This window comes from Pogona vitticeps, chromosome 2, assembly GCF_051106095.1.
Source record: "Pogona vitticeps strain Pit_001003342236 chromosome 2, PviZW2.1, whole genome shotgun sequence".
NCBI classification, from domain to species: Eukaryota; Metazoa; Chordata; class Lepidosauria; order Squamata; family Agamidae; genus Pogona; species Pogona vitticeps.
Genome location: NC_135784.1, coordinates 97,310,329 through 97,598,686, shown reverse-complemented (window position 1 = coordinate 97,598,686; position 288,358 = coordinate 97,310,329). Strand labels below are relative to the sequence as shown.

Here is a 288,358-nt window from a genome sequence, read left to right as displayed (position 1 = left end):
AGGTTCAGGATGTCCCTCATAGGGTCCAGGTGGAGCAACTCTGGTGCCTCTGCCTCCTCCTTGCTCTCCTTCTTGTCCTCACCTGTGACCAAGAACTCTTTCATGTTTCCTTCCTCCTCTTTGCTCATCATCCTTCATCTCTTTATATTATCTCCCTCTGCCCCTATTCCCCCTTGTCAGGCTGGCTGTGGGGTGGGGTTCATGTCTCTTTGGCCTCATGATGCATGTGATTTCCCCTTACCCATTGTGGGTGGTCCCTCTTTCAGAGCCCCTGTTGAGCTGTGGAGGTGCTGTCACCAAGGTGATGTGGATGGAGCAACTCTTGCCTCCTGAGGAAACAGCCCTGTTTCCTCATCCATTAAAGGATGATCAAAGTACAGTGCTGAGGCCCAGTGGGAGGCACAAGAGACAACCCACAGAACACCCCACTGAGCTCCCTGCCACGGTGACCAGAAGAAAATAAACAAGCTACAACATACAAATAGTTATAAACATCAGCTCAAAAAAACATCTGTTCCTGGTTTGATCTGAAAAACGCAAAACATAAACTGTTATCAACCGTCTGACTCTAGCATGCCACTGTAACAGTGTAAATGGTCAATGGTTTACATCTAAGATGCAGTCTTTCAGAAATGTAAAATCTTCTAAAACTTCAATACAGCTACCTTTAGGTTTTCACATAACTGAGAGGAACACTATAAAATTATTTGGATCATGCTTCGGAAGTCCATTTCTTCTGCCCTAATATTCAGTGCGTTTGTTTTACAAGTTCCTGTGGGGCCCCAAGCAATACAGTGGGGTTTTGACTTGAGAACTTAATCCGTATTGGAAGGCGATTCTCAAGCCAAAAAGTCTGTAGGTCAAGTCTCCATTGACCTGCAGTGCATTGAAAACCGATTAATCCCGTAACAGGCCGTTTTTGTTCCATTTTGTTTTTTTTTCTGGTCTGTAAGTCAATTCTCCGGCTGCAAGTCAAACCTAAATTTTGTGGCCAGAGAAGTCTGTAACTCAAAAAGTCTGTAAGTCAAGCCATCTGTAAGTCAAGGGTCCACTGTACCTTGGAAACACGGGCACTAGCTTGTAACAGGATTGTTGCGAAAGAGATACAGTACACATATATTTTGGTACAAGGGTGTCACGGAAAGTGAATGCATTCTTCCATTAAAGGGATAGGCCGCCTGTAGCTGTGGGGCTGCAAGCCACTGGCTGAATCTCAGACTCTGTGGATATAAACAGTGCAAGGGTTTGCAAGAGCACTCAGTTCCCAGTGGTGCAGCTAAGGCTGGTCCTCAAGGCCAAAGCACAGAGATTACAGGGGTTGCAGCAAAGAGGTCTGATAGCAGCACCTAGACTGGTCTGGACAGGCGGGAGATTACCAGGAGTCATGCTGGCTAGCGTAAAATCCTTTATTATTATTTTTAAATTAATCATAGATGGGGAAGCTGACCAAGCACATATATGGTTAGTGATGTGTATGCTGTAATTTTTTTACTTTTAAAATATTTTAAATATTTAGTATTTTTTTAAAAAACACAAAAAACTAAAACAAAATAAATGCTTATTCCCATAATCAGCCTGAGAATGGACATACTTAATTTGTTCTTGCACGAGGAGGGAAGAAACAAATGTTGAATTGCAGCTTGCAGAAGAACTTAAGGGGAAAGAAAATATACACCAGAGAGAGAGAGAGAAAGAGAGAGAGAGAGAGAGAGAGAGAGAGAGAGAGAGAGAGAGAGAGAGAGAGAGAGAGAGAGGTAATTTTGGTACTCCTATCCCTTCTACAGTATGTTCTTAAGTTTCAGCAGTTAAGACTGTACATGCATTCCTTTTCACATGAAGCAACAGCCATATACACAGTTCCAGCTGTCAATCAGAGGTTAACAGATTTAAGAATTGATTAGATTTGATTAAGATCAAGTTTAGGATGCTTCCTGAGTCACCTCCTGTTGCTCCCATCAGCACTTGATTTGTCTTATGGAAAAGCACAAATGCTTTTGAGCAGGGATTGACCTTTTAACAATGTAGAAGGCAACTGGAGGCCCAAGGCATAATTGCATACCAAGAAAATAAACACTACTTAAAAGTGGTGCACACTGCATGTGTGACATGGAAAAATTCTAAATCAACATTTGTAGCTTTGGCTGTTTACATTTACTCCTCCACCGTTCTGTTACAAGAAAAGTTGAAATTAGCCGTGAATTTTCTTTTGTCAACAAATGTGCTTGTAAAAGTGTCTTGCTCTGGAAAAATGTATCTTGAATTATAGGAAATACCCAACACTGCTAATTTAGTCCTAAAGGCAACAATATTTCTTTTTAAAAAAGAAGTAGTAATATGGAAGGCAATTCAGAACAGAAACATTTATAGTAAATACAGGCATCAGCGGTAAACTCTCAAGCATAATTAATTTACAGTTAGCTGCTTAATAAACATTTAGATATTGTTTTTTCCCAAACTTTAGATATGTTAAAACCGCACGCATTTCTGTTAGAAGAAAGTCCAGGGATAGCCATAAACACAGAGGACAACATAAACAAATCTAAATTAGCTTGGTAAATAAACAGGTCATTGATACACACTTACAGGCAATGTTTAGCCTTGCAAATTAGCAGGTCTGAGTCATGCCTCCAAAGCTGAACCAATACCTTTTGCATGCAAAGCTACATATTTTTACTCTATTTTTTTTGTTATTATTTAGAATTTCTAGACAGACTATTCCATATAACATATAGAAGACAATACAGAAAGCAACAATCAGTCTTCCAAACACAGAATAACAGCTTTTGGTTTAAACATAGGAGGGGGGGGGGAGTAGCCTACCAGAAACCTATGCCCTGCCTCTCCCTCACATGTGACTTGAAACAGTGGATGTCACTAAGGAGATTGATTCCAATCCTATTCAGTCTTTAAAGCAGGAAAGGTAAGAGCAGCAGTGCTAACTATTGCATGTGATTTCTACAGCACACATGAATCAGCTGTAAATAACAAACCCATTACTTGCCTTATCCATTATCATATCATCATGTGATAAAGAACCATAACACTGGTGACTAAGCCCTCACATCATTTTTTAAAAATACTGAATTAGCCGAAACAATTACAGGAAAATGCAAAACTGCCACAGGAATGTCACTCTCATAATATTTTACAGCAGCAGGGAAATATCTCTTCCCAGTGTCTGATGACAGAGTGGTTCAATCCATGAAGCCTCAAAATGAGTTTCCAACCCTTGGTCATGGACACTAAGTGTCTAACTGGAGGCAAGGATGCATTCTTGGTCCAAGCAATTTTATACAAAAGAGTCACAATATTCTGCTCTTGCTCATGATTTCGGAGTAGCCCATGAAAACATCTCATTCTCCACGGTCAAACTCTTGAGCCACAAAAAGCATCTGACAAGCTCCTAACAGGGCATTCATGAAACCAAATCACACTGAGGGAGACCAAAGTAAACATTCTTACAAAGTCACAAGCCAGTGCCAATTATACAATTGCCTTGTTTCAGTTAAGTTCCAGGAGGGAAGTCTCTTTGGTACAAACTGCCAGTCTAAAAGATAATCAGGTTTTGGAAAACAGAACTACAGTTCCTTTTCTTAGCAAGTGGAGTACTCAGTATTTTCTTTGGCATTTAGATTTGTTGCTAATACATCCATCAAAAAAACCACAACAGTGTGAAGGTGAAAAATATGATTGAGTGTAGATATGACTTAACATACCCAGAATGTTGCTGCAGCCCTGGAGAAATCCCTCAGCATTATGCTGTGCGTTTAGAAATTAAAAGTGATGCTAAGCAACTTATATTTCCACTTTCCACAAGGTCATATGATCTTTTCTGCTCTAAAAGATTGTTCCTTAATACTGAACTACATATAAACACAACTAGAAACTTCAGCAGTTTCTCAGTTCAGTGTAACTGTTTTCCCCTATTATAGGGTTTTAACACAGAAGCAAACTTTATTTTCCTGAAGTAAATTGATATTTGTTATTTGTGAAAAATACAGTAACAAGTGGCACAAGCCCAAAATACATGTTTTCCAAAATTTTCCTCTGCATTTTCAATACATATCTAGCATTACTATGCCAGAATGAGCATTACAGCGGGAAGATATGTGGTTTTCCTTTCCACTTTGTTTTTCTATTATTTATCCTAATGACTAAAATAATTACATAACCCACTTTGCAGAAAAAAAGAAAGAAAAGAGTTGACTTGACACTAAAGATAGTATCTTGTCAAACTGAATCCATCACTATGATGGCATCTGAACTCCAAGAAAAATGCTTAGTATCAGAGCATGAACTACTTAAATCAAACTCTCAAGGAATTTTCTTAATTAGAGATTATTCTAATTACTGTTTTCCTTTAGCCAGCACAGTAGCCATCAGTTGTACTGCCAGTAACAGTGTAGAGTATTTCTTTGTTAACTCAAAGCACTGCTTTATACTGGGAGCTCTCAAAGCTTTGAAATAACAGGAGAACACCAAACTGAGCAGAAAAAGAAACTTTGCAAAGGTGAGTTTATTCTCTGATCATACACAGTAACATAGTCTGGGTTTACAGAACAATAAGTCCTTGATTGATGCACACCATTTTTCACAGAAAAGGCACGAGGAAGAAGATTCTCACAGATAAAATAAGAAACTTGGATAAGCTAAACACCTACTCACATCTTGACCTGCAGAGCGGTCAGTAAGAGCATCTTCACAAAACTTGAGCACAGTATAGCAAAATGTATTCAATTTTATAATGACAATTTACACAATGTTTTTGTGGTGATTTTCTCATACTATATCCTGCTTCCTTGTGACAGAAAGCAACTACAAAACTTTCTTCAGTACACACAAGCATCCTAGGTTCAACACAGTTAATAAGCCGTTTTTAAAAAGCCTAAGCCACTGCAAAGGTTACACCTTGCTCCAGTACAAAACATTGCTAAGATGCAATTGTGTTAGTGTTGAATTGCAATATAGGAAGGATCTAATGAGATGTAGGAAAGAACATCCTTAGACAGATCACAAATGCATCTTATTATTTGTGCAGTCAAAAGTCTATGTCGTGCTTGAAGGTGTCTGCATAATTAAGGACAAAAACTGATGGCTGGAGACCTAATCATAAGGGCAGCTTCTGCACATACAGACTGGATGTATTTACTCTCCCATTTAACTGCAGCGTGGTTTGTTTGATTTCCCAGTCTTTTCAGTGAGTTACAAAAGTTCAGTAGGAACACAGATCTGCACTGTGCTGAATGCTACACACAATACTTTGGCTATCAATCTATGTCATTAACTGGATTTATAAAACACCCATGTGCAATATAACCATTCAAACATATTTCTAAGGCACTTAAATTTCCACCTCAGTAAATCTTTCGGTGGTATGTGCTATTTTCTTCCACAGAGATATTTACTACTGTACATTCAAAAGCACTTCTAGTGATGAGAGAAGAAAATGGTCAATATCTTACAGTTAGTTCAACAAGAGAAGCTCCATCGACCCAATAAGATTTATTTAAGATTGACTACAGTAATTGTTTCAATAGGTCTGTTCTCCAGTTGAGACTAGCAATAGGAAGTTGGCCAATAGGATTAAGAGCTACCTTCTGTTTTCCAAACACGCCAAATCCCAATACTTTTCATTTTTCACAGAATATGGAAAAGGTGGGATGTTGAGTATAAAAATATTGTAGACTGGCAGATTCTGGGAAATGCTGAATAATATAGAATGTGATTTAAAAAACAACAACACGAACTGCCCTTTGATTTAACAAGGTCTGTCCAGATCACTGTGGGAAAATGATGTTCTTTTCTACAAATCATTACATAAACATCCTGTGTGGCAATAGCCTGATTCTTAAGAACTGCTACGCCAGCACTTAAACACTTAGAATGGAACTATTATCATAGGATCTGTTACAAGGGATACAGTCTATGTGAACAAGGTGCTTGTAGAATTTCATCCAACCCTTTCTATACTCATTACTCATTTTGGCTAATTATATCTAGCCAAAGGGGAAAAATGATTGGGTGGGTACAGGAGGCACTTAATTATTCTTTCAGAGAAGAAGTGGTTTCAGATGTCTTGAAATAACAGCCATGAGACCATACATGAAATCCTCAGTGTTTATTTTATTAACATACCACCTTTCTTTCCATAGGAGTTCACAGTCAACCAAAACAATTTAATAAACACAATTTTTTGAAAAAAGTAAGACACACTGCTAAAAACAATTAACTAGTTTTTAACTAGTACAATATTTAAAAACATTTGAAAAATAAGCCTATCTCAATTCAAAACAGCATTCCATAATAGCTCGCACTTTTCCAAGTAAAAAGCCTACTGGCAGAAGGCCAACCGGCTTATCATGGAAAAAAGCAATACTGCGGAATTCCTGACTCATCTCACATCAGTTGAGCAAAGGTTCCATCTTATCCTGCTTAATTTTTAGCATCTCTATGTGGCTGACATAGGCATCTGACATTTTAGATGGAAGTGTCAACTTTATTTTCCAACACAATTTAAATCTGGTAAGGCTGGGAAGACGCTGAATCACTCTCTGGATTGTGTGAAGGGCACTGTGATAGTTTCCGGTGTACAATATCTTTTGTACACAACTTTATGTGAGACTCAAATAACACTTTACCAGCTCTATCTATTCACCGGCTTTGGCACCTCCTAAATAGGAAGTAGAGACCAAATTGTTAAGATGCACTGGATTATGGAGAAAGCCAGAGAGTTTCAGAAAAACATTTACTTCTGCTTTACTAACTGGTCCCATCACCTCCTGGCAAATCGAAGGAGAAGATATGGAGGCAGTGACAGGTTTTACTTTCTTGGGTTCCATAATTACTGCAGATGATGACAGCAGCCACGAAATTAAAACAAGCCTGTTTCTTGGGAGGAAAGCGATGACAAAACTAGACAGCATCTTAAAAAGCAGAGACATCACCTTGCCGGTATAGTCAAAGCTATGGTTTTTCGAGTAGTGATGTATGGAAGTGAGAGCTGGCCCATAAAGAAGGCTGATCCCTGAAGAATTGATGCTTTTGAATTATGGTACTGGAGAAGGCCCTCGAGTGTCCCCTGGATTGCTTGGAGATCAAACCCATCCATTTTGAAGGAAATCAACCCTGAGTGTTCACTAGAAGGGCAGATCCTGAAGCTGAGGCTCCAATACTTTGGCCATATCATGAGAAGAGAAGACTCCCTGGAAAAGACTCTGATGTTGGGAAAATGTGAAGGCAAGAGGAGAAGGGGACGACAGAGGATGAGATGGTTGGACAGTGTCACCGAAGCTACCAACATGAATTTGACCCAACTCTGGGAGGCAGTGGAAGACAGGACGGCCTGGCATGCTCCGGTCCATGGGGTCACGAAGAGTCGGACACGACTTAACGACTAAACAAGAACAACAAAAAATAGGGACAATTTTCTGGTTGGATTACTGCAATACATTGAATGGCAAAAATAATGGTGTATAAGGTTGAGCTAATATTTGTCAGCTAGAATTTTGACTGATATGAATAGGTATAGTGTGGAGCCATATAACACCAATTCTTAAAATATCATATTAGCTATCAATTCAAGACAGCTGTACTTGCTTTTAAAGCCGTAAGGGGCATTAGTGTCCACACATTAAAATAATTGGTTAAGGCACTTATCTGTCTTCAGCAAGTCAAATGTCTTTGGCGTCGTTTAGTCGTTTCATGACCCCAAGGATCAGAGCACGCCAGGCCCTCCTATCTTCCAGTACCTCCCGGAGTTGTGTCAAATTCATGTTGGTTGCTTCATGTCTTATGAAAGCACAAAGAGGGCCTTCTTTGTTTTGGCTGAATCCAAGGCTGACCTGAGAAAGGTTTAACTGGTATTCTTGTAACTGCAAGAATACAATGTTTTTATCTCCCAAGGATATTGATCCATTCCCAGCTTTCTGCTGTTTGCATGGTTGTGTGTTGAATTGTACTACTCTATATTGAACAGATAATGTGTGCAGTGATTTCTTAATTTGATGCCATTTCATACAATTCATACAGTTCCCAAAAATTGTAAAAAGCATCTGTTGGATTCTTGAAGCTAAACTCAATCCTCAGCATTGTAGCAGGATTAAATAAAAGGCAAGTGTCCATCAGTGGTATTACTAAGATTTTTAATCACAGAAATTGATTCCATGGGTATTATTCAATTCAGTCTTCTGCCCCCAAGATATTTGAAACATATATTTCAGAAAATATCAGGAAACATTTAACTGCAATCACAGAATTTTTTTAAAGTGAATGTTTAAAGAATCACACCAATCACATACAGTATATCCACAACATTATTTTAGATAACATTCACTTGAAACTGAACTGCCCAACAACTCTCTGAAATTTATACTACTTGAACTAAAGTGGAATATGTGCTGTTTAAAATGAACCTGCTGTAAATGTGAATTCTCTGTTATATGAAACAGTACATTTCAATTTCTTTTTTAAACAACCAATGGCCACTGAAAATAGCTGTTACCAAGAAACTGTATGTAAACTTTGGCTGAAAGGATCTCTGGAACAAAATACATCTGTCCATATATATTCACGTTCAATTTCTTTGCAGATTCTTACATAACGACATTCTTAGCAAGTGTGAATGATCATATATTTGCTTAATTAGCCAAAATATGACTATGTTTTCCACCCATGCATGCAGTCGTTTTCCTTTCCACAAACTGACAATGAAAACAGGAAGTCTTTATATTAACTATAATTTCACATTTCATTTGGACTGGGAAACTATGTTTATCGGTTTCAGAACAAACTGGGATATTAAACCATAGTTTGTAATTGGTACCATCACTATCTCCTTGAATATGCATTTTCAAAACCAAAATGTGTGCACATATAAAAAAGAAAAGGAGGGACACAATAGTGGGGACCTCTCTTCCTCTCAGTAATCACTGGGCTCACTGTATGGGATATAACATCTGAATGGGCTAAGTCACCCACACAGCAAGGCAAAGAGAGTCAAGAAAATACAGGCTGTGATGGTCTTCTTTCTTCTGCTAAGGAAGATGGGGATTAAGTAACAGATGGGAACACATATTTATTTGCAGAATGCACACTCCAGGAACATCAGTACTGTACATGTCTTAAGTTACTACATTTTATAAATATGAACAATTGAAAATTACATTTTTGAAGCTTTCAACTGACTTTGGTTCACCCTCATGCTAATCAGGTTCACAGGGAAAGCAAAATGAAAGCCAGGAGAACCGACTGATAATAAGGGGACTTAAAATGTTCATGTTTCCTTTGAACTCTCCTATCTCTCTTTCCCCCCCATGTCTTGTAATGGTAGATCCATTTGTCCTTCTACACCCCTACAGTTTTCCGAGATTACTTTTGAGCCATTTTTATATATACAAGAAATATCTACACAGCGTGGGTCTAAGAACAAAAAATGTTAAATATTAGTACATAGTATTTTAAAAAACACAGATCTTTAAACAGAGAGTTGACATGTTCAACATCCAAGTGTTTTTAAGCTTCATCTTCCCTGATAAAGTGGTTTGGATATCTGCCAAATATGAGTGGAAAATTTTCACATCTGTGTAAAGCCATAAAAATGTCAAAGTTGAACTCACATATTGTATTAGGAATAAACCTACAAAAGAAACAAAGACTTTTGGTTTGAAGGAAAAGATGTGCAAAGAATACTTCCCAGTTCAAAGCAGATCTATTGCTTTCTACTGTTGACTTTTCAAGACTGTTACATGATCTACAGAGTGCAAGGGAGATCACAGAAAAATAAGATTTTTTCTTACCCCACATATATCTACCTGCCTGTTTGTCTAGTATGCATTTTACTTTTTTTCTTGTTGTTGTTTTCTTTTTGGCAACTTCTTTTGTAAATCCATTCAATTATTTGTATGTAAGTCATCCACAATTTACACGAAGCATTGAAATCTGTTTTTGAAGACTCGTGCTATATTAACAAGATGCTTGTGCTCAGTGAATCTGAGTCAGAGATAGATCCAGAGTTTGCTGCTCCCATCATCAGCAGTCCCTGATGAAAGTGGGATTCAAGATGTTTTGCTGGCAAGAAGAGGAGGTGGTGACTATTTTCATCTATTTTTGGACCACTGGATAGCTCAGTGGTTGCAGTATTTGGTGGCAGAGCCAGAGGTTGGCAGTATGATTCCCCACTGTGCCTCCTTGACAGAGGCTGGACTTGATCCCTTCTAGTTCTGCAATTCTAAAATTATTATTATCTATTCCATCTCCCTCCATAGGCACTTCTCATGTTGTCTGAACTTCTATTGCTTCACAGAAGTAGGTGCAAAGTAGGTCTGCTAAAGTAGGTTTGCTGATTTGGTGAGTCAACTCTTCCGTAAATTCCGTTAATTCAAATGGCCCTACTCTTGCTGTGACTTATTTTAGGATAGTAAGTCACAACTAGAGTTGGCCCACTTGAATCGATGGAACTTACAGAGGAGTTGACTCACTAAATCACCATTGATTCAATAGGCCTACTCTAGTGAAATTTGCTACAGTAAGCAACAGGATTTCTAAGTAACAGAATTTCTACACTAAACAACCCTTCTATTCATTGAGGACCAGGTCAGAATTTGAGCCATGGTTATCTCAAATTTTCAATAATCAATACAAATGAGATAAGCACTGGATCATTTCAAATGGAAGGTTCCATTAAATCTTATGACAACAAGAATCCATGCTCAAACTACATTTAAGTTACACCAAATCTATTATGTTTCAAATACAGAATAAGATATGCCTGTTGTTGTTGTTGTTGTTGTTTAGTAATTTAGTTGTGTCCAACTCTTCGTGACCCCATGGACCAGAGCACGCCAGGCCCTCTTGTATTCCACTGCCTCCCAGAGTTGAGTCTAATTCATGTTTGTAGCTACGATCAGCAACCACACTATCTGGGTTGTCCGGGACGTCCAGATCTTTCTGGTATAATTCCTCTGTGTATTCTTGCCACCACTTCTTCATGTCTTCCACTTTGTCTTTTATCTTGTCCATCTTTGCACACAATGTTCCTTTAACATCTCCAATTTTCTTGAACAGATCTCTGGTTTTTCCCTTTCTATTCTTTTCTTCTATTTCTTTGAACTGTTCATTTAAGAAGGCCCTCTTGTCTCTCCTTGCTATTATTTGGAAGTCTGCATTCACTTTTCTGTAACTTTCCCTATCTCCCTTGCATTTTGTTGCCCTTCTCTTCTTTGCTATTTACAGTGGTGCCTTGCTTAACGAGCGCCCTGGTTAACGACGAAATTGCATACTGATTTGGTTTTTGTGATCGCAAAAGCGATTGCATTGCAATGATTTAGATGGGAAAATATCGCTTTGCGATGATCAGTAAGCTGTTTCGCCTACCGATTTTCGCATAGCGATATTTTCCCAACAGCTGATCGGTGGTTCCAAAATGGCCGCCGGGTAAAAAACATGGCCGCCTGCTGTGTTTTGGGACGGACTCCTCGCATACCGGGCAGCGAAAATGGCTGCCGTATGGAGGATTTTCGCTTAAAGGTAAGTTTTTCGCCCATAGGAACGCATTGAAGGGGTTTCAATGCATTCCTATGGGCTTTTAAAAATCGCTTAGCGATGTTTTCGGTTAGCGGTGATTTTTGCTGCACCGATTAACATCGCTAAATGAGGCACCACTGTATTTGTAAGGCCTCGTTGGACAGCCACTTTGCTTTCTTGCATTTCCTTTTCTTTGGGATGGTTTCTGTTGCTGCCTCCTGTACAAAGTTACAAGCCTCCATCCATAGTTCTTCAGGCACTCTGTCCACCAAATTGAGTTCCTTAAATCTGTTCTTCACTTCCACTGTGTATTCATAAGGGATTTGGTTTAGATTATACCAGACTAGCCCAGTGGTTTTTCCCACTTTCTTCAGTTTGAGCTTGAGTTTTGCTCTAAGAAGCTGATGATCAGAGCCACAATCAGCTCCAGGTCTTGTTTTTGCTGACTGTATAGAGCTTCTCCATCTTTGGATGCAGAGAACATAATCAATCTGATTTCGATATTGCCCATCTGGTGATGTCCATGTGTAGAATTGCCTCTTATGTTGTTGGAAAAGAGTGTTTGTGATGACCAGCTTGTTCTCTCGACAAAACTCTGTTAGCCTTTGCCCTGCTTCGTTTTGAACTCCAAGGCCAAACTTACTTGTTGTTCCTTTTATCTCTTGACTCCCTGCTTTAGCATTCCAGTCACTTATAATGACAAGAACATCTTTCTTTGGTGTCAGTTCTAGAAGCTGTTGTAAGTCTCCAGAGACCTGGTCAGTTTCAGCCTCTTCAGCATTGGTGGTTGGTGCATAAACGTGGATTACTGTGATGTTGAAAGGTCTACCTTGGATTCGTATTGAAATCATTCTATCATTTTTGAGATTGTATCCCAGTACAGCTTTTCTCACTCTTTTGTTGACTATGAGGGCTATTCCATTCCTTCTACGGGATTCTTGCCCACAGTAGTAGATATGATAATCGTCTGAATTGAATTTGCCCATTCCCATCCATTTTAGTTTACTGACACCCAGGATGTCAATGTTTATTCTTGCCATCTCCTTTTTGACTACATCCATCTTACCAAGGGTCATAGATCTTACATTCCAGGTTCCTATGCAGTATTTTTCTTTGCAGCATCGGACTTTCTTTGCACTTTCAGGCATGTCCGCCATTGACTGTCTTTTCGGCTTTGGCCCAACCACTTCATTAGCTCTGGAGCTACTTGTACTTGTTCTCCACTCTTCCTCAGTAGCATGTTGTGACAGAGGTGCTGCGTTACCAGACTACGCCAGGGGCGTAATGGTGAAGTGAACTGCCCAGAGATTAAACCAAACAGACACTGTTGTGGTGTTGAAAAATATTATTTACATTAAAGTCCATATATACAGGGGTAAATACAGCTTCTCTTGGTCTTTATACAGTCCTGGTCATTCACAGTAGTTCTTCAGTATGCAATGGTAAATTACAGTTTTCAGTAACCAAATATTGTTACCAATATAAAGAGTCCAGCATCCACGAAGTCTTCTCCTCTCACCACAGAGATAGTCTTCCTCCAGGATCTTCTCCTTGCAATATGGCAAGTCTTCATCCAGCGATGCAGAAAATACAGTTCTCAATAACACGATCACCAGCAACACAACAACCAACCACCCAAACTATCCAACTACCCAACTACCCAACAGTTTGTGCCTGTAAGCTTGGCTAGTTTTATTCTTAGATGAACCAATCAAATTGGTTGTCCCACAGCTGCCTCAATTAACTCAGCTGTGCTCCTTTGTTACATGTTGCTTACTAAATCCTGATCCTGTAACAACTTATATACTGAATTGCAATGAACAATTCCCTAGGTTGACTTTGAGACCTGTCAATCTCCTCCAATTGTTTATAGCAATTCTGTTACATATGTGATTACATTGTACATTGCCTTGAACATATACAGAGTTCCTTTTTACATTCACATACATTATATCATTCCCAACATTTCACATGCTTTGTTATGTTTAGTTGGCCCCAATACTTTTGTTAAACAATCAGCTTTATTATTTTCTGTTCCACAGTATACCAGTTCAATTAAACCATTTTCTATACTTTGCTTTACATTTTGGTACCTGATATCTGTGTGTTTAGATCTGCTTTTTACATTTGGTGAGTTTGCCATTTGTATGGCAGCTTGATTATCTTCAAAAACCTTTATTTGTGATTTTATATTCACACCCAGATCTTGTGCCAATTGTTTATAGAATACTAGATCTGTACACAATTCAGATAATGCTGCATACTCAGATTCGGCAGAAGACAACGATATAAATTTCTGTCTAGCTGTCTTCCAGCTTATCAAACTTTCTCCCAAATGTACAGTCATGCCTGATGTTGATCGTCTGGTCGTTAAATCACTACCATAATTTGCATCGGCATAAGCAGTGATAGACAGTTCTCCCACTGGTTCTAAATTTAGCCTTTTATTTTGTGCTTCCTTTAAATACCTAAGTACTCTTTTTGCTGATTGCATGTGCCTTTCATTCGGCTTGCTCACGTTCCTAGATAGCAGGTTTACAGCTATAGAGATGTCTGGCCTTGACCATCTGCTCAAATATAGTAAGCTGCCTACCAGTGATCTATATACATCAATATCACAATCTGGGCCACTAATATCTTCTTTCTCGAACTCTATGTTCATTGGAGTTGCTGCACCTTTACAATCCTCCATCTTATACTGTTTTAGGAGTTTTAATATTTTGCTCTTTTGGGCTATTTTAAATCCTTTCTTACTTCTTTCTATTTCTACTCCTAAGTAGTTACTTATTTCTCCTAAATCTCTCAATTTGTAGTGTCTCTTTAACATTTGGATTATTTCTTCAGCCTCTTTCTTACCTTTGGTAAATATGGCTAGATCATCCACAAATACTAATATTATAGCTTGTGTTCTCTCATTTATGAATAAACAAGGGTCAGCCTTTCCTTGCACAAAACCATTATCTTTTAAAGTTTTAGTTAAATGTTGGTTCCATTCATGGCCACTTTGTCTGAGACCATATAGACTTTTTTTCAATATCCAGCATTTACCTTCACTTTCAATACCTGGTGGAATTTCCATATAAATTATGTGTTTCAGGTCAGCATATAAATAGGCTGTTTCTATATCAACATGCCTGGTCATGAGATTATGCTTGGCTGCATAGGTTAAAGCAAATCTCAATGTCTCTGGTCTTAGAGCCGGTGCAAAAACTTGATCATAGTCGTTTGAAGTTTGTGCATATCCTTTTGCCACTAACCTTGCTCTATACCTCACATTACCATCGGCATCCACCTTCCTTTTAAATACCCATCTGGAACCAATTACTTTTGATTTTTCAGGCAGTTTCACCTCCTCATAAACTTTCAGTTGTTTTAATGAATTTAACTCCTTCTCCATTGCCTCTTTCCATTTTATTTGTTCTTTCTCAGGCATATTACATATGTCATCATATGTCTCTGGTTCAGCCACATTGAGACAGTAATAGGTCTCAGGCTTGTACCTGTCTGGAGTTTTTCTCTCTCTGCTAGACCTCCTAGGTAATTCTCTGTCCTCCTCTAGAGTTTCCCTCCTTTCTGAGTTGGATGGAATTTCTTTATCTGATTGCATTTCCTCAGGTTCTACCTCTCCTTTAATTTCTTGCTCTGTTTGTGAGTCACTTTCATCTGCACTATCTTCACTACTTTCATTCCTTTCATGCAATTTAATTATTGTTTCTGGGGGTTTACATATTTTGTCCCAGTTACTGTGCTCATTAAATGAAGCACTGCTACTTATTACAAGTTTGTTGGTATTTGGCAACCCAAACCTAAATGCTCTCCTATTTTGTTGATATCCAAGGAAATACATCAACCTGGCTTTCTTCTCTCCCTTTCTCCTTATTTCTTTTGGGATGTGAACCCATGCAGGAGATCCAAATACGTGTAAAAAATTTAAATTTGGTTTTCTCCCAGTCCAAACTGTGTAGGGTATATTGTTTATTCCACTGTGCCAAAGAATATTAATATAAAAATTCGCACAAAGTGTAGCTTCACCCCAATATTTCTCTGATAGATTACTCCCCCTAATCATTGCCTCAGCCATATTCTGCAGAGTTTGGCCCCTTCTTTCAATAAAGGCATTCTGAGTAGGTGTATAGGGAGCGGCTCTCCTGTGAGTAATGCCATTTTTCTTTAATATTGCTTGAAATTTGGCATTTGTAAACTCTGTTCCATTGTCAGTTTGTACCACCTTAACCTTTTTCCCTGTTTTACGCTCTACAAATTTGAGCCATTTTTCAAACTCTACATGTACTGCACTTTTATCTTTCATAAGATAACAGTATCCAAACCTGGACTTTTGGTCTTGGATAGAGAGAATGTATCTAGCTCCTCCTAATGATGCACTTTTGGGTCCAATTACATCAATTGACACCAAATCTAATATATTTTTCACTTGTACATCACTATGTTTCATTATAGGAGCCTTCTTACTCTTGGCTAATTGGCATGCTTGACAATTCACATATTCATTACATTGTTTTATATTAACTCCTACTGAGTTTTCAATTGTTTTTCTAAGTGTTTTGTAGTTTGCATGTCCAAGTCTTTGATGCCATAAATGAATACAATCTTTGTGTATACATTTGTTCTCATAGACATTGTTAGCCTTAGTACAGTTTAGTCTATATAAATTATTTCTAGCATAGCAATTCAATTTTTCATTGTTCTTGCTAGTTATTATACATTTACTCTCATAGAAAGTGCTAACAAACCCATTCTTTGCTAATGAACTCACAGAAAGTAAATTATGCTTCAAATTTGGAACATGTAAAACATCTATTGGTCTAGCAATATAAGGTAATTTCACTTTACCTTTTCCCAGTACCTTAGCACTAACACCATTTGCTAAGCATACTTGTTGGTTGGATACAGGTTGGTAGTTAAATATTAGCTGTTTACTCTTACACATGCTGGCAGTTGCTCCAGAGTCGACAATCCACTCTTCACCCTGTTCAGGGTTATAAATTTCCTCAGTCAGGCTTAGTGTTTCTCTCTTGCGTCTGGTTTGTTTTTCTTTTACTTTCTTAAATTTACAGTCTTTCATCAGATGTTTTCTTGAGCCACAGGAAAAACAGCGTTTTCCAGAATGAATGCTTGCAGCTGTGTCCCCCTCCTCCTCACTTTCTTTCAGCTTATCACGGTGATTAGTGAGTTTGGAGTCTCGGAGCTGTTTGTTATCTTTTCTCTTTTGTTCTTCTTCCAACAGTTTGCTCGTTATATTACTTACTGTTAGCTCTGCTTGAGGAAGAATTTCTAAATTGGTCACCAGCTGATCATATGACTCATCTAATGAAGACAGGATAATAAATGCTTCTTGTATTTCTGTAAATGTGATGTTCTTTTCCCGTAAGTCCATCAACATTGACTTCATTGCCTCTAAATGTTGAAGCATACACCCTCCAGCTTTCAGTCTAGTTCGAAAAAGTTTTCTGGCAATTTGAATCTGGCTTCCAACGTTATCTCTTACGAAGAGTCTCCTCAAATCCTCCCATGCCTTCTTTGCTGAGTTTTGGCCTCTCAGGTGGATAAGAAGACGGTCTTCTAGAGTTAACCCAATAATAGCCAGAGCTTTAAAATTTAGTGCTCTTTTTTCTTCATCTAGAACTGCTGGGGGATTTTCTACAATGTCCCATAATGCTTCCTTTTGTAGTAGCAACTGAACCTTCTGCTGCCAAGTTGCATAATTTTCCCCATTCAACTTTTTTATGCACAGTCCAGCCATAGACATTTCGTTGGCCATTTTCACCACAGACTGTAGCCCACACTACTTGGCTCTCTCTGTTCAGCAGTTTCTTCAATAACTTCTTAAATTTATACCTGGATGCAGTCTGGTGCGCTGTCTGGGCCCATAACCAATTGACAGAGGTGCTGCGTTACCAGACTACGCCAGGGGCGTAATGGTGAAGTGAACTGCCCAGAGATTAAACCAAACAGACACTGTTGTGGTGTTGAAAAATATTATTTACATTAAAGTCCATATATACAGGGGTAAATACAGCTTCTCTTGGTCTTTATACAGTCCTGGTCATTCACAGTAGTTCTTCAGTATGCAATGGTAAATTACAGTTTTCAGTAACCAAATATTGTTACCAATATAAAGAGTCCAGCATCCACGAAGTCTTCTCCTCTCACCACAGAGATAGTCTTCCTCCAGGATCTTCTCCTTGCAATATGGCAAGTCTTCATCCAGCAATGCAGAAAATACAGTTCTCAATAACACGATCACCAGCAACACAACAACCAACCACCCAAACTACCCAACTACCCAACAGTTTGTGCCTGTAAGCTTGGCTAGTTTTATTCTTAGATGAACCAATCAAATTGGTTGTCCCACAGCTGCCTCAATTAACTCAGCTGTGCTCCTTTGTTACATGTTGCTTACTAAATCCTGATCCTGTAACAACTTATATACTGAATTGCAATGAACAATTCCCTAGGTTGACTTTGAGACCTGTCATGTTGGATGCCTTCTGACCTGAGGAGTTCATCTTCCAGCGTTTTATCTTTTAGCCTTTTGTTTCTGTTCATGGGGTTTTCTTGGCAGTTCCTGCTCTGGGCGGATCACATTTATTCAAATCTCTCCACTATAATCTGTCCATCTTGGGTGCCCCTGCATGGCATAGCCCATAGCTTCTCTGAATTACTTAAGTCCCTTCACCACGACAAAGCAGCAATCAGGGAAGGGGGCGGTTTGTATTACTCCTGCATAAATAACCAACAGGATTCTGGCCAAAGAATTTCTATATAATTTTTCTCCAAATCTCTTCAACACTATTCTGCCAACTTATCTTCAGCAATTTCATTCATCACTCTACAATGCAGTTTGCTGTAGATTAATTTTTAAATATATTTGTTAGTTATTTTATAGAAAAATATATTGTTGGTGACAACCTCCAGTAGCTATTTTGTGTAGTCTTCAGGCGTTCCTCCCAAATTCAAGTCATAACAGGCAATTCAGAATCACATAAATGGTCCCCATCTACCCAACCAAACTCATTTGAACTGGAATATCTCATTAAGGACTCATAAATGGTTCTTTTATACCCCTTTGAAGCACCGTGTCTCCAGATAAAACACAGTCGTGATGTCTCCAGTCATTTTGGGATTGTTCTGGGTCATTTTGGCATTTTAAAATTATTTTTGTTGAAAATCCGAAAAGATTGCATCCACACATAGAGAGGATGTTTGTTAATTGATGTATGTACTGGATCATTCCACTACTGCCTGTTGCCAATCTTCTTCTACAGTGGACCCTCGACCTACGGACTTTTCGACCTGCGGCCACAGTTCCAATACGGATTAATTCCGTAAGTTGAGGGTCCACTGTACTTCACTCTTTCTTCCCTTCTCTCTTGGTGGTATTAATCATCCACAGAGTGTGCATGGAGTACAGACATCTATAAACAACCAAAATCAAATGACATCCACTCACAAAGTGCACAGCTGACCATGAAAAAACACAGTACTAAAGTCCACACAAGCAGATTCTGTATTTTAAGCAAAGCAGAGCAAAATGGAAGAAAAATGCACCATGTGTAAAGCAAGCAAGGTATTTTTGCCCTGCTTTGACTCTGTTGACACTAATATCAGCCCTGACTTGTGTGGACACTAGGATGCAGCACTGGTATCATGGGTGCAAGAAAAGTTGAACAGATGCCCAGTGTACAAAGGTACAAAGTTTTTGGAAACAAATTTTTAAAGAATTAAGTTGTATCTGTGGAAAAGATATAGAATGTAAGGCTGAGATTGCTTTGTTATCAATATATGAGAACGTGGAATATGACAAAATGATTAAAGAATTGATAACTAATCTAATAACAGCAGCTAGATTGATTATTGCTAGACAGTGGAAATTAAAGACTGAATTACAAATTGAAGAATGGTATAAAGAAATATGGAATATAGCATTAAATGATAAATTAACTTGTAATTTAAAGATGAAGAAAGGAGAGTTGAAAAAGAATAATTTTTATGTAATATGGGGCAAATTTTTGGAATATGTGTTAATAAGGGGAAAAGGGAGAGCTCCAAATCAAGAATCTATGCAGTTCTGGAGAGGGGGACAATAGAAGAAGAAGAATGAGAAGAAGAAGAAAAAGAAGAATATGGCAAGAGGTCCCGTATATGGTGGTGGGGAACACTGTTATTGTGTTGTAAGTGTATATGTTTTATGTATATGATTTGTTTTTGTTATAGTTATAAATAAATACAAAAAATATTAAAAAAAAAACAGATGCCCAGTGTAGATGGGCTCTGAAGCTTATCTTGCAAATTATGAAATTGTTTCAATGAATAGCAATTTTTTCAGGAAAATTCAGTTTCAAATATGGAAATGGAGAATAACCTTAGCATCTTGAAATTAAGAAGAAATATTGAGTCCCAGCAAACAGTTCATCCAACTACCCGTTCCTTAATTACAATCATCTTAATTATTAATAAACTATCCTAATTAATAACTACTTGTTGAAATAAATAACCCAGTGCAATTTTCACTACTTTGATCATGTAAGGGAAACCAAAGATGATAGATAGCTACAGCTTATTGTTCAAAATTAAATAAAATGAGGAAGTAAGTGAAGGAAAAAGAAATAACTTCTTGTCCCCACAACCTAGGGGACTGGTTTGGATGCAGATGATTGTTTAGAGAAAATGCATCTGTAGTCAGGATAGTCATCACCGTGATGCCCAAACACTGATAAGAGAGCAAGAGCAAGAAGAACAATGTTCATGCACTGGAAATACATGGTAGCTCTCTTATTTTACTACAGTTTGTCTATACACTATGAGGGGGTTGGTGGAGAAGCCAAGGAAAGAGACTGTGCCTGCCTCTTAGGTTCTATTATAGTTTGGGGATACAAAGCTGTTAGATAGAATGACTTTGTAGCCACAGGATTCCAGGATTCCCTTCAAGAGATAAGAAAATTAAGGCTTCCCTTATACAACTATTTTGGGCTGAGCCGATCCCTTGGAAAATCTGCTTTCCTATGGCTTTTAAACATATACAAATCATCACAGCACTACAAATTTCTTTGGTTTAAAATCGCCAAACTACACTCAGTCCCCCCAAAAAGAGAAAAAAGTGTTTTCCAGCATCACATCTTGAGCAAAAGCCGGAAAATCTCCTCACCCCTCTACTGTATGTTTGATACAAGTTTCTGGACACCCAGACATGGCAAGTGCTTGGAAACAGAGCTATTCTGCATGCAAGCTCTAGTCCTGGTGGCGTGCCTTATATATTAGAACAACCTATGGTTGCAATGTTGAGCATAGAGAAAGCAAGGTTCATGTGGTATAGATCGAACTCCAGTTTCTCTGTCTGTGGAGTCATTCAATTAGCCACAAAGTTCACTGGATGACTTTGGATCAACCCACGTAGTTCCAAGGAGGAAGGATAGAATGTATGGAAACCATCACCATCACCATTGCCTTCATCACCAGTTCTGTCCAGTTAATTCATATATGTGCCTATTCCGTCTTTCCCAAGAGATTACCTGGAAGGTCTGACCTAAGGAAACTGAAGGTCAAAACTAAAACTTGAGCTGGGAAGGCTATCATGGGAGAAAGGCAACCTAATCTTAGCTTTTTTTAAAAAAAAAAAGCCTGTGTTTTGGAACTGTTCAACTTTTTAAAGCAGTAAGCATGAGATAGTGTAAACAGGAAGAAACAATAGATGCTGTTATCTTATACAGTACTCCCATTCAAAGTTGAATGACTCCACAGACAGCGAAACTGGAGTTCGATCTGTACCACATATTAATCCCAGTACCGTTCTGCTAGTAGTAAAAAGAGAACCACGGAATTAAATATGTAAAGACAACTATGATGATTTTGATTTCCATTGAGAACAATATACATAATGAAGATGAAGAAGCAATAAGCTAAAACATGAATCTCTCAGAAGGACTCATTTGTATCTCTTAACTGCAAAGACCTATTGTCTTCTTTTATTAAACACAGTCACTAATGACTAATCATATTTCAGAATGATAATGAGAATCAATAAAAATATGTGATCTAAACTATAGAATATCTAATTATTCTACTCAGAATTTGCTTGTCTTATCCTAATTTGGCTGTATATATGAAAGCAGTGGCTGCATCTGTAAAGCAGTGGCCCTTAAAGGGTTACTGCACATGAGTTGAAAAGATAAAACAAAACTTATTTCTAGACACCCTTGAGAATAATTCAGAAAGTTCAATATGTGGATATGTAACCCCTATAAAATATTGGTTCAGCCCAAAGGGCTCAGATTAAGAAAAAGCATGTAAGAGATTTGAATCAGAAAGAGCAGGAAAGCTGAACTGGCTGGAGCTGCTGTTGCAACTTAGACTGCTAAGGTCCTTGCCGAACTTGGTCTAGGTATAATTCCTGTATGTTTGTGTTGGAGGGGTGAATCCACATAGTGATTATATGCAATTGAACTGATATTTTATTCTAGAGTTTAGAAGATTCTGCATGAGAAGTTGCTCCTTCTATGTTATGGATACCCAACCCAGTTGAGGAAGATACTGTAACATACAGCACTGATGTTACCTGTCTGTCATGGGTTGGAGGGAAAGTTCCATCCTATGGGGAGTGGAAGGCGGGACATCAGGAGGAGGGGCTGTACTGTATATATATGTGGAGCTTGTGTGAAGAGAAGGAGAAGCTGAAGGAGAGCTGAGAGAAGAAGCTGGTGTGGGAGTCTGTGTGTCAGACAGGGTACTACTGTGTGTCAGTCAGTACCTACCTGATAGGTTCAGGTGTCTGTATGGGTAGCCAGAACTGATAGGTTCAGGGTCTGTGCTTTATTTAAAGGTGTTCTGTGTGAACCAAACTGGTGTATGTATGATTGAGACTAAGGCACGTTACTGTACCTTATTCACTTGATCATTTTATTTTCCCTGTGTGTTATTTAAATAAACCTTATTCCTTTGTTTGTTTAAAAATCCATTCCTGGTCTGTGTGACTTCTTATAGGGAATGGTTGGTGGCAGCTTAGTGAAAGTGTGGCATATCCCAGTAGGTCTGGGTTTGTCACAGATACCTTGGACTTTTGTCTGAATTTGAATTCAAAAGGACACTTGAACTTTGCAATTCTACAAGCTACCTCTGTATTGGTGCTGTTGTCGAGGTCTTGGGTGCACAAATTGTAGCATTTTGTGAAACTGTTTGCAAGATTCATCAGTAGATATCTAAATAAACAAATAGCTCCACAGAACTTTAAAGTGTTATAGATATATCTTTTAGTGAGAGGAACATAAGGACAAAGCTCTACCTTTCAAATCTGTTCCAACAGATGCCCCATTAAGTGAAGACTGCTTGAGAAGGAGAGGCACAGAAAATAGGACTCCCCTGCACTGGCAATTGGACACCACTGAATGAAAGCCCTGTTAACAGTGACCTACTAGCAGCTTCAAAAAAGCCTACAAAAGGGTGGTAAGAAAACAGTTCTTCACTTGTCTCTGCCCTCTGCCCTTGCCTTCAAAGCAACTGGCACTGTCTGCAAATACACAGTGTTCTCAAAATAAAGAAATTGAGCCAAAGGCAAAGCCATCATCCATGGATAATCTCCCTGTAAGATAGCAGCCAATACAGTATCTTGTGGCACCAACTTCCATAAGTCAATGGTGTAATGTATAAAGCAGGACGCCTTCCTATCTGGCTTCCTAACCCTACCATTAAGCAACTGGAGCAGTGTTTTCCACTCTAACTAGAAGCTGCTCTCCAGAATTTCAGAACGAATTCTCTTTCACCTAGAAATGCCAGAGTTAGATCTTGAACCTTCTCCATGGAAGCATATGCACTACTGCTGATCTATAACCCTCTAGATAAATGGTTCCCACTCCTGAGCCCCTAGATGTTCTTGGACTAAAAGTCCCTGAAATCTTCACCACCAGCTGTGCTGGCCAGGATTTCTGCGAGTCCAAAATATCTGGGGACCCAAGGTTTGGATGATGAACATGATAAAAGACAAAAATGGGAGGGACCTAACAGAAGCAGAAGACGTCAAGAAGAGGTGGCAAGAATACACAGAGGAATTATATCAGAAAGAATTGGATATCCCGGACAACCCAGACAATGTAGTTGCTGACCTTGAGCCAGACATCCTGGAGAGCGAAGTCAAGTGGGCCTTAGAAAGCCTGGCTAACAACAAGGCCAGTGGAGGTGATGGCATTCCAGTTGAACTATTTAAAATCTTGAAAGATGATGCTGTTAAGGTGCTACATTCAATATGCCAGCAAGTTTGGAATACTCAACAGTGGCCAGAGGATTGGAAAAGATCAGTCTACATCCCAATCCCAAAGAAAGGCAGTGCCAAAGAATGCTCCAACTACCGTACAATTGCACTCATTTCCCACACTAGCAAGGTTATGCTCAAAATCCTGCAAGGTAGGCTTCAGCAGTATGTGGACCGAGAACTCCCAGAAGTACAAGCTGGATTCCGAAGAGGCAGAGGAACTCGAGACCAAATTGCTAACTTGCGCTGGATTATGGAGAAAGCCAGAGAGTTCCAGAAAAATATCTACTTCTGCTTCATTGACTATGCGAAAGCCTTTGACTGTGTGGACCACAGCAAACTATGGCAAGTTCTTAAAGAAATGGGAGTGCCTGACCACTTTATCTGTCTCCTGAGAAACCTATATGTGGGACAGGAAGCAACAGTTAGAACTGGTCATGGAACAACTGAGTGGTTCAAAATTGGGAAAGGAGTACGGCAAGGCTGTATATTGTCCCCCAGCTTATTTAACTTATATGCAGAATACATCATGCGGAAGGCTGGACTGGAAGAAACCCAAGCCGGAATTAAGATTGTCGGAAGAAATATCAACAACCTCCGATATGCAGATGATACCACTCTGATGGCAGAAAGTGAGGAGGAATTAAAGAACCTTGTAATGAGAGTGAAAGAGGAGAGTGCAAAAAACGGTCTGAAACTCAACATCAAAAAAACTAAGATCATGGCCACTGGTCCCATCACCTCCTGGGAAATAGAAGGGGAAGATATGGAGGCAGTGTCAAATTTTATCTTCCTGGGCTCCATGATCACTGCAGATGGAGACAGCAGCCCTGAAATTAAAAGGCGCCTTCTTCTTGGGAGGAAAGCGATGACAAATCTTGACAGCATCTTGAAAAGCAGAGACATCACCTTGCCAACAAAAGTCCGAATAGTCAAAGCTATGGTTTTTCCTGTCGTGATGTATGGAAGTGAGAGCTGGACCATAAAGAAAGCAGACCGCCGAAGAATTGATGCCTTTGAATTGTGGTGCTGGAGGAGGCTCTTGAGAATCCCCTGGACTGCAAGGAGAACAAACCTATCAGTTCTAAAGGAAATCAACCCTGAATGCTCACTTGAAGGACAGATCCTGAAGCTGAGGCTCCAGTACTTTGGCCATCTCATGAGAAGAAAAGAGTCCTTGGAAAAAACCTTGATGTTAGGAAGGTGTGATGGCAAGAGGAGAAGGGGACGACCGAGGATGAGATGGCTGGACAGTGTCTGCGAAGCAACCAACATGAACCTGACACAACTCCGGGAGGCAGTAGAAGACAGGAGGGCCTGGCGTGCTCTGGTCCATGGGGTCACGAAGAGTCGGACACGACTAAACGACTAAACACACACACACACAATGAAATAAGTTAACATGCAGTCCACCACAGTCTATCTATATGAGTACTTCAGCTGCTGACAGAGGGAGAAAGATATTCAGCTTGAACTAGAGATCATTAAACTCTGCTTTGGGTTGATTTGTCAACATGAGAGCAGTCAGGAGACACCCACAGGTAGAAGTGTAGCGAAGTATATGCTATCTATCAGGCAGCACAACCTTTATGACACAGATCTCAGTTTAGCAACACATCAGACACATTGGATGAGTCCACAACTTTTGATGTATATTTAATTTTTAAGGTATTTTCATAATCATAATTTGCTGTGAGCTGTAGTGAGGACTGGTTTTGTGGAAGAAGGGGGAGATATTTAAAACAGAAAGTAGGACACACCCTGTTTTCCTATGCACATTTATTGCTATCATTGAGGAATAAGAAGTACTTGTTTGCGGTCTCAGCACTTTCCCCCTTCCAGTTCTGAATATCTGACATTAGCCAGAACCCAACTCTGAGATCCCACAAGCAAACACACTGTTATTATGAGAAAGATAAGAACAAACAAGAGAATCAGATTTGACATTGCTGTAAAGACAACCAAGCTATTTTTTTTTACTTTACAAAGCACCAAGGAAGAGTGGGAGAAGATAACATGGAGGGCCAAATGTCAGCAGCACAGAAGTATCAGAGGCCCAATGTGTTGATTTTACAGTAATTTATTTTATGGCAAAACTTAAAAGTAAACTTTTCATTTAAGGAAATGTTAAGATGTTTTGTTTTGTGTTTTCCTTTTTTAAAAAACAGCAAACGATTTACACTGTTCACATAAAAAAGTTATGTGAAAGCCACAACTCAAAGAATCAAATAAAAACAGCTGCCTAAATAGGATATTGGCATACACAATTGATTTATCTTTCTGAGACCCTTATCAATAGCAGAATTTATTTGTTTCATGATTATTTATGAACTCAATTACAGAACCCAAAGGCACTAGTGAGAGAGAGAGAATATCATGTATTAGAAAAGTTCATCAAAATATTCTGGAACTGAACAGATTAACAAGAGCCGAAATTCTTCCAGCACACTTTTTTTCTAAAGAGGAAAGTTCCACTCACAAGTAGCATTGTTTGAAGGCACTGCCTAAATTGCAGATTTCATAAATTCTCTTCCAGATCAAAAAGCTCCTCAATATGAAACATTTATACCACCCATGTTTGGTGGACCAATAGTGAATTTAAAAACACAGCAGTTTTTTTCCTCTGGTGAAGCTGAAAGACATCAGCCCTCTCCACCCTTTAGACTGAACACACGAAGCAGAGGAGCTGAGAGGAAGAGGCTTCCTGCTGAGATGGAGACCTTCCAAATAAGTGAGAACCCCACCTTCTTGGGGTTCTTACTCATGTGGGGGAATCTTGATGTGAGGAGCAACATGTCAGTGAATACATGAAAAGCATCAAACTGAAGGTGCTACAGTAAATATGTTGACAAGTCCTTTATATGGGACGAGGGACCTTTTAACTTGGTACAGACTATGGATCGATGAGTGATCCTCATAGATTCTGTCCTTACTGGTGTCTGAGGATAAGCTACTGTCTATCTTGTGGGGGGGGATCACCTTCAGTGCTTTTAAAATGTAGACTTTATAGATGTGAGGGGCGCAGAATAGCTCAAAAGCAGAGTTTCTTTGCATTAATAAATTAACTTTTAAAACATATTCTCCTAACTTGAAAATGTGAAAGATCTTTCGTTCTAAGCATGCACCCACTTGAATGACTGCAAGGCCTGAAGAAAACCTGTAGCCCCCAAAGTGCTAAGAATGTCATTACTGTAATGAAATCATGTTTATACTGGTGCTTAATGGCAGCACAATAGTAGAAAGCCATAGATCCTGTTGTCTGGATGTCCAAGTTCCAAAGTGGCAACCTCAGAAACACACACAATTCCAGTAAACATCTAATGAAAAGATGATAAAAGCAAGCTGTCATCATTAATTGGACCAAATCAAAAGCCAGAATAAAACTCAATGAAAGGAAATAAAAGTTTATTCACTGGGGCAAAAAGGAATGTGGTTGCTGGTCTCTCCAGTCCTTTGTTTTTAGTTCATTTTCTTCTGTTCATTTTACGCTAATCAGGCCTAATGAGCTCCCTTTTCCAAAGTTCCTGCATTACCAAAGGGAGCTTTGAACTTCTCTCAGAAGTACACAGAAACAGTGCTGAAAATGCTTGGTTCAGTATTATTCGGTTCTAAATGATGCTATTTCCAAAGCAGTGAATAGACAACTGACCACTCCAGTTCCTCTAGAGACCGAGACACACTAACAGCAAACACTCTGAGGAAACTAATGAAATTCTCATTAAAAACAACCTCTTAAAAACTGATGTAGCAAGAGCTGTTAAGGCAAAACAACAACAACAACAACACAGAACAAATATGATGTAACAAGATAGAAAGCTAAATACACCACACACAAGGATTGGAACTAGAGACAACTATGTGTTTTTTGAGATGATAGAGAGACCAATATAGAAACAGATCAAATCAATACACAGGAAGTTCTATCATGAGTCTACTAATTTTGACTAGTTCTTAAACAGAATAAAGTTGGTGCCAGCAGGATCATTTCCTAGATGGAGCACCTACACGAGGGGATACAGGACTGTCCCAATCTAAAGAGAATGGTATTCTTGAGTTAAGGATTACAGTATGTGTCATTCGAACTGAATCTCTAGATCCTCAGGCTCAGCCTATTGACAAAATCATGTGCTACATTTCCATTTAGTAACTTTTATAACTTACTCATACTGAATTAGGTGGAGCTCTACCAATCCAACTCACCTACTAGCAGAATAGGGCAACACATACCCCGCAACAAGGATTTGAAGATCTTGCAAATACTGTACATCATGCTGGAGACTGAAGAGGACACTCAGAGAAAATCAGAAACCATGGTAGCCATCTGTCCCTTACAGAAATGGATGAAGCCCTTAGTTTCTATGAGGGCCCCCTCTGGACCCAATCCTAACTACTAGGGGCTGTTTGGGAAAGGGAAGCAACAATACTACAACCTGCATGGAAATTTCGTTATTTGTTGGTGGGGTTTTTTTATGACATATGTTTTAGGTAAAAAAAAGTACTAAGGCTCAAGTATGTCTGAATGTCACCTCAACAAACACTCTCTTCCCAGAAACCTGGGTGATGTCCACTGTCTTCTCAAACATAAGGAGGTGAGTTTCTGTGACGCACTGGTGAGAGATGTTTAGTCAAAGCCTCTTTCGTCTTATTTCTAGAATGGAAGTCATTTGCTGAAAAGAGGTTCCAGTGTTTAGATCTTCTTTTTGTCTACATATCCACAAGCATTTTTCTTGTAGTTGCAACAAGAGAAGTTAGCATTTCTTTGAAGTAGGTCCTCTCTCTCTCTCTCTCTCTCGCTCTCTCTTCTCTCTCTCTCTCTCTCTCTCTCTCTCTCTCTCACACACACACACACACACACACACACACACACACACACACACACACACACACACACACACACACACACACACACACACACACACACACACACACACACAAACAGTCCTGCTATGCACTTCTTTCATTTCTGGCAATGGATTACAGGTACTATTCTGTTTCTTCCTTTAAAAAAAAGCAGCATGCATTCAATAACATCTCCCGTGGAATGGCTTAATTTCTAAAGAGAAAATGCTGAGCCCCAATGTAGTCTAGAAGTCCTCCTCAGGCCCTCTCAACAGAGACACTGCCCTATATCCACAAAGAACAAATGGGTGGGTTTTCTTAGTGGGGAGAGACTATGGCATCCCATCCATTATTTAAAGTCCTCTATTTTACATTGAGCAAATCACCCACTAAGTATCAGTCAGGCCATTTGGCAGGCACTTTCCAGATGTTTTAGACTACAACTCCCATGATTCCCGAACAGTTACCAGATATGACCTTGGGTTCTTATTAAACAAAGCATACTCATCCATTCCCAGAATCACCAGCCACCAACCAGCAGCACTTTCAAATATTTTACCATAAGAATTTTTCCCCCCTCAAAGAGTTCCAACTCCTGTATGTTGCAAAGGATCCCACAGCACATCCTAGGTTGCACACTTAGTTCATGCAGGGCACTCACTAGGCCAGTATGACATGTATACACTCACATTGGATCCTTGAACACACGTAACAGGATACAGTATTTGTAGCAACACAAGTGATGGGATAACAGTTTGGGAGAAGAGCAGGACTATCCCTCATGACTGCTCTGAGGAATGTGCAACAGCCTGTTATGGAACCCCAGGGTTCCACATGGTATCTTGAAAATCCTCTGATTTTCTCTAGCACAGGAAAAACAAGTGGTAGAGGGAAGCTACCTACTCCTACAGTAAAGATGCACACAGCACATTTCTGTTGCATCAAACCTCTTTTGTCGCATTGTACATCTATGTTCTGGGCCTCTCGCTTTACGAGTGATAGATGTCAGCAAGCAGTACAACAACCAGACTAGAACTCTGGCAGGATTTACCAGGGTTTGTGATCTTGGAAACATGTGCCCTCTGCCAGGATTGTCGTTTGGTGATAATAATGAATGTACTTTCTTGGGAGCCAGTATGTAAGTGGGACATAAATCCAAATAAAATGCACAAATGTATTTCTGAATTCTTCTGGTTTTTGAAGGTTATGAAATCCTTCTGCCATGAAGATACCCACACAAGCAGAAAACAGCTCCCATCAATTGTTTACTGAAAATCAAAGATGTGGCACTTCATCTAGAAGGATTCTGCCTAGATAGAGTTCAGGAAGAGCATTCTAAACCTAAGGACTGTGAATCAATGCCAGGGCAACCTGGGGGTGTTCCAAGTTCACCCTGTCCTTTGTGTTCTGCAGTGATGATGACACCATATTTGTTTATTCTATAATTAAATGGGTTTTGCCCATGAGGGATGAGGAACAGCTGATTACTTCCAGCTCCTCGCCTAAAACTAGCTCTCCCTGTAGGCAAATTAAAAAAGGACAGGCTTCAAAGAAAGCTGAGTCATGCTACTATCAGCAAGTGAGTGCAATGTTCCATTTGTTACTTCCCAGACCTTTTGTGTAATTCTAAAGTGCTACAGATAAATTACAGATAAATAACACATTCTCCACATCATCCTTATAGGCAAGGGTAAAGAATTACGTTAAAGTACAGCACTCAGCCTCATAAAGCTGAATGCAGAAAGTATAAGCATCGTTTTTACTATTAATTATAGTCACAGTTTGAAAGAACCTATTTAGTGTAATCTTCAGCTACAGCAAACTCAGCTTTTCAATCACTCTTACCCACAGACCCTTCTAGTAAGATTTCCTTATTACAACTTGGCATATTGACAATCTATTGCAAATACTACAAGGGAAAAGCACGCAGTCAAGTTTCAAATGAGAAAAATAATAAAAATGTTTACACCAAAGAAAAAGCATCTTCCAAACAAGGTATTCTTTTTATGACATTACAATGTGATAAAAACTAAAACTAACAGACACTGGAAACTTAAACTTAAGGACAGCTGGAAACTGCTGCAGTATTCTGAACTGACCTTCCAGTTTTGGGTTTTGTTTTGTTTTTTTGTAAAAATAAAATTGTAAAAACCCTCATACATCTCATAAATGATCCAAGACTATGCAGAGTCATTGCTTAATGGTCTCATTGCAAGTACATCAAATTGATTCCAATGTCTTTTTCATGCAAACTCCAGGGCCGTTGCAATCTGAAGGCCATATGAATTTTGCTACATCTACCTACGTTCAAGACAGTAGGTTGGGTTAGTTGCTCTTTTTTTCAAGAGGACTGATTTTTTTGCACTGATCTCAGCTGGATGAGACCAAAGTGCAAATAACTTACCTGGATCCAAGTAGCCTCTTCTGCTCTGTAACGTATTTGACTCTACAACACCACTACTCACATAGTAACAGCACTAGGTTTACATCAGGGGTTGACAGGCAGCCTGGTACTTTTCATATGTTTTGGACTACAACTTCCGAAAGCTGCAGATAGCATGACCAATATTAAGGGTTGTGCAAGTGGTTGTCCAAAAACATGGAGAGAGCACTACGTCTTTTGCTGGTCAGGAACCATAATAATAATAAAGAACAAGGGGATGTTTTCAGTCAAGGAGAAATCTGTAACCCCCGTTTTGCAAGGTAAGACCTTGCCCTGTTTCTTAAATGTTAGTTATCACTCAGATATGGTCAGTCCTTTAAAATCAGCATTTCCCAGCTCCTGAATTTCTAAGACTTAAATTGTTCCAAGCTGGCTTTAGGATATAGTCTGTCCACAACCCAGGTTCAATCCCAGGTAGCCAGCTTGAGGTTCACTCAGCCTTCCATCTTTCCAAGGTCTGCAAATTGAGTACCCAGCTTGCTTAGTGTGTGTGTGTGTGCGGGCAGGCAGGCAAAGTGCATCCTGCATAATTAAATTGTAAACCACCCAGAGAGTGCTTTAAGCACTACAGGGCAGTATATAAGCAGCACACTTTGCTTTTGTTTTATGTGCTTTTAATTAATTTTGTAACCTTTAATTAATTTTGTAACTAACTCTAACACTGTTGCTCACAGCAAGTCACACTGTACACAGATACACTATTTCACTTGATTTATTGATATGAAGAGATATCTTGCCTATACAGGCAAGATGTGGATGTCTCATGTTCAGAACCACTTCAGTTGGAAGAGAGTTTTTTAAAGGGAAACAAATATATAAAATTAAATAAAATTTATATTCTATACCTATAGAGCACACTTTTGACAGAAGATATATTTAAAGTCTTAGCACTAATTATTACAGGGAAGACTGTATCATCCTCTAGCATTGACTAAAATGACATCAGGAGGCACAAAGTATAATTGCAAGTGTCTATGTCCCCTAAAAAATGTATTTCCAACACCGATACAACAAACTTCAAACTGGCTTCTGCAGCAGCCTGCATCACTGACTGCTTGAGAGTGATTCCAGCCAGGCTTCTCTATTGAATCAGTGCCTGGCCTGTTCAAACTGAACTCTAAGTTCAACTTAGACATAAAAAAGCTTCACTTTGTCCACCAAATGAATAATTTGGCTTCTGTTTTTAAAATAATTACACACAGCATTCATACTCTGTTGGAAAATCTTTTAACAGTAGGTCATCCAATATCTGGATAGACAACATTATCATTTCCAAGGCAGCCCACATGGACGCTTTGTCCTTGCTGTACCATGGAAGCAAGTACTACTGTATGGCAGTTAAGGGGGCTTCCCAAAGGCAAGCAGGGAATGGTAAACTTCTATCAGTTCAACATGAAAGAAATTTAATAAGGATTTGACTCATTTCGCTACTCACTGCAAAGAGTTCCAACTTGGGTTGGAAGCTTCACAAAAGATTTAATCATGTGGCTTAAATGGCCTTAAAGCACAAGCAACTAATATACTTTTGTCTTAACATTTCAAGCATCAGCTAGCTCATAAAGTTGCAATAAAGTATGTGTACTTAATGACAGGTTCTCTCTTATACCTTTTTAGTACTCAGTCCTAGAGAACACTATGCAGCATGTGAGAAGCTTCCCAAAGAGTGCGCCATAAGAATAGGCCATGAATGGTTGCAGAAATAGGTTTATTCAACACTCAAGCAAAGATCCAGGACTAACATTTCAGGCCACACATGGCCCCTTCATAAAAAGCATTTTGTAGGTGAATTAGAAATGATGTTTCAGTTGGTACAAGAGCTGCTGACAACCAAAGGATGAATTACGGAGCTAAATCACGAATGAGCAAAATTCAGCCCACAGGACAAAGGTGCCCGCAAGCCTTTTTTTTTATTATTTTTTTTTTGCAGTCCCTCCCAGGTTGTTACTCACTGACCCTGAGCCTCCAAGATGTAATTTATTTCTATTGATGCAGCCTAGTATGATGGTGTCAAATGTGAATAGGTTTGATCACATTTCCTCAGTCCTGGCCTGCCTGCACTGGCTACTCATGTGTAGGATTCAAGGTGTTGGTTCTTAAAGCCATCCATGGTTTGGGACCTCACTACTGGTTGGAACAGCCTTCCCTAAAAACACCCACCCATTCCACCCGATCGTCTCATGTCATGCTCCTCCAGGTTGCTACACCAAGGGAGGCCAGAAAATTATCTGCTAGAAACAGGGCCATCTCAGAAGTGCTCCCATCCCTTTGGAATGCACCCTGGTGGAGCTGTGCTTGGCCGTGAAGAGGACGCTCAAAACAAAGTTGTTTACCAAAGCCTTTGCGAACATCCTGCCTAGACATTTTATAGATTTCTCGAAGGCTTTCACGGCCGGGATCCAATGGTTGTTGTACATTTTTCAGGCTGTTTGGCCGTGTTCTCAAGGTTTTTCTTCGTAACGTTTCACCAGTCTCTGTGGCTGGCATCTTCAGAGAATAGGAGTTAGTACTCTGTCTGTGTTCTGGTGTAGTGCAGTTGAGTATTTGTAGCTGTGGAATCAGCTTTTTGTCCTTTTCAGCAGATTGGGTGACTGTGGTGATAAGGGTGTTTTTTGTAATGGGTGTATTGTTGTGATAAGGGGGGGAGAAGATCTGTCACTGTGATTGATAGGTGTCGTTAGTTACTCTTTTCTGTCCAGTGATCACCAGTCCTTGTGGCTGGGTAGAGTTCGTTGACCTTTTGCAGCTGTATTTTTCAGTGCTGGGAGCCAGGCTTTGTTGAGTTTTAGACTTTCTCCTTTTCCGTTGAAGCTCTGCTGGTGTTGTGGATTTCAATGGCTTCCCTGTGTAGTCTTAACATAATGATTACTGGTGTTGTCCAGCACTTCTGTGTTTTGAAATGGAATTTCATGTCCAGCTTGTTTCATGTCATTTTCTAACACCTTCTCTACCTGATGTTCCCATGGGTTTTTGGAAACGGGCAAGTTACAGGTGTATTATATTTTTTGCATAATGACCCCAGTGCAGTAATTTTACCACTATATCATGCATAATTTTGTAATCTCTTTGTGCAATCTTTGGACATTCACAGATGAGGTGTGACAGTTTCACCTATTTTATAAAAAAAGGTAATTTGTTAGTTTTTTTCTTTGTTTGGTTAAAATATTTCTATCCTACCTTTATCCCCAAAAAGACCAAAGGTAGTTTTCTTGGCAGAGTCAACATTGGCTGCTGGCGCTAATTCCTTGAATCTTAGCTTTCATCACATTGGTTTGGAGTGCTTGTTCTTCTGCAGCAAAAATCAAGTCTTCGGTTTCTTTCTTAAGGGTCCCCAGTTTTAGCCATCCCCATGTTGAATTATGATCATGCTTTCCATCAATACTGCTCAGATGTTGTCCATGTAGTGATTTTTCTCCCAACTGTTTAGTTTATTTTCAAATTGTTTTTTTAATTGAGCCTTTGGTTTCTGTTATTTTCAAAATATTCTTCATTTTTGCCACCTTAAGTAATTTTTCTCTACCTGTAATAATTTAGGTTTCTTTTTTCCTGCTCTACTATTTGCAGTAATTCACGGTCTCCAATTTTTGATGGTACTGTACATATAATCTCTCCACATCACATTTTGGATCCAGTGTGTGATGTGTATAATAGATGACTGATTTTTCCGGCTTGTTCTGAAATATGGTTGCCCAATCCAGTTTTATTTAAAATTATTGACATGATCATTAGTGAGATGTTAAACAGCAATATATAACAAATACAGCTTTTAAAAATTAATGTGCAGGATGCAGTAGACACAGGATTTAAATGTTAATAAATATCCATCATGAACTCATGAATCTCTGCCAGTTGATAGGTTCATCTGCAGAGAGTTAAGCAATTTCAGTGGGGTGGGGCCAAATTTTTATCCAATGGCACTTGTCAGATGCTACACTAGGCCTGGAAATGCTAAAAAATATTCAAAGCAGAAACAAGATGTATGAAAAGCATGTATAAAAATCAAATTGACTTAAATCATGATTTAAATCAAGATTTAATTTTAGAGGATTTGCAAACTCCCATGCATAAACCACTAGTCCTAGAATAGCTGTCTTGTAACAAAATACAGCATAACTGGATGTCAGAAGAAAAATCAAGAAGATAATGATAACATGACTGCCACATTATATTCTGGAGCAGCTTTTTAACAGACTGGTGGGAGCGGGGAATAAAACCTAACAATTATCTGCATAGTCAAAACTGAAGCCTAAAGTTTATTTTACACTATAGAATAGGGTCAAGAAAACTCTCCATGTGGATGAAATTAAAATGGCACACTATATTTTTGCACACTGAGAGATTTTTAAGCATAAGCATAGAATCCTGGCCTCACATCACACAGAGAAATGTACAATTGTGATAGACACAGATCTTGGAACAACAGGTGTTAGCTTAATTAGACTTTCAAAATAGCTCACTGCTCACCAGCAAGGATATGTCCAGCAAAGCAAGCTGGCCATACAGGAAGGTATTGTCCACTGCTATCTCCTCTAAACAGTTCTTCCAGTTAAACATAAACTGTATTTAAACAAAGAATGCACACATCCACACACATTCTATTTCTGCCCTGAAGGAGCCCATTATTTAGCAAACTTGGGGTGCTAAGTAAGAAAAATGATTGAAATTAAGAATAGAACTAACAGAGCAAGATGTTTTAAAAAGAATGAAATATCACCATCTATTTTGGCATGCTATCTTAGTTCCTGTAATATGAAGTTTTATTAAATCAAGAAAAACAATAACCAACCTTTCTAAGAAGTTTCTCCAAACATAACCAGAGAAACTGATAGTATTTGCATAATTAAGTCCAAAACTGTCAGCTGTGCGGGTTCATATTTCTAAAGACAAAAATGGAAAGAAATACCCAAAGCCACATAGGATTATTATTTGGGCCCCCAAGCACCTTCCAGAAGGATGGAGAGCTTATTATAGCAGGCTTTCAGGATGAAACCCAATATACATAGAAAGCATGGTGCCCATCTCTGGTGAGCTTGACTAACTTTTCTCCAGGGATGTTAGCAAGTCTTTGCGTCTGAGTCCCAAGTCCAAGTCCCTATTGAAAACAAACTTTTTCCCCCATAAAAAAGAGAGTGGTGGGTGGGTTCTGAATCACGAGTTGAATCCAAGTCAATGAAAACTAAAAACCCAAGTCTAGTCCAAGTTAAGTCACCAGTGGGACTTAGGTCCAACTTGACAGTGGGTCCCACAACTCAAGTCCCCATCCCTGTCTTTCTCTCAACCCTGAAGTCAAAGGGATGTGTGGGTTTTACCCCAAAAAAGACTTCCAACCTGTTCAAGATTGGAAAGAAAGCTCTGACTACTGACAACCAGCAACTGACCACAGCCCAGGCTTTCCTTGGCTCTTCTTCCCACTCCAAAGAGGGGTGGGGAGTAAAAGGCCTTCAAGTGCTACCCAGTGTTGGGTCTCAGAGCCCCAATGCCATGTATCTGGTAAAGCCTACAGTATTCTGACCTCTATAGGAAAGAAAAACAGAGGAAGAAGCTTGTTCAACCACTGCTTTACCCTGAGTATCAAAGCACCTCCACGGGGCAATGGCTGAACCACCTGTATTTTATTAATAGAATAAAGGACCAGTTAGGTGGTTGAAATAAGAATCTCCCTGGCCGCATGCCTCATGCCCCAACTCTCTGCCTTAAAACGATCCATGGTAGCTGCTTTTTTCTTCAGTTTCAGTCATCTAGGAAAGTCAGAAAGAATTAACTAAAAGTAGAAGCAATCAGACAGAATTCAGATATAAAGTTTATGAATACAAATACTTTATTGCTTCATAGCCAATCAGTGAAGATTTACATAACTTGCTGCAGTTAACTGACAAGCTGCTATGACCCATTGTGTGCCTGCTCACACATCTGATTGTGAAACCAAGACATGCCCAGAACCAAGTTACACAAATCTTATGTAGATTCCAATGAGCGCATATGACAAGGATCTTCTCTATTGGTTTCTTTGCTCACCTAATTGAAATACTTTAAATATGAGATTTATTTAAAATTTAAAGATTTATTTAAAATCTAAAGATAAATAATTTAAAGAAGAGATTTATTTTAAATTTTGCTCCTCAGCTGTTTTACAAAGCCATTGCCTGGCCTTCAACTCTCCCTACTGGGGAGAGTTACAAATGATGAAAAGGAGAATTTGCCACTTCTTTGTTCTTCGGAAGGCTAAAAAGTGATGTTTATTCAGAGATTGTTGTTGTTGTTGTTTAGTTCATGACCCCATGGACCAGAGCACGCCAGGCCCTCCTGTCTTCCACTGCCTCCCGGAGTTGGGTCAAATTCATGTTGGTTGCTTCGATGACACTGTCCAACCATCTCATCCTCTGTCGTCCCCTTCTCCTCTTGCCCTCACACTTTCCCAACATCAGGTTCTTTTCCAGGGAGTCTTCTTGTTACATGCAGCACTGATGTTACCTGTCTGTCATGGGTTTGGAGGGAAAGTTCCATCCTATGGGGAGTGGAAGGCGGGACATCAGGAGGAGGGGCTGTACTGTATAAATATGTGATGCCTGTGTGAGGAGAAGCTGTGAGACACTGGGTTGTGACGAAGCAGCAGCTGGGAAGAAGAAGCTGTTGTGGGAGTCTGTGTGTCAGACAGGGTACTACTGTGTGTCAGAGTACCAACCTGATAGGTTCAGGTGTCTGTTGGTTAGCCAGAACTGATAGGTTCAGGGTCTGTGCTTTAAGTTAAGGGTTCTGTGTGAACCAAACTGTATGCTTGTATGAGTGAGAATAAGCCACGTTACTTTATTTTATTCACCTGATTGTTTTATTTTCCCTGTGTGTATTTAAATAAACCTTATTCTTTTTATTGTTTAAAAATCCATCCCTAGTCTGTGTGACTTCTTACAGGGAATGGTTGGTGGCAGCTTAGTGTAACTGTGTGACATATCCCAGTAGGTCTGGGTTTGTCACATTGATTGGTGTCCAGCGTGTGGGATACGACTGGTCCAGTTGTCCAGTGGTCCAGCAAAGCCTTGGCAAGTGTGCCCAGAGCAAGGGGGGTCTAGTCAGGGACAGTCTGAGGCGCGTAGGTAATCTTCTAGGTGTACCTCACGGGGAGGTGCGCTAGTAGAAGAACGTGCCAACTGGGGAGACTTAGATTAAGGTGCTCTGAGGCAGCCTAGTTTTGGCGGGAAAAAGCTGAGGCAAAACTGCGTAGTAACAGTGATCTAGCTTGCCAGCTGAGAGGCCCAGCAGAGGGGGGTAGGCTCTGACTCGATACTGTTGCAAATTTAGTGCTGAAGAACAGCAGCAGTCTCTAGGGAAAGCTGGTTCTGAGGCAAGAAGGAAAAAAGTGGTCGTTTTATTTTGAGGCTTGACTTTTAAAGCAGCCTGTTCTGAGGGGGGATTATGCCCTTGACTCGAAGCCAAGTAGCAGACATGAGTGAAGTGAAAGACCCCCAGATTGACCAAGGTTCTGAGGATGAATTTGGCTCAGTGCAGGGTGACAGCACAGGAGAACAGAACCCAGAGCTCAGAAAATTGCTCATAGCCCAACAGCATGAACTGAGGATGAGGCAATTGGAAAAAGAAGAAAGATTAGAGAGGGAGAGAATGGAAATGGAGAGGGAATTGCAGAGAGAGAAAATGGCGTTTGAATTAAAAAAATTGGAACTGATGAACCAGAACAATAATAATAATAGGGATTCTGAGGGAGGCCAATTGTCTAAGGCTGACCTGAAGAAATTCCCTGTGTACCACAAGGGAGATTGTCCTGAGGTGTTCTTTTCCTTAGTGGAAAGAGCGTTTGTGGACTTCTCAGTGAGGGAAACTGAGAAGATGACCATCATGCGGTCTTTAATCAGTGGTAGCCTGGCTGAGGTTTATGCCGAGATGCCTGAGGAACTGATGAAAGATTTTGCAGAGTTTAAAAAACTGGTGTTTGCCAGACATGGGATAAATGCAGAGCAGCTGAGACAGAGATTCAGGTCCCTTACCAAGAAACCAGAACAAACTTTTACCCAAGTGGGGGCCCAATTGGTGAGGCTGCTTGAGAAATGGCTATCGCAGGAAGGGACAGAGACCTATGAGCAGCTTAAAGACTTGATAGCACTGGAACAGTTCTATTCAGTCCTGCATGGGGAATTGAAATTCCAGGTGAGGGAAAGGAAACCGAAATCTGTGGCAGCAGCCGCAGAGATCGCGGATTTTATTTCCCAAATAAGAAAGCCCTTGGGTGAGGGGAAATCTGTAGGTAAACCCAAAGAAACCTACAGCAAGTACTCTCAGGGACCAGGGAAAAGCCAGCAAGGGGGAGGGGCCCATGGTGAAGGGAAGCCCTCAGACATGAAACTAAGACCTCAGATTTTGGAGGGAAAACCAAAACAAGATGAGAGAGAATCAAAATACACCAGAAAATGTTATTTCTGTCAGGGAAAAGGTCATCTCATCTCAGAGTGTGAGAAATTAAAGCAGCTAAAAGGAATGGTGCCTCAGAATTCTAGTGGGACCAAGCCAAAAGCTGTGTTCTGTGTCCAGAAAGAGCAAGGCTCAGTGTCACAGAGGGAGCCTGTTGCCATGGCTACTCAGTCTGGAACAGCTACCTATGCTGAGCAGGCTGAGGAAAATGGTCCTCTTGTGGAGGTAAAGCGCTGCTTGCTGGTGAAAACAGATTCTCAGTTGTTTGAGACAGCCGGGGTGGACGTAGGAATATTTGACCGTCAGTATAGGGGGCTGCGGGACACTTGTTCCCAGGTAACCCTGTGCCATCCGGATATTATTCCCAGGGAGTTTATAATCCCAAATGAGAGCATAAAAGTGGCAGGGATTGAGGGGCAGGTAATCTCTCTGCCAGTAGCAGAGGTACCTGTCAGCTTTCAAGGCTGGAGGGGAGATTGGCGGCTAGCGATTTTATCGACTCTGCCAGCAGCCGTGCTCGTGGGAAATGACCTGGCTGAACATGTGAAACGGGTGCTAGTGATTACACGCTCACAAGCCACCACGGGGACAGTTCAGGGGGGTAATGATGAGCCAGAGACGGTAGCAGAGGGGAGTTCAGAAGCTGTGGTGGAAACCTTAACCACAGACAGCAGATTTGGACAGGAGCAAAAGGCAGACGCCACTCTCCAAAAGTGTTTTGAACAGGTGACTGACGCCCAGCTAACATCTGAAACCCCAGTGAGATTTCTGGAGAAAAAGGGGATTTTATATAGAGAAACCCTGAGGAATATCTCAAAAGGGGGAGATGGGATCAGAAGTCAGCTGGTGGTACCTGAAAAGTATCGCCCCATGATCTTACAAAGGGGTCACTCTGACATGTTTGCTGCACACTTAGGGGTGAACAAGACACAGCAGAGAATCACACAGAATTTCTACTGGCCTGACATAGGGAAGCAGATCAGGGAGTTCTGTAAACAATGTGATGTGTGTCAAAGGCAGGGGAATAACCGCGACAGGACCAAAGCAAAGTTGTGCCCTTTGCCTGTGATTGACACTCCGTTCAAATGCATAGGGGTGGATATTGTGGGACCTTTGCCCAAGGCCACAAAGAGGGGGAACAGGTTCATTCTAACAATTGTGGACCATGCCACAAGGTATCCTGAAGCCATACCCTTGACTAACATTGAAACTAACACAGTGGCCGATGCTTTGGTGGGGTATATGTCCAGGATGGGATTTGCCTCAGAGATAATCACAGATTTGGGCGCATCGTTCACATCAAAGCTCATGAAACGCTTATGGCAAATCTGTGGAATTAAGCACAAGGAAACCACTGCCTATCATCCGGAAAGTAATGGGTTAACTGAGAAGTTCAATGGGACTCTAATGCGCATGATTAGGGCTTACTTGGCAGAGAATCCAAACAATTGGGACCAGAAGCTGCAATCCCTTTTGTTTGCTTATCGATCAGTGCCACAAGCCAGTACTGGGTTCAGTCCATTTGAACTTTTATTTGGGAGAAGGGTGAAAGGGCCCCTTGATTTGATCAAACAAAATTGGGAGCAGATCACCCAGGATGACCCACAAGACGTTGTGACTTACATAGACACCTTGATGAATGACCTAAGGAGAAATCTAGAGCTGGCAGCAGAAAACCTGCAAGCTCAGAAGGTCAGACAGAAAACATGGTATGACCACAAAGCTAGAGAGAGGCACTTTGACCCAGGGGAGGAAGTGCTTTGGCTTAGGCCCTGCAGAGAGAATAAACTGCAGCTCAAATGGGCAGGACCATATAGGGTCATTTCCAAGATGTCAGACCTGAACTACCTAATAGAGCAGGAGGAGAACCAAGCAAGGAGGGTGGTTCATGTGAATGCCCTAAAACCCTACTACAGAGGGGAACAGAGGGTTTTATTCGCGATAAAAGCAGCTGAGAGTGAGGAAGCTGAATTACCCTTCTGGGAGGGTAGAGGGGAAGTAAAATACAACCCAGAGGAGGTAAAGATCAGTCCTGCACTCACCCAAGACCAGCAGCAAGAACTAAAAATGCTGCTTAGTAAATATCAACAGGTGTTTTCCAACAAGCCGGGGATAGTGAAGGGAGTGATGCATCGGATCCACACAGGGGATGCACCCCCGCAGGCAGTATCCCCATACCGAGTAACGGGACCCTATAGGGACAAGGTGCGGAAGGAGCTGGACGAGATGCTGAGGGAGAACATAATCGTCCCCTCTTCTAGTCCTTGGTCCTCTCCGATAGTCCTTGTGGACAAGCCTGATGGGAGCATTAGGTTTTGTGTCGATTACAGGAAATTAAACCGTGTAACCACTCCTGATGCCTACCCAATGCCCAGGCTAGACAACCTGATTGAAACCATAGGGGGTTGTCGGTTCATCTCATCATTGGACCTGGTAAAGGGATATTGGCAATTAAGAATTGATCCCAGGGATCAAGAAAAGACTGCCTTTTGCAGCCCTTTTGGTCTCTATGAGTTTCGAGTCCTGAGCTTTGGTCTCAGAAATGCGCCAGCCACATTCCAAAGGCTGATGGACCAGACCTTGGCAGGGCTCAGTGACTTTACAGTGGCCTACATTGACGACATAGGGATCTTCAGTAATACCTGGGAAGATCACCTGATACACCTGGAGTTAGTGCTGCAGAGGTTAAGTGCAGCAGGGCTAACAGTAAAGGCCAGCAAGTGTCAGCTGGGTAGCCCAGAAATAAAATACTTGGGTCACATGGTAGGGGGAGGAATGATAAAACCCCTGGAGGCCAAAATAGAAGCTGTTCGTGATTGGCCTAGACCCAACACCAAGAAAAAGGTCAAATCATTTCTTGGGTTGGTGGGCTACTACAGAAAGTTCATCCCGAGGTTTAGCGAGATTGCGGCTCCGCTGACCGATCTGACGAGGAAGAAGGCTGATGACCGCATCCCGTGGACCAGCGACTGTGAGGCGGCGTTCCAGAGGTTGAAAGAGGCGTTAATCAACTATCCAGTCCTGCGTGCTCCAGACTTCGACCGGGAGTTCATCATCTACACCGATGCGTCTAACAGCGGGGTAGGAGCAGTTCTGTGCCAGGAGGATGAGAATGGTGACCAGCATCCAGTGTCCTACCTGAGTAGGAAACTTCAAAAAGGTGAGAGACATTTGGCAACCGTGGAGAAGGAGTGTTTGGCCATAGTCTACGCGATCCAGAAGGCCAAGCCTTACATCTGGGGAAGACATTTTATTCTGTGTACTGACCATTCACCATTGCAATGGTTAAAGACAATGAAAACCCACAATAGCAAACTTATGAGGTGGGCTTTAAACCTACAGGACTATGACTTTGAAGTGAAGGTGGTCAGAGGGTCAGTGAACTGTGTTGCTGACGCCTTATCAAGAAGACCTGAAGAATGAAGACGGCGAAAGAACATGGACTATGTGTATATAATGATGACAAAAGTTAAAATGTACCTGTTTTTGAATTGGTTTGTATGAATAAAGGTAAATTGATGTAATGTATATGGTAAATGTTTAAATGCCTATTTGCTATGGTTTAACTTAGAATGTAAGTATAAGTAAGTATAATATGGTATGTATAACTGTTTTTGTGTATTTTATTCAGGTTGTTTTTTTGGTGAAAAGCACGTTAGCTTTCCCCCTACAAAACAACTTATAAAGAGGGGAGGTGTTACATGCAGCACTGATGTTACCTGTCTGTCATGGGTTTGGAGGGAAAGTTCCATCCTATGGGGAGTGGAAGGCGGGACATCAGGAGGAGGGGCTGTACTGTATAAATATGTGATGCCTGTGTGAGGAGAAGCTGTGAGACACTGGGTTGTGACGAAGCAGCAGCTGGGAAGAAGAAGCTGTTGTGGGAGTCTGTGTGTCAGACAGGGTACTACTGTGTGTCAGAGTACCAACCTGATAGGTTCAGGTGTCTGTTGGTTAGCCAGAACTGATAGGTTCAGGGTCTGTGCTTTAAGTTAAGGGTTCTGTGTGAACCAAACTGTATGCTTGTATGAGTGAGAATAAGCCACATTACTTTATTTTATTCACCTGATTGTTTTATTTTCCCTGTGTGTATTTAAATAAACCTTATTCTTTTTATTGTTTAAAAATCCATCCCTAGTCTGTGTGACTTCTTACAGGGAATGGTTGGTGGCAGCTTAGTGTAACTGTGTGACATATCCCAGTAGGTCTGGGTTTGTCACACTTCTCTCCCTGGAAAAGACCCTGATGTTGGGAAAGTGTGAAGAGATTCAGAGATTGGGATCTATAAAGTTGTATCTGTACCAGCTGAAAATCCAGACACTTGGAGGTTAAAAGAATGTTAAAAACATCTACTACAAGTGATCAGAGGAGGGAAAGACTGAAGAAATCTGCTGGATATTAAAGTTTTGGTAGTATAAACAAGCATAAGCATAAGCATAACCACATATTAGGTTTATTTGAGCTATTTCTAATTCTTAAGCCAAAAGCTACAGTTTTTGACAAACGGCTCCCCCATCGCTCCTTGCCTACCACACTTTTTGTTTAAAAGCTCTCTTTTGGAAGGCTTCCAATAACACAGCTTCCAATTTGAAAAAGATAAATACATGAGCAAATTCTGATTTTCCTCACAATTGGATTTTCCATTTTGTTTCAGCTGTCTTAATCCGAGTGTGTACATAACAGAGATGGCACTGAACTGCTTCCCTCCAGTAACCACAGGACAGCTGAAGCCTGGTCTAAACTCCAGCACAGCCTCAGGGGGATTCCACAAGAATTCTACTGCATGCTTAGCCCACATGTTGACAGCTGGAGCTGCTCATAACTGTTTTCTAAACTGCCAAACTAGAGTGGCTTAATTGGGGGGGGGGTGGAGGGGAGGGGAGAGAGAAAGAGATATGGGAACAGAGGTAGCACTTGAATCCCAGGAGATTTCTGACTGAAATTTCCCTTTGCCTTGAAGAGGGGCGTTTCTTATTTTCCAGCTATTTGGAACTGCCACCATAATCTCTTACCATCATTTCTTCAAAGGTAAATCAAATGAACTGTTTTCAGACCTACACAGTAATCAAAGAGTACTGCATATTCTATTTAACATCCACAAATGCAATTACTTTAGTTCCCATTTTATGAAGAATGGTGCAATCGCTGATAAGTCTGGTCAAGAGCAACTTCCACCACATTCACAGTAAGCCTACATAAGGATGGTTGTACACTCCTTCACACTGGGCTTGTGCTCAAGAGCACATTTTCTATGGGCTGCACAGCCTTATATAGAAAGACATCTGCCACGGTTAGAAAAGGATGCCTGGCCTCTAGTTCATGAACGTCCTGATATTAAACTTCACGAACTTCACTTAGGTTCATGTTGCTGTAACCAAGCTATTTGTCACAACTGCTTTGGTGAAATGACATAGAAATATCACAGCTATGAAGAGAAAGAATTTGCTCTCCAAAACTGGGGCTGTGAAGTCAATACTTATTAAGAAACACAGGCTAAAATCCTTTAGTGTGGTAATCTCTGTGTAATTTCAAGTTGCACAAGCAGTTGCTAAATCTTTGCCAAAGTAAAAGTCAAGTCCAGCAAGCAGTTCCACAGGCACAGTTGCACACCTAGTTGCACAATCAATTGCACAACCAGGCACACAATGCAGACTGTCTGGGTATCACTCCATGAGATCCTATGCAGGGATAACTTTATGCAATAGTGCAACAAGATTTTAGCCACAGAGTAACAGCATCAATAAAGAAAATAATATAATAACCTAAGCTAAATTCAATGGTTATTCCCAGCTAAGACACATGAATTGAATAAGTAAAAAGAGTACATAAATACTTAATGTAAATCCCACTCATTCAATGTGTCAACTCTATTAGGAACTAACCACTGGATTTTGCTCTGTTTGTTTTATTTACTCAGCAGTTTCATTCCACCTCAGAGTATTAGTGAAACTATTTGATACGGATTACGATGTGTTCTCAGAAAGTATTAAGTCCAATGTTCATCTGGTTTCATGGAACAAAATATGGAAGAAATATTTCTTCTTCCATACTTCCTACTGTTGTCAGTAGGCCTGACAACAGCCAGTGGGGATCATCATATGCTACTCTAATTTTAAAAGCCTGAAGCCACATCCAAAGGTATGTGGCTTCAGGCATTTAAAATTAACGTATATTCAACCTATAGCTCACTGTTTGGCAACAGTCATTCTGAGTGCTTAAGATTTGTGGGGGGGGGCAGAATCGGGGCTAATTTGTAGTAGAGAGTGCACTCTTGATTTCTTAAAATCTCACAATTAAATCCAATCAGAATGGATGTTATGGGAAAGGTGACACAGAAAAATTAATTATAGACTATCTAGATAATTCAACAGTATTTTGGCTATCTAATATTTCTCATCATTTCACTGCCTGAGGAATCACTAAATGATTTCCTTCACAAAGCAAAATACTAGGGGAGAAAGAAACACAATTCTTCTGAAGGCTCAAGTCATCTCAGGAGTCACTTGGAACACAAGAATACATTTCGTTCACTTAATAATTGTTTCACAATGCACATGGCTTTCATTGTGTAGACATGGAGCAACATGTGTTATAACAAGAATCATTTCACTTTTTTGTAGCCATTATTGAGAAATATTTGGTTTGAATTAAAGTTAATGTTCCACTAACAACCTTGAATATTCTACACAATTATACACACAAACATCATTAATTTGAGATGCTTTTTTAAAATTGTTCAAAGAAAGAAAAATTATGAATGGAGATTTCTTTGGTTTTGGAGGTTTTCTGAGGCTATTGTGAAACAGTCATGGATGCATTAGACACAAAGATATTTCACAGAACAGAATAAAATTCTTCAACAAATACCAGCCTTCACAGGTAGCACAAACTGCTTTCACAATTTTTTACTCTCCATAAAGGTAGTAGGTCTCCTTTATGGCATGGGTTGCTTGCCCATAAAATAGGCAGAAAAAAGTGTTGGAGAGAAATTAATTACAGGACAAATTCCCTAAACTCTACTACTATTTTTACTAACACAGTAAAGACAAATATGTCAGAATTTCTGGTACTTTCAACAACTCATCTCAAATTATTATTTATTATTATTATTTATTATTTATTGAATTTATATCCCGCCTATCTGGACTATAAGTCATCTTTAACAAACCTGCATACCAACAAGTCTAAAGTGCAAAAGTATTTGACCTCAGCTAGTAAAGAGATTGCATTATAGTAACTAGGTTAGGTCCTTCCCCCGCTCCCCCGAACCCACAGTGGACATTTCTGAAAGTATCTGTAGTGCTGAAAGACACTGGCAAAGGTTACCTCTGTTTCAAGGCATATTCACCAAAAGGATATTTTTGGGGTGAGTGAAATCACCATTCTATTTTCCATTCACCTCTAATGCTGTTTCTCTCTCTCTCTCTCTCTCTCTTTCCATGTGCAAAGTTGCTTCTTGTCATCCCTAGCATTATCCGTCTCCTGGATCTCAGAAGCAGCAGATTGATTTATAGTCTCTGCTTCCAATCCAAAACTTGAGAATATATTCCCTCTAAATGCAATGTATCTCCTCTTACTCCACTGAAATTGTTGGATTTTTTAAAAAAAAAACTTAGTAAAGTGACTGAGGAGATAGAATAAGGGAGCTATTCTTACTCTTTCAGAAAATACTATAGACCTTTTTACAAACTAGCCTTGAATTATGAATGAGCTACTACAGAGAATAATGAAAAAATTGGGGTGTATTTCTTTGGGAGAGATATATAAATTGGGCTACTATCTTTTCAATCCTGATTTTGAAAAGTTGACTACTATGTTTGCTTATCTTCAGGTATGTCAGGAAAGTAGGGTGACGGAAGCGACTAGCAATCAATTTCAGTTTATGATGAACAATAATACTTGCCTTATTTTCCTTGGTCCTTACTAGCATGGAAAAGATAGGATGCCAGTCCTTGGGTAGAAAGACAACAGAACTTTTACTGTATTTTTGATGACTAATAGAAATAAGTCAAAAACTGGCCCTTATTACTTGGTGAGGCAGACACTTTCTATCATCGGTACTGAAGAAAAAGAGGTGGTAATTTTCACAATATTGTGGCCTGAACCACCAAAAAACAGTGCAGGAGAAGCTGGTCAGTGGAACCAAGAGTGGTCAATTCATCAGATGGGTGGGATATAAATAAATAAATAAATAAATAAATAAATAAATAAACAAACAAACAAACAAACAAACAAACAAACAAACAAACATGAAGACCAATACACACACACACACACACCTTCTAAAATGCAAGGACTATGATAGAACTGTTGATAGGGGAAAACCTTTTATGGAGCTACCATAAAATAAGGAAGAGCCACTTTCCATGAGTTTTCATTCACAAAATATAGTGTAACCCTATGAAATATTGGTTCAACCCAAAGGGGTGCGAATAAGAAAGATCAGGGTGTGAGTAAGAGATTTTAATCAAAAAGAGCAAAAGAGCTGAAGAGGCTGGAGCTGCTGTTGCCACTTAGACTGCTAAGTGCCTTGCCAACCTGGTCTAGGTATAATTCCTATTTGTTTGTATTGGGGGAGGGGTGAATCCACATGGTGAATTCATGTATGTGCAATAATTGATATTTTATTTTAGGATTCTGAAGATTGTGTATATGGAGCTGATTCTTTTATGCTGTAGATACGCATCCTAGTTGAGGAAGATACCTTGGATTTTTGTCTGAATTTGAATTCAAAAGGACACTTGTACTTTGTAACTCTACAAGCAACATTTGTATTGGTGCTGCCGCCGAAGACTTGAGTGCACAAATTGTAGCATTTTGTTGTTGCTATAACTGCTCATGGTGTCTGTGAACAAGAAGAGATTCCGTTAGTGAAATTATGTTTGCTGTGTTCATCAATAGATACCTAAGTAAACAAACAGCCTCTAGAACTAAAAAATAGTCTACCCATTGGGATAATCGCCCCATCCAACAGCACCCATAGGAGGAGGCCAGCAGGAAGAGAACATCATTTTATACCAACTACCTTCTACTTGCAGTTCTTCAGATCCAAACCCACGACAGATGTATTTCACTTTTGTTTTGATTGTATAAAGGTAAAGGTTCCCCTTGACATTTTCAGTCCAGTTGTGTCCGACTCTAGGGGGCGGCGCACAACCCACTTTTCAAGCCACAGAGCCAGCACCTGTCTGAAGACAGTTTTCCGTTGTCACGTGGCCAGCGTGACTAGGGAATGCCGTTTTACCTTCCCACCGAGATTGTACCTATTTATCTACTCGCATTTACATGCTTTCGAACTGCTAGGTTGGCGAGGAGCTGGGACAAAGCAATGGGAGCTCACTCTGTCGCGTGGATTCGATCTTACGATTGCTGGTCTTCTAACCCTGCAGCACAGGCTTCTGCGGTTTAGCCCACAGCGCCACCACATCCCTGCTTTGATTGTATACATGTAAGTAAACACAAAGATGCATACATCCTTTCAAAACTTAAAATCAAAGCAACAATAGTCGCTGCTTTCCCTAAAAGCACCTGCCAAAGGCAAAGGTTTGTTTTTAACAAGTTTGAATACCTCATAGATAAAAATGCTTCACCTGTTTGGGTTGTCACCCAACAATAATGGACTATGTCCATGGAATTTTGAGGAAACTTTGCACTAGTGGGATCCATGAAAGCATCATTGCAGCAAAAGCCACAAATAATTTTGGCACCTTAGAGACAGCCAGTGTAGTATTATGCTATGCATAAAGAATCAGACAAGGAGACTTGGATTTAATTCCCCACCCTGCCATGAAAACTCACTTGGTGTGCAAATGATAAAACACTCCTTGAATACCTCATGCCCCCCCCCAAAAGCTATTAAGGTTGTTAGCAAAGGCTAACAAGTTTCAGTTTTCATAAATGTTTCATCAGATACATCACATAGTTTCTGTTCCCAAAAGCTAATGTCAAACTGTTTAGTCTTTAAGGGGCTACAAGATTCTGCACTGTTTGTTCCACAGCTGGAAAGATGTATTTGTACCCAACTAAATGTTCATTTCAGATAAACATTCCAGAGAGAAATAGAACGGGCTAACAGATTTTTGTGTTCTTCTGTATTAATATGCCACTCATTCATAAGTACTGCACCTCCTGCACTGACAACAACAGCAGCAACAAAACTTCAAGCAAACCATTAAGCTCAGTTAGAGGGAACAATGCACTTATTGTTTCTACAGTCGATCATACATCAGACAACAACAATATCCTTGTCAGATCTAAGGCAATAATCTTGGAAATTGTGACTCACAACAAAGATAAAAACATGTGTATTTTAACACTTGTGTGACTGTATAAAATATATTGTATAAAAAATATATAATCCCCTTCATGAATTGCTGCCTTGTCGTGGCGAAGGGGCTTGAGTAATTCAGAGAAACTATGGGCTATGCCGTGCAGGGACACTCAAGACGGACAGGTCATAGTGGAGAGTTCCGACTAAACGCAATCCACCTGGAGCAGGAACTGGCAAGCCACTCCAGTATCTTTGCCAAGAAAACCCCATGATCAGAAACAAGAGGCTGAAAGATATGACGCTGGAAGATGGGACCCTCAGGTCAGAAGGCGTCCAACATGCTACTGAGGAAGAGCAGAGGACAAGTACAAGTACCTCCAGAGCTAATGAAGTGGTTGGGCCAAAGCCGAAAGGACGCTCAGCTGTGGATGTGCCTGGAAGTGAAAGGAAAGTCCGATGCTGCAAAGAAAAATACTGCATAGGAACCTGGAATGTAAGATCTATGAACCTTGGTAAGCTGGATGTGATCAAACAGGAGATGGCAAGAATAAACATTGACATCCTGGGCGTCGGTGAACTCAAATGGACTGGCATGGGTGAATTCAATTCAGATGATTATCATATCTACTACAGTGGGGTCTCTACTTAAGAACGTCCCTACTTAAGAACAATCCAACTTAAGAACAGCTCCATTTGCTAAATTTTGCTTCTACTTGAGAACAGAAATCCAAGATAAGAACAGGAAAAAAAACCTTTCCTGCTCTTTTTTTAACCTTAGGTCATCTTAGGTTAAAAAAAATTCTCCCCCTAGTGGTAGAGTACGTATTAACCAGCTTTGCATTAGTTCCTATGGGAACTAATGCTTCAATGTACGAACGCACCTCTACATAACAAAAAAACAGCCAGAACGGATTAATTGGTTTTCAGTCCATTCCTATGGGAAATTTTGCTTCAACTTAAGAACGTTTCAACTTAAGAACACCATTCCAAAACAGATTAAGTTCTTAAGTAGAGGTTCCACTGTAGTTTCTATGGACGGAAAAGAGCAGATACGGATTAAATGGTTTTCAATGCATTCCTACGGGAAATGCAGATTCAACATAAGAACTTTTCAACTTGAGAACCACCTTCCATTACGGATTAAGTTCTTAAGTAGAGACCCCACTGTATTGTGGGCAAGAATCCCGTAGAAGGAATGGAGTAGCCCTCATAGTCAACAAAAGAGTGGGAAAAGCTGTAATGGGATATAATCTCAAAAATGATAGATTGATGTCAATACGAATACAAGGCAGACCTTTCAACATCACAATAATCCAAGTTTATGCATCAACCACCAATGCTGAGGAGACTGAAATTGACCAATTCTATGAAGACTTACAACACCTTCTAGAACTGACACCAAAGAAAGATGTTCTCCTTCTAGGGGATTGGAATGCTAAAGTAGGGAGTCAAGAGATAAAAGGAACAACAGGCAAGAATACACAGAAGAATTATACCAGAAAGATTTGGATATCCTGGACAACCCAGATAGTGTGGCTGCTGACCTTGAGCCAGACATCCTGGAGAGTGAAGTCAAGTGGGCCTTAGAAAGCTTGTCTAACAACGCCAGTGGAGGTGATGGCATTCCAGTGGAAATATTTAAAATCTTAAAAGATGAAGCTGTTAAGGTGCTACATTCAATATGCCAGCAAGTTTGGAAAACTCAACAGTGGCCAGAGGACTGGAAAAGATCAGTCTACATACCAATCCCAAAGAAGGGCAGTGCCAAAGAATGCTCCAACTACCGTACAATTGCACTCATTTCCCACGCTAGCAAGGTTATGCTCAAAAATCTCCAAGGCAGGCTTCAACAGTATGTGGACCAAGAACTCCCAGAAGTGGAAGCTGGATTTCGAAGGGGCAGAGGAAGTCGAGACCAAATTGCTAACATGCGCTGGATTATGGAGAAAGCCAGAGAGTTCCAGAAAAATATCTACTTCTGCTTCATTAACTATGCAAAAGCCTTTGACTGTGTGGACCACAGCAAACTATGGCAAGTCCTTAAAGAAATGGGAGTGCCTGACCATCTTATCTATCTCCTGAGAAATCTATATGTGGGACAGGAAGCAACAGAACTGGATACAGAAACAGTGATTGGTTCAAAATTGGGAAAGGAGTACGACAAGGCTGTATATTGTCCCCCAGCTTATTCAACTTATATGCAGAATACATCATGCGAAAGGCTGGACTGGAGGAATACCAAGCCAGAATTAAGATTGCCAGAAGAAATATCAACAACCTCAGATATGAAGATGATACCACTCTGCTGGCAGAAAGTGAGGAGGAATTAAGGAACCTTGTAATGAGGGTGAAAGAGGAGAGTGCAAAAAATGGTCTGAAGCTCAACATCAAAAAAAACTAAGATCAGGGCCACTGGTCCCATCACCTCCTGGCAAACAGAAGGGGAAGATATGGAGGTAGTGACAGTTTTTACTTTCTTGGGCTCCATGATCACTGCAGATGGTAACAGCAGCCCCAAAATTAAAAGACGCCTTCCTCTTGGGAGGAAAGTGATGACAAACCTCGACAGCATCTTAAAAAGCAGAGACATCACCTTGCCAACAAAAGTCCGAATAGTCAAAGCTATGGTTTTTCCTGTAGTGATGTACGGAAGTGAGAGCTGGACCATAAAAAAAGCTGACCGACGAAGAATTGATGCTTTTGAATTGTGGTGCTGGAGGAGACTCTTGAGAGTCCCCTGGACTGCAAGGGGAACAAACCGATCCATTCTATATTAAATCAAGCCTGAGTGCTCCCTGGAAGGGCAGATCCTGAAACTGAGGCTCCAATACTTTGGCCATCTCATGAGAAGAGAAGACTCCCTGGAAAAGACCCTGATGTTAGGAAAGTGTGAGGGCAAGAGGAGAAGGGGACGACATGGTTGGACAGTGTTATCGATGAGATGGTTGGACAGTGTCATCGAAGCGACCAACATGAATTTGGCCCAGCTCCGGGAGGCAGTGGAAGACAGGAGGGCCTGGCATGCTCTGGTCCATGGGGTCACGAAGAGTCGGACACGACTAAACGACTAAACAACAACATAAAATATAATGCAATCTAAATTTTACCCAAGCTATATAATGAAGGGCGGGCTGGCTGGCTCAGTGGTTTAGGCATCTGACTGCAGACCCAGAGGTTGGGAGTTTACTTTCCCACTGTGCCTCATGTGAGTAGAGCCAGCCTCTGTGGTCTTGGGCAATCTGCACAGTCCTAGGCTTCCCCAGAAGAAAGGAAAGGAAAACCACTGAGTGTTCCCTGCCTGGAAAACCCTGAAAAGGGCTGCCAAAAATCAGAACTGAACTGATGGAACATCATGATGATGATGATGATGATGATGATGATGATGATGATGATGATGATATAATGGAACCCAAGCAAAGAATTATTCATACTACAACAAGGTTTAAAGTTACTTCAGTACATCAATAGCAAAACAGAGATGATGTCTTACATTTTCAAATAATTTTCAAGAATATAAGAATGGCAAAGTTCTGGAGCAATTCTCCACACTTAAAACCATTTGAGATGATTTACTGCAAACTTTGTATTCAGTAATTTAGTTTCCATAGTATCCATGAAATAATATTAGCTCCCTCTGGTGGTCAATAAAGTCAAAGGCTGTAGAAACTGCAAGTTGCGTGTAAATTTGGAAAGTCTAAACATTTTACTTGTAATCATTTCAAATGGACCCTGTCAAAATGAAAGGTATGTTTACTAGTACTGAAATAGAATTACACTGTAAGCTACACAAAACTGGTGGGACTTTAAATTAATGCTACAACCTTACCCCACCAGGAACAGGCTGCTTCGTACCCTCCAAATATTTTTAACTGCAGTTCCAATAAACTCCAGCTTGCCCAGCTAATGGGCTGAGATTATGGAAGCTGTGATCCAAAATATCTGGAGAATACCAGGTTTCTCCCTCCGCTATACACACTGGCATGGGGCTAAGTGCCACTAAGTACAATGGGACTTCTGAAAAGCCTATATAGGATTGTACTGTGCATCTTCTGAAACGCCTTTCAGCAGGGGCTGGGGCCAACCTTTGATCAATTTTGCTCTTTATCAGTTATTACTGATCAAGAGCAGACAAAGCTCCTAGACGTTAATAAAAGGCTTTGAACCTCCAAAGTAAGTGGCAAGGGGCATCTTTTTTAAAAGGTTACCAAAATCAAAGCCAAAATTAAAAATGGCCAGTTACTTTGCAGACAAAGCAATATTTACGCAGTATTATGATGCAATTTTCTCTGCAATACACTTTGGTTTTTTTATATACATTTATTATATTTAGGCAACAAAAATGAGTCATGGCACAACCCTTTTAGATCAAGATATCAAGAACATTGTCCAAAGGAGCTTTAAGCTTGTGCTTCTCAAATCGCAACCTGGATTCCATACAGCAAATGCTTCTGAAACTGAGGAGACTTGCAAAGGCAGGTCATCATATTACATATGGGCTTGCTGCTCAAAGACAAATAGTAAAATCCCAGTGGACATGCCCAGGCCTTTGAGTTGCCCTTAAACAGCAGCTCTCTGGATCCTGGTCATGGATACCACTTTATATACTGAACCAATTACCACAGTGGATTGCCATAGCAATGACTGCATTTCCTATGGTTCAAAACTGCCTGATACAGACTGCCACTAGAGCCACAGGCTTCCATGGAGTTTTATTCCTCAATTACCAGCTCAATCCTATCTGTATACCAACATACTTCTCCTCACATGAAGTATTCATGTGCTTTGGTGGAGGGGAAAACTTATATCTCCCTTGATCCAAACTTCCCACTGTGGTTCCCTTAAGCATAGAAAGTCCTGATGACAGATCTCCCTATTTATTGTTCAGTCTGGCCATGATGAGAATAGGAACTGAAGCACAAAGGGATGCAGGAACATTTCAAAATTGTCCTTGGGAGCAAAGGCAATCAAGAAGAGGTACAAGAACAAAGAACACAATTTTTTTCCGCAGTCTCTTTCCCCCTCCATCTTTCTCCCCCTCTCTTTTTATCACATAAACCAGTAGACTAGATGTGGAAAGGATCCATAAGAAAGACAGCTTACAACTGTTCCCTCTGGTACAAGAATTAAGCTGTTTCAATCTCTCAGTGTTAGCATAAATCAGTATAGGCAAATATATTTTAAATAAGCAAATAATAAATAAATACCAGTATATTATAATCACACCCTGGAATGTCTTCACAGGTATAATTTTGTCCTGGTGGGGCTCTAATGTCTTCATAATCAGGGACCAGAATAGAATTTCAGTTTTAAAAGTAAGAATTATGACCAGGTCAAGCCTATGTCATCTGCGCAAGCACTTATGTGTTGACAGGGTCTGTTGTCTCAATGTAGCAAGTGTCAATTCTCTTGTGAGGAATCTCAATAGACTTTTTACTAGAATTGTACATGCCAGGGCAAGATGGGCACAAGATTGTAAACTGAAACTCTGAGAATCAAATCACAGATTCAAAAATTCGATAAACTTGCCAGATATTTAGATAGGCAAAGAAGAATGTTAGGTTAATGTCTCCACCAATCTACTCTGTTTTCAAGAAAATAAATCTAGACTTTAAATATAAGGATAGCTATCAATGTATTTGCTGGTTAGAAAAAGTAGCGGCCTATAGTTATTTCTTTTTAAACAAAAGCAACTCCATATCTAATATTTAAAATTATTAAATGTAATTTAAATATCAAAAGAGGATAGCATATTTTCCTCTCTTCAAGATTTAAGAAACATCTTACATTTAAAGTCGACTTCTGTTAGGAAAACTCCAACACACAATCTTTTGTCTGCTACAGTTCCAGGGGATGTTTTCATAAGAAAATAGTATATGAATCAATGAGTAAAGGGAATTTAGTTTCTGCACGAAGTAAAGGTACCCATATGGAAACATTTGACCCCAACATTTAAAAATGTCCCTGCTCATGTGATGTGGCATTATCTCCAATATAAGCAGCCAGATTCCATGTTTCTTCAGATATTATGAACAATATTTACAGAAAGAAACAATTGAACATTTGTAGACTTGTTCATACTGAAGCCATTTGACATTTATCTATTAATTTGACCTCACAAAGCAGAGCATAACAACAAAAACAAAAACAAAAAACAGCAACACCCAAAGTTTCCAATGATTTACTGGAGTTATTTGCTCTGATGAACAGGACTTTGTGGGTTGAGGTAATTCCATACAAACTCATTGAGGATACTTACAGATCCAATAAAGGGTGCTTTTGAGAAAAAAAGAGGATAAAACACATTTAAGCACATAGTGGATATATAAGATATAGAGAGTAATGAAAGCATTCAGAGAGAACAGCAATAGTAGAAATCCTAAAGAACGATTTATTCAGTATATCAACAACATGCTGGTTACTTATCTATAGCAGAAAAATTTACTAATACTGATAGTATCCTTTCCATACCCCGAAGCTCTTTCCAAAAGGACACAGAAAAATAAAGACTAACACAGAAGTAAATTAAAATGATATGTATTTTCCCATTAATGTAATGTGTGTGTGTGTGTGTGTGTGTGTGTGTGTGTGTGTGTGTGTGTGTGTGTGTGTGTGTGTGTGTGTGTGTGTGTGTGTGTGTGTGTGTGTGTGTGTGTGTGTGTGTGTGTGTGTGTGTGTGTGTGTACACTACCCCAGAGAGAGCCATGGTTTCTACAGCAGCCATTCTTAATGGAGTGGTGGTGATCATATGAAATCCCCGGGGGGGGGGGGCAGGGCTGGCATGTTTGAAGAGGGCCACAGACTGGAAACAATTCTTCTCATAGCACCTTATAAGGTTTGTTATACAACTTATACAATCTTGATTCATCCTATATTTATTTCATATTTTGTTTATGGCCGTGGCCAAAAAAGGGTTGAGAATGGCTGCTCTAAAGCAAAGCCCTGGAAGAGCTGCTCTGGAAAGAGGAGATTGCCCTTCTTCTAATTTCCACTGCCTTGTGCTGCACTGCCAAGAAAAATCAAGAACTGGATCCTGTCCTCAAGGGACCAAAAAGATATACCTACCTGGTGGGCATCTGCATTCAGATGGAACCTCTCTTGCTGTGCGTAGTTTGGCTAATCCTTCACTCAATTTCTGTTAAAAGAAGGACAAAAATAACATTACTTGGGAAGCAATGCATGTGTATGAAGTATTCTTGAAGGCTTTCACAGCCAGGATCCAATGGTTGTTTTAGGTTTTTTGGGTTAATTGGCCGTGTTCTGGAGGTTTTTCTTCCTAATGTTTCATTCTAGCTCCTGCCCTCTGAAGATACCAGCCACAGAGGCTGGCAAAACGTTGGGAAGAAAAACCTTCAGAACATGGCCAAACAGCCCGAAAAACCTACAACGACCATGTGTATGACCTCTGTAAGTGTGTTTCTATTTGTAAACATATACACTAGTTGGACAGTTCCCATTAAGTGCATTTATAGAATACTATAATCATTATATTTTATACACCAGTAGTGAGTGTGTGAGAGAGAAATGCTGAATGCACCGAACAGAACAGCTGAAAAATATTTTGTCACCATCATGAATCCATTGGAGAGGCTAACCCATAGTAAAGATTTCCTGGAGACACTTGCTCTGAAACTGAATACATCTGCCGTTTTCATTCTTCTTTCAGTTGTTCACACAGTGTTAGCACAGTGATACAAACAGTCACTATAACTCATAGTAGTAGTACCTTGGACAGATATACTGAAATTCATCACAAGGATGCAGAAAATTTGCAAGAGAAAACACGTAAGACATTTCTTAAATGTAATCAAAGTACACTTCCTTCTGTTGTTTTCTTTCCCTTTATTATGTTTTAAAAATGGAGAAGGGAATACTGTATAATGGTGTGTCTACACTACACTAGTACAAATTTATAAGGGTGCTTAAGTGTACAGGGTAGTGTGTTGGACTGGGTCTCAGGAAATCTGGGTTTGAATCACTGCTTGGCCATGGAAGGTCAATGGTGGCACTGGGGACATTGATCAAACTACTCTTTATATATCAAAGCAAAGTGTGCTGATTATAATCCACCCCATAGATCCTAAAACACTCAGTGTAATTTAAATTATGCATGTTACACATTGCACTCCCTGTGAGCTGGGTATTCAATTTACCAAAGTTGGAAGGAGGGATGGCTGAGTTAATCTTGAGCTGGCTACCTGAACCTGAGATAAAACCTGTGTCGTGGGCAAAGTCTTCACTGCAGTACTGCAGTTTAACCACTGTGCCACAAGACACACATACCTTGAAACTCCCATTTGGTGCATGATCAGTTGAACGTGACTTCTCAGCACACAACATGTAATATGAAACAAAATAGTTATATGGAAAAGTCTTGCTCAGTCCTCTAGTATCCAGAAGCAGTTTCTTTTTTCTTTTCTTTTTTTGGTGAATCTCTTTGTCTAATATTTGTGTATCAAAGTATTTCAGAACCAGCCAATCTGATGACTATTGGCTTGTAGGATACTGCTGATGAATCTTCTTTTCCTAGTGTTTCCTCAAATACAGTTCCAGAAATTTTAGCTACAAATCGCTGATTTAATTATTTATTTTATTTTATTTTATTTATACCCCGCCCATCTGCCCTAAAAGACCACTCTAGGCGGCTTCCAATATAATATGAACAATAAAATAATACAAAAATTACAAAAACCATACTATAACATACACAATACAAAAATAAAGTAGAAAATAGATGGAGATGTATTTGAAATGCTTAAGAGACATTATTTACACAAAAAGCTAAGTTCTATCACTGGTGAAAAGGCAGTGGAAGACAGGAGGGCCTGGCATGCTCTGGTCCATGGGATCATGGGAAGTCGGACACGACTAAACGACTAAACAACAATATTGCCTGATGAAAAATAAAACAAGTACCTTCAACTTTCCTGGCTAAGTTACACTGGACTACTAAAATTTAAAGAGAAACATAATGCCTATGTCTATCCTGACCACAAAATACAGCTGGGGACCCAGCAGACCATGAGACGTTTCCATCTGGTCCCCAGCCTCCTTCAGAGACTTGCCTCCTCTTCCTCAAGCTTCCAGTAGAGGAACAATCATTCTGCTCCAACATGCCTGTTTTGTGGTGTTGACAAAGTGAGCACAGAATGGAAGAAAAAGCGAGCTATTTCTTGCAAGAAGAGGCCATTCACTCCTCCCATGAGCAAAAGATAACACTCAATAGAGGACAAACAAAATGATATCCCAGTAGTTGTGTGTGTGTGTGTGTGTGTGTGTGTGTGTGTGTGTGTGTGTGTGTGTGTGTGTGTGTGTGTGTGTGTGTGTGTGTGTGTGTGTGTGTGTGTGTGTGTGTGTGTGTGTGTGTGTGTGTGTGTGTGTGTGTGCGTAAGGGAGAGAGGGAAAGAAAGTAGAAGAAGCAGGGATGTCCCACATGAAGAGAACCAAGATGTAGGGGGCAAGGCTAGCACGTTCCTTCCCTCATGTTTGATTTAACCCCTTTGTAGAACACTTATACTGTTAGAACACTGTGAAATGCAGGCTGTGAATGCAATAAATAAACAAACAGAAATAATGGATTTTTCTGAGTTACAATCCTTTTTTTTAAGAAAAAGGTTTAGTAACAGAACAAACTGGTCTTCTAACCCTGAACTACTTGTGCAACAGATCTTCCTGAAATGTCAGCATCATCATTTTATCAGGGCTTGTTCCATTATAGTGGCAATGCTGTTGCTGCATATGTATTATAGACATACCATTTGGGTCTTTTGGATGGCGAATCACAGAATTCTCCAAGAATTCCTCAGGCAAAATTCTGAGAGTTTCAGCCCACAGACCCACACCTATTTTTAACTCACTTGGAGAAGGGTCTAGCTCTGGCATAGTTTCTTATTAAAAAGGAAGCTGATCTCATGCTACTTGGGAGGGCCAGGACTTCTCGGGGAACATAGTTCTTTAGAAGGTGCCCTCTATCTAGCATAATGGGCAGCAATACTACATCTCCCAAGGAAGTTTCTTTTGTAATGGGAAGCTAGGCTGGAGTTACTCCATGATCTTTTGTTTGATTACGAGCTATCTCTAGATGGTGGTAACAGATCTTTTGTTCTGCTTTGCTATTAAACACCAGAAGGAAGAGAGGGAAAGCTAGGCCATGGAATCCATAAAGGGTTCAGACTGTCCAGCTGGATGTCTATAATGACACTGAAATGGATGGATATTGTCTGAGCACTTGAACGGGTCAGAGATATGTGTCCTCTTATCTTGTCAGACTCCCTTCTAGGTCTTTTAGCTATGTGAGTTGTAAGGATGGCTTGTACTAGTGGAGCAATCAACGAAATTTGGATGTTGAACACAGAACTCCATTTAATGGTAATATAGGTTTGTTCCTGCTAGATCCCACCTCATATTATGAATAAAAGGAAGTGAACTGGCTGATTTAAGTGCAAAAAACACCTGGCAACTCTCTACATCGATATTTCCCCATCCTTGTCTCAAAGTGGAATCAAATGCTATTTTTGGAAGAAAGGAAAATGTGAGTGGCAAAAGCAGTGAGAGGCGGACAATGCTGGCTGCAGAGGTGTGTGGGTCTTTTCAGTAATATGCTGCAGGATTCCCAAATCTTTGATCAAGAATGCTGTGCACATCAGTTCTGCTTTTTCACAATTTGTTGTAATCTTCTTAGCATTGGGCAAATTGATTCTGGTTTATGGGATACATATGGAGTGCAGGAGACAAAAGATAATATTTTACGAGATTGTCAAAAAGTATAAGCACTTCTATTCATTTTTCTTGCAGCTGATAACCTGAGTATACTATGGACTTGTAATGTGTAGAATTCAGTTTTAAATGGCTTATGATTTTTTGTAGTTCTGCAATTTAGTAGATCATTTAAAATTAGCACACACACCCCTCTTTTTCCTTTTTCTCTCTTTCCTCTACCTTTCTTTTCTTTCTGTTTCTCTCCAGAACTCTGGGCTCATTAGAGGTCAACTGAAGATGGCCATAATACAGCTTTCAGCCCTGTTTCACCATTGCAGCAGGTGGAAAAGCAGGAGAGCTATGCCATTGGGACTTCAAGCTAGGCCCTTCTCCAGATGAGTGAAATATGTTTTGTTGGTGTCCACAGGTGTGGATATGGGGATGAAATGCCTAGAATTCTGTTGAGGAATTCCGCGAGAATTCTGGGAGTTGATGTTCAAATAATCCAAATGGACACACTGGTAGTGCTATGATACATTTCCCAAATACGAGTAGGGAAGGATTGGTGGATGGAAGGAGGAGACAGTCATTTATTCCTACACTAACCAAGTCTTTAGCTCCCAAATACCCACCCACTCAGGCTACCTGAGCAATTTCTACTGATTTGAGAGAGGGGAAAAATTGTATCCATCACAAATGGCCAGAGAGAAATCAGTTGGATTTCATTCCCTCTTCCCATTCACTGATTTTTATTTTTTTTAATCTCTTTTATTTCCTCTACAGCCTTTGGCTTTTTATTTATAACTACATAACATCCAACTAGCAACAGCCCCATGGTCGTTTTGAAATACAAAACAAGGGCAATCAATAAAACCACAAATATTAGAGTAAAGACAAGTAAAGCAGGAAAAACAGAACCAAGACATTACAATGCCAGAATGTTAACCATCTTAAATGTCTGGATAGCTAAATTATTTAGGTATCTGGCTGTGAGCCAGAGTATGGGAGTTCAATTCCTTACTATGCCTCCTGAGAGAAGAATGAGCCTATGTAGTGTTGAGCAAACTCATAATCCAAAATGCTTGTATAAAAAGAAATGGAAAACCACTTTGAGGATTGTATACCTAAGAAACCCTAGGAATAGTCACCAGATGTTGGAATTGATTGGATAGCACATCATCATCATCAAGATGTTAAATATTACAATATTAAGCTATTAAACTGTAAAGAACTAGCTATAAAATCAAAACCGCAAAACGAACAACAAAAAAGCAGTAATAATGCCTGCCAGAACAGAAAGCCCTCACTTGGTTGGTTTCTGAATGCTGTCAACAAAGATGCCGGGTAGAACTCTCTTGGGAGGGCATTTCACAGGTGGGGGGGGCACTAATGAGGCAGCTGTTTCTCTATTAGCCACCTATCACACCATTATATGCACTCAAAGACAAACTTCTGAAGATAACTTTAATAATCAGGCAGGAACACACGGAAGGAGGTGCTCCTTCAGATAGACTCCTAATTCATCTAGGGATTTAAAGTCTGGCACCGGAGCGTTGATCTGGTTGAGAAACTGTGCTGTTGATGCAGCATTGGGGAGATGTTTTAAATGACCGATCTCATACAGCTAGCTTGGAGTTTTGCACAAACTGAAGTTTCCACACTGTCTTCAGAGGTAGCCCAACAATACAGGAGGGACGTTATCACTACAGTGGTGCCTCACTTTACGATTGCCCCGCATTACGATGAATCCGTTTTACGATGATCTTTTTGCAATCGCAATTGCGATCGCAAAACGATGGTCTAAATGGGGGAAATTCGCTTTGCAATGATCGGTTCCCTGCTTTGGGAACCGATTCTTCGCAAAATGACGTTTTTCTAACAGCTGATCGGTGGTTTCAAAATGGCCACCAGGTAATTAAAATGGCTCCCCGCTGTGTTTAGGGACAGATTCCTCGCTATGCAGGCAGCGAAAATGGCTGCCGTATGGAGGATCTTCGCTGGACGGTGAGTTTTTACCCCATTGGAACACATTGAACGGGTTTCAATGCATTTCGATTGGGTTTTTTATTTCGCTTTATAATGTTTTCGCTTAACAGCGATTTTCCTGGAACGGATTATCGTCGTTAAGCAAGGCACCACTGTATATGGATATCTGGAACCAGGTTATTTCTAGGATGGTAGGAACTGTAATTTGTACATCAGTGAGGCTGATATAAAAGACACTTCATGCCACTGAGGCCTCAAATGACAAAGCTGGATTTATGAGAATTCTTAAACTACAAACCTGATCCTTCTAGGTCAAATCATTACTAAGTCCAAATACTGTACAGTTAAGGATAGACACAGTCTCACCTAAGTTTTATAAAAGAGGAGTCATCTGCATACTGGTGGCACAATACCCCCACTCCATCTCTTCAAGCAACCTTACCTAGCCATTTCATTTAGATGTGAAACAGTGGGATAAAATAATTCCTTTTTAAAATATGTTTTTATTTTTATAACAACATAAACATAAACATAAAATACACAAACCAAAATACAATTTAACCATGCTCCCCACCACTATACTCTTGCTGTAATCTTCTTCTTCTCCATCTATATTCTTATTATTATTTTATTGTCCTCTTCTCCAAAACTGCATTGATTCTTGATTTGGAGCTTTCCCTTTTCCTCTTGTTAACACATATTCCAAAAATCTGTCCCATATTTCATAAAAATTATTCTTTTTCAACTCTCCTTTCTTAACCTTTAAATTACAAGTTAGTTTATCATTTATAGCAATATTCCATATTTCATTATACCATTCATCGATTTGAAATTCAGATTTTGATTTCCAATCTCATTTTATACAACCAATCTTTCAATCGAATCACTTTTTTTCTTTAAATAATTCCACATACACTTTCAAATTAACAGGAAAATTCTCTATTTCCATTACTGATCCAAGTGGAGAGTTAAATTGACATAAATTCTTTCTATATTTATACCATATGTTTAACATTGTCTTTAAAAATGGGTTATTAATTTCACTTATTTTATATTTCTTAACCATACCAAATAAATATTTTTCAATATCTACCTGTAATTCTGATGATTCCATTTTCCACCAAATTAACCTTTCTGGGTTGTATATAATTTCTCCAATAAACCTCAACTGATTGGCCAAATAAAAATTTTTTATATTTGGTAAATCTATACCCCCTTTTTTGTTGTTTTCTGCCAATACTTTTTATTTAGTCTAGGTCTCTTCCCTTCATTACAATACTTGTTAATTATTCCTTGCCAAAATTTTAAATCCTCCTCTGTTAACTGTATTTGGTAAAAATTTCATTTTTATCAATGCAATACTTCCTAACCAAGAAAGTTTAATATTACTATAGTCCTGTAATTTCTTTTTAATTACTTCCTTTAATTTATTATAATTATATTCCTCCATTTTGTGAATATTTTTACTAAATCTATACCTATTTAACTGATTTACATATCTTAAAGTCATGTTTCTCAACAAACCTTTCTTGTACTGATTTATTATGATTAAACAACATTATTTCAGATTTTTGCCAATTTACACATAGTCCAGTTATTTTTCCAAATTTTTCCAAATGAATTTTAATTCTATCTATATATACTTTCTAATGGGTTTTTCCACTGTCAATAAGGAATCATCAGCAAATAAATTAATCTTTATTTTATTATTTCCCCAATACCTTCAATTCATCATTCCTTATTACATTTGCTAACATTTCAATAATCAAACAAAACAGAACTGCAGAGAAAGTCATTCAGTACTACCTAATGAAATTGGTCATCGAAATATAAACAAAGCCAATATAAAAGAGTGCTTCCAGTTCCCAATTCAAATAATGTTCACAGAAGGCTACCATGATTGTTAAAATCAAAAGCTACTGGGAACTAGGACGGTTGCCTTTGCTACTCTTTTTTCTGGTTAAAGCCATGCCCTGGAGTGATTAATAAAGTTTCTACAACAAAACAAAGTCTGAAACTCAAATGAAATGGACCCACTTTACGGGAATCATCTGGAAATGCCTGACATTAGCAACCACCTACACAATGAAGTTTCCCCAGAAACAGGAGGTTAACCACTGGTTTAAAATGGTGCAGGTCCCTAGTATCAACTTTAGCTTCTTCAGCTAGCTGGTCACCTCTCAGAGGAGAATGTATCAGGTTAGATCTGCTAGTATCAGGAGCATGTATCAGGCTAGATCAGGCTAGATCTGCTGGATATAATCAGCCAAGATGGCAAAGACTAAAAACATATGTTGTTGAACAGAAAGAACCAAGGACTGTGTCCAAATAATTCATCCTCAACATTCAAAATTCATCCAATAAAATTTGACAAAGCTCAGAGCACTAAGTATCTCCACCATACCTCACCAATAAAATCCAGATTGTGGTAAATCCGAGTAACAGTCCTCAAAATGGACTGCAAAGTGATCACATCCAGTAATCAAGAGATTAGTAGGATCTTCCATTTGATCTACCTGTAAAAAGCAGCGGACCACAAAGAATGGTTCTGCAGGGTGACACCACAAGGCTTCAGTGATCAATGAATGCTTCTTTGCTATCATCGCCACCACAGAATAAACTCAACAAATCTTTTCTCTGAGTTGGGTCAGATTCCTCCATCTGCATTCCAGCTAAATTTCATTTTCTTTCACTGCCCTCAGAGCCACTTTCTGGTGCCAGATGAGCTCAGCAAAAGTGAAGAGACTTAGACTGTTCATGTGAAGTTCCCTGGTTACCTCTGTATTCCACGGGGAGGCCAAGGCTTTAACAGAAGCACCAGCCATATCGAACAGCAAATCCTCCAAGGCCCTCAGGAATCCACCAAGTTCCACTGTTCTTCATGGAGGGCACTCTAATATTTTAGCTGTATGTTTTATAATATTTCGTAAACCCACCCAAAGTAGTGGCATGCTCACTAAATGAGTGGGGTATAAATGAATGAATGAATGAATAATAGGTTCCCCTTCTGGGATGTACCACCAAACCTTTGAACCTAAACAGAACATGATCTGACCATGACAAATCTGGTGCTACAAGGTTTACCTAGGTCCCACATTACTGTTACAAGGGAAGCCAAGTACTGGAAACTCCACACTTTTTCATGTCTGCTCCCACCCTGACTGACACCTCAAATATTTGGATAGGCCTTAATAGTTTTAAGGCTATTAGAAAACAATAGGTCTATTGTGAGTCAAACTATTCTGCTTTGTTTACAACTAAACATTTCTTTACATTGAACTCATTAACATTTTTACTATAGTATGAGAATTACGCACTTTGAACTGAAGCTTTTGTTACAGAATATATGTAAGCACTGCTATACTCTAGTCATGTGATCATTCTAAAACGTTTGCAGTTCCTAAGTGTATGGGAAAATCTATACATTTTAGACGAGTTGGGAAAGAAACCTAATTTCAGATTTATAAATTTATCAATTTTTAATTATTATTTTTCTATAGGTTCCCTGTGGCGCAAGAAGTATTGTAGCACTTTTAAGACTAAGTTGTTTTTATTTTTCACTTCTGAGGAAGTGTATCTGGATACACAAAATGAAAAATAAATACGAGTTAAATGTGCTACAAAACTTCTGGTTTCTCTTGTGCTACAACAAACTAACACAGCTACCAACTATACTTCTTTGGCAAAAGTTCAGCAGACAATTTAATAAATGTGTAATAATGTATGAAAATGTTTATAGGAAGTATAACACTGGCATTTAAAAAAAACTTTAAATGAAAAACAAGCTGTTGTAAATGTTAAAGTTACAACAAATTTTCAGACTGTAAAATCCATATTAGTGGAATACATTAAAAGAGAAGGAAAGCCCTGAGACGTGGTTTCACAACTTTCAGGTTGACTACACATCTCTTTGATTGCCTCTGAAGACTGTCCAAGATCATTTCTAGCTTGTTTCCAGGTACAATTCAAAGTGCTGGTTTTGGAGTCTCACAACAGTCTCACCCAACACTCATTTTCTTCTGTGTAAAATTCATTTAAGACCCCTCCCAAACCCTTAGAAACAAGCGAGGAAACATTGCAAACTACATTTAAAAAAAAAGAACTGGCAATTTGGCTACGACTTCCACGTGTTTATCTTGGACACGTCTGTGTAGCTCTGTGAGTTGAGTACCTCGCTGTGGAGCCTTGGGCAAGCTTACAATCCCAGAGTAGACACAGAAGAAGAAAAAATGGTAAATGATGACCTAGTTTGTACACTTAGAAAAGCTAGTAAAGGGTTGCCTATATATGAGATCAGTAAATTGTATCATAGCCTTACACAGTGGGCTAGTTTAAATTCCTTATCTATTGCAGAAATAGAATGACTCAGTGACCAGATCAGCAACTGTGCTATTCCATACATCTATAAGTAAGTCCAGCTGAGTCCCACAGGGCTTATTCCCAGAAATGTGGGTCTACAATTAGGAGCCTGGAAGAATCTGTTATTAAACTGAGACTTGAAGTGAATCCCAATTTATGTTTATTATCATTTATATATAATGTTTAGCAAAGCCAGAGTAATACATACATTCTAAGAAAGGGGAAATACATGCCTGGCAGCTTGCAATCTACCTGATATAAGGGAATGTCCATTAGATAAATTCAAAGGAACAGTAGATTATTACAAGTTAATCACAGTAATGATTAACGCTTGTGATCTCTTTTTGTGACTGCACACTTTTGGATGTCATCATAAAGCTAAAGCTGCATTCAAGAGCTGGCTGCCTTATAACACAGAAGTCAACCTTCAGAAGGAGCCCTTCCATTCACTTGCAGCCTCTTTTAGCTCCTTGTCAATGACTGTATGCTCCAGATTCAGCCAGGAGAAAGGGACAGAAGGAACTGCAGGTCAACTCAGGGCATGATTTTGTCAAAAGGTCAGTCCATATAACCAGCCCTTGCACAGGCATGACATTAACCCTCTCTTGATGGTCTGCGGTGCTGGTTCCTCTGGCTATCCTAATCCTTAAACAGGCCAGTCCAATTCAGCAAGCCACCAGAGCTACTCCTACGTAAGGTAGAAATGGGTTTTCCTCCTGTCTTTGATGGCAGCTTCACAGTTTGAAGGCCAACATGAGAAAGCTAAAATGTTCATTTTCTTTGATGTCTACTTTGAAAACACACTACCAAACTTTGTGTGTGCTATGGACAGAGACAGGCAAAGGTTGGCATGGAAATAAACCATTTCCCCCAAATTTGCTGCTCCTTATACCAATGACTCGCTGAAGTATACTCGACTGAAGCAGACCCTGAGAAATATTCTTTTCCCAAGGGCCCACTGATCCTGTGGAAGTCCGGTGCAAATGTGACATTTCCCAGGGCCCATTTCAGCCTGGAGTTCTGTCATACAGCACTCCAGCCACTGGAGTGAGATTATTCCCTTCCTTCCCTGCAACCCAATCACTGCTCTTTTCAACAGCAGCAACACTCTAGCCAATAAAGGAATGAGATGGAGAGGAAGAGAGGGTTCTGCTCCAGGCTAGATTAAAAATGAATTTAAAAAAAGAATTTGACATTAATAACGATTAAGCCTGCTCTTCTATGAGCATCACATACATATTTAATTTCCAGGCTGGAAAACATGAGGTTTGGGGAGCATTTCTACTAACAGGCAGAGTTTCTTAAAGAGGAGATCCTGGCCATACTGTATGACTGTATGTTGCCTGAAGACTTAGCTGACTAGCATTACTTTGAACTTAGTTACCTCAGCCTATAGAAGTGGCAGCCCAAGACACATGTTTGGAAACAGAGGGGTTGACGTTGAAACATTAAGCAAAATTTGGAAGAAAGGTATTCTTTCTTGACTTTCCAAAATAATTGGAGAAGAACTTCTGTCTTAGTGAATTATAAAATAGAAAGACTTTATCTAAAGATACACAGTACATTAAAAAAGTTTGGATCTTTCTATAACCAACCTATTTATTCTACATACCCTACTTAAATTTTCTAACCTCTCATCAGAGGTGCTGCTCAGGTTTCCTTTAGGACAAGGACTGACAAAGTCAGTAAGTAATATGCTCAATCCTTGATGACAAGCTGTTCTTGCCTGCAAGAATTCTTCTGCACAAGTTCATCTGAGTTCTCCACGACACTGTGGTTTCACCTACCGGGATACTTTGGGACATTCTATGTAGTGGGTGGATGAGGGAGACTGCATACAGCAACACCCTCCTTTGGAGTTCTCCTCTTTCAGCTAGCATTCCATCACTGATCTCTTCTCAGTGACATCTACTCCCTTGTTTGGCACCGTCCAGTGACAACTAAATATAACAAGCTGACAATACAGAAAATAGGCAACATTACACCCTTTGCTTCCCTTTAGAAAATGTTTTATCAACAAGGACCTTCACTGTTTACAGGCGCTTTCTCAACTGATTTCCACCACCCACCAGCCATCCTGTGAATTGTTCAACCCCAGTGTCCACCGAGTCCGGACCTAACCTGCAGGTTACATTGCAAGGAGGAAGTTTAGCAAAGAGCTGGTTCAGTGCACTGTAGATTATAGTGCAAAGAAGTATATTCCCTGTGTGTGTATACTCATCACACAAAGCAGCAGATGCTGCGTAGCCAATTCTCTAACTGCCAGACCACTCATATGACACAAACTAGTGTTGTCAATTATTCAATGCCGGTACCATCACAACACAAATTTGAAGTCTTCTCTAATGAATGAATATTCCTCCTTGTGCATAAATGGAAGAATAATACTGTATTATTGAAAACTCTTTTCTTAAAAAGAAAAAGAAGATGGCATCAAAATTCAATATTGACCATTCCAAGCTTTTACTCACTTAGAAAAACAAAACAAAACTTGACATAGTAGAAATTCAACAGGGCACCTAACAAATTTAAGGTCTAGTAGTTGATATCCAGTAGTGAGTCTCAACTAGAGTAGGCCAACGGAAATTACAGAAGAATTGATTCATCAAATCCAGACTGATTCAATGGGCTACTCTAACTGTGACTTACTACTGGTTTTCAGCCATAATGATAGTCTATAAGAGCTTGGAAACAATACACTACCTATCCAAGTGTCAACCACACTTCCTGGAGCATCTTGAGAGTGTCATGTCACTCTGAAGCATGAGTGGCTATGGAAACAAAATGACCAGTCCTGTGTTGTGAACAGTGCAGCACCTTCGCTGTGAAATTGAAATCAGAGAAACCCCCCCCAGATCACTCATATAGTTATGATAAATAGCAATCTTCTTCCCAAAGCAACAAGCAACATGACAATTAAAAAATTAATTTAAAAAAAAACCACCCACTAACAATAATGCCTTACTTCCTTGGGCTTTGCAATGAGTAGTGCAATAAATTGCTTCCACTTGTTTGTGTTAAATTTCCAAATGCAGTTGTTTACTAATCAAATGTTGCTGTGCTATATTACAGCCAAGATAGTTTTGTTTACATACGTCAATAATTAAAGAGACTGAAGAGCTCAGTGTCTTAGGAATCTGGCTGTAGAGCCAGAGGCTGGGAGTTCAGTTCCCCAAAGAACCAGCCTAAGTGGTCTAGGGCAAGCTGCACAGCCCCAGGCTGTCGCCAGAAGAATGGAATGGTTAAAAAAACTACTTCTGAGTATTCTCTACCTAGTGAACTCTGAAAAAGGTTGCTGTAAGTCAGAATTTACTTGAAAAGGCACAATTATTATTATTACAATTAAAGAAGCTTCAATAGCTGGGTTCCATTTAATAGAGCAAGAAACAATTTTGAGTAGTATACAAGCATTAATGGCCATTAATGTCATTCTGCTTACAAGAACAGTTCCATCAGCAGACCTGGGAGCAGAGCAATTCACACACATACACCCAATGACCTACTATGCACTCTCAGGAACTGTGTTGGAGGGTTTGCAGAGACTGAGGGGGGAGCAGTGCAGAAGGTTGCAGAAGAGAGAAGATCAAATCCTTGATGTACTAAGTGCAACGGTAGATTCAGGCAAATAATTTGTAAACGGTATTCGGAAAAATTCAGTTTAAGAGCAACGTTTTTATCTGCAGTTCAACTATGCTACTTGAATGGTGTGAAGCGTCAACCAAGGGAAGCATGCTGCCACTGTAGACCTATCCCTAATCACAATTATAGTTTTGTGAAGGAAACTGCTAATGTCCATTTCAGTTCCTTTACCAACTGATCTACCACTGATATTCCTCTCTTCTTCTTCATCTAGCTGTAACCCACAAGCAAGTATCCTGTCACTCAACTGATCATACACTAGAAAATACGAACCCCATGTCCCTAATCCAAAAACACTGAAAAAGATGGTTTATTTACAGCACAGGGGTAGTTATCCTGCAGCAGCAAAGAGAGTGGGAAAGAATATGCCTGAGGGCTCTTGGACAACTGCCTTACCCAAATGAACTGTTAGTAACAAAGCAGATTTCAGAATCTAAGCTCACACCAGAACTGTCTATGTTTAATGGACAGCAGTTTGTAATTCTCCAAAATGTGTACCTTCGAGGTGTAGTCTTGGCCACTCGCAATCAACAGTGAGTTGAGCGAAAGGGAGCATAGAGCATATTGAAGCAGCTGCCAACTTCTGCCCCTGGTATTGTTTAAACTTTAAGCAGTTCCATGCCAATTTTCCAGTAGTAGAGATATATCTACATAATGGGAAACATCATGACTTGCCTACCTCTTTTTATACAAATTTTTGCATAAAGCACAATCGAAACACTTCTGAATAGTCTTTTATAAGCTATACTGTCAAGAGATAAACAGTAGATTCTTGGTGTAACTCTGGGTCTATAAACACACCATTAAAATACACATCCATGGCCTCTACAGGTCTTGTCAACTAGTCAGTCAGAAGCTTCTAAGTCTTATGGACAGAAATAACCATGTTGGCTGGGAATAATGAGAGTTGTAGTCCACAATACACTGAGGACATCACATTGCAAAGACTACCTTAACATCAGTGTTCCCATACACTTTATCTTATTTCTTAGCAAGAACCTTTGTGCGTTTCCAGATGAGGAGCCATCTTAGTTTGTCAAACCAAAATAAAAGAAATAATTTTGTGCTCCTTAAACACTTCTACATTTATTTCACATAAGCCAGTGCCACACTGTATATCTAAGCCTTCAGAAGTGGTACAAAATCCAGTCTTTATATCACCCAGTTGAGATTTGGTCACAACATTTTGGCCACAGAATGGAAACATAACTCTTTTGGGCTGTAACTCCCAGATTCACCTTGGCTATAGTAGTTAGGGTAACTGTAATCCATCAAGTAATTTCCCAAGTTCTTCTTTTGTCAGAAAACAGAACAAATAACTGGATCAATTAGGATGGTCCTCTGACAGAAATGGAATTCAGTTTGATAGGCAATGGAATGTCTGACATTTTGTTTCCAAATACGTCTTAATATCAAATCAACATTGCTTTTCTATGTGCAACTGACCCACAATCTCCCAAGACACAGAGCACAATTTGTAAACTTTCCCAAGTGGATTCAAAAACATGGAAGGAAGAATTATCTCCATGATCTTTATTTTGTGGAATCCACTATTCCAGGTGAATTTCTTAAACTTATATGTTATACTGAGGACCCCTGTTAATTCTGGGGGAATTCGGGATTTCGTCAACCCTAGTGATGACCTTGGGCCAAGCACTGTGCCTCACCCTAACCTACCTCTCAAAGCTGTTGTTAGAACAAGGGAAGGAAGTGATTAATAATCTTCTCTGTCCTGAGCTCCTGGGAGGAAGGGTGGGATAAAAACAGTACAAGAAGTTCGAGCACACAACATAGAGCAGCCCACCAAAAAACAGCTTATCATTTTGCAGACCTGGTGACCCTGCCCTCTCTTCTCCAGAAGCTGAGGCAGCTCCAACAACCAAGTCTTGGGGCACCTTTAAGGAGGAGCCACTTCTCTCTGTCATAAACTGGGGTGGGCTGCAGATGCAAAAGATAGCTCCGTTAAGCTGCCGCAGCAGCAGCAGCAGCAGGCGCGCCCGTGTCCCGGGAGGCACATAAAAGGCGAACAGACGAGCCAAGGCTGGCATCTGCTTGAGTAAGCGACACAGCCTCCTGCTCCTTCCTCCGGCTGAAAGTTCACGCGGGCACCTATTTCGCTGACAGCTCATGCTCACCCTTGGCAATAAAGGTTACGGTGCCAGCTCGGGATCTTTACCATATTCCGCCCTTGAGTCCTGCCCTGCCAATCAATGGAGGGCTGTGGGTTGAGCTCTGGGTCAAAACCCTGCCCCGCCTTCCTCCGACCCCGCGGATCTTCTCGCAGCCGGGCCGGCGCGGGGGGGGGGGAAGAGGAGAAGCGGCGGCGACGCCAGGCGCTTCCTCAAACGCTTGCCATTAAAAGAAACGCGCGCGCGGCCCCCCACCCACGCACCCACCCGCGCGCCCCCGGCTTCTGCCTCCCTCTCGTCCTCCTCCTCCTCACTCACCTCCTGCAAAAGCTCGTCCACCTGAGGCTGCAGCACGGCCAGCAAAGGCTCGGCGCCCAGCTGCTCCCCGGGGCTCCACGCGCGGCCGGCCAACTCTTCCTCGAGGGCCACCAGCCGGCCCTGCAGCTTGGAGGTCTTGGCGCTGAGCAGGAAGCAGGCGCCCACCGAGAGGAGCGAGAAAAGCAGCGAGAAGATGACGGGGCCCCTGCCCACCCCGCCGGCGCACCGGCAGCCGCCTGGAGGCGAAGCCCCGGGCGCCCTCTCGCGCGGCTCGCTCATGGCCGGCGCGACCCCCCCGCTCCTCCTCCTCCTCCTCGCTGGCGGGCAAGACCGGCGCTCAGGTTCCCCTCAGGCGGCCAGGGGAGCGGCGGCGGGCGGCGTCTTCTTCTAATAAGGCTCGTCTCCTGAGGCTCCCGTTCGCCTTCTCTCGCCGTCCCTTGCGCTCTCTGGGCGCGCTCGGCAGCCGCCTCAGCTCCTGGCAGCCGGCTGTGGAGAAAGTGGAGCAGGAAGTTTCGGCAGCGTGGCCTCTTTCCCTCGCATGGCCCTCCAGCTGCGCGGGGCGGGGGGAGAGAGGTAAGTGGGTGGGTGGGTGGGTAGGTGGGTGACCGCCCGCCCGCCCGGCTGCCTGCGTCCCTTCCTCACCGCGCTGGCACTGGGGCGGGGGAGACGCTCGCAGACCAATTCGCTCCCTCCCTCCTTCCCTCCCTCCCTCCTTCCCTCCCGGGGGGATTCCGCAACGGAGGACCTCCCCCCTCCCCGATCGGGGCTCTGTCTCCTCCCAGAGCACGCGGGAACTATGCAAATCGCCACAGCTTAAAAAGGAGACGGGGGGGCGCGCGTCTAGGCGTCTCGTCGGGGGGACGCGCCCGGGGAGACCGAGGTGGGGAAGGGCTCCCCTCCTCTCCCTCAGCGGGCGTGGAGTGGGGGGTCTCGGCCGCGGGCTCGCCCTGCGTTTGACACGCGAACAGGCTCCTCGAAGGAAGGTCGCCGGGACTCGCTCCAAGCGCGGCGAGGCGCTCCGCGGTTGCAGCCTCTTCGGAGTTGGCTCTGCGACTTTGAAGCCTCGGCTCGCGGATTTTGCCGCCCGCGGCGGGTCTCCTTTGCTCGTCCTCACCCCGCGTGACGGAGACTGCGATCCCCAGGTCGCGTTTTCAGGGAACAGACCCCACAGGAAGGGTAGGATTGTGTCGCGAGTTGCGAAGGGGCAGAGGGTCCCAAGAGAGCCACCGCCTTAGTGCTGGCCCCAGGAACTGAGCTGTCAGCACCACAACGTTGGTTTTTTTTTAGTTTTTATTTTTATAATGTAGATCTCAACCGCTAAATTCCCCCGGTGAGTTGTGGAAAGAAAATACAATCAGAAAAACAATAAAAACCCAGAGAAGCCAATATATTAAAGCAGCAGAACAGAAACCCAGCCGCTGTCCAATATCAATTTTTTCAACCCTGACTACACAACCCAATAAGTATCTTGGCATAAGGCCCGTTGAGTTTAATGAACACACTTCTGTGTCACTTACCAGGGAAAAATTCAATTGGATTAAATTGAATTTACCGACATGCCTAGGATTGCCTCATTAGCTGGACTGCAAGGAAATAAAAGGTCAGACAGGAGTGCTGTTTCAGCCCAAGCAAACCCGTGCATCGTCCAGTTAAGACCCCAGTTTTCCTTTATTTTCCACTCTGCCCTGGCAAGTGGTCGTTCTGTATGCATTTACCTGGGAGCCAAACCTATTTCACACAATGATCCTTCGGAGTAAGCATGCTTGCAGAGTTGGCTTTGGTACCCAATGTCTGCCATCTGTATTTCCCTTGTTAGGCAACACTGAAGCATTTCATGGGTCAACTCCAATTCCGGTTGCTGCAAAGGAAATCTATTCATGATAGACAATTTGCTGTACAAAAGGGAGGGGAGTGGCATCAGAAATAACAGTGGTCTTAAGTATTTCTACTCAAAGGTTAGTCCTGCTGTACTCAGCATGGCTTACTTTCAGTTGAAATGTATCTAGCCATTGTAGAGAATGCATCTTGAAGTATCCTCTGAGTGGATACTTTACAGTGATTCATACTTCAGTCACCATTTCTCCAGATTAAGCAGTGAAGATGTAACTGATTTATTTCAGTTAATATCTCAAAAAGTAAGAGATACTGCTTTATTTTCTTAGATACAAAATGAAAATGAATGACATTAAAAATAATAAGCATGCAATAGGACTTGAGGGCCATGTCTGGCCACGCTACCTGGAGGCAGCAAAGACCACTGATAATAACAGCAGCTGAGCAAGAGTGCCACATCTGTTACTTGGCAAAGACACAATTGCATCAGTCACTATTGCAACAGATACCACCTGGCTTTCTGGTAGGAATTGTTCCAGACAGAGCAGCATCTGAAGTTTAGCGTGGCCTTGGGAGGAGCAAGCCATCCCTATATCCTAGAACAATTGATTTAATGTTAGGCTAGGGTCAGGGAGAAACCCTCACTCAGCCATGCTTACTATGTGACCTTTGGACAGCACAGAATTTGTTTAGGAGCAAATCAATGTTTTTTAGGAAAAAAAGGGCAAGGAATCTTTGGTTACCCAGATGTTTTGGATTACAACCTGAGAACACTTTACCTGTTGGCTGGGGCTTTTGGGAATTGAGGCTCAATATATCTGGAGCACCAACGTCTTAACATTCTGGATTTGTTCAGTCATAGTTATTCCAATCTAGGGTCCTTTTCCAGGATTTTGACACAAGTGAATGCATATACTGTACTGACGCCCACTTCTACTACAAACATACCAGCATAATCAAGACAGGAAATAACCACTGTCATACAAAAGCAACAAAGGTTACATCGGTTCACAAGCTAACAGGAATCACTTTTATTAGTTACTTCCGGACTTTTTCTAGATCTTGCAATACAATCACAAGAGAAAGCAAACAGTTGAAGTTTCCTAAAGTGAAATGGACTAGATGACATTTTTGGGTGGGCCTGAGTGTTTGAATTCACAGCCTCTGTAACTCTTCCTTTTTAATAGGGCTATTTCCTGTTAGGAGTTCAAGAATTCAAGGATTCTTATTCTAAAAACCTCTTTATCTTTCAATTAGAGAAACAGGGAAAAGAAACTGCTTTTGAATTGGTTCGTACTGCCCCCGCAAAATAGATATAAGCCATTCTTTATTAATCTTTTTTCTGGCATAGCATAAATAGCCAATTTGTTTTGTGTTTGTTCGTATAAACGGCACAATGCTACACAAGTAAGTTCCACTGATTGGTGCAGAAAGTAGCCTGCAGGAATGAAAGGAAATCCATAGTGAGTTGTCAGAGAAATCAACATCCTGTCCAGGGAATCTCATGTAACACCTGTTCTCATGTTTTTGCTGACAAAGATACCAAACACAGCCTTCTTTGAAACACTCAAACCTCACAGTTAATAGCCAAAAAATGTCCTTCCCTGCCTTTTAAAACTGTATTCTACTGTTATCAATTTATACTGCTTTATTGTTTTACATAACTTATAAGCTGCCCTGGTGTAATATTTAATGAAAAATACTGACATCCAAGGCTTAAGAATTTAAAAAATATTATTTCACATACATTAAATATGCTGTTTGTGTACATAAATGTATATATTTAGTGGAATTTTTAAAAACTGATTTGCCAGATGTCAACAGAATGTTGAGAGTGAAGGGAGATGGTAGAGTAATTCATCTCACTTCGCTGTGAAGAAAGACCAATTTTTGGTGGGAATCACACCTGTCCTTCATTCCGTTCTGTGTGCAGCTCTAACTTGCACTCCAGGGTAAGAAAAAAAAGGTGAGCACATTATGAGTTTATGGTTGACAGTATTTGTTGCAGATCTCGGATTTACACACGAAAGCGAAGTACAGTACAGTAAACTGAAAATGGTTGAACCTTCTACAGCATAGTTTCCTTTGTTAGGTACCACATTAATGTTGGCGTGATTGATGTGTTGCTCTCCTGTATAGCAATAAAGAACTCTGGTTCTGGGTATTAACTTTCAGTCAAAATAAAGTTCCCAATGATGCTATGAGGTCCATGCTCCAGGAAGAAAGGAAGGTTGAATAAGCAGCAGATCTATTATGCATTATACGAGTTATAATGCAATGGGACTGTAATTTAAATACCAAACTTGGGTAAGCCATTATCACCTTCAAAGAAAGACAGGGCTGTTGATAATGATGGTGAGGGATAGCATTCTGCTTTAAAGGGTATTTATTTTCTACTCTAAAGGGTATTCATTTCTAAATTTAAAAAAAGAGAGGATTGTTGAAGGGAGACGAATCTCCGAAAACTTCCAAAGAATCTCCAAGATATACAAATAATGGTACAGTATTCTCAGTGGCAGTGCAATGATTAATAGCATGGAAGATGGGGAGGGGACTGTCGCTCTTAAGTCACTAATAGCTTATTATACTATTTTGAAAGGAGAGGTTAGTTGTATGTCCTGATGGTGTATCAGAAAGCTTCTGGTATATGGCAAGGGATGGCAAAATAATGGTTACTCTTTTCCTAGTCTCAAAAACCATTCCCCACTCCTTACTATTTATTTATTTATTTAAAATACAAGCACCTCACCTTTCCTCATACTTCAAGATTGCTTTCCAAAACACAATACAATAAAATACAGAAATATTTGAAATAAATAATAAATAAATGCCAGTTTGGAAACAGACAGTAAAAAGTGTAGCAGAACATTAAAAGTAAAAAAAAAATCCTAGTGGAAAAACTGGAAGGACTGTATGTACTTTTGGTAGGCAAACAGTAATATGGTAAGCTAAATTTTCCCAAATCCTAAAATATTAACACTTGTCGGAAAGCCAAGGGAGAACTTCCCTAGTAGGGACTTCCAAACTTTGGATGCAGTTACAGGGGAGATGTTTGTGCCTTATCTCTGCGAAACATGGCCACGATACTGCTGATCTCAGTAAGGAGGTAATTAAGATGCACATGGTAAGGAACCATCTGACAACAACCCTAATCTATGCACTACTGTATAAGGTTGCATCCAGCATGGAAATGAGTCAGTGCAGTTCTTTCAGAAATGACATACTACTATTACCAGCTCCAGCTGAAAATCTGGACGCTACCTTTTGAACACATTTTTGCTTCAAGCTGCTCTTTTGGCTGTCTACAGAGAAAGCAGGACTGAAGTAGAATCGTTATTCATCTAAGATATGTATTGCTATGACTAGATATGCCTTTGGTGAGGATTTGACCATGAGAAGCCATCCAGGTTCAGACTTTTTCTTCAGTTTGAGGTGTCCTCAAATTTGCCAGAATTCATTTTGGAGGTTTCGTTTAAAGTCTTTGCCTCAATCAATCCAAAGTATATGCTATAACTTTACATTTGTAGTGCTTATACATTATTATACTGTATTCAAATATTAAATATGTAATATTTCTATGTTTCAGTAAACTTCATAACTATACTTCCACATAGGCAAGCACAAGATGTCTGCTACAGTTGAAGGAATGGCTCCTTTGATTATTTTTGGACTTGGAGCTTTTCACACTTGTCACATTTCGCTAGTAGTTTTGTTACTATGAAAAATCTCAGCAGCAGATGGCTTTTGCAGTTCTTCTAAGCTGTCTCCATAAGCATACACATGGGACAGGTTATATCACATATTTAGGTTTGACATATTCCCTAATAAAGCAGCTGGCATACTGAAATATGCAAGAATCAAGATACATATTCTCTTAGGCATCTGAACGAATTCCAAGCCTTGAATGTGGCATGAATGTTCACAATCCATTTGCAAACTTTGCTTTATATTGAAAAACAAGTTACTTTAATAGGATTAAACCAATTGAAACAAGTTGTAGACTAGTAGCTGCACAAGAGCAGAGACAGCAAAGCTGTTCTTCATGTACAGAAATGTTACTGAAGGGAAACAGGGTGTAAAATGACTCTTTCCCTATGCTCAAACTATAAATAATTTAAATGAAAATTCATCTTGGTTTCTGATCTATTATCTCGGTTCATCAAATGTAAGCTGATGTATTATACATATAGTGCCCTCTAGTGAAACAATGCTCAACACTTAATATGATGTGCAAACAATTTTTTTTCTTATTCCCCATTTCCAAATTTTCTCTAAATTCTACTCTATATCCTTTGGACATTATATTGTAATCATAAATATATTTTATTATAATCACAGGACACTAACTAATCTGCTTAACAGTTAAAATTAATTTTTATATGTTTAATTGTTACTCTAATCACTTCTAAAACATCACACATTATTCTGGTCTCTTAAAATAATTAGAATGCAATTAAAAATAAGCACAAGGCCACAACCACCAGCATAAGTCCACCGTGTAATTTCAGCAACAAGTTGCCACTAGTTATGAAATCAGGTGCCAGTCATGTATCTTGACATACAATAAGAAATGCAGATACCAACTTCTTACCTAGTGGCAAATCACTGCTGACATGTACACTGATTGACTTACAACAGTGTAATTATTCCATCAGATTCCAAGCAATGTGTTCTATTTCCCTGAAGCCAAAATGTTCTAAATGCATGAAACAGGAACAATATTTCTAATTATTATTGAGTAGTTACTCTAATCACTTGAATAATCTCAGGATTTCTGCAGGTGTATTTAGGATAATTCAACTTTTTGCTTGTCATGTACTTCATTTGTTTTTTGTGGAAATTATTATAGAGCAAATAAATTGTAACTTTTCAATGAAAATAATTCAAAATGATTATTGAATTCTTAAAGTAACATTGTCTTTGCCCCAGTAATCTTGGGTGAAACTTGTATCAGAGTCCAACCAAGGATAGGTGTGGGAACAGGCTGCCGAAGACATGGAAGGGAGGGCTTCCTGTGAATAAGTTTGCCTAAGATTGTCATGTACCTCTTTAGTTCCATCTTAAGACCGTGACTAAATAACTTAAATGTTTTTTTTTCTCCCTATGCTTATCATCTAGCTTGATAAATTGTTTGGAAGAGATTGAAAATTTGCTCACTACAGTATTTTGTAGTACAGTGGTTAATCCGTTCCGGATTAACCTTCGCTATGTGAATACTTCGTTAAACGGAACAAAAAAAGCCAAATCGGCTGAAAACTCACCGTTTAACGAAGCCTTCCCATAGCTGGCAGCCATTTTCGCGCCCTCCCCTTGCTTAACGAGGGCGCGAAAACGCTGCGCGTGGCCATTTTGGCTGTTCCAGCGGCCATTTTGGACCCGCCGAACAGCTGATCCGCGGGTCGCAAAGCGAAGGTCGGTAAGCGAAACGCTTACCGATCTTCGCTATGTGAATTTCGGCCATAGATGCCATCGCTATGTGATTTCGTCGTTATACGGTGCACTCGTTAAGCGAGGCACCACTGTACTTTGCTTAGCCTCCTTGTGAATTTTGGAAATTTTGTTAACAAGTCTCAAATCGTATTCAAATTTGCATTTAAAAGGACATTGCACGTCAATGGTGGGCACTCTAGGGTCTTTTAGAGAGTGCAGGGCATTTTTGGCATGCTTTGAGGGGGCCTTCAAAAATCTAGGCTCCCCAAAAACCCAAGTTTTAATTTGTTTTGGCCTCTAGAGGGCTTTTTCAGTTTTTAAAAAGGCATTTCTATAAAGAAGATTTGAAGCAGTGGGTTGTGGAACTGGATGTGTCCATCTCAACATTAAGGGATGGACATATATAGCCTCTAGTTCTCTGCAGATTTTCCAACACACTATACACCACTATACAGTGCAAGAGATTCCCTCTCTCCTCTACGTACAATTCAAAGATTTTTTGGAGGGCTCAGAAAGTCTTTATAGCCACATAGGAAATGGAAAGCTCTACCACATAAACAGAGTCTGCTCAGGTTACACCGTATATCACATATTTTGGTCATCTACAATTAAAGCTTAAAGGGAAAGCTAACCATGGACAGAATTAGCCCCAAATTAAAATGTGGACTGATAATCAAGGAAGACCAATTATCTGTCCTACTCTTTGATTTTATCTTCCAGATTAGAAATACCTCTAGGTATTTGCTGTGGTGCTTTTGCATACTTTTCAGCTCACTGGTGTAACAGCCAGTAGGATGGAGTGGATAGTGATATGCTATGATCCAAGAGACCTGGGTTCAAATTCCTTCTCAGTCATGAAAACTCACTGATGTGCACGCATGCTAAACCCACTCCTTAAATATTTCACAAACCATGAAAACCATGGCAGTTAAAGTGGTTCTCACACCTAAATCTGTTACATTTTAATATGTTAGTAAAGCCTAAGATCTTTTAATTTGGAAAGACACGTGGAGCTGGAACAAAAATACTTTTAACTCTGAAAAGTACCTGCCCTAAATAAATAATTGTTGCCTTGCTTTAAAGCATGTCATAATTTTCCTAAAAACAGCAGTGGCTTTAGCTAAAAAAAAGTACAATCAATTGTGAAAAATGAAAAAAGTTTATATTTAGTGTATCCATGATCAAGACCGTAACAGTTTAACAAGATACACAGCATCAATACAAAATGCATGGATGTACTTACAGAAATAACTGTACAAAATAATTTATTATTTACAACTCATATGATGACCTAAATCCAATGGGACATCGGCTCTGGGACCTGTTCCATCTGCAGAACAGGAGATGCCTCTCCAATGCAGCCCCAATGTATCCCCCAATACACTCCAAAAACACGGTACTGAACACTGCAGTCAGGAGGGGAAGGGAAGAAAAATCCCCAAAGTTACTTGAATCTAGGCTTAGATGTTAACCAACAGTCTGGATCACCTCCTTTAAGGACGATAAGATTAACTGAGTTCTTTTTCTGTCAGAGGATCAAAGAAAGGATGTTTTAATGCTTCATCTAGAGTAATTCTCTTGGCTGGATCATACTCCAACATCCTACGAATAAGGTCAAAAAGATTCTCATGGTCTTTATCATGGCAGTGCATAAATTCCTAAGAAAGAAAGAAAGAAAAGAAAGAGATTGTACATATCATTTCATTGCAGGAATCAAGCAGATGAGCAAATTAATAATGGTCTTACCTTTAATGGTTTACATCGTCTCCTAACATAGCGACCTGCAGAACTGTGTTCATCCCAGTCCAGTTGATTTTTGTGGAAATAACGTTTCCTATACATAAAAGAAAATGCTATAAAGGTTACACTCTATTTACCATTATCTTCATGGTCCATTAATTTGTTTGCTCTTGATAATACTATTTCCCTATTTTCTGACAGATTTTAATATTCCTTTTAATTCTACATCTAATTCAACCACTTCTTATATTCCTGTCCCTTGCCATCTGTGGCAGTTTTCAGCTTTGATTCATCGTCTTTATTAATTTTAAAAAGCTTTCCTCTCATGTAGTCTTTTTCAAACAATAATTTCATCACTACATTTGTAGTGGTGTCACCCTATGTTATACTTGCATCCAAATCCTAAAAATGTTTACTCAGAAAGAAGCCTCTCTGAATTCACTGCAATTCATTCAATAGAAAAATATACATAACATTTCTGTCCAAATTCTATCTTGTAGCTCAGGCTCTCTTGCCTAAGCAACTCTGTTTTTCTTCCCATCTTAAGCAAACTTCTTCTCTTCCCCATTCCAGCTGTTTTTCTTTCTTTCAGGTGCACAGCAACCTGAAAAGCTTACTGGTGGTGTCGTTCATTTCACCCAGGACACAGTTATAGCAAGCAAACACGGCTACCATTAGCACTGCAGACAAATATGCCAGTTATTATGGCACCAGTCTCAAAAAACATTGCTGTGCAATTTACCTTGCAATTAACTACCACCAAGTTTAATGGGAGTTACTGTTCAGTAAGTATGCAAAGAACTGAAGTCTTAAGACTGGAAGTGACAGAAGGGCAGCTTTGTTGTCTGCTTTCTCCCCCAAAGTCCTTCTGACAACAGAATTCACTGCATAGCAGCAGTGACAGGAAATGAAAATGCTGCTCTAGACTTGGCAGAGTCTACAGCTGCTCAACCTAGAGGAGCTTGGAAGAAAAACCTTGTTGTTGTTGTTAAGTTGTGTCCGACTCTGTGACCCCATGGACCAGAGCACGCCAAGCCCTCCTGTCTTCCACTGCCTCCTGGCAGTGGAAAACCTTGTTACTGACTTTCTATCCTGAACTATCTGGAGCAACAATCAATCAATCCATCTGATTCACTGTACCTGCTCAAGAAATGTATGAACTAGTAAGTTTTAGCAAACCAAGGTCCTGGCTTATATTCCTCTACAAATATAGCCAATATGACATATTTTAATTCCCCCCCAATAAAAGAAATCTGTTCTAAATCAGATATACAAGACATGCGAACAATCTAAAATAAATTTACCTTGATTTTTTAATCATATGCACTGGTAAAGGTCCTAGTATCCTTTCCATCATTGCCAGATGTTCCTTACTATCATGTGTCTGGAAAAAGGAACCAAAAGAAAAAGGGGGGGGGGGGAGAGGAAAAAACACAATCATGCTCTATTTGTCTCTACATAACAACTATCAAAATCGAAATCAGATTCCGCCTGTCCCCTGTAAACAGACTACAGAGTAATAGGAAAGGATGTTTCAAACATAACAAAAAAAAAGGGGGGGGAGGAACACTTCCTGACTATTGGGTATGGGTTTCAGATTGCAGCATTTGACTACCAAAAAGGCTTGGGTATTCATCAACTTAATTCATTCAATACAAATATCAACAACTTCCAGATAAAAGAATTGGGGGGGGGAATGCTACTAACTGGATCCTTGTAAAAATGCCACAGATAAAATCAAATGACTGTATTTAAGCTTATTCAACATTATATTTCAATGGTAGATCTTAGATAAAATAATAAACACTCACCTGAAAGACTGTAAAGCCAAGATAATATTCTATCAAAATGCATCCTATGCTCCAGACATCACAAGGCTGGGACCACCCAAGTGCTGTAACACAATTCACAACCCCTTGTCACTTGAGGATGCTTAAGATGCAAATCCAAAAATGTATTCTGAACAATGTTCATCTAAACTCACAAACCACACCCATATGTTCTATTGTTTCCCAAATGTTTATAAAAACACAGATAATTCAGTATCTTATACTTGGTCATATTGGAAATATGATAATTTGAAGAGCTTGTACTGACTTGTTAAACTTCTAATACAATTAATTTCAAACTGTAGTAATTTTGAAAGTCTTTACTAACCTAATATAACTTCAGGTGCTCTGTAATGCCTTGTAGACACTAAGGTACTATGGTGCTCATTATCATACGTTGCACTTCCAAAATCTACAACTTTAATATCTGTGTTTTTTAGTGTGCGTTCATCCCGCCTCTGTAAGGAAAACAACATGAACATCATTTTTAAAAGCTACTATTTCTTATTTGCATATGCAGAATATAGCTATTCATTGATGGAACATATTTTCTTAATGTTAACCTGCCCTGAATACCCAAAAAATAAACAGGTGACTTTTTTAACTGTCCAAATATGACGAATGTACACAATTTAATATTCTTAACTCTAGTCCCATTCACTTATCTCTTCTCTACCACAACTATGCTCTGCTGTTGAGCTCCCTCTGGTGACAAGTATGGTCTCCAAAGAAGCTGCAACCATGGTTACAGAGCTTTATAACGTCAGAAGCTCATATAGCGGAGGTCCCCAACCTCTGGTCTGTGGCCCCAGGCCGGTGAGACAGACCACCCGCACAGCCCATCTACAGCTGCCTGGGCACTCGAGCACGTCCGTGCGAGCACACACCGCCATTTGCGTATGTGCATGAGCGCATGCGCCCAGGCAAGCGCAGTGCCGCTGTTTGTGCATGCGCATGCCTGCACTTGTTTGCGCACGCATGGGGATGCCCACCTTCCCCAGCTGGTCTGCGGACCAAAAAGGTTTTGGGACTGCTGCCTTATAGGACAGGTTTCCTGGATGTATAGACCTTTAGGGGCACAGTGCACTGTTTAGAGCCATTTTACAGCCCTTAAGGCTACCACAGAATCTTTTGTTTTAAAAAGGGAAGGTTTATGTCATTTCCTGGAGACCTCCAGGCTCAACAGTTTTGAAGTTAAGGACCTGCTTTTGGGGGTGTCCCTCAAGCTTCCCCTTCCCCAAGCCAAAAAAAAAAAAAAAAAAAAAAAAAAAAAAAAAAAAATCAAAAATGAGAATGTCTGTACAAGCATTTCACACCTGTTTTCTCTCTCCAAGCAATCTGATCACTTCTAGGCCTAATGCAGTACATGGCAGCTCTACGGGATCAAATTTGGTTACCAATCCCATTGAATTGGCTATTACTGCTCTAGATCCTTTAAAAAGTAGTAATTCAATAAGGCTCTTGTCTACTCCTATTTGTGGTCTCATGCAAACGCAACTTGAAAAAACACACCTTGCTTGTACTAAATATTGTATAATACCTAACATAATCCAGTTATTTCTTAATTAGAATACAGTAATTAAAAATGTATATATCACAATCTCCTAGTCCCATTACTGTGTCACAGTAATACAACAACAAAAACAAACAAAAACAAAAACCCACATCAAACAAACAGCCCTCCCCAAGATCTAAGTCATTTCAGACTAATGACAGATGAGGCATAAATATGTATTTTCTTTTATTTCAACACTTCTGTAGCATCCTTGAGTAAATTTTCTTTGCCAATGTCTACTATATATCGATCTTACTACTGCCTATATCATAGACTTCACCAGCATCAGAATTCAAATTTTAGAACACATGAGCCTAAATCTAACACTAGCCAATGTTTGCTAGCATTAAAGATCTTTTCTTCTACTCCACTCTGGAGCCTGCTACGCCACCAAAAAATATGCCCAACAGAGTTTCCTAGTCCTCCAAAACAAGTTATGAGGGCATATAGTTAGCTGCAGAAGAGAGGAAGAATTACCCAGATTTTGTTCGGCTGACAAAAGTTCCATCAGCAGACTGACTCCAAGCAACTCCAGTTATCAACTCTTAACTCCTGAGGTATGCTACATGTCAGTTGTTCCCAATCTTGAGTAATTCAGTTGTTCTTGGGCTGTCATTCCCAGAAAACCTGGGCAGCACAGCTGAACATCATTTTTAAAACTATTATTGCTTGAATTATGTATATATTTAGAACATAGATAGTCAATGATGGAACATATTTTCTTAGTGTTAACCTACCCTGAACACAAAAACTGAACAGGGCACATAATATGTGGGATGTACAGAATTTAATATTCTTAACTCCAGTGGTGAAGGTTTCTGGGAATTGCAGTCCAAGAACACTGGAGTTACCCAAGGTTGGGAATCACTGCTATATGTGATGGCAAAACAAAGGTTATTTGGTGCAAGTAAAACTAATACTTGTGTGTAGCATGTTAAACCATTGTGAAAAAAATGGTGGAAAGACAGCCACAGGAAAGTAACCTTAAGCAAATAAACTTACCATTTTAGAATTGTACTTTACTACATAATCAGACTCTACAAATAAAATATTTTCAGGTTTCAGATCTGTATGAGTCAACTTATTGTGATGCAAGACTGCAAAAAGAAAAAGAGGTGGGAACTCAGTACTTAAGTCAATACCTAACATTTTACGTTATGGACACATTCTTAAAAATCAAGTTTACTTACAGTTTATGGACTGAGAAATCTGATAAGCCATCTTCCTAATGAGCTCAATAGGAAAAGGCAAAAAACTATTTTCTTTAATAAAATCATAGGTACTGAGTCCCAGTAGTTCAAACACAATGCAAACATGACCATGATGTTCAAACCATTCCAACATCTGTACGCAACGGCTAAAGAAAAAAAAAGTGAGGAGAACAACAGTTTAATGATACAGTTAGTTGTTTAATATCTTACACTGTATTGCTATTCTCATTTATACTTACAAGGTACTGCCAGGATCCAAGGTATTTAAATGCTCCAATACCTGAATTTCTGAACGAGCGGCTTCTCTGTATCGACCAACACTTTTAACTATTTTAATAGCTACATGTATGTCTCTCCTATGGAAAAAAAAGTTAAATATTGTGAATTGCCTATGGCTAAATAAATATCAATCACTAGTTTGGACTTGCAAGTTATTAAAATCAATTTAAAGACTAAGATCCAGTGCTATTAACTGCAGCTTTTGAATCCACTCAAAAGCACAGAAATACACAATTTATGCTGCTGAAAATATATATGGCACATCAGTTAACAATCTGTTATACGCCACACTATCTGTGTGAAGCACCTATACAGATAAAGGCTTTTTGGTGGGATCCTTGTTGTTGCTCTTACATTTAAACCATGCATTATGTTAATATCTGAGAAGTTCATCATTTGCGTTAACTGTAGATTTCCATGTAAAAGCAAATACAGTGAACACTTAATATGAAAACTGAAGAATGACTGCTATTATTCTGAATATGGTTAAGCTCCATCCAGCATAAAAAAACATGATCCAGAGGTTCTTCATATGCCTATGAGAAAAGCCAATGAATATGGCCAGTCAAGAATTTCTTCTTATTGTACATAGTGCCCACAAAGATCTAAGAAACCAAACACTGATTTATATAAACCATCACTATCACTCACTGTTACCAGTTTCTTTCTGAAGGTAACACTAGGTGAGATAACTTCTGAGCTACATATTTTACTTTAAAAATATTAAGAAGATACACAACAATTTGGCTAAAATTAGATAATATTCATGTCTACTTTTGGAGATGTTCCTGATATCACAAATTTTGTCCACAACTATCAGTAACAGTTTCCATCAAAAAGGTTTTGTGGAAGTTAAGTTAACTACAGGATCAATCCAAAGATACCCTTCACCTTGTAGAAGGGTTTGAAATCCAGAAGAAGATACACACACACGTACACCAAGCACTAGTACCATGTTCCATACTGCTTCAAGAGGGCCTCCAACCCTCTGGAGCAGCTTTTCAAGAAGATGTAGGAGGAAAGAAGAACCAATAAAAATTCCTTCCAAACTCTTCCTCAAAAAGAACTTAATCAAGAAGGAAATCTAGATAGTTCGAGCCCATATTTTTCTTGTAAGTCATACATGGGTAAGTCAGCAATTTGGCATGCCTATGTTTCAATCACAGGTAACAGCCCCTCTGAAAGCAAAGAAAAATGTGCTGAAATAGCAACACTTTTTCTTTGATGATTTACAAGTAACCAATGATACTTTCTACAAATGATCATTTGTGTCAACATCAACTTCTTCAAAACTGACTCTGTTCAGAAAAAATCTGAATAAGATTAAAGAGAATTCTGATAAATATGGTTCCGCTTGCTCCAATCCCTGTCCATCCTCTTAGCTTCAGAAATAAAGGGGAGAAATAAAGACCAGAAATAACTTTGATTTCTCAAAATGGGTATTTTAAGAAGCTGCTTAAATCAAAAGTCCCCTTTTTACTACAAAAAAACCCTATGAAACGAGATGTATATATTTTCCTATTCTACAGTTCTATGGCACAAAAAAGCAGGCTCAAAACTATGTTCAAATCTATAATGATGTCATGTATATACACAGTAACATATAAAGAGAATAAGAAATAAGAAATTCTTTTGTTTGTTAATAATTAAAAAAGAGGGGTTACTTACCTGTAACCATGGTTCTTCAAGTGGACCTGTGTGAATTCACACATTTGGGTTAGATCAGTGCCTGCGCTAGAACTTCGGAATCTTCTAGAGCTTTTCTGAAAATATACATAGTTTAGATTGCCCCTTGCACGCATGCTCCATTCCCCCCAGCCTTCAGTTCCATTTATCCGCCATTGCTAGAACAAGAGCTCATTAAAAGACAAGCAGTGATGGATAGTGGGGAGGCCAGGTGTGGATGCGTGAATTCACAGAGGTCCACTTGAAGAACCGTGGTTACAGGTAAGTAACCCTTCTTTCTTCAGCGTGGCCTCTGTGAGGTGACTGGCAAGCTAACTTACCGGAAGGAGGGCCGTCACTGCAGGACAGATGTCAAGACAGCCCTTCCAAAACTCGTCTTCTTCTTTGCCCGAAGGTCCAACCTGTAGTGGGTGACAAATGTGGACACTCTGGACCATGTTGCTGCCTTGCAGATGTCTGGAATGTCCACACCAGTAGTAAGGCAGTAGATGTTGCCATGGACCTTGCAGAATGTCCCTTAAGACCTTCAGGCACCTCTTTACTTGCAAGTTGATAGGCAAGAGTAATAGTGGAGACGAGCCATCGTGACAAGGTAGAAGATAACGCTGGACAACCCTTGTGTGGTCCAAAGAAGCACAGGAAGAGTCTTTCAGATTTCCGAAAGTCCTTTGTCCTAGAAACATAATATGCTAACACCCTTCTAAAATCCAGGGAATGGAGCATCTTTTCAACGTCAGACGAGGGATCAGGAAACAAGGTAGGTAACGAAATAGGTTGATTGAGGTGAAAATCTGTAACAACTTTAGGCAGGACCGAAACATCTGGAAACAACGTAACCTTGTCCTTATAGAATTGCAAATAAGGAGAATCAGACCTTAGAGCTGCCAACTCACTCGCTCTTCTAGCAGACGTAACTACAACTAGAAACAGAGTCTTTAGAGAAAGAAACTTAGCATTACACGAAGCCATAGGCTCAAAGGGATGCTTCATGAGTGATTGCAGAACCAATGTAAGGGACCACTGAGGTACTGGAGGCCTTGTAGGAGGGCGAATATTGATCAAGCCTTTCAAGAATGCTTTCAATGTAGGATGAGAAAAGAGACGTGAAGATTCTGAATCTCTGGGCTGGAAAGAAACTATTGCAGAGATGTACACCTTGAGAGTCGACAAGGTAAGGCCGAGATCAAAAAGATGTTTGAGATAAAGGAGTAAAGCCTGTAGGGAAACTGGAGAAGTCTGGAGATTTCTGGCAGTGGCAAAACAAAGAAAATTATTCCACTTGTATTTATATAAAAGAATAGTAGATGTTTTTTTGGATTTGTCTAATACCTCTTTGATTTCAGGCAGATCTTCCACGCAGCTAGGTGGAGGGAGCTCACGTCTGGATGTAGAACGCTCCCTGAGTCCTGTGTCAGCAGATGTGGCACAGGTGGAAGTCTGAATACCTCGGTGGCTAACTCCTCCAGAGTAGAAAACCATGGTTGACATGGCCTGTATGGTGCTATGAGGATTACTGATGACCTCTGCTGTCTGATCCTGACTAGAGACCTCTGGACCAGAGGCATCGGTGGAAACAGGTATAGAAGGTGGTCCTGGCATGATATCATGAAGGCATCTCCCAGGAAGCCGGGGCCCTTGCCTGCTCGAGATGCATACCTCTCACACTTCTTGTTCCCGTGAGAAGCGAACAAGTCGATGGTTGGCTGGCCCCATCTTGTCTAATGTCCTCAGGAGCAGCTTGAAGTGCTGGTAGTACCTTATTCCAGAGATGCTTCTGGTATGCTCCCATTGCTGCCTGGTAATTGCATATTTTTAGGAGGAAGGATTGGAAGTTGCAATTTTTTCTACCCAACACATCCATCTTCCTGCCTTCTTTATTGGTGGGAGTAACATGTGGTCTTCCTGAAGCCTTAGATGCATTCTAAGGAGTTGGGAGCAGGATGCTTGGATAAGAAATTGACTTCTCCACGAATCCTATACAGTACATATTCTCAGTCCTCCTAGAGACAGATAGAGGGTGGCTGGTTGAGAGCAAGCGTCCATGATAAGATTGAACAGTTGAGAAATATAATTGAGGCTAAGTGGTTGAGAAGACTCTCGGTCGATGTCTCCAAAGATGGGATCGTCTGATGGAGGAGGTGGAAGCTGTGTTTGCATTTTTAAAACATTTGCCATTCTGGTCACCATTTGCGTACAAGAAGAGAAATCCTCAGAGGGTGAGGATGGATGGGGGTTTCCTGTATCTGACTCAAAAGAGTCCTCCTCCACTGGTGATTGAACTTGTAATGGAGAGAACACCTCCTCATCCTGATTGGAAGACACTTCACAAAGCTCCTCAGATGGAACCCTGTGCACATTAGTCTCTGCTAAGGAGAACTGAGTAGTTTACTGGACACTCTTAGCCCTCGACGTCGAGGTGGAAGAAGTCTTTTTGGAAGCCTTCCTAGTGTCTTTATCAGGTAGAGTATCCTGAACCTGTCGACGTTGATGCGGGGAAGGTGAAGAACTCCAGGTCGAAGAGGTGGAATAGTGCCTCTTCCTGTGCCTACGGTAACTTGAAGAGGAGGATGACGATGATATTGAGTCGGTATCATAACGTCGACGCTTTGTCCTCCTCTTTCCTGAACGACTGTGCCCAGATGGTTCATGCCTGTGTCTCTTCCGACGTCGGGAAGTCTCCAAGTCAGAATCACAACGTCGATCGGAAGAAGAATGCCGCCTTTGCAACCCCTTTTTGCGAGGAGGAAGGTCTCTCCTCAGAGAGCAAGAGGGGGAATGTTGAGTCTCAGTTGCCCGGCCGGCAGTTGCAGGGCCAAGATGGGCAGAATGAGGGCTGGACAGCACAGCCTCCTCAACTTTGTCAGGGCTGGGTGAGTGCCCAGGTTCAAGCAGTGCCTCAGGCTGCTGGGAAAGCAGCAAAGACAGAGCTGCTTCAGACATGGATTCCTGATCCTTCGAGGAATCTTCCAAAACTGGTGAAGGCAGCGATGGTGTCACTGGTGGAAGAGAGGTCATCTCTTTAGCCTTAGTTTTTTTAGGCTGTCTCGCCTGCTTCTTAGGCTTCGCAGCGTCTTTGGAAACAGCCACTTTAGGAGTAGAAGGAGCCTTTTTCGAAGAACTTGGGGCAGCTTTTTTAGGAGCTTTAGATGACTTAAAAGTGGATGTAGACGGGAGAGACACAGTAGTCTCAGAGCGAGGAGTCACTGAAGGATCGGAGGAAGTCTCCATTTCTGACGGATGGGTTGCAAACAAAGTCTTTTCCCAAAGGTAGAGCTTAAGTCTCTGTTGGCGTGCCTTCAAAGCTGGCAAGAAGTAGTATTATGAGCGTCCCCCAGGCAAAATAAACAAAGACTGTGTTTATCATAAAAGGGCATTTTCCTGGAGCACGGCCTACATTTACTAAAAGGACCTGAGGGGACATAAAACAGTAAAACAGTAGGCTATAGGAGCCTGAGTTCTCATGGTAATCAGGAGATAAGTAGATAATGGAGTCTCCCGCTGAGCTGATAATGGCACCTCCCGCCGCGCCAATCAGCCTGGCAATCAGGCAATCCACAAAGCGTGGGAGACCGGGTCAAACAAGAGCCAAAGTCCGTCAGGCAAAAGAGTAATCGAAGCAGTCCAAAATCAAGGGGCAACAGAAGTAAGAATAGTCAGAAATACAGTCCAAAAGTCAAGCCACATTAGGCGAAAAAGAGAGCTCTGTCTGAAAACGTTCCTCGCACAATGGCGGAAAATTAGGAACTGAAGGCTGGGGGGAATGCAGCATGCATGCAAGGGGCAATCTAAACTATGTATCTTTTTAGAAAAGGTCTAAAAGATTCCGAAGTTCTAGCGCAGGCGCTGATCTAACCCAAATGTGTGATTCACAGAGGCCACGCTGAAGAAGTTGAAATATACGTTCCTAGAAGGTCTCAGGAGGAGTTGGGGGGGGGGGAGCATCTTCAGAGTTGCAACTCTCAATTTACCCTGGCTCTCCAGGGTTTCAAGCAGGATCCCCTTCCTAATTTTACTTAAAGATACTAAGGATTCAGCCCGCAACTCTCTGCAAGCAAAGATTTATGATTGAGCTACAGCTCTGATTAATTCTCTCCATATCATAGTTTGTCTTACTCATCCAGCTACTGTATTCTGCCATTTTCAGACATGGTTAAATATGTCATTTTAGAGCAAACAACACATAAACAATGTAAAAACAAAATTAAGAATGCTACTACTAAAGATTAATTTAGCAGAGTACATTCAATAACCACAGATACTTCTGTCTGAATTCTTAATTTGTGCAAAATAATATGAGCACTTTAAAGAAATTTGCTTTAATATCGCTTTGGAGAAATTATATACTTACATGTGGTGGTCAATGCATTCTACTACTTTTCCAAAAGCACCTTCCCCTAAAGTAGCAATAATTTCATCTAAAAAAAGAATAAATTATATAGATATTATTCTAAAAATCAAACAAAGATGAAGGCTATTAAACATGTCATTATAAGAAACATTAACTTAGTGTCTGCCTTTGGATGTGTTATTTTATTTGACAGCTGTCATGAAATAGCTATCTAGCTAACAACCTAACTTTAAACTTTGTTTACTACTGCAGCATTTGAGTAACAATTATTTAATACAGAAAAGAAAAATATTAAAAAAATTCAAGACAAAATAAAAGAAAAAAGAGAGCAATGAAGGTTCCTTAGCCCCCACCCCCACTCCTCTATCATACTATTCTAAACAGATGTTTTGCTGAAAAGTTTTTTTAAAAGTGTTGAAAAATATTCTATACATCTTGCTCTTAGAACGTCTCCACTTTGACAGATCAGGTGACCCTCCTCATCATCCTCTACACTCCTGGATCTTTTCCTTCGGTGGCTCTTCTGGAAACGGCACCAAGATCGTCCAGCCAATCAATATATCAGAGTGAATTCAGGGTAGAATACGCAATTCATTCAGCGGGGATATTCAGGCATTCAGTTACGCACCAGGCCACGAACAGTTGGCAGGAGCAATTTCAAATTCAGTCCCCAGAATTTCACAGGGCACAGTTTATGTTACAGAAGAAAAACATGGCAAGGAACAGATTTTCAGATAAATACTTAAAAGTTGTCAGACAACAGAAACACAAAACAATTTTGTCTTCTAGATATTAGATTAACTGAAGACTGGAAATAAATTTGCAATGTAAATATTTACTTTTGCTATTCAAAAACAAGATTGTGTCACTGTATACTTTAGGAAGTTATAATAAGGACTGATTTCTTTGAAAAACTAATTAAAATTCTAAAATATTTATTGTCAATATTAAAATGAACAGCAGATCTTTCATACAACTTACATTTTTGCTCTATGTCTCAAAAAACAAAAAAGAAATATATTATTCAGATTTCCTGAATGTGGTCTACAATCTTACATTCTGAATGTATCAACATCCAGAAGTACAAACATTGAATCTTAACAATCTTATATCTGAATATACGTATTAGTAGTGTGGTACTATTTACAAAACATCTAGGCTCCCTTTCTTGTCAATCAACAGAATGAAAGGTTCTCCAACAGTAATAAAATAACTCAAACAAGGACCAACATTTACCTCAAGCTAAAATACCACACAGACACAAGTTGAATTCATTAGACCCTATATTTTTCATTCCCTATTTCCATCTAAATAAACACTTTCCATATCTTAACAGATAGGATAGAAGAAACTTTTTCACAATGAATGCTGTGCAATACTATTTCACATGAACATTGATTGTACTTGGCTACTTTATTTTGCATGATGTTATTTGAAATACTATTTGCCTGAGTTTTCCAAGTACTGGACAAATGATTTCTAAATTTAGCCAAATGAAAATTCATAGCTGACCTGAAGATATAACTAATACCTATTCACTATACTGTACAGTATATTTCTAATTACATCCTCTCAATCTCTTTCTTGCACACTACTACACAGTTTCAAGGGAATCAAGGTTAATTCTTTATGATAAATTCTCCAAACCTTTATACTTACAGAATCTAATTTTCCACCAAAAAAAGTTAAAATCAGTAGTTTATTTGCTATCATTTTTGAAATATACATACCAAACTGTGGTCATGTTTCTTATGCTTTCTTTTATGGGTACTTTTCCTGCTTCGATTAGAAGATTTGCTATAGTGATGCTGATGACTCTTTTCATACTCTCTGTTATATTTTTGGTCATCTATATCCTTGAAGTCATTCTTATATTCCTCAACATATCTCCGATCATGATGGTCTCGCCCATGTATGGATCTATCATCCAAGTAGCTACTAAAAACAGAAATAATTTTTGAAGCTTTTCAAAACAAAGGAATTTTGTATCACTTAACCAACTTTTAAACAGAAGTATGGAAAATTTACACTGGGTGACTCTTTCAGAAACTATAGCAATAATTAACCAATATATATTAGTTGAATTGGTTGGACAGATCAACAGAGTTTAGATTTCCCACTGTATCTCCCGTTCAGCCTTGGGCAAGCTGCATGACCCCAAGGAGGGACTGGTAGCCCACTTATGAGCACTTTATCTCTAGAAACCCAGGGAAATGTCATTACTTGGGATCAAGTTGATGTCATATTTTTGTTGCCACGATAATATGTATACACAGCAAATAGAATAATATAATCACAGAATCATAAAGTTGGAAGAGGCCGATAAAGCCATTGAGTCCAACCCCCTATTCAATACAGGAATACAAATCAAAGGATATCTGCCAGGTGGCTGTCTAGATTTCTCTTGAATGCCTCCAGTGTTAGAGCACTCACCACCTCTTGCGGTAATTGGTTCCACTGCTGTACTAGTCTAACAGATATGAAGTTTTTTCCTGATATTCAAAAGAAATTCGACTTCCTGTAACTTGAGCTCATTGTTGCACATCTTGCCCTCTGGGATAATCGAAAACAGATCTTGCCCGTCCTCTGTATGACTGCCTTTCAAGTAAAGTATTTGAAAAGTGGCATCATGTCTCTTAGTTTTCTTTTCTCAAGGCTAAACATGCCCAGATATTTCAGTCTTTCATCATAGGCCTTGGTTTTCGGCACCCGATCATCCATGTTGCCTGAATGTGGTCCAGGCTTTGAATTTGCTTTGAATTTGTTCCAATTTGACAGTAGTTTTTACTCAAAGTTTTTACCTTCAAACTCTTTCTCCATTCCCTAGCCTTAGCTGCAAATTGTTTCCTTAGAATCATAGAAAAGTGAAGCTGGAAAAGCCTACAAGGCCATCAAGTCCAACACCCTGCTCAATGCAGGAATACAATCAAAGCATATCTGCCAGGTGGTTATCTAAGTTTTTCTTGAATGCCTCCAGTGTTAGAGCTCTCACCAACACTCACCACTCCAGTGTTGGAGCACTCACTCATTCCTTCTCTCACTTTGTCCTTCTACATAAATAATGAAAAAAAATTAAAGGGAACAATTCCCTTAATTTTGTTATGTTCGCTAATTAAGGCAATGAAAGCTACAAAAACCTATAGTAAATGGAAAACAGTTGAAGGAACATTATAAAAATATTGAATTGCTTATTTTGGTACGGAAAGAAGCTGAACTGAAGATTCAAGCCTTTTCAACACTAAATCTGTAAACATATATTTCCTATACTGTGGGAAGTATGCAGGGAAGTGGGGCCAATGCTTAATATTCAGATCTGCAAGGGCTATTAGTTATTCCCTCCAATCCTTTTTCATCTGGGAAGGGCAGGCTGCTACTCCCTAGATGATCAAGGAAGAGCACTGGAAGCATTCAGACATATATTTACTATAGTCTTGTAGCTAGCAAATATACTTGTCAGTTATTAAGCCTCAACATCATTTGTCAACCTCACAGAGCAGGTGCACCCAACATCAATTAGTCAAACCATGGCTCAGTATTGAGGACCATGACACAGATAAAGTGGGGTCTCGACTTAAGAACTTAATCCGTATTGGAAGGCAGTTCTCAGGTCGAAAAGTTCTTAAGTCGAATCTGCATTTCCCATAGGAATGCATTGAAAACCATTTAATCCGTATCTGCTCTTTTCGTCCATAGAAACTAATGGGAAGCTGCTATTCCGCCTTCTGCCACTAGAGGGGGATATCTTTCTTTTCTCCTTTTAACCTAAGATGACTTAGCTTTAAAAAAAAGGAAAAAAAGAGTTCGTAACTGGAATCTAAGTTCGTAAGTCGAGTCCATATATTCCTATGAGAGCGGTTTGTAAGTCAAAACGTTCATATGTCGAGCCGTTCGTAAGTCGAGACCCCACTGTAACATGGACTGTAATAAAGGAACCTGTCCAAATAGAGGCATTCCCATAAAATTTTGTTTAACTATTTTAGCTATATTTAAAATAGCAAATAATCTGCCAAAAACAATTAACTTCGGGATAACATATTAACCTCCCAAATAACAGCAGACTACAATAAAACAGATTCTATATTCTACTCTAGGGCCATCAGAATACCCTAAGACAGTGGTCCTCAATCTTTTTCATACGCTGGACCAGCTGAGCCTCTGAGGGAGGTGGGGCAGCCCCTCGTGCTCGCGCTCTCTGATGCATGTGTGAAGTGGTTGCCCCACCACTTCACGCAGGAGTGCCTGCCCACCCGCACCCGCACCCCCAGCATGCAGAGTCATACAGTACTTGAAGGGAGTGCATGCCAGCGGAGCCGGCGGAAGCCTTGGAGTCTGAGCATGGCCAGGGTGCTCCCTCCAGCCACTCGCCTCCTGATGGGCTCCAACAAGGCTGGGAGGTGGTGCTCCTCCCTGCCCTCTGCGGCGGGAAATTCAAATGGTGAGGAGCGACGACAACCTATGCGGCCGCTCTGGCGAGCAGTCACTGGTGCTGGTTCAGCGGTGCTTTCGTCCAAGCCAAAGCGAACAGCAAACTGCTCTGGCGAGCAGCCACTGAAGAAATAAGCAAACAAAAGTGGGGGAAGAAGCTATTTAGGGCAGATATGTGAGAGCATGCCCTTAGGGAAAGAAAAGACTATACAGTGGTGCCTCGTTTAACGATTTTAATTGGTGCAAAAAAATTCATCGCTATGGGAAAACATCGCTAAGCAAAACGCATTTTCCCATAGAGATGCATTGAAAACCAGATAATCCGTACCAATGGGAACGGATTGCTGTCCTTAAGCGAAAATTGCCATAGGAAACATCGCTAAGCGAAATGCGGTTCCCCCATTGGAATGCACTGAAACCTTTTCAATGCATTTCAATGGGGGAGAAAATAATCACCAAAAATTCAAATGAGTCAAAAAGAAGCCAAATTTGGTTAACAAAGGGTTTATTAAGTGCACTAACGATTTCAAGCACTCTAAACCCTTTTTAAACAATTTAACACCTTTTAAAAATAGCGAAAATGGAGCTGTCAAAAGCATCGCTAAGCGAAACAGGGGGACCTAAACTGTCATCGCTAAGCGAAGCAAGGTCCTGAACAGCGCTATGCGAAATTGCCCCATTGGAAACATCGCTAAACGGAGCGCAAGATTGCTCCAAAAACCTCATCGCTAAGCGAATACAGCGTTAAACGAGGCAATTGCTAAGCGAGGCACCACTGTATAGGGTGACAAGAGAGAGCAGAAGGAGCAGCATATGGGGTGGTTTGCTGTAATTCTGTAGGAAAAACTGCAAATTCGTGGCACCTTCAGAAGGCAAGCCGAACGAGCATGGTTGTTTAGGTCAGAGGTCGTCAACCCCCGGTCCGCAGCCCATTGCCGGTCCCCGGCTTGAGCCTGACTGGGCCAGGAAGGCAGACCTCCCGCCCCCCACGCACTCCCTCCCCTCCCTCACCCCTTCATGCAAGCCCCTGCGTCCACAAAGCAGCTGTGGGGAGGGAAGTGCCTGGGGGGGGCAGGAGGTCTGCCTTTGTGGCCCGGCGGCGGCGGGGCTGGGGGAGAGCCGGGAGGGAGAGCAAGGCCCGGGTGTTTTTGCGGCTCTCCTCCCGGCAGTAGCGGCGGCAGTGGGGGTGGGGGGTGGCTGGAGACCTGCCGGGAGGGAGAGCAAGGCCCGGGTGTTTTTACGGCTCTCCTCCTGGCAGTAGCGGCAGCGGCGGGGGGTGGCTGGAGACCTCCCGGGAGGGAGAGCAAGGCCCGGGTGTTTTTACGGCTCTCCTCCTGGCAGTAGTGGTGGCAACGGGCGTGGGGGGGTGGCTGGAGAACTGCCGGGAGGGAGAGCAAGGCCTGTGTGTTCTGACAGCTCTCGTCCTGGCATCAAGAGAGGCGACGGGTGTGGGGGTGTGGAGAAGAGCTGGGAGGAAGAGCAAGCCCCTGGGAGGAAAAGCAAGCCCCAACAAAGCCAGGGTCGGCGCTCCTTGCCGCCCTCAGCAGGCTGATGCGGCCGCTGGTGCCTCCAGCTCCGGAACCGGCACCAGCGGCTGCTTGCCGGGGCTCCTGCATCAGTCTTCGACGCTCCTCCCCGCCCTCCACCATTTGAATTTCCCGCTGCGGAGGGCAGCAAGGAGCACCGACCCTGGCTTTGTTGGAGATTGGGAGGCGAGCGGCCGGAGGGAGCACCCCAGCCATGCTCAGACTCCCAGGCTGCTGGCGCTTGCAGGCGTTCCCTCACCCCTTCAAGCATGCACCCGCGCGTAGGGGTGGGGTTGCCTGCGAACATGCCAAGTAGTGGGGGAGCGCACGCGTACACGCGCCAGAGGCATGGCAAGAACTTTGCAAATGGGGTATGATGGTTCGCAACCTGAGGCTGTGAATACCCCAAGCCAACATACCTGGTCTTTCTGCCTCCTTACAGGGGGAAGTCCTACCTCTGTTCCCTTCCTGCTGTAAATGTAAAAGCTTGCCTCTCTCTCTCCCCCGGCTCTGCACCCCCCCCCCCGTCGCCACCGTTGCTGCCGGGAGGAGAGCACCCGGGGCTTACTCTTTCTCCCAGCTCTTCTCCACACCCCCACCCCAGTCACAGCTGATGATGCCAGGAGGAGAGCACCTGGGGCTTGCTTGCCCCCTCCCTCTCACACCCACCCACACACATTCACTCTGTCTCACTGTATCTGCCGGCTGTGCACCACCCACTCGCCGCCGCCGCCCAGCTGTGAAAACAGACCTTTCCCCCCTCACCCCTTCAAACATGCGCCCACGCGCAGGAGTGGGCGCACGGGTGGGCAGGCACTCCTGCATATGCGCGAAGTGGTGGGGGAGCGTGCAGAGAGAGAGAGAGAGAGAGAGACTGACTCTCCATTCGTGCCCAGCGCTGCCGTTGCGAGGGTGGTGGGGAGCAGATTTTAGAGCCCCTTCATCTCCACTCACCTTATTTTGCCCGCCACTGGTTCTGATGACAATGACTCTTCCCTCCTTCCTGTCAAATGGTGCCCATCCCCCACCCTCCCAACTTGTGCTGACAGAGCCTGCCTGTCACACAGCCTCGCACTGCTTCACCTCACACCTGGGTCCTGGTGCCTCCTTCAGGAAGGGGGCCCAGGGAAGGCTGGCGGATTGAGGAGAAAAGGAGGGGGGCTGCTGAGGAGCACCCACCCTGGCCTCGTTGGAGGCTGCCGGGAGGTGAGCAGCCGGAGCACCCGGCTATGCTCAGCCTCCTGCCTCTGGGCCACTGCCGTTGCCATTGCCGCCGCACTGCAAAGACAGACCTCCTCCCCCCCCCCGCACTCACTCCCTTCCCCACAGCTGCTTTGCGCGTGTGGGTGCATGCATGAAGGGGTGAAGGAGTGCTCATGCTGGCGTGCGCATGTGTACAAAAAGCAGCTGTGAGGAGGAAAGTACATGTGGGAGGTCTGTCTTTGTGACACAGATTTACTCTGCAATCTCAGTTCATAGATTCAAAAACATATTTACTGGGCACAGGTGCCAAGAATGGCCATATACAATCTGAGAATCTCATTTCTTCAGAGCAGAATAAGAAATATTGGCTCCAACAGGGTATTTTTGAGCCTAGAAAACCTTTGGCATATTTCAAAACTCCTTATTCTCAAACAATCCTATGCAAAGTACTTCATATGAACTCCATGTGAAGTTCACAAAGGTGTAACTGCAAGCAACAATCACATTTCAAGTCTGAAAGATAGCATTCCTTCTGAACAAGATTCAAAAGAGCAAAATTATGGGGAATACAGTTCTCCTTCATCTTCTACCAAAAAAAAACAAAACAAAAAAAAAAACAGGCAAACCAAATGTCTGATCTGACATTCATTACTGCATTTTTAAAAGGCAGAAACCTTTAAGAATTTTATTTGTACGAAGTCCAAAAGATAGATCTTTAAAGAAAGAAAACGTGACAAATCTCCTGGGATTTTGTTCTTCACTAGTTCTTTTGAAAAGCTTTGTCTATAATATTGGGAAAAATTGTAAATGTAACAAGTTAAATATTATTCATTTAATGTAAATTGCTAATTAACACTAATATGTAAATTCTAAGTTGAAAGTGACAAATAGGAAACAACAGAAGAGTTAAATTGCGTATAATTATAACAAGATCACTGTTAAGTGTGAAGGATTTTACCTGTCTGCAGTTTTATGTGATTTATGTTTGCGATCTTTTTCACTGCTATGAGATCTTCTACGCTTTTGGCTATATGTACTCTTCTCTTCATCCCAGCTCCTATCTTCTCGATCTGAGCCATGGGTTCGTTTTGAGTGCTTCATCTATCATAAGAAAATATACTGAGGTGAAATTGTTACAACAGAACACTGATAAATACAAAATGACGCAATTAGCACAACTTTATACACATTTTCAAAGAAGTCACTGCACACTGGCAACATTAAAAAGGAAAACATATTGTGGCATTTTGAACAGATTTGTTTCAGTGTGAGATTTTGTTCATGACTCCCTCCACGGGGATATATATAAGAGAGCACAGGATGAATATTCCTTGATGTTTGCAGTAGTGGCCTTTAATCAATGAGACCTCACACTAAAACAAATATCCTAAGTCCTTAATGTGCCATAATACTTTGTGTTATTTTTGGTCCACTGCCTCCTTTGATTTTGTTTTACGCATTAAACTTAAAGAGACTGTGCTGAGGGAAGCTTACTCCTAAAAAAGCTCTTCATAGGAGTACTTCTGAGGGCTACACTCCTGTTCATTTAGGAGAAAACTTTATGAAACATAAAGACTGATTTTTAAATTATTGGCACGTAGAGACTGGACTTACAATATTTCTAACGTATAATTACAAACACAAAGGCAAACATTTAGGAAAAATGTATCACCAGTTTTACATACAGAATACAGGAACGATTTTTATGCTGCTGCTCTTTCATCATTACTTCATTTGAAGTCAGGGCACTACATTAACCCACAAGAATAAGGAGGAACACTACCTTACACCAAACAGACTACCACATTTCAAAAATTTTGTAATCACAACAATTAAACACTTACATAGAAAAGTATGGATTTTAGAAACAAATTTGCATACTGTAGTCTACACTTTAAATATACAACTCATTAAAAGAATACATAAAACTTAGTTTTGTTCTGTGTTTATTTAACAAACATACATAGCTAATACTAAAAATATACATATCAGTTCAAACAGAGTGCAGCAGGCAGTAATATAACAAGCTTAACAGTGCCTTCTCAGAGGCCATTAAGTCAACTAATGACTTTCAAATCACTTTGTATTATCCTTTTCACTTGATAATCACCAAATTTCTAGAATGAAAGGAAGGCCTTCTGAAAACTATCTAACCATCAAATTGTCATCAAATCTCACTCCCTTGCCCCTGTAAAACCCACCAATTCCATGAAAACTACCCACAGTTAACTGGTGTAAAATACACTCTTCGCATAACATTAATACTGTGCAGTCAACTCGATTCTGTTATGTGGTAACTTCACCCTGTGCTTTCTACCTACAAAATGCCCAGAAGGGGTTTACCATCCTGCTCTTCTTAGGCTGCCCCGTTTGCACAAGACTACACAGCCTGGCTCTCTTCCAGGGAAATTAAACTCCCGATCCCCTGCAACCCAAGTGCTCCAACCAACTGAACTATCTACCAGCCAAGCTAGCTAGCCAAAACTTTAAATAGTTAAAATTACTATACATTTCCAAGCACCATGACATTGAAAACAGACTTCAAAACTTTGCTTTTCCATTTGACTTTAATACCAAGCTTGACTCTCCCCACGCGCATAAAATTAACCATAGCATTTATCACAGTGCCTAAAATAATTCATACTCCACATGTTAAACAAGACAAGGTCCTTGGGTAAAAAAAAAAATGCACCGAGACACCCGCCCTTGATCTGCAGGAGGTTTTTGCCTCGGGGAGATAACTTGGTGCGTCGCCCTAGAACACCACAAGAATTCAGTCCGATGCAGTTTTAAAGGCGCTGAAACTCAACACAACCTGGAAACCATTTTCATGCCCGACCTGTCAGAACACGGTCTCCACCTCCGCAAACGGGCTGGCCTCGGCCTCCTTCCCATTTGGGGGTCAGTCCAGCAAGGCGGCAGGAGGCGAGGTTGGAGCTGTAAAGGCTGCCCTTCACACCGAGGGCAAGGCTTTCCTGCACGAAAATGTGACCTGCGTCGCGGTGTGTAAGGAACAGAGCGCGCCGCGCAATCTCTCGAAAGACGCGCTCTCCTCCAAGCGCTCCAGGAGGCTGGCCGGAGAGAAGGCGTCTTAAGAGGCGCCCTATTTCTGCCCCCCCTCCTACCAGCATCACCACCACCCCGGCGACCGTTGACTCAAATCGCCCCGCCGCCTCCAACCCCTTCCCTCCCCACCAGAGAGAGACGCAACCGCGGGCCCTCCTCCCAAGACGAAGCCCGAGAGAGAACGACAAGAACTTTCCCGTTTCGGACCTACTTTCCTGTCCCGACCAAGTCGTACGAGGAGAAAATGGAATGCTTGCTTTCCACACCTCTGCCACTTATACTCAACGATGAACCGAAGGGTGAAGGAAACGCACACCAACACCGTCCTCACACAAACAAAATGGCGCCTCTCCCTCACTTCCAGAATTGCGCGGTGGTGTCGCGCCGCTCACGTGAGGGCGTGTGTATGTAGACCTATACCAACCTACGAGGTAGAGGGAGATTCAGAGCTAAACTTCTTGGTTAATTTGGACGGCTCTTTTCGGCCTGTCAGCTTAGATTTTTGGCGGCGCGGGGGGGGGGGAGAAAACCGAGAGGGTGTTGTCGTATTTTGAAAGCTAACTGATTTATTTTAGTGTAAAATTCGGGTGGTTTTTTTTTTGTTAAAATCCACTTTTGCCGGTTAATTTTGTACCAATGTGTTTTTCTCTCTCTCCAACATTTAGCTATATTTGCGTAGCACTGTGTTTCGTAGACAGGAGGAGGGCCTGGCGTCCATGGGGTGACGAAGAGTCGGACTAAACAACAACAACAAAGTGTTTACCTTTTATAGAAAGGGGGAGAATAATCACAGTACTGTAATTCTAAAAGGATGTAGTGATTTTTCTCACACAGGTCTTGTTTCTTGTGAACATCTGGTTGTCGGCTCCTTTTAAAAAGGGCAGCAGTTGAATGGACGATAAAGAAGTGGATGGATAGATAGATAGATAGATAGATAGATAGATAGATAGATAGATAGATAGATAGATAGATAGATAGATAGATAGATAGATAGATAGATAGATGCGAACCGAGCGCTAAATTTTGGCTTGTGAGAAACTGGAGGCAGCTGTTGATGGTGGAAGTCCGTTTCTAAGCTGCAGTGTGAACAATCCACTACAATGAAGGGCTATCATAAAGCCTTTAAGAAAACGACCGTTACAATATGGCAGCCACATGCTCGTGGATGTCCATCGCGTTGCCCACACAAAAGCGAGATTATGGGTTAAAAAGGCTGTCACGCTGGGCAGTATTTTTAAGTTGGTCCTACTATTTTAGTTTTGTAACTGGATGGTTTTCTCCGTATTTAAAATGTCTAGCTGTATTCCTTAAAATATATATATTTGTAATCTCTTTCTCTCTCTTTGAAGTCAAACCTGCATGCGACGGGATACTCGGCTCGCGCTTCCCCTCTCTCTCTCTCTCTCTCTCTCTCTCTCTCTCTCTCTCTCTCTCTCATCTCTCTCTCTCCTCTCTCTCTCTCTCTCTCTCTCTCTCTGTGACGGGGCGGGAAAACGCCTCTCCGCTCCCTCCCTGGGAGCCCTTCTCGGCCGAGAGCGCCTAGGCTCCGCCCACAGCCCGGCTGAATCCCGGGGGTGGGGTCTGGAGGGCCGAGCGAGCCCTCGGTTCCCCCCCCCCCCCACGAGAGGGCTTGGGCTGCCAGGAGTAATAGGTTTCCGTCTTCCTGACCATCCCAGCGACTGAAGTTTTGGGGTTGTGCTTTTTAAGGCTAGCAACTTGATTTTCAGGAAGAAGGGCCTATGAGCTCCGTGGGCGGTGGCCACATCAAGGGCCCCGTCCCTACTTTCAACGCTATCTTTTCTTGGGTAGAGAGCCTGATCAGACCTGATATCTAGAAGAAACTAATCATTTGCCTACTTGTGCCTTTTTGAGCCCTTTAGGAGGGCTTGTTTTTAGTGTCTGTGGGATTGTTGGTTTTTTGTGCATAGGTGCACTTGGCTGGTCTGTTTCTAGGGCATCACTGATCGCTGGGAGCAGACAAAACACAGCCTTGCTCCTTCCTTTGTCAATTTCTGGTATTGTGAAGTGGCTTAATAAGTGAGCCACTTCAGGATATTGGCTAATTGAAAACTTCCCCTGCTCTTCTCTAAAGGGCAGGAGAAATGACATTATCATCATTTTTTTTTTAATTAATACAAAATAACCCTACTACCACAAAAAGAAATTATAAAAACAATACAAAACAATAAAATACAATTACCCAAGTGCTCCCATCACCTTCAGGACTAGCATTACTCTTCATTCAATCCATTTTCACTCCGAAATTTCATTGTTTCTTCCCTCTCCGAAATACATGTTCCAAAAATACATCCATATTTTCTTAAAATCATTATTTTTCAAACTGGCATCATCATCATTAAAAAAAAAAAACCCAGCCACAGCCATCATAATTATTCCGTCTTGTAGATGGTTGCTGATGTGCTGTGTCACTTAAACTTTTTTCCTTTGCCTTTGTGTGAAGTGCCAACTGAAACCCATAGTTTCAGTCAGCAATATAACTGAATAAATTTTGCTGTTTATGTAACATTTTTAGGTTCTATTGGGCTATTTGTTTACTTAAATATCTCTTGATTAAACTTTGTAAGTGCAATTTCACAAAATGAATCTCTTCTTATTCGCAGTTATATACAGGAATGAGCAATTATAACAACAACCAATGCTATAGTTTGTGCACCCAAGTCCTAGGCAACAGCACCCATATAGAAGTTGCTTGTAGAATTGCAAAGTTCAAGTGTTCTTTTGAATTCAAATTCAGATTTTAAAATATCTTTGTCAACTAGTTTGGGTATCCATAACACAGAAGAACCAGCCCCATATGCAGAGTCTTCAAAAACCCTAAAATAAAATATCAATTCAGTTGTAATACATAAATTCACTATGTGGATCCACCCTTACAACACAAATGTACAGGAAGTGTATCTAGACCAAGTTGACAAGGGCCTTAGAAGTCTAAGTGACAATAGCAGCTCGAGCCTTTTCAGATCTCCTGCTCATTGATTCAGATGTCTTACTTGCACCCCGCTCTTTCTTAATCTCATCCCTATGGGCTGAACCTGTACTGTATTTCATAGGAGTTACATTTAACCACAAGTAAAACTGAAGGTTGCATATCAGATGTAACTGACTGGGAAAATATGATATCCACCTGACAAGGTACAGTACTTTATATCATGTTCAACTGAAGCAGTGCATCTCCCCAGTAGATATGCAGCCTTAATGGGCATTGAGCCTCAGTGCCTGCGACTAGGTTCATTGTGATTCATAGGCAATTCCCTTAGTCAGGCAGGAAAAATTGATGGAGACTCCTTTATAGCATCAACAGATTTATTAATCATAACAAAAGGAGAATCAACAACTATCTCCACCGGGTCTAATAAACTAATGTCCTTTAACTGGTCATAACTTGTCTTCAACAGTTCAATCTCGTTTCTGAAATGATTTATGAAGGGGCTGATCCAAACCTCTCCCGATCCAGGGGCTTGTGCAGTGGAGTGCTCCTCATGGCGCAAATAGTCCCACAACATGGGTGTCTGGCCCAGTCACTCTCCGGAGGTGGTTGGTTGAAAGAAGACCATCTTCCTCCAACGACCTTGTCCCCTGGTGTACACCACCACTGTCCATTCCAAGGGATCCAGTGTGGGGTCCTTCTGCTTGGCCGGATCTGGAATTGGAAGTAACCCTCCGGTCTTCAAGTTCGGGAAATTGTGTAGCAGACTTTTCATCCTCTTTACTACTTTCTCCTTCTCCCCCCTCACATTCCTTCTTCCTCTCCTCCTCTCTCAATTTTGAATTTCCCGCTTTTTCTCTTGCCCTTCTATATCCTCCTCTCAGATGGGTAACACTAAGCCCTCCCCCTTTTCACACCCCTTTTCCTCCACTAAGCAGATCTCCACCTTCTCTTTAACTATCTCCTCTCTGGTTTCTACTCTCTTTCCATCTCTCTCTCTCTCTCAGTGCCATTAATGCATTTTGGAATTCTCAATGTTTAAAAACAATTGTGTCTTGTGGCACCTAAAGATCAAAGATACAATCCTAGCAAACCAAGATGCCTGATGACCACCTGAGCTAAGACAAGGCCTGTTCCTTCAACTGTGCTGTCTCTAAGCCCCTCCAGCCTCAATTTGGTTGTAGCTACATAGCCAAATCCAATGGTATTTTAATCATTTTATTGTATTGAATTTTAATTATTGTAAACCGCCCAGAGACCTCTGGGTAGAGTGGGCGGCATATAAATGAAATTAATTAATTAATTAATTAATTAATTAATTAATTAATTAATTAATTAATTAATTAATTAAATAAATAAATAAATAAATAAATAAATAAATAAATAAATAAATAAATAAAATGGGATTTGCTCCACTAATAAAGCAGGTGATTTCTTTTTTAAATTGACCACCTCATGCAAAAGCTGATTTGAATCAGTCCAACCCTTTTGCTCCCACATAGGCTTTTTTCTGTTTGCCATTTGAGGGGTGGGGTTTTTTCCCTACTTTTTCAAGCTTGGAACATTTGGAATGGGTTTTTTTTTTCCTGTTTGATTAGTTGCGATACATTTTTGTAAAGATGAGGCATGAATCTCTAGAGGTGATGTAGTGATTTCAGTGATGTAGACAGCTGGAGCATAGTGGTCAAGACAGGCGGACCATGTTCCCCACACTTGTTTCCTCTCCATTGACTGCTGTCCCAATTGTTAAGTTTCTTACATATATGACTAGATTACCCTATCACTAGGTTCTCATTGTCATTATTTCCCACATTTATACGCATAAAGGGATTGGCAGAGGGGGGACTAGACGAAGGAAGGGAAGACGGGAAGTTGTGGGCTCAAATTTGAATCGCATTGCATCCAGTATGAACACTGATCTCCTGAATCAACCCACAGCCTCTGGATCAGCACTGACCACAATTTCAAACACGAGGGAGGCTGTGAATCAAATTGTAGCAAAGCCAATTTGGTTTCGCTTTCCAGTGTAGTCACATCCTTTGTGAAGACACAGCAGATAAATCACTGGGCTGGAAGAGGCTTTGTTCCTCCTCTGCCTCTTTTTTCTGGCTCTTCCATTGGCTATTGTTGGTTCAATAAATACAAGGGTGGTTGTACAAGCACAAAAGGCTTACCTCCATTCCCATACCCATTATAGCCGGCACATCTTTAAGTGAATGTAGGCCCTGCTTGGCCTAAGTTAAAAAGTTAGGCAGGCTTATGCTGTCAAAGTGACAAGTTCATTCACTGTGCTGTATTTCTATCACAATACTCTGATTTTCATTTTCACTTTCTATTTTACTTGCTGAAACAGACTACTGCAGCTACTGTAGTTGGTTACTTCAAATGAATGTTTCCTGTCAGCAGGTGGCAGTAGCAGTACAGTCATAAATTGCTGGGATTTTGCATGCCTTTGAACAGGAGGATTAACTCCAAGTATATTATTTTTGTTGTGGTTTTTTTGGGCTCTTTGGCCATGTTCTGAAGGTTGTTCTTCCTGACGTTTTGCCAGTCTCTGTGGCCGGCATCTTCAGAGGACTGGAGTAGGAACTCTGTCCATCCTCTGTTCCTGGCAAAACGTCAGGAAGCACAACCTTCAGAACACGGCCAAAAAGCCTGAAAAACCCACGACAACCAACTGATCCCGGCCATGAAAGCCTTTGAGAATACATATATTATTTTTCTCTGTCATGAAAGTTATGCAGATCTGTGACCAAAACATCTTGTACTGACAATAATTCTTGAAAGAACAATCTCTTGGGGAAATACAAGTAATTTAAGGGAAGTAATCATATATTTCTTGCCAGGTTTAAAGGGGATCACAATAGTCTGAAAGAGTTTGTGTGCTGCTTTGGACAGAGTGTCGGACCCAGGAGACCTGAGTTCAAGTGTGTGTGTGTGTGTGTGTGTGTGTGTGTGTGTGTGTGTGTGTGTGTGTGTGTGTGTGTGTGTGTGTGTGTGTGTGTGTGTGTGTGTGTGTGTGTGTGTGTGTGTGTGTGTGTGTGTGTGTGTGTGAGAGAGAGAGAGAGAGAGAGAGAGAGAGAGAGAGAGAGAGAGAGAGAGAGAGAGAGAGAGAGAGAGAGAATAGTAAAACCACTCCATAAATATTTCATGTACCGAAATAAACCTTGGAGAAAAATTAGGGTAGAAATCAAATTGAAGCCACATAACATACATAGGATGTATGATTAATTTTAGGAAACACAGTAGTAAAAAGGCCAGAGGAATCACCCTGGCAATGCAAACACAATATGGGCAACAGTATAAAACAACAAGAAAGGTAGATCAAACAGGTAGATATCACCCTTTGCTGTTGAAATGGGGACTTATAGCTGAAAAGACTAATGGTCAGACAAGCAAAAGTGTGGTCCTGACCCTATGATGTTACTTGCAAAAGAGCATTAGGATTTGGTGCAGGTGTCCCTCCACTGGCCTTTGCCAGAGAGAAAAAGCTTCCCCCTGGGGGCTTCTGCTATCATGGAGGTAAGCTCCATTCTGCCTCTGAAGAATGCCATGGCCAGAAAACTACTGACTCTGAAAGTGGCCTGAAACAAGGGGGTCAGGGGATTGTCAGGAGATAGGCTGAAACAAGCTTTGGGGCTGCTGCACCCCCACCCTCTCCACCTGTCCTGAAGGGACCTGCTCTGGCTATGCCCAGCATCACCTCTGTGGTCTTCAATGGAAGGGGTTTAAACTGTAGCTACCTGCTGGTAGGTGCCTTGTAGATGGTTTTTGATCTGCCACGTCTTCTACACAGCCTCACTTAACATAGCTCTGGAGCTTCTTTTAAATCGAAGAAATGAAGGAAAATGTAGTCATGTATTGGGAAAGTGGAAAACAAAAAAGAACTCAGGTGCTGAAGTGACTTCACTGTAAGATGCAGCCTCATTCCCCACCACGCTGTTTCTGCAACACTGATATCAACGGCAGTTTCTTCTGTTATCACACAGTAAGGTTGGAAAAACTATACCTATTGGTTTAATTTCCTCTTTTCAGCAGCCAGGAAACAGTAGGAAGAACTCTTTTCAGTGGTTGTCCTGGGTTTTTCGGGCTCTTGGGTCATGTTCTGAAGGTTGTTCTTCCTAACGTTTCGCCAGTCTCCGTATCTGGCATCTTCAGAGGCCAGCAACCTGAGCCCTGGGAGGACAGCCTAACCTTGTATCCCCTTCTCTGTAAGGCAAGTTGCTGGTGTGGATCAGAAGGTGGTGTAGGTATAGAAGGAAATACCCTTCCCAGAAGTAAATAATGGTATTGGAAACCTTCCAAGTCTCGACTAACCACAGGTCAGTATTTTTAATTTTACACCTACATTACAAAATTTAGAAACCATAGACAGTTCAGGCAAACTGTTAGAACACAGTATAAATTAGGTTTGTCATACAAATTCCGTACATAGGTAAATTAGCTTGTTTAAGACTGACAAAAGGAGTTAATAGCAATCCAACCACATTGTATAAAAAGTATGGGAACGAGATGAATGCTAAAACCATGAATGCAGTATGGGACGTCTCCATCCCCAAATGGCTATCTTCTACTTATGACCATGCGTTTTTACAGTATTAATGAAAAGGCAGGGCAAGCATATCACCGTTAACATTTTGTAGAGCTATGTACAATCACAAAACCGTAACATTTTTCAAGTACAGTACCTTACTGTTTTGTCTTCCAAAGTGGTCTAAGTATCAGTAATAATTCGAGAACTTTAAACAGCAAATTTACACTATCAGTGTTAATATGGATTCCAAATTGACCTGGAAATTCAAGTCACACCATGAAGAGAGCTGTCTTCAAAAACACAAATTACAAGGAAGGAGAGGAACTGCTACACATTATTTGTATGTACACATTCAGGAAACAGCTAAGATGTTTGTACAGATATCACTTTAATTTTTTGTGCCTTTTGCTCTTGGTATTTAATGGGGTTACTCAGAACAATCACCCCATTTTGTAAACAAGCTTTTAGAGATTATCTAGTAGAATTTTAATTAAAACAAGGGATAGGATCTGCATTTAAGACTCATTAGCTATGACTTACATCTTAATTGATACCCAAACTGTTACGAGCCTTTGAACAGTAACTTCCTGTACTGGGTAAAAAGCGCCTTTTAAAACATTTATGTGGCATTTGTGTTGTGCATGGAAGTCTGTTGAAGCTGATCACCTTGACTTTAGCTATATATCTAGGGAGCTCTTTGTATAGAGCCATTATAAGGTTTAGATAGATATACTGTAGCTCTAGTACGAAGGACAGTTTATATGATTCGCAAATTAAGTAGCAGAATTTTTTCCAGGACTATATGGTCTGCATTCTATGCATTATGTAATCTATATGTCATGTTTCCATGTTTGTTAAACCTACCTCACCCCCAACCCCGTGCAAAAAAAAAGGTATATAAAGGCTGTAATAATTACCTGGGGGGGGGGGAGTTATGTTGACCAAAGTGGGGCCAATTTCTGAGTAATACAGACCCAAATCTAATTAATGCGAATGGAGGGAGAAAATGGGTTAGTGGAGTCTGTTACTCGTACTGCAAGGTGCAAGTAGCCCACCTATTCTTACAGTCCTATTCTCGTTCTTCAGCATTCCTGCTCTTATGCATTCCTGTTCTTATTTGTATCACCTGGAACTAGTGATCCATAAGTGCAATGTTATTTGCACTAGCAAACTGATGTGAAAAAGGATGTAATTGGATACTCTCTCTCTCTCTCTCTGTGCCTGCTGTCAAGTCTGAACCAACTTATAGCAACCCTAATAGGGTTTTCAAGGTGAAATATTTAAGGAGTGGTTTTACCAGTTCCATTCTCCCAGAGAGTTTATGTGGCAAAATGTGGATTCAAACCCTGTTCTCCAGAGTCCTAGTCTGTCACTCTATGCCCTACACCACACTGGGAATCATACACTATAACCCCCTTTCCCTTCACATGCTTGTTAGGAGTACTCTGGAATTTGTCTTTGATGGAGAGCCGACGTCCGCATAGTCAAAGCTATGGTTTTTCCAATAGCAATGTATGGAAGTGAGAGCTGGACCATAAAGAAGGCTGACCGCCGAAGAATTGATGCTTTTGAATTGCGGTGCTGGAGGAGGCTCTTGAGAGTCCCCTGGACTGCAAGGAGAACAAACCTATCCATTCTGAAGGAAATCAACCCTGAGTGCTCACTGGAAGGACAGATCCTGAAGATGAAACTCCAATACTTTGGCCATCTGATGAGAAGAGAAGACTCCCTGGAAAAGACCCTGATGCTGGGAAAGTGTGAAGGCAAGAGGGGAAGGGGATGACAGAGGATGAGATGGTTGGACAGTGTCATCGAAAATACCAACATGAATTTGACCAAACTCCAGGAGGCAGTGGAAGACAAGAGGGCCTGGTGTGCTCTGGTCCATGGGGGTCACAAAGAGTCAGACACAACTTAACGACTAAACAACAACAAACACAAACACGGAAACTAGCTCCCAACTGCAGTGTTTCAATCCAATAAAAGCTTTAGCATATTATTCTGCTGCATTCATTGACTACACCTAAGACAGCAATACCAGATGTTATAGCTTTTGCAGCAGATGTTTTGTTGGCAGTTCTATAGAAACACAGTGGACACATACACTTTAAATGCTAAAGCATAAAGTCCTGCATCCTAACGTGCAAATATCTGAAAACGTATTTCAGTTGTTATACAGGAATTTTACTTCTGTTTCCTAAGTCTTTTTTTCAGAGGCAAGTTACTAATAGCATAACTGACAGAATAATGGCTAAGATACAGAGACCACATGTGCAATTTAAAAAGGTTTCTGCACTTATTTGTACAGGATTTTCCTTTACATATGCAACCACTTTGTATTGTATTGAAGGTTATTAACCAGAGAGGTTCCTGGCTTCCAGAAGTAGTTTTTTGGGTAGATCCAAGGGACAGCAGTGAAAAGAGGACCTTTTGAAAAGCCCGTGTGTCAAGGAGATGATGGCACATAGGCCTTTGGCTCACCATACTGGGGGTCTTTTGGGATATATTTTGCTCTGAGACAAGTTGAGATCTTAATGTTTTTCACATGCATGATCACTGCAAGTGACTTGTCTCGTTCAGCATTCATCAAAATATAATGGACTTTGTGTATGCTACATGATTTCCCTGTGTGTATTTGCAATGTAACTTGCTTTGTAGTAGAACTAAAGGTGTCCAAATGCGCTCAGAACTAAGATTTCAAAAATCTCAGTAACTCATGGGCACGATTCCATATATAGAAAATACAACATATGCATTAGCTCTCCCTAAATGTACCTTGGGTTGCAAACTAAATGACAGAGACTGACCAAACCAGGCTTTCACCCTCAGCATTTGCCACCAACCACACCAGGTCGGACAATTAAAAGAAGTGGGATGGGGTTTGGGGGAGGAATCAGAACTGGAATCAACCAGACATCTACTTTTTATTTTGTTTGTGAGGGTTGTGCTCGGGCTTATTTATGCATTTCTGGGGGATGTCAGGAATAATAAAAACCCCTCTTGTCTATTTTTCTTTCAAAGTGGGGAAGCATGAGGCCTATACCTGGAGAGTCTCTCCCCCCCCCACATGCCCTTGTGGCCTACAGGCCCACCCTCACCTCAGCAATAAAGCCTGGCACCGCATGGGTATGATCCAATCAGATGAAGTGAGCTTCCATGGATAATTTATTTTAATAAATAACATAATCTCTTATCTATTTTATATACATAGGTTGTTTGTTATTCAGCTCAGCTGGGATACTAATAAAAGCAACCACTGCTCCTCTACAGAAGTCCATGAAAACTTTGTTCAAACGTTGCTCTTCCTCCTTACCTAAAAGCTCATTGCACCGCTTATTCCACATCACAGTGCCAGATGGTGCAAATCACTTGCCACATTGATTTTTATGACAATGACATTTGTGACAGCATCACTGATCTAAAGCTAATTTTAAAAAAATATTTCCTGATCATCCTTTTTCAGAATAATATCAGAGTATTCTAAGCAAGGCAATCATATTAATCTGATATTCCTCTTTTTATCGTGATAGGAGTTGAAACAATACCAGAATTAATGCTGATAAAAATGTTCTATGTTTGTTAAATAAACTGGCAATATATTCACAATTCAGAATAAAATACGAATCATACAGTTAGGGAAGGGTCAGACCAGTGTGTTTCGCCACACTATAACTGAACTACCCAAATCCAACCTGCCACATCACTTAAATATTTTTATGAAACTGATACCACTACTTGCTACGCCAATTACCCTTTATTTCAAATTGTGTATACATTTTGTAGTCTTTAAACAGATCTGATTATTACAAGCAGAACTGTCAACTTCAAGGACTGAAGTAATTAGTCTGGAACTAATTACTTATTTTGACACATTTTGTTTAACAACTGAACAACATTTCTAACCATTTAGTGAAAAGGAGGTGACATTTCTCCATTTAATGCCACTTGCAGGAGTTGTAGCATTTGGACAGAATTTTCTGTCTGTTTCATGAAAGAGAGATATTTTTAACTCCTTCAACGCAACTCTGGGAAATAGCAGCAGGTGGATTGGGTGTTTGTCAGACCCATTAATGCTCCCACTCTTCCCTTTCATGAAACTGAGAACTTGTACTGCTCTGATTTTGAAACTAATAAACACCAGAGTCAATGTGGGCATTTTTTAAAGAGAATCACACATTCTACCTGAAGGCTACTAGACATATAAATGGAATCCTTCTGACCTCAGTTTAAGCTAGACACGCCTACCTCCTGGAGTCTAGCAAGGGAAAACCATTATGATAGCAGGCTGTTTTATTCAGGTTAGAATGCATATGCATATCAGAGCTAAACCTGCATTTAAGGTACATCTGGAGTGGATGACATTCTGATCTGCATTACTATCTACAGTCAACATGGATATTCAATTATGTGCATTTTTATGAAATTGCTAAATGTATGGGAATGTGTGCTCTCTTTGGAGCAACATTTTTCCCTTTAACATAGCATGTTTTAGATATTTTTTATCTTTTATTGTATTTATGTTTTATGTTTTATTGTATTTTAATTACTTTTTAATTATGAGCCGCCCAGAGACCTTTGGGTTGAGTGGGCAGCATATAAGTTGAATTAATAATAATAATAATAATAATAATAATAATAATAATAATAATAATAATAATAATAATAATAATAATAATAATAATAATAATAATAATAATAATAATAATAATAATAATAATAATAATATTGCATGGAATGGAACACACCTTTCGGCAAAGATCATGTTGTAGGACATTGCCTCCTAGTTACAAAAGTGTGTGTTTGTGTGTGTGTTTCTGTTTGAGAGAGAGAGAGAGAGAGAGAGAGAGAGAGAGAGAGAGAGAGAGAGAGAGAGAGAGAGATTTCTATATTTGGAAGACTTCAAGTATAGAAGTCCTGAAGATGTAAGAAAAATATTTGAGGAATTAATGATACACAATTACATCATCTAGAGAGAGGATGATTAAACTTATTAGCTGAGTAAAAGTGGGGAGGATGAATCCATTCTTGTCTACTACTGACACATAAAACGTCTTGCAGCACAACTCTGGATGAATGAGGGTCTTTGGGTCCCATAATAAATTGAGATAAGGAACCATTTCGAATTCAGTACGATCCACGTCTGCAGGATTGGTGTCTGTAGTTGGCCACAGCCCTAAAAACAACATACAAAGGTGCCCCCCTTGTATATTATTATACAAGGATTCCCTCCTACACATGGTTTCAGGCATCCATGGTAGGTATGGAGCCAGTCCCCTGTGGATACATGGGTCCTATGGTATACAGAATTGGGACTTTAAAATAGATCCTGGGAGTATTATTCCCATTATACTTTTTTTCTGATAAGACTAGTTTTGGAATTATTTTGAATAATTCCCCATTCTTTCCTCTAAATCTTCACAGAAGAATTATGTTAATGCTTCCTGAAAGGATTTATATAATATATTCATATTATATTTTGGGAGAATATATTTGCTTTGTTCCTCACATACAGAATCTGCAGAAACAGTTCTTACAAATGCAAATAACGGCATTAGACGTTTGCAGCAGTTATCGGATAGCGACTGTGAGGTTAGGTGAGCCTCAGCATACTTTAAAATTCTTTAACTACTCGTATATTTTCTATAGGAATACATTTCTGTTTGCTACAATTATGTATCATCAACCTGTTTCCAACTTGTACAACCCTATGAATTAGAGACTTTCAGAATGTCCTATCCTTAACAAGCTCTTGCAAACTCAAAGTTGTGGCTTATTTTATTAGGTAAATCCATCTCTTACTTGGTCTTCCTCTTTTCCTGCTGCCTTCAACTTTTCCCAGCATTAAAATCTTGCTACTATACTTGCCCTACTATATGAGAACAGGATATTTTAGAAGATTTATGTGCACATATTATCTTAAATAGTATGAAAGGATAACAAATATTTTTGAAGGGTACATTTTATTTCCTCATTCATTTTAGGTACTCTACTGGATTATCATCTGCACATGGTAACCCAGGCTAGAATTTCAGCTGCTCCAGTGCTGGTGCAGGTGGTTGGTCCGGCTGTCGTATCTTTGCTACCATCTACAGTACTTTTAACCCTGACAAGTGTCACCTTCCTGCTCCCGTTAGTTGAAGTTACTTTATGTAGGCACAGTTCTTAGAGGATCTTTTGTGACTGCCAGATAGTTGGCAAAACTGAGAACGCTGCAGGAGGACATTTCTCATCCCATAGCCAAAAAACATTTAGAAGCTTTACCCAAAAGAAGTTATAGAAAACAATACAATTTTTTGCAAATGTTGGTAGTTAAACATAAACATGGAAAATTTATGTTGTTTCTCCCAATTAGATTTCAGATGTTCTGCCATGAAACAGCGCAGTGAGTGACTGAAAAAAGCACATTGTGAATTAATGGATATTGGGGGTACCTTTCAAAATATAAAAATATGTATTTGTTTTCTGAGAGAGCAGTTGAAAGTGGTTCCTACTACCTGGACAGTTAGTCCACACTAACTGTAAAGTAGCAGTCTCTCCTAAGCCTAGATGTTGTCAAACTACAGCTCCTATTATCCCTAGCTAGTATCAGCAGTGGTCAGGGATAATAAGAGTTGCAGTTTAGCTTCTGTTTGGTGGCCCAAGGTTGGCAAATGCTGCTGTGAAACCTCTTGTTGACTGTGTGTGTTTCAGAGATCTCTCCACAAGGGGCAAGTATGAAGCTAAACCTCATTAAAAACAAAAACTCTGAAAATTTGGATTTTCAAGAATCTATGATCTTTATCAACTGTATATGAGTGTGATAAAGGCAAAGAGACTTTCATTGCTACTTTTGATAAAGGCAGGGTATTCTTACCGAGTGATATGAAATATCACTGTAGAAAGTTAATTCAGTTACTGAGGACATCTAAATAGAGGCATGTAGTTTTAAGTAGTTTCTTCTTTCTCTGAAATCCCTGCAATCTGAGCTATTCCTAGTTCTCCACCTATGAAATTTGGAGGCCAATTCAAGTCTTTGGAATTCAGCCCAAGCCGATTTATACCCATTTCACTCTACACACCCTGGATCTGAATAGGCTTATAAGCTTCCATTGACTTGCACTGGAAAAAGCAAACTGCTATAACTTTTTGTTTTTGCACTGATACACATGACATTTCGAACATATGGACTCTGAAGAGGGGAAGAAACCTGCATAATTTCAGACAGCAGGCTTCAAGGATTTGTGTGTAAAGCATCTTTAAATTGTTCATTTAAAAAGAAAGGCTAATGTGAGCCATCCAATTTGAAATCTGCTCCACACACAATAGGATTTGTGATCTGAACCAGGGAAATTCATTTAGTAATTCAAGATTTGTCAAAACCTTGGCACAGCCCTAGTTGGAATTATAATTCTGCAGCGTGAAAGGCTAGTGATCCCTAACAGAATTTTCAACACCCTTGCTAACTCTCGGGATTCTTGGGAGAAACTCACAACAGCCACTGGACTGATACACATTTGCAGTATCCTCAAAAATAAAATACCGATCAACTATTTTAGTATGGTAAGCTCTGTACAGATTTTCAGCTGCTGTCAGTGTTGAATGAAAGATGCTCAGCATACTTGAGGAATAAGGCCCCTTATTGGCACATATGACATTTTTCTACTTTTGCATTTTTAGGACTTTGTTCTTGATCAACTTTTTAAATGTAACTTCCAGGAAGATACGTGGGTGTTAAATTCAGCTGGAATTACAGACATGCTTTGCAGACAAGCTTATATAACAAATTCTAATGTGTATTATGTAACAGGGAACTCATGTAATCCTTGGATGCACTACAGTAGCACACAAATACTTAGGATCAGACATACAGAGAACTATGCCTGTCAAATACAGGGAAATATGACAGTAAGTTAAAGACTTGGGTATATATGTATACATATTAGGATCAGAGCATGAGACATCTTTTCAGAGTGGTGCCATTCAGACAATTAAAACCTAACATGCCACTAGTGGGACTTGAAAATTTTATTTCCCTCCTCTCTCTTCACCTAAGCTCTGGCTGATTGTGTTGATGCCTGCTGTTGTGCTTGTGGAAGTGTGTGGATGGATCCTACCCATTTGTAGGGTTGGTTTTTGCTTCATGCAGACACGGTATCTGCTTTGAACCACTGAAAATCAATCAACATTCTTTCACTTTAGCAAAAGTTAGCTCATCATTTAGCTACTTCCATACTGCATAATGTCTACCATTATAGTCATCAGCAGGCAGTTTAAAAGATGTGCACATTTAAGGGCACAGCTATTCAAATACACTGCTCGAGAATACATTTATACTTGTTCCCGATCTGTCAGAATGTATGAACGCTACAAAGAAATCACTTCAGTAATGGTTTTTTACACAGAGGACTTTTAAGTTTAAAAGGACCTCTTGTCATCAGTACATATTCAAATGTTAATAGCAAACTGCTTTATGAATAGTGTCAAATCAACCCTGTCTTCAGTTGTGAAATAATTTGAGACAGAAGCCTGGTTATCAGATGGGCTCCATGAAACTTACTGAGACAATTCTTAGTGACTTTTCTCAACAGAAAGCATTTCATATTCTATTTCTTATTTCCCTACAATGCCAGTGCACCCAAGCTGGGTGACCACTTTGTAACCAGTGTACATTATAATGCCTTTCAAGCAGCCATGCATTTTACTTCACAGAATAATATCAGGAAGGAGCGGGTGTCATGTAGGGAGTTTTATCAAATTCCCTGTTAAATGAAGGGAACCCAAAGTTAGTGCATCCTTGATTGATGGCTATCCAGCTTCTCTTTGAAGAACTCATCTCCCAGGCAACTGGTACTGCTGTCAAACTATTTTTATGAAGACGTTTCTCTTAATATTCAACCAAATTCTTCTCCAAGTCCACCAGATCCTACCCCTGCCCACTGGAGCATCAAGGAACAAGTCTTCTGCGTGACAGCCCTTCAGATATTTAAAGGGTACTATTGTGTCTCTGTTTAGTCTTCCCTATGCTAAACATAACCAAATATGTCTACTTTTCCTCAAAGGATTAGTTTCCCACATCCCCCACCATCCTCATTATCCACCTATGAACCTACAAGATTTGTCTTCATCCTTCATAAAATGTGGTACCCAGAACTGGCGCCAATTATTTCATATGAGTTCTGACCAAAGAAGAATAAAAGGGAACTACTTCTTTTAAGTTCTTGGAAAGAACTATTAATACAACCTAAAATTGCATTAGCCTTTCTACAGCCATATTATGTTTCCAGCTCATGTTCAATTTATGATTAACTGCAGTCCAAAGATCTTTTCCCGATATAGTACTGCCACAGCATGTATCTCCCACTCTATAGCCAGGGGCACCTGTGGACCTTTTTAAAAACAGCAACAACCTAAACATAAAACTTTAGCCTAAACCCAACTGCCAATTTCAACCTCAGTAGACCCACTGAATCATTGGGTATACTGTGAACCAACACCCACACAAACTCCACTGTTTCAATAGTCTGCTTTCACTGAGATTAACAATCAGATTTAGGTCTTTGTACCCTGCTTTCTTATTCTGTTTGAGCCCACATTTCTAATCTGTCAAGATTATTTTGGACTACTCTTGTCATATTACTATTTTTGAATTACTGTCTTTTGATGTATTCATTATTCTTCCCAATGTATTAATTATTCTTCCCTGCAAACTTGTTAAGGATTTCCATTTTTATGGTCACTGATTAAAAAAAATGATGAAGATTACCAGCTCTGGACAGCCATTTGGTACTCCACTTGAAACTTCTTCCGAATTTGATAAGGATTTAGTACATTTTCCCAGCTGGTTCTGAGTATCAGTGATGTTACCAACTAGACTACCCAAATATGTTAAATAATAGCATAGAGAACTGTCAAATGCTTTGCTGAAACCAACTAGTAACTAATAAAAAAGGGGTAAGATTAATCTGGAAGTGTCTGTTCTGAATAAATTCATGTTGGCTTCTAATTGTTATTCATCTCTCTCTTTATCAAGCTGCATATAAACTGGCAGCTCTATTATTTATTCTAGCATTCTCCCTTGTATCAAAGTCAGATAGACATTCCTGTAGTTTCAGAGATTCTTTTTCTCTGTTCTTATACAGTAGTTTAGAAAACCTTTTCTTTTTCCATAAATTTTGTTGCCTCCTACCCATTCTCTAGGATTTTTTAAAGATGGGATACTCACAAAGAAGGCCGTAAAGAAATCATCTCTCATTTCTCGTTCAGATACCAGAACCTGTTCTCTTTTTCAGTACATAACTGTGCATAGTTGAACTTAAACACTGCAGCCCCGATATAACAGCCATTAAGAATATTTTCTGCATGAAGGCATCCAATGCTGACACTAATAAGCTTATCATGTAGGGAGAGGATTTCTATGACATGTCATATTTTTCTGTAGCCTATGTTTGCACTTATAAGTGGGTTTGGATATGTTTATGAGTAATACGGTGAGAAAGGCCAGATTACTCATAAACAAGTTTGAACTTGCTTGTGAGTTCAAGTATAGGCTGCAGAGAAAGCATGAAATGTCACAGAGATGAGCAATTTACCATATTGCTAGAATTAATCATATGAAGCAAATTCATATATTATTAAATGACTGATTGCCTGTGGTCAAAAAAGAATCTACCCAGAAGTGAACAGTCAAGGACTCTTTTAAAAGTTGCATTTCCTCTTCCTCTTTTTCCTCTTTGCCTCTGAGGTTACAAATAATTAGCATATATCTATGTGGATGGGCAAATAATGATTGTGACTTTATAAGTCTAAATGAGGTTTCCTAATGTAAATTATGTTTTCTATGGCATACTATGTCATCATTACAAGGAAAGAGCATAAGTATACGTATAAGTATAAGGCCTTTGAGCACTGATAATACAGGTTGCTGTAGACAGAATCTGACAGAATTGCATACCACAGATTAAGATGGCCTCATTTGAAGAAAACACCACCTGTGTCACCTAATGAGCAGCCTCAGGGGAAAGTCTTATGAGAGGCCACTGCATATACTCTCTGAGCAGAACTATAAATCACCATTCCAGCTGAATTACAAATCGAAAAGTTCTCAAGATTTAATAGCTGCATTACTATTCAGCAGACTTTGATTACAGTGTTAAATTCATGTATGTAGTGCAAAATGGAATGTATCTCTAGACTGCCTCTACAGGACAGTGTATGTAAGAAGTGATATGTGATGTATAGAGATGGGGATGACTCACCATTTTGGCGAGTCGTCCCGCTTCATGAGTTGTCAAAAGTTAACGACTCATGAAGCATGAAGTTGCCTCCATGAAGCAACGAATAATGAATATTATTATAATATTATTACCCCACCCCTGCTGCCCCACCACCACCACTGCACCACTGCCCCCCTCCACTCCTGCCAACACCCCCATACTGTAATTGCTGCCGAGATCTCCATCAGGCCTCTGCAGCCACGGCGTGTAAAAAAGGAAACTGGCTGCCCTTTGCAAAGACGATGGCTGCGGCTCCATTTAGGGTAGGGAAGCTGCAGCTGCCATCTTTGCAAAGGGCAGCCTGGATTCCCTTAGCCTGCCTCTGTGATGTAATCCTGCTGTTGATTATAAAACAAAGACCCAGTTTCCAAAATGAAGATTTGCAGCTCTCCCCAAAGTTTTTCTATACAGTGAGCAACAGAAGCTAAGATTTTGGCTTCCACACTATATTTAAATTATTAAAAACAGTAATTTTATACCTGTTCCACATAAAAGCATAGTAAATACAACTATAACAAAGTATTCTGCAGCTCCCTGATCTCCATCAAATAGCATGGCAGATGTGACAGGTGACTTACTGTTCCTACAGACAGAAGGCAGTGACCTTGGGTCACACATAAATAGAATTACAAAAAATAAGAAATGCATCTTATAAACAATGTATTGACAGTTATTTTGCCATAGTGCAACATGTCACAGAGTGAAATAAGAGCCCTAATGTCAAAGAAATGCCCCTTCTGAAATGCTCTTTGCTTCACCAGTAAAATGAGTGGGGAAAAAATAAAAGAACAACAACAATGGGTAGAGCCCTTAACAAGTTCTTGTCATATTATGGTGAGGTAAGGCCCCTTGAATACAGTTCTTTCCACCATCAGCAAACAAAACTGGAGAATATGCTACATGGTTTGAATAGAGGTAAGTCAGACTAAAAACCATTTACTTCATCAGAACAGCTCAAGTTGATGACACGGCGGACCTATTAGAAAAAATATATATTATGATTTGCCCCTCAAAAAACAAGAAGAAACTGTGTACGTACACAGCTTGAATGCTTTTTTTGTTCGTTTGTTTGTTTCAAATGTTTACAGCTTGCCTGGGTTTTCCATACCAACCTGGTTTTGTGTCAGCGTTTTATCTCCTGATGTCATAATACTGTTCACTGAGGCTGAACACTGTGGAGGGAAAACAAGGTTCTTGCGTAGCAAGGAACAGGCTTCTCCTGTGTTTGGCAGAATTTACTTCTGATAGTTCTTGCAGAGTTACCCTTGGATACACACTGCTTCTGAGATAACACACCCTGTACCTTTCCAGTGGAGATTGTTTTGTATTTGTAGCAGCATGACTCTCCTTGCCATTTGCTCTTCCTTCAGAGAGACAAGGTAATACAGTGATAAGGACGTGGTTCCAGTACAGCCATGAACAAGCCGGCCATTGGGTTTCTGCTGTAGAGCACAGACGGAAAATATTACTGTGCATGCAGTAAAAAGACACGTCTGTTGAGTCTTGTGGATGAATCCAGTTAACCACAGTAAAGAGTCCAAAAATGCACACAAAAATAAAGAATAAAATTTCCTAAATCCCAAATAGGCATCTTTGGAATGAATAGTGCAAAGTAGTTTTGCCGATACATTTTTGTCCTACTGTAGTTATAGATCTTTATCTTCAAGTCTTTCCTAAGATAGTTGACCTGCAAAGAAGAAACATGAGAATGGTAAAAAAGCAAGAAAACAAGTATGACATAGAGGTAATCAAATTTACTTTGACCGTATTCTATGTTTCTGCACTGAGCTGATGTCTGGCTATGCCCAGTGCCCTGAAAGTTGAGAACAAAAGAGAAACTCAAGCCGAAAGGGGAAAAAATGGTGTAACCTCAGCTTTAAGAGAAGACAGGATACTGGGAAATTACACTGGAAAGGTGCAAGTTGAAATATGAAGCTGAGCTGAGCAAACTTCAGATTAAATTTGTCAGTTTTTATACTATCTTTTTCTTCATATCTGACACATTATCAAGTATATGTACAAACAAATGAATAAACAAACAAAAAGGTTATCTCCAGCAATTTCCTTTTCTAATTCTTAACACACCATATGGAAAGAATAATGTGGGGCATACCTCTGCAACACACTTCTACCTTCAAATCTGTCTCAATGGAGCAGCAAAAATAAATGATACATAACTTGATCTGTACTGTCACCCCATCAGGTATCTATGATGCATTCAAAATAGCTACTGCTTTTTATAAGGTACAGTGTAACACTTGGCACCTCCCTATAGAGGTCAATACATAATGTGTCAATAATAATGTAAAGGATATAATTAATCATGTGCTGTCAAGTCAATTCGGACTTATGGTGAGCCTTTTTAGGGTTTCCTATAAATGTAAATTTACCCCTTCATGGATTGCCACCTTGTCGTGGCAAAGGGACCTGAGTAATTCAGAGAAGCTATGGGCTATGCTGTGCAGGGACACCGAAGATGGACAGGTCACAGTGGAGAGTTCCAACTAACCGTGATCATACTTTTATTTACCTGTTTAAATTTAATCACTCTTGAAGATGCCAAGGCAATATACATAAGACAACAAAAGAAGTCATATGAAAGTAGAGTGCACCATAAAGAAGCACAGTAAGAAAATATTAGAGAAGAGATGAAAAGAGAGAACATAGGACCTCTTAAGATGCCTGGGTAAATTAAAAAACAGTTTGCACCTGGCACTGAAAAGAGTGCTGATTGCTAAAGTCAGCATCAGTTACAGCTCTGGAGGAAGGGAATTTTATAACTTCCACCACACAGAAGGCTCTCTCACACAATAGTTTCCCTTAACAAATGCTGAAGAACTCAATGCATGGAAAGAAGGGTGTTCTTTCAGGTACTGGGGTTTCAAGCAGTTTAGAGGTTTAAAGCAGCTGTAGGATGCCTTGAAGGGCAGCCTTCTGGATGTCATGCCATTACCACTAGTGATCAATGCCAGGAGTTCAAATTAACACCAGTAGGAATGCAGCTTGCCTACCCATATTTTTAAATGAAGCACCAACACCTTCATTTATTTATTTATTTATTTAATTTATATCCCGCCTATCTAGTCGTGGTGGACTACTCTAGGCGGCCTTGCCACCGCACCTGCTTCAAAATCAGTATAATACCAGTCCATCTGGCTGCAGTAGTTAAAACGCTGGCATGCCTATTCTGCACTAGCTAAAACTGAGCAGGGGGTTGGACTTGATGGCCTTATAGGCCCCATCCAATTCAACTGTTCTATGATTCTATGAAATTATTCAGGTCATCTTCCAGAACTGCTCCACAAATACATAATCCATTATAATAATTCAGTCTGGAGGTTACCAGAACATGGATCATTATGGACCAACTGGCTCTTTTCAGGAATGATCATAAATGGCAAACAAGTCAAAGTTGATAAATGGTTCTCTCATGCAACCTTGGAATCAAGTGGAAAAAAAGATGTACCAGCTAGGTATCTGAATTTTTTGGGTGGGAGTGCAATCCCATTTGGCCCAACTGCTACCCAAATACAGGAATCAGTCACAGGGTTCTCCTCTTGCCAAAATTCATTGGCTCTCATCCAGTCCTTTATCAAATTTACACACCAGTAAAGCCTCACCTGATGTAGATGATAGAAAGAAACAGAGCTGGGTGTCATCAGTAGCTTCCTGCCCTCTTGATGTTTTCACCCAGCAGCTTTATATAGAGGTTTAAAAGGATGAGGGATAAACCAAAAGCTTCTGGTACCAATGCCATTACACTAGGTAGAAATCCTCCAGTGTGTTACCTCCTGAAACCCCAAAAGGAACAGCAGACCCACAGAGCCTATCCAGCAATATAACAACAGTCAACAGTATCACAAGTCAGGATGGTGTCAAGGGAAACAAAAAAGGCTGCACTAGTTGATTATTCTATTTTTCACTAAAACTCAGTTTTCTGGAAAACCCATAATTTGAACTCTGTTGGTCTCTACATTACATTATGTGGGCATCCTGATATTTAACAAAGAGGCACAGTAGATAAGATGCTAATTCCAAACCTAGAAGCAGTCTGCCCTCAGGTGGGGGGAAATTCTGACTGTGAAAGCACATTAAAAACAGAAACAGCTCACCAACAGAATGTAAACACCTTCTTTCTTTGAAAATCTGATTGCTGTGAGATGCATAACAAAGGAGATCAGATGGCTGGAGGGAAAACACAGTAAGAACATGAAATATGCATCTCCTTAAAGGTTCACACCTTAAGTAATGCCAAATTATGTGTGGCTGGCTCCTTTTGGATTTAGTTAGTTTCTGGGCCAGCTCTGTCCTATAGAAAGACAGTAGCAACAAGCTTGCAGTAGGAAAAGTTCCTTAAAAAATCTGAGTTGAATTTCCACATCAATCATGTTCTAAAAGGATTTATTCATCAAGCACAAAAAAAAAGTAATTTGCAGATATGTTTGGAGATGCATATCCATGGGTATAGTTTGGATAAGTTTGCAAACATGGTAGCAGAAAGATTTTCACATCACTGTTATACATGTTTCTGTATAAAGTACAGTTTTGTCTTCACACTGTGGTGACCATGGAAGAGACAGGAAACCCTCCACATCCACATGCAAACATTCCCCAATCTCCACTCAATATTAATTAACTAATTCATTAATACCTCAAAGTTTTCCACCTTTCTTTTTCAGTTTGGTTTTCTGGACTTTCACTTTCATAGGAAGCCAGATACAAACCTAAAAAGGGGAGGCGGAGAAAACAAATTGATTACTGCAACTATACCCACAACATTGTTCAACATTGTATCAAGGAAATAGATAAAATTGTATTTATTTATGTAAGCTAAAGGAGCAACAAGAACACTAAAAAAACAAGGAGCCCAAAGGAGTGTTGTTAAAGATCCAGCATGAAAGTGTGGAGTGACAAATATACAGTGGGGTCTCTACTTAAGAACTTAATCCGTATTGGAAGGTGGTTCTCAAGTTGAAAAGTTCTTATGTTGAATCTGCATTTCCCATAGGAATGCATTGAAAACCATTTAATCCGTATCTGCTCTTTTCCGTCCATAGAAACTACAGTGGAACTTCTACTTAAGAACTTAATCCGTTTTGGAATGGTGTTCTTAAGTTGAAACGTTCTTAAGTTGAAGCAAAATTTCCCATAGGAATGGACTGAAAACCAATTAATCCGTTCTGGCTGTTTTTTTTGTTATGTAGAGGTGCGTTCATACATTGAAAGCTGGTTAATACGTACTCTACCACTAGGGGGAGAATTTTTTTTTAACCTAAGATGACCTAAGGTTAAAAAAAGAGCAGGAAAGGTTTTTTTTCCTGTTCTTATCTTGGATTTCTGTTCTCAAGTAGAAGCAAAATTTAGCAAATGGAGCTGTTCTTAAGTTGGATTGTTCTTAAGTGGAGACGTTCTTAAGTAGAGACCCCACTGTAAGTGCCTTGGAATATGGTTGAATGAGTAGTGGAACCAGATGATAGACACACTATAAAAAGCAGAATATTTTCAAAAGCAAAAATCCAGGTGGTATGGAGCAGATTCTTCAAAGTGAAGAATGCAATATACAATAACAACTTGAAAACTGGCTTTGAGAATGTCATTTGGACATTGGTAGATATTCTCAGTTTTAACAGCATGGCTATCATGGACTTTAACGGAAACTTCTATAAAAATGATAAAAGCATTTGGAATTTATCAAAGGATGTTTAATAACTTTTTGGATCTAAAAGATAGCTAATGAAGGCTGGTGGTTAACTACCGACCAGTGGCGAACTTCCCTTATTTGGGCAAAGTGTTGGAGCAGGTTGTGGCCGGGCAACTCCAGGCGCTGCTGGATGAAACAGATTTTCTGGATCCCTTTCAATCGGGTTTCAGGCCAGGTTTTGGTATGGAGACTGCCTTGGTCGCCCAGTGGGAGTGTGACCCTGTTGATACTTCTGGACCTCTCAGCAGCTTTTCAATATCAACCATGGTGTCCTTCTGGATAGGCTGGCTGGGTTGGGAGTTGAGAGCACTGCTTTATGGTTCTGCTCCTTCCTGGCTGACCATGTCCAGAGGTTGTTGCTGGGGGACAGTTGCTCTGTCCCATGGTGTTTATGTCATGGGGTTCCTCATGGCTCGATACTGTCCCCCATGCTGTTTAACATCTACATGGAACTGCTGGGAGAGGTCATCAGGAGGTTTGGGCCGAGGAGTCAGCAATATGCTGAGGACATTCAGCTCTACCTCTCGTTTTCCACCAATCCAGGTGAGGCAGTTTCTGTGCTGAACTCATGTCTGGACGTGATAATGGACTGTATGAGGGTTAATAAACTTAAACTCGGTTCAAACAAGACGGAAGTGCTGTTAGTGGGTGCTTCGCCAGACAGGCTGAAGGGCCATTTCTCTGCCCTGAATAGGGTTACACTCCCCCTAAGGGTCCGCAGCTTGGGGGTGCTCCTGGACCCCAGTCTAACTCTGGAAGCCCAAGTGGACTCAGTGGCCAGGGCATCTTCTTTCAGCTGCGGAAATTATACTAGCTACGCCCCTACCTGGATGAGCGGAGTCTCATGACAGTTACACACGGACTGGTAACATCTCGTATAGATTATTGCAATGCGCTCTACGTGGGGCTGCCTTTGAAGATGGTCCGGCAACTGCAACTGGTCCAGAATCAAGCTGCATGGCTGGTGAGTGGTGGGGCCACTAGGGGGCACATCAAGCCGATCCTGTTTAAATTACATTGGCTACCAGTTGCTGCCTGGGCCCAATTCAAAGTGCTTGTTTTGACATATAAAGCCCTAAACAGCTTGGGCCCTGGATATCTGAAGGACCGCCTCCTTCCATATGAGCCTACCCAGCAGTTAAGATCTAGCCAGGGGCGCCTTTTGAAAGAGCCCTCTCTCAAGGAGGTAAGAGGGATGGCTTGTAGACAAAGGGCCTTTTCGGCAGCTGCCCCCAGACCAAGGAATGCCATCGCCACTGAGATTCTCTGGAGCTGATGCTGATGACATTTGGGCACCAGGTCAAAACCTTCCTGTTCCAGAAGGCTTTTAACTGAAATAATAACAACTGTGGGTCCCGATGGCAATTTTTAAGAGTGTATATTTTAATTGTATTTTAATTTTTTTACTGTATTTTAGTTGTAAGCCACCCAGAGACCTCTGGGTAATGTGGGCGGCATATAAGATAGATGGATGGATGGAGGGAGGGAGGGAGCGAGGGAGGGAGGGAGGAAGAAAGAAAGAAAGAAAGAAAGAAAGAAAGAAAGAAAGAAAGAAAGAAAGAAAGAAAGAAAGAAAGAAAGAAGAAAGGAAGGAAGGAAGGAAGGAAGGAAGGAAGGAAGGAAGGAAGGAAGGAAGAAAAGTATTAAGGCAAATGAATACAGACCAATAAAATATAGAACACAGGCAAGAGTAATTTGCTTAGGGAAAGAGATACGGAAGTATAGATTGTTACAGCTATCAATTTAATATAAAATTAATTGGAAATGAAAGATTGGAAGGAGAAAATATCTTGGGTGGAAAAAAAAGTTAGACAACAAGTTGAGTGTAATATATGGTGAAAATTGCTGCATCCAAAGTCAGAATGGCTGTCCAACCTGGACGAGGAAGACGACACAACAGTCTTTTACAGACTCAATGAAATCTGCACCTGAATAAATACACACAGGAGCACACTGCCTGTGCAAGAGATACACAATTGTTCACAATTCAAGGGTAAGCTTAATGTTCAGAGCACTATTCATATTTTAATGCTCTTTTAACCAGCTGAATTGAAGTAGAGCTTGTGGATTTAACGCTTTCTGCCAGATCCGATCCTGCTCCCTCAGTCAGCGGCAGAATGCTTACCAGACCTGCTTCCTAGCTTCTAGTGTGGGGGCACCACTACCCTAGGCTTCAAATGGGGGAAGCAGGGGCAAAAGTACCTAATTTTAAAGTGGGAATTAATAGATCTTCTCCAGTTCCCTTTCTCTACTAGGAGACCCTGATCACTACCAAAGCTCATTCGTTAGTCTCAACCTTTTCTTCCAGGGCTTATTATAATTTATTATTATTATTATTATTTAAAAACACCAGGCACACTCAAAATTATAAAAATATTGACTGGTATTATATAACAGATAAAACTTTCAACGAAAAACCAAAGTATCTGTTAAATATCAGTGCAGTATGTATGCTGTTCCTAATATTGCCGTTTTTGTAACTCTGATTGTGGTGTGATTTCAGAGATCTGCAACTGCTTTTAGTACTTTGTGAAATTTCTTGATATTGTTCCCAAAGCCCCAATGACTACGGGGACCACTGAAGTGTGTTTCTTCCAGAGGCAAGATGTTTCAATTGTCAGGTCTCTGTACTTTGTTAATTTTTCCAATTCATTATTTTCAACTCTGGCATCCCTTGGAATTGCAATGTCTATGATCCAGACATTTCTTCTTTTTATTACTACTATGTCTGGTGTGTTATGTTCAAGGTGTCTGTCTGTTTGGATCCAGAAATCCCACAAGATCTTGACTTCCTCATTTTCTGACACCTTCTCTACCTGATGTAGAGGTTTTTTTTTTTTTGAGGCCAGCAAGTTATATTTTTTACATAATAACCAGTGCACTAACTTTGCCACTCTATCATGTTTAACTTTGTAATCTGTGCAATCGTTAGACATTCACAGATGAGGTGCGACACAGCTTCATCTTTTTCTTGGCAAAGTCGACACTTGCTGTTAGCACTAACTCTTTTGATTTTACCTTCAACACCTTGGTTTGGAGTGCTTGTTTATTATTATATTATCATCATTATTATCATTATAATCATCATCATCTTGACAGTTGTTGTTCATGGGCCTTGAGCATATTTTTCCTTTCTGTGCTCTAAATTTATGTATGGCCAATGGAGTCCCAACTGTCAGATGTAATTAGCATGGATAGGTTTTGAAGGCTGCTCTTTAAAAAAAAACCCAGAAGTTGAAAAACAAATCCAAAGTCACCCAGGCCGATGGGCACGTATAGGCAATGCTAACAAATCTAGCTCCTATTTCTGATGTGATGATCATGAGATATGACTGAATTAACTTGTTAGCAAATGATAGAACACAAAGTGGCACATTAGACAGGGAGGACAGAACTCACACAGAAAACCATTTATGAATGCGAAGGATTATCCCCCTGCTACATACACGCACATGTCACTGCAAGCACAGCCTAAATGGTAAATCTTTCTCTGCTGAGACTGGGGCCCTCCTGTCTGTGCCTTGAGCCGCTACAAGCTTTACTTGCAGAGAGAGAGGGACTGGTTGACTTGCTCTTTCTCTGAATGCTTTCAGCTACAGCCTGACTGACATTCATGACAGCCTCTCACAGAATGGCCACCAGGCCTATTCCTCTGTGAATACTACAGGGATGATCTGCTACAAAGACAACGCCCGGTTGAGAAGCTGTGGGAGAAGAGCTCAGAGGATCACTTCTTTAGCTGCCTATTCTAGACAGTGAGAATTTGTAGAAGGACAGACCTTGAATACCACATTTTCAATTCAAAGCTATCATCAGTTCACACAGTGCTTTAAAAGGGAGGAATTTTGGGGTGGGGGTGGAGGAGAGGACTATGAGTGCCCAAAGTCCTGACTCAGTATGGCCAGGCCAAAAAGCAAAAGTATGCTGCTTATACAGTGGTGCCTCGCTTAACGATTGCCTCACTTAATGAGGAAATCGCTTGATGATTAGGTCTTTGTGATCGCAAAAGCGATCGCAAAACGATGGTTTAAATGGGAAAAATCCCCTTCACGATGATTGGTTCCCTGCCTCGGGAACCGATTTTTGCATTACGACGATCTAAAAACAGCTGATCGTCGGGTTTCAAAATGGTCGCCGGGTGTACAAAATGGCTGTTTTTAGGAGCCATTTTTTGCTATACAGGCGCCTGAAAATGGCCACCTCTATGGAGGATCTTCACTGGACGGTGAGTTTTCAGCCCACTGGAACGCATTGAACGGGTTTCAATGCATTTCAATGGGCTTTTTAATTTCGCTTTATGATGTTTTTGCTCTACAGCGATTTCGCTGGAATGAATTAACATTGTCAAGCAAGGCACCACTGTATATTGCTCCGTGGTGATTAAAACACTCTCTGGACAGTTTACAATTTAATTATCCAGCCTACAAACTGTCCCACCCCCTGTGAGCTGGAGAATTAGTTTAGTGACCTTGGAAGGCTGCGTCAACTTTGAGCCGGCTACTTGAGCCCATCAGGACTGAACACAGGTCTTGAGCAGAGGGTTTGAATGCAGTACTGCACCTTAATCATTACAGTTACTTTTCTAAGCCCTGCTACCATTCTAACAGTGGTATGAAAGATTTGTCCTTCCAAATATTTTTGACATGAGCTCCCAGAAGCCCTGACCAGGATGGCCAACGGCCAAGGGTTCGGGCAGATGAAGTCCAGACCATCTGAAAGGATGAAGGACGAGAACCATTGCACTGCAGCATTCATAAAAACAGGACTTTCTCACCGTCTTCCGTAAAAATGGGTGCAGTATGTAAGTAATGGATGATGTTATCGTCTCGCTCAAATGGACATTCTACTTGTTTCCATGTTATAAATTCTCCTACTTGTTTAGCCAGTTCCAGGAATTTCTGCAAACAGAAAGAAGGGGAAATCTCATGAAAAGGAAACAGTGTATCACTGGAACATTAAAGCTACAATATTTGACAAAGATCTTCCATTGTAAATGTGTGTGATTTACCGTAATTTAAAAAGCATGATTTAAATTATTCCACCTCACCTACCCTGAATACCTTTCCCTCTGTTTCTCTAATTTGCTGAAGAACATGAAGCTGTTATATTTTAATATGCAGTTAAAGTAATATTCTGGGATGTCAGTCATACAATGTGCATTTCTCATGTAAAACGCAAGCAACTCTTTGGCTTTGGTGCTCTTTACTGAAGACTTCCTTCATATACATAGCTTCGACTAATATTAAATGCACTGTCCATTGTGTGTCACAGTTTTATTCCCCATTCTTCCCTCCTACAGTGCTCTCTTTGTTGTTGTTTAGTTGCTAAGTCGTGTCCGACTCTTCGTGACCCCATGGACCAGAGCATGCCAGGCCCTCCTGTCTTCCTGCTGCCTCCTGGAGTTTGGTCAAATTCATGTTGATAGCTTCGATGACACTGCCCAACCATCTCATCCTCTGTTGTCCCCTTCCCCTCTTGCCTTCTCACTTTCCCAACATCAGGGTCTTTTCCAGGGAGTCTTCTCTTCTCATCAGATGGCCAAAGTATTGGAGTTTCATCTTCAGGATCTGTCCTTCCAGTTAGCACTTAGGGCTGATTTCCTTCAGAATAGATAGGTTTGTTCTCCTTGTAGTCCAGGGGACTCTCAAGAGTCTCCTCCAGGACCACAGTTCAAAAGCATCAATTCTTCGCTGGTCAGCCTTCTTTGTGATCCAGCTCTCACTTCCATACATCGCTACTGGAATAACCATAGCTTTGGCTATGCGGACCTTTGTCAGCAAGGTGATGTCTCTGCTTTTTAAGATGCTGTCTACCAGCTCCTTAATTCTTTAATCCTGAAGAGCCCGTTTTGGCGAATGAGAGGGAAATGTTGCAGGAATCCAGTTCTACTGCATTCCACTGTTCCACTAGTTAGAAGTCTGCCAATGGAGCTTTCCCATTATGTTGAATATATTCAAGTGTTTAAGGAGCTATACAGCTACTCAATACAAACTTAGTATCTTATTCAGATAATAATCAGTACTTATGTATTATCAACCTACACTACATCTTTCTTACTCTTACTATTATTTTCTTCACACAGTAACAATAACTGGATAACTCAGTGGTTTAGGTACCTGGCTGCGGAGTCAGAGGTTGGAAGTTCAATTCCCTGCAATGCCTCCTTGACAGGGGCTGGACTCAGTAACGCATAGGGTCCCTTCCAGCTCTCTGGTTCTAAGATTCTAAGATAATAATTGCCTACTACAGAAATACCTACAGTCCTGCTAAATATCATAAGGAATTGCATGAATTAATTTTTGGCCATATACATAAATACTGTCATAAAAATTCATACACTGAGATGAAAAATACAAAGTCATAGATACAAACCATAGTAATCCTATTTAAATAATTGATAATCCAAAACAGAATAATTAAAGAATCAAAAACAAAGGCTTCCTTAAATAGCTATAAACAGTCTTAAACAATCACAGATGTTAATAGATAGCAAAGAATCAACAAATACCAACACATCTCTAGGTTAATATTAAATTGATTAGGTGCTTGTTCTTTAGCTACAACACTTGGAATGAAAAAAATTAGGACAGCTTCGCAGAGACCATCGGTCAGATATTTTATCCTACAGAATAGTTAGTTATATTGCTTAAACTTGTAAAATAAAAGAGTCACCACTATACATGAACACTCTCATTTCTTGTTCTTAAGTAGATTATACAGATGTATTCTTCTTCTTCAAGGGAGAACATACAGGCATATTCTCCCTCTTCTCAAAGGAGCTTGTGAATCAGTCAGGTGTGGATACAAACTGAGACTAGATATAGCAGCTACCAGCAATTTGTTACAGCCCAACTTTATCAATAGGATGATGGCCTGTCCCATCCTAGCATCTTGGCAGGGATGTTACTGCCGTTATTCACATTTATATCATTACCAAGCATCAGTTTTGGATGGTTTCTTTAAGTGGGAAGGAGAAAAAACACAAAAGTTGCCATGACTTTTGTTTGCCACAATCTTATTAAAGACAGGTGAATCCTATCCAATTTTTTCGTGAAGGCTTTCATTGCCGGGATCTAATGGTAGTTGTGGGTTTTTGGGGTTCTTTGGCAGTGTTCTGAAGGTTGTTCTTTCTAATGTTTCGCCAGTCTCTGTGGCCAGCATCTTCAGAGGACAGCCAGAGCACAGAGTGCTGTCCTCTGAAGATGCCGGCCACAGAGACTGGCGAAACGTTAGGAAGAACAACCTTCGGAACATGGCCAAAGAGCCCAATAAACCCACAACAACCACTCTATCCAATTTTGCTTAGATTTTCATTTTTAAAACATTTCTTTGTTCCATCTCATTTCTCCATTGGACTTTGGACACATCACCAGTATCACAATGTGTATGTATAACTATTGGGAAATGTTTAATATACTTTGCTAAATCTTCACATTTTCCAAGGATATTTCAATCATTTTTGTGCACTTTCCCCTAAATATGAGCTTATGCTTAATGCACATTGGATGTTGATGGTAAATTATGTTTTGGTTAACCCTTAGGTTCCAAAAAGGCAAATTCAGCAAATGTTCAGTAAAAAGCAAACCAAACAAATCTGCAAACTAAACAAACTGCCCTGGCTCAGTACTACCTGAAATTATCAGGTGCTACCAAAGACAGCTGCAGAGAAGATTGGAATTCAAAGAAAGAGCTCTATAGGTGGTCAGAGTGCAATTTTCCATGTGGGGAGGAGTAAAGATTTTCTGTTTTTGACAATGCCCCCTTGTGGTATTTTAAATTGTTCTTCAGAGACTCTTTTGGCTCTCAAACAAAGCTTTTCAAATGACCTGAAATTTAGGAAATTCACAGGTAAGTTCTGATGTACATGTGGTATTCTTTTGGGCCCAATCTCTCTCTCTTTCCCCCCCCCCCATCCCTGCCCTTTGAAATATAATTCATTCATTCATTCATTCAATTCTTTCTTTCTTTCTTTCTTTCTTTCTTTCTTTCTTTCTTTCTTTCTTTCTTTCTTTCTTTCTTTCTTTCTTTCTATTTTATATGAAATTGATCTTTTTCTTTTTCTTCTTTGATTCAGTCTTGGTCTATGTTAAAGCCAAGCAATCCAAAATAACCCCCTGGCCATGTTTGTACATGAGAAAGACCTGTGTTTTACTTACTTCAAAGTTCACATGCCCATTTGGAAGGCGGTTGGCACATCCTTCATTCAGAAAGTAAATGTCTTTGATCAGTAGGCTGAAGAATGGGATCACAATCTGTGAAGAGATGACATAACTATTATTTCTGCAGTTCTGTTCTTTGTGCATGAAAGAACAGCTCATTCACAAGAAGAAAAGAGAGATTAACTTTTCAATGTACAATATTGCAATGAAGAAACACTAATACTAGCTAGGCCTAGGGGAGACATGATATGAAAGATAAGTTACAATAACTGCAATGTTGAACATTTTTTCCTTGTTCATTATATACAAGCTAGGTAATTCTATGGAGATTAAATGTATTCAAAAGTTTCATTTTATGCCTATTAATATTTCAGTAGCATGCATTTTAAAGCAAATATAAGATCATTATGTCAACAAGAATATTATCATAAACAAACAGATTAATTCAACTATAAATGGATAGGAAAGTCATGGAATACGAGATAGTGGAATGCAACAAAAATTAACAATTCAACGTAAACAAGCAAACATTTTGCTATGACATTTTGCTTATTGTAATTCATCATGACATGCCACCTAAAGCAGAGGGCAGAAACTTCAATGAAGTGAACGACAGACAACAATTTATGACCTAAATCTAATTGCTATTCCCAGTAAGAGTAAACTCACAGAATCAATGTGATTAATGTAAATGTTGCTTTACAATTCAGCACTTGATCCAATGGATCTACTCTAGTTGGGGCTAACAGTTAGATTTAGACCTGTGTTGCAAGTTTGTTTCCCCAGATAGATGTATGCATCTGAACCTGATCCTTATCTGGTGTAAAGGCCGGAGGCATCAAATAAAGTGACAAATACTTACACTAATTAATTTCTCTTATAAGCGTTACATTAGCAAACTAACCACATGGTTCTTGCCAGAAGCTAAAATGGCTAAACTGAGGCTATTGTAAGTTTGTACATACTCCCTTCAAAAGTCAAGAATGCTAGGAAAAGCGGAAGGCAGCAGAAAAAGAGGAAGACCAAATATGACAGGAGTTGATCTAACTTGAGATGGACTGACTCATAAAGGAAGTCATGGCCTTTATTCTGCAAGACCTAAGTAGGACTGTTAATGACAGGACCTTTTGGAAGTCAGTAATTCATAGAGCTGCCATAATATAAGCTTTATAAATAAATATTCTTAGTTTTATTAATTTATTAAGGACATTGAGAGTATTTATCATTTGTTTTGTATTCTCTGTTACGTAATTAGTGTCCTCACTATATCAGGGAGTATATAAGCTAAATAAATAAAGTCTGAAATGACTTGATGGCACATAACAGAACAATAGTGTTCAATATTATTTGTTTACAAATAAGCCACTTGACTATCTATTGAGAGGCCAATGTATGCTCTGACAAAGGGCCAATTTTGCGCTGCACTTCAATAACCTGACCAGCCTTGACTTTGGGGTCAAAGTGTCTCTTTGTTTATTAAGATGCTGCTCCAAGAATAGGCACACAGATAGAATATGCTCATAATCTGAATAGCCTATGTCATACAGATTTATATACCACTTCCCATCTCCTATTCTATTTGTATACTTTCCACAGACAATATTTTCTCAGAGGCATTTTTAGCCCAGGAGAGTTGTACAACTGTTGGGTAGTTAAGCCACTTTGGCTCCCCATCTAGTTGCCTTGAGTTGTAATTCTGCAAGAAAGGTGAAATTGATCTCAAATAAACAAATAAAATAAACATAAGTTAGTAGATGACTAGGTTAACATACAATAAGTTATGCTTGGAGGAAGTAAGTCTGTTCGCTATAGTTTCACTTCCACTGTAGCACAGAGGCACTTCTCTTCAACCAGAAAGCCCTGGATCATTGAGCTCCCTTATAAAGATTTAGACTCACCTAGAGTCTTGTCTCTCCTATAGGAGATATATTTTCTATTAAAGTAAGAATAAGTATGTCAGATGGGCATATCTTTCAAGTATATCCTCAGGCCTTTTTGTGAATGAACAGAACTGTAGCTTCTAAAGCACAGTCCTTCATGCTATAGCTTTAGCAAAGGAAAAACTCCGGGAAAGAGTATCAAAAAGAGAAGCCACCGGTGTCGGCAAGAAATGTCCTCAAGTTATTTATGGTAGCTCTGTGCTGAGCATCCAATAAAAAAGAAGAAGAGAAAGGGAGGGAGCAAGAGTCCCAGCAGGGAGCATGTCCTCTTTGAAGCTACTGCACGCAGGACATAGTGGTGAACAATTAGGATACATAAGATGATTTAACTCCTATCTGATGGTTGTTGTGGGTTTTTCGGGCTCTTTGACCGTGTTCTGAAGGTTGTTCTCCCTGGCGTTTTGACAGTCTCTGTGGCCGGCACCTTCAGAGGACTGGAGTAGGAACAACCTTCAGAACACGAAGGAACAACCCTCAGAACATGGCCAAAGAGCCCGAAAAACCAACAACAACCATCAGATCACGGCCGTGAAAGCCTCAAGAATACATTTAACTCCTATCTCTTTGCTATTACTCCCTATCAGAATTCCACCCTTAACCTTAAAGAAATCAAGGCAAACATGATGCAAGAAGTTACAGAGCTATCACAAGATACGATGACCTGTGATTCCACGCTTACAAACTACAGCACGGGGGATAATAACCCAAATGGAAATCCTGACACAAAGGCCATTCTCTCTAGAATGGAACCCTGATTGCACACAGCCACAAGAGACACATGTCAAGCTGTACCAGTGGTCCTTTGGTGGCCTTCTGCAGGACGCACACGGTGCCTAGGGACTGTGACTGTGCTACTGTCACTGTGAAGTAGAGCACATGAAGCAAGGTGCCCTGAAGGCCTTAGTTTCCTATGGCTAGTTGCCCCATCAGAAAAGTATTGACTTAATTTCTTCCAGTGAATTCAAAGTAGCACACATACTTTTCTCCATCCCATTTTCTCATCGTAGCAATCATGAGGAGTAGGTCAAGCTGAGAAAGTATGATTGGCTTAAGGTGAATTCACCTAGGGAACTTCACAGCCAGGTGAAATTTTAACTCAGGTCTTCCTAGTCCATTTTTAATCACTTTAACACATTGCTATTTGGACTTGAATACCAACTAGGCTTAACACACTATTGAAGGATATGTATTTTGCTACATTTAACTCAGGTTCAGAAGCTGCTGCTTGACACACAAGACTTTAGTTGACATGATACTCTGCCTTTTTAAACTGAGACTGTCCATAGTGGATATTAATAACCCAGAAAATGTTATAATCTTAGAACTGCAGAGCTGGAAAGGACCCTATGGATCACTGAGTCTAGACCCTGTCAAGGAGGCACAGACGGGAACTGAACTCCCAACCTCTGGTTCCACAGCCAGATGCCTAAGCCACCGAGCTATCCAGAAGTTCATCTAGGTTTCCTTTAGTTCTAGCCTCCTATCTCCAAATGCTTTGACTAACAGGTTTACTTATCTCAGAGACAAGTGAATAGAAGGGATTGTGGGGAAGGCTGGGTTAGACAAGATGGTTTTGTATACTTTATTCACATGACCCTTTTCTTCCTTCCATCTGACTCTCTCCCTCCCTTTACTCTCTTTGTAACTGTTACAGGTTTGCTTCAAGTAAGCAGATCTGCTACAGCAAAGCAAATGACTACCAAATTTTTATGGGCATCCACTGATGGGGGGGATTTAGGATAAAATTGTATTCTTCCTCACCGAGCAATCTCTGCTGTCCACAAAGAGTGAAGATGCCTGTTTGATCAGAGGAATGATTTTCGCTGCCACCACTCATTAATATATGCAAGACACCACTGGGAGAGATCATCCAGAGATTTGGGGTATGAGGCCATCACTATGTTGATGATACCAAGCTCTGTTTTTAAATTTACATGAGAATGTTATTTTCAAGATAAGGGGCCTTAAACATATTAAACTTATTTGTTTTACATAATAAAATATATACTGTATAAATTCTGGCTGCACATGCATACTGAAGTACGTATGCAGTAGCCATTGATGAAACTTTTTGCTAGTATTTTAGAAGACTAATGAGCCATACAGAAGTGAATGGGACTAGATAGGGAAGACAGCATGATGGAATGAGAGAGAGAGAGAGAATGGAGCCTGGGGGTGTTATGTGATTCTTGTGACCAGCCCCAGTTAGCAATTTGGCTGCTGTGTTTTGGACCCAATGAAATTCCCTGACATTTTCCATAGGCAGCCTCACATAGCTGGTGTTACAGTAATTCAGCCAGAATGCAACTAAGGCAAGTGTCACCATGGCCAGATCAGACCTCTTCAGGAATGGATGCAGCTCGCGCACCAGTTTTATTTGTGCAAAGGCACTCCTGGACACCACTGGAACCTGGCAATCCAGGCTCAGAGACAAATCCAGGAGCAACCCCAAGCTGCACACTTGTGTTTTTAGAGGGGGTGCAACCCCATCCAACACTGGATACAACCCTATTCCTTGATCTGCTGACTATAACTTTTGCAACACAATTTTATACGTTGTGTTTACTTACATGATTTATTGGCTGAAACTCTGTTGTGCAGCTCCACATGCACAATGATGACGACACCACAGATAAAAGGCTTTGTTTGGAGATTATGGGGTGCATGCAACTTTGTCATTTTGTGTGTTAGTGTGCACCTCAAGATTGCCTTTATTCAGTAGGAAGTTGCCACTGATAATAAGATCATCATGGTTGTGTACATGAAGCTGCACAACAGGATTTCAGCCTTTCTGTGATTCTGTGTTCTTTTACCTTTCATTTTTCTCCTTTCTTACTACTTTGTTAGCTGCTCTGGGAATATAAATAAAGAAGCAGGATATCACTATGTAAATAAATAAACTAGTAAACAATGACAAGAACCACGCAGAATTGTAGAGGAGTGTTTCTTCACCTCTAGAGAATACATATTTTGTCAGGAGGTACAGAACTGACCGAACAACATTATGTGTTTCCTGTTCAGCTTCTGTTGTCTATTGCCCTAAATTAAAATTTCCATATAATAATAATAATATAATATAATAATAATATAATTTATTGTCATTGTAAGTATATACACAGTATACCCATACAACGAAATTCATATAGTTACAGTACTTTCTGATAAACGTCCACTGAAATGCAGGACATATTGAATGTGCAGTCTTCTGTGAGCAGCAGTCTCTGGCTGCTTAAATGCCCTAAAATTTGTAAGCTAAATCAGATAGTCAGTAACATTCATCTCTTTCACTTGTCTGAAAAAAAATCTTCTCAATGATGCAATACATACTTGCATTCAAGTAGAATGTATTCTGTATACATAGTCTCTGTGTATCTGTATCTGGAACTTCCCAAAGCAATTCATAAACTAAAATATCAATGCTGACTTTTAATTTTTGTGGTTTTGTGTGTGTGTGGTGTGGGGGGAAGGCATGTTCAGGAACTGCTTAGTTTAATAAACTGATGTGTGTTATGTGCCATCAAGTAACATATGATTTATCACATCCCTAACAAGGTTTTCAGGCTCTGCCAGATATTCAGTGAGTTTTACTGGTGCCATTCCCAGTGAGTTTCCAGAGCTGAGCAGCGATTCGGTCCCAGGTTGAGTCTGACATTCTGTCCGCTATACCATACATGTAAAGTTTAATTCCTTTTTTAAAAAGTGTAAGGCATAAAAAAAAAATAAACACCAACAAACACCTATGTTATAAATATACTTCAAAAAGGCAATGAGATACTTTGGTATGAGACCAGCAATGAATGATAACTACACTTTCAACAAATGCACTTCTAACATCTCATTGAATTTAATTCAAAGTGAGCTTAAAATATGACTGAAATGAAGACTTGATGACTGCAAATTGGTTATGAAATGTGAGTACACCTTATTAGAATCTGGATTGATCACACAAACATTTTCACAGCACTATTGTGTTATACATTCAGATAAAAAAGAAAGTAGTTTTCAGCCTCTGAAAAATAAAATCTTATCACACTATTAACATTATACTGGCCTCACTCTCAAAAAGATACTCCATACAATCCACATAGTCACTACAGGATATAAAATCAAGTGAGCAGAATGAAACTCAGTTGGTTTGCCCATCTGTACCTAAGAAACTATAAACAACTTTCATGTAATTATAGATTTGAAACAGGACTCGAAAGAAGCCCCAGGGGTAATCAAACCCCACTCCCTGCAGAAGCAGGATATCCACCTCTAACTCAACTCTGACAGGCGGTCATCCAATTTTTACTTAAATATTTCCACTGAAAGAGAATCCACCACCTCCAAGGCAATCTGTTTTATTGTCAACTATTACTGGCAGGAAGTTCCTTCTCACTGTTTAGTCAAAATTGCCACTCATCATGTAATATTAATAAAAGTTAAATTAACAAAATACCTTTTCCCTGTTGCTGTGTGCTGTTAAGGACCGATGGGCAGCTCCTCTTAGTGCAGTTCTGTAGTTATAAAAATTACCAGTAGGGTCCATTTGATGCTAAATGTAAGGGGAGAAAGTCCATACATAAGTGATCAATTCAGAACAGATCTGGATAACCTTTGCATCACAAAGTTTCTATGTTTCAAAGATAATAGGTAAATGCTATGGATGAAATGGTACAGAAACTATTCAGCATGTCCTTTACAGGTCCATTGCTTATCTTCATCTTTTCTGGAAATAACATTTTATATTTCAAATTTGATCAATCCATTTATGTGGATTTCTGCAAGCTTTCTTCTAAGAATGCCTCCAGATGATTTGTTTTGTTTTACTTTATTTTTGTAGATGATTATTATTTCATTTGTTGTTGCTAGGGTAGTACTCAACAAATGGCAGCTTCTACTCAGTTTGTGTACATGTAAAGTCATGTGTATCACACTAACTGCTCAGTTCTGGTTGCTGCATGTTGTGCCTACAGCCTTTCTGTTATCACTTAGCCCTTAAGGTCATTTTTGCAGCCTTCTAAACATGATGGAAAAATATGCTGCCATATTTGGATAGCACTTAAGTGAAAAATATTTATACCAGGAATTTTACTTGCTCCAAATGGTTCCAGAGCTTTGCCACTGAGATTTGGCAACAAATAGGGAAATTGTCCCCTCCTACCCTTTGCCACCAATATTTAAGGGTGCCATTTCTGTGGCCAAAGTGGGCCCAGTGACCATTGCAGCTCATCCTAATAGCCTTGGCTGTGACTCTCTCTACAGGGAGTAGAACTGTCTGAACAGGAACTATTCTACTGCATATACTTGGAGGTCTCGAAAAACCACCTTGCATGGAAAGGCAGCAGACTAAAGTCTCCTCTTGAGACTTTCCTTCTTCAGGTGAAGACAGCAACAGGCAAGATGGGGCTAAAACTCTCCCTAATTGTGCTTTCAAATATACACCTTAAAAAAAAACACCACTTGAATAGGGTTCTAAAATAGTTAAACTAACAGGGAGATAGTTGTGTCCAGGTCATGATATACTAAAAGGGAGGGCCAACCTATAACCAAAACTCTATACAGAGGAGGAGCACCTTAGCGCCCATCTCACCAAACAGGAAAGGAGGCATGGAGGTGGTATTGCAGCCACCATCTGCTTCCCGTTTAACTCTGAGAGCAAGGCAGAGGAAGGAAGGGAAAGTGACCTACAGAGGCCCCATGATTTGGCCTGAGGAACCCCTTCAAAGCCAAGCATTTGGGACCCGGAGAGTGAGAGTCTTCACAACAGTGGCTGTCATAGGTGGGAGGCCACTTTGCCATCCTTTATGCTCTGCTGCCTAAGGTAACTTGTCCTGTCCAATAATTTTCTTTATTGCCACAGTCAATTCCAGTGACTTTCCCTTAATATGTAAGTCTAATCTGCTATCAATTCAAACAAATGGTTCCATCAGGGCAGATGAAGATTAAGGGCTCCTTTTAACACAGTAAGATAAGCTTGGATGGTCCCTGTCAAAAAATAATGGTATCATTGGGCACGATATAGGTGGCTTCAACCTCTTCCCTGGGATTTACCGTATTTGCCGGCACATAAGATGACTTTTTTGCCCTGAAAAACATGCCTCCAACTGGTGTGTGTGTGTTGTCTTATACACCGGGTGCACTTCAGAAGGAGCCGCCACCACCGTTGAGTGAGTGATGCGGGGCCGTGCCAGCTGGGGAGGAAAGCAGGCGGGCGGGCGGGTGGACGGGCAGGCAGGCAGGCAGGCGGTTGGTCCAGACGGAGGGACGGAAGCAGAGCTGGCCATGCCTGAGCAGCCAGAGCCCACCACCGGGCTGCCCGCCGCCCTGTGCCACTGAGCCCGCTGCCCGCTCGCCGCCGGAGAGCCGCTTCCCCTCTTCCTCCTCCTCCTCCACTGCCCGCCCGGCCACTTCCCCTCCTCCTCCTCTGCTGCCGCCACCCACCCAGCCACTTCCCCTTCTCCTCGCCCTCCTCGCCGGCCATGAACTTCCAGGGTGGGCCCGGGCAGAGCCCCAGGCAGCCACTGCCGGCGCCGCAGCAGAACCTGGCCGCCCTGTCACTTGTAAGACTATGGAACAGGCCTTCAAAAAGTTGGTTACCTTTGTGCCCCGCCTCTCCTTTAATACGCTCAAGGTGGCATAGATGGCTGCCTTCGTTAAATCCTGTATGGCTGATGAAAGCAAATCACATTGGTGTCACTCTTTTATCTTTCTAAACTCCCACAATTTCCCTTCAGAAATATGCAAACTCTATATTTCGAGTGGAAATGTTGGGGGGGGTATCTTATACGCCCAGTCATCTTATATGCCGGCAAATATGGTATTTAATTTATTTTTAATATGTTAAAAGTAAAATTTATAATTTTTAACATAAAATTTATATTTAAAAGAAGTGGGGAGACTTAAAAAGAAATGGGAATACTTTTTAGTGGGGAGACTAAAAAGTGGGGAGACATGACCAATTGCCATGTGAAAATTCATGCACACTCCAGGGCTCCTGATCTGTATGTAACAGCTTAAATCCAATGCCAGTAGATCCACTGAAATCAATGGGATTTAAATTAGAATCAAATTAAGTCTCATTCATATCAATGTATGTGATCAACACAGAATTAAGGTTGGATTTAGCCTTATGACATATGATATAGCTCAACCCTAGGTTTTCATCCATGAGGGCATTTTCAGCTATTTAAGTGTGTTTGCCTCCCTAAATCAGACAGAAAGATTGTATTCACTTACTGTACTGTTAATAGTCAGCCTAAATAAATGCACAAAAATATTAGTAGCAAATAGACAATTCTCAACATTTTACCTCAAGAATAAAAAACTTGGCTGTTTTCACTTTTGACCAGGTCTTCTTTAACCGGGAAACTGGACTCATGTTCATGCCCGCTGAAGGTGAAGAACAAGAAGAATTGGGGCAGGGAGGAATTTAGGAAACAGAACCTCATGTATATATTGATGACAATTTATGGAAATAAGTCTAGTATACTTACATATGATTGCCATCAGAGAGTTAAAATTCCCAATGTTAAAGCACTCGCGAGCAACATCAATGAAGAACTCAATGACTTGTGCTCTCTGCTTCTTTTTTGCAGGCTGCAAAGAGACAGATAAAGGAGGCACAGAACATACAACTGTTAAAAAAAGCATGTAATGGACGAGATCCATGCTGCAGCTCCAGCAGTCAATTTCTGAACACCTACAAAATGCCATTCAAGCAGTTTGATTAATGGCACCGATTGCTGGCAGCTCACAGAATTGACGCTTCTATTACAGAGAGTTTCAAAACTGATTATGCCTTTAAAACCGTGTCCAAGCACTGACCCAACACAGCACGTAAACCTGTGCACTAGAAGAGACTATTCATTCCAAAGATGCTCCATCCAAGTAACTGTCAATAAAATGACAATTACTGCAACTTTTCTTGGGCCTGATGCCAACTATGCCAACTTTTTCTAGTCTTGATCTTAATGGAAGAAAAGCAAAGACACCCATTTTGAAATTAGTTATCAGTTACAGGATGAGCACTATGCTGGAGTTTTAGTATTGTACAGAAAATGAAAGGGCTTTGCTGATGCAGAGCAGTGACTCTCAAGCAGGGGAGGCCCATGTTAATTTGGAGGAAAAGCATAATAATTCCATATTATAATTTTCTATTGAGAAAATACAAAAAATTGTCATCCCTGCATCATCGTACATACCCGGGCTTTCAATATTTGCAAATACTTTAGTTTGTTTTTAATTGTGATATTTCAAATTGCCATCAAAGGATTGCCGTCACTCATAAAACCTACAGATACATATCCCTTTCTTCTTTTCCACGTGGAAACAAACAACACAGCCAAGAGGAGCTACCAAGAAATCATGTCTGACTTTGAAGCTCTGGGAAGGAAACTCAAGGACTTTTGGGCCCGGATAGTTTTATCTGCCATCCTACCGGAGCTCGGAAGAGGAATTGAAACAGAACGGAAGATCCTGAGGGTGAATGACTGGCTACGAAGGTGGTGTTGACGAGAGGGATTTGGTTTTTGGGACCATGGGCTAAGCTTCCTGGAAGAAGGACTGCTAGCAAGAGACGGATTGCATTTAATAAAGACTGGGAAGAATGTGTTTGCTCACAGCATAAAGAACTTCATCAGGAGGTCTTTAAACTGAAATGGAAGGGGGAGGGAGATGTAAGCAGAGAGTTGTGGGTAGATGAAGCCTTACAGACAATAAGAGGAATGGACCAAACTAACCAAAAGGGCAACAATAACAACATTAACAATAATAATCACAACAAAACAACAATATTCATAAAAATGTACAAAGACAAACAGGCCACATATCACACAACCTCCTGTACACGAATGCCAAGAGTATGGGAAAGAAACAAGAACTGGAAATTTTAATTCTGGAGGGTAAATATGACTTGATAGGAATAACTGAAACTTGGTGGGATGACTCCCATGACTGGAATACAGCAACTGAGGGATATAAACTGATCAAAAAGAACAGAGATAATAAAAAGGGAGGTGGAGTTGCACTATACAGTATGTCAAAAATACACATTCCTGCACAGAAATACAGGAGATTGGCTGTCCCATTGACAGCATCTGGATCAATCTAGTTGGGGCAAAAAACAAAAGGAACTTGGTAGTTGGAGTCTACTACCAACCACCCAATCAAAGAGAGGAAGCGGACAAAACTTTTGAAAAATAAATTGCAGGGTTTTCAAAGAGATACGATGTAGTGATGGGATATTTCATTTATCTAGATATATGCTGGAAAGCACATTCTGCGAAGTATGGCCCTTCCAAGAAGTTCCTGACTTGTGTGGCTGATAATTTTCTCTTACAAAAAAGTGGAGAAAGAAACTAGAGGATTTGCCATCCTTGACTTGATTCTGACCAACAGAGATGACTTGGTGGGGGAAGTGGCAGTAAAGGGAACTCTAGGTGAGAGTGACCATGTCCTTCTAGAATTCTTGATTTCAAAGGAAAGGAAAGCAGAGTGTAGCCACACACATCTTCTGGATTTAAAAAAAACTCCAATTTTTATAATCTCAGAACAAGGATAAGTGGCAGGAGATCCTAACAAGAAAAGGAATCGAAGAAAGGTGGGGGCTTCTAAAAGAAAAAAAAATCTAAAGGCACAACCAGAAACAATTCCAACAAGAAAAAAGGGGGGGAGGTGGCAAAAAAGACCAGTGTGGCTTCACAAAAAGCTCAGGGAGGACTTAAAAACCAAAAAAGACATGTACAGGAAATGGAAAGAAGGCCAGGCCATCAAGGATGAGTACAGACAAGAAGAAAGGAAATACAGTGGTGCCTCGCAAGATGGTTGCCCCGCTTGACGATGAAATCGCTTTATGACTTTTTTTGCGATCGCTTTAGCGATTGCAAAACGATGGTTCCAATGGGACTTTTTCATTGTATGATGCTTTTCCTGCAGGAAAAGCCTCCAAAGTGCTCTTAAGCGGGCGTGGGTGGTTTCAGGGTACCCCCGCCAGGGCTCTGATGGTTCAGGAGAAGCCATCAGAACCCTGGCGGGGGTGCCCCGAAACCACCCGCGCCGGCTTTCAGGGTCCCCTGGGGCTTACCTTGCAGCATGGGAGGACTCGCGCGGGTCCCTCTGTGCAGCGATCGGCATTTGCAGAGGCTTGTCCGAAACCCTTTTTAAAGTTCCCTCCTCTTTCTCCAGCCTTCGGCAAGCCTCGGAAGGGAAAAGGGGGAAAAAAGAGCATTTTTCCCTTCCGACGCTTGCCAAAGGCTGGAGGAAGAGGCGGGAACTTTTAAAGGGGTTTCGGACAAGCCTGTGCAAATGCAAGAGTGCATGCTGGTGCACCTGAAGTGAGGGCATGTTAACACAGGATTCTTCCCCCGTGGTGGTCCACAGTTCCCCTGGCGTGCCTGTCTGGTCTCCTCCTTTTCATTCTGACATTGGTGTTCTTGCAGGTGTTTTCTTTGCCAGCATTGGAGTTGGGTGGCTTTTGATTTGTTGGTCTGTTCTTCACCACCTCTCAGGATGCTGGATGCTCTCTCCCCAGTAAGATGGTCTTGGGGGAAGCTGGGATTTTTGGAAGTTCTCTCTTTCTCTTTGGGGACACGTCATTGCACCAAGACCCCTGGCCCATGGGTTCTTTCTTAAAGCTGTAATCCCATTCCTCTTGAGGCTCTGGCTCTTCTTCTGGGGACTCCTCCACCCAAGAAGTCTCTGAGAATTCCTCCTGAGCATCCTTTCAGCCCTCTCCTCAGGATCCTCCTCCACTCTGTTGGAGACCCACCTCTGGCCTTTCTGACTTCCTCAATCTTGACACTCTGTCTCCTGCTGACTCTTCTCCCTTGGGGAATCTGCCTCTACCCCTGGCAAAGCCACTTTTATACCCTCTAGGTGCCAGGGACAATCTGCTCCCTTTATTTCCTCTAGGTGTTGCCTCTCAATCTCTGGGATCTCTGCCATGATCTCCACGGGCAGAACCTCTGTTTGGGTCCCACTATTCCAGGAGTGATGTGCTCCCTTGATTTCAGGATTGACCACCCTCCCCTCCGAAACACGATCCTCTGTGGTGGGCTCATGCGCTGGCTGAGTAGGTGCTCAGGGCCCCCTGAATGGAGCACAACAGAAGTGTCCGTACCACTGTCCTCTTCACACACAATCATCTATTTTTATCAATAATCTATTTTACCATTCCCCACATTTACTAATTGCTATAGTGTGTCTTTGTATCATGTACTGATATAAAATGTGTTATTAACAACAATCAACGCAGCAATAACAATATGGTAAACAGCCACAAACTGCAATGGTTAAACTGCAGTACTGCAGTCAAAACTCTGCTCACGACCTGCGTTCTATCTCAACGGAATCAGGTAGCCAGCTCAAGGTTGACTCAGTCTTCCACCCTTCTGAGGCTGGTAAATTGAATACCTTGTTTGATGGGGGGGGGGGGGGGGAATGTGTAGCCAGAATAATTAAATTGCAAATTGCCCAGAGAATGCTTTAAGTGCTATGGGGTGGTACATAAGCAGCACACACTTCACTATTATTACGAACAAATCCTCTGATACAATTATTAGTGAATGATCCCTGAGTGGCTTAATGGGGCAAAGGATATAACCGAGCTGTAAATCTTTGACTTACCATACAAATTTCCGTTGCTACAAGATAGCAGAGTCTGTTGAACCATTTCACATAGGCTTCAAGGTTACTAGTCTTCTTCTGTTCACTGAAGCAAGGCTGGAAAACAAAAAACCCTGAAATGACACATAAACTAGATTCTTTTTATCTAATCATCATCATTGTTATGTTTTAATCTAATCATTATCATCATTGTCATCATCAGATGTTGTTGTGTATTCAGTAACATAGATTTCTCTGAAAGCCATGTATGGACATGCATACATCAATTGACAGGATACACAGACCCAAGCTTTAAATGTCAGTAGCTAGCTCGGTAGCAGACACGAGTTCAACAATGTGTAATCCCTTTCTGGAAGTCACATCAGTATATGATGAACAGTCTCATTTTGCCTTACAGAGACTGCACACAAGACAACTGACCCCAATCTGCATTCACCGGAATATTAACAGCCAGGATACTGCAGTATGCAAAGAGCAACAAGAATATGGAGAAAATAAAATCAGACAAGCATGAATTTCCTAATAATATGTATTTCGTTTATGCCTTTAATTCAAAGGGCTTCCCAGAGTTCAGCAAATGCAATTGCCCATGGTGTTGTCTTGCATGAAACAAATTTTATGTTTAGGCTAGAGAAGAAGACAGCAAAGTGAAAATAAAGTAATGCAGTTATAGCATGAAATACTGTCTGTCCCCCCTCCACAAAAAACAACAACCTCCTTCGCATTCTCTTATTTTTTTTAGTGAATAATCTCTTCACTACAGATCTTTTTATCTCTGACCTATTTCTGTATCATTGGTTGCTGTGAAACAAGTCACTCAGATGACAAAATTCATCGGAAAATGTCATTCTTGTGACATGTGGTCTTTAGACTGTGGTTACTAGGCAATTGGCTAGGACTGAGAGCTCCCAGTTCTCTTTGACAATGAGTGCTAGTCTGCTGAACCACAGAGCAATCTCATACGTGCCTCCTGAAAAATGAGTCCTACTGAGATCAACAGGACATACTCCTAGGTGTGCATTAAGAACTTCAGTAATGTAATATCTTTGCAATGTCCCCTCCCTAGGAAACTTTATGATGGTCTTCCTGAAAGGAAAACAAAGTGTACTGTGGTACCTTACAGAGAAGCAGGTTTTATTGGCATAAGCCTCTGAGAACTGAGGCCCTTGATCAGAGGCCACAAAGGTTATGTCAACGTAAACTTGTTCATCTTCAGGGTGCCACAAAACTCTCTGGTGTTTTTCTGCTGCAGACTAACATGGCTACTTTCTCTGAAACTTCCCGAAAGGATTCATAGCTCTGAGTTTTTTTTTTATTTTCTTTCTTTCTTTTTTTTTAAAACCTGCTAAAAGTCACTAGAGAGTTTAGGGAAATATTTAATTTTTCTTTCATTAATGCAATAATTTCCAGTGTATGGCCTAAGGATGTGATGAATAAATGGGGAGTACAATAAAGAGCAAGTTCTTATAGTAACGGAAAGGGGGCTCTCATGAGTCAGATGAAATGAGAAGGAATATCATTTGGTTTGCAGATTCACTGGTATTGTAGAATATGTACCCTCAGGCTAGAGAAAATTAAAGGGGGATGAAGGGATTTGTGTGACAAGAGGAACTCATGTGAAAGCAGGAAGTACTTTTAAAAATACCGTTTCCCTGAAAATAAGACCTAACCTGAAAATAAGTCCTAGTATGATTTCTTTAGGATGCTTGTAATATAAGCCCTACCCCAAATATTAGCCCCAGTTCTGCCCTCCATCATTGTGCAGCAACCAGAAGAAGATGACATGTGTGTATTTGAATAAATGTAGATTTTTGTAAATGAAAAAAATAAAATAAAACATCCCCTGAAAATAAGCCCTAATGCATTTTTGGAGCAAAAATTAATATAAGACCTTTTATTTTTAGGGAAACACAGTATGAACAGCCTGGACCCATACAATAGAAAGGGGTGTAAAATAAATAAATACCATTTCCACATGTCTGTGTATAGCAGCTAGAGAGAGAAAAACTAAGTCACAGTATCTATCCAGTGCTGTGGCCCACACTAAGCAGGTTAAGATGCACCCCATCCACCTAGCTTGGACTACAGTCCTCACAGGAAATGGCCAACAATCTTTAGGACCTGATTTGCCACCAAATGTGAACATTCATTGCAAACTTATTCAAGATTCAGTCTTATTCATGCTTGAAGAAGGTCCTTTGTTCTTTAAGCAATCCAAGGACTTGACAAGCGTGGCCTTTCTTTCTTTGTCTGTTTGTCTTTCTGTTCCCAACATTTTCCTGCTCTTTTGATGTGCCCTGCATAACAAGGCTTCCAACTATAGCAAGTGGCCTTTGTGTCTCCTATATTTTGAGGGCTGGGCAGCTTGGCACAATCCACCCTCTCACTGTTACCTACAATAACCTCTTCTGCCTGCCATGAACACCTGGCTCTTTCTTACCTGATTTTGCCCCAGGAGAAAAAGGAAAGGCAAGCAGGCACATCAGCTTCAGCTAACAAACTGCTTCCAACTCAACCAGCTTAATGTCTCTGCACTTTTCTGCCAGGCTAACAAAATTCAGCTTGGCAAGTGAATTTCTACTGCAAGTTACAAACTTTTCCAAAATAAGGCAGCTAATGGAGGAAAAGATGGGTAGCTGATTAGCCATACAGAAAGAAAACCTAGTTGGCTTGGAATTTGAATGTGTGCTTGGTTTTCAGTATGATGGTGATTTTAAAAGGTATAATCACATTTTACATTAATGTAGTGTAAAAAGGCTATGTATCTACACTGAAGCACTGAACTTTAATTGATAGAGTTCTTAGATTATGGCCTAGCGATCTGGGTTATAAAGCATTCCAAAGGTATGCAAGATATAAATAAATTAATTTAGTTGCAAATGCATCACCTAATCCTCTGTCCCCTCTCCCCTATGCCTAGCATCTTATTTTCTCACACTGTACTGAGCAGTATTTCAGGATGCACCACACAAACAGGTAAGGAGAGGGGAAGATACGACACCTAAGAGAGGAAGGAAAGCATCAGGCAATTGAAAGCAAAAAACATATCTCTGGATTGCAGCTTGGCAGACCCAGTAATCTACAAAGACAGACCCCAAAATTATTTGGAAGCCAACCAAAGAAAAAGGGATTTTTCCTTCCCATTGCCACAATAAATAATGCAGCAACCAACTAAGCACCCAACTCACTTTCAGCCATATAACAATCAACTGCACACCATGCTTCTGTTTTAAATCCTGGTGGAAAAGAGCTGACAGAGGTTAGAAGACATACTGCTAACTCTGAGGCACTCATTTATTGGTGCAGCTTCTTCTGAGGCAAAAGAGTTACCAAGAATAGCTGAAAAGACAAAAGGACCCATTCCCTTCCGTCATTGTCTCAAGTATTCAGAAAAATATATTCTACGTACTTCCCGTTTAAATTGTTGCAGGTAAACTTAATTTTCTAGCCACTTGGGCAGAAATGCCCACCCACATGCAGTCATATAAGTGTTGATGGGCAGGAAAGGGGTGCAACGATAATATAATTAGTCATACCTTTGTGCTTTCCAATGGATCTTTATGGACAAATGCCTGTACAAATTCTTCAGGGCCAATGTGACTCAATCTTTCCTTTTGCAACAGAAAAAGTGAAAAATAAAGTGTCATAGACCATCCTGAGAATCATTTATGTCTGTTATTCACTGCCAGAAATATTACAACTATACAGACTGGTTAACAGATCTTAGAAGTAACTGATAAAATCACAGGTCAATTGATCAGAACCTCCTTTTTAAAATCTCCACAAGAGATTAGATATAGTCAAGGTTGCATTAAGGCATGATCTGTAGTCCTGAGCTAGCTTGCACTCTAGACCCACCTACAAGGCACACATGTTGATTTAATTTGTACAGCACATTATATTCTTTCTGCCAGAACAAATGAGCTTCCCCTTCTCTACTTTTGTGGCCCTGTGCACACAAAGAACAGAAGAATGGTGCAATCCACACTGCCCTGACATTTCTAGCTGGTTTCAGAGAAAAAATCCTGTTCCATAAATTATGCCACATAGGACTAATGATACCATTTAGTCATAGTGATTTTTTGGAAACAATCCAATTTCTCCCAAGAAGGTCCCAAGGCTCCTTTGAAATCCCTTTCATCAGGAAGTGATAGGGGACTGCAGGACAGGAGGGGGAAGTCTTTAAATTACTGAATATTGCCATCAAGAGTGGTCAGCTGCTGTATGTATAGAATAGACCATGGAAAGCTATGAATTGTTCCAAAAGAAAAGGAATGGATTAATTGCATTTCAATGCATTCCAACGGGAAATGGTGCTTCGACTTATGACCATTTCTACTTACGCCCATCTTCCTGAACCAATTAGGTTCATAAATTGAGGCACCTACTACTTTGAAAATGGCTCCCTCTATTCCAGACTATTCAATCTGATATTATGTAGTGTGTGTGTTCTGTGCTGTCAAGTTGGAACCAACTTAGAGTGACCCTAATAAGGCTTTCAAGGTAAGTGATAAATTTAAGGAAAGGTTTTATCAGTTCTACACCCCTGGTGAGTTTTCATGGCTGAGCAGGGATTTAAATCCAGACCTCCTGAGTCCTAATTTGTCACTCTATCTACTACACCACACTGGGTATTGCTAGGAAGATTAAAGAAGGACAAATCCATATGAGCCTTGTTGGGAGAGGAACCGGGACCTGTTATTTTTTTTTTGAGGGGGGGGGGACACAACTTTTATTAGCAGCTTTGGTTGGGTAGAGTTGAGGATAATATATGTGTTTGTGTCTGTGTGGTCAGGTAGGAAAGTATTAACCTTCTCCTACAATGCCATGATTCTGATCCAGTTACTCACATGTGTCTGCTTTTTGAACCTCGTGGAGCAGAGATTAAACCGCTGTACTGCAGCTAAAACTGTGCTCACAACCTGGGGTTCAATCCCAGGTAGCCGGCTCAAGGTTGACTCAGCCTTCTATCCTTCCAAGGTCGGTAAAATGTGTACCCAGCAATGTGTAGCCTGCATAATTAACTTGTACTGTAAACTGCCCAGAGAGTGCTTGAAGTGCTATGGGGCGGTATATAAGCAGCACGCTTTGCTTTGCTTTTTTTCCTAAATATTTCTGGAGAAAAGAGATCTAATCAGATATCTCAATTTTCAATATTTACTAGGACCTTCAGCCTTTGCATGATACAGTTTCAACCAATACTAAAGAAGTAAAATAAGAAAACAGACTAATTAAAAGTAATATTTTATATTATTTGAAGAATGTTAATTTTGTTTTTCGTGTTCTAAATCAGAAACATTCGGGTTGACTAGTATTACTGATATCATATTACTGCACTGTTATTCTGTTCTGATTAACTGATGGATTTAAAACACTATAGAATTTTTGCTACTGGCATTTAGTAGCATATTTCCTCTTCTGTTATGTTAGAGCTTTCCTGGAATTCATATTTGACCACAGATTATTTTGCTGGAGTGGGCTCTTTCATCAAATACATGTATCTAAATATTATTTTAGATGGCTTTTTGTATTTGCTGCCTGAGATCTTCTGAGATATGAAGCAGGTAAAATGCTCAGTTAACATCAGATGAAAGATGGAACATTGTCAAGATGCCTATTAGGAGATACAAGCACAGATATTTTATGTTCTTTGTTTTCCGAACTAAAATTAATTAATCTCATGCTGCAGGATGAAATTCTCATCAGGATAGTTATTTCCAATGATGGATGCAGGTAAGACTAGCTTCAGTGATTTTAACCCAAACAGTACATATTTTATCTTTTACTGTGGCACTTGCAATTTTACTAAAAATATGCCTCTTGCTATTACAGGTCGGATGTACTGTCACCTCTCAGTCAGGTAGTGCTTATAGGGAAGGGACGACTTAATGCCTTTCTCTTGTGGTCCCATATTCAGACAATGATGACAACAGTTTTTAGGAGTTTTTTAAGAGCATGGACGAGCAAAGTGACCATGTGTGGCCTCCCATGGATATTTTAGGTGGTACCAATCCTAGCCTGCCCCTTTTCTCTGGCAAAAAAAGTGAACAACAGCCTCTGGTAGCCTTTAAAAGTATAATTTTGCCTTTTTTTAAATAGGGCACAGAGACCCCCTGTACTACTTACCGGTATATTCATACTTTAAACCTGAAGAAGGACTTCACACCACTTCTGTTTTCTTTTCTTTTCTTTGCCTTTTTGATTGTCTGTGAAGCCTCTACCATGTCTTGGGGCTCCAGAAAATTAGCCACAACTGCTGAAGTTGCTTACCCCAGTTTTAGAGAAATAAATCACATGATGTCGGAAGCAATAATAAAGGATGCCTTTTTTTGGCTTAGATCTGATATTCAGATTTCGCAGTTGCTATCTATACAATTTAAAGATAATGCAAAAACTATTGTTTGCAGCTTACCAGTTCCACATGCGTTAACTGTTGTGCCAAGGTGTAAGGATCACTGCAAACACTCATCATTTCTCTTTGAATAGATGGAGGTTTGTTTTTAAAAACCACTGCCTTGTCTGAGACAGCTGCGTTGATCTTCACGATCCCTTCTTGCCTATGGTTAAGAGTTGCAAGCTTCTGGTTCAGAGTTTGTAGAAGTTGATTCATCTTTTTCCAATAACCCTGAATTGAGGAAAAGAGAGAAAGGGAAAAACACAAGAAAAGAAAAGAAAAAGGTTATAGATCATAAGCCAGAAAACAAAAGAGGGGCTTAAGGAGTGTTCCTATTTAACAAATACTAGGTAGTCGGTCAGAATCTTATTTTCAACCAAACTATTCTAGAACATTCTGTCAATTGCATTAGCTCCACCTTCTGTCCAATGGCTCTTTACTAGAAAAACAACATTCAGTCAAAACATGTGAGCAACTGGGTTAAACATCAGCTCAGGCCACTGACCACAATACATACACCACATGTGTCAATCCAGTGACAAGAAAAAAGGGCAATAATTGGAGCCTCTTCATGTTCTACTTCATCTTTGTTGTAAATAAAGTTTCCCTTTTGACTATAAGGATGGGGGGGGGGGGAAGAAGCAGAACATCTTGCACAAAAATCACTACTTCAACATGTGCCCTTTATCTCAACCTGTTACCTGAAAAGTCCTGTGTTTATTAAACACAGATTCCAATAGCCAATGCGATTCATATTTTCCTAAAGTCCAACTATTCTAGACTCAAATAACTGCATGTGTATATGCCCAAATAGTGTTGGTTTCACAACATGATTTGACCATACGTTCTTTATGATGTTCATTTATTTCAGAGGTATACGGACAAGTACATGATATTAGGGTATGTGCAACACCACGTGGTAGAGGAATGAATATACAACAACAACCATAGTTGTTACTAGAGAGGTAGGACAGTACTGTAGTATTATGCACGCTTGTGATGAACACTGTGCAAACACTTTGATATCATCATCATCATCAAACTGCAGAGCTGGAAGGGACCCTATGGATCATTGAGTCCAGTCCCTATCAAAGAGGTATAGTGGGGAATCAAACTCCCAACTTCTGGCTCTGCAGACAGAAATCTGAACCACTTGAGGTATTTTCTACTCTTTTTAAGTGTTTTTGTACATGGAATGGATCACTGCAAAGAGTCATCTTGTAGATAAGTAACAAGAAAAGCAAGTGAGGGAAAGATCCGTGTACATGTCATGCGTAACCTGGACAGTCCAATGCTGCCGCTCCACTCCTGGAGTCCTAGTGCATGAGACCTAGTTTTAATTACCACATACCCTCTAAAGAAAAACTCCAGGCAATCAGATGGAGTCTTTAAATATATTTTACTAAACTATAGTGGAAAAGACAAAAAGGCAAATTTCAAGAGGTTTCAAAATGGCATCAAAAGAATTTACAGCAAACAATCAATTAGGATCTTAAACAACACAGAGCAAACACACGAGAAAATAAAAAAGCCCCATAAACTACCTAATATTTACACACTAGCATAGCATCATCATAATCTTGGAGTGTACATGGAGTGCATCCCTTCCAGCATGGCATAACAGGATAGCAACTGCGCATGGCATCTCTTACGAGATAACAAAACCCACTAGAGTCTGACCCCTTTTATAATAATCTTAGAACTGCAGAGGTGGAATTGAACCTATGGATCATTGAGTCCAGTCCCTATCAAGGAGACACAGTGTGGAATCGAACTCCCAACTTCTGGCTTCGCAGCCAGATACTTAAACTACTGTGCTATTATGCACCTTAAATACCACATTCTGGACCATTTGAGATGGTCTGCCAATCAGACTTTGAATCCCTCCTATGTTAATAAAGACAAACGCTCCCTCCCTTCACAGAGTTGAAGTTCATTTTCCAATTAGCACATGTAACACTTTGAAGTTCTGTGGGGCTATTTGTTTACTCTGTAGATGAACCTTGCAAACACAATTTCCCCAAAATGAGTCTCTTATTCACAGTTATATGAACAACATGAACATTTATGTGTGTGTATTCAGTCGTTTAGTCGTGTCCGACTCTTCGTGACCCCATGGACCAGAGCACGCCAGGCCCTCCTATCTTCCACTGCCTCGCGGAGTTTGGTCAGATTCATGTTGGTTGCTTCGCAGACACTGTCCAGCCATCTTGTCCTCTGTCATCCCCTTCTCCTCTTGCCTTCACACTTTCCCAACATCAAAGTCTTTTCCAAGGAGTCTTCTCTTCTCATGAGATGGCCAAATATTGGAGCCTCAGCTTCAGGATCTGTCCTTCCAGTGAGCACTCAGACTTGATTTCCTTTAGAATTGATAGATTTGTTCTCTTTGCAGTCCAGGGAACTCCCAAGAGTCTCCTCCAGCACCACAATTCAAAGGCATCAATTCTTCGGCGGTCAGCTTTCTTTATGATCCAGCTCTCACTTCATACAACACTACAGGAAAAACCATAGCTTTGACTATTCGGACTTTTGTTGGCAAGGTGATGTCTCTGCTTTTTAAGATGCTGTCAAGGTTTGTCATTGCTTTCCTCCCAAGAAGCAGGCGTCTTTTAATTTCGGGTGATCTGCAGTGATCATGGAGCCCAAGAAAGTAAAATCTGTCACTGCCTCCATATCTTCCCCTTCTATTTCCCAGGAGGTGATAGGACCAGTGGCCATGATCTTAGTTTTTTTGATGTTGAGTTTCAGACCGTTTTTTGCACTCTCCTCTTTCACCCTCATTACAAGGTTCTTTAGTTCCACCTCACTTTCCGCCATCAGAGTGGTATCATCTGCATATCGGAGGTTGTTGATATTTCTTCCGGCAATCTTAATTCCAGCTTGGGATTCCTCCAGTCCAGCCTTCCGCATGATGTATTCTGCATATAAGTTAAATAAGCAGGGTGACAATATACAGCCTTGTCGTACTCCTTTCCCAATTTTGAACCAATCCGTTGTTCCATATCCCGTTCTAACTGTTGCTTCCTGTCCCACATATAGGTTTCTCAGGAGATGGATAAGGTGGTCAGGCACGCCCATTTCTTTTAGGACTTGCCATAGTTTGCTGTGGTGCACACAGTCAAAGGCTTTTGCATAATCAATGACGCAGAAGTAGATGTTTTTCTGGAACTCTCTGGCTTTCTCCATAATCCAGCGCATGTTGGCAATTTGGTCTCGAGTTCCTCTGCCCCTTCGGAATCCCGCTTGTACTTCTGGGAGTTCTCGGTCCACATACTGCTGAAGCCTACCTTGTATGATTTTGAGCATAACCTTGCTGGCATGTGAGATGAGTGCAATTGTACGGTAGTTGGAGCATTCTTTGGCACTGCCCTTCTTTGGTATTGGGATGTAGACTGATCTTTTCCAGTCCTCTGGCCACTGTTGAGTTTTCCAAACTTGTTGGCATATTGAATGTAGCACCTTAACACCATCATCCTTTAGGATTTTAAATAGTTCGACTGGAATGCCATCACCTCCACTGGCCTTGTTGTTAACCAGGCTTTCTAAGGCCCACTTGACCTCACTCTCCAGGATGTCTGGCTCTAGGTCAGCAACTATATTGTCTGGGTTGTCCAGGATATCCAAAACTTTCTGATATAATTCCTCTGTGTATTCTTGCCACCTCTTGATGTCTTCTGCTTCTGTGAGGTCCCTTCCATTTTTGTCTTTTATCATGTCCATCTTTGCACAAAATTTTCCACTAATATCTCCAATTTTCCTGAACAGATCTCTGGTTTTTCCTTTTCTGTTATTTTCCTCTATTTCTTTGCATTGTTCATTTAAGAAGGCCCTCTTGTCTCTCCTTGCTATTCTTTGGAAGTCTGCATTCAATTTTCTGTAACTTTCCCTATCTCCCCTGCATTTTGTTTCCCTTCTCTTTTCTGCTATTTGTAAGGCCTCGTTGGACAGCCACTTTGCTTTCTTGCATTTCCTTTTCTTTGGGATGGTTTTTGTTGCTGTCTCCTATACAATGTTACGAGCCTCTATCCAAAGTTCTTCAGGCACTCTGTCCACCAAATCTAGTTCCTTAAATCTGTTCTTCACTTCTACTGTGTATTCGTAAGGGATTTGGTTTAGATTATACCTGAGTGGCCCAGTGGTTTTTCCTACTCTCTTCAGTTTAAGCTTGAATTTTGCTATGAGAAGCTGATGATCAGAGCCACAATCAGCTCCAGGTCTTGTTTTTGCTGACTGTATAGAGCTTCTCCATCTTTGGCTGCAGAGAATATAGTCAATCTGATTTCGATGTTGCCCATCTGGTGATTTCCATGTGTAGAGTCGCCTCTTGTGTTGTTGGAAAAGGGTGTTTGTGATGACCAGCTTGTTCTCTTGACAAAACTCTATTAGCCTTTGCCCTGCTTCGTTTTGAACTCCAAGGCCAAACTTCCCTGTTGTTCCTTTTATCTCTTGACTCCCTACCTTAGCATTCCAGTCCCCCAGAATGAGAAGAACATCCTTCTTCGGTGTCAGTTCTAGAAGGTGTTGTAAATCCTCATAAAATTGTTCAATTTCAATCTCCTCAGCAATGGAGGTTGGTGTATAAACTTGGATTATTGTGATGTTGAAAGGTCTGCCTTGGATACGTATTGACATCATTCTATCATTTTTGAGATTATATCCCATTACGGCTTTTCCCACTCTTTTGTTGACTATGAGGGCTACTCCATTCCTTCTACGGGATTCTTGCCCACAATAGTAGACATGATAATCATCTGAGTTGAAATCACCCATTCCCATCCTTTTTAGTTCACTGATGCCCAGAATGTCGATGTTTATTCTTGCCATCTCCTGTTTGACCACCTCCAGCTTCCCAAGGTTCATAGATCTTACATTCCAGGTTCCTATGCAGTATTTTTCTTTCCAGCATTGGACTTTCCTTTCACTTCCAGGCACGTCCACAGCTGAGCGTCCTTTCGGCTTTGGCCCATCCACTTCATCAGCTCTGGAGCTACTTGTACTTGTCCTCCGCTCTTCCTCAGTAGCATGTTGGACGCCTTTTGACCTGAGGGTCCCATCTTCCAGCGTCATATCTTTTAGCCTTTTGTTTCTGATCATGGGGCATTCTTGGCAAAGATACTGGAGTGGAATTGCCGGTTCCTACCCCAGGTGGATTGCGTTTAGTCAGAACTCTCCACTATGACCTGTCCGTCTTGGGTGGCCCTGCACGGCATAGCCCATAGCTTCTCTGAGTTACTCAAGCCCCCTCGTCACGACAAGGCAGCAATCCATGAAGGGGTGAACATTTATATAATGCAAGATATCTTCCTCAACTCAGTTGGGTATGCATAACACAGAAGAATGAGTTCCACATGCAGAGCTCAAAACCCTAGACGAAGCTGGCAACGGCCTTAGCAGTCCAAATGGCAACAGCAGCTCCTGCCTCCTTAGCTCTCCTAGTCTATCTTAGCGACATCCCTTTGGTCTGGACCAATATTTTACAGGTGTTACACACAGTACCAGGGAACAAGCCAAGCTGGCCTTGAAGTTTTTGCTCAAAAGATAAATTGCTGGTATTATTCCCTTCTCATTTCTAGCCTTTGTGTGCTGTCTTTAAGAGGTTTGGCTGGAAGCAACCTTTCCAGGCTGGGGTGACTGTCAGTTAATCCAGCAGCAATCAGTTGTTTCTTCTCTGCCTTAAAGAGAGCCATGTCTCTGAAGAGTATTTTCTCCCACTTCTTTCAGTTGGTATTCAATTAGCTATGTGGTAGTCCATCATTATTCATTCAGTATTCAGTTTGTGTTGCACACAGTCATACAGTCAGTTCAACTCTCTTCTTGCAACCAATCATTTTTCTACAATATGCTGCTTTTAATCTATTCGGAATTGTGAGTAAATGGAACCTTTTATTCTTTCTCTTACTAATGTTACAGAATGCGTTATTGAGCCTGTATATGCCAGTTGATGAGACAATGGATAAGGAGTAGCCTCCTCTGGGGAGACATGAAGTTAATTTTGCTATGTACATCACTGCATATTTTGCTGCTTTGCTAGAGGTCTTTTTAGCCTAAAAATTCACATTTTGCTAAGAGAGAGACCACACCTTTCATCCAGCTAGCTGTTCCCAGGCAATGATAGAAAGGTTGCATTCTCCATAAAGGTCCATAATCCACATTCAACAATTTCTCAGTTTCTTCCAAAGGAGCTGAAAATACTGACCATCCTAGGTGCATCATCTTGTACTCTCAAATCAGTAGTAAGATTCCTTGGGAATCTTAGATGGGGCTTCCTCCTGGCTAAATTAGTCATTTTTCCATTTCACCAAAATAATATTGATAAAGGCATCTTCTCAGCATGCGCATACTTAGCATAAGCCTACTTGAAGGTTCCTCTAAACTTGTAAAGGCATGGCTATAAATTACAGGTGTCACATTCTTGAGGGGGAAAAACATGTATTTAATAAAGACCCGTGTATGAGCAGTTACAGTGATCTCTATTAAGCATGAGTCTTTGAAGGGCATTTAACAGTGTTTGACAGCTTGAGCAAAAAATGCTGATAACAAAATTTTCTTCTGAATCTCTCCCTCAGACAGCTAGCTGTGCTTTGAGCCTGCTGCTAATCTGGACATAAGCCACTCTGAAGAAGCAATGCCTGCAATGAAAACATTGACGGCTGGGTCAACACAAATTAGCAAATCAGGTCAGGGACACCCAGAGCGTCCATGGATTATGTCATCTAGCTAGATATCACTCATAGCAGCTGGACGTATGCCACCACAGATTTTTTTCCTGCTGTGCACTGTTGATGCCCTGGGCAATTTGAGAAGAACAACTATGAAGAACACATCACTACTGCCAAGAAGAGGCAATGACACCAGCAGGTATCAGACCTCGACAGCTTGAAATTAGGTATGTCCACAAAGCTATTTCCCTGCTGGAAATATGAAGACTCCTATTCACTCAGAAAACTAGTCCACTTGCCCCTAAGAACAACCTGAACTCTCCACAAAAGCAGCCAACAGCCTACATTTGAGTTACTCAGGACTCATACGTACTTGCTGGAGCTCCTGTGAGTTGGATCACGGGAAATGGAACACCTGTCCTCTTAATTTCCCTCAGGTTAGATTCTCTGATCAAAACCATGAAGGCCAAAGTAAAACCTGACTTCATGGAGAAGAGTAGAAGCAGAAGGTTTGTCATGGAGACCTACCCCCACAAAGCACAATATCATAGGAAACACAGAAACATATTCATGTTAGTATCTCCCATACAGCAGGAAAGTTAACTCTGGAGGTACACAAAAATTCATGTCTTACATAAAGACTGCAGAATGTAATGGTCATAATGAACTTTTGAATACTGTAGCTGAGCATAACCATCTCCTCTATATATTTTTTCCTGTTCAGATATAAATATCCAAATGACCATGCAGTTTAATCTGCATAAACAGATATTGCATAATCTGTATTAACACATACACACCTACCTGCTACTACCTCTGATGGTATTACTTCAAAAGGTAATAATTAATCCTCTTTCTCCTTAAAATAGCAGCTCTGGTTATTAAACGGTATTATTGTTTTAATATTTAACAAGAGCATTTAATTCTTAAGCAGAAACACATTTAAGAAGATGGGAAGCCCAGCAGGTGGCTTAGGAATTCAGATTTTAATTAAGCCTTCTCTTTCAAAATGTAAATCACAATTCTGAGCAAAAGAAATGCTTCTCATTATGTTGCCTATCTTTTTGAACGTGGCACAGAGCACTGAGAAACTGGGCAGGACAAAGAAGAGACCACTGCTGTGAGGAACCATCCCAAACAGTCTCGAGAGAGAGAAAGAACAGATTCGTTCAATGAGCCTTTTGATCTGATATGCACTTTTCCCTTCAAACACCCACAAATCCCACCGTGGAACTGAAGGCCTTTCATGTTTCCATTTCATGAGACACCTATATGAATAGGACCTTATGAATTATTCCTCCAACTAATTATTGATTTTGATGAAGAAGCCTGGCTTTATATAGATATGCACACACATGAACACACGCAGACACACAAACACAAACACACAAACAAACACACACACACAATTATATGCTGGAAAGTCAATTATGGCAATCCTTCCTAGGCTTTCTAAGTACAGTACAAAGTTCTTAGAAGCACTGAGCTGTGCAGGCAGAAACAGAAATGGAGAACAAAAGTTACTGAAAACCACTGAGCGGCTGATACCCTAGGTCCTTTTTGGACATACTATTGCTAAGCCACTTATCATTCTCTTAACATTTGAGCATTTGATTCTTCCTCCTAAACGTACACCTTTACAATTTTTTTTCTTGTTAAAATTATTATTTTTTTGGTCTTGGTCCAGTTGTCAGAGTGAGAGTGAAAGGAAGCAACTGGGCAGGTGGACAAGCGAGTGGGGGGAGGAGTGACCAGATGGGTGAAGGGGTGATTGGGTGGATTGGAAGGGGCAAGGGGGGCACCAGGTGGGGAATGAGTGAGGGAGAGGGAGACTGGGTGGGTGAGGGGGGCAGTGACCGGGGGGGATGACCGGGCAGGCAAACGGTGACCTGGCGGGTGAGGGGGCAATAGGGCAGATGAGGGGGGCGATTGGGTAGGCAAAGGGGTGAGCAAGCAGGCACTGGCTTTTTAAAAAAATAAGCTCAGTGCTTCTATTTTTTTATTTTTAAAATTCCTGCTATCTGGTAGCAGGCATTTTAAAAAAGCAAGTGCGGTGTTCACATATGCGGAATCGATTCCAATGAATCAATTCCACATCCGCACCCAAATAAATAGACCTTTGGCAGGAGAGCAGAAAAACTTGCTCCCCTTGCACAGTACTCTGCATGTCCACGTATCTCATGTGTACGCTAAAATTTAAATCATTTTTTAAAAAAGGAGAATGTGGCACAACAACAGGGGAAGGATTTCATTGGGTTTGAGTCCTTAGATTGAGATTGTTTCCCTTTGGGGAGAAGATGGAGCCGATGTAGCAGTTCAGCAGTTCTTCATTCTCTTTGTGTATTCTATCACTGCTGGGAGTTGTGATTCAAATATGTAACTTTTAAAAGCTCTGGTTAAGGCACTTCCAGATGGAAGGTTCGTATTAGTAATGAGAAAGCACTATGGAGCCATTCTGCTTTTTTCCCCTTACTGAACTTTCTCTGCGGTAAGGAAAAATATGAAAACAGTAATGGAAGATTACAAGTGAAAAGTGACATGACATGTCTCAGATTACATATGGGGATAAAAGAAAGAGCCAAACAACTGGCCCCACATGGCCATGGGCACACTGGGCCAGTTTTACCTGAACAGGAGGAGTCTGTCATGCTACACAGAAAACCATGCATAAAATTGTGCACAGCTGTAAAAGCAACAGCTCTTTGATACTGGCCATAATTTAAGTTATTAAAAAGTCCCCATTTGAACTTGCCTCCCATGAGTACCAGCGTGGCCTAAAATCATATGGCCTAAAAACATTTTTTTTCTTTAAAAAACAACCACCACCAAGTATCTAATTCTGCTATTGAAATTCTTCAACCAATAAAGGTGGTTCTTTCATTTGTTCATTTATCTAAACTATTTATACCCCAGCTTTCCCCTCAAAAGGAACCAAGAGGGCTTACAGTATTAAAAACAAATAATACATGTAATATAAAAACTGGAAGAGTAGATGAAAAACAAGCAAACAAATAAAAAATAGCGGCCCAAATCTTAGGTAGCTAGTCATTTTGTGCACGTTTCTACTAAAAACTACATTCGTTTTTTAAAAAGAGAGAAAATTAAATGCAATGGTAGAAGAACTTCTAGGTCGTTTCCGAAAGTAATAATTAACAATAAGGAACTGACTGGCACCTCTTGGTGATGCAAGTTCCTGGTATGCCTCCAAGAACTGCACAGCTTGGATGAGTTCCTTCTTTGAGCTGTGGCTGCTAGTCATCATGGCCATTGACTTATGATACTTGAGAGATTCTGTGAGTTATAGTCCAAAACAGTAACATTTCCAAGCTCCAGAATTCTGGAGATCCTTACCTCATCACATGGAGCTATCCGGTGGATAATGTCTTTCAAACAACCAATCATTTTTTCTTCCTGAAAATCATATGGAAATGTTTCAGTCCATTCCGTCAATAACTGCAGAATTTTGGGCCCAAATTTCTTGATCCGTGCCTGAAATTTGAAAACAAAAATGGATGGATGAAAAGTTGATAGGCAGCTCTCAGTAATCACTACAACAGCAAGGCCTACTGGATTCATCTCGAAGCTGAATTTTCAATTATCTCATTTGTATGGCACCAGAAAACCTTACATGTGGACAAGGAATTATACTGCTGATGACATAAGATGAGAGATAGATTATTTTATTTCTCATTTTTAAAATCACTTATAAACAAGTGCCTATGAGGAGGCCTTTACACTCTGGAGACAGGGCCAGCCCTACAGTTAACCAAACTGAGGCAACTGACTCAGGTGGCAGAACGACAGGAGTGGCAAAGCTTCCCTAACACAGTGTCCTACTACTCTTCCATCTGCTGCCTTGGACTTCTTTCTCTGTTCTGCACAACTCCATTCATCCATCTTCAAGTCAGGTTCTTCAGTAAAATCTAGCTCCATGTGACCTACAGGCAACTTGTCCCATGGTACTTTGTCTCCAAGGACACCTTGCAGCCTACTCTTCTTGAAGAAGCTAATCAAGGTTGCGGGCCTGAATCGAATGGTGCGGAACAGGGCAGAAAGGCCAGGACTTCTGTGCTTGTGAGCATAGTTCAACTGGGTCACACTCACCCAAACTCTACTTCTTCTTAAGCTGTGTGTGCGTGGGAAAGATGGGTGGGAAAAGGAAAAAAAGAGAGAGAGAGCAAGAGAGCACAGATGTATTGTAACAGAAAGCATTATGCACTCAAATTACGTTCACATACTATTATGCAAAACAGCTTGGTAGTATGTGAGCGTAGTTCCTGTGTTCTGATACTGTTTGTGGCCAAACGTTGTTTCAAAGCATGACAGGGTATAACAATTTGATAGACAGGTCTGTCCCAACCTCAATATTGCCTTAGGAGATCAGCTTGTATGGTGTTGTCATTGTGTGACATTAAGTAATCTCCAACTTATGGTAAACCTAATACAGTTTTTGAAGTATGTGAGATGTTTAAAGAGTGGTTTTCCATTGCCACACATATGCACACGTGAGCTTTCATGGCTAAGTGAGGATTTGAAACCTGCTCTCCTAAATAGCCTGGCTCTCTACCCACTACATCACACAAGCTCTCAAATATGGGTTTTGCAAAGACTGAATTGCTCATGCAGACCTACCACAGCTTTTCCTAATGGGCAGAGATTTCCTCCATTTTGCACAGCTACAATCTATTCTGAAAATGCATATTTGGACCTGACAATATCATTGCCAGGCAAGCCTTGTACATTCTTTTCTATTTCTTAATAAAATTCGGTCAAATCATCTATATTGGGCACAGCAGCAGGATACGCTTCTTCCCAAATGTCACAGGAACATTCTAAGCAAGCTATTTTAAAACAACATATACATTCATGGAAACAGAAAGCTTCCTTAGTTTAGCATCCAAAGTAAAGGCACCCTATAATCGAACAAAATTATATTGTGTGCATTGAGACTTCCTGCTTCCCCCCACAAAACCGTCTAAACAGGCTTCATAGCAATGCAGCTTTCTTACTATCACTGCAATACTATAGTTAAAGACCTGTGAAAATTCCTGGGACATTGATTCGTGGGGGGCAGAAGATGACAAACATCTATCTAGTGCCTCGCTTTATCACCCTCTCCTTGGCCATATGCCACAGTCCGTTCAAGCACTGGTCTCACTACATCTGCACAGTCTTGTATAAATGTTTCAGTTAGCTAATGAGATCTTAAAGAGGGATGTAAAAGAAAAATCCATTGGATTCAATTTTATTACATTTCTCCAAACCCAATTTACATTTTATTCCCATTCTTTTTTTCTTATTGAGTTGCTAGAATTTGTTGTTTTGCTCCCATACTGAAATTGGTAGAAAATTTTTCCTCGGTTCACACGTTTATTTATACATTTTGTCTAATTATACATTTTTGCTAATGATTAAAATATGTCTATTTTCTTAAAAATTTGCATTTTTCAGACTTTTTGTTTTAAAATACTGTATTTATATAGTTGCTGAGCCATCATTTTTCCAAAATGTCCTGTAAATCTCACATATGAGTGAATTCCTCAGGCTAAGTACGGGTCTCCTCACTAGTCTCAGAAATTAAGTTTCTTTTTTTATGTACAAGAAAGCATGAAAACCTGTGATCCAGAATAAGACTAATGTACATGGGTAGGGTAGGTTTAAACCTCTCCCACCAAGCTCGCTTTTTCTTTTCCTAAATTCATATTCTTGTGCTTTTGTATGTATGTATGTATGTATGTATGTATGTATGTATGTATGTATGTATGTATGGATGGATGGATGGATGGATGGATGGATGGATGGATGGATGGATGGATGGATGGATGGATGGGTTGGTATTTGTCTGCATAGTAAGTGACAGGTGTTGACTGAAGTTAGAAGTAAAAAAGAATATTTATGAATGGAAATGCAATCTGATTGGCCAATGTAGTTCCTAGCTGGAGAGATTCTGTTGTATATAAGAGTGTATGCGAAAGAGAATTTTTAGTCAGTGCTGTCAGAGTTTGAAAGTTAATGTGCTCTGTTTTGTGAAGAGGTCGTGAATAATGGTGAGGTCTTGTTGATACCTACATCCAAGTGAGTATTTTTCTGATGGTTGTTGTAGGTTTTTTGGTCTGTATGGCTTTGTCCTGGAGGTTTTTCTTCCTAACATTTCACCAGTCTCTGCGGCCGGCATCTTCAGAGGACAGGAGCTAGCACTCTGTGTTCTGATGCAGTGTGTGTGATAGTTGAGTATTTGTAGCTGTGGGATCAGCTTTTTGTTCTTTTCAGGAGCCTGGGTGCTCTGGGTGTTTATGGTCACTGTGATTGATGGGTGTAGTTCGCTAGTCTTTTGTGTGCAGTGATCACCGGTCCTTGTGGCTGGGTAGAATTCATTGACCTTTTTGCAGCCTGTATTTTTCAGTGGTGAGAGCCAGGCTTTGTTGATCAACAAAGCTCCAGAACATGGCCATACAGCCTGAAAAACCTACAACAACTATTGGATCCCAGCCGTTCAAGAATACATTGAGTATTTTTAATTGGCCTATATTGAACAAATAATGTTTAAGTTCTAAAGAAGACAATTAAAGGCTTATTCTTATATTTTGAAAAAACTGACAGCTTGAAACATAGTGCTTATATTTTATTTTATATGTTCTTTGAAATCTTTTATTCCTTTGTACTTTTTAAAATAAATAAAATAAAACTATTTTTGACTTACAATCCCTGCCTATTATTTTATGCATGCAGTCATAAAATATATTCATATTTGCCGAGGCAAAGAGGAAGTCACAAAAGCAGCAAAATCAGGGAGCTGGACAGGGGACAGACTGGATTTGTCTTCAGTGTGGAAGAGATTGTCACTCTCGAATTGGCCTCCTCAGCCACACTAGGCGCTGTTCCAAGCCCTCCATACAGAGCACGCTACCATAGTCTTTCGAGACTGAAGGATGCCTAACTGACATACTTATGTTATCATCGTAAAATTATAAAGTAATGGTATTGGAAGGGGGCCTTTAAGTTCACTGAGTCCAACTCTTTGCTCAATGAAGGAATCCAAAGTGCTTATCTAATTTTATCTTGAATGACTCCAGCGCTGGAGTGCTCACCATCTCCTGATGTAACTGGTTCCCTCCTTATTTTACCTCAACAGTTAGGAAGGTTTTCATTTTCCTGATATTCAACTGAAATCTGACTTCCTGTAACTTGAATGCATTATTACATATCCTGCTCTCTGTAAGAACAGATCAAGAACAGATCCTGCTCCTCCTCTGTATGACAATATTTCAAGTATTTCAAGAGTCTTCTTTTCTCAAGACTAAACATGCTCAGTTATTTCAGTCTTTCTTCATAGGGCCTGGTTTCCATTGCCCTGATCATCCTTGTTGTCCTTCTCTGAACTTGTTCTATTTTGTTGGCATCCTTCTTAAATAGTGGTGTCTACAACTGGACACAGTAATTACGAGGAGGCCTAACCTGTGCTGAATAGAGGAGAAGCACTTCTTTCAGACCTCACTTTGAGGTGCTCTGTATGAACTCCTTTACAAGCCGACCTAAAGGCAGACCTTTAAAACCCATGTAACCATTGTTGATATTCTGGTGTCTCATGTCTTTTTATGATACACAACCTGTTTTTTTTTCTCTCTCGCTGCTCTTCTGATGGTGCTGTAAGAAATCACTGGCTGTTTATATATTCTTTAATCTTTGTTTACTTAGATTGCTAAGAAGCCACTATCCCCAGTGGTCAGCAGATTTGTTTACTTATAGTGCTACCCAGCCGTGATTGTCATAGTTGATTAGCAAGCCATTGTTTATACCTTACTGCTAAACAGTAATAAGCATTATCTTTTATTCTATCACTTATTAATGAATTGGATGACAATGTGCAGAACATGTTTATGAAGCAGAAAAACAGTACTAGTAAGCTAAACAAAATGTGTTTATACTAAAGTATGTTGCACCAACTATTCATCAGATGCCTCTTTTATGTTGATGTACTGTTTTACTAAGCAACAAGGTTTGTCATTTTAAAGATTGTGCATTTATGTGAACATTATTCCATATGTCATTCCTGATAAATTTGGGTCATTACTCTAGGTGAAGGACTTTGCACTCATCCCTGTTCAATTCATTCAGTTGTTTTCAACCCAGTGCTCAAGGCTGTCAACATCTTTTTGAATTTTATTCATGTCTTCTGAGGTATCAGTTCTTCCATCCAATTTTGTGTCATGTGCAATTTTGATAAACATTCCCCCTATCCCCTCATCCAAGTCATTAATAAAATTGTTGAAGAGCACCAGACCCAGGACTGAGCCTTGTGGTACCCCACTTGTTGTCTCCTCCCAGTTTGAGAAGGAACCATTGATTCCTCAGTGCTCTCTGAGTACGATTCTGTAATCAACTGTGTATCCCCCTGACAGTTGGATATATCTGTCTGAGTCTTCCCTATGACGTAAGCCATAATAATACATGTGCTTATATGCTTTTACTGATTTAGATCACTACAATTTAAAGCCTTCTTTAGGGTGTTAAAGAATACAGCTTGCAGAAATATTTATTGAAAGAACTTCCAATACAACTTACTGGCAACTAATATATGTAGGTATGCATTTGAGTATGTGATGGCTTTTAACAATAAATATCACTTCACAGTATCTTGAGACATGACTCTTCTCTCTAGATGTTTGTTTTGTTTTGTTTTGTTTTGTTTTTTGCATTTTCATAGGAGGCAGCAGACCTTTCACACAAATTTGATAGCTTGCTGAGCCCAAATATGGACTGTTCTTACCAGATTTAAAGGGTGAAACCACACATAAATTTCACACCAGTCTGAAATTTCAGTATGAAAATCACTGGATAGGGTGTCTATAATCTCATATTTACCACACTGAGCTTTAAAAAGAACTATTTCTGCAATCCAAGTGCTACAGACATTCTAATGGAAGCTGTGACACTGTCAAATGGGCTGATATATTCGCTCCAACCTAATTTCCAGCACATTTTGGCAACTGGATCCTTATCAAAGACACTCTGCTGGCACATGGAAAAAAGGAATATAGGAAGAGAAATAATTTTGGATGTCCATAATGGATTTTCCACCAGGCAGTGAAGTGCAGTTCAAATATGTCTGAAAACCCTCAAATTGTAGCCTTCTATTTTTCAAGGATGAACACATAAAACAAGAAAAACATGATCTGTCTGCTTTATGTAAGGCAATCATAACCTTGATTATATTATGTCTGTCTACGTACTAGAACAGACAAGGCATACAAGTGTAAACACACAAACTTTTAGTCAGTCCAGACATTGAAAAATTAATAGACAGCTACATTCTGCTATGGGGAATTGAAGTGATGGTTTTCAAACCCTACCTAAGACAAAGGGGAGATGCAGTGAGTGACAGATACAGTGGTGCTGTGATGACATCTGCTCTTGCGAGCACACAGTTTAAATTCTGCCTCCTAGCACCCTGAAGGCTTCAGCAAAGCCTTCAACACATGAAAAAGAAATCACCTAGGAAGATGGAGAGCGGCTTGGAAGGGAAGGTAAAAGAGGGCTTGAAGTGGCTGGTATACCTCGTGCATAGAGCTTTGCTCCTGGGCAAGGACGTGTTGAAATGCAGTGGTTTGCCATAAAGGCTGTACGTCAACAAACTCCCCACTGGAATGAATGCATATCAACAACAAGCAATCAGAAAGGAAAAAGAAGAGAGAAAGAAACCTCTCTCTATCTCTCTCTCTCTCTCTGTACGAATGAACACTAGCTCTCCACTTGCAATGCAAACCTCTAAAAACCCTTCCACCATAAAAAAAATACTAACCTTATCCAGTACAGGGTCATCTAGCTGTTGTTGTTCAATGCACTTGTGACAAACCCGGGACAGAAGTTCATGAGGCTCAAGGAAGAGTCGAGAGCTCAGAAGAAATGTAAAGATATAGGCCTTCTGGGAAAAGAACATTTATCCAATGAGAACTAGTTGTGAAAATAAATAATTTTTCAAAGGAAGTCCACAGCAACACCATGCAAGACTTGATGGTTAGTTATGATAAAAGAGTGTGGGCCTCATCATGTACAAAATACACAGGTTTAATATAATTATGGCCATGGGGCATACATCGTAAGAACTAAAGAAAGGCCTTGCTGGATCAGATAAAAGTCTTATTTAGTCTAACATCTTCTACACAAGAATGACATGAGCCACCCATGTTCCCCAGCAACTGGAATTCAGAAGCCCACCACTGTCAGCAACTGGCAGCCCTATCCTCTAAAACCATCTAAGCTGGGGAGAAATCACCACATCTTGGAGTAAAACACTCCACTTTGTACTGTGTGAAGGATACTTTTTTCTGTCTCTCCTCAATCTCCAGCAATTTGCCTTCAATGGATGGACCAATGTACTGTACTTAGCAGTATACATAATGAGGGAAAGAAACTTGCATCTCTCCACTTCCTTCACACCAAGTAGAATTTTATACACCTCTCCCTACCCTCTGTTAACTCATCTTTTTTTTTTGCCTCCCAAAGCTAATGAGGTCCATATGCTGTGAGCCGTCATTAAAGGGGAGCTGCTCTGGCACGATTTGGTCTTGGTTGCTTTGCTCTGCTCTTTTTTCTAGCTTGGAAGCCATGAGATTCTATGCTGCACCAGGCAAGGGAGTTTCAGCCTCAGCCTCGAAACCCCCTCAGAATTAATAATGTGGGAGACACCAGCACACACAGGGAGATCTGGGCCTTTAGTATGCTAATACATGCACATTTGTTTCTGGCACCCCTCCATCAGGCACAGACATTCAAAATGATTAGAAAGGGTAACAGTTCAGAAAAAAATGCAGAGTGGTCCTTGTACATAAACCAAAGCCAAACGTGGATGACACATTTATTAGACCACTAAAAAATCGTTGACACAAATTAGCTTTCAACCTTGCCTGGGTCTTTCTCAGACAGGACATCTTTGAGCTGGGGATGGTACAGAAGAATCATAAAACGTTTCAGAAGTCATGGCCAGATGTGCATGTCAGGCTTCTTTGTTTATGACAAGTTTCAAACCGAAGGTGTGCAGATCCGGGGCAGAGGGGTAGGTTTCAGATCTCACCTCTGGTGGTGGGGACTGGAATTTCCCTACATCTCTTCCTTTAACAAGACTGGGAAGGACCTTCCAATCCACGCCACCAGAGGTGAAATTTGAAACCTAAACTTCCACCTGGAGCCTGCAGCAGCTCCCATTTTGAAACTTGTTTTAAACAAAGGAAACCAGAACGCACATCTGGTCATGATTTTTTCAAACTGTTGAGTTTCTTCTGCCTTTCCCCCACCAGCTCAGTGGTGCCCAGCCTGATGAGCAGGCTGAAAGCTAGCTTAGGTATGTTGCTTTCTACTGGTCTAATTAAGGCACTGCCCAGCCTGCCTTCAATTCACATTATGGATGCTTTTTGAGAATGTTATGTCGTGCTAAGTATTCTGAAGATCTCTACCTGTTACAAAATGTGATGTGACAAAGAGAAGGGCTCTCGCTTGTCTAGGCTACAGCAAAGGTGGAGAAAGCATACTTGCATGTGCCCTTTGATAGGACTTTTCAGCAGCCCATTAACCCCACCATTGAAATGACTACCATATCACTACATTTCAATAACATAACAGCTGCAAAAATGGGGCATATTCACCACATACCTTGTTTTTAAAGTAAAATGCAGCTTCTTGCTTTTTTTTTTTTAATGTCACAGACCTGGTGCATTGTAAATCCTCCCAGGATAGCTTTTCCCTAGGAGGCTGAGCTGAGGCTGAACACTAGGTTTGCCTGCATGGACATTTTGCTGAAGTGTTTTTTTTGCTGGGATTTCTTTTGTTTCCTCACCACTACCACATGGCCTAGGAGGTGGGGCTTTCCCTCCTTAAATGAAATCCTCAAATTCTCTGACTCTATCTCTGACCCTAATATGGTAAATAGGAAAACCAAATAGCATTGCATACACCTGGGAGGCAGGAAAGTTTTAAGGGTCGGATCATACTTCCGCACTATTAGAGCAGGCAGGGTAGGTGGGACTTCTCAGCCGTGGAAGGCAGCCCATCTAGGAGAAGGAAATCTCCGATTTCAAACCTCCACTGGCTATATCCACTCATGGGAAAGGCTTCAGGAGTTAACCTAGAGGCAAAATTTGGAGCTGGAGTCCCAAAGGCAGCTTGTGTCGTTCTGCCAACTCCTGCAACATTGCTGGAACCAGTTGTATTGGCTCTTGCCTTTCCATTGGACCATTTTAGCAACATGGAGAGGGGGGATTTGCTGCTTGGGTAACAGCCTATCCTCCATACTCCTTTAACCAGCCTTCATGCTCTGGAGGACACTTCTCGATACAGAGCATGTTACTATAGTCTCTCGAGACTGAAGGATGCCTATGATGGTGCACTGGCAGCCATACAAATTTTTCCACCTCACCTCGAAGAATTTTCCTCTTATATGAGCACTAGAGCAGAGTTAAATATTGCCAATTTGTCCTCATGATCTGGAACTTCATGTTGTATAATCCTTCAAAGCAGAAGTGTCACAAGCAAGACATTATCTCATTAAGAGCAACGTGTCACTATTATGCTCTTTTTCAATTGCACACTTTTTGAAAATAAAGCTTCCTAATTAAAATATTGCATATTATTTGCAGAAAAACTAGTTCTTCAATATGAAACACATTTCCAAAGTACTTACTTCAGGGTAGTAGTCAGCAGTGGGTGTAAGATGCTGGATTAAAGCATCGAGAGATGCTGAGGTAAGGTTTCCATCTTGAAATATCAGCCCTCCTTCATTACCTTCTTTGGACGGATGGAGATGATGAGGGCTGAAGCCACAGGGAGTAAACATACTGGTGGAGCTCAGTGTTTGGTGCATGCCTTCCTGTAAAGCAAGGAGACAAGATCAAGTCAAGGCACAGTCATAAAATGCAACATTGCTTGACAGTAAACAGAAAAAAAGATGGCATTTGTAAATCCTCCCAGGATAATTTTGAGAGAGTGCAGCTATGTGTTGTAGGAATTTCCCTGTGTGAGTTTAAAATACATTCTTGACTATAAGTAGGTAGGGAAAAAGGAGTGGCTAGGAAGGATAGCCAATTCCTTCCCATCCTCATTATGTATTTCTGTGCAAAAACATTCAAATCTGTTTAAACATTCAAATCTGGTACATTCAAGGGTACACTGAAAATTCTATTTTCTCCTGTGGCATAGACCCTACCAGAGATTATTATAGGAAGCCAGGTTTTGATTATTTATTTACTTAATTAATTTATATCCCTCCTTTCTACAACAAATAGAACTCTGGGCAGCTAACAACACTGCAAATTAGTACACAATACTGTATTTTAATTAATAATGAAAATTAAATTAGTTAAATTAAATTACAATTACTCAAATAAAAACTAAACAGAACCTGTAAATTAATATATACACTTCAGAAAACATATATTTTAATTTGCACGTGCTGTTTATTTATTTCATATTTCTATTAACTCTATCTGAACAAAAAATATCTTGATGGAGACTAGCCAGACTTCAATTGGTAAGAAAATCCAGAACCTGGGAACAGATACTGAGAAAGACCCTCTCCCATATTTCCACCGTATGTACCTCTACTGCTCAGCTTCTGTCACCTGAGGTGAGACAGGAAATGGCAAACTATCCCTTGTTGTGGAAAGGAGGGATATAAATTAATTAATTAAATAAATAATCCAAACCTGGCTTCCTATAGTAATCTCTGGTAGGGTTTATGCCACAGGAGAAAATAGAATTTTAATGTCCCCTTGAATGCACCATTTCCTAACCTAGGTCTCTTTCCCCTTGTCTCTCATGCTTCTCCCTAGCTTTACTTCTATCTTCATCCTGAATGACCCAGAGAAGAAGGATCTCAGAAGAGAGAGAGAGAGTTCAGAGTCAATAGTCCTGGTGTTGTAGGGAGCAACACCATCATTTTGCTGCCTGAGTTGTGTGATACCTCACTCTGCTTAATGGGAGAGCTTACTTTTCCAGTGCTGTTTGGTCAGAAAGAAGGACTTTCCTAACAATCTTAAAACCTGGGTAGCCTTATATGGGAGAACAAAGGTTTCAAATAATCCGGTCTAAAGTTCTTTACAAGTCATATCCAGCACTTTGAATTGTGAGAAAAAAATAGACCAGAAAGCACTGAATCTGTTGTTACAAGTAGCCTTCCCTATAAATACCCACAATCACCAGCATTCTGGACCAGCTGAAGTTTCTAGTAGCATTCTAACACGCGCAGACTGCAAATGAGATGCAACCAAAGCTTGTATCAATGTAACCAAATGGGAAATCTTTAGAGAAAGATGTAGTAGCTCAAGGTTGTATAAGGAATACTTTGGTTTAGAGCTAAACAGACAAGTAGGCCCAAAGTGTGATCTTCGGTCTTCGAGATGAGTATGAAAAAGGTTAAAATCCCTACTCCTTACTTTGCATTTTAATTGGTCAGAAGTATTTCTCTGTTGTCTAGATTAAGTTTAAATGTTTCACCGTCACCAAACAGCTCCTTTTTTTTTTGACTTAGATGGGAAATAAGGCAAGTGTTGGGGGACATTAGCACAGCCTTCCACAACATCACATGGTCTTTCTTTGAGTTTCTTGGAGGAAGGGCATAATAATTTAACACTTCATCTTCTTCATACATGTGTTAAGGTTTTAAAAACAGCAAAGGTCAAGCTGATATAAATGCATTAGGCACTACAACCCAGTATATCAAAAGATGGGAATACTACTGTGCTCATGTGCCAGTTATAGATTGCCCAGAGGCAAATGCTTGTTCTGCAGGAACAGAATGTTGGACTAAAGATAGATACGTTTTGTCTGACCCAGCACATCTCTTTGTATGACACTATGGTAACAAGCATCCTCCTTGAAATAAAGATAATAGTGGTAGTTTTGGGATTTGTTTTAGAAAAAGGAAACTGTACAGTAGGACTCCCATCTCAGTGGGTAATAGGTTCTAAGCCCCACCCTTAGGTGTCTTTTATGTCTTCTTTTCATGGAGTTCCTACCACTTTGCTCTTGTAGAGTGATCTAGAGCTCCAGTCAACATATTACTCAATTCAAAGCAGTAGGAAAGGAAAGGAATGTTATGCAACTCAGCTATTCTAAGGCATCATGATAGCATTTAGTAAAAAGGCAGCGGTTCTAACATTCCCTCAGATTTAGGCCACTCCCTGCCTCTCATCTGATGACATGTAGCTCTATCTCTCCTTTGCTTCATCTGAAAGGGATGATGTACAGGTCCTTGAGTGCTGCCAAGGATCAAGAATGGAGTGGACGATAGGTAATAAACCTGAAACTGTACCCAGATAAGAACTGCCGGACTGCTCTGTGGTTCAGAGGTTGTGGAGCCAGAGGTTGGGAGTTTGACAGGACTCAATCCACAGGTTCCCTTCCAGCTCTGCAGTCCTCAAATGATTAAGATGATAAGGAAGAAATTATCCTGTTAGGAGGATGGTTGGATAGTTAGAGGGAAATTTATCTATCCTTGATGGAGTTACACTCCTCCTGAAACTGAATATCAGAATATCATGTCTCTTTGAAATCCTTGCAATTTGTTTTTCAAAGGTTTCATCCACATCTTCTCCTGGATTAGTGGTGGCAATCCTTCCATATATATATATATATATATATATATGCTGTCTCCTTGGAGGATGGATTGGGATGTGATGGAAGGATTGCCACCACTAATATATAACTCTTTTCAATTGTCCCCTTGGTCTTCCCTTTTCTTTTGTCTCTTCCTTCAGTTTCCCCCTTTTCTTATTCCCTTTCTTTACTATCTCCCCTATGAACTCCTGTTAGCTCTCCCTGCTTGCTCACTGTGGTTGCTCACTCCCTGCGGTATTGTCACAGATTTGTTCCTCTGCTGTGCTCCGTTAGGAGTCAGCAAACAGAAAATCGTATTTATTCTAGTGATTCCCCAAGACCACTTAGTTAAATTTCGTGGCTGAACAGACAACTGAACTAAAGCTTTTACAATCAAAATTTAGTGTTCTCACCATTGTATTACACAGAGAATACTAAAAAACTTAACATTTAGCACATTCGTAACTAAAGGAGTTGAATGGCTGGCAGAAAAAAAGTGGCTATTATACAATAGGTCTGAACGCTTTTTGTTGAAAGATGCATATTCCCCTAGACTTTTATCGTACTGAAATAAAAAAAGAGAGTATTGATTACTGGGAAAGATACATTATGTTGCATGACTCTTATAAAATAAGAGCTTCTCTTTCTGAAAATGGTGCAGTACAAGTACTTGCGATTTTGTTTTGTGTTTGTTTTGTACTTACATTCACAATAGCACAAAGATATCAGTAATATATATTCAAACTATTTTCTGTCCTTCTTTCATATTTGTTGTGTTTGTTATTTTCATTTCATATCTTTGCTGCTTTCAAAAGCCAACGGTTGATATCAGTAAAACTGACTTGAATTGAGCTTTGCTATGAGATCTTTGAACTGATTTATGTATATCTAAAACATTAATGAAAAACATAGTAAAATCTGTATCAACATATTGTTTGAGGATATTGTGCATCCTTTTGTCCCCACTTCCCGAAAGAACTCAATTGACAATAAAAATTAAAAATGCACCCAAGGAGCCATGTTTCCCAACCTTGGGTGTGCAATTGTTGCTCGATAATGACTCCCATCATCCCTGACCACTGGCCACACTAGCTGGAGATGATGTGAACTGCCAGCAAAATCTGGGGTTCCAAGGCTGAGACCTCTTGCGCAGTGACAAGAAGCGAATGTATGGCCTTCCCAATGTTGGATTTCAATTCCCCTACCCATAGCATGCACAGTCAATGGCGAGGTATGATGATTGTCACAGTTCAACAATATCTGGAGACCCATACATCTCCATCTCTGGAATTAAGTCAAATACTCTAGGCAGTACCAATGCCCAAAGCTCTGGGTGATGAGTACTGCTTGCAAACCAAAAAAAAAAAAAAAAAAAAGTAAGGATATCAGAGAAATTGTGTTAGAACTGGCTTCATGGTACAGAGGAAGACAGCAACACAATCTAGGCTGAAAGGGAAGTGCAGGGTGAAAATAGTGAAGTAGAACTTATAAAAGAAAATATGTCATTTCAAAATATCTCTGCTTATATCATGACAAAAAGCCAATACAGTACTGTACTTGATCAGTATTACAACTTTGCTCTGCACAGGGTGTGTCAACAAGAAATATGATCTCTGAGGTATCTATTTCTGCTTATGTGGATAAAGATGCACTTTTGCCACAACAGTAAAATTTGTTACAGAAAACCACTGCTCTGAGAGTTACGGAAAGGCATGTGCGCTGCTCATCCTTCACCAAAGTTTAGTGTACTCAACATAACGTAATATTAACTGAATAGACTTATCTGTGAAAATCAACCAGAGTTGTTGTTCTGGAGGGGTTGGGTTTTTTGTTTGTTTGTTTGTTGGGGCGACTGCATTCCATCAAATCTACAGTTGTTATAAGGATTTAAAGGAAGGACAGCCACATAGGTCAGCACTGTATTTGTGGATATTTATGAGCTGACTCAACAGTAAAGGTCTGCTCACTCTCCTTGCAGTGCATGAAACTGAAAAAAATTGTTCTAGCTTCACAAGTATCAATCGCTACTTTTATTTGCAGGAACATGATCAATTTATTGGCTGAGAGAACAGCCTGAAGATCATGTACAAGAACCTGGAGGTCACATTTCAAGGTGACTACCCTGTATTTGTAATATGTTACCTATAAGACATAACAGCACATGTGAATGCTCAGTTTTCTTAGGTGAAAGATAAGGGCCTAAGTCTAATGACTACTTCTCCCGATTTAGAAACACTGAATCAGATTTGGGCCTGAATCAGTTTGGAAACCAGAAACTTCCCACTGATTTACACAGGGTTATTAAAATTACTGCAACATTTTTGTTTTTGCATACCTGTGAACAAAAATTTATCCAAACCATAGTTCCTTCAAATAGCATTAATCCTGTCAAATTCCGCACAAATAGCTTCTGGGAGCTATTTTTTAAATTTCATTTTAATTTTTCCCCTTAAAACACCCATATCTTAGGGGCGAACTGCTCTGATTCAAAAGGACTGCCTTTCTCTCCTGCAGCTTATGTTGGTTGAGGTGGCAGAAGCAATCCCTTTGTATGCTTTCCAATGCGCACAATCTGTGCATAAATCTGCAGTCTTTCTATTCTCGTGACAGAAATCTGTGAGGAGGAGGAGGATGTTGCTCTTTATGGTCAAGTATGGAGCAAAAATATTTTTAACTGGGTTAAAAAGAGAATTTATTTTAGTATTAGGCTGGCTGGACAGCTCATTGGTTTAAGTATCTATTTCTGATGCCAGAGGTCAAGATTTCAATTTCCCACTGTGCCTCCTTTGAATAGAGCCAGCTTGTGTGACCTGGAACAAGCAGCACAGTCCCAGGGCTACCCCCAGAATGGAGAGAATGATAAACAACTTCTGAGTATTCTCTGTCTGAGAATCTCTGAAAAGAGTCGGCATAAGTCAGGATGGATGGCAGGCAGAGAACGATTATTACCGTAAACGGTATTTCAATATTACTGCCAGTAACCAAAAATGATGTTGCAGCCTGTTGTGATTTTGATACAGTTATTTTCTGAAAAGGACAGAGTGAAAAGAACTCTTTTTATTGCTGATATTTTGTAACTCTTGGCTTAATGTATAGTGGCATTTAGAGTTCTTGATGGCAGCTCTTCCCAGTTCTAGTCTTCAGGTCCTTCAATGATTTGTGATTTGTTGTTTGTTGCCGATTTACTTGGGATGTCATTTCACTTCCCAATAAAATGCGTTCTATTATTCAAAACTGTCAACAAATTATTGCTAAAAGCAAAACAGCTGCTCCTGTTTATTTATACAGCTACTGTGTGATCGGTCTCTTCTACATCAATTTGTAGAGTAGTTGAGAAAAGCACAAATATGAAGCCTGGTCTCCTGTTTTAACAAATTTTCTATTTAGGATATCTGATATGGAGAGGCATTAGTTTCTGTCAAATTATCTGCAGCGGAGACACTAAGCAAACTCAAGGAAAACCTCTGAATAATGCTAGGTAGACCATGTCATCAAAAGAAAAAAAAATAGTTTTTAATCATGCATGGCTCATCAAACGAAGAGAATGTTGCTATGAGAGGAGTGCCTGCTCTAAGCACCTAGTTATGAATACATCATTACATGTGTGTTGTATTTCAGTTGCCCAGGTATATAACATTGCATTACTATTATAACTTATACACTACGAAGTATGAGTTAAAAAAAGTAACTTCTAAAAAACTGTAACTTTAATATTAGCAACCTTTTTGAGGCCTTGGAACTATGAGCACAGCAAACTGTTTTACATAAATAGATTTCCAGTCTCTGCACTTGTTCATCCAAACGGCCAGTCCCAGTTTTTGCCAAATCCACAACTTCATTGCAAACTTGGGACCACATTCCTAGCCTTTCCTTGGAGTTCCCTATCCTTCAAGTGAGTTTTTTCAGGTGACACAGAAAGCCCTGGGAGGGAAAATGGAGCAAGAAAGGTTTAACTGTGTAGGAGGTCTCTCACCCATATTAACTTGGACACACCCTGATTAGCTTAAGATTTGGGATTTATCTTTTACTCTCCTCTGTGTTGAATAAAATTCACTCACATTTTGTAAAACTAGAACAGTGGTTCTTAACCTTTGTTACTCGGATGCTTTTGAACTGCAACTCTCAGAAACCCTAGTCAGGACAGCTGGTGGTGAAGGCTTCTGGGAGTTGCAGTCCAAAACTCCTGAGTAACGCAAGGTTAAGAACCAGTGAACTAGAATAGCTAAATCCTTTATGTTCATTTCATGTGTCAGAGCATGTGTCAAAAATCACCTTCCAGCAGGTTTAAAAAATTGTTATGTATTTGATGCCAAAACTAGTGGCAAATGTTGCTTTCTTGTCACGTTTTCAGGAGGCCGTAAAACATTTAATTCACAGCCTGCAAACCTCCAAACAGCCAGACATCATCCTGTCGATCACAATTTAAAAAAAAGACAGAGAATGCCCAACAAACAGAATAATCACATTGGACAATATATTAACGGAAATGACCCACAAAGGAAGATAAACAAGTAAAGGAAGATCAGTGGTGAAAAATTTCTTTTTAAATACCACACAGTCGTAATAAGTGTTGTGCTCAGGGATATTTGTGCCATTCTGTATAGTGACACCACAGATGGAATGGTTTAAACTATAACAGGATATAGGCACCAAAGTTCTGCTGACATTCAATATGTGATGTCAATGGAGAAACATTTCCTCATTTAAGAGAAAGAGCATAAGGTAGTAAAACAGGAGTTGCCCTAACAATCAGTACCACTGATAAGACAGATGATCAATACATTATCCAATAGGAAAATTCAGGCCCTAAAACAGGGTACGGGTTCAGTTTCTCAGTATTCCACTGAGTTCAGACTTTTGGCTCAAGACTTGTTCTGGAACAAGGCAGCTCTCATGGACCAATATATGGAAGGGTTGGCTGATGATATCCTGGATGAGCTGGCGCATGTGGACTGACCCAATATGCTGCAAGAGCTAATCATGCTGTGCCTTCGCATTGATGGCCACCTAGAAACCCCTTGGGAATGTGACATAATGTGAGTGTTAGCCATTATGATAAACAAATAGAGTTTTTGTATTCTCAAAGTCTTTCATGGCCAGGATCGGATGGCTGTTGTAGGTTTTTCAGGCTGTTTGGCTGTGCTCTGGAGGTCCTTCTTCCTAATGTTTCACATGTCTCTGTGGCCGGCATCTTCAGAGAACAAGAGTTAGAATTTTGTCTGTGTTCTGGTATATTGTGTGGGATAGTTGAGTATTTGTAGCTGTGGGATCAGCTTTTTGTCCTTTTCATGAGATTGAATGATTATGGTGATCACAGTGGTTTTTGTTATGTGTATTGTTGTGATAAGGGGGGGGAGATGGTCTGTCACTGTGATTGATGGGTGTTCTTAGCTGGTCTTTTGTGTGCAGTGATCACCGGTCCTTGTGACTGGGTAGAGTTCATTGACCTTTTTGCAGGCTATATTTTCAGTGCTGGGAGCCAGTCTTTGTTGATTTTTAGACTTTCTTCCTTTTTGTTGAAGCTGTGCAGGTCCCTGTGGCTGGGTAGAGTTGTGGGTGGTCATACGCAAAACTGACCTCCTATTGGGACACAAGGTCTAAAGAAAACTCACCCACACAGACCGGTACCTACACAAAAACACCAACCACCACCCACAACAAAAAACAGGCATAATCAAAACACTGGTAGACCGTGCAAATCGGAACTGTGAAGCTCAATTTCCCAGCACCAAACTCAACCACCTGAATTGGGCCTTGCAGGCTATTCCAAGAATGAAATCAAAAGAGCCATCAAACCAGGAAAACAACACCAAACTGAAGAGGAAAAATAGCCACCCTCTGCCATACATCAAAGGGGTCGCAGACTGCATGGGGAAACTTTTTAAAAATGCAACCTACAACCGTATTCAGGCCCACCACAAAAATACAGCAAATTTTACAGTCAGCAAAGGACAAAAGGGACCCCCTCACCACTACAGCAGTATACCGGATACCTTGCAGTTGTGGACAGTTATATATTGGAACCACAAAATGCAACATTCACACCAGAATCAAAGAACATGAGAGACACTGCAGTCTAAAACAACGGGAAAAATCAGCAGTAGCTGAACATGCCTGAAACAAGCTAGACATGAAATTCTATTTCAAAATACTGAAGTGCTGGACAACACCAGCAATCATTATGTTAAGACCACCACAGGGAAGCCATTGAAATCCACAAACACTAGCAGAGCTTCAACAGAAAAGAAGAAAGTCTAAAACTCAACAAGGCCTGGCTCCCAGCATTGAAAAAATACAGCCTGCAAAAGGTCAACGAATTCCACCCAGCCACAAGGACCAGAGATCATTGCACACAAAAAACCAACTAACGATACCCATCAATCACAGTGACAGATAATCTCTCCTCCTTATCACAACAATACATCCACAACAAAAATACGCTCATCACCATAATCACTCAATCTTCTGAATAGGACAAAAGCTGTTCCCACAGCTATAAGTACTCAATTATCCAACAAACTGCAACAGAGCATGGCCAGAGTTCCTACTCCTGTCCTGTGAAGATGCCAGCCACAGAGACTGGCGAAACGTCAGGAAGAACAACCTTCAGAACACGGCCATACAGCCCGATAAACCCAGAACAATCATCAGATCCCGGCAGTGAAAGCCTTCGAGAATAGAGGGCTATATTCTCTAAACCTATTGCACTTGAGCAAAAACATTAATTTTTGCACCCACACTAATTCTAAAGTGATCACAAGTGACTGGATTGCCAACAGATCAAAACAGATACACAAATGAAAGTGGTGGCAACTTCATACAAACCTGACATAAATACAGCATGACTTTAAATTTAAATTTTAAAGGAGCTTCAGGAAATGCTTATGGTAAGCCTAAAGCTATACTCATTTCAAATCACTAAAGCTGAAACTTTAAAAGAACAGATGGATTTTAAACAGCTTTGTTGCCTTATCACTTGCAAGTTGCTGTTCACTAGAGAGTCCTGCCAAGTTTAAGTGCTAGTTGTTCTTTTCATATTTTACTGTTTGTTATAGCATTACAGACTTATGGAGTCAGAATGAATCATAAAGCTGTTTGCCTCCAGACTGGATATCTACAAAGCTTTCCTTCCCAAAGATTCTTCCATATAGGACGAAGCATTTGAAAACTTGAAAGTCATTAAGTGACAGGGAAATGTGGGAATCCAGGGAATGTAGTAAGAGTCAGAAAAGTCTGAGGATCCTATCTTGAGTACTAGAAACAAGAAGGGCATTTATATTATTTATTTGTCATATTTATACCCCTCTTTTCTTTCAGCAAGTTCAAGGTGCCATATACAGCTTTCCTTCCCCCCCACTTGTACTCTCACAACAGGCCTGTAATTCCGTGTGATGGAACCCTCACCAGTTTTATCTAGTAACACGAGGAATAAGGCGATTGGCTGGAAGAATGCAGGAGGTGAGCCAGTTCTGGAGGGCCTGCAGGAAGTGGAGTGAAGAAGCGCTGAAGAGAAACAGAGAGTGTTGAAACTGTATGTTGATGAGGGAGGCTGAATTTTTAAGGGTGGGCTATAATTTGAAAGAGTGATTTTGTATCTGGGAGAGGGAGGTTCAATGCTTGAGAGCTAGCATGTAACTCAGTGAAAACGTCAGTTGAATGCTGTTTACTGTTACCAGCTGTTGTAAACATCTTATATGTTTTGTTCTTAAAACTGCTTGGACTCATGTGTTTTGAGATGAAGGCAAGCCTATTAAAGGAAGGGCATTTTACGTAGATGTGATTAGCCTGAGTACCACACTGATGTCAGAAAGTGAGGAGGAATTAAAGAACCTTGTAATGAGGGTAAAAGAAGAGAGTGCAAAAAATGGTCTGAAACTCAACATCAAAAAAACTAAGATCATGGCCACTGATCCCATCACCTCCTGGGAAATAGAAAGGGAAGATATGGAGGCAGTGACAGATTTTATTTTCCTGGGCTCCATGATCACTGCAGATGGAGACAGCAGCCAAGAAATTAAAAGACGCCTGCTTCTTGGGAGGAAAGCAATGACAAATCTTGACAGCATGTTAAAAAGCAGAGACATCACCTTGCCAACAAAAGTCCGAATAGTCAAAGCTATGGTTTTTCCTGTCGTGATGTATGGAAGTGAGAGCTGGACCATAAAGAAAGCAGACTGCCGACGAATTGATGCCTTTGGATTGTGGTGCTGGAGGAGACTCTTGAGAATCCCCTGGACTGCAAGGAGAACAAACCTATCCATTCTGAAGGAAATCAACCCTGAGTGCTCACTGGAAGGACAGATCCTGAAGCTGAGGCTCCAGTACTTTGGCCATCTAATGAGAAGAAAAGACTCCCTGGAAAAGACCCTGATGTTGGGAAAGTGTGATGGCAAGAGGAGAAGGGGACGACCAAGGATGAGATGGCTGGACAGTGTCTGCGAAGCAACCAACATGAATTTGACACAACTCCGGGAGGCAGTAGAAGATAGGAGGGCCTGGCGTGCTCTGGTCCATGGGGTCACGAAGAGTCGTACACGACTAAACGACTAAACGACGAGCCTGAGTAAAGGCTAGTCATACGGTTCTGGCAGAGAGAGAGCAACGGACACAAAGCCACACAGGGAAGTTTCATAGTTTAGGTCCGGGAACCAAACCCAGATCTCCTAACCCCACATCACATGCTGATGTTTATCACGAATATTTTCCTTGGTACAGCTCATAACAGCTATGCCAACCTTATTAAAAAACCAAAAACCAAATTAGTTTGTGATTTTGGCATGCCCACACAGTAAAGCGAGACAGAGCATCATGACACTCCTCTCAGAAATGTGACATCACTAATGGTGAAGGGGATTTACATTCCCAGTCCTGAATGTGAGCTACTCCTCAATGTTCCCTGAAACTACTGATACTGTTTGGGCTAAAATATCTTCAAAAGCAAAAGAAATGGCTTTTGTCATTTTAACTTTCAATTCCACCTTTATAAATCTGCTTTGAATTTGGTGAAGCAGAAAGTCTGCATCAGGGATTAAGAAAAGCTAACCTTTTTCTAGTTTGCCAGGAAATGTTTCCAAAGGAAAATTAAATACTAGCAAATGATTCTAAAAGAGATGTAAGAGATAAATAAGATTTCCAATTTTAGAGTCCAGAGACGACGCTCACATCCATGCACAATTTTAGATATCTGCAACAGGAGCATCTCATGCTGCATTCCTATAACAAATGTCTTCCCCGTTTTGCTCCTCTATTATGTAATTACTGTCCCAGGTTCCCCAGCAGGAATAGGAAGAAGATGGACAAATGGACTGGCAGAGAATTGGAGCAGTATATGTGGTGTCTCACTCATCTGGAGCACATGAAAGTGGATGCCGCCTGCAAGCCCATATATAAGGAATCAGAACAATAAAGTAGTGACACTCTGGAAGCTAATAAATGCACTGATATTTCCAGTTATGAATCCACATTTTCTAGAGCAAGACAGGAGACAATCTAGTACAAAATTCACAGCTGTACTCCAGAAATACTCTATCGCAGAAGCTTAGTACTCACAGACAAAAGTGGTCAGGGAAGGAGGAAACAGAGGAATACAAAATCATTCATATTTCCCAATGATGAATGTGGGAATACTAAAGTGTTTAGATGACCAAGGGCACCAAAACAGTTGGGTCAATCCTATATATCAGGGGTTATTATTATATACTGTTATTATACAATGTATGACAAGGGATTTTATTATTTCCTTGGCAGCCTTCTGAGAGGAAAGACTGTGGGAAGTGAGCTGATATGTATCTTGTCATATATGACAAGACAAACTCAAGCGAAATGGCCCATCACACCTACAACACTTTGGGTATAGCTTTAAAATGTTAGAGTTAATCCGCATGCATTCATATTAAATCAGAAGTCAGTTTGCTACTTTTAGCTGTGCTTACAAACTGTAACAATAATTAAGTTGTTAGTAACATGCTACATAGAACACATTGAAAAAATTGTAACTACTAAAAATGGCCACAGAACACCATGAATTTACTTGTTTCTCAAATAATAATGATGCTTTTCTAATAACTAAAATAACAGTTTTTAAAGTCATCGTTACGTCAAAAATTTGGGGTAATAAATGAATTTTAATAAATCACTGACAGCTGCTGATGTCAGCCCTTCAGAAGAAGCAAAGTGATTAGGCATTAATTTTACATAAAGTTCAATCACCCGTTGCCTACATCAGGGGTCCCCAACTCCCAGTCCGTGGCCCGGTGCCAGTCCGTGGGCTTCCCAGGACTGGGCCACAGAGACGGATCTCCACCCCCCGCACACACGCATGGTGGGTGTGTTGCATTTGCGGGTGGGCGTATTGTGCTCGCACAGGTGGGTGTGACACACCCACCTACAAGTGTGGGGGTGCCTGTGCCTTCCCATGTACAGAGCCCTCCCACCAACCGGTCCGTGGTTCCAAAACGGTTGGGGACCGCTGGCCTATATCATACCACCAAGCTAAGCAGCGGTTAGCTAGTACAGAGAGGGGTTCAAGGAAGATTCAAAAGCCTTCGCAATTTTTCAGATACCTGCTTGCAAAACATCCATACATTTATATTCAGTGAACCTATACTGTGAGATTATTTTCAGGTAATAATTGACTCTTTCTCCTCGTTCTTTCTTAAAATGTAAAATTTTGTGTAATTGTTTTCCTTAGAAAGCTGTCTCTTGCAGTAAGTAATGACAAACTCATGGACAGAAGGCAGGATGTTTGTGCTGCAAATAACACAGAAAACACTACTAAATGTTTGAAGGATGACATGCAAATGAAGAGGCAGTTGTCAAGAGTTCCAAAACAGAGATAAAAGATGGGTCCTGGATCTTAAAAGTTTGAAAGACTGCAGCTATAAACAACACACACATTCAATATCAAGCACACTGACATTATGTTAATTGTATGTATGTTAACAAGGGCTGTTTTGAACAGTATTCAATATACATGTAAACTATTCTTCTATGTGGAAAGGCAGACATAATGAACTAGGAAGTTGCACTGGATGCTTATCTCTGGGAAAGTGGGTGCTATGTGGTCTGCAGTCAACGACAAACTATCATCTTTCTTGCACTGACCAAACCTACCTAGTACCTGAATCCCTGTTCACAGCCTGCAAGTTCTTTCTCCCTAGACTTGATACTGCTTTGTGTCTTTCTTAGAGCTTATTCTTTCCTAAACTTAGTTCTAATAGATCCCTGTGACTTTTCTTGCCCCCAGTCTAGACTTGCTAGCCCCACTCCTGTTAGGGGAGACATGGTAATAGTGAAACCTCCTGCAAAATGACAGGGCTTTTTGCAGTCGTCTCCTAAACTTTACAGTGTTCCAAGTGCATTCATATACATTTCCTTGACTTCTAGCCTTCTTCAATTACTCTCATGTGTGTTTGCTTTGTTTTTGAAAAGCCAGCAAGTATTGAACAGGCTGGGTAGTACATAACTGATGGGCACGCAGACTGTGCTTTTGGAAGTGGATATAGTCCAGGGACTTTCATTTGCTGATCCCTCCTCTGTTTGTATAGATCAAGTAATAGACATCTTGATGTTAATCCAGACATGCATTTAAGACAAGTGGAACATGACAGAACACAAAGGACACTCAATATCCAGGGATGGAGACTCAAATCGCGGGACTCACTGTCAAGTCGGACTTCAGTTGCACTGGTGACTCAGCTCAGATGCAACTCGTTTTTCTTCAGGGTCTGGGACTCAGCTCATGACTCAGAAGCCCACCCACCCCTCCCTTTTTTCTGGGGGCAAAAAGCTTATTTTTTAATAGGGCCTCAGACTTGGGGCTTGGGATTTGCTACCAAAGACTCAGACCCAAAGGCATCCCTGTCCATATCTTTCAGCCTAATTTCCTCAGAATAGTATCATAAATGCATTCCATCATGTATTTTAAAAAATTCTATAAATGATATATTTATCCTTGATATCCCATGCCATCTTTTCCCTTCTGTTTTGCTGAGATGAAAGCATTGCTTTGTACTTACTAAATAATTAGCTATGGGTACTATGCTGGTTGTTGCACGTTTATCAGCACTTACTGCTGCTTGTTGCAGCTGAGTCGCCCACTACAGCATCACAAGTCATGACTGCTGTCACTCATAAGTGACAAGGCAGTAACAATTCTGACCTTTCTTTAGCCATTTCATTCTAATCAAAGTCTGAAGTTGGTTTCTTGCTCTTTGGAAAGATGAACTACACATCACAAAATAACTGCAATATTTCTTAAGCAAATTATCTGTTTATGCTGATTTCTTCTTAAGATACCAATTTTTCCCCATACAGCACCCTGTTTTTAATAACTGATTGAAGTTTGTACTATGCTGTTGTTATTTAAGGGGATAACAGACCTCAACAATCAGTTCACCAGCAGGATGAATTTCCACCCAGGATTTCTACATATTAAACTAGAATGTTAGGATTGTCTATGGAAACTCAAGAGTTCAGATTCAGGGGGAAAACGTGGGTGGGTCCATGCTAGAAAGCAGCATCAACGGCCCTCACTGATCATGAAAAGGAATATAAAGGGAGAAACCTATTATACTGTATTATTGATGGCTTTACCTCAGATGGGATTTATATTTTAATGACTGCTAGGTACTGTACTTCATGGCTAGGGACCCATCAATGTGCTATCTTTTTTTAAAATCACAGGCTAAATGCAAATTAATTGTACATTTATAAAATGTCATTGGACGAGTGGCCAAGTTTCTTCCTCAATAATGAAATCTCAGACTGTGACAACCTGAGCTGTATTACACACACTGAACAAAACCATCAACTCCACTCTGCATTAGCATACTGCGAAACAACTTTCTCTTGCTGCCTCAGAGAACAGCCCCTGCTTTACATAAATCTTTCATGAAATTTCTCTGCCTCAAGTACTATTGCCTAAACACAAAAAGTAGTGTTGAAGGAAAACACAATTTTTGCCACAGTTCTACAGAGAATAGATGTAATTTTAATGTGCTGTGGTATTTGTAGAATCGCAGGGGCTCCATTAAAAGGAAATGACAACATTAAAAGATAGGACAGACTGGGAGTCGATCTACAGCACCTTGGGTGGGGAGAAGAGTTACTCAAACAGCTGAGTACATTAAGACACAAGGAAGTAAAGTATGTGTTCTGACGTGTTTCAGCATAACACATGTCAAGGACAAGCTTCTCCAGGCTGTGTGCTCCATCTAGCAATACAGCTAATAAAAACTGCCAGTTTGGATAATAAAACATTTTAAAGAAGCTTCATTCTAAAAATTAGCAGCAAGACAACATCTAAGGTTCACCATACTATGATGCTACACCAGGTCTATACAGCTGTGCAATTACCCTCCCCCACTGCTGTATCTAAACAAAACTCATACATGACAGATGCAGGCCTGTTGGGTACTTGGCAATCCCAAGCAGATAACATGATAAAACCAAACTACAGTGGTGCCTTGACTTACGAACACCTTGATCTATGAACAATTTGACTTACGAACAGCTCCATTCGCAAAATTTTGCTTTGACTTGCGAACGAAGCTTTGAGTTACAAGTTAAAAAGGCAGGGAAAAGGGGCAGGAAATTTAAATGTACTAACCGTTGGTGGCGAAGAGGCTGCTTCTTTGTAGTTTTTCACCACAACGAAAGAGCTACAAAGAAGCGGCAGCAGCGGTGGGGGGTTTCCCTGCCTTTTTTCTAAAGCGAGCAGTGGGGATGGAGCCAATGCGGGGAGGCAGGAGCCTGGGAAATTCAAATAGCCTCCCAGCCGGGCTCTCCCAGTGCTGGCTCCGTCCCCACTGCTCCTGCCTCCTTGCGCTCCTGCCTTCCCGGGCTCCTGCCTCCTTGTGCTGGCTTCATCCCCACTGTTCGCTTGGGGATGGATCCAGTGCGGAGAGGCAGGAGCCTGGGAAATTCAAATAGCCTCCCAGCCGGGCTCTCCCAGGGCTGGCTCCGTCCCCACTGCTCCTGCCTCCTTGCGCTCCTGCCTTCCCGGGCTCCTGCCTCCTTGTGCTGGCTTCATCCCCACTGTTCGCTTGGGGATGGATCCAGTGCGGAGAGGCAGGAGCCTGGGAAATTCAAATGGCCTCCCAGCCGGGCTCTGCCTCCCGGCGCTGGCTCCTTCCCCACTGATCGCTTCCCATCTGGTAGCTCACCCGGCCTTCCCCACAGCCACGCAGGTCCCGCCGCTGCTGAAACCACTGTCAGTGGAGGAAGGCAAGGTGAGCTACCAGACGGCTCCCCACCAATGATGGTTTTGGCGGCAGTGGGACCCGGGTGTCCGACCATGGCCAGGAGGCTTGAGAGGAGGCTTCGGGGGGGATGTAAGTGTGCTGCTTTTTACTGTTTGGGGTGGCTTTTGCAGGGTGGGATTGTGTTCTGTTTTGTTTTTTTGCAGCCCCAGGGGCCTGCAGATTTTTATTTTTGGGGTTTTTTTTTCTTCAGCTGAAACAGATTAATGGGTTTTCAATGAATTCCTATGGGAAATGATGCTTTGACTTACGGACATTTTGACTTACGAATGCCATTCCAATACGGATTAAGTTCGTAAGTCAAGGCACCATTGTATACAGCACCTGGTGGTGGTCAAGCATCCATGATAGAGAAGCTATATCTGGTTTAGTTGGTCACAAGTTCTTAAAATCCTGCATGCAACTCCCTTCTCAATGACAAGGCAGCAGCAATCAAAAGGACTAAATGGAAACATTTTCTCTTACATCAAACACTTTATTTATTGAAGATACATGTATCTCACCCTTTTCAAAATTCAAGGTAAAAGCAAAGATAAAATTAGAACCATGTACAATAACAAAGGGGACACGGTGGTGCTGCGGATTAAACCGCAGAAGCCTCTGTGCTGCAAGGTCAGAAGACCAGCAGTCGGAAGATCGAATCCACATGACGGAGTGAGCTCTCGTCGCTTGTCCCAGCTCCTGCCAACCTAGCATTTTGAAAGCGTGTAAAAATGCGAGTAGATAAATAGGTACTACCACGGCGGAAAGGTAACGGTGTTCCATGCCTAGTTGCGCTGGCCACGTGACCACAGAAACTGCCTACAGACAAACACTGGCTCTATGACTTGGAGATGGGGATGAGCACCACGCCCTAGAGTCGGACACAATTAGACTAAATGTCAAAGGGAACCTTTACCTTTATCTTACAATAAGTAAAAAGTAAAAAGATACCAGAAAATTTCTTTTAAAAGGCAAAAGATACGAAGCTATGAAAAGCAATGTCTCCAGCACAATTTCTGGAAAGTTACATTACTTTGTTCAAAGAGCTTCACTCACCTACTAGTAAAATACCTGCTCAAAACCTAAGGTTTTCATGAAATACCAGAAAGCTACTTAGCTGGGGGGGAAAGCACTTTTTTTGGGGGGGGGGGGAGAAGGCGTTCCAGACTGGGGCACTATCACTGCAAACACTGTCTCCCTGGTCCCAGATAGACTTGTTTCTGGAATTGCTCATTTCAGATACAAAAGAGGGATGTGTGTGTGTGCCAATGCTGAAAATCTCAAAAAATTGGGCATGTTTATACACATCAAAATAGTTCTTTCAGATGTTCTGGTTTCAAGCCAGGAAGTGTGTTAGAGGCTATTACCAGTCCCTATAGATTATTTTATTTCTGTTCATGGAGTTTTCTTGGCAAAGATACTGGAGTGGCTTGCCAGTTCCTGCTCCAGGTGGATCGCATTTAGTCAGAACTCTCCACTATGACCTGTCCGTCTTGGGTGTCCCTGCACGGCATAGCCCATAGCTTCTCTGAATTACTCAAGCCCCTTCGCCATGACAAGGCAGCAATCCATGAAGGACCACACATTAGGACACTATAAACAACGACAGTCATATTTGTCTCCCCTCATCACTATCTCCTGTAGCCACCATGTGCATACAAGTAACCCACAACAATAGAGATGCGCGGTTACAAACCTGGCCCTTTTCTCACGCTCCCTCATCCTCCATAGACACATCTTTCCGCCAGTGCTCTACAATGCTCCCTGGGAAAAGTAGTTTCTATTTAGAGGCCCGTAACAGGGCATTGGGCAGTGGCCCCCAACGTTGGGCCTCCAGATGTTCTTGGACTTCAGCACCCAGAAATCCTAGTCATCAAAGGTGGTGGTGAAGGTTTCTGGGAGTTGTAGTCCAAGAACATCTGGAGGCCCAAAGTTGGGGACCACTGCCCTAGAACACTTAAAACTATACTTCCCTTCGCTTTCTGCCCATACACGCTCATTTCACACTCTAGCAAGGTTATGCTCAAAGTCCTACAAGGTAGGCTTCAGCATTATGTGGACCGAGAACTCCCAGAAGTACAAGCTGGATTTCGAAGGGGCAGAGGAACTGGAGACCAAATTGCTAATATGCGTTTGATTATGGAGAAAGCCAGAGAGTTCCAGAAAAAACATCTACTTCTGGTTCATTGACTACACAAAGGCTGACTGTGTGGACCACATCAAACTATGGAAAGTCCTTAAAGAAATGGGAGTGCCTGACCACCTTTTACTGAATTAATGGAATCACTCTTGAAACTATAAACCTTCTAATACTTTTAATAGGTTAGCCTTACTTGCAGCTCCGGCAACACATCCTAGACCAGTGTTTCCCTACCTGGGAGTTGCCTGATACTGAATGTCTTGTAGCCGTTGCCAAATCATGCCTTCCAAGACCTTGCAGAATGAGATATTAAAGTTTGTGTGCACGTGTACATATGAGAAACAGGCCCTTTCAGGGAAGAAAGAAGCCTCTACTTTCTAAGCAGGGATGACCCAGGCTATTTATTTTGCTAAAAAAAAGGAATGTCAGCATAAAGATATAATTGATGCCATTTCCACAAGAAAAGGATTTTAACTATGGCATGTCACTTCAAGAGAGCCTAAAGAAGGGGAGGAAAAGGGAAAAGAAGAAAATTTCCCCCCATAAAAAAGCCCCAGGAGAGAGACACAAAACAAACAGCCTGCCTCTTCTGCAGCGGATGCGAAGAAAGCTTTGTGCTGGTTTCTGAGGGAGATCCTCTCTGCATGAAGGTTTTGCCTTTACCCTGGGTACCACAATGTCCTTCTGCTCCCTGGCACATCTTTGGAGTCCTTTGCCTTCATTTAAGAGAGCAACATCTGGTCACCATAAATAGGGATGTAGGTCTGAGACATGCAAAAAATGTGTATTCTCTGAAACGGTGTTTTTGCGTAAACCGTAACTCAACATTGTACCTGAGTGGTATGTTTTTCTTCTGTAGGAGCCAATCAGTATACATAAGTGAAAGACAATAGTGTTGTCATTCTGAAAAGTAGGAACATATATCTTGTTACTTAAAGGAAACATCTTGACAATGGATGGACGGGAAGTGATTTCAATCTGTCAGGTTCGTTGTGTCACATATACTTGCCTAGTTATGGCAAGCTTAGGAGTGGGTATGGCTGCAACCTTTTCCTAACAACACTGCAGTATTTAACTATTTATACCTGTTTTGTAAAATGCTTAGGCTTCTTGACAAGAGGCCTGCAACCAAGGTAATATCTGGCATATTCCATGTAAACAACTTCCCTTCAGTCTTCCACCTAACAACCCAGCAGCCAATTGGTACCTGAGCAGCTTGTCACCCTATTTGGGGAGGGCGGGCAAAGGTCTCTCACTCACACATCCGTTGGTGTGCATCCAGAGTGAGGCCATCCAACCCTGCCCCCCCCCTCCAATAATTTATTTCTTACCTTCCCTCTCACTCCTACAGCATTTCTCTTTTTTCTCACATCTTTCTCTCTCCGTCCCTCTACTTATGATACGGATTCATGGCTATTAACACACCACAACATATCCAGTATCTCTATCACAGCTTCTACTTGTGCCTAAAATGGATCGTTATACAACACGGTCCTAGAACTTTAATTAGTATGCAACTGTGTTTCAGAAGTAGCCATGATTAGCAAATCAGCAGGAAGCAGTGCTATTAAGCAGAAAAGGAAGACAGTGTGTGGAAGTGACCTGGAAATTATACAGGGATGAAATGGGGCAAAAAATAACCAACAGGACATCAGCATTAGTATAATGTTACCTGCATAATGCACACTAACAGCAATGTTTGTTAGCTTGTGAACTCCAGAGTTTTGTGATCTCTTGTTCACGCAATGGCTTTGTATACTGTCCGATGAGTAGTCTGAAGGCTTCCAATAGCAGTGAAGGAAAGACAGTACTGTACATGGAGACACATAGGACTGTATATCAAACAAAACAGTAGAAATATTAAGCCCTCCAGGCTGCAGCAAAGGCTTCTTATTGCAAATAAGCAATTGAAATTTTAAAAAAAACCAAACAAACTGGACTACAGAGCATTTTTTTTAATTTTAAGGTGTATATGAGTGGCAGAGGGCTCTGTATATTTTCACACTACTGTATATATATATCTGAAAATAGGATATAGGCAACCAACCTAAATATCAAGCAACTCTTATTTTTACACACACATCTGTTAAATGTGACGTTTCTCTCTTGTGAATATCAGGGTTTTTTTTAAAAATGCTAGCATATATGGCATTTTATATACTTATTTTAAAAATTAAATTATATGCCTGCCTTTTCATCCAGGAAGCCCACTGTCGTCTCCTCTATCACCCAGTACATCCTCACACAAACTCTCTTAAGTTAGAGTGCAACTATCTGATACTGTGGGATTTTCTCTGCTCATAAAACAGGTGAATTCCAAGTACAGTAGTGTTGTCTAACTATCTGAAACAATAAGGGAATCCAGTTGGTCCAACCATTTTTGGTCCCAAAGTGGCTTCCCCCCCCACCGCTGGGTTTTCCCCCCTACTTTTTCAATCTGGAATGAATTGAACGGACTTATCCCCCATGCAGTTAATTGTGATGTGTTCCTATAAAGATGGAGGGGTAGCTTGTCTGGAGGTGGTCGTTCAGTGATGTAGGGAGTTGGAGCATGATGTTCAGGCGGGGGGGGGGCATACAAAAGCAAAGTACTGTGATATTGGTTTCCTGTTAGACTACTACATTTCTGAAAAACATTTTAATAGAAAAATAACATGGAAAGGTACTACACAGTCTCAGAATATCAAAAGTTTGAACATAAATTTTGCAAAATACAGTACACCATGATCCACAATTCAGAATTGTTTCATATGGGATCACCACTTACCATCACCCATGTGGTACTCTCTAACTTTCAGGTAACAAGAATTACCTCATCTCTGTTGTCATATGGTTTTAAACATATGTGACAAGAGATGAGGCAATTCCCATTTCAGTGGGAATCTGAAATAGTGCCTCCCTACCTCTTTAGAATCAAAACAAAACCAAGAATGAAAATACTGTACATATCTTTATCCTGAGGGCCTTAGACTAGCAAACATACGCAAGGGAAATCACAGCAGAAGGAAGGGGCTGAACTGAAGAAAAATATGTCACGTACAATTATGACTATTTGGTCTTAGTTCCAGTTTGCCATATTTAATATCATGAAGTATGGCAAGGGTGGGAACATATGGCCTATAGACAACATGCAGCCCCCAGCACCCCCATATCCCCCAATTTTCATTTTTATTTTTTTAACTAAACATTTTAAACACATGTTTTAAACTAAAGGGAATGTCTACTTATTAGAGAACACAAGTTTTTTTAAAAAAATTTCCTGTTCAGAACAACAGCTGGAACAATGATGTCATAAAAATATTTCTGTGATAAATTATACCAGTTGAAAAAGAGCTTTGAGAAACCTTACATCTATTTTCTAAGAACCAAAGCAGAAGCCACCACCATTTTGTTCTGTTCTCCCACAATTCATTCAAACAATCTGTGGGTGACAGCCTGCTGCAACTTGATGTTATTTTATTTTCCATCTATTCATTCTGCAGCCTGTCACTATTAACTGCCATTGGTTGACTGATCACATGCAAAAGCAGAGAGGGGGGAATTTACTTTTTTGAACTACAGCTCCCAGCATTCCCTAGCCAGAAGTCAAACTAGGTTCAGGGTTCTGAGTGTAATACCAAAAATAAAAGAAACAAAAGTTAACTTTGTCACTTTCTGAGTGGGATTTGGTTTAGACGGATTTCTCACTTAAGTCATTAAGACTGTTAAAACAACAGTCTTTGAAGTACTGTAGAGATGGGAACGAATAGCCATTTTGGCAATTTGTCCTGCTTCGTGATCCGTCAAAGTTGATGAAGCATGAAGCTCCCCCCATGAACTGACGAAATATGAATTTGTCAGTTTGTGGCGGGTTAGACAGCCAGAGGTGGTCTAAAAAAACTTGACTCCCCCGCCACCGCCCCACTGCCGCCCCACCACAAGTGTGCACTTGTTGTTAAAATTGTCTATGTCTTGTTAAAGGCACAGAGTCCCTGAAAGGAAAAGGAAGCCACATGAATGTTTCTCATTTAAACAGCAGGGCAGTAAGAACGATTAACTTCTTGTAAAATACAGTTTGGCCTGTTAAACAAGTCTTAATAGCCTGTAGTAAAATTCAGTGAGTGAAATATATAAACAGTTTGTACTGTCTTTGAGTGGCCGACCAGACCAGATGGGTGGGATATATATATATATATAAATATATAAATAAATAAATAAATAAATAAATAAATAAATAAATAAATAAATAAATAAATAAATAAATAAATAAATAAATAAGAAACTTAAAATCTAACCATCTTGTTCAAGGGAAAGTGGGAGAGGAAAGCAAGGTGCCCTGTTTCCACTTCAGCACTGAGTTATATAGTGATATATTTTGGTATGATAACAAAGACATCATTTTTAATGGCTTTCTGCCTAGAATGTGAGGTGAATCATGAATATTTTTACTGAGTTTATTTATGAGACTCAAGAACAAAGGTGCTAATTTAAAGTTATATTCATAACTCAAATTATTTTGTGTATAACAAGCTTGTGATTATCAGGAATTATCAGACAAGTTGTTATTTTTAATGATGATGATGATGTACCATCAAATCAATTTTGACTTACGGCAACCCTTTTCAGGGCCATCAACTCAATTCTGATGTATGGCAACTCTTTCCAGAGATTTCTAGATAGAGAGTACTCAGAAGTGGTTTACCATTACCTTCTTCTGGGGGTGGCCTGGGACTGTGTAGCTTGCCCAGGGCCACACAGGCTGGATCTACTTGCAGAAGCACAGTGGGGAATCAAACTCCCAGCCTGTGGCAGGCAATGCAAAATAATAATGGAAACTTCCTGGGAAGGTCCATTTACAGTCCCTGGATGTACCTGGGTGGTGGACTATTTAAAATAAGTTTCGAGAAACTAACAGTAAGCCTAAAATATATCATCTGAACTCTCCCAAACACTTTAAATGCTGAGCGTGCCATGCACTCCAGGTTCCAGTTGAAGACGTTGCTGATGTGGATTAACCAGAAGTAGCTCCTAATGAAGAACCACGGGGACCTCAAGGATGCAAAATTTCCTCAGAGACTATTATTATTATTATTATTATTATTATTATTATTATTATTATTATTATTATTATTATTATTATTATTATTATTATTATTATTATTATCATCATCATCATCATCATCATCATCATCATCATCATCATCATCTCCCAGGAGCTGAAGAATGTTCTCAAGTCTGCTCCTATGCAAGCCACACCTGACTCTTACAGGTAACATGTATCAGGAGCTTCTACACAACCAGACTGACTGAAGGTTTTTTTTTAAATACTCAGCAGGTGTTTCCTCTACTGACTCTCTCTTGGATGTTTCCTCGCCAGCAAGCCATAAGGAAGAGTTGATCCCAGGACAATGGAAATGAGAGACAGCATGCTTTCAGTAGAATTAGGGCTTGAGTGAGTCAGTTGCATTAGAGATGATGATTCTGTTTGGCTGTGCTGAGCTTCCAGAATGCCTACATTTAATTCTTTATTTCTTATACCATTCTGAATTTTTCAAGTTGTACCCAGAGGCCAGCCTCTGTGGTATTTCTGTTTTGGGCTGCACTGATAAATGGGTTATACTCTTTATTTTTAGACCTAATAAAGTTTAGTTCTGTCATAGAGACAATCCAGCCTCTTAATACCTGCTGTTTGGTCCATGTATCAGAGAATCTCACAGTTAAAAGAACAGAGAGCAAGTCATTGGGACTTGGAGGTTTTGGCTTTTGTTTCTTTTTTTCCAAATTCCAGGGAAGGGGACAGATCCCACCATAGAATCCCTTCTATTCGTTGATGAGTTTGGACCCCATTCATCCCATTCAGAGACAAAGGAGGAAGGAACTGATGGTAAGTACTGAATTTAACATTTTTGACACCAAGAACCTCCCCCAGCAAGCTTTACATAAAACGTTTGCAGGGAGGGAAAGACACTTTGGAGGTTCTTTAACAGTTCTGTTGTGGTTTCTGAACCAAAAATATCCATTCATTCTGCGACACCTGAAAACATGTTTGAGATACCCATAGAACAGGCAGTCCCTGCCCTCCACAATCTTTAGATGCCTTCACAAACAAAGGGCCAGCTTGTAGTGGGCAGGCGAGATTATGAACTGAAGAGGAACAGGGAGACTAAGGGAGAAAGTAGAAGGAGGAGGTGGCTGAAGAAGCAAGTATGGGAGTGACAGAAGTGGTTGCCTAACAGCTACAGATCACATGGAAAGGAGAAGAGAGTCCCTGGCTGCTAAAGACAACTCAAGAAATGAACAGCAAAGACAGGATAGAACGCAGATTCAGCCAAAAGGGAGCATGCACAAAACTGGAGCGAAGTAAAAAAGAGAAGGGACTACTAAGGTATCAAGACAGTGAACACATCAATAATATTGCCCCATTCAGGGAACCCACTGCTATCGTCCATGGACCCTACCATTCTTCCTCACATTCCCTCTAACCATGTTTCACAAGTTCCAACTAAGGAAGAAGAGTTTAAACATTTCCTCAAAACATTAAAATGGGCATGATCTAAACTTTCTCCAGGCCGTATACTTCTTCTACTCACTGTCTGCAGACTTCATCTAGCAAAGAAACCTAACACATACATAGATGTTGTAGATATTGGACAAATTCCTATATTTGAAGCACAGCAACAGTGACCCAAAGAGTATCAATCTTTTATCACCCCCCCCAAGGTGTACATTAACAGTCAAAAACATACCCTTCCCTCAGTTTATATACATTCAGAAGGTTTTTTATACAATACCACAGCTAGTTGGACCCAGGCAACTCCTTTCAAACACAAAATCAGAATTGTGAACCTAGCCTTGAAATACTGTTCTGAAAGCTTGGGTAAGATGACAGCTGCAGTGGAGCTTCCTGAACTATTGGATGAAGCAAAGCCCACCTCCACTGGTTTTTCTTTCTCTCAATATTCCCATTACTGACAAACCTACAGTCATAGTCTTTGTTCCCTGAGGAATATCTAATCTGGAATCGAAGGATGCTCCCTGTTAGACCTCATGGCCATGATCGGAGGGTAGATGTGAGTTTTTCAGGCTCTTTGGCTGTGTTCTGGAGGATTTCTTCCTAACGCTTTGCCAGTCTCTGTGGCCGGCATCTTCAGAGGACAGGAACTAGAATTCTGTCCGTGTTCTGGTGTAGTGTGTGGGATTCTTGAGTATTTTTAGCTGTGGGATCAGGGTTTTTGTTCTTTTCAGGACACTGGGTGTTCCCTGTGAGCAGAGAATTTTTTTTGTTATGGGTTTTTTGTTGTGATAAGGGAGGGAGATGATCTGTCACTGTGATTGATGGTGTCATTGACTAGTCATTTGTGTGCAGTGTGCAGTGATCACTGGTCCTTGTGACCGGGTAGAGTTCATTGACCTTTTTGCAGGCTATATTTTCAGTGCTGGGAGCCAGTCTTTGTTGATTTTTAGACTTTATTCTTTTTTGTTGAAGCTGTGCTGGTGTTTGTGGATTTCAATGTCTTCCCTGTGTAGTCTAAATATTGCATTAACATTTGTAACATTTGTTAGCATTTTTGTGGTGTTACGGTCAGCAAAGGACAAACGGGATCCCCTCACCACTGCAGGAGTATACCGGATACCTTGCAGTTGTGGATATTACAAAAAGTAGTATCCACACCAGAATCAAAGAGCATGAAAGATACTGCAGACTAAAAAAACTGGAAAAATTTGCAGTAGTTGAACACACCCTGAAACAAGCTGGACATGAAATCTTATTTCAAGACACAGAAGTACTGGACAACACCCATCAATCACAGTGACAGATCATCTCCCACCTTATAATTGTAGCTCCTGTCCTCTGAAGATGCCAGCCACAGAGACTGGCAAAATGTTAGGAAGAAAAACCTCCAGAACATGGCCAAACAGCCTGAAAAACCCACAACCATACTAACGTAAGTCAGATTCACTTGGCGTTCAGTCACACTGAATCAATCCCAAGTCTGCCTTTTTTAAATATCGCTGTAAAGCCACATGGTGCATAAATCAGTATGCACATTCAGTCTTCAGTTTATTTCTGGTAATTAAAACTGGTTGGAGGCTACACTGAAATTGACATATTTCCTTTCTGTCTACAAGCACGCTGTTCTTAAAGTTTTCTTTAAAAAGGGATACATTGCTAAATCAGATGTATGCGGGGCACCACCTGGTGTCATAATAGTCAGTAGAAACCATGGGGAAAAACTGGAGAAATGACTCCACCCAATTAATGATGAAAAAACAGGAGCTGGGGAGGGGGCTTCCAGCAAGTTCAGCAGGAAGGGAGCTGATGCTGGAGCTTCAGCCCCTGCTTTGTTCTCTTGGATGCTGCTTTTCTTGGGATGGGCAGGCTGCATTTGCTCCTCCACTAGCCACCTGGCACCATTGCTTCCAGCAGGGGGAGTCCCTTAGTGTTGTTCAGATAGCTATTGGACCTCCCACGCTCCTAGTCTGCAAGCCATCCTCCAAGTCTGGCAGTGCTGCTCAGCTGAAAGACGGGCTGAAGCGACTTCTTGGGTCAGTGGGATTGTCAGCTGCTTTGTGGGGCATTGCACCTGAAACAGACCATCCTCTGTGCCCTGGCATGCTTGCTCTGTGCCTGCTCTGTACCCACTGGTCTTCTACCATGTTTCCCCAAAAATAAGACAGGGTCTTGTATTAATTTTTGCTCCAAAAATGCATTAGTGCTTATTTTCAGGGGATGTTTTATTTTACAGTCATGTCATCTTCTTCTGGTTGCTGCAAAATGCTGCACAATGGTGGAGAGCAGGGTTTAACTTAACTGGGGCTTATTTTGGGGAGTAGGGTTTATATTAGGAGCATCCTGAAAAATCATACTAGGGCTTATTTTTAGGTTAGGTCTTATTTTGGGGGGGAAAGGGTACTGCTCCTCCAGCTCCACCATCAGCTGTACAGAGAGAAGAGGGTTTGAACGTGTTGATGAAGCAATGCAGCGATAAACATTTTAAGAAATATTTTTAAATGTTTTTAAAAGAAAAACTGTAGTGCCCATGCCACCCAAAATCCACATAGGCATAAACTAATATGACAGTAGTGTTCACATCCACAAAACCGCACTGAATTTAATCAATTTAGAAATGAGATATTTTTTAAAGCCCCTGCTAGCCAGTTGGAAAAAAACTTGCTTTGCAGCCCAAATAAATTGATATCACCCATATATCATGTGCCTAGAAATTCATAAATCAATTAAATAATGCTCAAATTGATGTAAATGAGGTTCTTGTTTCCCCCAAAACAAGACAAAACCTGAAAATAAGCCCTAGTATGATTTTTAAGGATGCTCGTAATATAAACCCTAACCCAAAAATAAACCCCAGTGAAGTGAAACCCCGCCCTCCACCATTGTGCAGCAACCAGAAGATGACATAAAACCCGTCTTATTTTCAGGGAAACACGGTATTACCAGTAGGACTGTGCCCTTGATCAAATTTTATTAGACATTTTCTCCCCCATTCCATCCGTCAAACCAATCCAGTTTTTAAATGAGACATTTGTATGGCATTTAATAAGGTTTTGTTCAGTTTCCTATCTACTGAACTGCGTGGACAATGTCTCTCTCGTGCGCGCACGCGTGCACACTCTCTCTTAGTATCCCTTCCCTCCAGAGTTGGGAAGGAGATTAGACATAAAAGATTAGACATTATGCAAGCAGCTGGATAGGTTACAGTGTCTCAGAAAGCTTAATCTGATTTGATTTGCCCTATTAAAATTCTTTTTGTGGAATCTGTATAAAGAAGGGTGTAAAAAAGAAACTCTTCCTGTCCACTTCAGATATATCGCAGCACATCTCAAAGATCTTGAACTTTCCAAGATCATGGCCTGTGGTTCAAACAATCCAAAACTCTGACCATCCCTAATCTACAGATTAATGGAACTGTGCACAAAACCACAGAAGATTTCATGCAGTTCTAACCTCTGACCCTTTTCATCTCAAGACAAAGAAAAGAGAATTTATCTACCACAAATCCCCCCAATTTTTTTAAATAATCAGGAATTAGAAAATCGTGTTAATGATGTAAAAGTATATAAGCATCTCTTGCAATGCGCTGGTGAAACCTCACAAGCAACTTTAATTGAAGAAGTAGCTATCAATGCATAGCAGATCAATTTCTGGCAATTATAAAATTCCTGTTTTATTTATAATCGTGAATGTACACATGGTGTTTACCTATGAAGTACATGGTCATTTGGAATAATGGCTTCATTCAGAGCTTCATTCCTTAATTTATTATTTTAGTTCTTTTCATAACAGGATATTGTCACACCAAAACACAAGGTGCAGAGCAAAGCCGCCAACAGCGATAAAAGGCCCGAGCCTTACAACAAGTGTCTGGGGCAACCTAACCATTTTGATTATCAATTCAACAAAGAACAATAACATATTGGCCAAAGGGGTTCTACTTGAACCCTTAAACATGAACAGTTAGCATCACAAAGACATCTTCCATGGACAAGCACAGACAAAATTTACAACATGCCCTAGCAAGTATTCTGCAACATTTCCAGCAGGCTGCCAGTACCTAAGCTTAAAGCCTTGTCAGCTGATAAAATTGTACCTGATATAAAACCTCACCCATCTTCATAGATGTCTTCCTCCAACCAGAGAAGGGACGGTGAAAACTGCCAGATGGCAGCAATAGACAGACTTAACCCACCCACATACTCATGGAATAATATCCATAATCTTTGTAACCCATTCTATTCCATTAGCATGGACACCTTGTTCCACCTTCCACCACTGGATATGTGCCTGGACATCAGGTCCATTTCCCCAGCTGGTTCCTTCAGCCTATTCTGTCCATTCGCCCCAGCCTCCTCCCTCCCTCTCAACTAACTATATACAGTATTTCAATCTCCATTCTCTGGTGCCCCCTTGCTTATGTTGTTGTTGTTGTTGTTTAGTTGTTAAGTTGTATCCGACTCTTCGTGACCCCATGGACTAGAGCACACCACGTTCTCCTGTCTTCCACTGCCTCCCGGAGTTGGGTCAAATTCATGTTGGTTGCTTCAATGACACTGTCCAACCATCTCGTCCTCTATCATCCCCTTCTCTTATTGTCCTCACACTTTTCCAACATCAGGGTCTTTTCCAGGGAGTCTTCTCTTCTCATGAGATGGCCAAAGTATTGAAGCCTCAGCTTCAGGATCTGTCCTTCCAGTTAGAACTCAGGGTTGATTTCCTTCAAAATGGATAGGTTTGTTCTCCTTGCAGTCCAGGGGACTCTCAAGAGTCTCCTCCAGCACCACAGTTCAAAAGCATCAATTCTTTGGCGGTCAGCCTTCTTTATGGTCCAGCTCTCATTTCCATACATCGTTACTGGAAAAACCATAGCTTTGACTATGTGGACCTTTGTCGGCAAGGTGATGTCTCTGCTTTGTAAGATGCTGTCTAGATTTCTCATCGTTTTCCTCGCAAGAAGCAGGCGTCTTTTAATTTCATGGCTGCTATCTCCATCTTCATTGATCATGCAGCCCAAGAAAGTAAAATCTGTCACTGCCTCCATATCTTCCCCTTCTATTTGCCAGGAGGTGATGGGACCAGTGGTCATGATTTAGTTGTTTTTTTTTTTTTATGTTGAGCTTCAGACCATTTTTTGCACTCTCCTCTTTCACCCTCATTACGAGGTTCTTTAATTCCTCCTCACTTTCTGCCATCAGAGTAGTATCATCTGCATATCTGAAGATGTTGATATTTCTTCTGGCCATCTTAATTCCAGCTTGGGATTCCTCCAGTCCTGCCTTTCGTATTATATATTCTGCATATAAGTTAAATAAGCAGGGACACAATATGCAACCTTGTCATACCCCTTTCCCAATTTTGAACCAATCAGTTGTTCCATATCCAGTTCTAACTGTTGCTTCCTGTCCCACATACAGATTTCTCAGGAGATGGATCAGATAGCCAGGCACATCTGTTTCTTTAAGAACTTGCCATAGTTTGTTGTGGTCCACACAGTCAAAGGCTTTTGTGTAGTCTATGAAGCAGAAGTAGATGTTTTTCTGGAACTCTCTGGCTTTCTCCATAATCCAGCGCATGTTAGCAACTTGGTCTCTAGTTCCTCCGCCCCTTCAAAATTCAGCTTGTACTTCTGGGAGTTCTCGGTGCACATACTGCTGAAGCCCACCTTGGAGGATTTTGAGCATAACCTTGCTAGTGTGTGAAATGAGTGCAATTGTACGGTAGTTGGAGCATTCTTTGGCACTGCCCTTCTTTTGGATAGGGATGTAGACTGATCTTTTCCAATTATCTGGCCACTGCTGAGTTTTCCAAATTTGCTGGCATATTGAGTGTAGCACCTTAACAGTGTCATCTTTTAAGATTTTAAATAGTTCAACTGGAATGCAATCACCTCCACTGGCCTTGTTGATATGTACTTGCTTATGTACTGACTATTATTTTTTAAAAAGATGTGTAGATGGAGTTGTACAAAAGTATAGTACAGCTGCCAGAATTATTAAACGTGTACAAACTGGAAAAGTTATATCTCAGACTACAGCTCCCAGAATCCCCAAGCCAGTCAGGCCAAATGTGGTGTCTCCAAGCTCTGAGTGCATAGTAAGCTCTGTCAGGGACTGGTGTCCTTTTTAACCCCACCAGTTCACAGATGGAAGGTGGATGGCAAAGGATTTGACAATTAAAATCTTTACAGTATTATACTCAGATCATATTATGTTTTCAAAGTTATTATTATAATGTTGAATATACAAGATTTCAATGTTATTTTAGTTAATGCCATATAGGAATCGTACCCTAACTGAATCTACTTCTCATCTCCCAAAGCACCATTTGCTCCTGGTAACATATGTTATTTTAATGGCAGCAACTGTCACAATCTCACTTACAACTATCTAAGATTACACACATTCTTCTGAGCACATGCCCATAAAAATCTACATACTGTATGACTGCTCTGAACCTCTTGAGATGACTTAAACGGACTAAATTATTCTAATTGCAATACACTAGGCTTCTGACTTTTGCTACTTTTGTATACACTTACAGTATTTCAAAAAGGGTTCCAAATGTACTGTATCTTTAAGCAACAGACCAAAATATTTATGAAGGACACTAACACCTTTTTACAGCACACGTTCTTATTCATCTGAATAACCCTGAGAACTAGAAAGATACTTTGAATAATTAAGAAAATATACAGTATTTTGTAAGCAATGAAAAATTAAGACACAATGAAGAAATGAACCGTGAAAAGGACACCTGGCAAGAAAGGTTAATATATTTGGTCAGAAATCAAATTATATTATATAGAAATTACAGTCATGTATCTCTAAGTAAGTAAGAAACGCATGTGACATACATAATCATCACTCTACGGCAAAAAAAAAGCATCAGGGGGAGAAACCAGGAAGAAGTTGATTTGTAGGATAAGAGCTATTGTCACATTTCATAATCCTGGTTTTAAAGATTTGGTCATGGATGAATCTCAGGGGAAACTGTATGTGGGTATACATATTCCATGCTCCACAGAAGCACCTGCATCTTGGAATGGATTATCATTGTCATTTATTAGGCATCTCAGGAACTGTGTGTGCGTGGGGGTGGGTAGGTGGGTATTAACTGCTTTTTGAAATGGGCTTTAGTATCAAAAGGGGAAAAACCCTCAAGCATTCTATGTAAACAACGAATATCAAGATTTTATTAATTTTTAAAGATTATTAATTTTGAGGAAACAATAATTTTCATTTGTAGTTCAGGATCTAAAATACAGTAGAAATGGAGTATAAAAGGGCCCACTCAATTTGGACTGAGACTTTTTCTTAGACTTCTTTCCAGAACAGGACTCCTTTCCTGAAGGAGCATAGATAATTTCCTAATATTTCACTGTATCTGATGCAAGAAAAACAAATGCAATATACACGTCTAAAAACTCAGTAATATAGTCATGTTAAAAGAACAGCTGCATTTCATTTCTCATCCGCTTTGCATCCCAAATCAGTTGTAATGTCTCAAAGTGTCAAAAGAAGGGGAAACAGAGGTTTCTATACTGAAGATAGATTTGGCTTGTTTTGCTATTAGTTCATTTTTTAATTAAATGTAATCGTTAATCACCAGGGTTCCCAAAGTGATTACAATAAACATTCTTTTTTTCAAAAACTTAAACCATTTTTTAAAATTAACTTGAAAAACCAAAGAGCACACAGAGTAGTACTAATCTAGCCACTTGCTTGAAGCTTAAAAAATGAGGCCAGTCTGATCTCCCTCTTCTAACATGCAAGACAAGAAGATACAAAATAAAATTCCCATTCAACTTTTTTGAGACCAGCATTTTACACAAGGGCAATAAATATATTGCTGAACAAGATATGTCTGGAGTCCTGTGGACTGATGAAGACAATGGCAAAGTGTTTCTAGACAGTACTGAAAACAAGAAGGTTCACATGTGTTGGGGCTGCCCAAGATTTTCCTTAGTTATATGGTAGTTTCAAAACATGGTGCATCAATTCTCCTGGATGCTACAAACAGACAAAATTAGATCCAAAGAGCAATTTTGTATCGGTTAAAACTGGTGCTTACTGTAGGCATACCCTTGTTTTCCCGAAAATAAGACCTAACCTGAAAATAAGCCCTAGTATGATTTTTCAGGATGCTCGTAATATAAGCCCTACCCCCCAAAATAAGCCCTAGCTAAGTGAAGCCCCGCCCTCCACCATTGTGCAGCAACCAGAATATGACATGACTGTAAAACAAAACATCCCTTGAAAATAAGCCCTAATGCATTTTTGGAGCAAAAATTAATATAAATTTTTGTCTTATTTATGGTGAAACATGGTCGATGTTTGGATGTTCCAAGACACTCCTTCTTAAGGCGGCAAGTATTCCCTTCTTTGGATACTCCAAGAAGGAGTATTTCCTTCTCAGGTGGCCTCACAAAGAAGAGGATCAGGCTCCTGTGCCTTTAATAGTTATTTGAAAACAGGAATTTCAGCAGATCCAACTTGTCATAAAGGTACACCTCCTAAAAGCCTCTTCTGCACAACTACGAGGATTCTGATTTCATACCTGTCATATGGCATATTACTAGACTCTATCATGAGCCCCAATAGTCCAAATGGCAAACTGACAGATTAGCAAAACAGCAATATCCAGAGCTGCTATAGCTCAGCGGACTAGAGCACGTGGGCACAGAAAGTTCAAATCCCACGGTGTCTCCCTGGAGTGTGCCAGCTACGATCCCCACTGGTGTGTAGGGGTGATGGCTTTTACATGCCCTGCCAATTATTTTTCCATGGACAAGCTGCACAGCCCTGGAGCACTACCAGCAGGAAGGAGTGGAAATTCCCTTCGGAATACTTAAGAAAACTCTGGGTGGGTCACCATTAATTAGAAACAACTTGAAATCACACAACTAATTAATTATTTACAACATCCAAGTAGACATTACTGAAGCTTAGCTAAATAAATACCCTGTTCTTATCAGACTGCAGGGTAAAGCATGGGGGGGGGAGGAATAATCTGGAATTAAAATCAGCAGTAATCCCATCAGTGGAAAGCCCATTTTGAGAAGGAGATTGTGCAAGACTATGGAGAGAGTTCTCTGGGAAGGCAAGCGGGGTTTGACAGTTCCCAGAGCCCAGCTGGAGCCTGGTTCCTACTGGGGTTCTGTACTGTGTTTGAAGTGTACCAACTTCTGAAAGCCAGTAGGCAATTCATGTGGCTGAATGTTCTTCCACATAAAATCAATAAGCTCCTGCATGTAGTACAGTACACAACGACATCTCCTTCTTAGCATGCAGTTTTCTATACGAACAGCATTTTCTTTAGGGAGCAATATTCCATCCCATGAGCTTACAGCAGCCCAGCCCAGGTAGTGGTTCGTTTCATGCTCTGTTTAAAAGAGACCAGAGCCTTAAATAATGCTTTTGCTGGAATGAAACACCAGTAAGTAACCAGGGCTAAGTGGACAATCGAGAGCTAAACAGTCCAGTGAAGTCTTCATCCTCACTCTTCTAAATCTACTCAGACATTCGTACTTTTACATGTCCTTCTTTCTCTTTTTCTCTGAGATCACTTCCTATTTCTTGCTCTCTTTACTATGGAGAAGAAGACTACATATGGGGTGTCCAAAATGGCTGCCATCAGACTATAGATAACCAGCTAGGAACTTCTGTAAATAAGTAAAGCACCCTTTTGTTCCTGCATAATATCCAAATGGATTTCTTAATGCAATAATTAATACATTTTCCCTTTTGCCCAAATATGGGTCTCCAGAGCAATAGCTTCTATTCAATAGCCACAAGTACTAAACTGCTGCATTCTGCCAGTATAAATAACAAATAACTGTAACAGTTGTGATACTACCAGCTTCCTGACCAGGAAAGGGAAATACTGTAGTAGCTTGCAGGGTGGGAAAGTGATTTTTATTAGGACAGCAGGACAGAATCAACCCCTTCTACAATCTGAATCCTTATTGTCCACAAACTATTTCCTTCTTTCAGTTTTTTTCTCTCTTTTTAAAACAAGACTTGTGATCATACCTTTGTCCTATCATTTAGTCTGATCATGAAAGCAAGTGACCCGTTCTGGTGAAAATCAGGAGTCTGTGTCTTGCTTTTGAAAAAGCTAGGCATACGCCATGTGAGAAAAATGCCAAGAGGATATTTCTGTATATAAATTTCAGCCAATCTCTATTTATATATACTGTTGGGAATGCTCTGAAATAAAACTAAACAGAACCAGCAAAAAAAGAGCAGCATCTGAGTCATGAATGCCATTAGTTAAATGTCAGACATCTGAAACAATAATAACTTGCCTACTTTGCTGTTGGCTTCATACAGTGGTATGCCTCATGCACAGGGTTGTCTGTGACTGCTGAACATACAGAGACTACATGGTAAAGTATTCACTAAGAGACAGCTGTATGTGGTTGCATTTCACACCTGGGAATTATGACCACTGATTGGTATTCAGTTCTTTTGGTTCTGTAAACAGCAACAAAATCAAAGGGAACAGCAGAGGAACAACATGTAGTAATGTAGAGAAAGGCAGACTCTACCTTTGAGCCTTGTTCTGAAAAGTTGGGTCTGGTCATTGTAAACAAAATTAACATTAGGTAACAACATAATAATTACATTTGATAATGACTTAAGAAACCTTGACTGATATTTAATCCACTGAGATGGGTGCCCAGGATGTGTATATACTTTATATTAGCTGTTTCCTTCTGGATTCTTGTTCTGTAGTTTTTATTCTCCAGAGCAACAAGTTTCATATCTTGTGAACAGTGTACTGGTGGATTGATTGGAGACAGATTTCTGTGTATTGTGATTTCTGGTGTCTAATTTAAGTTCATTAATTCTTTCACGTAGATATTGTCTGGTTTGTACTCTGTAGAGTGTGGAGAGGCAATGCTGGAAAAAGATGGCATAGATCACATTGGCTGAGGAACAAGTAAAGGTGTCCTTGATGTTGTGTGTGTGTGTGGTATTGTTCAGTCCTAAGATAGTGCTGCCATTGTGGGGGCAGAGTTGGCATATAGGTTTGTAGCAGAGTATAGTCCCCATCCTTGTATCAGTGTTGTGTAATGCATTGTGTGTCAATACTCGTTCGAGAATCTGGAGTTGTCTGTAAGCAAACATTGGCCTACCACCAAGTGTTTGGGAAACTGAAGTATTCTTGCTAAGGATGGGTTGGAGATCATTTATGATGTGTGTGAGTAGCCTCAGTTGTGAGCTCAAAGTGGCGATTAGTGGTGTTTGGTCATTTTCTCTTCTGGATCTGTCTCACAGTAGGTTGCTTCTGGGTATTCATCTGGCCCAGTTAATTCGTTCTTTAGCCATACCAGATGGGTATCATAGTTTGAGAAATACTGTATGTTTTGGAGATCCTTGAGTTTGGAGTCTCTGTCATGTGGGCCTGAGCAGATGTGATTTCATCTGAGGGGTTAGCTGTAACCGGTAGATTTAGTAGTCATATTCACCACTTTTTATAGTTCTGGCCCTTGATATAGTAACTGGTAATTAACACGATATGACAAAGAATCATAATGGTTAAAATAAACACTAACTCTGCACCACTTGTAAAAATGTTCTATATTTATTTATTTATTTATTTATTTGATTTATACCCCGCCCATCTGGCCTAAAAGGCCACTCTAGGCGGCTTATATACCTCTTCAGGTATGCCATGACACAACAGAAGAGAACAGAATATTCTGGCTATTGTTATCCTAAAAGTAACTGTTCCAAGCTGTGTCTTAAAATGGATTATGACATTCTTTGTTTGCTTTTTTTGTTTGTTTAAATTATTTGCATACTGCCTCTCAATCTGGAAGATTCCGAATTGCCAACATAAATAATGCCAATGTTATAAAACCAGCATAATATTATAATATTATACATTCAGAAAGACACTAACAAATTCAGTTTCAACAACTGCAAACAAAATATAATTAAAGACCAAACTGAAGGAAGGTACAACCTATTTATTTGTTTGTTTATTTATAATGATTTCCTGGACCAGCAAAAGAGAGTGTGAGCAAAATCAGGCTGTCTTTCTTTCCACACCAGGTCATGTGCCATCATGTTAATTCTGATTTATGGTGACCCTTTTCAGGGTTTTCCAGATAGACAGCACTCGGAAGTAGTTTACCAAATTTATCTTCTTCTGGGGGCTCCCTAGAATTGTGCAGCTTGCCCAAGGTGGCACAGGCTGTCTCTTCTCCTTCCAACTATACTCTGGATTTGAACTCCCGAACTTTGGCTTCACAACCAGATACCTAACTCACTAAGCTATCCACCTTACCTTGCTTCAAATAACGGGCAGACTCTGAAGACAGCATATAAAGATGATCTCAACAGCTGGACAGGGTTATATAGGGACAGATAATCCACATCTCTGTTATGGAGATCTTCTACGTGATGTATGATGTTTCAGAACAATAGCTCCAGAGTCTAACTGCTCACCTTGACAGGTAATAGGTTTAAAGCCACTCTAATTGAAGAAATCAGGGCTGAAATCATCACCAAGTGCTCCTGATCACTGAGTGCTGTGGGTGATTGAGTGCTGCTTCACACGAAGCTCTGGCCAAAGGAAATGTCTTTTATCGCTCAGGTCTGTCACTCTCTTCTGCATCTTTTCCAGTTCCACAATGTCTTTTTCCACATTCTTTTGTGGCACAAAGAGTGCTTCCTTATACACTGGGCAATGTGCACATTTGTACGTAAGCCTTCACCTCGGGCCTTGCAGAATCCCATACAAAGTATCCCAAGTTGATCATAACATTATGTGGAATGTACATTCACTGGGATTATATAAAAGAATGTACTCCTGCTTTCTAAAGCAAGTGGGCCAATTATGTACCTAGACTATAGGCTCTCCTACCCAGAGGAGAAATATGCAGCATGATTTTTTTTTTCTGTAGGGTACAGAGCTTTGGCTAAACCTAGGTCCTCCTAGAAGCCATACAAGTTGCACCTTCTGAACAAGATATTTTCAAGGACATAACTCTTCTCACACCATCTGAAACAGTGCAACGTAATTCTTTCTATGAACACAGCCAGGACCAAGCTAAGGTGCTACTAGACTAAGGTGCTACTGAGCTAAGTTGCAGCATTGCAGTTTTCCACGCTTGGAGATGCTACATTGACTCCCTGGTCTTTAGTGTTTTCACAATATAGGCTACCAACTGCTGCTCCTGAGACAGTAGGGTCAGGTTCACATCTCTTGTGTTCTATACATTTCTTGATAAATATATACAGTGGTGCCTCGCATAACAATGTTAATTGGTTCCATTAAAAACATCGTTATGTGAAAACATTGTTAAGCGAAACACCATTTCCCATAGGAATGCATTGAAAACCGGTTAATCCGTTCCAATAGGACCCTATTCAATACATTTCAATGGTGAAAAAAAATCACCAAAAATTCAAAAAGACTCAGAACAAAGCCAAATTACTTTAACGAAGGTTTTATTAGGTGCACTAACGATTCCAAGCATTTTAAACATTTTTTAAACATTTTAGAATATTTTTAAAATAGCGAAAATAGGGCTGTCAAAAAAAACGTTAAGCGAAACAGGGGACCTAAAACTGTCATCGTTAAGTGAAGCAAGGTCCCAAACATCGTTATGCGAAAATTCCCCATAGGAAACATCGTTAGGTGAGGCGGCAAAATTTCCAACAAAGGCCATCGTTATGCGAATTCATCATTGAGCGAGGCACTTGTTAAGCAAGGCACCACTGTATTCTAATTGGATGCCTTGTGTCAACCTACTGTCCTCCAGCAACAAACGGCCAGACGGAGTGAAACAGCAGACCACTGCACCAAAATAAGCCTGCAGAAAGCAGCTAGGACTACGGTCTTACAGATATTCTCCCAACACAATGATTTTGATTTAGAAGCCATGTTTTAGGGTTAGCCTTCCCACTTCAGAACAAAACTTAAAATCACCACACATAATAAAAATAACATGACACACGTTTATGCTGTATGCTGGAACCAGAAGGAGCACAACACTGTGCAGTCTGATCTACTAAGGACCAACCAGCTAAAAATTTTATTTTATCTTTTATTTATGCAAATTATGTTATGTGATATGTTATATGTTATATGTTAAATTTTTATAGTGTGTGTTGTAAGCCACCTAGAGTGGTCACAATTGACTAGATAGGCGGGGTATAAATGAAATAAATAAATAAATAAATAAAAAAGCAGATAGATGAATTTCAGAGATGTGCCATTGTTTTCCCCTCTGTGTATATAGAGCTACAACTCCGAATGTATGTGGATTCCCTGGCAAGCAACTAGATCATTAGGTTCCACATTCCTGGCACTGATTTCTGGAGCAGGTGATACAGAAAGCTGGAGGTCAGGGGAAAATCTGCTCAAGCACCTGAGCAGCTGTTTTTTTAGAACTGGACGATTTTCTACAACCACTCAAAGAGTGGAAGTGTTTCAGCCCAGCAACAACGGATTTGACATTTTTTTCTAAGGCTCACACCTGTGTTATGTAAATGTAATAAAAGCTACAGGGAGTGCTAAATCAGAGCTGGAATAAATGTTTTCTATGCTGCTGCTGAAAATTATAGATTTTCACATAACAGTGGGACACCCAGCAGTGGACAAAGAGATGGACTAAGACTCAGGAGACCTGGGTTTGAATTTTTGCTCAACCATGGAAGTTCACTGGGTAAAACTACTCCTTAAATATTTCACATTATTTACAGTATTTGTTTGTTTGTTTTATTTATAGGTTACCTTTCTCCCAATAAGTACTATTAGAGTCACTATACATTACTTCCAACTTGATAGCATGTAACAGATATGAGCCGCCTAGAGTGGTCTTTTAGACCAGATGGGCGGGGTATAAATCAAATAAATAAATAAATAAATAAATAAATAAATAAATAAATAAATAAATAAATAAATAAATAAATAAATAAATATAAAGGAGATGTTAGAATTACACACTGGTGTTTATCATAGAATCATAGAATAATGAAGTTGGAAGGGGCCTATACAGCCATTGAGTCTAACCCCTATTCAATAAAGGAATACAAATCAAAGGATATCTGCCAGTTGGTAGTCTAAATTTCTCTTGAATGCCTCCAGTGTTAGAGCAATCACCACCTCTCCAGGTAAGTGATTGCATTGCCATACTGCTCTAACAGGAAGTTTTTCCTGATACTCAAAAGAAATCCGGCTTCCTGTAACTTCAGCCCGTTGTTTCGTGTCCTGCACTGAGATGATCAAGAACAGATCCTACCCCTCCTCTGAATAACAGCCTCTCAAGTACTGTAGTTGAAAAGTACTATCATATCTCCCCCCTGCCTTCTTTTCTCAAGGCTAAACATGCCAAGTTATTTCAGTTTTTCCTCATAGGACTTGGTTTCCAACCCCCTGATTAGTCTTGTTGCCCTCCTCTGAACTTGTACCAATTTCTCAGCATCCTTCTTGAAGTGTGGTGTCCAGAACTGGATACAGAACTCAGGACGAGGCCTAACTAGTGCCGAATAGAGAGGAACTAGTACCTCACAGGATTTGGAGACTACATTTTGGTTAATGCATCCTAAAACAGCATTTGCCTTTTTTATAGCCACATCACACTGTTGGCTCATATTCAGCTTGTGATCTACAATAATTCCAAGGTCCTTCTTGCTTGTAGTATTGCTGAGCCAGGCATCCCCCATCTTGTAACTGTGTGTTTGGTTTCTTTTTCCTAGGTGCAGTACTTTGCACCTAGGAACAAGAATTTTATTATGTTGTTTTCAGCCCAGTACTCCAGGCTATCCAGATCATTTTGAATTTTGTTTCTGTTTCCCAGGGTATTAGCTATATTCCACCCAATTTTGTGTCATCTGTAAATCTGATTAGCATTCCCTGCACCTTCTGATTCTGGTGATTAATAAAAATATTGAGGAACACAAGGCCTAGGACTGAGCCCTGGATTTGTTTAGTTTGACTGTGGTATTCAAGACCCAGGCCTTTGTCTACTATATCTGCTGGACTAGCCTCAGACATCTCACATCAGCATGTGCTTCGGGTAAAAGAAAAATTACCAAGTTCGGCTGTTCTCCTTGAAAACTCTAGGGATGTTCAAATGGGCATACTATGAGTCAGTGGCCAGTCCAGAAACAATGCAAAACCATGTGTATCTAAATTCTGATATGAAGCAGCAACAGGTCTAGTGAGCAGACGGAGCAGGTGTCACATCAACTCCCATTCACAACCTGAACTACAGCTCATCCTCAGTATCTTATGAAATATGAGAGCTGGAGTGGAGAAGTGTTATGTATTGCCTCTCCTGGCTTGTTATGCCACAAAATGCATACATTAGCTCAAGGGCACTAAGCTGCCTTAAGTCCCTTTGATGGAAGGTGTGACAACCTCAGACCTACTGGAGTATGCCACACTATAATTAAGCTGCCACCAACCATTCCCTATAAGGAGTCACACAGACCAGGAATGGATTTTTTACAAACAAAAGAACAAGGTTTATTTAAATAACAAACAGGGTAAATAAAAAGATCAAGTAAATAAGATACTGTAACGTGGCTTAGTCTCAATCATACATACAACAGTTTGGTTCACACAGAACACTTTAAAGTAAAGCACAGACCCTGAACCTATCAGTTCTGGCTACCTATAAAGAAACCTGAACCTATCAGGTAGGTACTAACTGACACACAGTTGTACTCAGTCTGACACACAGACTCCCACTCCAGCTTCTCCCCTAACTTCTCCACACAAGCTCCACATATATATACAGTACAGCTCCTCCCCCTGATGTCCCGCCTTCCACTCCCCATAGGATGGAACTTTCCCTCCAAACCCATGACAGACAGGTACCATCAGTGCTGTATGTAACACCTCCCCTCTTTATAACTTGTTTTGCAGGCGGAAAGCTAAAGTGCTTTTCTCCAAAAAAACAACCAGGGTCCAAAACATATAACAGTTAAACATTATCATACACAATCCCATACTTACCCTCTAGGTTTAACATATTACTTATGCATTTAACATGAACATTTACAATACATTAAGTTACCTTTATTAATACAAGCCAAGCATGTTTAATAAACAGGTTTATTTAACTTTTGGTCACCACCATATACATAGTCCATGTTTCTTCGCCGTCTTCATTCTTCGGGTCTTCTTGACAATGCGTCAGCAACACAGTTCATTGACCCTCTGACCACCTTCACTTCAAAGTCATAATCTTGCAGGTTTAAAGCCCACCTCATAAGTTTACTATTGTGGGTTTTCATTGTCTTTAACCACTGCAGTGGTGAGTGGTCAGTGCTCAGAACAAAATGTCTTCCCCAGATGTAAGGTTTGGCCTTCTGAATCGCGTATACTATGGCCAGGCATTCCTTTTCCACGGTTGCCAAATGTCTCTCACCTTTCTGGAGTTTCCTACTCAGGTAGGACACTGGATGCTGGTCACCATTTTCATCCTCCTGGCAAAGAACTGCTCCTACCCCGCTGTTAGACGCATCGGTGTAGATGATGAACTCCCGGTCGAAGTCTGGAGCACGCAGCACTGGATAATTGATGAGCGCCTCCTTCAACCTCCGGAACGCCTCCTCACAGTCGCTGGTCCACGGGATGCGGTCATCAGTCTTCTTCCGCGTCAGATCGGTCAGCGGAGTCGCTATCTCGCTAAACCTCGGGATGAACTTTCTGTAGTAGCCCACCAACCCAAGAAATGATTTGACTTTTTTCTTGGTTTTGGGTCTGGGCCAATCACGAACGGCTTCTATTTTGGCCTCTAGGGGTTTGATCACTCCTCCCCCTACTATGTGACCCAAGTATTTTATTTCTGGGCTACCCAGCTGCAGTTTGTTCTCTTTGCAGGGCCTAGGCCAAAGCACTTCCTCCCCTGGGTTAAAGTGCCTCTCCCTGGCTTTCTGGTCATACCAGGTTTTCTGTCTGACCTTCTGAGCTTGCAGGTTTTCTGCTGCTAGCTCTAGGTTTCTCTTTAGGTCATTCCTTAAAGAGTCTATATATGTCACAACATCTTGTGGGTCATCCTGGGTGATCTGTTCCCAATTTTGTTTGATTAAATCAAGTGGACCTTTCACCCTTCTCCCAAACAAAAGTTCAAACGGACTGAACCCGGTACTGGCTTGTGGCACTGATCAATAAGCAAACAAAAGGGATTGCAGCTTCTGGTCCCAATTGTTTGGATTCTCTGCCAAGTAAGCCCTAATCATGCGCATCAGAGTCCCATTGAACTTCTCCGTTAACCCATTACTTTCGGGGTGATAGGCAGTGGTTTCCTTGTGTCTAATTCCACAGATTTGCCATAACCGTTTCATGAGCTTTGATGTAAACGATGTGCCCAAATCTGTGATTATTTCTGAGGCAAATCCCATCCTGGACATATACCCCACCAAGGCATCTGCCACTGTGTTAGTTTCGATGTTAGTCAAGGGAATGGCTTCAGGGTACCTCGTGGCATGGTCCACAATGGTGAGAATGAACCTGTTCCCCCTCTTTGTGGCCTTGGGCAAAGGTCCCACAATATCCACTCCTATACATTTGAACGGGGTGTCAATCACAGGCAAAGGGCACAACTTCGCTTTGGTCCTGTCACGGTTATTCCCCTGCCTCTGACACACATCACATTGTTTACAGAACTCCTTGATCTGCTTCCCTATTTCAGGCCAGTAAAAATTTTGTGTGATTCTCTGCTGTGTTTTGTTCACCCCTAAGTGCGCAGCAAACATGTCAGAGTGCCCCCTTTGTAAGATCATGGGGCGATACTTTTCAGGTACCACTAGCTGACTTCTGATCCCATCTCCCCCTTTTGAGATATTCATCAGGGTCTCTCTATATAAAATTCCCTTTTTCTCTCGAAATCTCGCTGGGGTTTCAGGTGTTAACTGGGTGTCTGTCACCTGTTCAAAACACTTTTGGAGAGTGGCGTCTGCCTTTTGCTCTTGGCCAAATTTGCTCTCTGTGGTTAAAGTTTCCACCACAGCTTCGGAGCTACCCTCATCTGCTTCCGTCTCGGGCTCGACAGTACCCCCCTGAACTGTCCCCGTGGTAGCTTGTGAGCGTGTAATCACTAGCACCCGTTTCACATGTTCAGCCAGGTCATTTCCCACGAGCACGGCTGCTGGCAGAGTCGATGAAATCGCTAGCCGCCAAACTCCCCTCCAGCCTTGAAAGCTCACAGGTACCTCAGCTACTGGCAGTGAGATCACCTGTCCCTCAATCCCTGCCACCTTTAGGCTCTCATTTGGGATTATATACTCCCTAGGAATAATATCTGGATGGCACAGGGTCACCTGGGAACAAGTATCCCGCAGCCCCCGATACTGATGGTCAAGTATCCCTACGTCCACCCCTGCGGTCTGAAACAACTGCGAATCTGTCCTCACTCGTAAGCAGCGCTTGACCTCCACAAGAGGACCATTTTCCCCAGCCTGATCAGCAGATGTAACTGTTCCAGATTGAGTAGCCATGGTAACAGGCTCCCTCAGTGGCAAGGAGCTTTGCTCTTTCTGGACACAGAACACAGCTTTTGGCTTGGTTCCACTCAAATCATGAGGCAAATTTCCCTTTAGCTGCTTTAATTTCTCACACTCTGAGATTAGATGGCCCTTTCCTTGACAGAAATAACATTTTCTGCTGTATTTTGAGTCTTTCTCATCTGGTTTTGGTTTTCCCTCCAAAATCTGAGGTCTTGGTGGTTTCATGTCTGAGGGCTTCCCTTCAACATGGGCCCCTCCCCCTTGCTGGTTTTTCCCTGGTCCCTGAGAGTACTTGCTGTAGGTTTCTTTGGGTTTACCTATCGATTTCCCCTCAGCACCTAAGGGCTTTCTTATTTGGTAAATAAAATCTGCGATCTCTGCCGCCTCTGTCACAGATTTCGGTTTCCTCTCCCTCACCTGGAACTTCAGTTCCCCATGCAGGACTGAATAAAACTGTTCCAGCGCTATCAGGTCTTTGAGCTGCTGGAAGGTCTCTGTCCCCTCCTGAGACAGCCATTTCTCTAGCAACCTCACCAGTTGGGCCCCCACTTGGGTAAAAGTCTGCTCTGGTTTCTTTGTGAGTGACCTGAATCTTTGCCTCAGCTGTTCCGCATTTATCCCATGTCTGGCAAACACCAGTTTTTTAAACTCAGCGAAATCTTTCAGCAGTTCCACTGGCATCTCTGCATAGACTTCTGCCAGGCTGCCACTGATTAAAGATCGCATAATGGTCATCTTCTCAGTTTCCCTTACTGAGAAGTCCACAAACGCTCTTTCCACGAGGGAAAAGAACACCTCAGGGCAATCTCCCTTGTGGTACACAGGGAATTTCTTCAGGTCAGTTTTAGACAGTTGGCCCACCTCAGAATCTCTATTGTTATTATTGTTCTGGTTCATCATTTCCAATTTTCTTAACTCAAACGCCATCCTTTCCTTTTCCAGAGCAATTTTCTCTCTCTCCCATTCAAATTGTCTTTGCCTCTCCCTTTCCTGTTTCTCTTCCTTTTCCCTTTCAAACGCCATTCTTTCTCTCTCTAATCTTTCCTCCATTTCCCTCACCCTCAGTTCATGCTGTTGGGCTAGGAGCATTTTTCTGAGTTCTGGGTCCTGTTCTCCCGTGCTCTCATCCTGCACTGAGCCAAATTCTTCCTCAGAACCTTGGTCTACCTGTGGGTCTCTCACTTCACCCATTTCTGCCATTTGGCTTCGAGTCAAGGGCATAATCCCCCCCCAGAACAGGCTGCCTTCAAAAGTCAAGCCTCAAAATAAAGCGACAACTTTTTTCCTTTTGCCTCAGAAACAGCCTTCTATAGATTGCTGCTGTTCCTTCAGCACTAACTTGCAACTGTTGCCAGGCAGAATCCACCCCCTCTGCTAGGCCTCTCAGCAGACAGGCTAGATCACTGTTACTTCACACAGCTTTGCCTCAGCCTTTTCCCGCCAAAACAGGTTGCCTCAGAGCTCCCTAATCTAGTCCCACCAATCCGAGTGTGCACGTTCTTCCACTAGCCTACCTCCCCGTGAGGTAAGCCTAGAAGATTACCTACGCGCCCTCAGATTGTCCCTGACTAGACCCCCCTTGCTCTGGGCACACTTGCCAAGGCTTTGCTGGACCACTGGACAACTGGACTAGTCGTATCCCACACGCTGGACACCAATCAATGTGACAACCCCAGACCTACTGGAGTATGCCACACTATAATTAAGCTGCCACCAACCATTCCCTATAAGGAGTCACACAGACCAGGAATGGATTTTTTACAAACAAAAGAACAAGGTTTATTTAAATAACAAACAGGGTAAATAAAAAGATCAAGTAAATAAGATACTGTAACGTGGCTTAGTCTCAATCATACATACAACAGTTTGGTTCACACAGAACACTTTAAAGTAAAGCACAGACCCTGAACCTATCAGTTCTGGCTACCTATAAAGAAACCTGAACCTATCAGGTAGGTACTAACTGACACACAGTTGTACTCAGTCTGACACACAGACTCCCACTCCAGCTTCTCCCCTAACTTCTCCACACAAGCTCCACATATATATACAGTACAGCTCCTCCCCCTGATGTCCCGCCTTCCACTCCCCATAGGATGGAACTTTCCCTCCAAACCCATGACAGACAGGTACCATCAGTGCTGTATGGAAGGAAACCAGGATATTAACTGATTGGTTGACAAAGTGAGTGAGTGAGTGAGTGAGTGAGTGAGTGAGTGAGTGAGTGAGTGAGTGAGTGAGTGAGTGAGTGAGTGAGTGACTGAATGAATGAATGACTGAATGAATGAATTAATGAATGAGCAGGGGGATGGACTCAATAGGCCCCTTCAAACTCCATCATTCTATGATTCTATGATTTCCTTTCTGAAATGCAGCTAATGGATAGCTACACAGCTTTCTCTCCATTAACTTTTTCTTATTAAAGCTATTATGTGGCCTCTTCTCCATCACAGATGTTGAAAAGCTTCTGTTATTCTAGTCCATCTTATTTCAGAGTACAGTTGGAGGGCCAGTTAGTATAGTGGTCAAGCTGTGTCCCACTAGATGCAGTTAGATGGCTACTCCCATCACCCATTACTATTGCGTATACTGACTAGGACATAAACTACACAAGATGTTTAGCTTGCTTTTATAAACTGATATCATGTTAAGCCTCTAGACATATGATTGCTATTTACAGGAGTTCAGCTTCTAAATATTTTTTAAAATGTCACATTTTTTTATCCTATGACTGATAAAAGTTGCATTCCAACAATATATGTGGGTCTACAAGGTGCAGTTCTAAAAAGCAAAGTGAAAGCTGCTCTGAAAGCACTAGGAAGAAATAAATGACCTGGGATAGATGGTATTTACTACAGAACTGTTTCGAGTCACAGACTGAATCTGTCAAAATCCTAACAAGGATATGCTGACAAACATGAAAGACAAAACAGTGGCCTACAAACTGAAAATGCTTGATATACATACCAATCCCTAAGAAAAGAGGTCTCAAGGACTGTAGTAACTATAGGACTATTGCTTTAATTTGTCATGCAAGCAAAGCGATGCTCAAGGTATTGCAACAAAAGCTTTTACCTTACATGCAATGAGAAATGTATGATATTCAAGCTGGACTACAAAAAGAAAGAGGCACCCAAGATCATATTGCAAATATCTGCTGGCTACTGGACAGCACCAAAATATTTCTGAAGATCAGTCTATGCTTTATAAACTACAGCAAAGCCTTTAAATTAGTGGTTCCCAATCTTTTTCAAGTTGCAATACCCTTTTATAATAACTAAATAACATGCAACACCCCACCATGTTTGCATAAAAAGGCATGTTTAATGGGGTAAAGTCATCTGTTTTCAGAAAGAAAAGGTTTCTTTCTCCCCCAAAGGCCTATTTTCACACATAAAAATACATGCTAGCTTTAATATCTGGCTCCAAAATATAAAGGAAGAAATTATTTAACAATTTAAATGTTTAATTTAAATTGTTAAACAATTATTTAACAAGTCTTATAACACATGGTAGTCCATGGCCTTCCCTGAAAACACTTATGGGAAGCCCCCAGGTTGGGAAACACTGGTGTAAATCATGAGAAACTACGGGTTGTTCTGAAAGAAATGGGTGTACCCTAGCACTTGATTGAGATTTTTTTAATACTGTGGTCCAATCATTAATCAAAATAGAGAGTGCAACCAAGAAATCATAAAAAGGCTGAGACTAGGAAGGGTAGCAATCAAGGTTCCCATTAAGCTGGATGTGCATGCACATAACTCTGCTTCCCTCCACGCAGCTGTCTTCCTCCTCCATGTAGCAATTGTGTTAGGTTCCAGTTGTGATGAAACCCAGCACACGGACGGAGGTTCACCCCTGTGCACACAGGGGTGGAGTCGCTCATAAGAGAGGCAGAGACCTGCCCAGCAGGGCTGAAAAATAGAGGGTACTGTACGTCAGTAGCAATGAAGGAATAGAAAAGATCATCACGTGGAACGAAATGTGTCCCTGGAGATGATGTCCAGGACCATCCACACTCTTGTATTTCTGATCACCAGTGAGAAAGCTAGACACTTAAGACAGCTGAAAGGGAAGGGGGGATGATTTATTTGAAATATGGTGCTGGCAAATAGACTGGACTGCCAGGGAGGTGAACAAGTAGGTCTTAGATCAAATCAAGCCTGAACTATCTGGAAACAAAAATGTCGAGAATACAAAAATGTCCTACTTTGGGCACATCATGAGAAGGCAGGATTCTCCAGAAAAGACAATCATGCTGGGAAAGATGGAAGGCAGCAGGAAAAAAAGGAAGCCCAGATATGAGCTGGACTGACTCCCTAAAGAAAACCACAGGTTTGAGTTTATAAAAGCTGAGCGGGACAGTCGAGGACAGGACATTCTGGAGATCACACATTCACAGGGTCACTATAAGTCAGAGGTGACTTGAAAGCACATAACAACAACAACAACAACAACACTAACAACAACACTAACAACAACACTAACAACAACAACAACAACAACAACAACAACAACAACAACAACAACAACAACAACAACAACAACAAGGTGTTCCCTCTGGTGTAGTGATAGTGTTATTTGGGGGAAGGAGCCTTGCAGCCAGTAACTTTCAGCAGCTTTTGGCCATAGATGGCCTCCTAATTCTGCATTTTACCTGACTTCCCACAATTTGACAAGTCACATAGTTCAACTTTCACGGCACAAACAGGATGAGATAACCAGAAAGTCTCGGTCTTCATTGCTGGTTCTGAATGTCATTCTCAGAAGCAGTTCTTAGCCTTTGGTGGAATTCAGAGGAAAACTACTGGCTTACTTGCATTTTGTGAAGCACCCCATTTTCTGAGATTACAGGTACCACATGAGAAAGTACTAGAAAATCTTCCAAAATAGTTTTATCAAATTCAACTGCAAATTGTGGGAAAAGCATCACATACCCCATTTTGTTGGCTGCCTTGTAATGTGACCATTTGGAGTAACTTTCTACATAATTATCACTGCACAAGAGTGCAGCAATTTTATTGTGCATCATAGCAAATCATTATTCTACACAGCAATTCTATAAATAGGGGCAGCCCAAACATAAAATATAACTTCGAAACTGGACTTTGGATCAGCACCACATATGGCACAGGTGTAGCAGACAGTCTCCCCGAGCAGTGTTCCAAATTTAAGGAAGTTCGGGCACAGTGTTTTTGAGTAATTATTTTTAAAAAGTAAAACTACATTACCACCCCCCCCATATGCAGAAACAAGTGATCTTAATGGGGGTACATCATAATCAGTGGTAAAACAACACTGATTAAAGACAAAGTGTCACTGATTGAATGCAAATTACTAGTGATTAAACATGATTTTGGCATGCGTACAACTTGCAATGTATTTCTGTGTATCCCAAAATCACCCAAGGAAGTCTTTAATTAGTAGCAATTTGCCAAAGCTGATGACATCATCACAGTTGAGCATGTGGAACTGTGCAACAGGATTTCAATCACTTTAAGCATGATTTTGTCGTCAGAAAAATTCAGGTCATAATTTGTATACAGAGAATATTTTATATTAAAACATAAGATTTTTTCCTTAGCCAGCATTTTGTGTTAATAAGTCCCACAGGGTAATTATACATTCCATTTAATTTTTTGTAAAAAAAAATCTGTCCTATCACAGCAGTCTTATTTTGTTGAGCAATGTTCCTTGGCAAATCAATATTAACAATATACCGTATGTATTTTTTGCTCCATAAGATGCACCGGACCTTAAGACGCACTTAATTTTTAGAGGAGGAACACAGGGAAAATATATTCTGAACCAAATAGTGTAATAAAATATTTAATAAACTATAACAGAAAAAACATTTGAACCATGTAAAGTGAACAGCAGTCAACAGTGGCATTAATATAGACCAGTGGTTCTTAACGTGGGCGATAATGCCCCCCAGGGGGCGATTTCATTTTTCATGGGGGCGGTAGAACGAAAAGGGGCGGCGTGGGGGCGATGGAGCAGAAAGGGGGCGGTAGGGGGGCTCTGGAGCAAGCCAAACCTGTTGAGATGGCTGCAGCCTTTTTACAGTGTGCATGAATATATATTTTCCTCCAATCTTAATTCAGTTTCAGAGTTTTTGTCTTGAAATTTTTACTTCCTGCATTGTGGTTTGTTTTTATGCCCTTTTTATATTTCTTTTTGCGTATTAAAATTCGCTTGCAACTAAATCATTAAATGTTACATTTTTGGGGAATTTCATTTTCTTGTAATTGAATTTTGTTTTCAGGGGTCATTGGATTTAAGTGTAATAAATAAATAAATAAATAAATAAATAAATAAATAAATAAATAAATAAATAAATAAATAAATAAATAAATAAATAAGATATCATCACCGCGTGGAGGGGGGCAATGATAACTTCCTCAATGGCTCAAGGGGGCGTTTCTTTCAAAAAGGTTAAGAACCACTGATATAGACCATTATCAGCCAGTGATAAGACCTATACCACTCTACCTATATTTTACATTTCCTTTCATCCACCTCCTCCCCATGCTTATAGAAATGTCTCAATGACAGATGAGATTGTTGTGCAACTCTGCTCAGCTACAGCTCAAGCTTATGTTAAGTTAGAAATGGTATGTCTGATTTGGCAATGCATTGAGAGGTCCCTTTTAGTTGTGTGGAGAATAAATAGTGGAATTAAACTATTTAACAGCTGGTTTTCCTTATTTACTTTAGGTTATGCAAAAGAACAGCAACACAAAGCTTAACCCAATCCCATTCACCAGCAGTAGCACATGCTCAGCATAAGACCAAATCTCCATTTTCTGACATAATTGAATGTTTATGGCATGCAAGGCACAACAGGTTAGGCCACACAAAGCCATGAACAATGTTCTTGACGAGCCAAAAAAACTGAATACAAACTATAGTAGCTGAAATCAGGAAGCAGGTACTGTAATCCAGTTAGAAGTCATGAAATCACTTACCAGGTACTGTAGACTGAGCCTTGCTCTTCACAATGCCTTGGTAGACCCCAGAACAGCCAAAAAAGAGCCCCAAACAGCTAAAAGCCAGCAGGCACCCGGCAGACGGCAGCCATTTTGTGCTCTTCTCCGCTCCTGCTCCTGCTCCTTCCCCCTCGCCTCTCCCCATCTAACAGCTGATCAGCACTGGTCTGAAAGGCTTTGCAGGCAGCTTTTAAAGCAAGTACCCCTATGCACGTTTCTACACAAGCAGGTTTCAGCTCAAACAGAGCACCTTTTCACCCAAACACAGTTTAACCCAAAACAAGCAGCTTTTAAACTACATTGTACATTTTAAAACAACAATACCAGGCAGTCCTAGGTCTCTCTCCCAGCAATCTAACTGCTTGGACTAGCAAGGAAGCAGACAAGCAGCCTCTTCACTAACTGAAAGTTTGAATTTCCCCGCTTTCCCTGCCTTCCCCGCATATTAGGTATGCTAATATCTGTGCACTGGAGGATTGTGGAACATTCCAGCCCCTGATGGGGGTCCTGTGGGCCACCCCAAAACACTGAGTAAGTCTCTTGGCCTCTTTCATGACTGGGGCTGTGCAGCCCTGCTCTGATCAGGAAGTGCAGCCGGGGGGGTCACCATGCCTTTGGGGGATACGGCACAGAAAGGGGAAGAATTTTCAGGGGCCATTCCAACAGATACCTGGCAGGGGAGATACCATTATTATAAAAGTGGTTTTCCCAGGGTAAGGCTCATCTATTGCACTCTGGATGTGCTGACCCCTGTGATTTCCCCAAATGTGGGAAAATCAACTGCCTAAGTAGGGGACTGTGTGGTTTCCCCTGGTCTTTCTAGAATTACTCTTTCCCCTTTCGTCCTTGGCTGTTTTCATTGCCTGCTGCCATAGGCCTGTTAGCCTTGCTGGTTTTCCAGATGGGCTGCAAGAAGATGATCCTGGAAAGCCAGCAGTGCAGAATGGTGAGGTCCAAACAGCAAGCAGTCTTTGGTGCAAGTTCAGAGGCCTCCTAGCATGGCAGTGGGAGGCTTCTGGGTGGTGGTGGCTGAACCCTTTTTTACTGTATTCGCTCCATAAGACGCACATATTTCCCCCCCCACTTTTTTGGGGGGGGGGAATTGTGTCTTATGGAGCAAAAAATACAGTAAACAGAAAGCTGGGTTCTAGCTATGGCTTTAGCACTGTATCATTTTAAAAAGGCAAACATATGAAGAAAACCTGTAGCAATTAATGGACCAAAAAAGAAAAATGGATTGCAGCTATAGTTTAACACAATTTATGTAAGGAAACACCATGCATAACCACTGAATAACTAAAAACAATGACCAACTCTCAGAATGAATTGCTTATAACTCTTTGTAGTACTGTTACTTAGTATATTCCTGTTTAGTTTATTCTTAAAGCTTTTCTTTAACCCTTGTTAATTACATTTCCTTAATTTGATTCAACAAGACTAAAAATCGTTGCAACAGAAGACTGAAGATGTTCAGCTTGTTGGAAAAATAAAATGTGATGGTTTGAAAATCTCATTTACTGCATTTTTTCAGCAATATATATATATATTTGACAATTTTTATTATTATTATTATTATTATTATTATTATTATTATTATTATTATTATTATTGATGATGATGATGATGATGATGATGATGATGATGATGATGATGATGATGTGATAAAGAGGCCTGTGGTCCACAACATCATCAGATGTTACAGCAATAAATATCCAACTCTACAACATTCAGCTGTCATCCAGCTGACAAGCTGCACACAAACAAAACAGCCTGCCTTATACCATTTTGGAGCAGTGATCCAGCTAGCCCAATACAATCTCCTCTCACTAGAAGTGGCTGTCTTGGTTCTCAGTCTTTTCCCATCACTTTGCTACTTGGAGATGCCAAGGATTCAAATTCAGGACATATGTGCATTCAAAACTTCTGCTGTGCTAATGGAGCCCTGGTCCCTCTCCAGACCTAGTCATAGTTTTCCATAGAGAACAATACCTTGCAGAGATGGTCACAAAGCAAAAAGGTAAGGTAAAGGTTCCCCTTGACATTTTCAGTCCAGTCGTGTCCGACTCTAGGGGGCGGTGCTCATCCCATTATCAAGCCGTAGAGCCAGCGCCAGTACGAAGACAGTTTCTGTTGTCACATGGCCAGCGTGACTAGGGAACGCCATTTTACCTTCCCACCAAGGTGGTACCTATTTATCTACTCGCATTTACATGCTTTCGAACTGCTAGGTTGGCGAGGAGCTGGGACAAAGCAACGGGAGCTCACTCCGTCGTGTGGATTCGATCTTACGACCGCTGGTCTACTGACCCTGCAGCACAGGCTTCTGCGGTTTAGCCTGCAGCGCCACAACGTCTCTTGCAAAGGACTCAGCATATGATTATTCTTCTCATCTTCTGACTCAATGCTAGCAAAATAACAACCTGCCATTCCCATGCAATTTTAGACACCATATTTCCAAGCAGGATAGGCATCTACCAACGTACAAAACATCTGTCAAATGGGTTGGTGGTGGAATTCCAGTTCCTCCTGGAAATCAGCTGAGCAGATATAATTTCTCAAGAGACCTGTTCCGAAAAGTGCAGGAGAAAAATGCACACAAGAACCATCAACCAGGTGGTCCATTGAGAAGAAGGCCAGTGCCCTGTAGCCATGGAAGATGGAATTATATCCCCCTAGTTGAAGAGAAAAGGGTGGAGCCTTGGAAAGTGATTACTGAATGAAGCATAAAAGAGGTCTTACAACCATCAGTGGGGGAAAAAACCCTTCTAATGGGAGCTAATGTTGCTGTCTATGGGCACCCCATATCAGGCTGAACATGACATGTCTTCTTCCCACTGCAATTATATGTAGTAGTGCTGCGGGTGGAGAGTGACTCTTACTTCTCCCTCATTCTATTGATTCTGCCTGGTATCACTGCGATGGGAACAAAGCTAAAGTACATGGCCTACTCAGAGGCAAATGGAATGGAGAAAAATGACATTTATTCCCATCTGTATAGGACTACAATCCAATTCCTTTATTTGGGAGTGAGCTCTACTGAAGCTAAACATCCTTGATAAAGATGCATAGGATTGCAATGTAATAATGTTCACCTATCACTGACAATCTGTGGAAGTTACTATCACGGGAACATTTCTTACATTGATCCTTATGGGTAAAGCCATCAAATGGCACCCAGTAGAGTACGTAAGGTTCAGACTCCTCTTCTACTTGGACAGATAGGAACATGACATTTCATGCATCCATACAATTTTAAAAAATCACCATTACCTTAAAGAGGTCAGCAAAACCATTCCACATTGACATCAAAAGGCAGGAGCTTGGCCTAAAACTTAATTGACTAAATCACTGTAGTACCAAAACTGAACAAGGATCATCCTTCATATCTAAGCTGCCTTGGGTTCTTTTTAAAGAGAAAGGTGGGATAAAAATATGTTAAATAAATAAATATTTTAAATGAAAGGGAGAGAGAGAGAGAGAGAGAGAGAGAGAGAGAGAGAGAGATCCTATTTTTGGACTTAAAAGAAGAAAATGCCCAATTAAGAAAAAGAACTGAACTTTAAATACTAGTGCCACCTTAGCCCTTGCCTAGACATCAATACACAACAGTTATATGGCATTTATCCAACAAAGGCTCAAGAAATGAAAGAACACTAACTGAATCATTCGATCCATCTAAGCACTTATATTATGGGTGGAGTAGAAATTTCACTTCCAATCTTACTGTATAACTCATAATCCCTCTGGCATTCTGCACTGGGTTGTGAGAATGTTTTTGCATAGCTATGTGTTTGTATTCGTTGCTCATTTTCCCAAAATGTATATATATATATATTTGCATATATTCTTCCATGGACTTAAGTATTGTGTGCATTTTTCAAAGGTATGAGTTTCTAGCACTTTTTAAAGTATGTGTGTTGTTTGTGTGCATTCCTCACTTCTAAATGGACTGCAAGCCTTTATGGTGTTTGGTTTTTCCAAGGAAACAAGTGATTCCTTCTATTGCTGGTCAAGGAAAATAGATCTTTCCAAGTGCAAATGAAGATGCAATACAATTCCCTTCTATCCATAGTTTCTATACAGGTATCTCATGTGATCCCACTTCATTCACATCACGTTTAACATTGCTGTTGGCTATATGCTTTCAGTATGCAGGACACAGAATTAAACTACCGTAATCCCTAAGAATATATGGCAGTTGCTCCATTGCAGTGTTAATTACTGCAGCTGCAGATCTGCTAGTATTAAGTTTAACTTTGACAGAATAGCTCATATAGAACCCATACTATACCAAACAATTATAAAAAAATAATATGGTAAACAATAACATACCTAGGGTTGATTGTTTTTTTTAAACAGACATTGTCTCAAACACTTCACAAGTAGATTATTCTACAGTTTAATATCCTGAAATTTCACATTTAAAAACAATCAGCTGTCCCCAACCCAGATCCTGGTTTTAAGGTTTATGATTCCACAACAGCTGGATCAAGCTGAAACCATTTTTGCTTCTAGAAAACTACGCCTGAAGTGAAATTGTTCATGTCTTAATTTAGCTTCAAAAATGTTTCAAAGATGATTTATAAGATCTTCATAACTCTGATCTGCAGAGGAAATCTGCTGTCTTAGTGGAAAATGCCTCTCTATGTCTGATACTGCCATTAAGACATCACAGGGATACATTATGTGCAATCCTAACAAAAGGTCTACACAGGTGTAAGTCCTCCTATATCCAATAGGACTCACCACCACCTCAGCTAAGTGTGTATAGCACTACAATTTAAAGATAACATTTACTCTTATGTTGAGCGTCATTTCATTTTCCTTGTAGCACATGCCTGATTATGCTAACATCACTCATACCCACGGCATAATAATACAGAAGCTAGACTACACTGTATTTACTTCCACGTAATACAATTAGAAGCAGGGTGCCAAAGAGAATCAGGGAAAAGTGCAGGCACTGATAAATATAACTTCATGCAAGCTTGTCTGGAAACAAGCCACGCTGAACCCAGTGGATTTGACTCCCAAGTAGACCTACAAAGGAGGAGACTGCCTGTTTGGCAGATGAAGAGTTCAGAACCAAAAATCACAGCACTACTCAGCTGAAGTAAATGGAAAAAGAGCATTCTTGCCAGTTGTAGTAAACTGTAACACTTCAAAAATAAAGGACAGCTCTTTAAAAAAAGGGGGGAGTGAGGGCAGAAAAGTGGGAATCTACAACTTTCCATTTTACACAGCAATAAGAATAAGCGATAATCCAACTTCAGCAACTTAAGAAATTGATTCCCTGCCCCTTTGATTTAACTTAATTCAATAAACGTTAGGGAGATTTCCTGGTCACATACAGTTCAGAAAGGGGGGGGGGAGTTCCCATCACTTTCCACAGGATTCCTCATTAATCACGGACGACCTCCTCCTCTTCCTTCCCCCCAGCGAACAAGCCCCGTTGGCGCGCCTTTCCTAAGCCACTTCGGGCGGCCAAACATCAATCGATGGGGAAGTGCATTATTAAATTAAAAGTTTTGCCGCTGAGTAATGGCAGAGAAGGCGAAAGGGCCCCGTGGTCGCCTGGTTGAAAAACCGCGGTATAGGTGCCAATCCTGGTCCTGACGCTATTTCCACGTCCCCCGGCCTTGCGACCAACGTGTGCCCGCCCAAACCCCTGCAAGGTGCATCCACGGCCGAAGGCTGGCACCCCGGCGATGCCGTGCATTCATGCCATGCCCACCCACAAAGGGAGCCAGCGCCGCTGGGGGGGGGGGAGAGAGACACAAAACCCACCGGGAAGCCCCGCAGCCTCCCTTGCCGAGCACCTCCCCTTCCTTAAAAAAGCAGGCAAGTGACGAAACGTTTGCAGCTGCTCGCCACCGGAGTTTCCAGCCGGCCCGGCTGCCTGCCCTGATGGCCCCCGAGAGCGGGAGGCACGGGAGGTGCGCGCGCCGGGCTGGGGAGTAAGCGGCGTGCCCACACACAGGTATGCGGAGAGAGGGGGACCTTCCCGTCGGAGGCTCACCCGCTTTCTCCGCCCCTCCTGCTGAAAAAGGCTGCCTCTCTACTCACCCGCGCTAGGCATTCCTCCATCGCCCGTGCCCAGCCATCGAGCTCGCCAGTTACGTCCCAGCTCCGGTTAAAAATCCCCGGCGGATCTCATCCTTGGCACACTACTCTCCGGCGCCCTCCCCTCTTCTCCTGCCAACCAGGTGCCCAGGTGTTCCGCTCCCTGATGGCGCCCGCCTTGCCCAGGGATGCCTACATCCGCTTCACACCAAGCGGCCGTCCGCGGCTGCTGCTGCTGCCCCCGCAAGCTCGGCGTCCGCCCGCCTCGCGTGCCGCACCTCGCCAGCCCGACCAACCCGGAGCCAAAAAAAAAAAAAAGAGGTCCGCACAGCGCCGCCTACCCGCTGCGCGCGGAGGCGGTGCGGGAGGGGAACGAGGTCTTCCCTTCCCGAAGCCTTGCGAGAACGGCCTCCGCGGCGCAAAGGGAGAGCGGCGTGTGGCAGCTCCCGCGCGGGGCACGTGCTGAGGCCGGCCGTGGGCAGCTGCGCCGCCAATTGGGGCGGGGCGCGGTGGGAGCCTGGGCGGACAGTTGCAGGGCCCGCGCAAGGCGCTTGCCTGCCTGCTTGCCGCCGCCCCCCCCCCGCGCTTTTGTCCCATTTTCGCCGAGCCAGGGCTGGCGGTGGCAGGCAGGGTGTGCTTTGAGGGCTGGCGCTTGACTGCAGTGTCTCGCCAAACGCTTGTCACAGGAGCCGGCCCTGAGGCAAACACGCGTGGCGGGGGGCCACACCGGGGCCCCGTTGCTCTAGGCGTGAGCCCAGCTACTGTTGTGGGTGCCCCCCCCACACACACACATTCTGGGGGAAATAAAAAAAGTGGGAAAGACACCCGTGACAAATTCCATATTGCTTTTACTATACGGTTGCACATGCAGCGGCTCGGAGAGGAAACTCATTAAAAGACTTTTCGCCTACCCTTATAAACTGGGGGGGGGGTGCAGCCGGTGGGTTTGGTTTTTTTCTCCCGCCAAAGAGGTATTATGGATTAACTCTTGTATCCACATCTGAATTGTGTCAGAGATTTCATGTCGCTTACACATTGATTCAGTTTCCTGTACATGTTTACACATTCTACACAAGACGACTACGCCACACTTCGACGGCCTCTATCCGTTTCCTATCCCCTTCTTTATGCCCATTGTAATTTGTTTAACTCACTTGCTCTGATGGCAGCCTCGCCACCTCACCTCAGGTATAATTTTATATGTGGGTTGGCTCACCTACCTGGTATGTAGTAGTAGTAGCAGCAGCAGCAGCAGCAGCAGCAGCAGCAGCAGCAATAATAATAATAATAATAATAATAATAATAATAATAATAATAATAATAATAATAATAATAATAATAATAATAATAATAATAATAATTATTATTTTTAAAAAGTTGGAAATACATGCTATTAGTTGCAGCCATGTAACTCCTCCTGCATTAATTTCAGTACCATTTTAATGCCGGCTGAGAAGTTGTTGCTTTTTTCCCCCCTCACACACCAAGTCATCCAACTGCTGTGTTACTGAAAGTTACATAATCACACCACCAAGCAAAGGTAACAAGATTCTTTCCAGGATTTCATTACCATCTGAAGTTCAGGGCTTGAATCTCCATCATTTCCTTCTGTTTTCAATGGAATTCCTCCACGATGAATGGTGATGGAGATGATGCAGGACCTTGAAATTGTTATAGATGGAAATACAACAGCAAAGGTTCTTTGCTTCCTGGGAGTGTACAGTAGGTGCAAGGCTCTCTCCCAGCCAACCTCCTTGCATTTGTCATTGTTGTCAATGGTCCTTTATTCAGAGGGCAAAGTGGGCATTTGCTCGGCCCACTGTCTGTAGGGGCCCACAGGATGAGGGGGAACTTTTTTTTTCCTTTTTTGCTCTCCATGGTGGCGCTGCGCCGCCTGCACTGCCCACCGCTTGCTGGGCCTTTTAAGTCTTATGTGCGTTGAGGTCATGTGATGGGACAATGATGTGTGACCTCGCACCATTTGAGTACCAGTGGCATGCACAACCTTTTCTCCCACCACCCATGTCATTGAGGACATGCAGGTTTTGCTTTGGATACACTTTTTGTTTTCTAAGCTAGACTTTCTTTTCATTGTTATGTTTGTTTGTTTACCTAAGCCTTGTTCACTTATTTAGTGCTACCAAGATTGGTGAGTAAGTCTTGTTTATGTTATATTACATTGTTCATGCTGTGTGATCTGTTTATGTAGAAGGTAAGGGATAGGGAGAGAAGGAGGAAAGAAGGGGGGCACCCCTCTTACATGTTTCGCCCTGGGGCCCACCAGAGCCTTGAACCAGTCCTGTGCATGAGGGTGCACACTCTTTCTCTCTTTTGCACAGATGCCATTTTCTACTTCTCCAGTTTTGTTAATCATACCATGTCATGATGTTTAAATCACCATTAGCTCTAACTATAGTTTAACTCCAAATTATTATTTGAAACTATGAGTTCAGGTGAGATTCCAGACTATGGTTCGAAAGCAACATGGAACAGTGAGTGCCATTACAAAATGCGATCAGATGAACCTTTCCTCAATGGTTTGTGGTGTGTATAAATTGCAGTTGTGATTGTGAAAAGGTAGATGAAAAAATAATATGAAAATTATTGACTCGTAGATTGATCACTGCTTTAAGTGTAACAATCAACAAGCAGTCAGTCAACCAGTAATACCAAATTAGAAGACAAAAATCACAAAGAAAACCATTCTCTTCATCCACTTCATATAAGCATGCAGTTTACATGAAAGCCCGGGTGTTTTCTGGAGCCAGACTGCATGACTTCGTACCCACCATTAGAGCAAAGGACTGGCACTAACCCTAATCCTGCTAGTTTCACACAAGTGCTAGGGGATGGAAGGGCACCTTGAAATGGCTCCATACAGCAGTTTCTCCATGCAGTGAACCATCTTTGTGCAGACAGGACAGATACACAGATCTGCCTCGGTGGGGTTTCCCCTTCCATCCCACTGCTGCAAAATGTTCCAACCTGCATTCTGTGTGGAAGCAGCCAAGGCACATTAAGCCTTGCTGCACATAAAATGGGCACCACCACTTCAACGTAGTTTTATAGGGCACCAACGCTGCTCGCTGCTGACCAGTTAAACAGCTTCTGTATTTGATGGCATCTTTATAAGTATGGAAAGGCTCAGGAGCATTGGCATAGACCTTTTCCCTGATCTTTTTACAGAGCCTTATGTGTCCTACATTTTACCTTTTTGATCTTTCCTATCTGCTTTTACAAGTGCTGAAAGCCCTGAGTGATCATAGATCCTATTCCTTAGGTAGGTATAGGACAAAAGTGTTACTGAGCTTTTTCATTTTACCTGGCCATCTCTGCACTGAATGGGGGAGCCAGAAAGAGAAAGCTATATAGAGGGGAAGTGAAGCATGTTCCGGAGCTTTGTGATGTACTTAGGATGTGCTAATTGCAATGCAGGCATCAAACTGTGAAGGAAGTCTTCTTAACAGCATGCTCCTCTGTCAAGGATTTTGACAGCAAATCCAGCTATGTGGGGTTTTCATCTATTTATTTGGCAGTATATAATTAAATACATTTAAAATAACTACTGTGTTTGCTATGGTTACTTATTCTTCCAAAAATCTGCTCTGTACTTTCATCAGATGCATGTTTTGGATACCCTTTATCTCGTTGATATGGTCAAAAAAGGAGGGGGAATCTGCAATTCATTTTGGCTTGCTTTATAATTAGGTAGAAAATAGCTTTCCTTTGCCTTCACTTTGTAGGCCCTTTGTAAAACACGGACACCACTGTACCCTTGCCTAGTGCCTCATATACAGTACAGTATATATATATATTGATGCTACATGGAGCTCCTCCTTCATTTCTATTCTGTATATGCAAGAAGAGCTTTGTGTTATCATTTTTATTAAGTTGCTTCTGATTTACAGGGACCCTATGTACAGTATTAGAGACCTCCAAATGTGCCTGACATCTCTTGCAGCTCTTGCAGATTCAAGTCTGTGGCTTTCTTTATCTCTTATCTAGTTTTCATCTTTTTCCTATTGCTTCCAACTTTTCTCAGCATTTCTTTGTTCCAGTCTAAAATTGTCTTGGTTTAGGATAACAGGATCACTTATTTACCTCTTTTCAAAGAAAATATCACAAGGCACCATCAGGACTCCCAAATCTTTTCCCACCATCACTTTTGCAAGCTCAATTCCTCAACATCACCTGCATATTCTCCTTTGCAGGTGATTCCCTAGACTGGATGCAGACAGATAGTCACATGTGATCTAGAATCACAGAAAAGTGAAGTTGGAAGGTGCCTACAAGGTCATCAAGTCCAATCCCCTGCTCAATGCAGGAATACAATCAAAGCATATCTGCCAGGTGATTATCTAAGTTTTTCTTGAATGCCTCCAGTGTTGGAGCATTTGATTTGCAGTAGATCAGTAAGGTATTTTTAGACTTCCAACTGTTCAACAATAACAACAATCAAAATATTCATCCAAGTCTTAAAGTTGAAATGAAAGAAGCTTGCAGGTGGAGGAGGGAGGGTAGTCAAGGTGTTTTCAGAGAAGAGAGTGGAGCTTGTTTAATTTCTGGTACTGAACAAACCAGTCATTGAAATATTTTCTCACAACTGTGTTGCTTGTTGTACACTGAAACACATCACTGGGTTGATGCAAATTCTGAGACAAATACTTGAATAAACTGGGTGATCAATGGAAAGAGAACCAAACCTGCTTGTTCTGTGAACATTATACAAATTTCTACATTAATAGTAGTATTTACCTTGGATTAAAAAAGATACTTATATAATTGCACATTATGACAAAAAGTACATCAATTGAAATAAATAAAGATATTAAGCAAGAAATGTTCCAGTTATTAGATTAAGAAAATTAGCTGTACCAGTAGGTTATCCTTACATGAATGGCAAAAGTAGTATAATGTAAGGATGACTTTTTTCCCTTTAAGCTTAGGTACAAAAGTGTGAAGGTCTAAGCATGGACATCTTATATTATAGTGCTTTTGTCATTTATGTAAGAATGGCCATACCTAGAACTTTATACTTTTTTAAAGGTAAAGGTAAAGGTTTCCCTTGACAATTTTTGTCCAGTCGTGGTCGACTCTAGGGGGCAGTGCTCATCCCCGTTTCCAAGCCATAGAGCCAGCGTTTTGTCCGAAGACAATCTTCCGTGCTCACATGGCCAGTGCGACTTAGACACGGAACGCTGTTACCTTCCCACTGAGGTGGTCCCTATTGATCTACTTGCATTTGCATGCTTTCGAACCGCTAGGTTGGCGGGAGCTGGAACAAGTGATGGGCGCTCACTCCGTTGCGTGGATTCGATTTTACGACTGCTTGGTCTTCTGACCCTGCAGCACAGGCTTCTGTGGTTCAGCCCACAGCAGCACCACTTCCCTCCTATACTTTTTTACCCATGCTTTTAAAAAAGTTTAAAATAAATCTTACCTTTAGAAAAATGCAGAAGCTAAAATTATTGGTGTGGAGTTTTAAATTAAGCTGCATAATCTGCCATTTGCAGATACAACCTCATATAACTGTGATGAATTTCAGAAAGGTCCCACTATAAATAAAAGTAGAATTTGGTGATAACAGTTGTATTGATGAGATCACTAGATGGCCTGCTGTGTTTTTAATTGAAGTTTATTTTTATCCTTGCTGCTACAGTCCCTTATCTGGAGTGAATCTTATGTAGACTACAGAGCAGTTTCTATTTTCTCCCTGGATTTGAACAATGACATAGTTGAGAAGGATGAAATAATAAGGGGCTTCTCAGGCCACTCAACAAAAGTCTTCAGTTAGAAGAGTATTTAAAAGTAATGCAGACCATAACTTAAGAGGGCATCCATTGCCCAAGAATTTTTACTGTTTGGAGAAATGGTTGTATGGAAAGAATCTGTTCATCACCACCCGCTAGAATTTATTGAGTCTGGTACACTGAAGTTGTTGAATACTATAAAAGAGAATAGAGCTTCAGTTCTTTTGACTGAACAGAACATAACAGCCTGAGAATTATGAAGAAGACCATAACAGCCTGAGAATTATGAAGAAAGTAAACAGCACTAAGTATAGCCTCAAATAAATAAATAAAGTAATGAAGGAATGACCAATGAAACTAGTGAGTGTAGCAAGCAATTGTATGTGTATTCTATATGTATATGTACATGTACATGTATATATGTGTTGTTGTCGTCATCGTTTAGTTATGTCTGACTCATCATGACCCCATGGACCAGAGCACGCCAGGCCCTCCTGTCTTCCACTGCTTCCCTGAGTTGGGTAAAATTCATGTTGGTCGCTTCGGTGATACTGTCCAACCATCTCATCCTTTGTTGTCCCCTTCACCTCCTGCCTTCACACTTTCCCAACATCATGGTTTTTTCCAGGGAGTCTTCTCTTCTCATGAGATGGCCCAAGTCTTGGAGCCTCAGCTTCAGGATCTGTCCTTCCATTGAGCACTCAGGGTTGATTTCCTTTAGAACTGATAGGTTTGTTCTCCTTGCAGTCCAGGGGACTCTCAAGATCCTGCTCCAACACCACAATTCAAAAGCATCAATTCTTCGGCGGTCAGCTTTCTTTATGGTCCAGCTCTCACTTCTGTACATCACTACAGGGAAAACCATAGCTTTGACTATTTGGACTTTTGTTGGCAAGGTAATGTCTCTGCTTTTTAAGATGCTATCGAGGTTTGTCACTGCTTTCCTCCCAAGAAGCAGGCGTCTTTTAATTTTGGGGCTGCTGTCACCATCTGCAGTGATCATGCAGCCCAAGAAAGTGAAATCTGCCACTGCCTCCATATCTTCCCCTTCTATTTGCCAGGATGTGATGGGACCAGTGGCCATGATCTTAGTTTTTGTTGTTGTTGTTGAGCTTCAGACCTTTTTTTGCACTCTCCTCTTTCATCCTCATTACAAGGTTCCTTAATTCCTCCTCACATTCTGCCATCAGAGTGGTATCATCTGCATATCCGAGGTTGTTGATATTTCTTCCGGCAATCTTAATTCCGGCTTGGGATTCCTCCAGTCCAGCCTTCTGCATGATGTATTCTGCATATAAGTTAAATAAGCTGGGGGACAATATACAGCCTTGTCATACTCCTTTCCCAATTTTGAACCAATCATTTTTTCCATATCCAGTTCTGTTGCTTTCTGTCCCACATATAGGTTTCTCAGGCGGTAGATAAGGTGATCAGGCACTCCCATTTCTTTAAGGACTTGCCATAGTTTGCTGTGGTCCACAGTGAAGGGCTTTTGCATAGTCAATGAAGCAGAAGTAGATGTTTTTCTGGAACACTCTGGCTTTCTCCATAATCCAGCACATGTTAGCAATTTGGTCTCTTGTTCCTCTGCCCCTTCGGAATCCAGCTTGTACTTCTGGGAGTTCTCGGTCCACATACTGCTGAAGCCTACCTTGTAGGATTTTAAGCATAAACTTGCTAGCGTGGGAAGTGAGTGCAATTCTACGGTATTTGGAGCATTCTTTGGCACTGCCCTTCTTTGGGATTGGGATATAGACTGATCTTTTCCAGTCTTCTAGCCACTGTTGAGTTTTCCAAACTTGCTGACATATTGAATGTAGCACTTTAACGGCGTCATCTTTTAAGATTTTAAATACAGTAGTTCCACTGGGATGCCATCACCTCCACTGGCCTTGTTGTTAGACAAGCTTTCTAAAGCTCACTTGACTTCACTCTCCAGGATGTCTGGATATACTGTATATGTAGTGTTGTTTTATAAATGTTTATAATGGCCTTTTTATACATAGTGCACCACTGTCTAGAACATATTATTTGTCAGTGATGAATTTGAATAATGATAGCAGTTAAATATTAGATGCATTGATTAAGGATAGCTTCCTGAATCACAATTCATCACTGGAACTAAAGAAAAATAATCTAAACTCCAGAGTCTCAAGAAGTACTGAATGTTAGACTCACAGGTGGGAATCGATCACATTTTCCCATCAATAAGGGGAATGGGACACACTGGCCACTGTCTCAGGAACAATGACTGCAATCCTTCAAAGCCATGAAACATCTGATTGTGCACAACTAATTGTCCCATCTGTTTATGGAAGGCTCAGCACCACCATGTAACCTATCTTTAAGCTCTCCAGTACTGTATTTAAAATACTGATGGGGGGAGCCAGCTGAAGAAGAAGAGAAAGGTCTTTGCCTGCCTGTGAAAGGACAGCAAAGATGGGGCCAGTCTAGCTTCCCATGGGAGGCAATTCCACAGTCTGGGAGCAGCAACAGAGATGGCCCTCTCCTGGTTCTCCACGACGTGCCTCCCTCCTAGGAATTAAAGGCTAATTGAATGAAAGAACCACTCTTTTTCCCCCCAATAATGCTGAGTGAAAAATTGCATTACGTATTATTTTCTTCTCATGGTGCAAGTAAATAACCCAGTGAATTTATTTATTTATTTGAAATATTTTTATCCTGCCTTTCTCCTTAAAAAGGACCCGAGCCTTGAAACTGCACCAGGACAGCTAATTCCCATCTTTCCTCCATTCTCTCTCCTTGGATTTGGTAGGAGACACAGTAGTTGATGTGAAGAAGATCCCACAAATATCACACTACAGGCTATACCAAAGAACGTGCCCCATATTTGCTAGTGTGGGGAAAAAAGTGGAGTGATGTTAGGATAAACCTGTAAGGTATGTTGTAGTTTTCCCTTTCGAAAGATCTGGAGAAAGATCTTTTGGGCCAATGATTCATCCTTTATAGCCTATACAGCATGGATGTGGAATATGTCTCCATCAGATGTGGTGGGATGATGGCTCCCAGCAGCCTTCACCATTGGCTATCTTGGATACCACTGGTAGGGGTTTGAGTCCAGGAACAGTTGGAAGGCCATACATTCTCCACTTTCACAACTAATATTTTAGCATTTTGAATGGATATGTTTTCCCTAATTTGCTTTGTGAATTAGTAAACCCCATCTCTGCTTCAGTGGCTTGAGACATACTTCCTTCCAAAGGAATACTCCCAGATCTATGAAATTTTCTCAGTTCAGCAGACAATAGCATAAATACGTCTGTCTCCTCTGCTCTACACATTGTAGCAAGGTGCATAGTATCTAGTACATCACCAATTGTGCAATTTGAATGGCAGTGATAAAGCAGATTTTTTTTTTCTTTCTCTAGTACTGTGAATTCTATTTAACATTATGCATTATAATTATGTGCTATAAATTCTTACTTACAGGACCCTCTTTGCATTTTCTAGTCATGCTCACCAGTAGAGATGGGGACGAACTGTGCTTTGGTGCTCTGACCTGGTTTGGTGCAACACCCACACAGGTATTCTGTGGGCGCTGTGTGTTTCCCTTCCCACCTCCTCTGTGCATTCGCCCCATCACTGGCTGCAGTGGGCTTTCCTCTCCTGCCTCCTCTGTGCACTCACTGTTCCAATCGAAGAAGAAAAATCACACACACCAAAAAAAAAAAAAATCACTGCAAGACCCATCAGAAACGTGATTAATCTTTCTGGCCAAAAGGGGGGGGTGGAGAGAAAAAGCAAGTAAAGCGTGCAAGACCTATTGGAAATGAGGAAAAAAACCCAAAAGGCAAGGAAACCCCCCAAGACCCATCAGAAATGGGGGAAAAATCCCAAAAGCAAACAAACCCCCCAAAACCAATCAGAAATGGGGAAAAATACCAAAATACAAACAACCCCCCAAGACCCATCACAGCACAGAAATATAACCCCGCCAGTCCAAAACCATGCTGCAAAACCCACCCAGAACAGTTTTTTTAAAAGCAGAAAGCAGCACTTTACCTTAACAGGCAGTCGAAGCCTCCTCCAATTGCACTCACTCTAACTGCTGGGGTGAAAGAGCTACAAAGAAGCTGCCTCTTCGCCTACTAACAGCAATTTGAATTCCCTGCATTTTTCCCCTGCCTTTTTTTGTTCATAACTGGAAGCTCCGGCCACAAGTCGAAGCAAAACTTTGCGGCCGGAGCTGGTCGTAACTTGAAATGGTTGTAAGCCGGGATGTTCGTAAGTCGAGGCACCACTGCAGTCTGAAAAACAAAAGACTTTTGTACTTGGGCATGATTTACAGTTGGGTTAGCATGCTTTTTTATGGTATCAGAAAGCTAAAACGCACAGGTATTTCCAAAACCACTATATTAGAAACTCCTTGTACCTAATATGGAAAAAAATAAAAACGAAAATTTTACAAAAATACCAGGATGAGTTTCACTTATAGAAGCATTTGTTCATCCCAATCTTTCGAATTTTGAAATTCAGGGGTTTCAGTGCTAGCATTAGTGGTATTGCGTCTGGGCTTGAAATTAATTTCAAAATGATTTCCAGACCTAAGCTGCCTTTATAAAAAATATTCCTGTTGGATTCCTCTCTACCGGAAAGTTCCCATTCTGTCCAAATTAAATTTTTACTACTCACTATAATATCTGGAATATGCCATGACTAGTTTGTCATATAATGAATTTTAATATTGGGTAAACCTAATCCTCCTCCTTTTTTTGATGTATACCACAAATTTTTATTTGATCTTTGTCTCTTATTTCCATGGCAGTTCTCATTAATCATTACCTGCCATAATTTCGACTCCTTATCAGTAATTTTGAGAGGTAACATCCAGAATAGGAAATTTATCTTAGAAAATTTAAGCTGTCTAGAAACAATTCACTAGATTTGGGGATAATGACTACATTTCAGCCATATCCCAGCACTTTTGCAAAGAGAAATTCGATAACAATTGTTAAAGCACTTTTTACACTGGAACTCCTGCAGAAGTGAGACATAGGGGTGCTTTTCTACTGAAATTAATGCAGAAAGTGGAGCAGCTAGGGCGTGCTGAAGGGTCTCTCTTGCCATTTATGCTTATAGAGTCTTTGCCAGACAGAGAAAATGAAAATACTAACACAGAATTAGGGCATAACACTTGAGATACAAGCCTGCAGTTGTAGTACAGCTTGTTGCTTCCAGTGAAACATGCCTTTTATCAGAAAAAGAACTGCATCTGCTTGGCCTTTTCTTGACCTAGTAATTATTCTAATTATTGTATCAGTCCCCAACAGGAAAGGTTTTCTAGCAGTCAGCTATTAATCACTCTGGGTTGTTAAAAACACACAGGTTGAGCAATCATCAGTTTCATAGATTCTGTGGACTTCTGATCATCATTCCCATATGATTTAAAATTAAATAGCAAGCCTCAGATGGTATTTGGTGAAACATGGGTCATATATACATTATTTGTTCCTAATAAGGGTTATTGTGATGCTGCTCCTGTTTATAGTGATTGAGCCTCTTTCCACCTTTGAAATGTAGGAAGGTCCACTGGATTTTCTTTAAACACTCAGCAGTCCTCCATTCACTATGTAATTCAAATTACTCCACCACCTTTTCCAGAACTAGAGATGAATGAACCTCTTTTAAGTCTTCTAAGAGAAGAAAAAGTGGAAAAATTCTTGGAAGAAGGGACCAGAATAAAGCAAGGAAGAGCAAGGAAAAGTCAAAGAATATGATCAGAAGTTGAGGGAGGCTCAGGCAAAAGATGGGTATTGGAAGCATAGAAACAGGTCTAATTTTTACAAAAGAGCCCTAAAACAACAGAAGCCAGAAATTATGCATGCATGTATGTATGTATGTATGTATGTATGTATTTATTTATTTATTTATTTATTTATTTATTTATTTATTTATTTATACCCCGCCCATCTGGTCTGCAAGACCACTCTAGGTGGCTTCCAACATGACACAAAACAATACAATAACACAGAATATTACAAAAATCATAAAGTAACAAATGCAATACAAAGGCCAAATAAAAATAAATAAAAGAAAGAGGAAAAAAGATCAGATGTTAGCTGGAGGGAAAGCCTGAATATACATCAAAGTTTTTAATTGACTTTTAACGGCGCCCAGTGTAGGGGCCACGCGAATCTCTGGAGGGAGGTTGTTCCATAGACGAGGGGCCACCGCCGAGAAGGCCCGGTTTCGTGTCTTTTCCCTCCGGGCCTCTCTCGGCGTCAGGCCCCTCAGCCTCACCTCCTGACTCGCACGAGTGATCCGGGTAGATCTTGGTGGGAGCAGGCGTTCTCCCAAGTATCGAGGTCCTAAACCATTTATGGCCTTATAAGTAAGCATTACAACTTTGAGGTCGATGCGGAAACTAATGGACTGCCAATGAAGCATGGCCAGGGTAGGAGAAATATGTTGGTATTTTCTCACTCCACTAAGGAGTCTGGCCGCCGCATTCTGCACCACCTGAAGTTTCTGCATCAGCCTCAAAGGCAGCCCCATGTAGAGCGCATTACAGTGGTCTAATCTTGAGATTACGAGCACATGCATCAAGGTAGTGAGCACCCCCGTGTCGAGATAGGGCCGCAGCCGGGCAATCCACCAAAGGTGGAAAAAGGCGGCGCGGACTACCGACACCACCTACGTTTCCATGGTGAGCGTCGGGTCCAGGTGTACCCCCAAGCTGCGGACCCCACTCTTCGCGGCCAGGGCCACCCCCCCAAACATGAGGGAGTCATCCAAGCAGCCAACCATGGGGGCTCCCACCCTCAGAACTTCTGTCTTGTCTGGGTTCAGCCACAGCCCATTTTCCTGCATCCATTGTTGTACGGCCCCCAGGCAGCGCTGGAGGGACAGGATGGCATCACCTGCAGTTGGTGAAAAGGAGATGTAGAGCTGAGTGTCATCAGCATATTGATGACACAGCACCCCACACCCCCTGATGACCCCACCCAGCGGCCTCATATAGATGTTGAACAGCATTGGGGAGATAATCGACCCCTGTGGGACCCCACAATTGAGACTCCACGGGGCCGAAGCACTCTCCCCAAGCGGTACTCTCTGGGGACGGTCCTCCAAGAAGGAACGGAGCTAGGCAAGTGCCAAGCCTCCGATACCCAACTCGGAGAGCCTCCCCAGGAGGATACTGTGGCCGACGGTATCGAAGGCCGCTGAGATGTCGAGGAGGACCAACAGAGATATTTTACCCCTGTCAGCCTCCCTCAACAGGTCATTGTACAGGGTGACCAATGCCGTCTCTGTACCGTGGCACGGCCTGAAGCCTGACTGTTTCATCCAAGTGGGCCTGAAGTTGGTCGGCCACCACCCTCTCGACCACTTTGCTCATGAAAGAAACATTGGCGACGGGCCTGTAATTGCCAGTTTTGTCCGCCGCCATATTAAGTTTCTTTCTGATGGGCCTAATGAGTGTCTCCTTGAGGGCAGGTGGAAACGTGCCCTCAAGGAAAGACCCATTTAATATTTCTGTGTCCCATTCTGTTGTTGAAGGCCTGGCTGCTTTGATTAGCCAGGCCAGGCAAGGGTCAAGGGAGGAGGTGGTGGCCCGACAGCGGTCAAGCACCTTGTCCACAGTATCAGGCATCGCAGGCTGAAAGGAATCAAAGGTTACCGGAGAAGACGGAGTGCTGGACATCTCAGCTCGACTCACTGTATTCAAAAAAGGAGAGAGCTCCTGGCAGATTTTTAAATGCTGCAAATTGGTCCGGTGAAAAACTCGGGGGAGGCCCATCACCCTGACCAATTCTGGATAGGTCGTGCACTATATACGGAATAACTCCGCCTGCTGGTTTGAGGCTTCGCTTATCCAGTTAGCGAAGTATGTTCGACAAGCAGCCTTTACCTTTTTCAGGTAAAAGTTAGTTGTGACCCTGACAGCTATCCAGTTATAATCCGTCGGGTACTTCCTTCACCTGCACTCTAGCCTTCTCCTAAATCGAGCTCTGCAGAGGAGAGGGTGTTTAGGCGCGATCATGTCTATAGCCCTAGTGGAAGCGGTGAACCAGCTGTCAACCAGAGCCTCGACAGGAGCACCAGCCAGGTCAGCCGTAACCCCTCTCATGGCATCCTGGAATCCAACCAGATCCAGTAGCCTTCGAGGGCAGACCATTTACTGCATGTAAATGTAACATACATCCAAGAGGCAAGAGCCCATTTATATTTAGTATGAAACTGATATTTCATTCAATATTTCATTCTGTTTCCATATGTCTGATGAAGTGGATTTGTCCATGAAAGCTCACATTAAGATAAAATCGATATTGTTTAGTCGTTAAGTCATGCCTGACTCTTCGTGACCACATAGACCAGAGCAAGGCAGGCCAACCATTTCGTCCTCTGTCATCCCCTTCTCCTCTTGCCCTCACATTTTCCCAACATCTGGGTCTTTCCCAGGGAGTCTCGCTCTTCTCATGAGATGGCCAAAGTCTTGGAGCCTCAGCTACAGGATCTGTCCTTCCAGTGAGCACTCAGAGTTGATTTCCTTTAGAATGGATAGGTTTGTTCTCCTTGCAGTCCAGGGGACTCTCAAGAGCCTCCTCCAACACCACAAATCAAAAGCATTAATTATTCTGCTGTCAGCCTTCTTTATGGTCCAGCTCTCACTTCCATACATTGCCACTGGAAAAACCATAGCTTTGACTAGGCGGACCTTTGTTGGCAAGATGATGTCTCTGTTTTTTAAGATGCTGTCTTAGGTTTGTCATCGCTTTCCTCCCAAGAAGCAGGTGTCTTTTATTTTCGTGGCTGCTGTCTCCATCTGCAGTGATCATGGAGCCCAAGAAAGTAAACTCTGTCACTGCCTCCATATCTTCCCCTTCTATTTCCCAGGAGGTGATGGGACCAGTGGCCATGATCTTAGTTTTTGTTTTTTTTTGTTTTTTTTTTTTGATGTTGAGCTTCAGACCATTTTTTGCATTCTCCTCTTTCACCCTAATTAAGAGTTTCTTTAATTCCTCCTCATTTTCTGACATCAGAGTGGTATCATCTAAATATCTGAGGTTGTTGATATTTCTTCTAGCAATCTTAATTCCGGTTTGTGATTCTTCCAGTCCAGCCTTTGGCATGATGTATTCTGCATATAAGTTAAATAAGCAGGGAGACAATATACAGCCTTGTCGTACTCCTTTCCCAATTTTGAACCAATCAGTTGTTCCATATCCAGTTCTAACTGTTGCTTCCTGTCCCACATATAGATTTCTCACGAGATGGATCAGGTGGCCAGGCACTCCCACTTTTTAAAGAACTTGCCATAGTTTGCTGTGGTCCACACAGTCAAAGGTTTTGGTCTCTAGTTCCTCTGCCTCTTCGAAATTCAGCTTGTACTTCTGGGAGTTCTTGGTCCACATACTGCTGAAGCCTACCTTGTAGGATTTTGAGCATAACTTTGCTAGCGCGTGAAAGGAGTGCAATTGTACGGTAGTTGGAGCATTCTTTGGCACTGCCCTTCTCTGGGATTGGGATGTAGACTGATCTTTTCCAGTCCTCTGGCCACTGCTGAGTTTTCCAACCTTGCTGGCATATTGAGTGTAGCACCTTGACAGCGTCATCTTTTAAGATTTTATATAGTTAAAGTGGAATGTCATCACCTCCACTGGCCTTGTTGTTATGCATGCTTTAAAGTCCCACTTGACTTCGCTCCCCAGGATGTCTGGCTCAAGGTCAGCAACCACACTATCTGGGTTGTCCGGGATATCTGGATCTTTCTCGCCTAATTCCTCTGTGTATTCTTGTCACCTCTTGTTGATGTCTTCTGCTTCTGTTAGGTCCCTAGCATTTTTGTCTTTTATCATGTCCATCTTTGCACAAAAGGTTCCCATAATATCTCCAATTTTCTTGAACAGATCACTGGTTTTTCCTTGTCTATTATTTTCCTCTATATTTTTGCACTGTTCATTTAAGAAGGCCTTCTTGTCTCTCCTTGCTATTCTTTGGAAGTCTGCATTCAATTTTCTGTAACTTTCCCTATCTCCCTTGTATTTTGTTGCCCTTCTCTTCTCTGCTATTTGTAAGGCCTCATTGGACAGCCACTTTGCTTTCTTGCATTTCCTTTTCTTTGTGATGGTTTTTGTTGCTGCCTCCTGTACAATGTTATGGGCCTCCATCCATACTTCTTCAGGCACTCTGTCCACCAAATCTAGTTCCTTAAATATGTTCTTCACTTCCACTGTATATTCATAAGGGATTTGGTTTAGATTATACCTGACGAACCCAGTGGTGGAAAAGGGTGTTTGTGTTTGTGATGACCAGCTTGTTCTCTTGACAAAACTCTATTAGCTTTTGCCCTGCTTCGTTTTGAACTCCAGGGCCAAACTTATCTGTTGTTCCTTTTTTATCTCTTGACCCCCTACTTTAGCATTCCATTCCCCTATAATGACAAGAACATATTTCTTTGGTTTCAGTTCTAGAAAGTGTTGTAAGTCTTCATAAGGTAAAGGTAAAGGTTCCCCTTGAGATTTTTAGTATAGTCGTGTCCAACTCTAGGGGGCAGTGCTCATCCTGTTTTCAAGCCATAGAGCCAGCACTTTTCTGAAGACAGTTTTCATTGTCATGTGGCCAGCGTGACTAGGGAACACCATTTTACCTTCCCACCGAGGTGGTACCTATTTATCTACTCGCATTTACATGCTTTCGAACTGCTAGGTTGGCGATGAGCTGGGACAAAGTGACGGGAGCTCATTCTGTCGCGTGGATTCGATCTTATGAATGCTGGTCTTCTGACCCTGCAAGCACAGGCTTCTGCGGTTTAGTCCACAGTGCCACCATGTCTCTACACCACATCCCTGCAGTGCCACCATAGAATTGGTCAATTTCAGCCTCTTCAGCATCGGTGGTTGGTGCATAAACTTGGATTACTGTGATGTTGAAAGATCTGCCTTGGATTCGTATTGAAATCATTCTATAATTTTTGAGATTGTATCCCCGTACAGCTTTTCCCATTCTTTTTTTGATTATGAGAGCTAGTTATTTCTTCTACGGGATTCTTGCCCACAATAATAGATAAGATAATCGTCTGAATTGAATTTGCCCATTCCCATCCATTTTAGTTCACTGATGCCCAGAATGTCAATGTTTATTCGTGCCATCTCCTGTTTGACCACATCCAGCTTCCCAAGGTTCATAGATCTTACATTCCAGGTTCCTATGCAGTATTTTCTTTGCAGCATTGGACTTTCCTTTCACTTCCAGGTGCGTCTGCAGCTGAGCGTCCTTTTGGCTTTGACCCAACCACTTCATTAGCTCTGGAGCTACTTGTCCTTGTCCTCCACTCTTCCTCAGTAGCATGTTGGACGCCTTCCGACCTGAGGGGCTCATCTTCCACAGTCATCTCTTTTAGCCTTTTCTTTCTGTCCATGGAATTTTCTTGGCAAAGATACTGGAGTGGCTTTCCAATTCCTGCTCCAGGTGGGCCATGTTTAGTCAGAACTCTCCACTATAACCTGTCAGTCTTGGGTGTCCCAGCACGGCATAGCCCATAGCTTCTCTGAATTAGTCAAGCCCCTTCACCACAACAAGGCAGAAATCCGTGAAGGGGTAGAAAGGTTTAGGCTGCCTTTAATTCTCTGTTGATTATAGAACATTTTTTCTCTTTTTTGCAGTGAAAAAATAACAATAACTGTACAACAATAACAACCATAGCACTCGGTATATTTGTTATTTTCTAGTCCGCATTTTGTTATTTTGCGGTAAACACTTATTTGAAGGCATACGTGGCCCATATAACAAGTGCATGGCACTAGTAATCAATGATAATAATTTTTACCTTCAATGGTAAAGATGAAAACAACTATAAACCAAGGCAGTTACTGTGACAGAATTTTTCACTGGAAACACTGGAAAATATACGTCTTCAAAGTGAAGATAATACTGCAAGAAATTCTGCACTGTGAATTGCAGACCAAGGAGTACCTGGGTTGAGATTTGGAAGAGGTAGCTGTGTTAGTCTGTGCTAGCATATCAGGCATAAATAAAACAAAAGTTTGAAAAATTAAGAAGACAAAACATTGTGTCACCTTAAAGACTAACTGCTATATTTTAATGTGAGCTTTTGTGTCCTGTTTTTGCCTGGGTTGGGATTCTGAGCCATGCCTAACACTCCAGTGTTGTCTTGCTAGTGAAGCTGTAAAGAATGAGATATTTTGAATTATTGTCATTGAAATTTGCAGTGTCTGTCTATCGGTGTGTGTGTGTGTGTGTGTGTGTGTGTGTGTGTGTGTGTTCGTGTGTTCGTGTGTGTCTGTGTGTCTGACACAGAAAGAGAGAGTTGTGAAAAATGGGAACACAGTAAAGTAGATTATGTTCAAGGTTGTGATTACCATAACAACAGCAATTACAATTATTTCACATTTATGATTTCAGATAAAACATACTAACAAAGGCATTTTAAAAATTCCATAAGACATATAATTGCTGAAGAATTGTGCAAAGTGAAAGATTCCTTTTCTGTTATCATTGAGGAAAATGGAAGAGTAAAAAAAAAATCTGTAGTGGCAGAATGGTCTGAGGTAAAAATAAATACTGTAGAGAATATATATATGAAAAGAAAACTTCTTAGGCTGGATCACAGTTCTTTCTGCTAATGGGATTATGTTTGAAATACATTCCCATTGGTGAAAACAGCTGATTTTGCCCTTATCTTTCTTCCCCTGCATCCCTCAGCACCACTTACTCCACTGTGTTGGGGGATTCCTGAGTCCATAAAAATTAAATTAAAGGAAGGGAAATCAAGAGAATTTGTCTCTTTCTCCCTTCAGCCAGCAGAAAAGTACCACTAGATCAAACATGTGATGTGTAGCGCAAGAGGCTTGCTGCTAGAATTGTAAAGTACCATAATTTCACCCATTTTGGGATGACAAAACAACCCAACAACAATTTTAAATAATTCAAGTAGGTTGTGAAACAACCATTCTTTTGTTTTCTTTGATGTCTCCTCCAGTAGGAACAAGGTCAATGGGCAGGCCAAGAGACGTGAGGGCGGAGGTCAGGGCCCAAGTCCCTTCACACCTCCTACCTAATCCCTTGGTGAAAGCTCTACACTGGCATACCTCCTAACCTTGGAAGTATATGAAGCCTTCATGGACTATGTGGCCACTGCAGTCAGTGCTTTTCTGCAAGCTCCTTGCTCTCAATTCTTTGCTCAGATAGTGTTTGGAGGACATGGATGCTTGGAAAGAACTACGCATTACTCTGTGGGCCTCAAGTTGCTTTAGACTCACTGCTTATAGTGATCACATTTTTTAAAAAAAAATCCAGTTGAGGGCTCATTGCGGATCTCATTTAACATTCCAGATAAAATCATGTATTTACCATTTATGACATTCCTATCCTGCCACGTTATTGGGTTTGACTTTCATAGTGGTGAGCTCGGCCCAGACTGTTACCATAATTTTTTCTTTATCACACATTCAATTGCTGGGCATCCATTCATATACTGTGTCACAAGATAACCAATAGTGAATTTCCTTCACTGTCTTTAACAGAAGATGCGACAGCTACATGCTATTTACATCTCCTTCCTTTGGGAAGACGTGCAGTGAATGGTAGCTGAGTTGAAGGTTAAACTTTTCTTGCAGAAGAAATCCTATTATTTTTACTGCTTATTTTCTTTGTATATGTGTAAGACACTTTTAGGCCACCCTTACGGAAAAGCTGCACAGTGATAATACCATAAAAATAATAAACACCAGTGTATACAAATTGTCTTATCTGGATTTTATTTTTAGCTGTCTTGAGCATTTTTTTAAATGGAAAGCTTGGATAGAAAGGTAGTAAGCAAATAAAACCACACATAAGCAATCAGAATAGAGCAATAGTTCAGAATAGGTTTAAGCACAAGAAACAAAACATGAAACAGAAAATTAAGATTAAATACTAAGATCTGGGCAAATAAGTATAACCCATCTTGGCTTGGCACTAGGATTACATTAAGTTTGGCATCAAGCAACCTTTCTTAGGGAGGGCATTCCATAAATGGGGTGCCACAACTGAAGCTGATGTTTCTGCAGTCAGAACAGCTCTCTCTAAGTCAGATGGTTATGGGACTCTGAAACAGAACCCCTAATCCAGGGCCAAACTGGATTAAAATTTATTGTGGATTAAATTATAAATTTATTGTTTATTATTAGAAAGCCTGGCCATTTTTTTTTAAATTAATGGCAGACAAACTTTCCATTGGGATTGCTGTGTATTGGTAGAGATATAACACTTTCCTTTTCCATCTCATTCTCCTCTTTTATAACATGTAAAATGATGCTAATAGTACTAGGTGTTGCAAGTGAAGTGGAAGCAAAAGGCAGTCCTCCCACACTGTGGTTTGTATATATAAATCACCCCCTTGCACCTATAATCCCTGTCATCCCAAACCAAATGATAATGGATGATGGGATGTATAACCCAGTAACCCCTGAACGACCACAAGATTTCCAGCCCTGCTTTTGGGTGACTTAAGGATATGCCCTACACGTAGCTGAAAGAGACAGAACGCAAGCATTCTATATGACTGGCTTGTCTATTCGTCTCTGTGCCATGTCAAAATGAACATTTCCTATCAGGCACACCACAGTCTAAAGGTGGATGGTAGATAAGCACTGGACATGACAGGATCATTGCTGCCTTTGTCCCGACTGCAAAAGTGACTTTCTGCTCCGCCTGCTGAATGGCATAAGGTGTGGCACAACTAAGAGTGCCACTTCTGTTTACAGAAGACTCTACTTGGACTTTAACAGCCACGGAGACTGCAGAAACAGTCTACAGTTCATTTATGCTACACGTTATTAAGAGTGGACAGTACTGAATTTCAAACCACACCAAATCTCTGTTGTCTCTGCAGGCAGTTTCTCTACACTGCATTGGATTAAAATTTATAACTGGGGCTCCTTTATTTCACTAAATCAGTCCATCAGACCACCAGCAGTTATAAGTGCAATATTATTCCAAACAAACCTAGTTTGTGCTTTAGGGTTTCCTGCTTTATAGGAGTAATTACTGTACCTGATATCTGCTTGTCTAGAAATAAGCCTCACTGAACTCAAGCTTTAAGTAGAGTCATACTTTAACTGTAGTGCTAAACAGTAAAACATTATGTCCCCAGATGGGGGCCACTTGGAGCACACAATGACAAACACTAAGAACTTTAGCCTTGGCCCTGTGCTGCTGTGCAAGAGAATATGCCAGCCTGGTGTGGTATAGTGAGCACATGAGAAATAGACAGGTCTCTTCAGAACATATCTGAAACTTGACGTAACAGGAGAGAAGGAAAAGAAAGAACTTACCCACCTCTTAAAATGGATGGAACCCCAAGAAAAGCCCTCAATGTGTATTATGGAATACTTGGTGTTAGCTGCTCCAAATGCTCTATCCATGTCGCCTGTCATTCGGCAAAAATTATCTGATATGTTTATTAATTGTAATATGGTGTTTCTGACAGGAGCAGACAGAAAAAATAGAGCATATATATGAAGACAGGAGAGGAAGAAAAGGAAGGAGAAGACTGCTGTGGTAACGAGATAGTTGCAATCTGTCCAGCCACAATAGAAAGCAATATTGTTTGATAACAGACTTCCAGTAGTGGATTTACAAGAGTCCTCCTTAAAAAGGGGGGGGGCATAATGGATAATAATAAGCATATTTAGCAAGAAGAGTTGATTAAAGATGCCTAAAGGCATCATAAATGCAGAGAGTGGTGGTGAATAGCACTAAACCCAGTGTAGTTTAGGTTTAAATGAAAAGGAGCATGAAAGAAGAAAGTCAAACAACAGCCATGCAAACCTTTCAGTGCATATTATTCTGTGTCACAGTGATCATAAATCCACTGCCTATGCTGTTCTGTTCTCAGTAGCAAATGTGTGAGATGCATACGAAATGGAAGGACAACCTTGTTCCTTTTTCACAGGGAGTTCACACTTAAAGAAAACAGACTTGCTGACAAATCATTCAAGCGAGGAGAACAGCACATTAACAGCACCACTGAAGTGGCGATTGATTACGAGAACGATTCCTCTCAGACCAATCTTGTTACTCAGACATTCTTGTTATTACAATCCATTTGAGTAATCCAGGCAACCATTTATTTCACTGGTATCCTAACTTACTGTACCATTATCTCTCAAATGAGGGACATCACAGGACCAATGCAGACAAAACACAACAGAAATGAATACGATTGAAATTAGTTTACGTGTTCTTAAAACTGCAAATAGCTGCCTGAAACAGGATCAGGACCAAGATGGATAGAGAAGGTACATTTAATTTCCCTCATTTACTGTATGTTCCTTTTTTTCTAAAGAGCCTCAAACATTATAATTTTTCATCATAGTGTAAGCTGTGAGCTCCACCCATGGCTAGATACAAAATGCATATTGTTACTGCTTGCAGAGAAAGGAAGCTTCCATCTTGTCTTCCCTCCAGTGGGTTTTGCCTGAAGTTATATGACAATTGCATCAAGCCACATCCAGGCTGGAACTGTTTGACTGCAGTTCTGCATGGCTGGAAACACTCAGCCAAATGTTTGGTCTGCAGTGCCTCCCCCACTTCCTGATTTTTTAAAATCACCTAGTCTTATGAAAAGAAACAGTGTGGTATAGTGGATAGAGCATTAGACTAGGACTCAAGAGACCTGGATTCAAATCTCTGCTTGGCCACGGAAACTCACTAGAGAGTGGCAATGGTAGAACTACTCCTTGAATATTTAATATGCCATAAAAACACTACTAGAATTGCCATTAGTCCAAAGCAACCTGATGGCACGTAGTGTTATAAAAAGTTTGTAAAAAAATTATATATATGTACATTTACATTAGGGACCTAACGTTTAGATGTACATTTACAGTTGATGTTAACGAAGGTATTGCCTGCTTATGAACTTTATAGTTTCGATTTTACTTCTGTGCTCATAGAGTAATTACTACAGATCATTTTCAGTGCCCATTCATGATTTTCTCCAGCCCAACAATATCTATTCAGGGGTGAGATGACCAAAACTGTATGTAATACTCCATTATTATATTGGCAGCTGAATTTTCTTTCATTCCTAATGATACTCAACAGTTGATTTGCCTTTCCCAGGGCCTTATATGGGGTTAATGTTTTCATTAAGCTTAAAACCACAAGTACTAAATCTCCACCTTTTCATGAAGTATACATGAAGTTGAATATTCATTCATTTCTGTGCCAGTATGCATCACTTTATACCTATTTACACTGAACTGCCTTTGCCATTTCAAGATTCTTCCTTCACTCAGTCTGGACAGACCCTACTGGCACTTTCTTCACTGTTCCTCTTTTGTTCACAGAAGCTTACATGATTTGACGTTATCACTAATTTGGCAAAACATGGGAAACTTAAATGCATAATTTGTTATTGCTTACTCCTAACTCCACACTGTTTAAGGAATCACATTATGCCTTTGCACTTTGAGAACAGATACATTATTCCTGGTCCAGTCTCTGGTTTATGCTCAATAACGTTACCTATCCATACAAGTGTCACATTCCTGGGGGTTACAACAGCAGAGTCCGATAAGCCAGTCCTATGTCAGAAATTCAGAGAATGAAGAGCCAATATCCAAATACCAATGCCAACTCACACAACGTAGTCCAGGGTCTGAGTCCAAAGCCAAAACACACAACATAGTCCAGTGTCAGAGTCCAAAGTCCAGTGTCAGAGTCCAAAGTCCAGAGAACAAGGTTCAGGATAGTCAGGAGCGTGGATGCAAGCCAGAGGTTTGACTTATTGCTTCCACAGACTTTCAGCCGTCTGAGAGCTGTTTATATAGTAAAAACAGTCCTTGAACTGCTGGAAGTCTTTTCATCCTGTCAGAACTCAGGGCTAGTTGATCGGATGTTTCTGCGCGCAGCCTTCAAGCGATTCTCTGACCTTTTCATCATGTCTTCCCCGAAGCCTGGCAGCCTATCTACTGGGGGAGGAGAATCTGGAGGTGATTCAGCTGTTTGTGTTTCTAATCGCTCAGCTACAGTTAACACCTCAGGTTCCGGATCTTCGGCTGCACTCATGACAACAAGACCCCTTCATGGATTGTTGCCTTGTCATGGCAAAGGGGTTTGAGTAATTCAGAGAAGCTATGGGCTATGCCGTGCAGAGACACCCAAGACAGACAGGTCATAGTGGAGAGTTCTGGCTAAATGCGATCCACCTGGAGCAGGAACTGGCAAGCCAATCCAGTATCTTTGCCAAGAAAACTCCATGAACAGAAACAAAAGGCTAAAAGATATGATGCTGGAAGATGAGCCCCTCAGGTCAGAAGGCATCCAACATGCTACTGAGGAAGAGCAGAGGAGAAGTACAAGTAGCTCTAGATATACAGATGGGTCTCGACTTACGAACGGTTCTACATACGAACTTTTCGACTTACGAACCCGCCCGATAAGAAATTACATACACAACATACGAACTTCCCTCGAGTTACGAACAGGAAAAAAGTGCCCCCTCCCTCCCCTTAGAGGCTTCTGGAGGGGGAAAAAGGTCAGAAACCTAAAAATAAATAAAAGAAAGTCACTTACCAGGCCTTGGTAGCCCCCGAACTGCATGAAAAAGAGCAGCAAACAGATAAAAGCCAACACCCAGAAGGGAGCCTCGCAGCCATTTTGTGCTTTTCTCTGCTCCTGCCCCCTCCTCTCCCCACCTAACAGCTGATTGGCTGGCTCTGAAGAGGCTTGGGGAGGCTTGCTCAGCACCTAAAAAGCCTGCCTGTGTGTCTTTGTGCTGAAAAAAGCAGCACAACATGCTTTAAAACATGCTTTAAAATTGGCTTCGTTGAAAAAAAATTTCAAAAGTGCTTTTAAAACTGTTCCCTGCCTCCCCCCTCCTTTCCGGAACTTTTCTTGACCTAAGAAAAAATATCCCCCTCTAGTGGTAGAAGGCGGAATAGCAGCTTCCCATTAGTTTCCCATTAGTTTCTATGGACGGAAAAGAGCAGATACGGATTAAATGCATTTTCCTATGGGAAATGCAGATTCGACATACGAACTTTTCGACCTACGAACCGCCTTCCAATACGGATTAAGTTCGTAAGTCGAGACCCCACTGTAATGAAGTGGTTGGGCCAAAACCAAGAGGACGTTCAGCTGCGGATGAGCCTGGAAGTGAAAGGAAATTCCGATGCTCCAAAGAAAAATACTGCATAGGAATCTGGATTGTAAGATCTATGAACCTTGGTAAGTTGTATGTGGTCAAATGGGAGATGGCAAGAATAAACATTGACATCCCAGGCATCAGTGAACTAAAATGGACAGGAATGGGCGAATTCAATTCAGATGATTATCATATCTACTACTGTGGGCAAGAATCCCATAGAAGAAATGGAGTAGCCCTCATAGTCAACAAAAGAGTGGGAAAAGCTGTACTGCGATACAGTCTCAAAAATGGTAGGGATCTAACGTTTAGATAGATCTAAACAGACAAGGAGCTGGGATTTGATCTGACATAGCTACTTTCCATATACCAGACTGCCCCTAGTAATTCAATGCTACCCTAGTCATTGGCAGAACTACAGAGTATGAACTTATGCCTTTGAGTGTGATGACCTCATCTTCCAATATGGCATCATTCCTAAATTGGCATGATGTCAATAAAAATCATTTCCCCAGAGCTGTTCAGTAAATCTTGATCGCACTTGATTAAATAACACTGTATCACTTTAGCCTCAGGAAGCTCCAGGCTCTTTGCTAAGTCTGTTCATTTAGCAACAGTGCTGCCACTGGTGGCTTCAGCTGCTGAAGGCTGAAGGAAAAATACTTTTTATGCTGACTAAAATCTCTATTCTTTTGAGTTTCACATTGGGCAAAAAAATGTCCTTGTTTATCACAAGCATAACATTGTTTATTTACTCTATGTTCAGAGGAAAGGGATTTATTAGTTTTTCCCTCAGGATTATTTGATCTCAGCAGACTTGGCTCTGAGAATGAAGGTTTGGCTTTAAAATGGCTTTCTTTAGGTTGCATATTGTTGAGGTAATTTTTACTAGATTGGGATCTCTTACTGTCGTCCCACACTTTTCTACAAATTTTTACCTCAGAAAATCAAGGATCTCTGATCCCTCTAATAGAATCAGCATATTAAGATGCTTGTAGCACATTTTTAGGATCCTTGTCCTTGACAAGATAACACAACTCCCCTGGTAAAATTGAATAAAATTGTTCTAGTCCAAACACATTTTCATTTGATCTAAGGAGGTGACGTGTTCCTGTTCTAGCCATTTATTAAGATACTGAGTCAAACATGCTACAAGTTCAGCAAAAGACTCCTCAGGTATCTTTGAAATTGATCTACATTTTCTCCTTAGATGCTCTAAATTAATCGCAAATCTGGAATACACTATCTTTCTATAAGATTCAAAATCTCCAGCTTGTTCTAGAGGCATCTGTGAATAGATCTCAGATAAAACTCCCCCTATCTGTGACCTTAAAATTATCATCCTCTCATCATCTTTAACCCCAAAGTCCCAACAAGCTCTTTCAAAGAAATCAGGAAAGATTCAGGACAATCTCCATTCCGATACTGGGGAAATTTCTTTAGATCGCTATTTTAGGGATATCCCAAGCTGGAATTATTGTTATTATTATTTTGGGCAGCTAATTCCAATTTCCTCATCTCAATTTGAAACTGCATCTCTATTTCTCTTTGCCTGTTTTCTTGCTCAAATTCCCTTTTCCTGTTTTCTTCTTCCAAATCTAATTGTTTTTTTGTGGTCCCTCAGTTTCCTCTTCACTTTGAATTTGAGAGTTCCCATTTCCCTCAGCACTCTGGAGCTCAACCCGTGCCTCCATAACCAACTTTTTACTTCATTTGGGTGGCATAAACAACACAATTCCTTATTAAATTAGACTTGTTCTTTTCTCTCAAAAGAGCCTAACGTACCTTTCTTTCAGTGGCTTTCCTTATAACTAGGTTGTACTTTTCCTTATAACTAGGTTGTACTCCCAAGCTCGCAACCCTTGCCACAATATTTCCCTGTCTAGGTGATTCTTGTCTCCAGACACAAGAACAACTTTCTGCTTAGCTTTTCTTTACTTTTAGCTTTTATTATCACCTCAGATCTATCCTGACTTAGGTTTCTATTCCATCCGCTACTGCTCTTTACTCTCAGAGCTCCAGATTTTGAGCTAGCCACTTGGTCTTGTAAATCTTGAGGTAAATGGTTTCTCTTGAGTAGTTATTTCCCCTATTTTAGGATTCTCTAGATATGAGTTTGGAAGCCCCGAAACTAAGTCTTCCACAGGAATCTAACAGGTAACCACTTCTTACCACAGATCCTAACGTCTCCTATCTAGGATTGCCTTCAAACGCAAGCCCATTCAATTTTTCACTGGATTGTTTCATATCCCAGCGCTGTGCCACCAATTTGTCACATTTCCACCTGTCCCTGGGTTATTTCACCAAACAAAGGGTACAAGCTACGTGTGATGTCGCTACCACCAGTTGATTACATCAACATTGTTTACTATTAATGACAGATGTCCAGGCAATGTGTCCTTTTAAAAAGAACTAAATAGAAATTGTTTTTTATAACAGGTGATGAAGGTACCGTTGATGTTGTTAACTCTTAACAAAACATGTACATATCCTGATGAACAACTAATCTATTCACTACACCTTTTATGATTAATGTCTGGCAGAAAAGAGCAGGACATTTCTTGTGTAGGGGGAGTTTTTAAGGGCAAATATGGTGAATTCTCTCTTCTTAAAAGTGTGCTGCTTCTTAATGTAAACCTGTCGTCTATAACATCAAGTGTTTATACGTGTCATATGATACCATCTTTCATTGCTATCTATGTTAACAGTAACTACCAGTAGCCTACAGTATTTTACACAGGAATAACTGACCAGTCTGTCTATAAGAGATACGTGGACACAAATTTTACATCTGAAATGGCAACATTCCAAACCCATTGATGGCTTGGTCTCTCAGGACACTCAATGATCTGAATGCAGGCATTCTTGAACAAAGGAATTTGGAAGGTGAATTTCAACATAAAACTACTGAATAACTATTCATCAGGAGATTCAGTTTGCCATGTGGCCTGAAAAGAGACAAATGATTTTTTTCTTAATTGCACACTATATGATAATTAGCTCACAGAGACAAGTCTCTGTTATCAACCAACAACTGTTGTGTGGAAGGCAGTTACAAAGGTAATGATAGCCATTTGTCGTTTCTGTATTTCTGATCTGTCTGGTCTCACAGTTTTTACACCCTTGCTCCATGTGCATATCTTGGTACCAAATTAGGATAATATATGTATTTGAAGTTGGCTTCAGTATGCAGAAATGTGTGCCATATAAATTGAATAGCCACAGACCTTGTCATAATTTTTGCTGCAAAAGACTAACATTTAGAAATCACTACATTTACAAGGAACAATGGTTGTAATCCAAACTTGGTGATACTGATGCAAACTCTTTGTTTTATATCTTGATAAAATAGCAGTAACATAGTAAAATAATGTTTTTCTTCAAAAATCAAAGACCTAGCTTAAATCTGAGTCCTTCTTTGAAGCATTTCCTTTCTTTTCATTTTAAGGGTAAACAAGATAAGACTCCCGGGCTATTTCCAGTTTGCTGATTTTTTCCCCCTGCTAAGGGTTAGAAACACTCCTTCTGACATACTCGTAGCACGTGTTGCCACACAGCTGGTCAGCTTGACTGTCACTGCATATATATATTTTTTTGGTGACAGATGGCCACATTTCTTTGCAGACAACTTATTTTGTCTGCTATGTGGAACATCCTCCCCCCATTACTCCAAATGGTCATATATTTTTCTCTTGTATAACATTAAAAATAGTGGTCAATTTTAAAAAAATTGTAAGGTTAATGTGAATAATGGAGGTAACTTTATGGTTGAAATATTCCATGTTTTGCTGTACAGATTAAATAACAGATGGGTAGTTATATGTGACCTGATTTGGGAAACTCTGTAGGGGGCAAGTTGCCTTCCTGCAAATAAGCCCCAGTGCTGCACAGCTGCTCTCTTTTATACTCAGTGGTCCATTCTGAACAATGCAGGAAGCCTACGTAGCCTAACAAGATTTTTCTCACATTGTCCATGCCTTTCTATCCTGTTTCCTGCTTACATCTCAGATTGAAATACCTCAGCAAGAGTTTACTGGGAATGTGCTGGTGTGAGTGCTCACTGTGCGCGAAGTGTTGGGGTGTGGTGCAGGCCTTCCTCTGTCCATATATCCATGAGCTCCAGACTGGAAAGTTGAAATAACTCTATATTAACTCTTGGGCAGGTGGTACAGCACCTGTTTCAACAATATCCACACACACCCTTTCCTTCTGCTGGAGGACTAGGTTTCAGTCACTAGTCCCCCAGAGAGTCCTGGGTCTCAGGGCCTCTAATTATTCCCACTGGGGTCAGTACAAACATAACCAGAGAGGTGTCAATAGTCCTTGGAGCTGCCTTCCACCGGTCTCATCTTGCAAGGAGGATTTGCAGTGGCAAACCACTACTAGCCCTGGGAGATTACCAATCCCTCCTGGAGGTGCCACTGATGGTTCTGCTGTTGTTGGCAGGTGCATCTCCAGCACGTCTTCTGAACCAGATTAAGGGTCATCATGGCGGTTGTGGTGGTCTTTGGTAGAAGCTTGAGTATGACAGCAGTTGGAGAGGGACCTGGGCCATAGCATGAGTCCCTCCTCTTCTCAGGAGGTGCAGCGAGACCCTGATCCAGAAATTTTTCCTGTATACCTCCTCCACAAAAGGGGGCTGGCCATAGTTCCTCATCACCCAGGCCCCTGAAAACCTGGTATCTCTCTCTCCTTCCTCCTTCACCTCTGCCCCACCTGGCCTGCTTCTCCTCCAGCTTTATTGTCCTCAGCCACTGACAAAGACCAGCCCCTGCCTCCTCCTGTAGGTGTTCCTAATCATCATGCTTGAGGCCAGGGGCCTGGGTGTCCAATAGGACTTCCAGAAGGCCACAGGGCAAAACACAGACAGCCCGCTAGGGGCACCAGATGTGGCATAAATTACATTGCTATTCCTCTAGTGAAATGTTTGCTGATGGAACTACCCTGTTCCGTTGAGTGTAGTAGCTAGTTTCTTCAGTAAACATCGTGCTTTTCTGACTGAGGAAATGTCCCAAACCAACTACAGTGGTGCCCCGTATAGCGAGGTTAATCCGTTCCGGATTAACCTTCGCTATGCGAAAACATCGCTGTACGGGCAAGGAAAGCCTATTGGAACGCATTAAACTTAGTTTAATGCGTTCCAATAAGCGTCCAAACTTACCCCTCCAGCGATGTTTTCGCGTCCGGCGGCCATTTTGGAGCCGCCGATCAGCTGATCGGCGGCTCCAAAATGGCCGCGGATGACCCGAAATGGCCCCCTGCAGCGTTTTCGCGACCTCAGTAAGCAAGGGGAGGGCGCGAAAACACTGATAGGGGGCCATTTCGGGTCATCCGGCGGTCATTTTGGAGCCGCCGATCAGCTGTTCGGCGGCTCCAAAATGGCCGCCGGACGCCCCAATCGTCGCAAAGCGAGTGTGGCGATTGGGGCAGATCCGTATAGCGATCCCCAAAAAGGGATCGCTATACGGATTCTTCGTTAAATGGTGCGCTCGTTAAGCGAGGCACCACTGTACTTCCCCAAAGGATTATGGGCTTTATTACATATTTCCCCCCACTATATATGTTTATCTTTGAAGGCTTTTTGTGCTCATTTATGTCCCCCCCCCGCCGAGCACTAGTTCAATTATTTCTGAGTAAAGATGGGCACAAACACCACTTCAGCGGTTTGTGTCAGTTTGTTTTTATCTGAACAGGTGTTAGGCACTTCCCAGTCTCTCCTCCTCTGGCAGATGCCCCACTCAGAGGCACTGCCTGGAGAAGGGAAGTCAGGGAAGCCATGGCTATCACCACACTCCTAATATCTTAGTTTTAATTATTTATTAATTATGTCTGTAGACATCCAAGATTGAAGCATTGGCATCAGCTCGATTTGATCTTCACCAGACACTCCAACCTTCCTAGTATTACGATCACTTACAGTTACCAGGGTGCTGACTGCGATACTGATCACCCCCTGGTGTGTAGTAGAGTAAAACTGTGAACAAAGAGATTGTATCACACAAAAAAGGAAGGAAGACCACGTATTGACATCAGCAAAACTTGCAATCAAAAAAAAAAAAATGGAGGAATTTGCCCAAGTGCTTGAGGAAACCTTTCCAGGCCCAGCTGATGCAAATGTACCTGAACAATGGAAATATTTCAAGGATGTTGTTTATAACACCATCTTATCCACATTTGGCAAGAAGACCATGGTTCAAAGCCCATTCGGAGGAGTTGATGCCACCCATTGAGGAAAAGAGGAGAGCTCTATTTATTTATTTATTTATTGTATTTATACCGCGCCTGTCTAGTCGAATGACCATTCTAGGCAGCTCTAGGAGCATACAAAGCCTGTCCTAGTGAGTACAACTTGCAGGCTCTTTGAGTTGCTCGTAGCAAAGTCCAACAGTCTGCCAGGAGATGTTCTAATGATTACTGTATTGGCTTCAGATCTGCTCTCAGATACAGATAGCAGTGGACACAGGCATCTAGGAAGGATAACATCCCTGCTAAAGTGCTGTAAAGAGATCATCACCACTGCACTGTATGAAATCTTTTGTCTTTGCTGGAGAAAAGGTGTGGTACCACAGGACATGAAGGGTGCAAACATCATCACATTGTACAAGAACAAAGGAGACAAGGGCGACGGCAATAACTATCGTGGTATCTTTCTTCTCAGCATTGTAGGGAAACTGCTTGCCCGTGTTGTGCTGAAGAAGCTCCAAGTGCTTGCAGACAGAGTCTATCCAGAATCACAGTGTGGATTTTGAGCTAATAGATCCGCCACTGACATGCTATTTTCCCTCAGAGAGTTGCAGGAGAAATGTAGGGAACAGTGACAGCCACTCTTTATGGCCTTCATAGATCTCACAAAGGCCTTTGACTTGGTTAGCAGGGACGGCCTTTTTGAAATACTTTCCAAGATTAGATGTCCATCTCTACTCCTTAACATCATCAGGTCCTTTCATGAGGAAATGAAGGGCACTGTAGTTTTTGATGGCTCAACATCAGATCCCTTTGCGATCCAAAGCGGAGTGAAGCAGGGGGCAGCAGGGTGGGATTGCCTCTCACTGTTTCCATTGTGAGACAAGATAGAATAAAATCTGAATAACTCTTCTTAATGGAAAGATTAGTTTGTCTGTTATACAGCGGAGCCTTGCATTATGATGTTAATTCGTTCCAGCGAAATCGCTGTAGAACGAAAACGTTGTAATGCGAAAATAAAAAGCCCATTGAAACACCTTCAATGCGTTCCAATGGGCTGGAAACTCACCGTCCAGTGAAGATCCTCCATAGGGTGGCCATTTTCGGTGGCTGTCTTGCGAGGAATCCATCCCAGAAAACAGCAGGAAGCCATTTTATTTACCCGGCAGCCATTTTGAAACCGCAGCTTAGCTGTTGGAAAATCGTCGATTTGCGAAGAATCGGTTCCCGAAGCAGGGAACCAATCATCGTAAAACAAAAAAAACCCCTATTCAGATCATTGTTTTGCGATTGCAAAACCATAATGCAGTTTCGTCATAATGTGGGGCAATCGTAAACTGGGGCAATCGTAAAGTGGGGCACGACTGTATTTCAAAACTAAGAGGAAATATCTTTACTAGAGAGGCACAGACATACTAGGCAATTACGACAAAAGCCGATAAAAGTTGGAGGGAGAGGACATGCATCCCCATTGCTTTTAGAATTATTTGCTCATCAACACCTATTTCTTATGCTGGAAAACTCATGTGTATGTGTCCTACATGACCAGCCTAGGCAAGCTATTTTGCTATTACCCACTTAGCCATAATGTATTCTGTTCAAGTGATTAGTTTTACCAGTCGTTGACAGCCTTCACGGTCAACTTGGCCAGGGAGCCTGCTCTCTGTATCATGAACCAAAACATTTTGGATGCAGTTTGTACCTGAATTTAAGAGCTGCCTAAAATAAAAGTAGGACCATCATCTTGAAGCCCACAAATTAAACTGCTATTAGTCAGACCCCATATTCACTTCAATCATCTGTGTTCAAGATTTACTAAAAGGCTGTCTGTTCCCAGCTGTGGTTTTTATCTATCTCTGGATCTCTTTGTAAATCCTGATTTCCTCCAGGTGCCTTGCTGGAGTGAGGAAAGAAAGGCAAGAAAGCCTCCAGGGCAAGGGACTCCCTGCCATTGCTAACAAATAGCAAGTGGCATTTGGAATTAAATAGCAGCAGTCAGCTTGGGCTTCCTTCCAGACCATCTGCTCCTTTTACCCAGTCAATGGAAGTAACTTCTGGCTTTCCCTATGGTTCTTGCACAAATTATTACCATCTTCTCTGGTAGATATTCAAAAGGCTTTGAGAAAACACTTTATCAGTAATCTTGGAGCAAATACAACAGCCATGGGATACGTTCTGGGGTTCAAGGGCCAATTTTCCACTCCCAGGATACCTTGGGGGGGTTGCACTATGCCCCAAACTGAAGCTTATGTAGGAAAGAAAAATCAAAAGGTGGGGTTTAAGGGAACAAAAGTGGTTTTATTTTGGTTCAGTAGTAGAAACTGGCTTGTTGAACTGTTTTTGAGTGCATTTTTTTCAACTAGGGAGCATCGTATTGTACAGAACCAGAAAGACAATCTGGCAGGCTGCAAACTGCACTTTGCTCACACTTGGGATGGAGGAGATGTCTTGTATGGGTGTTGTTGTTTAGTCATTAAGTTGTGTCTGACTCTTCATGACCCCATGGACCAGAGCATGCCAGGCCCTCCTGTCTTCCACTGCCTCCCGGAGTTGGGTCAAATTCATGCTGGTAGCTTTGATAACACTGTCCAGCCATCTCATCCTCTATCATCCCCTTCTCCTCTTGCTTTCACACATTCTCAACATCAGGGTCTTTTCCACGGAGTCCTCTCTTCTCATGAGATGTACTGGAGCCTCAACTTCAGGATCTGTCCTTCCAGTGAGCACTCAGGGTTGATTTCCTTTAGAATGGATAGGTTTGTCCTCCTTGAAGTCCAGGGGACTCTCAAGAGCCTCCTCCAACACCACAAATCAAAAGCATTAATTATTCTGCGGTCAGCCTTCTTTATGGTCCAGCTCTCACTTCCATACATTGCCACTGGAAAAACCATAGCTTTGACTATGCGGACCTTTGTCAGCAAGGTGATATCTATGCTTTTTAAGATGCTGTCTAGGTTTGTCATCTCTTTCCCCCCAAGAAGCAGGCGTCTTTTATTTTCATGGCTGCTGTCCCCATCTGCAGTGAACATGGAGCCCAAGAAAGTAAAATCTGTCACTGCCTCCGTATCTTCCCCTTCTATTTGCCTGGAGGTGATGGGACCATGATCTTAGGGTTTTTTTTATGTTGAGCTTCAGACCATGTTTTGCACTCTCCTCTTTCACCCTCATTACAAGGTTCCTTAATTTCTCCTCACTTTCTGCCATCAGAGTGGTATCATCTGCATATCTGAGGTTGCTGATATTTCTTCCGGCAATCTTAATTCTGGTTTGGGATTCATCCAGTCCAGCCTTTCGCATGATGTATTCTGCATATAAGTTAAATAAGCAGGTGGACAATATACAGCCTTGTCGTATTCCTTTCCCAATTTTGAACCAGTCAGTTGTTCCATATCCAGTTGTAACTGTTGCTTCCTGTCCCACATGTAGATTTCTCAGGAGATAGATAAGGTGGTCAGGCACTCCCATTTCTTTAAGAATTTGCCATAGTTTGCGTAGTCAATGAAGCAGAAGTAGATGTTTTTCTGAAATCTCCAGCTTTCTCCATAATCCAGTGCATGTTAGCAATTTGGTCTCTAGTTCCTCTGCCTCTTCGGAATCCACCTTGTACTTCTGGGAATTCTCGGTCCACATACTGCTAAAGCCTACCTTGTAGGATTTTGAGCATAACCTTGCTGGTGTGTGAAATGAGTGCAATTGTGCGGTAGTTGGAGCATTCTTTGGCACTGCCCTTCTTTGGGATTGGGATGTAGGCTGATCTTTTCCAATCCTCTGGCCACTGCTGACTTTTCCAAACTTGCTGACATATTGAGTGTTACACCTTAACAGCATAATCTTTTAAGATTTTAAATAGTTCAACTGGAATGCCATCACCTCCACGGACTTTGTTGTTATCCATGCTTTCTAAGGCCCACTTGACTTCTCTTTCCAGGATGTCTGGCTCAAGGTCCTCCGCTCTTCCTCAGTAGCATGTTGGACACCTTCCGACCTGAGGGATCCATCTTCCAGCATCATATCTTTTAGCCTTTTGTTTTTGTCCATGGAGTTTTCTTGGCAAAGATACTGGAGTGGCTTGCCAGTTCCTGCTCCAGGTGGATCGCATTTAGTCAGAACTCTCCAATATTACCTGTCCGTCATGGGTGCCCCTGCATGGCATAGCTGATAGCTTCTCTGAATTACTCAAGCCCCCTCGCCACGATAAGGCAGCAATCCATGAAGGGGACTACAAAGGTAGGAAATATAAACTACAGATCAAATTCCTCCTTAATCAGGTCATGTTGAGCACATTGATGAAGTTTTTTGTACCTTAATTTCCACCTTGTATTGCATATGTACACGCACAAAATCATGAAATCTGCAGTGGCTAGTTTATGATGTAATAGTTGTGTCAGTCATCTGCCTTCTTGCAAACCTGGCATGCACCTGGCACATGCCCTGCACATTCTCAATTAGCTGGAATTAGTCAGGGCAAATTCTGTGATATACCTGTGTTTCTGTCAAGTAGGGTTCTAGTGTTCTTGCCACTCTAAAAAAAATACCAGTAGTCCCACAGTTACTATACAGCACATTACTAGTAGTATGGAAGAGCTAAAATGAAGCACAGGTTTCAGTAACATCGGTAATAGATTGGCAATGCATTCCTATCCACAGGCTTCCTTAGTTCAGTCCAGCCTTTATTAGTCCAGTCCAGACTTCTGGATTAAGTCTCATTGTATTTAAGCTGGTCTTGTCCCAGGTGAGAAGAAATGTGTGGTATTTGTTTTTTTTCTTTACAGAGTAGTGTTTCTCTCTTGAATTTATTTTGGGTGGAGGTTAAGGCACAAGAAGGATGCCTGAGGTACCCATATTTTGATTAAGGAAGGGAGGTGATCTGCAGTTTGAACTTCCATACTTTCTGGCACTCAACTTTAACCATAATTTTTCTTTTTAAACCAAAGGTTGTTTTCTCCTTAGCATTTTTTTATTCTGCATGAATATTTCTATTGTTAAACTCTACCTCAGAAACCATCCCATTTCTGGTAATAAAAGTTTTATGGCCACATTTGACAGTCACCTGAAAGAAGTTGGATTAGCTTGATGTTTCTTCTTTTACAAGGAGAATATGGAAGACTTAAGCAATGGATTCTTCTAGGTCTTTTGGGAAGAGGAAATCAAACCGGTTTGGAGCACTTTGCCACAATTAGCAGTTGGTCAAATAATATGTAATCTCCTCTCTGTATACTCAGCCGTGTGTACTTTAGCCCTAGAAAATACTGAACTCACATCAAACACTTCTTCAGTTCCAACTCAGAATTCTATTTGTTTAGCTCTTGGAGCAACTTGTAAAAAACAAATCCAACAAAGTGGTCTCAGAATGCAATTAAACTTTTCAGCAATTTCTTCTCTCTCCCAGTAGCTGCTGGAGCTAAATGGAAGAAATACTGCAGCAATTTAGTTAGATCAACTATTAAGCATTCCAGTGGGATATGATGGATCTTATCTTTTATAAGTTTCAGGTCCCTAGACTTTTTCTATAATGTAAACATCACTGTTTGGGTAGAAATTTGAATTTTTGCATAAGTGGAAACTCAAGTGAAATAACCATGCCATTCGAATTGAAAAATGGTGCTTGGCACACAGAAGCTGCCAAAAAACAAGCAAGACAATCCATATTCCTGTTCTAGGTACCTTGCCCAGGATTCTAAATGTAAACATCTATGGCGGAACTTGACTTTTAGAACTGACTTTACCTGGGACTAGTTTTAGGTTTTTAGCACCCCTGGGTAAGAAAGGCCTCCTCTCAACTCCCACTCACTGCTGTCTCTCAACCCCTGCCTCTCTGCCAGGCCTAGGGTTGCCAGATACATTGGTACCAAAAGGAGGACATAGAAAGACAAAAAGGAGGACAAAGGAGGACATATTGAATATTTCATTTGAATCATTCCAGATTAAACCCACAATCAATACAATTTGATTACAATAGCTGCCAATAAATGTCTCTTAGTGAACCGACCAAGAAACAGTCATGTTAAAAATTAAAAATAAATTCAATGGAGGATTTTTTTTTTCAAAATACCGGGGGTGGGTGGGCAGGTGGGGGAGGGGAAAGCCAGGGGGAAGGGAGTCCTTCCACCTCTCCCCCTCCCATCCAAATTTATAACATAAAATATACAAAAGCCTGACATTTTATCTTTGCCTGCCTGACGGAGGACATTAGGCTAAAAAGGAGGACATGTCCTCCTTTTGCCTGACATCTGGCAACCCTAGCCAGGCCCCATTTTACAACTCTGAGCAGAAGGCATGTGCAAGACAAGCAGAGACATCTCGTAATTTTCTTTAATGTTGGATAATTTTTCCTCATGTCTTTTGCTACTGTATTTGATCCCACTGCATTCGTTATCTGCTTTCCTGTTTCCCTTGAAAAGCACAGCAGAGCTTTTAAATAATGTGTTGTTGGTAATTATGTAGAATATCATGGGAGGGGGTGGGGAAGGAAGAGGCAATGACATCATTTTAGCAGAAAAAGTAATCACTGGACATTGGCGGGTCATATTCAGGAATAGTCCCAGCCATTTTTATATTTTACTTTTTGTTTTATTTTTTGTTAAAAATTAACACGAAAGTAACATGAACTCACTATTTGTAAAGTATAAAGTGACTACATGTTTTACTGTGAAAAAATAATATTATTTACAACTAATGGGTTCTTTGAAAAACATGCACAAAATATTTCAATTTCTCCCCCTTCAGCATCTCCAGTTGGTTCTTTTTAATGGGCTTTCTAAGTATGATTAATATTATTTTATAAAATTTTGCATTCTAGCTCCTAAGTGGTTCTGCTAAATCTTGTCTCAGTATTAGAATGTTATTTCTCCTGAGTTTGTCATATCCAGAGTAAAACATTTTGAATTTTTCTGCTTCAAAATGTCCTTTTCCAGACCCTATTCAGCTTGGTCCTATTTAAATGCATTGTTTAGTTTATTCATATCAAGTACTGCAATATTTAGACATTCTATTTCTTGCTCTACAGTTTGGAATTCATCTCAACTTATATATATCACATTCAATGCTACTGTTATTTGTGTCAAGCTGCATCAGACTTTCCTTTTGCCTCTCGCAACTGGACATGCTTTCACCTTTAATCTAGTTGCTTCACTAGCAATAGTGGTGTTTGTACTTCTTTTCTCTTCCACAGTAGCTGAGTGCTTTCTGACCTGGGAGTCTAATCTCCAGCACTATCTCTTATTTCATTTTGTATTATCACATCCTAGAATGTTCAAGGTATGAAATATTCAGAAGTGGTTTACTCTTGCCTTAATCTATGCAGTACTAACAAAACTTACCTTGAGTTTTGCTGCTATTGTCTCTGAAAGATCCTATGTCAGTTACACTTTCCAATACTTCTGCAGTCCAGTAGCTGCCCTTCAAGTTTTCTCCAGTCCCGTCATTATTGAAGTTATGAATTTTCTTCTGCTGATGTGACTAATACATTCAATAAGAAATGCTATTTTAATCCTCAAAAGTGTAAAGATACTACAATTCTATGTGCTGTTGTTACGTTGTCAAGTCACCTTCAACTTATGGCAACCCCACAAAGGAGCAATCTCCAAAACGTCCTGCCCTCAACAGCCTTGCCCAGCTCCTCTAAACTCAAGTCTGTGGATTCTTTTTAGGGAATCCATCCCTCTCATATTTGATCTTCCTTCTTTTCTGCTGCCTTGAAACTTTCCCCGTATTTTTGTCTTTTCCAGAGAATCCTGTTTTCTCATGATGTGCCCCAAGGTCACTAAAGTTCCACAGCAATTTTTAAAGATAAGCTGGGAATCATTTATAATTAAAAGCAGACAGAGGCATCCCCTCTTAGAGGCACACCTTAATGTAGTGAAGAAGTCGGACTGTGTCAAGGAGGCTTAGAACAATGCCCTTGGGAGGGTAGACTCCATTAGGAGTCAGGATTCCCAGCAGGGTTATCCAAGGCAGAATTGTCAAAACTGAGACCCCAGGTTAAGATGCACCAGCCCTCTAAATCAGCTGTGGATGACATATCAAGGTGCAATCAATCCAAAATGGAAGTGAACACTTCGAACCTCCTCTTCAAAACTACACTGGGATTAGATCAGCCAGAGGGCATGCAAGGGTCAACTGGTTTTTCCCCTTATAGTTTTTAACTGTGTTAAACCATTATGTCCAGATCCACCCATTGTATAGTGAACTCTGTATAACTCTTTACTCATTGAAGTATTTTGATTATAACATTTTATAATGTTGATTATAACATTGTATTTCTTTTCACCATCGTCTCACTTTAACGTGGCTTTCTGAGCATTTACCTGATACTGTTACTAACATATTTCTGAAACACTGGGGAACCTTTTTCTCTTTGATTCTACCACAGCTCTTTGATTTTTATTTAGAAAATCCATTTAAGTTTATAACACAACTCAACTAATACATGCAATCAGGGAGTTGGAGATAAGTAATGTCTCTGATAAATGGAAGCCTGCCCCAGGATGCCAGGAGATTACTGTAATTTTTGAAGAAGCCAGTTTTATTTTCCAGGGAATTTATCCTAGGATTATTTTAGTCTGCAGCTTTCCAGGGCAGGGAAAGTGATATAATGAGGCTCATGCCTGGGGAAGGAGCATTCTGATGCAAAAGCCATTAAAAACTAAATAATGCCCTTGGAAGGAATAATGTCTTCGATATTTCCTCAGCCACCAGCTTGATGGTGGAAGGTGTTTGTATGCTTTCTTGTTCTCATAAATGCAAAATAATAAAATGGGAAGAAATCATCATCCATAGCTCTGCCAGTGAAGGGGGAGTGATATTAGTGGCAGCAGCTGATTGCCATTAATTAAGGAGTTCCTGCTTTGTTTTTGGGCTGTGTGCAATTTTGTCTCATTTTGCACATGTGCAAGCCAAAACCAAAACAGGAACTCTTTAATTAACAGCAATCTGCTGCTGTCACTAACCTTCTTCCCACTGTGCCAGCAGACCTATGAAGTTGGCTACTGGCAAATGAGTTTTGCTTGCAGGGGCAAGTGGAAACCTAGCTGACCTTTGTGAAAGTGGTATGTAACTTGTTACTTCTAAAAAGTAAGATTCGAAGCACTCCTTTGGACTGCACAGAAGAGACACCGAAGGGACAAAAGGCAGCCTGAACACAGCAGAAGGCACTGTTATAATTCTTGAAGATCTCCCTGCAGCTTTCATCAGAAGTTTTTCTGACATTTCATTTCAGTGCTACAAGGCTAAATAGTCAATCCGTCAGAAATGACAGGACACACTGTTTGTTAAGGTTAATTATGAGAGGATGGACAGGCTCTTGACTGAACAGGACCTATTTTTTAAAATCTTGATGCCAAATGTTTTGGCAGCTTAATTACTGACAGGTGGTGTAGCTCCTGTAATTACACAGAAGATCTCCCATTTTGTCATCACGCTTAATTAGAGATGCCAAGCTTTTGCTCTGACCTGACGAGAATGTTTCCTGGAAAGATTTTTATGATTAAAAAAAAAAAAAGATTTAAAAGTTGGACAAGTTGCACAGAGTATCAAACACCTATGCAAGTTTGCTGAATCTTGTAGTTCTTTCAACAGAAAAATTATTACATTAATTAAAAGTACTGGAATTCACCCTCTTCTCTTCCTCTCTCCCCCTGCTATTTTTTCTAACTCAAAGCTCTTTCAGCATCTTAAGAGAAAGCTATTGCATGACTGCCAGAAGTCAAATAAACATCTAGATTCCCCACCCTTTGCTAAAACCTGAAAGGCCTTGCGTCACATTGACTTTTAGCTCCTGCTTTGTTGTTACCCTGGGAAATCTGTTATATTCATCTTTATGCAGGTTTTCTTCTTTGTTTACACAAAGTCTTTGCTAGAGAAGTTAACAAGGCTTCTTAATTAAAATGTGGAATGCAACCAGACCAACGTGGACCTATCAACTGGAGATTTGCTGATGTAGTTATAGTGAAGCCCAGCCCTCTACAATGGACAAATGGATTTTCATCCTTGTGAGAGAAAAGAGCAAAAACAGAAGTGAGTTATGAGCCTTCCCTCCAAACTCAGCAAATGATTGAGTTTACTCTAGGTCAGTGGTTCTTAACCTTTTTGAAACAAACGCCCCCTTGAGCCATTGAGGATGTTATCATTGCCCCCCTCCCCACGGCAATATCTTATTTATTTATTTATTTATTTATTTATTTATTTATTTATTTATTTATTTATTCATTCATTCATTCATTCATTCATTCATTCATTCATTCATTCATTCATTCATTCATTCATTCATCCAAGACACTTAAATCCAATGACCCCTGAAAATAAAATTCAATTGTAAGAAAATGAAATGCCTGAAAAAAAAATCAGGAACATTTAATGATTTAGTTACAAGTGAATTTTAAGATGCAAAAAGAAATATAAAAAGATCATAAAAACAAACTGCAATGCAAGAAGTAAAAATTTCAAGATGAGAACTCTGAAATTAAATTAAGATTCGAGGAAAATACTTATTCATGCACACTATAAAAACGGTTTAAAAGACACAAAGAAAAATTTTACAGAAGAAAAGCAACAAAAATCAGAGTGAAAAATTATATATAAATCTCTACACAAAAAGTTTACATGAAGAGCACCAAAAAAAATTGTGCTCTTAACAATAAAACTGAGAAACCAAAATATAATATCAAACTGGAGTGCACGTTAAAAAAGTACAATACAAAGAGACACACAAAATGTTTTACAGAGCACAACAAGAATTAAAAAATGAAGCAAACATCGTCACACTATATAAGAACAAAGGAGACAGGGGCGACTGCAATAACTACCCTGGCATCTCTCTTCTCAGCGTTGTTTGCCTGTGTTGTGCTGAAGAGTCTCCAGGTGCTTGCAGACAGAGTCTTTCCAGAATCACAGTGTGGATTTTGAGCTAATAGATCCACCACTGACATAGTATTCTCCCTCCGACAGTTGCAGGAGAAATGTAGGGAACAACAGCCACTCTTTGTGGCCTTCATAGATCTCATAAAGGCCTTTGATTTGGTTAGCAAGGAGGGCCTTTTTAAAATACTTCCCAAGATTGGATGTCCACCTCAACTCCATAACATCATCAGGTCCTTTCATGGGGGAATGAAAGGCACCGTAGTTTTTGATGGCTCAACATCAGATCCCTTTAACATCGGATTCCAAAATATCTCCTGTATGGAGAATTAGTGCAGTGAAATTGCCCCAGAGGGAGACCCCAGCTGCAATACAAGGATATCTGCAAGCAGGATCTGAAGGCCTTAGGAATGGACCTCAACAGATGGGAAACCTTGACATCTGAGTGTTCAGCTTGGAGGCAGGCGTTGCATCACAACCTTTCCCAATTTGAAGTGACCCTTGTCCAGCAGGCCGAGGCAAAGAGGCAGTCCCGAAAGCAGCAAAATCAGGGAGCTGGACAGGGGACATATTGTATTTGTCTTCAGTGTGGAAGGGATGGTCACTCTCGAATTGGCCTTCTCAGCCACACTAGACGCTGTTCCAAGTCCTCCATACAGAGCACGTTAACCATAGTCTCTCGAGACTGAAGGATGCCTAATCAATCAATCACCCATGGGCAAATCACAAAACAAGACATGAAAATAAAAAAGGGTGCTGAGGTTTTTTTCCAGTGGAAGTCACTCCACTGACAGAAGGCACTGTCCCCTTTCAGAAGAGGGAAGGAGACAGTTTTCAGTGATGCCCCTCCCTCTTGCAGACCACTTCAGATCTGCTGTTAAGTGTGAGTTGGGTAACTGAGCTTGGTGTGGTGGCAATGGAGAATGAGGACAGCACAGAAGAAAGAAAATTAGGGTAAGGAAGCAGCCTAATTTCTCCTTCAACCAGCAAGATGATCCTTACTGGACAAAAGCCTGTGTATTCCAAAGCTCAAAAAATGCAGCTTGTTAAAAGTTTCACTTTATCTTCCACAAACTATCTCTGATACTAAAGCGTGGCTTCTGACCACATGCTGATGAAAGCATAGCCAGGAGTATGTATTAATGGCCCATTCTAGTTTCACCAAAAGACTTAGTCTTCATACTGACCAATAATATGTCAGCTGGCATATTATTGCCATTGCTGGCAATAATATGCTAGCAATTGGTTTTGTCACTCAGCTACAAATCCTAACAGAATTTTAAGAATCAGAGAATCTTAGAATAATAGAGTATTTGTTTGAAAGGAAAGGAATATTGATTTTGCTGCTGTCTGAACCCTAAATTCAAGATAGCAACCCACTTGGGTCTCAAAATATTTTTTTTTAAAAAAACAGCGCTAGAGAGTTAGAGAGAAATTCTGTAGATAGTAGACTTTGTATTAAGGAAATAGAGAAGCAAATTAGGGTTGTATATTGCCATGTAGCAGTTTTAAATTTAAAAAAAAAATTCAAGGAGCATTGTTAGAATAATGCAAAAGTCTGTTGACCAAAGCAACCTTCTACACATGAAACCTGTTTAATGTAGCATTTTCACATTTTCTTTTCAGAAGATTTGGAGAAGAATTTTCAAGTTTTATGCCAATCACTTCACAGTCCTAAGGGTTTTATAGTAGTCAGAAAGTAATGAGTAACTAACACTCTTTGCAACATTTACTCACACAAATTACTTTGGGGAAGGAGGGTTACAACAACATCCATAACAAATTAACTTAAAAACAACTTTCCAAGTACCCAACAGAACAATAAACAACTGAACTGCTGAACAGCTCAATGAGAAATGATGCGCCACCCCAAACCAACCCGTTTCTTTCCGCACTTCCGTTGCAATGGGCGGGAAGGTGGGCCAAGGGCAGGGGATTGTGGGAGTTGTAGTCTAAACCTTTTGAAGCACTCCTGCCACCCCCTTCTTGAAGCAAACTGTTATACTCAAGCCACTGACATGCTGCCCTTTTCGCCTTCACTGAACGGATCTTCAGGGTTCAGAGAGAAAGAGGAGTGGCTGACTTTCCACAGTGCGTTTGCTTGTCTCTCTATGAAAACCCTGTAGATTTTGCCCTCAGCGCTCTCGGTTCAGTTTGAGAGCTTTCTCTCCCAGAGGATGTTCACATAGAGGCACATCACATCCGTGTACTGTACATGGAAGACAGGGGAAGAGCTCAAGTTCAACGTCCCTCAAAGCCATTTAAAGTTGGCCAGGTGAACTTTCTTCCCTCCTGACAGCCACCCACCCACAAAAGGACAACAAGAAAAGCTGGAAAAGCTGCCAAATTCCCACCCACCCAGGATGACCCGAGCCAGCCCCATCCCTAGAAATCCTGCCACGCCACCCCAAACTGATCCATTTCTCTCTGTGCTTCCCTTGCAACAGGCGGGAAGGTGGGCGGGAAGGCAGGATGAATAAACGGGGTTCATCTCTCCCTCCCCAACCAGGTGCAAGGCAGCACTTCACTGGGCAAGGATAGGGACCTGAGAGACACTTTCCTTCCACCCAATTCACACTCCCCTAAGGGAGGAAGGCGAGATGTGCCAGGCAGAAAGAGCTGGATTGTCTGGCAGTGCCAGCACCGGATCCACTGCCAGCACCGCGGCTGCAGCCGCCTTCACAGGTTTGGCTTGCTCCAGTGCCTCCCTACAGCACCCCTTCTGTTCCGCCGCCCCCACACTGCCCCTTTTCGTTCTACTGCCCCCCTGAAAAATGAAATAGTCCCCTGAGGGGCATTATTGCCCACGTTAAGAACCACTGCTCTAGGTGAGACACACAGTGACGTGTGTGTTACAGTCACAGCAGCTGCCTGGGGGAGTCCGGAAACTGATACCCAAAATAGTAATTTTTCCTTGATCTGGGTACTTTGTCTGCCACAGCTTACTGGTGGCTTTAGAGAGGGTTGAGAAAGTCAATTCACTTAATCAGCTGCTGGTAGAGACTGACAGCTGGTGAGGGCAGGGGGCGGGGAAAACCAGGCTCACTCCTTCTGATTCCAGTCAGCCATCTTGTTGTCCAGAAGCTGGCTGCACCCAGCGGGGAAGTCATCTGATCACTTTATTGGCTTCTGTTCAGGTTCTGAGCCAAGACAGGTTCTCTCTGTCCTTGGCTATCCTGCATCAGTGGCAACTTCTATCAGTCTGTCTATTTATCTGTCTCGCTAGGTGTGCACAGATATGCACTTTTTTAAAAAGCATCAGATAGCTTCTGACAAGTTCCTTCTTGATCTTGAAAGGATCCAGTTAATCACTTAAATCATGCATATATCAATTGCAAGAACCAATAGAAGCGTCAAAGTCTTGAAGCAAAGTGTTTCAGCTTTTCCCTGCTATAGCTGCTCAGATGGTCTTGTGTATGGAGTCAAGGTAGCCCTGAAAATGTGGGGGTGACATATTCTGAAGTCAGTAATTTCACCCCATAAATGAGTCATATTAGATGCTATCCTACAGCACTGAGCCATATAGCATTAAGCTGACAAATCTGTCTTTCCAGAAGTTTATTTTAGTTGCCAATGACCCATGTCTTATTGCTAGTCCCCCACTAGAGTAGACTCATTGACTCAATGTAATTTACCTTAGTGTTGATTCACCATTCATTGATTGGTTCAGTGGGCTTAATCTAGTTGGAAATAGCAGCAGGATATTGGCTGGTGTTCTTGGGTGGCCTTTTTGTTGCAAAGGTGAACAAATCCAAGAAACTAAATTATCTGAATTCCTTGTTCCAATTCTTTTGGCAAGATAGTAGATTGATGAGTTCTCAAATACGAGCACGGGTGAACTGTTGTCTTACAGACATACTAGTTATGCTATGCTTTATATGCTTTATATTCATATTAAATGATATAAATTGCATTGCAGGACTTGCAAGTGATGTTTTGTTAAATATGTTAATTTCTGCCTAAAGATCCCAGATGGTTTGTGCAAAAATTGCCTCCTGGTTCTGTCCCATGCAAAGTTCATCCCAGTCTCACCAACCAGCAAAGCTTTCAGTTGTTGCTGTTGCCTCACAAATCAGAAACACAGGTCAAGCCATCAAAAGATTTACCTGTAGGTCTAATCTACTCTTTGCCCACGTCTGCTGCAGATGATGGCTTCTCTTTCTGTATTTGGGATAGCAATTAGTCACTGAACTGTCCAATAGCCCTGTGGATCGCCACCTCTACCTAACTGGAATTCTTGCCATGTTAAACATATAATCTACAACTTAATCATTAGAATCAAGCAGAAAAGCACCTCTGCTTCCTATGTAAGTTCGTTTATTTTTCAGTTTGGCTGGCAAGGTTATTTAAAATGTTGCAGTCTGACTCTAATGCCTTTGCTTTTGTCCTTCCTGTCCCGATCTCTGTGTGTCAGGGCATTAGACTGTGCCCTGAATTTGATTTAAATGTACCTCCTGCCTCAACCTGATTCAATCCCCATTCTGAAAATACTCATCATACCTCCATTACCTCTTAACAATTTAATCACTCTGATCCAGAAGCAACTACCTTATAAGATAGAAGATACAGGACACAGTTTATATTTGATCTGATCTTATCCTTTAAAAAATGTGATATATATTATTCTCCTCTTCCCAAACCAAGTTATACATTTGAATAATTTAAAGTAACAGGTTTCCTTACATCTTAAAGGCTATGTACTAATTCAGTGATTGGGTTATTAACCAATAGGAAGCTTCAGATTTTGATGAACTGCTTGGATAGCTCAGTGGTTTAAGTGTTTGGGTGGGAGTTTGATTACTTTTTTTTAAATTTATTTAATTAGATTTATACCCCGCCCATCTAGACTGGGTCTGCTCTTATCCACTTTGCCTCCCTCCAACTCTGTGTTTCTGAGATTATATTACATATTGATAAGAGGTGTAGGTAGTGGAGTCTGTCGGTTTTACTTCCCTCCACCCAATGTCCTGTTCGAAACACTGCTCAGCAGGGCTGACCTTTCCACCAGGCAGAATGAGAGAACTGTTGAAAGTGATATTTGATGACAGCAAATGCAGTGGGTCTCCTGTATTCTGCTTGAGTTCTCTTAGACATTTCCCTTTGTTAGATGATAGAGCCGTATATGTCTGATGGGTTGATCCACACTCACAGCAGCTGCTAACATCAGATGTAGAGGATGCTACCTTATTCTCAGTGCTGCATCCACCAGCCTAGTTAGCTTTTATAGTAATGTAAGAGGGAGGCAGGGCTATTTTGCTTTTTAAACAGAAAACAAATGCCTTCAGCCAGGTCTGTCTCTCCCCATTGGCTGTTTTCTTCACAGAGGAAGGGAAATTCCATAGGTGCCTATGGAAGAGTGTCATAGGGAAGGAAAGGGAATCAAAGTAAATAAAATGGAATTGAGTCATTGGGAAATCCTTCACTCATGAACCTCTTGCACAGTGTGTACTTCATTGTGTCAGGTGGCTTCTAATGTATGGTAACCCTAACTGGGTTTTGGAAATATGTGAGATGTCTAAGGAATGGTTGGCAAGGGTTTGCTGTTGCCAATCCCAGTGAATTCTCACAACTGATAAGAGTCTGAAGTCAAGTCTCTGGAGTCTTCATTCAACACTCTACCCACTAAACCACACTGGCTCTCCTTGTGCAATTTGGCCCTTAAAATCTTAATCACAGGAGGAGGGGTGCTAATAACTAAGAAGTTACTAAAGGAAAGGATGCTTTTCTTTTCCAAAAGCACACGGTATCTTCTTCTTCTGAAGCCTGCCTTTTTAAGAGTAAGAGGGCCTTAAACTGCTGACTCTTGCGAAAGCATGATGGCAAAACGTAGCCATTTAAGAGGGCATGTGAAGTGGTTTTCCTTGGTAACTGCTGTGTTGCCCTACGACACATATCCCAGCAATACTGTTTAAAGAGCAAGAACTATGCCGTTCTGGGAAAGCAATTTTGACTAACTGGAAAACTTCCATTTTGTATCGTTCCACTGCTTGTATGAAGTGTACGCCTTATCGTTTGCATGTGCCCTTTGATCTTGGACAAGGCACTTGTTATACTGAATTAGTCATGCTCTGAACAGATAATAACCCTCAACTCTGAGCGAAAACAACCCATCTCCTGTATAGACAGATAGAAAGCACGTTCCCACCCTCTATGAGGAATTTGGCACATTGTTTTGGCCCAGAACTGGGGACAGCCATTTCAGGCTAGGGAGATATATCACCAAGGAGGAAGGAGGGAAACTTTTTTTTCTTCCTCCTACCCTGAATTGCTACAAAGAGCTGGAATTGAGAGCCATAAGTAGCCATTTTGGCACTCAGGGCAAGTGACACCATCTCCTACCCACTGCACGTTAAGGCATGGGTGCAAACCACTAAACAGGGAGAATGGGATGTCCCCTGAAAAGAAAGAGAAAGGTTATGCTTTCAAGAAAAAGAAAATGAAGTGAGCTGGAAAATGTTGCCATTATGTATCATCATCTCTAGCTTTTCACCTCTAAATTTTGGCACTCTGAGGCAAAGCACCCATTGCTCTGCCCTAGTTGTGGCCCCACTGGGAATAGCATGAACATGCACCCTCTTTTAAAGAGCACACCCTTCCTGCAAAAGGCTGCTAGGGGACAGCTCTTTTATTTTAGGGCAATGGTTCCCAAATTTGAGTCCCCAGATGTTCTTGGACCAAAACTCCCAAAAGTCTTCACTGCTAGCTATGCTGGGCAGGATTTCTGGGAGTTGTAGTTCAAGAACATCTGGGGAGTGGGAACCACTGTTTTGTGGTGTTCTCTACTGGAATAGCCTGCTAGTCCAAATCTGAAACTGTTTTTTACTGTGAATCCCCAAGTCTCTTATCTCCTCCAAACCTGTGCCAACGTGCTGTACCAATTTTTGTTCCACAAACTCCAGGTTTTGTGTCCTTTCACAACAGTGTGAGTATAACCTCACGGTATGGGCTTCCTGCTTAGCACTCTAACCTTCTATCTTCTCCAAATGTATGCCAAATTTTTGTACCAGGGTGTTTGGGAGAACTGAGGACCTGTTCACAAAGGAACTTATGGAGGCCACAGTCCCAGAAAATGGAGGTTTAAAAGAGCAGCAGTGGGGTGAGGATGGAAAAACCAGACCTTGTTATGAAATGATATGCAAAATTACAGACATGCAGAATTACAGGAAATATAACCTTGACCAAACATTTCAGTAGAGTTTGCCAGAATGTAGACAATGCATCAGCCAATGAGACATCAGACATGGAGACCTCTTAGGCAGAGAGTTGGCTATGGCTGGAAATCCAATTAAGATATCATCTGCAACCTCCCTTTATCAGCCCAATATGATTAGAAGGAACACAATCTCTAATATCATCCAGCAGATATTGTTCTATTGTTTGCTGTCATCTTGACCATCAAAAATGATTAGCCAGCTGTGCAAGATTATCATCAGAACTGGTGGAGAAGTAGGACATGGCTATATGATTCACAAGGGTGCCCAGTTAGTACAGCACATCATTGCAATAATCCCATAAAAAGGCCTGTGATGGCCATATTTTCCATTCTGGTTCAGACTTACTTTCTAATTTCACCTCATCCTGAAACTTCTTTGAAGTCTCATCCTGAAGCATTATCAATTTTCCTTTGCTAGCTGACTTCGCTAAAGGTCTGAAGTCTCCCAGAGTTCAGGACCAGCTGGATCACTTTCGTAGCCCTGTGGCTCTCCTGGAATCCATGATTTCACCAGAGAATCCTATCAGGCGGTATTTCTCCTTAATGCCTGGTTCTGGCATCATATCTCATTAGCCTGTCCTTTACTGGGATTTCTGCTCCAGATTTGTCTTTCCCTGCATTACTCTATCTGGGTACAACACTTCTGGGTGCAGATTAAAGTAAGATAATTTCTGTCCTCCCTAAATCTGTGGGGGAGAGTGCTTTGGCAAATATCCTCCCCCACTTTAGACTTCTTTCTTTCCCGCTCTTCTCCAGGCAGTAGCCCTCCCAGTCTTTTATGTTCTGTTTTCTTTGAGTTCTCTTTTCTCCACAATACTTCTGAAGCAAGTATATTTATTTGCTATTTAGGCTACATTACCATAATTTTTATAGCAAATAAATATACTTGCTGCAGAAATATTGTGGAGAAATAAGAACTCAAAGAAAACAAAACATAAAAGACTGGGAAGGCAAGAAGAGAAGGGGACGACAGAAGACGAGATGGTTGGACAGTGTCATCGAAGCAACCAACATGAATTTGACACAACTCCGGGAGGCAGTGGAAGATAGAAGGGCCTGGCATGCTCTGGTCCGTGGGTTCACAAAGAGTCGAACACGATTAAACGACTAAACAACAACAACGAACCGTAATTTTTGCTGTTCCCCAATAAAATCATTGTGTATATTGTAGTTCTTGTGTGTTCAATAAAACTCTGATATGGAATCGCTCTGTGTGAATGTGATATACTCAGCCCACTCTGGGTCAAGATGCCCCGCGGTCATGATTCAAAGATCCCTTATGCATGTGTCTCACAACAGGTGTGAGCTTATCCATGTTCTCTGAGAACATACCAACTAACTAGAGCCAAAAAAAGAGCAACTCCTTTTTCAAATGAATGAATGAGGTTTGTTTCCTAAACAAGGAACTGGGAATAAGGAAACAACTTCAGCATAATGTGAATGAGACCAGTTTGAGTGCATTCCTTCATGACACTGAGGAGGCAGGGCTCTGAATAAAATTTACTCTCAGAGTTAGTCATTAAGATGTTTGGCCTTTTAAAGTGCCTTCATTTCATTGACCTAAGGAATTCAAAACTTTGTAACATGGTAGATGTACAATCTACAAGCACCCCAAGGCAATCGTTTGCTTCTTATCACAGACCTGAGTCTTTTAAATCCAAGCACTGTTTAGCTTCTGCTTCAAAAACCCTGTACGGGAGAGGTTTGTAAAGTGAGAGAGACACCACTGCATTTCATCGATGTTAATAAAGGCAAAATGAATATAATGAAATGATAGTAAGTAATAAGTACCTAGAATAAAGTTAGGAACCAACTTTATGAGCCCAAGTTCTCCAGGATCCCAAAAATAATAATCTTTTACCAGTGAGAGATGGTCTGCACAAAGCTATACATACATTCATAGTCCATCAGCTAAAATTTTATCTCTTGTTTTCCTTGTATAAGGGCAGTGTTGTTCCTTGTACATCTGAGTTATGCCAGTAAGAAGCACGCTGATTTTGAGTTAGAAGCAGTCTTGTGGCTTTGGAACTGATGTTTTCTCTCCATCTCTGCTTTTTTAAAAAAATAAATCATAACTGATGCAGTGCATCATTTGTGCATCACTAGCAACAGGGAGCAAGGTAGTGTAGGCTGCTTTCAAATGGCCAGGCTTGATTCGAACAAGCAGAAGTAAGTGAAAAAGGAATGTGGTTTTTTTTTGCCTGAATATTGACTATCATTGTTTAAATAATTAAAAAATAATTTCTAAATTTGCATCTGTACATATAAATGTGCAGGCCCAATTCTATACAAATTGGTGTATTTTGTCCTTTAAAAAAACTTGATTGAAGTTGCCAACATAGCTGGAGGGCTATTTTCTTATTACATTTTATTGTTATAGTTTGTGGCGGGGGAAAGGATCTTTTATACCATGGTGGGTATCTGGCTAGCCCATAGTCATATACTGTATCTTTTCTACAAAAATTAGGCTTCCTTTCTCTTTTTAAAAATGTTTAATTGGCACCACAGGAACCTTTCTTTTCTTTTCTTTTTCTTTTTTAAAAAAAGCATAATTGCTAAATTATTTTGGAGAAACTTATAGCTAGGGAGCAATTCTCCCTCTTAAAAATCAACTCCATGTAGCAATTCATCTTGTATGAAAACATCCTTTGGTACCACTGGAGGCTTTTTGTAAGAAATAATTGTCAGGTGTGCAATGGAGAGAAATTGCAGCTCAGGAGGTAAATTTTTTCCTTCCCACATGCTCTGACCATCTGAAATCATCATTCAAATCAGCCATTCTCAACCCTTAACTTCTTTTTTTTGGCTGTGGCCCTAAACACGATGTGAAAGAAATATAGGCCAAATCAGGATTGTATAATTTGCATAATGAACTTTATAGAATGGAGTGTGAAGAACTGTTTCCAGTCTGTGGCCCCTTTCAAATGTTCCAGGGGGGCATATGACCCCCATTGAGAATGGCTGCTCTAAAGGCTTTAAAAGAAAGCTATCAAACAGGTCTGTTTTATAACTCTCCACCTCAAACAGTGGTAGCAAACATGCAAGTTACTTGGATAGATTCATTTGTTGGTTCAAGTTGAAGCAGGCTCACTGAATGTTGACATGGATAGTAATTATAGGGCCTTTTAGAAGACACTAATCCATAGGGTCATCATGTTATAAACCACATAATGTCACATATCAACAACTCAAGTGGGGAGTAATAATAGTACTGTATTCACTTACTGTGCTTGATGTTACTATGCTTGATGCCTGCTTCTTGGGAGGAAAGCAATGACAAACCTTGACAGGATCTTAAAAAGCAGAGACATCACCTTGCCGACAAAGGTCCGCATAGTCAAAACTATGGTTTTTCCAGTAGCAATGTATGGAATTGAGAGCTGGACCATAAAGAAGTCTGGCTGCCGAAGAATTGATGCTTTTGAATTGTGCTGCTGGAGGAGACTCTTGAAAGTCCCCTGGACTGCAAAGCCTATCCATTTTGAAGGAAATCAACCCTGAGTGCTTACTAGAAGGACAGACAGATCCTGAAGCTGAGGCTCCAATACTTTGGCCATCTCATGAGAAGACTCCCTGGAAAAGACCCTGATGTTGAGAAAATATGAAGGCAAGAGGAGAAGGGGATGACAGAGGACAAGATGGATGGACAGTGTCATCAAAGCTACCAACATGAATTTGACCAGACTCTGGGAGGCAGTGGAAGACAGGAGGGCCTGGTGTGCTCTGGTCCATGGGGTCACGAAGAGTTGGACACAATGACAAAACAACAACAACAATGCTTGATGTTCAGCATGAACCTGGAGATTTTATCTCTAGATACTGGCATGAGTAAACTATAGGTGTTTTTGTTTTTGTTTTTTACCTCTGTAAGCTGAATGATTTTACAGCATAAATCTTTAATGTCACTGGCTCATATTTGGGACATTTTGGGTGTTTTTAAGATAATATTTAATATCTTTTACTACATAATTTTTAAAATGCTAATATAATACTATTTCTCTTGTAATTTAAAAACTAATACTTTCTGAGTCGTCAGGGTATGTAACCTTCGCAGTATTTTGAGGGGTGGGATTCCATTTGACTTCCAAACTGTACTCACCCCCTGCCATGACGACTGGGCCTGCCTGCCATGAGGCCAAGTAAGAGAATTGCCTCAGGGGGTAGGGTGTCAGGGTGCTGCATTTCACACTTTGCCCTTCCTGAAGGGTCCCTGAGGCTCTGTAGAGTAGCTACCAGGCAGCTCTCCCAAACTGGCAGGCTGTGAATGATTGCCAGCCTGCTTCTTAAACAGCTAACCTCCCTGGCTGCAGAAAAAGAGCAGGAGCTGCTGAGGGCTACCACACAGGAAACTTGCCCACAGCAGAGAAATATCTTTTGGGCAAGCACCTCAGCCTGGGCTTTAGATCTGCTGGCAACTCTGCGTCAAGTTCATGGTGGTATTTATGGATGTTCTTAAGTGGAGAGTGTGGTACCCACTTTTTGACTTTCTTAGATACTAGGTGCTTACTGGAGGTCTTTCCTCATGCAACTGTGGAGAGCTGCTGAGGAGGCACTTCGAAGGGAGCCTGTGCCAGACTACTGGACAGGAGAGGTTGTATTATAGTGGCTTGCAAATTCCTTGAGTTGTAATAATTCATGGGTAAAGCCTCCTCAAACATCCCATGGATATTAAGGGAGGGCATAGCTATCTTGAGTCCTATTGCTATTTGAGAGGAACGATGGAAGTAAAAGTCTAAAAATCTGTGTGTTTTGATGCCAGGGTTAAAGCAGCTTATGGTTTGCCAGGTTATTGGGGGTGTGACAGTGTCTAGTGTGCTCCTGTAATTTCCAGCTTCCCTGGAGGAAGTGGCATTCACTTGGTGGACTGCAGTTCCTTCAATAAAAGACATAAACTTTGGTTGGACAGCACTTATGTAAATGTTATTTTGGGAGAGGATGGAGGAAAGCATTTGGGAATAATTAATGGCTGATGCCACAGTTATTGGCAGCTGTCATGTCCTCCTCCAGCCGAGCCAGAGACTACACCACTGCTGGAGATGATCTTTTACTTCCTGCCTCAAGAGGGGGAGCTACTGCTACTCCTGCCCATAGAAACCTTAGGGAATTCAAGAAGAGATCTCTGAACCTTAGGGATTTCCCATATTTTCCTAAGGAGGCTGTCTCTTCCTCCATTCTGCTTATTCTTTTTGGCTGCTATCCAATCATCATCCCTAAGTTTCAGAGAACTCCTGCTGGCACTCAGGAAGATGACCAAAAGGCAGTACAGGCGGCTCCTTCAAAGGCAGGAGAGCACCCATGAGTTTTTCTCTCTCTTTCCAAGTTATTTTGAAAAGCAAAGGTTTTTCTTTTGAGGGGGAGGGGGCAGCTGAGAATCATGGGGTCTGAACTGCAGTGCACATTACCCAGGTTAGAAAATGCCAGTGTCAGCAGAAGAAATCACCTCTGCCACTTTCTATCCTGTCCTGACCCAGTGTGCATGATCATGAGATATTTTTTCCCATGCAAGGATATTCTGGTGTCTGTGGATCATAAAAGCAACTTTTTCTGTCTTTGAGAATGTGGTTCTGTGTGCTTATTGCACTCAATAGCTTGTGAGCCTGAAAGGATGCAGAGACACAGCAGCTGGGGCTTTCTAAAACCTAGGAGATAAAGTAACGTTCCCAAATTAGACCTTACTTAATTCATCCAAGACACTTTGACAGGTGTGTTCAGGCCAATGCCATGCTGATCCTTTGAAATAATGGTACAGCACAGACCGTGACATCTCCTGAAGCTGTTGTTGTTGTTGCTTTTCATTTTGTAGCTTGAGGAAGAAGTAGTAGTAAATTTGAAAGTTTCATTCCGAGTCCATACTTTTTAAAGGAAACTGAACAGGTTGTCTAATTAGAGCCCACTGTGAAGGGTCATTTGAAATGTAGGTTTGGGTCCAAGAATCTTGTGTATTAAAATCCACAGTCCAGGGCATTTCGGCTCACTTGTGCAAGAGAGGTAAAGGTGTACAATTCTATGTCATTTCCCATCAGTCCTACCCATTTCATGTTTATGGTTTTACTT

The 288,358-nt window shown here is 41.0% G+C and overlaps 3 protein-coding genes, 1 long non-coding RNA gene and 1 pseudogene across 17 annotated transcripts in view; 2 read left to right on the top strand and 3 right to left on the bottom strand.

Annotated features, from left to right (window-relative positions):
• LOC140704134 (uncharacterized) overlaps positions 1-28,715 on the top strand; it is a 48,736-nt gene extending 20,021 nt beyond the window's left edge. The window contains exons 2-3 of the long non-coding RNA XR_012083257.2: positions 22,838-22,977; positions 25,769-28,715. This is a non-coding gene — a long non-coding RNA (uncharacterized LOC140704134). The remainder of the gene's footprint in view (positions 1-22,837; positions 22,978-25,768) is intronic.
• COL23A1 (collagen type XXIII alpha 1 chain) overlaps positions 1-72,900 on the bottom strand; it is a 412,306-nt gene extending 339,406 nt beyond the window's left edge. The window contains exons 1-3 of the mRNA XM_078385693.1: positions 72,873-72,900; positions 56,809-56,878; positions 56,003-56,019 (exon numbers count right to left, since the gene is read on the bottom strand). The gene's annotated coding sequence lies outside the window, so the exon portion shown is untranslated. The remainder of the gene's footprint in view (positions 1-56,002; positions 56,020-56,808; positions 56,879-72,872) is intronic.
• Positions 72,901-81,275: 8,375 nt separating this feature from the next.
• CLK4 (CDC like kinase 4) lies at positions 81,276-103,402 on the bottom strand. Of its 12 annotated transcripts, none has more exons than XM_020782704.3 (13): positions 103,270-103,402; positions 100,896-101,038; positions 94,514-94,721; positions 93,216-93,306; positions 92,784-92,850; positions 86,710-86,826; positions 86,450-86,616; positions 86,262-86,356; positions 84,033-84,162; positions 83,687-83,769; positions 83,180-83,259; positions 81,882-81,969; positions 81,276-81,793 (listed from the first exon to the last, which is right to left on the bottom strand). In XM_020782704.3, the coding sequence occupies exons 2-13, from the start codon at positions 101,036-101,038 to the stop codon at positions 81,644-81,646; spliced, it is 1,419 nt and encodes a 472-aa protein (XP_020638363.2). In that variant the 5' UTR covers positions 103,270-103,402; the 3' UTR covers positions 81,276-81,643. The 12 variants fall into 12 exon arrangements, with proteins under 12 accessions (XP_020638363.2, XP_078241825.1, XP_078241824.1 ...); XM_078385699.1 differs by having other exon boundaries at positions 94,514-94,718; positions 103,270-103,391; XM_078385698.1 differs by having other exon boundaries at positions 94,514-94,718; positions 103,211-103,384.
• A 17,892-nt stretch (positions 103,403-121,294) lies between these two features.
• RASGEF1C (RasGEF domain family member 1C) lies at positions 121,295-233,354 on the bottom strand. Of its 3 annotated transcripts, none has more exons than XM_020782654.3 (14): positions 233,191-233,354; positions 174,870-175,055; positions 171,996-172,118; positions 165,548-165,685; positions 155,556-155,768; positions 152,680-152,754; positions 149,144-149,239; positions 145,015-145,117; positions 144,831-144,910; positions 141,978-142,073; positions 135,594-135,689; positions 132,212-132,335; positions 126,388-126,460; positions 121,295-123,423 (listed from the first exon to the last, which is right to left on the bottom strand). In XM_020782654.3, exons 1-14 carry the CDS (start codon positions 233,209-233,211, stop codon positions 123,399-123,401), a joined length of 1,449 nt encoding a protein of 482 aa, XP_020638313.3. In that variant the 5' UTR covers positions 233,212-233,354; the 3' UTR covers positions 121,295-123,398. The 3 variants fall into 3 exon arrangements, with proteins under 3 accessions (XP_020638313.3, XP_072846200.2, XP_072846201.2); XM_072990099.2 differs by lacking the exon at positions 121,295-123,423 and adding an exon at positions 125,616-125,921; XM_072990100.2 differs by lacking the exons at positions 121,295-123,423; positions 233,191-233,354 and adding exons at positions 125,616-125,921; positions 177,498-177,631.
• Positions 227,787-227,937, top strand: LOC140705131 (U1 spliceosomal RNA; annotated as a pseudogene).
• Positions 233,355-288,358: the final 55,004 nt, after the last annotated feature.

Coding starts and splice junctions, on each gene's coding strand:
- RASGEF1C (XM_072990099.2), bottom strand. CDS start 233,211: ATGGAGGAATGCCTAGCGCGG. Junction 175,056..233,190: donor TGGAGGAATGCCTAGCGCGG/GTGAGTAGAGAG, acceptor CTTGCTTTACAG/GAAGGCATGCACCAAACACT. Junction 155,769..165,547: donor GGATAGCTCCATGTGATGAG/GTAAGGATCTCC, acceptor TCCTCAATTCAG/GGTTATTGGAAAAAGATGAA.
- CLK4 (XM_020782704.3), bottom strand. CDS start 101,038: ATGAAGCACTCAAAACGAACCCATGGCTCAGATCGAGAAGATAGGAGC. Junction 94,722..100,895: donor TCACATAAAACTGCAGACAG/GTAAAATCCTTC, acceptor TTCTGTTTTTAG/TAGCTACTTGGATGATAGAT. Junction 83,770..84,032: donor AGCACCTGAAGTTATATTAG/GTTAGTAAAGAC, acceptor ATTGTGTTACAG/CACTTGGGTGGTCCCAGCCT.